At 41.9% G+C, this 202,267-nt stretch overlaps 5 protein-coding genes, 1 long non-coding RNA gene and 3 other non-coding genes across 26 annotated transcripts; 6 read left to right on the top strand and 3 right to left on the bottom strand.

Annotated features, from left to right (window-relative positions):
- The first annotated feature begins 4,991 nt into the window (after positions 1-4,991).
- Positions 4,992-45,830, top strand: CSE1L (chromosome segregation 1 like). 2 transcript variants are annotated; one of them, XM_061210064.1, is made up of 25 exons: positions 4,992-5,127; positions 12,473-12,568; positions 16,218-16,360; positions 18,521-18,622; positions 18,697-18,842; positions 19,172-19,262; positions 20,870-20,977; positions 24,662-24,754; positions 26,886-27,053; positions 27,162-27,291; positions 28,133-28,198; positions 28,617-28,819; positions 29,271-29,355; positions 31,044-31,105; positions 36,620-36,756; positions 37,904-38,007; positions 39,650-39,747; positions 41,078-41,228; positions 41,373-41,581; positions 42,004-42,101; positions 42,204-42,289; positions 42,727-42,808; positions 44,105-44,251; positions 45,162-45,393; positions 45,615-45,830. In XM_061210064.1, exons 1-25 carry the CDS (start codon positions 4,992-4,994, stop codon positions 45,702-45,704), a joined length of 3,063 nt encoding a protein of 1,020 aa, XP_061066047.1. In that variant the 3' UTR covers positions 45,705-45,830. The 2 variants fall into 2 exon arrangements, with proteins under 2 accessions (XP_061066047.1, XP_061066048.1); XM_061210065.1 differs by lacking the exon at positions 24,662-24,754 and having other exon boundaries at positions 5,048-5,127.
- A 10,281-nt stretch (positions 45,831-56,111) lies between these two features.
- STAU1 (staufen double-stranded RNA binding protein 1) lies at positions 56,112-142,179 on the bottom strand. 16 transcript variants are annotated; one of them, XM_061210280.1, is made up of 17 exons: positions 142,080-142,179; positions 103,105-103,170; positions 96,820-97,108; positions 95,019-95,143; positions 93,424-93,471; positions 91,795-91,999; positions 89,627-89,765; positions 88,053-88,218; positions 77,394-77,492; positions 63,986-64,216; positions 62,706-62,849; positions 60,757-60,903; positions 59,355-59,430; positions 58,812-59,131; positions 58,080-58,202; positions 57,206-57,291; positions 56,112-56,621 (listed from the first exon to the last, which is right to left on the bottom strand). In XM_061210280.1, the coding sequence occupies exons 3-17, from the start codon at positions 97,022-97,024 to the stop codon at positions 56,606-56,608; spliced, it is 2,130 nt and encodes a 709-aa protein (XP_061066263.1). In that variant the 5' UTR covers positions 97,025-97,108; positions 103,105-103,170; positions 142,080-142,179; the 3' UTR covers positions 56,112-56,605. The 16 variants fall into 16 exon arrangements, with proteins under 16 accessions (XP_061066263.1, XP_061066262.1, XP_061066264.1 ...); XM_061210279.1 differs by lacking the exon at positions 142,080-142,179 and adding an exon at positions 113,326-113,551; XM_061210281.1 differs by lacking the exon at positions 142,080-142,179 and adding an exon at positions 113,326-113,551 and having other exon boundaries at positions 63,986-64,198.
- A 122-nt stretch (positions 142,180-142,301) lies between these two features.
- On the top strand, positions 142,302-161,963 carry DDX27 (DEAD-box helicase 27). Its single transcript, XM_061209289.1, has 21 exons — positions 142,302-142,465; positions 144,494-144,640; positions 145,800-145,859; positions 146,116-146,281; positions 147,340-147,380; positions 147,498-147,584; positions 148,276-148,381; positions 149,592-149,765; positions 150,438-150,588; positions 153,037-153,136; positions 153,256-153,397; positions 154,311-154,464; positions 155,252-155,333; positions 155,446-155,623; positions 157,467-157,573; positions 157,781-157,883; positions 159,618-159,712; positions 159,808-159,931; positions 160,458-160,545; positions 161,624-161,698; positions 161,830-161,963. Exons 1-21 carry the CDS (start codon positions 142,373-142,375, stop codon positions 161,846-161,848), a joined length of 2,292 nt encoding a protein of 763 aa, XP_061065272.1. The 5' UTR covers positions 142,302-142,372; the 3' UTR covers positions 161,849-161,963.
- A 1,890-nt stretch (positions 161,964-163,853) lies between these two features.
- On the bottom strand, positions 163,854-191,508 carry ZNFX1 (zinc finger NFX1-type containing 1). Of its 2 annotated transcripts, none has more exons than XM_061209288.1 (15): positions 191,254-191,508; positions 189,820-189,938; positions 189,120-189,234; positions 182,725-184,533; positions 178,112-178,243; positions 176,506-176,654; positions 175,772-175,921; positions 174,340-174,454; positions 173,016-173,266; positions 171,411-171,550; positions 170,263-170,417; positions 169,739-169,884; positions 168,420-168,530; positions 167,976-168,071; positions 163,854-167,351 (listed from the first exon to the last, which is right to left on the bottom strand). In XM_061209288.1, exons 3-15 carry the CDS (start codon positions 189,178-189,180, stop codon positions 164,910-164,912), a joined length of 5,757 nt encoding a protein of 1,918 aa, XP_061065271.1. In that variant the 5' UTR covers positions 189,181-189,234; positions 189,820-189,938; positions 191,254-191,508; the 3' UTR covers positions 163,854-164,909. The 2 variants fall into 2 exon arrangements, with proteins under 2 accessions (XP_061065271.1, XP_061065270.1); XM_061209287.1 differs by having other exon boundaries at positions 189,852-189,938.
- Positions 190,769-191,699, bottom strand: LOC133104114 (uncharacterized). The gene is made up of 2 exons (XM_061209793.1): positions 191,649-191,699; positions 190,769-191,596 (listed from the first exon to the last, which is right to left on the bottom strand). Exons 1-2 carry the CDS (start codon positions 191,697-191,699, stop codon positions 190,769-190,771), a joined length of 879 nt encoding a protein of 292 aa, XP_061065776.1.
- Positions 191,700-191,904: 205 nt separating this feature from the next.
- LOC133103546 (uncharacterized) lies at positions 191,905-195,479 on the top strand. Its single transcript, XR_009703308.1, has 5 exons — positions 191,905-192,025; positions 192,381-192,490; positions 193,933-193,997; positions 194,322-194,402; positions 195,235-195,479. It is a non-coding gene; the product is annotated as an uncharacterized LOC133103546 (long non-coding RNA).
- LOC133104560 (small nucleolar SNORD12/SNORD106) lies at positions 192,213-192,303 on the top strand. The gene has a single exon (XR_009703624.1). It is a non-coding gene; the product is annotated as a small nucleolar SNORD12/SNORD106 (small nucleolar RNA).
- On the top strand, positions 193,768-193,858 carry LOC133104564 (small nucleolar SNORD12/SNORD106). The gene has a single exon (XR_009703627.1). It is a non-coding gene; the product is annotated as a small nucleolar SNORD12/SNORD106 (small nucleolar RNA).
- LOC133104563 (small nucleolar SNORD12/SNORD106) lies at positions 194,073-194,164 on the top strand. The gene has a single exon (XR_009703626.1). It is a non-coding gene; the product is annotated as a small nucleolar SNORD12/SNORD106 (small nucleolar RNA).
- Positions 195,480-202,267: the final 6,788 nt, after the last annotated feature.

Below are 202,267 nucleotides of genomic sequence, written 5' to 3'. Positions count from 1 at the left end.
CGCGTGCAGCAATGAAGACCCAATGCAGCCAAAAGTAAAATAAATAAATTTATTTTTTAAATAAACCAGCTGCGAACACGTCTGCCCCCCAGTCACACTTCCAGCTTATAGGCGCTCACGCCGGCTGTGCATTTGCTCTCAGAAGTAACCCAGGCAAGAGATTTCCAGAGACCCTGGAAGAGAGCTCAGGGCCTAAGGGTGGGGACTTCCAGGGTCCTGCATGACTGGAACGTGGTCTGAAAGGGGGTGGCACAGGTTCGGGTGAGCACGGAAGGGCACCCACTTGGCCTGTGGACCCCTTGCCTGTGGGCAGGGAGTGGCTGGAGGAGGGCCAGCATGGAGCCCTCTAAGGCACAGTGGCCAAGGTCCGAAGTCTTGCCCAGCTCTAAAGTAGCACACCTGGGAAAACGGAGGACTGGGGACAATGGGAGGGCGTCAAGAATATACTCCCACCGGTCATAACAAATGGTCATAACAGCTAACACTGTTGGGCGCTGTTTCCCAGGTGCTCTTTTGTGGACTTCATATATATTGGCTCTTTGATCCTCACTACCACCCTGAGGCAAAATAATATTATTACCCGTATTTTAGAGATTAGGCAACCAAGTTATAAGTAACTTGCACAGTGTCACACAGATGGCATTGGGGTCTTAACCTCGGTAGTCTGGCTCAAATCCATGCACTTAACTAGCATGATACAAAAGGATGAAAGAATTCTGGCAATAAAGGGATGCTGAAAGATATGTCAGTTATATCTCAAGGACTTCCCTGGTGGCGCAGTGGTTAAGAATTCGCCTGCCACTGCAGGGGACACGGGTTTGAGCCCTGGTCCGGGAAGACCCACATGCCATGGAGCAACTAAGCCCGTGCACCACAACTGCTGAGCCGGTGCTCTAGAGCCCGCGAGCCACAACTACTGAGCCCACATGCCTAGAGCCTGTGCTCCGCAACAAGAGAAGCCACCGCAATGAGAAGCCCGCGCACCGCAACGAAGAGTAGACCCTGCTCGCCGCAACTAGAGAAAGCCCGCGCGCAGCAACGAAGACCCAACGCAGCCAAAAATAAATAAATGAATGAATAAATTTATTTTAAAAAATTATATCTCAATAAAACTGGGGGAGGGGAAGAGCCAGGAAATTGTTAACAGAAAGAAAGTAGGTCCAACCGTACTGATGTCAGACAAGAATTGGAAGAGGAAAGCTTTGAAAGGGCCAAAGAGGAATATTTCACATTATCAAATGGTAGACTTCATCAGGAAGAAAGGGCAGGAACCCTTTATCCACCTAACAGCTTCAAACTATAAATCAAAAGCTGACTGAAGTACCCTTTAACAACGACAAAGCCAGAACCACGATGGGAGACTCACACGCCTCTCAAGAGAACATCAGATAAAGAACATTTTAAAAATAAGAACATAAAGGGCTTAAATATTCAATATATTATCTACAGCTAATGTCCTAATTAGTGAAAGACCAAAAGCTGTTTGTACCATGTGAATTTTCTACCATGTGCACAAGAAAGAAAGGTGCCTCCATTTAAAAAAAGGTAAGAAACAGCAATCTGACACGTCTCAATTTTAGCTGTCAACACTTTTCTGCATCTCAGCTGGGCTTTAAAAGTGAGATAGAACCAAAAGAAGACTTCTTCTTTCCAAGCACAGCCAGATGTGTCCATGCCCTTCTGAATCCAAATAAAATGTAAGAGTATCTTCCTTTTTTCAGGAAATCTTTCCATACAGTATATGCATTGTTTTATCAGGGTTTGGAAAGAAAGAAAACTACGTGCATACTCAGTTCTAGCTCCTGAAAATGGCTGAATTATTTTCCTTGGTTTCCGGCACAACAGCAGTTGTGGCAAACCTAAGAGTGTGTGTACGTGGGGGCAGGGAGGATGGGGATCCCCAGGGAATCTTCATGGATCACCCACGCCCCACGGAGGATGGAGAGGACCCACAAGCCTTTCTGTGGCCCTCACCCCTGTAGTTCTTGAGGCTGCTACAGGTAAGGGGAGAGCACCCCGCTGGAGCCACGTCCACAGACATGATAACCTTGGCACATCTTGAGGGCTTCCTACAGAAACGGGCAGTGATGCTAGACACAAGATGCCAGCCAGCTTCCTTCCTGATTGGCTCTTGGGGATGAAAAACTGTTAAGTCATCAGGGTTGCTCTCACCAGGACTAGAGGAAAATGTCCAGGAAAGCAGACTAGTATGATCCAGATGATTGCTTATACTATTGCTGCAATGGTAAAAATACATCTTTTCCACCAGTGTCCTAATAATGTACACCTTTCTCAATGGTCTTCACCTATTTATATAGGGCATTTAATTCAACATTCAACAAATATTTATTGAACAGCTACGCTGTGCTAGGTGCTGGGGGTATAGCTGTAAATAAGAGAAAGTCCTTGTTTTAATAGCATCCTTAGGCAGGTGTGGGGGGGACAATTGAAAAAGAGACAATTGGGGACTTCCCGGCAGTCCAGTGGTTAAGACTCCGGCCTCTCAATGCAAGGGGCACAGGTTCGGTCCCTGGTCGGGGAACTAAGGTCCCGCATGCTTCACGGCGCGGCCAAAAAAAAAAAAAGGAGACAATTGCAGGGAGTGATAAATGCTGTGAAGAAGATGATATAATGGAGGTAGGGCTGTCAGATAAAATACAGGACACTTGGTTCAATGTGAATTTCAGATAAACACTATGATTTTTTTAGTGTAACTACGTCCCATGGATATTTATACTAAAAAATCATGCATTGCTTTTCTGAAATTCACGTTGCACCGGGTGTCCTGTATTTCATTTGCTAAATCTGGCAACCCTAAATGTCTCGTTATTGGGTGGTGAGGAGTGGGCAATTTTGTTTGGAAAAAAGTGGAAGGCCTCTTTGAGGAGGTGACATTTGAGCTGGAATCTGAAGGTGCAGAAAAGCCAGTCTTTCAAGGATCTAGAAGAGCCTTCCAGACAAAGAGGGAAGAGCACGTAGGCATGAGGTAGGAATAAGCTTGGAGCTTGGAAGAGCAGAAGGGAAGGTGGGGTGGCTGAGCTGAGTGAGGGTGGAGGGAAGCAGAGAGGAAGGTGATGAGTCAGACGGGTTGGCAGGAGCCAGATCTTGTAGGGTTTGTGGACTATGATGAGGGAGGTTGAGTAATTTTACCAAAAACTTATAACTACAACCCTTCTACTCAAACAGAGCAACTTCTTACATTTTATACATAGGAGTTGCTTTTACATGTCTGTAGCCAGGGTGCAGTCAAAGATAAACACAGCCGGACATTGTTAAAGTGGTGAAAACAGATTTTATTCTGTAATTACTGGTAATTACTGATGGGGAAAGAGCTGAGCGCATTCGGGACTTGTGCGGAGGTGATTGGATGTTTTAAAAGGAGAATGAGGGAGTAAGGGAAGAACAGGGGCTCAAGTGAAAAGTTAGAGAGTTGGTCAGTGTAAATGTGATGAGGCCAGCAGTGTCTGCTAGCTGGGAATTACCAAAGTTAGGCTTCTAGCCTCCCATAGAGACTGGGAGACAGAGACCCTACCTTCCTGATGATTACATTTCAAAGGAAGGGCTTTCAGGTCCTTAAGAAAGACATTCCTGAAGTGTAGGAGATACATATACCTCTCAAAGGGACAGAGGAAGGAGTTCACAATTGTAAGCCCTTTTCAGTAAATGCTTTAAGAAAGGGAGGTTGGAGCTCATCCTCAGATCTTGGTTAGAAAAAACCAGTAAATTCTCTTAGTGGCACTGAGTTTTCTCAGGCAGTCGTGAGGGGGTGGGGACACTGGGGTCATCCTAGGGACACAGCCTTGTGTTGCTAGAAGCCATGTTCGAGATTGGTCAGAGCTTAGTGTAGAGGTTTGGACGGAGTCACCACGGGCTGAGAGCTCTGCTATCCTCAGTGCCTATATCCTTTTGTTCCTATATTTGTTTCCTCGAATGATGACCAAATAGCATGCCTTTCAGTCCCAGGAGTAGCAAGCTAGCAATTCCAAGGGATGGGCTCTGAGGGGAGACAGCTGAGCCTGTTGAGAGAGGCGGAGGAGGTGGCCAAAACTGAGGGTTGGGATTTCCATAAGTCACCATTGGTTCCTCTTTCCCGCACTCAGTGTGTCATAAGATCCTATGGGCTCTACCTCTAAAATATATCCTGAAGCTGTCCACTTCTCTCCACACGTACTGCTACCCACCCTAGTCCAGGCCGAACGTCTCTTTCCTGGATGCCTCCAGCAGCTTCCTCACTGGTCTCCCTGCTTCAAGGTCTTCCCCCCATACAGTCCAAGCAGCAACTGGTGGACCTTTTAAAATATAAATTCGGTGGTCATCCTGTAATGGGTGCACTTAAGACATAACACTGGCTTAAGAGGCCTACATCATCTGGCCCCTGCTGACCTAACTTCATCTCCTGCCATGCTCCACTTTATTTTTTAAGCCCCAGCCTAGCCCAGTCCTGCCTCAGAGCCTTTGCTATTAGCATCCCCTCCTCCTGGAACGGTCTGCAGGCTGATCCACAGCTGTCTCCTTGTTGAAATTCAAGTCAATTGTCACTTGTTTAGAGGTCTCCTCTGGCCATCCCACTGACATTCTACGTCACTGCTGCCACATCATTCTGTTTTTAAATCCCATGAGAAGACTCATAGCACTGATCAAATTTGAAATTATCTTGTTTATTCCGTTCCTCCCTCTAAAACATAAGCTCCATGATGGGCAGACAGTTCTCTTCGATTGGAGACGCTTTGGACATGACTTTGGGCAGTTCGTTCAACAGTTATATAAGACCTACTAGGTGCCTGACATCAAAATAGGCCACAATGCAGCGGCCACGCGCCCAATCTGTACTCGTCTCAGAATGGGCATTGCGATGCCCGACGGAGCGTTCAAAGCCAAAGGGCATTGTCGCTAGTGACGTCAGTACACAGAGCGGGGCCGCGATTGGCGAGTCCAGCCTGGGTGGAGCCGAGCGCCCTCGGCCCCGCCCCTTGCCTCGGCTCCGCTCACGCATGCGCCCCGACCACAACCTCGCCGCCGCGCCATTTTGCCGGGGTTTGAATGTGCGGTGGAGCGGCAGCAGGGGTGGGTATTGCCGGCTACGGTCCGCGGCTGAGATTCCCTTCTCCGTACCCGTATCCCCACGAGGTAAGGCGCGGGCGTGCACGGCCTGGCACAGTGGCCTCCTGGGACCCGGCTGCGGGAGGGATGAGGCACTTCCGAACGCTGGGAAGCAAGGACCGCACCTCTGGGCGAGAGCGGAATATGGGCCCGTGTCCTGGGCAGCGCCCTCGGGCAGGGTCTTCGCCGACGGGTCTCGCCTCCCCTCTCGGCGTCCCAGGTCTGAGGCCCAGGCGCGGCGGCCCCCGAGCCTGCGAGGGGCGAGGGCAGCCCAGGCGCGGCCTAACCAGAGCGGCCCCAGCGCCCGCCCCTTCCCTCCAGCGCCGCGCTGATTGGCCGCGCCGCTCGGGAAGGCCGCCTCTCATTGGTGGCGCCCGCGCGTCCGTTCTCGGCGCTCTGGGCCACCCGCAACGCGAGCGTAGTGCGGCAGCCAGGCCTGTCCGGCGGCGGAGCGGGCTTGCGGGCAGCCGCCCCGACCGCCTCTTCCCCTGGCCTCACTTTCTCATTAAGGAGGCGGTGGAGCGGCACCTCCCAGTGCTTCAGTCTCCGCGACTGTAACACGGGCTTCGTGATCTCACTTTGGTGAGTTGCTCGTGAAGATTAGCTTGTAGTCCGTGCACCGGGGGGGTCCACGCACCTGCGCGGTAACACGAGGTCCGCCTCTTGGGGGAGACGGTATGGCGTGGTATACCGTTTGGAGCATGGAATTCAGCTTTGGAATGAGAAGGCCTGGGTCCGTTCCAGATTTAGCCTCTCCCTAGGGGTGTAACATAGGGCTGGTCTCTTCATCTCTCCGGCCTCCACTTATTTGCAAAGTGGGGTTGAAAACATCTACTTCGTAAAGTGGCTGAGGATCCACTGAGTTACTACCGTGGTTTACAAAGTCCCGTCGGTGGTGACCATTGTCCGCCTCTCCCATCTGTCTCTTCTCCTCCTTAGCCACTGTAGCCATACTGCTGACCTTTCTTTTTCTTAAATGTTCCGAGCTCATGTCCTCCATAAAGCGTTTGGACGCGCCTTTCCTCTGCTTGGAAATTACCAACATCAGGTCTTTGCTGGTTCCCTGTCCTTCGAGTTTCACTCCCCGTACGCCTTTTTTGACAAACCTCTCAAAGGATCTCTTTCCTTCAACTCTTCATCACATCACCCGAGTTTTAGTTACTTCACAGCTTTTATCATATGCTAGAATCACGTGTAGTTAACTTGTTTATTGTCTTCCTCAACTGCTAGGATGTAAAAAAGCAAGGACCTCGCCTGTCTCATTACTGCTGTACGCAGATGGCTGTTGCTTGCCACGTGGTAGATGCGCAAGTATTATTCCTTGGAATAATAATGCACAGAAAGGGGCTTTTTACTCTTGGATCCTAACAGTGCTCTTTTTCTTCTCCACTTGGGCCCCCATAGTCAAATTTTTGGCCCTTTTTGGTGTGTCTCCATTTTTTGCATAATTCTTGGGACTTGATCTACCCAGCCTCTTCCCTCTTAAGACCCTTAATCTTTCATTTCTTTACATCAGTGCAAGAGACTTCTCTCTCCCCTTCTGTTTACTTTGATTTCTGCTGGTTGGGGACTGGGATAGAGGGAAACCATTTCCTATATAGTATTAGATGGGTTTCGGGGGCAGTGCTCTACCTTTGGTATTGTTCCTTTATTCATTTAATAACTTGATTGAGCATCCACTTAATCTCTGTGAATACAGTGAAGAAACAAAAATGGACGAAGTCCCTTCCCTTGGGAAGCTTATATTTTAGTGGGAGAAAGAAACAAGAATACAAATAAATGACCTAGATAATTTCAGATAGTGACAGACGAAGGCGACTTCTCTGAGGAGGGGGCATTTGAGCTGAGACCAGCTATGGAAAGATGAGGGAACAGAACATTCCAGGCAGAGAGAATAGAAAGTACAAAGGGCTCGGGACAGGAACAAGCCTGGAGTATTTGAGGAAAATCCAGCTTGCACAGAGTAGTATATGAAGGGAGAGGTATCCAGGGGCCAGATCACATAGGGCTTTGCAGACAATGTAAAAAGTTTGGATTTGCATATCATTGGTATGTTCTTGTAATTAGAAAGCAGAGGGTGGGGCTTCCCTGGTGGCGCAGTGGTTAAGAATCTGCCTGCCAATGCAGGGGATGCGGGTTCGAGCCCTGGTCCGGGAAGATCCCACATGCCCACTAAGCCCGTGCACCACAACTACTGAGCCCACGTGCCACAGCTACTGAAGCCCGCGTGCCTAGAGCCCGTGCTCCGCAACAGGAGAAGCCACTGCAGTGAGAAGCCCGCACACCATAACGAAGAGTAGCCTCTGCTCTCTGCAACTAGAGAAAGCCTGCACGCAGCAACAAAGACCCAATGCGGCCAAAAATAAATAAAATAAATAAATTTATTAAAAAAAAAAAAGCAGAGGGTGGATTGAGGTGTTGGGATATGTTCTTGATGTGTGTGTGCGCCAGATAGTTTTCATTTATTGGATCTCTCTCCCTTTCCCCAAATGTAAGGCCTCAGGAATGGTTCTCTAATGTGGAGGAAATATCTAGGGAAAAGGCACACATGTTGGATCAACTTATGTCACAGATGTCTGTGAGATGGCCTTGGAAAGCAAAGCTTTTATTCCAAAAATTTTCATCTGTAATTGAGGGCCTGTGAGAAGAGGCTAGACTTAGGCCCAGCCATTCTTTCAACAAGAAGAACTTGGGATTTAGATAAGTCTGTCATAATTGATTTATTGTGTTACATATTTTTTATTTTTTGTGTATTGGTCGGGATTTCCAAAAATAGCTCAGTGGAGAAGTAAAGTATCACCCCTTACTTAAAGGCAAAAGAGTGAATTTTTTCATTTCTAGTTTGAGTCTTTAAAGTCAATAACACTTTTTACATTTATATATTGCTAACATTTCCAAGTGTCAAAGTACCTTCACCTGTGGCAAATAAGATAATTTAATTAGACCTTGATCTTGCTGATATATTGTGAAAATCTGTGGAGTATTCTCTAAAAGTACCTGATTTGTCATACTTTCCCAAATCAAGGCTAAGCTTATAAATTGGGTGTATAGACACTGTCACTGAGGAGATAGAAAAAGGATTTGTTGACATTTAGTCCCTTAACTTATATTAAAAATATAGGACTTATATAGTATTTTAACTTTCAGGGTTGTAGCATGCATATTTATATCCTCCCCCCCCCCCCCAACGCCTCACACAGTTTTTCCCCCTACACACTTTTTTTTTTTTTTAATTTAAAAATAGTCCCACCCTAGCACTTCAACTTTGTTGTTTTATGGGGTCACTCTGTCATGTGCTCTTAGAATCAGTTGTCTCCAGCTCTTCCTGTTTGTCACACTCAATTGACCAAAATAAATGTGAAGAATGATAGTGCTTTTTGATGGGGAAAAAAAATCAATAAAGGGTATGTAGCCTTTGAAAATCATACAACAAATATGTAGTAGGTACCCATCAATGTTTTAAGGGTCTAGGGAGATTGCAGTGAACAAAACACAAAGTCCGTGCTCACATGGAGCTTACAGTCAAATGGAGGGAAAAGCATAGTAAAGAAGAAAGCAATTCATATGCCTGATAAAATTGACTTGGAAAAACAGAGTAAGAGAATGGAGAGTGGCTGAGGTGGGTGCTGTTTTAGATACGATGGTCCAGGACAGCGTCTCTAAAAAGAGATGACATTTGCAAAGAGACCTGAATGAAGCGGGCAGTGACCCACAAAGCTCTCCAGGGGCAGAGATATCCAGGCAGATGGGACAGTAAGTGCAAGCCGCCGAAACAAAAGTGCTAGCACTGGCAGATATGAACAATAATACAGGACAGATTTCAAATTCACATCTTTCTTCAAGCATTTTTGAATGAACAGAAACTAATTATGGCAGTAAGTTGGTCACTGTTTATCTGACAGGTGTAACTGAGTTCCTACATTATGTCGGGCCTGCTAGTAACTGACCCTCAGAGAATAGTCTCCAATCCAAACTGGATCCATGTTTTAGCTGGTTCGCTGACATATTGCCTTATCCATTAGTTCATGCAGCAAATGCTTAATGAATGTCTACTGTGTGCCAGGCAGTGTTGAAGGTCCTGAGTATACAGAGAGGAACAAGACCTACAAAGTCCCTGCCCTAAGGAGCTTACAAATAAGAGAGAACAAGTCAAAGATAACTCAGATGAGGATAGATGCTATTAACAGTACAATAGGGATGAGGTAGATGATAATCATGGAAGGCTCTTTTGAGGATTTGACAGTGGGCTGACAGCTGAATGATACCTGATATCACATTAGAAGGAAGGGCATTATTACAGGCAGAACTGTCTTTGTCTGGTTTGAGGAACATAAAGAAGGCTTTGGGGGCTGGAACATAGGGGCAAGAAGAAGGTAGGAGACGAGGTTGACAGGTGCCAGATTGCATGGGACTCTGTCATGAAGAAAGTTAGTAAAATGCAGATTTATTGAGGAGTGTCTTTAAAAACTCAACAAAATAGATTCAATTAACATCTATAATCCCCTCAGCACACACACACAGTTTCTAACATGTTGCCTTGCATAAATCCCAAAAGGTAGAATAATTTGCATGTGGCAAAGTAAGTTTTTTTTTTTAGCTCATATATACTGATGTAAATGGTTTTGCTTGGCAACAGCAAACTTTCATGATTTCATAACAGATTCAGCATTGCAACACAGAAAAAAGAATGGGAAATGAATGGATTAAATCACTGCTTTCCAACTTGTGTTCCATAATAAAGTGGTTCGGTGGCCAAGTGATGGGAGGAACTCGATTAAAGAACGTTAAATGGATAACTTACTCTTTGAGTTCCTGAAGCCTTTAAAGTGAATCTCCAAAAGAGGGGGACTATGATGCGTAGCATTTTCCAAACTTTTGGTATAAAAACCAGAAAGAGTAGCCTCTTGATAAATTCTGTGTGTGGTTAAGCAGGACCTGATATTCATGCCCATAGAGTGGTTTGCCCTGGGTCAAAGGAGGTGGATATATAGGTGGGGGAATCTACTAAATCATTCAGCATATTGGCTTCCCTTATGATAAAAACGACTGTACCGAGGAGAATACAGATAGTTTCAAACAGATCAGTCTCCTTAGCAGGTTGTGGTTTCTGGCTGTGGAGGAGTACTCCGCCCAAGCACAGCATTAGCCATAGCCCTTTACAAAGTCTTTCTAGCTTAGTGACAAGATGAAGCGTTATGGCTTTTTTTGTTTGGATCAGTCTTGTTCAAAATCTCAGTCATCTTTGACTTCTGCCTCCCCCTACTTCTAATCTGGCTGTCTCTTTTCACATCATCCTTTCTATTGCTGTCGCTGGTGCTTCCGCTCTAGTTCAGCCCTCGGTCATTATTTCCACTTGAGAGACGGCCTTGGGTCGTAGGAATAGGGTAGACCTATAGGGTCAGACTGATTTGAATCTAATCTTTATTAATTGCGTGCTTGGGGAAAGTTAGTTAATCTCTCAGAGTTGCCTTCCTTGATTGTAAAATGGTTATTGTGTGAAATGATGTGAAGCGTATCATCTAGCACTGTGCCTGGTTCATGTTTGTGACCCTTCCCCCATTTTACAAAAGTGTCCTAATAGATCTTCTGTTCTCTTCCTCGACTCCAATCTGCAAACCATTACCAGCCCAGAGTACCTATATTCCACTTTCATTAAGCTTTTACCCATTTCAAAAAACCTTTAGTGCCTTCCTCTTTTGTACATTAAATCATGAAATTCTTCAGCTAAGTATTGGGGGACCTATGTGATCTGAGCTCAGCCTCCAAGTCCACTGTTCCCCAAAGGAGCTATGGATTCTTCCCATCTCTGTACTTTGCTCACACTATTGCCTGTATGAGATGGGTCCTCATTCCATTTGGCCTATCCAAATCTATATATCCTTCAAGTTCACAGCCTCTGGGAAGTCTTGGACCACAAATACTCCAGTGACTCTCTTCTTAACCTAGCAGTTAAGTTGCTGTCTGAGTGATTTCATTTGGCACTTATACTCAAAGTGTTTCAGAATTCAGATTTTTTTTTTTTTTTGAAATGCACTTGCTGTAGATTATACAGCATCCCCAGTGGGGCATGGGGTATCGCCCCGCAATCAAATACATTATTTAGTGAAACAAATTTACATACTAAGTGAGATATTTATATTTACAGCCTCAGACAGTTCAGGCCAGGTTTTGTTGCCAAGTGAGTTTGCCACAAACTTGTTAAAAAAAACTCAGTTTATAGACGTTTGGATCTCAGAACTGCAGGAAAGGGATTATAGGTCTGTAGTTGGTATTTCAGTTTTATCTTGTCTTCCAACTAGGCTTTTTTTTTTTTTTTTGTGGCTGTGTCGGGTCTTAGTTGCGGCACTCAGGATCTTTTGTTGCGGCGCACAGGCTTCTCTCTAGTTGTGGCGCATGGGCTTAGTTGCTCCATTGCATGTGGGATCTTCCTGGACCAGGGCTCGAACCCATGTCCCCTGCATTGGCAGGTGGATTCTTAACCACTGCGCCACCAGGGAAGTCCTCCTTGTCTTTTTGATGATAGCCATTCTAACAGGTGTGAGGTGTTAATCTCATTGTACTTTTGATTTGCATTCCCTCATGTTTAATGATGTTGAGCTCCTTTTCATGTACCTGTTGGCCAACTGTATGTTTTCTTTGGAAAAATGTCTGTTCAGCTCTTCTGCCCATTTTTCAATTGGATTTTTTTTTCCAAGTTGTATGAGTTTTTTTTTATATATGTTTTGGAAATTAACCTTTTTATCAGATATGATTTGCAAATATTTTCTCCCATTTGGTATGTTGTCTTTTCATTTTGTTGATGTTTCCTTTTGCCGTGCAGACACTTTTTAGTTTGATGTAGTCTGACTTGTTTATTTTTGCTTTTGTTGACTGCTTTTGGTGTGGAAAATTGCTTTTTAATTATAATCACAGCTGTCATCTTATGAACCCCAAAATTATCTTCCCAGGTGCAAATTCTCAGTATGTAGTTTGTTGTCAGTAGCTATGGTTGCATGTTGTACACAAAGGAATTTATTCTGGTTTTTTATCTCAGAACTCTTTGGGATCCTTAGAGTTAAGGATGCTTAAAATTTTAATTTTTTATTGTGGGGCTTTAAAAAAATAAACCTAGTGATTTGTGTTTTTAACCCTAGTTTATGGTGTGTTTTTTCTTCTTTGTCTCACAATTATCCCACTACTGTTTCAAAAAAGCCCACCTTATCTTCTGGAACCTTGTCTCAGCTAAGAGTAAGCAAGGCTTATAGCCCACACATAAAATGTAACAAGTAGATGACTTTCAGAGAGGGGGACACCCGTAATATAAAATGATTCTTTTATGTAAATCACTGTGTCCCCATGTGACCAATTACCCAAACCTCATTTTTTGTTTTAGGTTCTGTGGCAATGGAGCTCAGCGATGCAAATTTGCAAACGCTAACAGAATATTTAAAGAAGACTCTTGATCCTGATCCTGCCATCAGACGTCCAGGTAAAGAAAATAAATACTGTTTCGTGATTGATTTATTCTTAAAGGACAGGTGAGGGAAACATTTGTGCAATATGCTTGTTTGTAAATAAAATTAAAAAAAAAAAAGATTTACACTTGAATTCTTAGGCATAGTTTATTTTTCATTCTCTAGCCATAAAGTCTTTAGTTGGCTGCTTATAGCTGCTATAACATATGGTGGTGTGGGGTTTTTTGTTTATTTTTTGAGTAAAATAACTTTTATCCCTTCTGGGGTAAAAAGGACTAGTAAGTTTAGGATGCTTTGTCCCTTGACCTTTCTGAAAATCGCTATACACCTGCCTGTTTTAGAGATATAATAATTAGGGCAGAGAGGTAAGAGTTAATTGCCTAAAAAGTGATTAAGTGAATGAAACTAGGTAATCAGACACTGCCTCTTAAATCACCATGTTGGGTTTGATTTAATTAATATATTTTAAGATCTAGGGTTCCTCCTCCTCTCTCCCCCCTCCCAAATTTGACCAGTTTTCATTAGAGACTTAGTATACGCTTAGAATTATAAACTCCGATGCCCACAGGAGTCACACGTAAAGGTAAATGAAGGAGGCAGGCCAAGGGGGTTAAGTGCCTTGGTTAAGGGGCAAATATTATTTGGAACCAGCTAACTCTGGGGGATTCACACCAGTCTTGCAAGATGAGATTTCCAGCTTTGCTTGAAAAATAAGGGTATTTATATGAAGTGTTCTCATCATTTTTTTTTTTCTTTAATTTTATTTATTTATTTATTTTTGGCTGAGTTGGGTCTTTGTTGCTGCACGCAGGCTTTCTCTAGTTGCGACGAGCGGGGGCTACTCTTGGTTGCGGTGCGCGGGCTTCTCATTGTGGTGGCTTCTCTTGTTGCAGAGCACGGGCTCTACGCTTGCGGGCTTCAGTAGCTGTGGCACGCGGGCTAAGTAGTTGTGAGTCGTGAGCTCTAGAGCGCAGGCTCAGTAGTTGTGGTGCAGGGGCTTAGTTGCTCCATGACATGTGGGATCTTCCCGGACCAGGGATCGAACCCGTGTCCCCTGCATTGGCAGGCGGATTCTTAACCACTGCGCCACCAGGGAAGTCCCTCTCATTTTTTTAAAAATTAATTCATTCATTCATTCATTTTTGGCTGCATTGGGTCTTCCTTGCTGTGTGGGCTGTCTCTAGTCGTGGCGAGCGGGCTTCTCATTACGGTGGCTTCTCTTGTTGTGGAGCACGGGCTCTAGGCTTGCGGGCTTCAGTAGTTGTAGCACGCTGGCTCAGTAGTTGTGGCTCACAGGCTCTAGCGCACAGGCTCAGTAGTTGTGGCGCATGGGCTTAGCTGCTCCGCGGCAGGTGGGATCTTCCCAGACCAGGGCTCGAACCCATGTCCCCTGCCTTGGCAGGCGGATTCTCAACCACTGAGCCACCAGGGAAGCCCGTCCCTCTCATTTTTAAATGATAGCAGTTAACTTCAAAAATTTTTGAAACACCATGCAAACCAAACAAATTTCCGGGGGCCACATGTGTCTTGTGGGTAGTAAGTTGATGATCCTTCTTGTAAGCCGTATTAACCAGAAATGCTCTTAATCTGCTTCGGAATTTAATGATGTGCATTCTCATAAAGAGGATTTTGGAAGCACCCCATGAAGACCCAGATGAATGCATGCACATGTATGTTATATTTAAATGTTATATATAGTACATAGAATTGTACACATGTTAATGCATCCATCCTAGTCTAGAAAGGCCTTTTGATTTCTGTGAGGGAAAATTGTGATTTTCCTGTTAGTGCTTAAAGAAGTAATTTGTTCTTGGATAAAAGGAAATTAATGGCTCTAGTCTTAGACTTTCCCAGAAAGCCTCTGCCAGCACTGTCTAATAAAAATTATTTTTAATAATTGTGTCTTTGTAAGGTTGAGGTGCTGTTGTCTTATGAATCAGGGATAAAATGTGGGAATAAATTGATGTTTCTGAGAAGAGTTAAGAACAGAGCATTTCCCAGGGGTTGCTGGGTATGAAATACTGACCAACCAAATATTGACGCAACCAAAGCCTTCTGTAAGACCACACAAACCATACAGAACCATAGTGTGTCCCGTCCTGAAAAATATTTTTCAGTTCAGCATTCTTCATCTTCCAAGGAACACATGGTAGACACAAAGCAGGGGGGCTTTGAGGGTGGAAGTTAAACTCTTGGGACTCAATTCGGAAAGAAGAAAGGTGTTAAATCATATTAAATGATAGAAGATAATACATGCCAACAGCAGACCTTTTCAATAAATATCGGAACCTTGGAATGGATGTTGCCTTATGAAGCTTAAGACAGGAAAAATTAGAAGTGCTATAAACCTTCATGGTGTGATCTGTAAACCTAGGAGATTTGTTATCCTTAAATGTAGTATGAGTTTAAAACGTATGGGTAAAATTTTTGTATAAATTTATTGCTGATAGTAGAAATGTTTAATTCAAGAAGAAAACTGAGGGCTAGTATGGTAGAATAAGGACTGGACTAAAACGTTTTCAGTGATGAAATCTTCTAGCTGTGTGATCTTACTTAACCTCAGTGGCCTCGTCTTTATTTTCTTTTTAACATCTTTATTGGAGTATAATTGCTTTACAGTGTTGTGTTAGTTTCTGCTGTATAACAAAGTGAATCAGCTATACATATACATATATCCCCATATACCCTCCCTCTTGTGCCTCCCTCCCACCCTCCTTATCCCACCCCTCTAGGTGGTCGCAAAGCACTGAGCTGATCTCCCTGTGCTATGCAGCTGCTTCCCACTAGCTATCTGTTTTACATTTGGTAGTGTATATATGTCATTGCTGCTCTCTCACTTCGTCCCAGCTTACCCTTCCCCCTCCCCATGTCCTCAAGTCCATTCTCTACGTCTGTGTCTTGATTCCTGTCCTGCCCCTAGGTTCATTAGAACCGTTTTTGTTTTTTAGATTCCATATATATGTGTTATCATACAGTATTTGTTTTTCTCTTTCTGACTTACTTCACTCTGTATGACAGACTCTAGGTCCATCTCCCTCACTACAGATAACTCAATTTCGTTTCTTTTTATGGCTGAGTAATATTCCATTGTATATATGTGAGTGGCCTTGTCTTTAAAATGAGGATAATACTCCCTACCTCTCTGGGTAGTAGTGACAACTTAACATATGTGAGTAAAGCACCAGACGCATACGGTTAATAATAATATGTATTAGCATAAATTAACGCATTTAATCTTAATCACAGTACTATAAAAGAAATATTACTACCATTACTAATAGTACTAATAATAATCCTTCTGGAACAAGACAGGGTGTATGAATTTTGCCCTAAGGTCACTTAATCTCTCTGAGAAGCAGATTGTCCTTCACATGGGGTGATCATCTGATCAGGCCACCTTATAGGTTTGTGAGAATCGGGTGAGTTAATGGATGGTAAAGTGATCTGAAAACCGAGGTATTGTATAAATTTAATGTAACATCATATATAGTTCATTTAATAAATAAGAGAAGTGAGGCACTAAAAGTGATAGGTTCCGTAAGGGAAGAAATATCCTAATCTTTCCATGATGCTTCAATCAGAGATATACATAGTTCACATATTCATGAAGTCTTAAGATTTGTTTGTAATAACAAATCTTCTAACATGGAAATTGTTTTACAGCTGAGAAGTTTCTTGAATCTGTAGAAGGAAATCAGAATTACCCACTGTTGCTGTTAACATTACTGGAGAAGTCTCAGGATAATGTTATCAAAGTGTGTGCCTCAGTAACATTCAAGAACTATATTAAAAGAAACTGGAGAGTTGTAAGTATTTTGTGAGTACATAGTTTAAGACCCTGCATGTTTATAAGATTGATATATGCAGTGTTCCTGAACGATTCAGGCACAGATTAAAGATAAAAGCAGGACCCTCCTCAACAAAATATTAAAAAGTCAAATCCAAAAGTGTACCAAAAGTCTAAAAATACCATGAGCAAGTGGGATTTATCCCAGATATGCAAGGCTGGTTCAACATTCAAAAACCTATCGACTAAGAAAAGATAAATCACATTATTATATCATTAGGTGCAGAAAAAGCATTTGTCAAAGTCCAACACCCATTCATGGTAAAAACTCAGTAAATTTGGAATAGAGAGGAATTTTCTTGGCAATGTAAAGACTGTGAAAAACCTATAACTAACATCATACTTAATGGTGAGAAACTTGAAGCTTTCCCACCAAGATCAGTTACAAAGCAAGGGTGTCCCCTCTTACCACTCCTTTTCAACATTGTGTTGGAAGTCTTTTTTATTTTATATATATTCTTTTGCCATGGCATGTGGGACCTCAGTTCCTAGACCAGGGATCGAACCTGTGCCCCCTGCATTGGAAGCACGGAGTCTTAACCACTGGACCGCCAGGGATATCCTTGATAATGCAGTAAGAAAAGGAAATACACCATTTGGAAAGACATAAAACTGTCTATGTTCTCAGATGATATGATTGTCCATGTAGAGAATGCAAAAGAATTGACAAAAGTTAAACAGGACGTTTTTCCAAGTTGCTGTTTTATTTAAATTCATATCGATTAAGTCAGCTTTATAACCCAGGTTGCTAGAGAGTGTGAGACTTTGTTTTAACATCCAGTTTGGCTGAAATTTAACTTTAGCTTACTGTCTACTGAAGAGACATTACATGGGAAGATACAGTCTAAATGAGTAATTGAAGCAATTTCTATTGTGAACAAGGAAAAATTATATAAAGCTGGAAAAAACCACATTATATATATATGCATTCTACACATATATATGTGTAGAATGCAAAATAATTTAGATTTGAAGTTTTTGATAAGGGATTTGTCCTGTGTCTTGTGGGATATGGAAATATTTTCTAATCGTAAGGTGAATCTTATTATGCTGCAAGTTTAATGATCAGTATAGTTACATATTGAGAAACGGTTATTTTCCCTACCTTAGCTTATGACAGTGGTTCTAAATAGGGGGTAGTTTTGCCAACCTGGGGATATTTAGAGACATTCTGGTTGTCCACGCTGTGGGTGGGGTGGGGAGGGTGTCTGGCATCTAGTGGGTAGAAGCTGAGGGTGCTGGGAACCATCCTACAGTGCGCAAGAAAGATCCCCATGACAAAGATTTATCTGACCCAAAATGTCAGTAATGCCGGGGTTGAGGTAACTCTGGGTTAGGATAAAGAAAAAAGTGAGAAATGTTTTTAGTAATAGCAGTAATGATACTTAGAAAGTTATTAAAGTTGACAGAAATGGTCAGTTTTTCTAAAAAATCAGCTGTAAATCTGGTTAAATATTTATTTAGAACCTTTTTTCCTCATTCCATAGAAGAATTCAAAAATAGTAAATATTGTTTTTAAGCTTGTATAGTCAAGCGTTCTCACGTGTGGTGAAGAAATGACTTGGTGAATTTTAGAATGTTTAAAAATCCATTCATCTACTTGTAGACATGCAAGCCCTATCCCTCTGTCTTGATTTGTAAAACTAGTGAGACTTCTAGAATCTCTTTGGGCGATGTAGTCCGGGATGCATTCAAACTGGTAATGGTCAAGAAGTTTTCATTGAAAAGACCTTTCTTTGACTTAAGGTAACGGTCAAATTGAAGCTTTTGAAGATGAATATCGGCTGAGTAGCATATATGTATAAAGATTTCTAACCACATGTTCTGATTAGTTTACTTACAGAACTGAGATTCTTAATTGGCATCAGGGAGTCAGAGAAGCTCCTTAATTTGTATGTAAAATATTTGCATTTGGGAAGGAAGGTACATTTTTCTGCAGAAAAATGTTTTCATCAGATTATTAAAGGAATCTGTGGCCCATTTATGTAGAAGGAAGGCCCTACCTTCCTCTGTTTTTCTTAGGAAACCAGGAAATGAGAAATGGTTCTATTTTATCTACAAACCCATACAATCGTGGGTATGGATTTATGTTACTTGCTCATTAATGTTTTGCTTTTAGGTTGAAGATGAACCAAATAAAATTTGCGAAGCCGACCGAGTAGCCATTAAAGCTAACATAGTGCACTTGATGCTTAGCAGCCCAGAGCAAATTCAGAAGCAGGTATGTGAGGCCCTGCTTGTTAGGTGGGCTTGTTTATAGAGCTTTCATCTAATTAGTCTCTTTCCTCCCCACAGTTAAGTGATGCCATTAGCATTATTGGCAGAGAAGATTTCCCTCAGAAATGGCCTGACTTGTTGACAGAAATGGTGAATCGCTTTCAGAGTGGAGATTTCCATGTTATTAATGGAGTCCTTCGTACAGCACATTCTTTATTTAAAAGGTACTGATATATAAATTCATATTTTTAAAATAACTTTTTTCAAATATTTTTGCTTGTGTATATTTTTGTGATTATGTCATTCTTTTATGATAATTCTAGAATAAGAGCATAAGCCTCTCATTATTGTGTTTGTTTCTTCTTAAGTGTAGGATGTTTATTTCATATTGCCCTATTACTGGTGAAATACCTGGTCTTGATAAACTGTGCTTGAATTCCCTTTTTATTTCAGAAAGCTGTCTAGCCATGGATTTTTCTCTAATCTAGCCTTGAAGACCTAAAGTCAGTTAACAAAAATTTGTAAATTTACCTCTTTTACCTTAATTTTCTAGATATCGCCATGAATTTAAGTCAAATGAGTTATGGACTGAAATTAAACTTGTTCTGGATGCCTTTGCTTTGCCTTTGACTAATCTATTTAAGGTATGTGATAACACCTTGCTGGTATTTTTTAATTACTTAATATTTTAAAGTGCTTGAATATTTGTATAAATTTTGTTTAAGAGATTGCTTTGAAAGCATATTTGATAGGTAATGGTTTAGAGCAGCATTTCTTTTGAAAAATTTCAAATCTACACCAAAATAGAGAAGCTGATAGAATGAAATCCCATGTATTGACTACACAAGTTTAACGGTTACTAGAATTTTATTTCTTTTTAATTTGGTCTCTCCCTTTGATTTCGTACGAATAGTTAAAAGCAAATCCCAGGCGTCATATTATTTCACTCAAGTATTTGAGTATGTGTTTCTAAAGGAATAGATCCGTATTTTGATTTGACTGTTTATGGAGTTTAATTTATATATCCGTACATCATCTTATATTACATAAGCAACTTTCCTAAATATCTTTCTGAAACTCGTTTAAGACTGAAAGAGAAGCATTGTTAACCTTTTTTTCCAGATAAGGAAAGTGGAGGGTTTGGTATCACACAGCTAATAAAAAGAGAGCCAGGCCTCAAACCTAGTTTTGCTAACTTGAGAAAAGCTGCTCATTTCCTGTTTTCAGAAAGGAAAGTTGTGTGATAATCACAACTTTCTAAATTACAGAGTATGCACAGGATTTTTCATGGCTAGGATATCTTACTGATAGTACATTTTTATTTTTAAAAATAAAATTGGACAAAATGTCAATATTTTTCACCTATTGGACTAGCAAAGATTTTTATTTCTTTTTAATGACATTAAAAGTTTTAGCCAGGAGCAGGGAGGGACGGGTGGGAGAAAAATGTTTTAGCCACAGTCCAGTGAAATGAACACTAGTGTCCTGTCCATTGGATTATAAATGGTACTAGCTTTCTGGAGTTTGACATTTCATTGAGAAAACCATAATACTCATATTTTCTAAGTCTAGGATATAGTTAGCAACATATGTTGAGTGTCTTTTACATTGTAGGTGTGCACAAATTACGAGGACCTTTTATGTATATTTTCTCATTTTATTCTCATGTTTTATGAGGTAGGCATCATTCTTAATTACAGACAGATAAGGAGATGGGGGCTCAGTAAAATAACTTACTCAGAGTCATGCTTATTATGAGTAACAGTGTCTGGGTTGTATCCAGATCTATCTGGCTTCCAAAACTCTTACTCATAGCATACTGTTCTACACTGGTAATACAATTCTAGAATCTCAAACTCAGAAAACTAGAAGTGTGCCCAAAGTTTTATACATAAGCTTGTTTATTGCAGTCAGAATAACAAACAATTGCAAACAAACTACAGGCCAGGTGGCAGGGAATTATTTAATGAGTGCATATAAAGACAGTTTTGTGTAATGTATTATATACATGCACAGAGGAGAGTAGAAGGATCTAGTCCAAAATATTAATATTGGACTTCACAGTAGTGCTGTGATGGACAACTTAAAAATATATACTTTAACGTGTTTTTTCAAAAATCCTAAATGACTGTATACTACTATTTAAAAGCCAAATTGTGGAGAAGATGTATGAATAGTTTCAGCCTAGTACAAGGCTTTTTCACTAAGGTTTACAGTACACTAAAACCGTCTTCCTAAATTCCTTTCCAAGGCCACTATTGAACTCTGCAGCACCCACGCAAATGATGCCTCTGCCCTGAGGATTCTTTTTTCTTCCCTGATCCTAATCTCAAAACTGTTCTACAGTTTAAACTTTCAGGTAAGTTTCGTTTTATTTCTTGCTTTTGATTCTTACTCTTTGATGTCAAATATAAAGTTTTTCACTTGATGAAGACTACTTTGCTAGCATTGATTTCCCCCCCCCCCAAAAAAAATAGACATTAGTTGCTTGTTTTTTGATTCCCCCCATTCTTTTTGTTTTGTTTTGTTTTTTTACAAGAGATAAATAAACTGACACCAAGCATTGTAAATGGATGACCACAACAAAAGCAACAATGATTGCAATTACCAAACACGAAACACCCTCATACTATGTCATAATATTGACATTCAGTCCAGTAATCCTCCACTGTAACAGCTCCTTTACTTTGCAGTGACAATTGATTTGTATATTTTTTGCCTCTGAGTCCTTGTGGGATTTTTTTTTATTATTATTCAAACAGAAAGTCACAAAAATTATAATCATCCTCACCAGTTCACTCAGTCCCATGTAATTAATTTGTTTTTTCATCTTGATCTTTTGTTAGCACTTTTATGAATTCATCAGTTTTCCATTAGAGTTCTGAAAATGCTTATTCATTCAGTTCAGCAGTATAGTCAGTTACCAGAAACCTGTACTTGTCAGAGTCTTTTCCATGAATTCCTTGAAGATGAAACCCTTTTATAGGAACATTTTTGCAAAAACATCAGAGTACACCCAGAACTGTCTGTAAATGACAAAAGACTTAAAAATGACCATGGTTAAAGATTTGATGGAAGTTCATAATAATGCAGTTGACAAGGAAATTTAGTTATTTCTGAGATACACATTTTAAAGTAATAACTAGAATTATGATTTATAACATTATACCAGAACATATAAGATTATTAGAAATTTCATGTAATATCTGAAACATTTATATTAACATATTTCCATACAAATAACCCAAAGAAAGTTTAGTATTAGTTGTTTTTTTGTTTGTTTATTTTTTTATACTGCAGGTTCTTATTAGTCATCAGTTTTATACACATCAGTGTATACGTGTCAGTCCCAATCGCCCAATTCAGCACACCACCATCCCCACCCCACCGCGGTTTTCCCCACTTGGTGTCCATACATTTGTTCTCTACATCTGCCCTGCAAACCAGTTCATCTGTACCATTTTTCTAGGTTCCACATACATGCGTTAATATACCATATTTGTTTTTCTCTTTCTGACTTACCTCACTCTGTATGACAGTCTCTAGATCCATCCACGTCTCAACAAATGACTCAATTTCGTTCCTTTTTATGGCTGAGTAATATTCCATTGTATATATGTACCACAACTTCTTTATCCATTCGTCTGTCGATGGGCAATCAGACTCCCTGACTTCAGACTATACTACAAAGCTACAGTAATCAAGACAATATGGTGCTGGCACAAAAACAGAAAGATAGATCAATGGAACAAGCTGGAAAGCCCAGAGATAAACCCACGCACCTATGGTCGACTAATCTGTGACAAAGGTGGCAAAGATATACAATGGAGAAAAGACAGTCTCTTCAATAAGTGGTGCTAGGAAAACTGGACAGCTACATGTAAAAGAATGAAATTTAAAAAAAAAAAAAAAAAAAAAAAAAAAAAAGAATGAAATTAGAACACTCCCTAACACCATACACAAAAATAAACTCAAAATGGATTCGAGACCTAAATGTAAGACCGGACACTAAAACTCTTAGAGGAAAACACAGGACGAACACTCTTTGACATAAATCACAGCAAGGTCTTTTTTGACCCACCTCCTAGAGTAATGGAAATAAAAACAAAAATAAACAAATGGGACCTAATGAAACTTCAAAGCTTTTGCATAGCAAAGGAAACCATAAACAAGACGAAAAGACAACCCTCAGAATAGGAGAAAAATATTCGCAAACAAATCATTGCACAAAGGATTAATCTCCAAAATATATAAACAACTCATGCAGCTCAATATTAAAGAAACAAACAACCCAGTCCAAAAATGGGCAGAAGACCTAAATAGACATTTCTCCAAAGAAGACATACAGATGGCCAAGAAGCGCATGAAAAGCTGCTCAACATCACTAATTATTAGAGAAATGCACATCCAAACTACAATGAGGTATCACCTCACACCAGTTAGAATGGGCATCATCAGAAAATCTACAAACAACAAGTGCTGGGGCTTCCCTGGTGGCGCAGTGGTTGAGAATCTTCCTGCTAATGCAGGGGACACGGGTTCGAGCCCTGGTCTGGGAAGATCCCACATGCTGCGGAGCAACTAGGCCCGTGAGCCACAACTACTGAGCCTGCGCGTCTGAAGCCTGTGCTCCGCAACGAGAGAGGCCACGATAGTGAGAGGCCCGCGCACTGCGATGAAGAGTGGCCCCCACTTGCCGCAACTAGAGAAAGCCCCCGCACAGAAACGAAGACCCAACACAGCCAAAAATAAAAAATAAATTAAAAATAAATTAAAAAAAAAAAAAAAACAAATGCTGGAGAGGGTGTGGAGAAAAGGGAACCCTGTTGCACTGTTGGTGGGAATGTAAATTGGTACAGCCACTATGGAGAACAGTATGGAGGTTCCTTAAAAAACTAAAAATAGAATTACCATATGATCCAGCAATCCGACTACTGGGCATATACCCAGAGAAGACCATACTTCAAAAAGACACATGCACCCCAATGTTCACTGCAGCACTATTTACAATAGCCAGGTCATGGAAGCAAAGCTTATAGCTTTCAGTGGAAGCATATCTGGGAGACAAAAGGCTGAAGAAACAGACTTGGGGAGGTGTAAGAACCAGTGGCATTTGAGAGGAAACACAGCCACAATCTTATAGCAGAAAATGCCTGGTCACCCAGTTGCTACTGAGGTGGTGGCCTCCAGTCATTCTTTCTGTTCTTGAGTCATTACTTTAAGATTCAGGGGTCCAGGAATGAGAAGGGAGTCTTACTGATACAGACTCCTATACTGAGATGCAAGAGAAAGGATGTAGCCTTTTCGTTGCCTCTAGCCAGAGCCAAGTACTTGGACTTAATCCTCCCAACGTGACTGTACTCACAGTGGTAGGGAGAGCATTCCTCGAAAGGAATAGGTAGAATGAATAGGAGATGAACAGCCCAAAATGGCATACCTTCAGTGTTCAGCTAGACAGCAATTTGAGAAATTCTTAAAGGATACCACTGGGTTTTTGTATACCTTCTTCTACTTCCTAGAAGTCAGGTAGAATGAGGTGATTAATAACTTGTTAGTCACAGAAGCCTGACTAGGAAGGAGGCATAATCTTTACTCTTGGGGGATTATCCCTCGTTAAGAGGGCAGTATTGTGCCACAGGAAATCAGTAACTGTATAAGACAATAAGCCTGACTTGGTGGTCATCTTACAGTAAATGCAATAGTTCAGAAAGGAAAAGGAATGTATTGGTAAGCACTGAGTTTTATAAGGAAAGTTTTCAGTCTTAGCTGGACCTTAAAGGAATAAGTAGATTTATATTGGGACAGGAGCAGGTGGCATCATTTGTGGTTGAAAGCTTACCGAGACGGAGTCAGAATGGTTTACTCATCTGCCAGACCTAGCTGGAGCAGAGAATTCTTGTCAAAATAGGTATCCGTTGATTCAGCTGAGAAACGTGGGCTTGAGTCTATAGGCATGTGGAAAACATTTGGCGTGGTGGGGAAAACTTATTAAAATATAATAATTACTTCAACCAAAAGTCTCAAGTCACCATTTATTCTTTAGGATCTCCCTGAATTTTTTGAAGATAATATGGAAACTTGGATGAACAATTTTCATACCCTCTTGACATTAGATAATAAGCTTCTACAAACTGATGTAAGTATTATTTAAAATATTTTCCAAGTAGGCTTTTTTTTAAAATTAAGAATTATTTGAAATATATTGTTAAATGTCAATTATATCTCAATTTTTTTTTTTTTTTAATAAATTTATTTATTTATTTTTAGCTGTGTTGGGTCTTTGTTTCTGTGCGAGGGCTTTCTCTAGTTGCGGTAAGTGGGGGCCACTCTTCATCGCGGTGCGCGGGCCTCTCACTGTCGCGGCCTCTCTCGTTGCGGAGCACAGGCTCCAGACGCGCAGGCTCAGTAGTTGTGGCTCACGGGCCCAGTTGCTCCGCGGCATGTGGGATCTTCCCAGACCAGGGCTCGAACCCGTGTCCCCTGCATTGGTAGGCAGATTCTCAACCACTGCGCCACCAGGGAAGCCCTCAATTATTTTTAGTGTTAAAAAAATTATTTGAGTGCCCTCTGAGAACATTGGAGGGAGGATAATTGTAATGTGCAGAATTACCCTTCTTGTAGTCCTGACTTAAGTCACAATTCATAGATAAGGCTATTTTATTACATTATTGAAAGTAAGGCCTCAACAGTATTCACATTGTGAACATTTTATGAAATAGAAAATCATTTGTCATTGAAGATACTAAGAAAACTTAAACCTCTGTAATAAGAGCCTCTTTTGAAAAAGTCCTCTACAGTGTGGGAAAGAGGGGACATGAAAGTTTGCAATGTGTAAAAGTTTCTGATCTGAGTTTTGTAATATGTACTTTCAACATGTAGCACTTACTCTGTGTTATTCATTTGCTTGTTTATTAATATATTTATGATTTACCTCTTTCTCAACAAACAAAAAATGTAAAAAGTAAAATATTAAGAATACTTCAACACCAGATAAAAATTACAGTTGGTGATGCCGATCTGTTTGGGTGGCATGCAGAGGGAGAATCATTACTGTGGGTGTACAGCAAATTTTGTCTCTGAGATTTATATGCAACAAGAAGCAACCAAAAAAAATAGAGTTCCAATAAAATAATTCCTTCAGTCCACTAGGAAGAAACCACTCCCTCAGAAAACAAAGCTTGTCTTTACACTTAAGTCTAAAGGAAGTTTTTCACATAGGATTCTTAAGGGAATTGTTTGCCCATTTAAATGTGTCGTCTCACTGTGTGGCATCCCTTATATTCACGCCTTGAGGAGCTGCTCTTTTATCTCTTCTCAGTTTGAGTTCTTTGGCACATAATGTAGCTCAAAAGTGTTTGTGGGTCGCGGTTATATGTAGTAAGCATCGTTATGCCGGTCACTGTCATGGTTTCAGGTGGGGTTGGCCAACTTTTCCTATAAAAGTCTGGGTAGTAAATATTTTTGGCTTTGTGGGCTATATACTCAACTCTGCAGTTGTAGTTGAAAGCAGCCATAGGCAATACGATAAATTGTATAAATGAAAACAAAGACTGTGTGTGGCTGGGTTTTAATAAAACTTTACTTCAGAAATTAGGCAGCAGGTTAACCCCTGCTTTAGGTTGTTCAACATTTTATAACCAGAATATTATTTGTGAGAATGTTATAGCATTAGCTTATTGGGAAGAGAACACATTTTAATATATTTGAAATGAGAACCTTTGGGGAGATAGCAAGACTATGTGACAAAGGAAAATGTGATATGATTTTTATTACTCAGGTTTTTGTAGGAATATATTATTTTCAATTCAGTATGTAAATATTTTATAATTCAGCAACAAGAAGAAAAACCTTTATTTATTTAAAATATTTATGCATGCATGCATGCATGCAGTGCCAGGTCTTAGTTGAGGCACATGGACTTCTTGGTTGCGGCATGCACGCGGGATCTAGTTCCCCAACCGGGGATCAAACCCAGGCCCCCTGCATTGGGAGCGCGGAGTCTTACCCACTGGACCACCGGGGAAGTCCTGAAAAGGGTTTATTTAACTTGAAAACTTCTGAGAACTGCTCTCATTGATTAATAAGAAGCATTTCATCTTGTATTTATTTGATAGATCAGGTGAATAAATTTGCAGTGGCATAGATGTAGTTCACAGCGCTTGGCTTTGATGTAAAATTTTTAAAGAGTTCAGGAATTACAGCTACTTTCCGTGTTTATGATAGCGTTGAAGTTGTATGTTTGAGTTTTCCGTTTTCTCTTATGTGAGGATGAAGAGGAAGCAGGCTTATTGGAGCTCTTAAAATCCCAGATTTGTGATAATGCTGCACTCTATGCACAAAAATATGATGAAGAGTTTCAGCGGTACCTGCCTCGTTTTGTCACAGCCATCTGGAATTTACTAGTTACAACAGGTCAAGAGGTTAAATATGACTTGGTAAGGTGATGGTGGAGACAAATAATTAAGACATCCCCTCCCCCGCCCCATGAAATAAATGGTTCAGTTTGCTCTTAAAAATATGCTTATTTTTGTGTTTTATTCCAGTTGGTAAGTAATGCAATTCAGTTTCTGGCTTCAGTTTGTGAGAGACCTCACTATAAGAATCTATTTGAGGACCAGAACACGCTGACAAGTATCTGTGAAAAGGTTATTGTGCCTAACATGGAATTTAGAGGTAATTGTGGCAAAGTGTAAAGCTTTTTCAGGAGATTAATTAAAAGCTTGTTTTTTAAAAGAGTATGTTAGTATAAATTTAAGAATTTAAGAAGTCTTCTCTGTGTTGCTTTTTGTAACATATTCAGTCTAAGTTTTGTTGGATTTAGTATTTCACCAAGGCAGAAGTTATTTTTGAACAGTTGACTTGAGACAAGAAGTGATTGATAACTTTTAAATACAGAGTTGAAGCCCACCTAGTTTGTGCTTAAGGTTAAAATAGTCCTAAGAGTCTGTATTTGTACAAAATGTCTTTCTGACAGTTGGGAAGAGCAGTCATTAGATCATTCAGTCAGGAACAAAATGAGGAAATAAAAGACAGTGTAACGTGGGGTTTTATTTCCTTTTCTTTTTTCATAAAACTATATGTAAAGGACAGATCTTTAATCTGATACTGTCTGTCCTACTTGTTTTGGTGTTGAAATGACTGTTTATGAAATAATGGTGATAGTAGTTGTTAGGTTGTTTAATGTCCTTATCTGGCAGAATAACGAGTTGGCATCCCTAGATTGCTCTCCAACACTTTTGAAGGTTGGTGATGAAGTCCAGTTCTGTGGATGTTCACATTAGAACAAGTGAGCCTATCTCACAGCTGTATGAATTACCTATTACCTAATCTTTCAGGGTAGCGTTTGCTGCTCTAAGTAATGATTAAGAGTATATGAAGTACTCATTTGTTGGGAAAGAACACTTTGCTGTAAAACATGGCAATTCCACATACTCTTCTGCATACTCAACTGTAAAGGTAGAATGACTTGCCAGGTCTTTCAAGAGGTGATCTGAAATGTCATCTTGCTTTGTAGCTGCTGATGAAGAAGCCTTTGAAGATAATTCTGAGGAGTATATAAGAAGAGATTTGGAAGGATCTGGTGTGTATTTTGGTTTTTAGCTGTTGGTCTCTTAGCAAGCCAGTTTTAAAGTTGCTCTCTTTCTAATAAATATGGGGAGGTGAGGGAGTCCTGTTAAGTATGTCATTTCAGCTGGCTTTCATTGGAGAACTATTTTCCTTCTTTAACTTGTACATGGTAAAAAGCAGCTCTTTATATGAGCTATATCAAAGTTTCAGATGTTGAATTACTTGTCTTCTCCTTTTTATATACTTATTAGTGTTTATCATACTACTATGATCTTTCAGTTTCCTTCTCATTTTACATTTGTGGGGGGAATTTTTTTTCATTGTTTTTGTTACTGTTAGCTCTCAGATGGCAATTTGTTTTCTTATAAACTTGGTCAGTTGGTTGTTGGTGGTTTCTTTCTCCCATAATGTATTTCCCTTTGATTTTGTAGATATTGATACTAGACGCAGGGCTGCTTGTGATCTGGTACGAGGATTATGCAAGTTTTTTGAGGGACCCGTGACAGGAATCTTCTCTGGTTATGTTAATTCCATGCTGCAGGAATATGCAAAAAATCCATCTGTCAACTGGAAACACAAAGATGCAGCCATTTACCTGGTGACGTCTTTGGCATCGAAAGCCCAAACCCAGAAGGTGAATCCTTTCAGTATATTTTTATTTCTAAAACATAGTTGTTGGTACCACAGAAGTCAAAAAGAAGTGATATATTTCTGGTTATATAGCCTACTCTGCTAGATAATGTGTTAGTTCTGATTAGAATTCATATGGTCTCCAAAGATGGCTTTATACTGATGTATTAAGCACTTAAGTTTCTTATGGACCAAAAAATCAACAGATGCCGCACTTGCTTCCTTAGCTGAGACTCAGTATATAAAACGTGCTAAACTTAAATTTAGCTGTTCTTTAATTTAGGGAAGTTTCTTTATTATCTATTAAAATAGTCTTATTTTATATGTAAGTAGTTTGTGTTTTGAAGTATTCATTTCCATCTTTAACCTGGTTTTCTAAAGCTGCCTAAATTTCCAGTGTGGTAAATAATTACAGATTTTTCATGTTATTTCACTGTTATGAATTTGTTTTTTAGCATGGAATTACACAAGCGAATGAACTTGTAAACCTGACTGAGTTCTTTGTGAATCACATTCTCCCTGATTTAAAAGCAGCTAATGGTGAGTTTTGTGAAATGTTTTTAGTACAGCTTACACTATACCTGCAACTTTTTAAAAATACATTTATTTATTTATTTGTCTGCACCGGGTCTTAGTTGCAGCACGCGGGATCTTTTAGTTGTGGCATGTGGGATCTAGTTCCCTGACCAGGGATGGAACCTGGATCCCCTGCATTGGGAGCGCGGAGTCTTAGCCACTGGACCACCAGGGAAGTCCCTATACCTGCAATTTTTATTTGTATTTTTATTTTAAACTACAAAATGAGTACCGTTGCGGCTCTATATCACCATGATACTGAAAACTGTGGCTCCTATCCTTATTGCAGTTACTTTATTGGATAAAATCTCAAATGGTTGCCCCACATCTTGCCTAGGTGAAATTAACTTTCCATAAAGAAAATGTCTCTTATGTAGAAGGAAAACAGGAACAAGTGAGACTAAATTGTCACTGTATATTTCTAGTGTACATATAATAATGCACTAGAAGTTATACTTTGGTTTTTGTTTTCCTTCTCATTTAAAAAATGAACTCTTGGGGGACTTCCCTGGTGGTTCAGTGGTTAAGAATCTGCCTGCCAATGCAGGGGACACGGGTTCGAGCCCTCACCCGGGAAGATCCCACATGCCCCGGAGCAACTAAGCCCATGTGCCACAACTACTGAGCCTGTGCTCTAGAGCCCACGAGCCACAACTACTGAAGCCCGCATGCCTAGAGCCCATGCTCCGCAACGAGAAGCCACCACAGTGAGAAACCCGTGCACCTCAACGAAGAGTAGCCCCCGCTCGCCGCAACTAGAGGAAGCCCGCGCGCAGCAACAAAGACCCAATGCAGCCATAATTAATCAATCAATTAATTAATTAATTAATTAATTAATTTTTTAAAAAATGAACTCTTGGGAATTCCCTGGCAGTCCTGTGGTTGGGACTCCATGCTTCACTGCCGGGGTTCAATCCCTGGTCAGGGAACTAAGGTCCCACAAGCTGCATGGCGAAAAATAAAAATAAAATATTGGGTTGGCCAAAAAGTTCGTTTGGGTTTGTCCAGAAGATGTTAAGGGACGAACGAACTTTTTGGCCAACCCAATACTAAAAAAAAAATGAACTCTTAAAAATTGAAGTAAATTTAAAGTACTTGAAACTAATAAATACTAAGGATACTTTCATATGTTTACAAAAATATGTTGATCAAGAGATATTCTTCTAAAACTTTGTGGAAAATTTAAATACACTAATAGGTAGGGATAATATTATAAAGAACTTACATGTTACTATCATTCAGCTTCAGGAGCTTTTAACAATTGGCTGATATTTTAGCCCTTTCACTAACTTACTTCCCACTACTAGTGCAAGCTCATCTAGAGAGACTTGCTCTTGATTCAGAATAGCTTCAATTTTGGAAGAAGATACTGTCGTTATTTCATGGTCCAAATCATTTTTGTTCAATTACATAAGTAACACACGTTCATTTGTAATGAAACTTAAAGGTAAGGGGGAAAAATAAAATTATTTATAAACTTACCAGTATTAATAGCTGTGTAGTAGATCATTATATAATTAACTAAGCTTTAATTACTTGACATTTTGTTTACCAGAACCATGTTTTTAAAATCTGATAATGTTGTCACTAATTTGGGAGTTAACAGTCCTTAGCACTAAAATAACTGTGACTTTTTAATTTTTTTTTTATAGTGAATGAATTTCCTGTTCTTAAAGCTGATGGTATCAAATACGTTATGATTTTTAGGAATCAAGTAAGTAGCTTTTCATTTATATGTTATATGTCACTTAATCTCTTAAGAGTTTTATTGTATACTGGCTTCTCTTCCCTTCTACTGTGCAATCATATTCGATATCCACATCTAACAAAATTAACAATAACTCCTTGAACTTAGGATCCCAGTAGAGACTGTCATACAGAGTGAAGTAAGTCAGAAAGAGAAAAACAAATATTGTATATTAACGCATAAATGTGGAATCTAGAAAAATGGTACAGATGAACCGGTTTGCAGGGCAGAAATAGAGACACAGATGTAGAGAACAAATGTATGGACACCAAGGGGGGAAAGCAGGGGTGGGGGTGGGTGGGATGAACTGGGAGATTGGGATTGACATATATACACTAATATGTATAAAATAGATAACTAATAAGAACCTGCTGTATAAAAAAATAAAATTAAAAATTAGGATGTCAGACCATGATTAATTTTCCTCAGTTTCTCAAAAATACTGTTTTACAGTGATTTTATTAAAATTTGGGATCCAAACAAGGTCTACACGTTGCTTACGGTTGGTTCTGTCTCATGTGATCATTGACACATTTTTTAATTGAGATATAGGTAACCTAATAGTCACCATTTTTAAGTGTATACTTGTGTGGTTTTTAGTATGTTTATTCTTTTGTACAACCAACACCACTGCCTCATAGATTATTTAATTACCAACTTGAATGGGAAAAACAGGATAGATGTTTGTGTGTTTTTCCCCTGTGTCAGTTCAGAGTAATGAGTTTAAGTGCCTTACCAGCCTCCAGAGGACAAATGAGGGATTTTTTGACTCTCTAGTTGTTCCTTCTTTGGCCAGTAGGAGCCCCATTATGTAGGTTCCTGTGTCCTCTTGACATACACTTAGTAGCCTTTAACAGCTTCCCTTCTTTCATATATGACAGAATATTCCATGTTCATCTTGTACATTTCCTGCCCCAGACCTGAACTAGCCACACTTGAAGGTGGGAAATTTTATTTAGAGACCATAATCTAGGTGCGAGGGAAATTGGTTTTAGGCTTTTTCATAGGAGAGAGCCAGAAAATAAATAATACCAATATTATTACTAAAGTAATAGTGCTGAATGCTGTTTGATTTCTTTGTGTTTTTTTATATCCTTCATATATTATCCTATTAGGCATGTATAGTCAAGAAATACTATGTTTAAAGCAACTTGAAATTATTCTTTGTGCATTTTTGCCATTAACTTGATAAATAATTAGATTCATCTGTTTGTGGGGTTTTGTTTTATTTGGGGGGGGGGCATGAGAAAGGTTACTTTACATACCTCCAAAGTCAGGCATGGTACATTCAGAAAGGTCTAGCTTTCCTCCCTGTTCCTTCTCTCTTCCTAAAAGTAACCATTTTTTACCAAGTTTTGGTTTATGTTTCCATTAGTTAATTTTGAAAATATAACCTAATATTGTCCTAGATATATTTATGTATTTCCCCTCCTCCTACACAGAAGAGAGTATGCTAAACACGCTATTTTTCACTTTGGTTTTTTTTCTTTGTTGGCCGTACCATGTGGTTTACAGGATCTTAGTTCCCCGACTAGGGATTGAACCCAGGCCCATGGCAGTGAAAACTTGGAGTCCTAACCACTGGACCACCAGGGAATTCTGACACCTTGCTTTTTTTCACTTAGTAAATCCTGGATGTCATTCCATGGTAGTATTTACACAGTTCCCTCTTTTTTTAAAATTTAAATAGCATAGTACTCTGGGTGGCTCTCCTGTGGTTTACTCAACCAGTCCCCCAAGAGGTAGAAGTTTTGGGTGTTTTCTAACTTTCACTATTTTAAATAATGCTAATTATTTGAAACAATAGCTTTGTATGTGTCACATAGTGCTTTTGCCATTATAACTTTGAGATAGATTCCTAGAAGTGACGTTACTAGATTAGAGGGTAAACTTATACGTAATTTTGCCAGATCTTGCCACATCTCCACAGGGGTTGTAACATGTTGCATTTTTTAAAAAAAGATAGCGCCTATTTCCCCAAAGATGTTGGAATTTTGCCATTTTGCCAAACTCACAGATGTGAAATGGTATCTTATTGTAGTTTTACGTTGTATTTTTCTTAGAGTTTGAAAGCTTATCTTGCCGTTTATGTATTCTTAGTTTTTATTGGAGTATAGTTGATTTACAATGTTGTGTTAAGTTTCAGGTGTACAGCAGAGTGAATCAGTTATACATATATCCATCCTTTAGATTCTTTTCCCATATAAGCCATTACAGAGTATTGAGTAGAGTTCCCTGTGCTATACAGGAGTTCCTTATTAGTTATCTATGTTATATATAGTAGTGTGTATTTGTCAGTGCCAGTCTTCCAATTTGTCTCCCCCCCCATCTTTCCATTTAAAGGGCCATTTTCATTTCTGCGAACTATCTATTCATATTTTTTGTCCATATTTCCATCTGATTGTTGGTCTTAATTTTTAGAAAACATGTAATTTCCTTCTGATTATTATTATTTTTTAATGGTAGACGACATTTCATCTAGCTATATATGTTCTCAGGCACGATCAATTTTATTGATTCCACTGGACCAATAAAAGCTAAAAGTCAGTCCAACAAGTACACAGAGACTCTGGATCCACCCCCTCAAGTCACTGATGGAGTCTTTTGGTCACAACCCTTTCCTTGTTAAAGCTCTTCACAACAGCTCCCCAGACATGTTCAGAATCAAAATACCCTTCACATTTTTCATTTCTTGATTCATATATTTTCCAAATAGTTTGAACCCTGAATAAGAATTTGTGGATCCTGAAGTATTTAGTTTTACAACATAAATCTCCTTTATAAAACTTTTATCTTCATATCATTCCCCATTTTGATCAATCACATTCAGGCTCCAGCCAATTGTAGCACCCTTGACCAGAGAAAGGAAAACAGACCCACACCTGCGGCTGCCCCTTGTGCAGGAGTACTCCGTTTCCTATGTTGGAAATACAGTGGGCATTTTTAAACCACCAGTTATTCCACCATTAAGTTATCTGTTATTGTCTGTTTGAAGATCACCACATAGAAATTTATTAACAGCCACCCCCCAGGGAAGACAGATGAATTCTATTAGTTCTATCTGCTTCAGGGCTGAGTACCATGTTGACAGTTAGCTGTGATGGAGAAAGAGTGTAGCTTACCTTTACTAAGTTTTTACTGTTTGTCAAGTACAATGCTAATGCTTATGATGGAATCCCACCTCATTTGGCTTATACACATTCAGTTATTGGGCCTCAGCAAAGAGAATGAAAGAGAAAAATTCCACCACCTAGTGCCTGTCAGTGAGCAGACACCCCCCGGAGTGGGGAGACTCCAATCTACTCTTCCCTCAGTGAGCCTTGTCTTTTTTTTTTTTTTAATTGAGAAATAATTGACATTAATTTCAGGTATACAACATAATGATTCATATTTGTATGTATTGTGAAATGATAACAGTAAATCTAGTTAACATGTCACTATACACATTGACAGAATTTTTTTTCTGTTGATGAGAACTTCTGAGATCTGTTCTCTGTATGCAGTATACTATTAACTGTAGTCACTGTATATTGCATCCTCATGACTTGTTTTGTAACTGGAAGTTTTTACCTTTTGACCCCTGTCACCGATTTCACCCACTCCCCGCCTCTGGCAACCACCAATCTGTTCTCCGTAGGAGTTCGTTTTTCTGGTGTTTTGGGTTTTTTTTTCCTGTTTTGTTTTTTAAGGTTCCACATGTGAGATATACGGTGTTTGTCTTTCTCTATTTCACTTAGTATAATGCCCTCATTGTCCATACATATCGTCGCAAATGGCAAGATTTTCTTTTTTTATGGCTGAATAACATTCCATCTGTGTGTGTGTGTGTGTGTGTGTGTGTGTGCGCGCGCACTCCACACTTTCTTTATCCATTCATCCACTGATGGACACTTAAGTTGCTTCCAAGTCTTGGCCATTGTTAATGCTGCCTATGAACTTGGGGGTGTGGATATCTTTTTGAGTTAGTGTTTTCGTTTCCTTTGGATAAATACCCAGAAGTGGAATTGCTGGACCATATGGTAACTCTATTTTTAATTTTTTGAGGGACCTCCGTACTTCTTTCTATACTGGCTGCATCAATATATGTTCCCACCAGCAGAGCACCGGGGTTTTCTTGTCTTCCTGAGACTAGCCATTGTAACAGGTGCGAAGTGATACCACATTTTGGTTTTTATTTGTATTTCCCTGATGATTAGTGATGTTGAGCACCTTTTCATGCGCCAGTAGCCATCTCTGTGTCTTCTTTGGGAAAATATTCAGGGGAATTCCCTGGTGGTCCAGTGGTTAGGATTCAGCGCTTTCACTGCTGGGGCCTGGGTTCAGTCCCTGGTCAGGGAACTAAGATCCTGCAAGCCATGCGGTGTGGCCAAAAAAAATAGGAAAGGAAAATATTATTCAGCTCCTCTGCTGAGTTTTTAATTGGATTGTTTTTTGCTGTTTAGTTATATAATCCTCCTGATTCTTAACACTGTAAGTCACTTTAATTTTAGTGAGACAAAACAAAACAGCACAGTTCGTCTTACTCCCTCCAATACCTCCACCAAATTACCCTGCAGCCATCTTGTAAATTATTTTAAACACACAAGCAGGAATAGAGAATAATTTAATGATACATAACCACCACAAATCTTAACTCCAGGCCATAATTACTTAAACCTACACACACAGTGGAGGCACCCAGGGTACGCCCTCCCCATTCCCATTCTATTCTCTTTCTCCCCAGAGATAATGAATGAGTTTAGTGTAAGTGATTATTTATGGCTTTACATGTTTGTTTCCACAAAAATTCTATAGTATTACATAGGTTTAAGTTTTTTATTTATTTAAATGATACCATACTATAGGTATTGTTCTACATTTCTAGTTTTCTTTTGTGCTTAACGTTTTTAGTAGATGTGTTAGAGTTCATTTTTAATAGCTGTGTAGTATTCTATCATAAGAATATGCCACAGTTTATTTCCTGTGGATGATTCTTCAGTTTCTTGATTTATACTTTTTATGTGTCTTTGACAGGTATCTACCAGGGTTACATGCAACCTTGTGACGCTGTTCTGTTTTAAAGACTAAAGGATACGCTAAAGTTTTAGAGGTTTTTAGTGAAGATTAGTATGCTTATGTTTATGCCATCCCTCCCCTTTTTTAAGAAGAGAAAATGAGGCACAAAGGGCTTGAATGACTTTTCTAAGAAATACTTGCTCGTGAAAAGTATGGTTCTAAGATTAATGAAATCTCTGCTTCTCCGTGATATTATTATTTTACCCTAACCATAGTTTTATGCTCAGAGAAAGAGAATTGGAAAAGTGAGTGTGAGTTGAACCATTATGTGAAGGTAGAAGTTTTGATGTTTTCACCTGTATCATCTCCATTGTAATAGTGGCTGAAAAAAAACACACTTTTTAGAATCAGCAAGTCACTCTCTTACAGCTGTCTTTTACTCAAGATAGCATCAGTGAGTTACAGCATGTATATTGTTTTTTTCAGGTACCAAAAGAGCATCTTTTAGTCTCTATTCCTCTCTTAATTAATCATCTTCAAGCTGAAAGTATTGTTGTTCATACTTACGCAGCACATGCCCTTGAGAGACTGTTTACTATGAGAGGGCCTAACAATGCCACTCTGTAAGTATTTGATGCAATATACTGTTTCGTCTCGGGGTGAAGACCATTCTGTACTGGTCAAAGATATCTCAGTATATTCATAATTTCATTAGTAGTTAGAAAAATAAATGTGTATATTTTACTCAATTATACTATGCCTCATTCCAAAAGGATTTGAGACTGCATGCCAGAGTAGACACATTATGACAATAAAGTTAACTGGAGGAAATTGGAGCAAAGGAAAATAACGGGGGTGTGAGGTTAATAAACAGAAGTGTGTCAGAGGATCCTGTACAGTAGTTAAAGAAAGAAACTTGTGGATTTTATGTGGAGTCCTCTAGCGGCCAAGGCAAAGAGAGAGACTTGGTGAGTTAAAATGTCCATAATGTCCATGAGATTAAAATTAGAAGTTATTCAGAAGGCACCTCAGAAGTGGGCCTTTGTTAAGGGAATACTGTGTAGTAGCCCTGTTCATAGCAACATCATGCAACAGAGTTATTTTCACCTGGCTGTTTTTGTGTGCTGAGACATGACACAGCTGAGTGAAAGTAATTCTCTAGGGTCCAAGGCAGTAGCTGTTGTGGCCTGATCCAAGGATAAAATGCAGAGGATTGGGTGGTCTGCATGTCTTTCAGGCCTTTTCTTCAACAGTGTTATTTCTTGAAACTGAGCTTTGGGTAAGAGATGGAAAACATTCTAGGTTCTTTTCTTCATCAAGAACTTGAAGTACAGATATGCTCAGTGGCCAATTAAGGGTTGAAAGGTTATCCTTTAGGCGAGTTAAGCCAGTACCTGTCTTCAGGCCCAGAATTTATGCAGAAAACGGTTCCGAACTTGCTCCACCTCCAGGAAAGCTAGCTGACTGAGAGTCCGGGCTCTGTTCTCGATGGTGACAGATGTGAACCAGGGATGACCTCAACAGCCGTAGACAATGTTGGGTTTGCCTGGTTTGGGGTTTGTTTAATTGTGTTTGGTCCCAGATATGCCTTCTTAGGAACGTAACATGAGCACTTTTAAAGCATTATTTTCCTAAGCTGTCTGCCGACTGTCAGTGGTGGGAGATGGCTCACTTTTATGCCAAGAAGTGTGATTTAGTAGTTGCGAAGGGTGTTCCAAAGTGACAAGCTCAAGAGTTGGCAGTGACTGAAAGCTGTTTTTTCATCTATAGCTTTACAGCTGCAGAAATCGCACCGTTTGTTGAGATTCTGCTAACAAACCTTTTCAAAGCTCTCACACTTCCTGGCTCTTCAGAAAATGAATATATTATGAAAGGTAGGCCGTTTCCCTGGTGTATAGACTATAAGTATCTAATCTCAGACTACAGGGGTGGTAAACACTCTTGAGTTGTACTTCAGGTTATGTAGTCTAGGAACCAGATACTGTTTGTCAAGAATTAGGTAGGTTTCGATATTTTTAAATGAAAAATAGTTTAGTTTGTTGGTAAGTGTTTTCAGAAAAAATTTTACCCTAACTTGATATAGAACTCCTCTTACTGAAGAAAAGGTAGCAAACTCCTTTTTTCTTTTCATAGGTTGAAATTCTTGAGGGCAAAGATGAGCTCAGACAACATTTATTGACGGCATGTTCTGCTAGGTCTTGGTGTGAAACCTGGGTGTATTTGATAGACCCCGCACAGATCCTGCCTTCATAGAAATACTGCCAAGGACACAGGCAGCTGTAACAATCTGCCAGGTGCTCCATTAGGAGAGTGTCTTGGGAACAGCTCTGGGACAATCTTAGTCTTACTCGCGGTTGCATTCCAAGAGTCTAGCATGGTGGATGACTCATAGGACATGCTTTTTAAAGAAACTGTTCCCAATGCCTCTGGCTTGGTCAGGACCCATGGGGTGTGTGTGTGTCTGTCTGTCTGTCTGTCTGTGTCTGTGTCTGTCTACCTAGGTGTGTTTGTGTTTTCAGCACTGTATTTCTCCCAGCAGTGATGTGTGAGTACTCTTGTTTAATGTCCATTTCTGTGAGGTGGCTGACTGGTCCGTGGTCTTCATTGCTGTGCTCCTAGGGTTTGCAGGAGCGCCCAGTATGTAACAGCTTCCCAATAAATACTGTTGTGTGAATGAATGTGAGGATTCTGTGCCAGCCCAGAGGAGGGGCGCTGATCCACCCTGTAACCCTCAGCTTTCTCTAGCAAGTGATATCTAAGCTGAGGTGCAGGATAGGTAGCAGTTAGCTACTTGGAGGGTGAGTCTTTGGCATCACTGCAAAGTTTAGGAGGCAAGAAAGGATAACTTTCTATCCTGTGTGCCTAGCATATGGTAGGTGCTCTACTTAGTTAACATCTATTCTGTTTGTGCAAAAATAGCCATCATGTATTCTTAGCTTAATAATGTATTTCTCTCCTATGCCCAATGTTTTTAGGTGTCTGTTAATGAGCAGTTAATTCTGTAATATGGGCCTTCCATAGCTTTATGTGTATTTTTGGATTTTTCTCAGGCTCCTAGTCTCTCTTTTGGGGGGAGATGGGCAAGTGGCCTTTTCTTTCAGCTTCTGGTAGGCTGTGATCATACTTCTAATAGGCTAGCGGTAAAATTTCATGCCACTGATTTCTAAGTAAAGGAGACTCAAAACAGGCCCCCTTCCACCTGCTGCTCCCCTGTGTCCGTCCACTACTTCACCTGCCTCCTCTTTGTCTGCTTCTTTAGCCACTTCATTATTTTTTATTGTCCCTTAAGCCTTCTGGAAATAACACTTCCCAGCTAAATTTTGTTGCCAATTGTTGGCCTAATTTTAAAAGGGAGGGAAATTTAGATTATTTTTAAATGTAGAGAGCTATCTGGGGGTTGTTTAAGAGTCTTAAGATTTTAGTTTATGAATCAGTGGACTTTTTTCTCCCCCTAATCACTGTTTTATTCTGAAGTTTAACTAAACTATTTGTTTTTGCTCTTTTTATATTTTACAGCTATCATGAGAAGTTTTTCCCTCCTACAAGAAGCCATAATCCCCTACATCCCTACTCTCATCACTCAGCTTACACAGAAGCTATTAGCTGTTAGTAAGGTAACAGAACCAGTTTTGAAAGTGCAGTTGCTTTTTAACCTAAATGCTTCAAACTGTTTGAGCCTCAGAACTCCCTGGCAGTCGGTCGGACAGGGAGATCTCTGTGACTTCTTCCCGACCAGCAGTTAATGTGTGATTCTGAAAGTGTGGGGTGACAGAGATGGGAGCCTTGGCAGCACTCTCCTTTAAGTGTAAGCTCAGAGACTTTAAAACATTTTATTCTTGCTTTAGAAAGTAACGGGTTCATTGAAGAGAATTGAGAAAGTACAAACAATCTGAAATGATCTTAGATGGAAGAAGTAGGCTTTGCACCAAATGGACACAAAAGAAGCTATTCAGACTAATACAGAATGACGACTGACGTCCTTGTGTTTGTTCTTCCTGACTCATTTCCCCAAAAATAAAATTCACTTTCTTTGATCAAAGATTTTAGATATTTTGATCCATATTTAAATATTAATACCAAGTTTTAGAAAATAAAAAAAATCAGTTTAAGGCCAATAAAATTCCTTTGTAGACGCTTATTCTTAATTACTCTATGAAAAGGAGATGAAGTCATAGGAAGTAATAGAGAGGCTTTGAGAATAGTGATCCTATTTCCACCGAATTCTGGGTAAGGGCCTTGGGCCTACTTGGGTTTTGGGGAATTGAGAGAAAAGAGAAGTAGGGCCTCTCCACTTTCACCTGCCCCTGTACATACACACTCAGCTTCTGAGTTCATCAGCTTCATATGGTCACCTTCCAAGAAGGATTTTGTTTGAAAAAGAAAATTGAAAACCACTGATATGAAGGATTGTCATTGTGCAGATACGGACATACTGAGGCCCACAGAGGTTAAGGTTTGCCTGAGGTCCCACACACGGCTAGTGGCAGAGTCAGGCCTTTTATGTCCCTGCTCGTTTCCCCCACCGCCGTCTAGTGGCGGCTCTAGGAGAGCTCGTTTCTCCCACCGCCATCTAGTGGCGGCTCTAGGAGAGCGCACAGGTTTAAGAAAGCGCCTCGCGAGCACTGGGAGCTTGGGCTTGTGTAGTCGCCGCCTCGTGATTCTGAAGTATTTTTTCACAAGTAGACTTTTGCTCATTAAAAAAAAAAAAAAATCCCAACAGGTATTAGTATTACTTCATTTTCTGAATTTTAAAGTCACTGTAAAATTTTAACATATATGCAGGCTTTTTAGTGTAATTTGTGGGGGGTTTTTTAATATTGATTTTTTTTAAAAAATGGCATCTCTTTTAATGTGTTTTTAGTAAGGTTAAATGTGTTTTAGGTTATTTTTAATATAGTCAATTGGATTATTAGAGTCATAAGCTTTTTTTTTTTTTAATTTCAGAACCCAAGCAAACCTCACTTTAATCACTATATGTTTGAAGCAATATGTTTATCCATAAGAATAACTTGCAAGGCTAACCCTGCTGCTGTTGTAAATTTTGAGGAGGCTTTGTTTCTGGTGTTTACTGAAATTTTACAAAATGATGTACAAGGTAAGTAAAAGAAAGTTATTTTCTTTGTAGTTGAATAAAATTATTCAAGTGATTATAAAATGCAGTCTGCCTAAGAGATACGTGCCTTTTGTGTCAGAGCATTAATTCTGAAGCTGACAGCTCTGTTTTTACTTTTATCAACAGAATTTATTCCATATGTCTTTCAAGTGATGTCTTTGCTTCTGGAAACACACAAAACTGACATCCCGTCTTCCTATATGGCCTTATTTCCTCATCTCCTTCAGCCAGTGCTTTGGGAAAGAACAGGAAATATTCCTGCTCTAGTGAGGCTTCTCCAAGCATTCTTAGAACGAGGTTCAAATACAATAGCAAGTGCTGCAGCTGATAAAATTGTGAGTCAGATTTTGATGTAACTGTAATTTCCTAAGGTAACTGAGAGAAACTAGGGATGGCAGATTCTTTTTAATTTAAAATTTTTTTAAATTTCTTAATAAAAAGGGAATTAGAAAATGTAACAGAATTAATTAGTAGAAAACATAAATGTATATTTTATTAGAACTAGGTATCCTTTAGTCATATTTATCTCTGGTAGAAACGAAAAGAATAAGAGCCAAATAGGTTAATTTCAGGAACTTAACTTTAAAGGCTTATTGTGGTGGGGTTTTTTTTTCCCCTCTACACTTCAGAAGTAAGAAAAAGAGAAAGTGTTAGATTATTACAGCATGCACCCTTTTCCAAAATATATCACCTGTTTAACTTTTGGAACAATTAATCCTTGCTTCTTTAACTGATTATTTAATCTAATTTGTTGTAGCCTGGCTTATTAGGTGTCTTCCAGAAGCTGATTGCATCCAAAGCCAATGACCACCAAGGTTTTTATCTTCTAAATAGTATAATAGAGCACATGCCTCCGTGAGTATGAATATAACCTCATTGTACATTTAATTGAGGATTCTGTTAAGTACTCAGAAAAATGCTGAATTTATATTGTTGCTTTTTTATTCACTTCTTTAGTGAGTCAGTTGACCAATACAGGAAGCAAATCTTCATTCTACTATTCCAAAGACTTCAGAATTCCAAAACAACAAAGTTTATCAAGAGTAAGTAAAATCATTTGGGTGTTACTACAGAAATAAGGAAAGAGGCTAAAAACCCTTAGACTTTATATGTACATATAAACCTTTTAACAGTTATAAATTTTATATATAAAATATTTTAAGATGCTCGTATTCTTCAAGCACTAAATCAGTTTCAATATATTGTATTCCAGAGGTCTGTAAGTTTAAATATCAAAACATTTTTAATAGAAGTATCATAAAGAAATATAAATCAGAGACTGTATGTAAAGCCTTTTTATGCCTGTACTATAAAGGCAGAGATTCTGTATGTTAAATTGTATTAGAAGGCCAGTATTGATGCCAAAGTTAGTCATTGGGTTTTAATGATTTGTGAATATTTCATTTGGCAGACTTTCACTAAATCACTTATTTAATGCAGTGAGTCCTCTGTATTGATACTCTGCACCTCCTTTCAACAGGTTTCTTAGTCTTTATTAACTTGTATTGCATAAAATACGGGGCACTAGCACTACAAGAAATATTTGATGGTATACAACCAAAGTAAGTCTGTTTTCATTATTTATTATCCTGTTTTTAAAAGCAAAACATTTGACCTCTTAGTCTCTATTTTATAGATGACTTTATAGTTCTTGATGCACAGTGATGGTTATCTTTGTGGTTTCCAAAATATTCTTGGGGGGTTGGGTTGTAAAGAAGGAAATACCTGCAAACATTTTCCTAATTCCCGAAGGTCTCCCCCCGCCCCCTGCCCCATCCCCCGGCATTCCCTACAGCCAGTGTTCTATGTTGTGTTAGACAGCTGGCATTGTCTCCGGGAGCCTGCCTCTGTTAGGGCCAACTGTGATTTTTCAAATGAAAATAGTTTGGATCAGTGAAATTTTGCTTTTGACTTAGTATATATGCATAAAAATGTAGTTAGGCAGCATTTCCCATGTAGTAGGGAAAGGAAGGATGGAAAGGAATGATAGAGGACAACTCCTTGGAGAAAAACTTTCTGCATCTGTATTGTACCAAAAATAATTCCAGATTGACTGAAATGTAAAAAAATGAATTAACCTGAAAAGTACCAGAAAATATGCTTTTCGAGCTGTAGGAAATCGTGAGGAAATCAGCAGTTTCATTCAGTGCTGGTGGCGCCTAAGTTGGTATGGTCTTTCTGTAGAGCAAAAAATCTGCACTTGTTATCTAGAGCATCAAAATGTCCATGCTCTTTGATATCTACTATTTCCACTTGAAAGAATTTAATAAAATAAATTCTTAATAAAATAATGAGAGTATAAATTGAGAATTTTACACCATTTAGAATTATAAAAAACTTTACTTCTAGGATGTTTGCAACAACAATCATAGGCCAAATCATTTTTTTAAAATACAGCCATTAACATTTACATACTTAAAGGTATGTAAGCATAGAAAGTTGGGAAGTTTATAATCCAAAAATGTTAAAACTAGTTAATGCTGGATGGTGGGGTGATGGTAATTCTTTTTTTCTTCTTGCTTATCTGTTTTCTGATTTCTAATTTTTCAAAGATTTCATGAGTAATTTGAAAGAACATACAAGACCAAAAAAATGGCTATAAAGATTTTCCTTGAGCATAGGCTTAAGGTAGTATTCACAAAAGATGATGGCAGTTGGTCACAGAATAGAGGTTTGATGTTTTTTTGTTTTGTCATTTTTAGGTCTTCCATTCAGTTGACCAAAATTAACAGCCTTATTTTGTATTTCATTATATTCATAAGGAGTCACTGAGCATAAATAATGTAAGCATCTCACTGTTAAATTAGACTACCACTATAATGAAATATTGAATGAATTTATTTTGCATTGATTCATAGAATGTTTGGAATGGTTTTGGAAAAAATCATTATTCCTGAAATTCAGAAAGTATCTGGAAATGTAGAGAAAAAGATTTGTGCGGTTGGCATAACCAAATTACTAACAGAATGTCCCCCAATGATGGATACAGAGTATACCAAGCTATGGTAAGTACTCCATTCTAAAGTTTTTTGGAAATTACAGTTTCTTTCCCCTATGACTACAAAATTAACCAAGCTTATTCTCTTGGGAGCCAAGAGAATTTGGTTCTGACCTTAGCCTTCCCCCTAGCAACCATGAGATCCAAGACATGACTTGTGGGTTCTTCTGCGCCTACCTAGAAAGATCTTGTTTCCTGATTCTTTTTTTTTTTTTTTTTGGCTGTGCTGCACAGCATGTGAGATCCTAGTTTCCCCGACCAGGGATCAAACCCATGCCCCTGGCAGTGGAAGTGCAGAGTCTTAACCACTGGACCTCCAGGGAAGTCCCCTGATTAACTTTCTTTTGTGGGGGAATTCATGGACCCCTTTGAAAAGCCTGGTGAAAGTCCCTGGTTTAGGTGATCTCTAAGATTTTTATGACAGTCACTCGACTAAACCGGCCTAAGTCCTTAAGAGGAGAAACTGAATAGGCCAAGAGAAGATTTATGTGCTTGTGCTTGATGTCTAGCTCGATGTGCAGACCTAGCTTTTCTTGACCTTTTGCCTCTCCCTTACTATGGTTTCACTCAGGTAGCCTTCCCATCAAGTGATGTGACAACTTGAAGCTTATTTCTTCTAACTTAGAAGCATCGGATCGCCTTGGTTTGGCTTGACACCATATGACCTTCTAATTAGCCAGGCCTGGGTCACACAGCCAGCTTTGGCAGTTCTGGGGAAAGAGACATTGGGGTGCTACGGCCAAAAGAATTGAAGAATGGTTTCTGGTTAGGCATAAGCACTGTGTCATTCGTAATTTCAAAGATCCCTTATTACTCTTGAGACTATGAGTCTACAGTTTTACGTCTCTGAGGAAGTTGCTCCTTATTGTTTAAACTTCAAAGTAGTTACTTCAGTCTTTTGTCATCTTCCAATCCAGGACTCCTTTATTACAGTCTCTGATTGGCCTATTTGAGTTACCTGAAGATACTACTATTCCTGATGAAGAACATTTTATTGACATAGAAGATACACCAGGATACCAGACTGCCTTCTCACAGTTGGCATTCGCTGGGAAAAAAGAGCATGATCCTGTAGGTCAAATGGTGAACAACCCCAGAATTCACCTGGCACAGTCGCTTCACAAATTGTCTACTGCCTGTCCAGGAAGGGTAAGTGTCTTTGTTGTCGAAGAACTCTGTCATTCATCTTCCCATTTTTGAAGGCATGAAAGCAGCTGAGTTACTTGGGGATCCCTTAAACAATTATTGGTGATGGACTGCCCTTCTCAGCGCTGTGGCAGCTCCCCCGTAGAAAGGCGGGAGGGACGGGGGCGTTGTGTTTGTACGTTGGGATCTCTAACAGCTGTATGTGTGCTGCCCATCTTCTGTAGGTTCCCTCAATGGTGAGCACCAGCCTCAACGCAGAAGCGCTCCAGTATCTCCAAGGATACCTTCAGGCGGCTAGCGTGACGCTGCTTTGAACTGTATTTTTTGAATTGGCTTAGTCCAGGATGGTTTCTGAGGACATCGTGGAGACGTCTGAGCACAGCTGTGTTAAAGCAAGTGTTCCTTTTGAACTTGTCTATTAAATGTTGCTTTAAGCTGAACCTTGAGAAAATTAGGTGGTTTGTGTGATCACAAATATAAGTGGGTGACTTTTACAGTTTGCAGCTACAAAGACAAGTTTTACTAGCTTAGTATATGACATTGATTTGAGCATTTGCACAGTTTTGATAATTCTAAAATTTTGACAGACACTTAACTGGGGAGATTTTTTTTCTGTTACTAAATTCTTTTGTTTTGAGGCTGTTCGTATTTCTCTTGTCCTTTGTGTTTTTGTCTGTTTCCTTAAGCTTTTATTGGAAATGTCAGTAAGCAAAGAAATCACTTGTGTAACTTGCCAAGAAATGCACATTTCATAGTTTTAAATCTGTAATCAGCAATAAAAAAAAAAAAAAAAAAGAGCCCTAAAATATGTATCTAAGAACATCTTAAGGACAGGCTTTTGGTGCTGATATTTTTATAATGAAGAATTTAATTTTTCCTCTCCTGGACTCCATAAAATCCTAATTTCTAAACTCAAACTCAGGTTACTTAGTCTTTTTCACAAGGGAGAGGGAACAATTACTGCAGGCTTGGGGCTCATCTGTTAGAACTTTCTAGTTAGACCAGTTCCTGGGCGGCAGCATGAACTTTAGGTAGATGGTTTCCTCTGAATTGGAAAAGAAATGCTCTGCCTGGCTTCACGAGGCTGTTGGGACTGCTTTAGACAGTGCAGGTGTTTGCTCTTTTTTTTTTTTTTTACAATGTCTGTCTTCTCTGAAGATCAGAGGTTACAAGGAACTTTTCAAGCGGTGGCATCTTAGAACCTGTGGTCTAGGAGAGCCTACAGGTGTCAGTCCGTCTTGGCAAAGGCTGCCAGTCTGGCTGCTCCCTGCACTGGGCCCAGGGGTTCCATGGCCTTTATCTTTAGGAGGTAAAGAATCAGACTGTCGACATTTGGGGAGGCACGGTTTCTATGTATGCTGCAACTGTCCACTTAGTGCAGTTAGACTGGAATCTCATTCTGCGCAGATTACGTGGATTTGTTTTTTTTCAAATCTCAGGCACCTGACTTGAATGCTTTATTTTCGTCACATGTTGGTTGTGTTGTGTTGCTTGAGAGATTTCCAGCTTAATCTAGTGTACCTGCACCAACCTAATAATTATTTTTGTTTTGACATAGTAATGGAAGTATTAAATCATATAATTACTGCATGGCTTAAAAGTGGTCATTGGTAGGCAGATATTGAGATAGCACCGAGATCCATTTTTCAACTGTGAACATAATTTAATACAGGTGAAAAGTCTGAAATGGCAAACAGAATTGGTGATGGTTTATGTTTGGCGCTCAGATAAGCTCTTAAACTATCTACGTATTTGGCTCTGTGCTTGCTAAAGCTGTTGGTTAACAGTTAAGTAAATGCAGGGATAGTTACTGTTCTGGAGGGCCCTTGTTTCAGCATCTTGATCAGTCTTCTAAGTTCTGCATTTTTTTCCTTCCTCAGTTAAAACAGTTGAACGGAAGATGGTTTCTCTTTGTAAGTGCACCTTTTTAAAGTTTCTGAACAGGAAGGCTGGCACTTCTATACTTTTACTCTAGCATAATTCATGAATTATTTTGTTAATGGTGTTTTAAAATGTTCTAAAGTGAGATTTCTTATTCCATCTAAGACAGTTTTTATATCTAGCTTGTAAAGATTTTAAGAGATGGCAGGCTGGAGCTGCTGTGGTGTGTTTTGCTAAGTCTTAGTGACCGTTCCTCAATGGTGGTGCCAATTCTTCGTGTGCAGGAGGAGCTGGGCTCATACTTTGGGACCAGGCCAACCTGGGTTTGAATTCCACCTCTGCCACTGACTGAGGCCTTGAACAAATGCCTTGACTGCTACGCTTTTATTTACTCTTATGAAAAATGAGGGTACTACTACTTAACTTCACGATAGTTTTAAGAATAAAACAACAAAGTACTTAGTTTAATTAAGTTGGGGGGTGGGGACCTGGTGGGGAGGAAGTGTTTGTTACAGAGCAGTATGGAACACTGCCCTGTGTTACCAGCCTACGTCGCAGCCCTGGTAGGTGGGAAGACTCTGGAGGAGTCCTGGCCTAGGCAAGGCCCTCACTCTCAGGACACTTTTAGACATGGGGCAAATGTCATTGCAAAGTTCCTCATGAGAGTCTGTGTCGGATCCACTGAATCTCCCTGCTGTTTGATCGTATCTCCTCTTTTATGTGTATTTTCCTTGTGGAAAATACAGGAAAAGATTTGGAAATAAAAAATCATCCATACTCCTACCTTGTTTAAGCATTCTGATTAATTTTCTTCTTTCCTGCCTAAACAAAGTTTAGATTATTCGAATAATCTTTTTTAAAAAATTTTTAGTTTTTTTGGCTGCGTCGGGTCTTAGTTGCGGCATGCAGGATCTTTGTTGTGGCGTGCAGGTTTTCTCTTTTCTAGTTGTGGTGCGTGGCTCTGTAGTTTGCGGCAGGCTGGCTCTCTAGTTGAGGCACGCAAGCTCAGTAGTTGTGGCGTGCGGGCTTAGTTGCCCCGGGGCACATCGGATCTTAGTTCCCCCACCAGGGATCGAACCCGAGTCCCCAGCATTGGAAGGCGGATTCTTTACCACTGGACCACCAGGGAAGTCCCTGTAAATACAATTTTATATGCTTTTTTAAAAACCTTTTAACATTTAAAACACTTACTGGGCAAATATATTTTTCAGTGGTTATACATCGTTTATCATTTGGATATATCACTACCAAACTATACAATCATTGTTGGACATGTAGAGATTTTTTATTTTATAAATAATTCTTGAGGTGGACATCCTATATATGCCAATCTTTGTCTACGTCTGTTTCCTGAAGGTGGAATTATTGGGCCAATTACCCTGTCGGAAAGGTTGTGCTGATTTCTGTAGCACATCCCTATCCACACTGGGCCTTACTTCGTTATTTCATTTATTTGTGGGGCATAATGAATGTGGCATTCAGTCAGACTATTAGCTGCGTGTGGTAAAAGTCTAATTAATTAGTAAATAGGGCTTGTATCTGAGCAAACACGTCTCTGCCCTTCCAGAGGCAACACCTTTCAACTAGTACTGCCTATAATCTTTTAATTCTTTACCACTTAATTCTTCATCTTCTTGATACATCAACTGTAAGACCTCATAACTAACTCCCCGCTGTGACAAATCAGAACTTGGCTCACACTGCTACTTCCAGCCTACCTTTTACAGTTCTCTTCATCTTTAATAATAACCCTAACTGTAGTCCCATCAACTGTGGCCCTCATGTCAGGTCCTCTGTACTGACAACAGGACGTCTCCCACCCTCCACCTCTGCTTTCATTTTCACACTGTCACAGCAGATGGCTTTTCATCCTGTGCAGTACTCCTTTTCTGTGCTTCATCCGTAGGTATCTTTTAAAGGTGAAAACGGATAAACAGTATGTGAACTGTTACAATGGTGTGAATAGTATTCAGAGCTGGAGCTGGCAGTGTGTAGAGATTATATTTCTTCCTCTCAAGGTTTGACTTTTGCATCCATCAAAAGAGAATGTTCTTAGAGTTGAGGTTAAATGGATTGGTTTTTCCCCTCATATTCTGTCAGTTGCTCAGAGCAAACCATGCCCCATTTTATCTTGTGATACATTCGGATCCTGACTGGTCTTTTTTAGCTTTCTTCATTCTGAGTGTTACATGGGATCCCTTCCACTCTTCTCTGAGATGTTCTTTTTACAGCTCACTGGCTCTCGTGGGCCATGCAGCTTCTTTAGGTTAATTGCTAGGACTCCCAGCTGAGCCCCCCTCTTCCAGTGTTTCATGGAAACTTGAGAACCAGATGTGAGTCTTTGGTCTGAGAATGTGACAGGTCCAAATCCTTCTTCCTGAGAGGTGGAGGAAATTACCAGCTCGCACAGCTGGGTGGAACTGGGATTCAAACCCAGGCAGCATGGCGTCCGGAGCACAGGACTTGGCCACTATGCCATGGCTTTGCAAAAGTTAGGAACAGGTAATCAGTTAATAAGGGCATGACTGTGAGGTAAACACTATGAAGAACCGCCATCATCCACCAACCTTTCTCTGGGGTTCCTGCATGACAGGTAATAAAGACTTTTTTAAAAGCTCACATGTGGTTGGAGAAGTCAGCTTTCTCCCTTATAAAGTGGATGATGTGAGAGAAAAACTTGACAACGTGGAAGAAAGAGCCACCGCAGACAGGTCAGGGGAAAGTTTCTCAGACCTGATGCAAAAGGAGGATGACCGGAGAAGTGGAAAGCAAAATGAGAGGTTTGTTTACCTTGCGTCGGGAAAGATGGTCCATCTCCTTGGCAAGCAGTTAAGAGTCAATCCTCCTGAGTCTAGAGAGGGAAATGCTACTCTCAGGAAACTGGATTTCTCAGCAGACGTCGGCTGAGAAGACATCCTAAACTGTCTCCTCGTGGGTCCGTAGGGCAGTGGGGAGGAACCTAGCACCCACCAGGTCCTGCCACGCTCAGATAGAGCAGGGCTTAGTGTCCTAGGCAGGCCGTACAGTCCCACTCCTGAGAGCCGAAGTTGAGCTGGAGCCAGCCCTACACAGAGGGCTGCCTCTGTCGTGACTGTAGATCTCAGGCTGGAAGAAGTCTCTGCGATGGTGCCTGCAGAGAAACCTTCCCAAGGAGAAGCAGGGTGGCGGCAACGAACTAAGCCAACGGCTGCAGGTTGAGCATTCCAAACCCCCATCCTCCTAACAGGCTGTTGAGGACACCGCCTTTAGTCCCCAGGACAGACTGACTCTGGGCTGGGACAGCACAGTGCAGAGCCTAAAACAGGGAGGCCAAAGCTGCCCTCTGTTTAGCCAAAGGCAGCATTTCTCAACATGATTCGAAGGATTTGGGGGTGCCATCCAAAGGAACATGTATCATTTACAGTTGTATGTTTTGTATTAGAAAAAAAATCACTAGCAACTTCATGGGTGTTACTGCTTGAGGACAGTTGTTCTCGAAGTACATCTACATCACCTGGGACTTTATTAGAAATGCACGTTCTTGACCCCAGACCTACGGCATCGGCACATCTGGGAAAGGGACCCAGCAGCCTTTTAAAAGCCCTCCCACGAGCTGATGCTCATGCTGAAGCTGGTGAACAAGCCAAGAAAACCCGCTTCAGTCAGAAAGACATGCAGGCACGGCAGAAGCTGTGAACACTGTTAGAGTCCAAAGTTTCATGGCCTCAGAAGTCAGAAGCGATCGTACTGTAGAGATAGGAAATTAGCAAAGGGTGGCAGGCGGAAGACGGCTGTGGCAGCTTAGGGCCCAGAGGAGCCACAGCCTTCGTGGGCCTCTTCCAGAACTCAACCACGCCCTCCAGCTGTAGCTGAGACAGACATGAACTCCTGTTCTCGTGGCATCTGTCTCCACACTTTGTCTGGGGAGAGACTTGGAAGTGGACTAGGGTCTGCAGCCCAGGGAGGAGAGCCCTGACGGCTGGGCAGGAGGCAGGATGCCTGGGGAAGAGGAGGGCTCCGGACGCCTCCAGCAGGGAAGCGGGCCGATGCCTCTCCATCAGCCACCCCGCGCCGTGGGGCTCTAGAAACCACCTGGGAGCAAGCGGCTTCAGAGTCTGTCTCTGGGCCCCAAGAACAACAGAAGGTACTGACTTCTGCAGTGACCGCACTGCAGTCTCTGAGCAGCTACTTACATGTCAGTATTCACCCGCCTACGTTACAGCATCTTGGCCATTCATGAGGTGATCTATTTACAGGCGCTCTTCACAGCACGGAAGCCTTATCCACACCCAGTCCACCGTCTACCAGGCTGCTCCTCGTTCGGGGCCTTGGGAAAATGTTACCTGGCCAAGGGGAGCAATGACAAAGGTGGTCAAACCACCTTAGAAAGAGTTGGGCCAGGTCTGGGCCCGCTCAGGCTTTGGGGATTCAGAGGACACACTGGTTGCCAACAAACACTCTAGGCCGTAACTCCCCACACACAGCCATACGACATGTCCAAAAATCATGGTCCCTGGGCTAGGGAAGGTCTGAGCATCTCCAGTTTTCTTAGCTGGATTCAACCTGGTTTACATTGTTCTTGTCCATGAACCCAAGGAGCCAATCAGAGAGGAAAGTAAGCTATTAGGGTCCAGAGGAGCATTTTCAGATATGCGTTCTGAATCTACCAGGTGAGCATATGCTCAGCATACAGGACGGAGACACCAGGCAGACAGACCTGTGGGGAGGCGGCGATATTTGCACAGTAAAACAGAGGCCCAAGGGAATCTCAGGCCATTTCCTGGGGAAGGCTTTTGGCAGCTGGAGCCAATACACGATTAAAAAAGCAGGCAAGAACAGTCTGAGGAAGTGACACAGGATTCTGTTAGATCTCATTCCAAAGTGGCACCAACTGCCCACTACTGAATCCAGGCTCAGCAACGTCAAAGGTCAGAGAGAGACACCCCTATCCGCTTCTACTGCAGCCTGAAGAAGTGAGGACAGCCACAGTGAGCTGAAGGCTGGATCCAGCTGGCTCTGTAGGAGGGCAGCAGGGGACGGGCATACCTGATCCTCTCTGGGCCCACCGAGCTCCAGGTTGTCCAGCTTTACAATGGGTGGCACCACTGCATGTCCACTGCAGACACAATCATGAAAGAAGTGCGTGTGAAAGGGGGTGGAAATAAATGATAGCATCTGTGTTTGGATAGAGGGCTTTTAGGGATAACTTAAAATTTTTTCAGTTTACTTTTAAAAGTCCTTTTTAAAATTACCACTACACAAAGACTGCTTTACAGTTTGTCATCACAGGCCTACTTCCAACAAAGTAGGTTTTGATGAAAATATTTGTAAAAGAATGTACAAAGGAAATTACTTTTAAAATATTAAACAAGTTATTAAGCACATATTAAGCAAAGCAGTACCAATTTCCCAAATTAAGTATACTTTTTCCTAATAAAAATTGGTATGCCAAGAAGTCTGATTAGAATATGGAGTTGTAAAAATTAGTTCCCTATGTATATTCTATATATACATTGTATATATACATTAAACACACCACTGCAAGCACACAGTGCCAAATACCAAGAAAACAGCTCTGCTGCTTTGATGACTAGAAACCACCCCCCCTCCAGTCTATGAGTTAGCCTTGCATCTTAACACACATCTCTTTAAAAGCCCATTTCAGAAAATTGGCTAACTCCTCCCTGCCAATCCAGCAATGCTTAAGTGTTCAACAATCCATTATTTATGGATTTAGAAATTTTAACTAAGTTTTTCTTGTCTGTTTTTAAGGGCACACAGACGTTTAAGCACTTAAACCAGAGACGGTAATGTCGGAAGTTTCTGAAGTTAAGTTTCATACAAACAGACAGCTACACATCTCCATCCTCAGGTTTATTTCCTGGTGGTCGTATTCTCCTGAGCTCCTACTAGCTCCTAGAGAGCAAGCAGCAGCATACTGCTTCTTGGGAATGGCCGGGTGTCTTTTCCCATGGCTCACAAGAACCCCAGACTCTAACAGACCTTGGGACCCAGGCCAAGGTCCCCGTCACTGGGCACTCACCCTGCAAAGCCGTGCACATTAGCTCAGTGAACTGTGGAACAAAACCTAGATTCAGAAATGACACATTTTTAAGAGCTACAGTTCACATTCCTCAGCTCAAGAAGGCCTTTAAAAACAATACAAACCAGAAAAAAACCCTGCTATGGGGAAATCATCCTTACTCATTAATATCTCCCTGTGATAAGAAGAACTTAACGAAATTGACTTAATGTCAGTGCACCTGTTGTGGGGTGACCGAATCCCAAGTCTGTCTTCCCCAAGGACAACAGGAGCTGCTCCACCTTTGCGGATCGATGCTCCTCAAATCCTAAGACCCACTAGTCTTACTGTGGCTGACTCGCAGCTCTCATTTTTTCAGACCTGCCTCTCAGGTGCCTTCCTGTCTGCTTTTCTGCCTGTAGTCTGGAAACCAGGACTGCATATTGTCCCAAGGGCTAGTTTTGAGTCAAAGTTCTTGCAACTCTTAGAGATCCTGTTGGGATAAAACTTAGTGCAAACCCGATTCCCAGGCAGCTCTCTCAAAGCCTGTTGAGACAGAGATACTGCAGGTGAGTGAGTCCTCAGCAGGCGATGACAGTTACAGGGCCTTCACAGAGGCAAGGCTAGTTTGAGAGTTTACAGTGTAAGAATAGTCAAGGACATCCCATCTGTAGAGCTTTCCAAAGCAACCAGAAATACATCACCTTCAAAAAAACCTCCTGTCAAAGAAACCTGTAGATCCTTCCTAACACCCCCCCAGATATTAAGAGGAAATTTCCCCTTCTTCGAGTGCTGTCAATGAGGGCCAACTGGACTGCCAATTAGAAGTCATGAATTACTTCTAAGACTGTACTGTCCAGCCCTTTCCATCTTCCCTTCACAGTGTGGAGGGTCGCCGATTGGACACACTGTGAGGCAAGGAGGCGAGAGCTGGGCAGAGGCAGCAAGATCACAGGGCAGGAGAGGAGGGAGTGGCTGGCAAGGCTGGGAGATTGGCTACAATCTCGATGCTGGAAAAGGTGCTAAAAACACAGCAGGGAAGGCTGTGAAGAACCCTGAGGTGCCAGAGGTATCAGGACCAACACATGGCTTTTAAACAGATATACAAATCGGCAGATGTGTGTGTATACATACACTTCCTAGCTGTCCACTCAGAGGGCCCAGACATAACACGCCCCTAGCAGTGAGGTCTCAGAGCACCCAGATCTTGGTTTCTAAATGTCATCTATCACTAAAGAGGATCAAGGCTTCTTGCAGAAATGCTGAATCCAGGATTGGAAAGGGAAAAATGCCTTTCCTTTCACTGCTTTTATCCCTGCCATGCTGAGTCCCCTTCTACCCTGTAGCATTTTTCCATAACCTGCTCACTTTCGGTGCTTCTTGCAGTCCAATCCACAGGCTGGTTTTATAGTGAACCACCTTTATGAGCATATTCTAAAGTTAAAAAATAGAAAACCACCAGCCCACTCCTCAGCCAGACTAGAATGCAACGCCTCACCTTTACTCCTCCGAGCGCGAGCCCGCCTGAGGGAAGTGACCAGGAAGCCTCTCTCCTCCTCTCGGTCATTTCTTTGGGTGACAATGTCAGGTTCAGATGAGAGGCGCCTCCCTTCACCCGGGCGCCCACTTGCCCCTCACTGGCAGCAGTGCCCCCCACGCCATGCTTCCATGCCCTCACATCTTCCCTTACTGCTTCAGTTACTGCTCAACAGGACCAAAAATTCATTAGTAGCTGTTTATTGATCAATGGTTGGATATAAAGTTATTTCAGAGCTTCAGAATTTTGCCCAAATGGAATCACAAGCATTACAAAGTTTTTTTCTTAAAAATAAAAAAAGGATAGGGGGCAGGTTGGGAGGGACCAACCTAGCAGTAGTGGCATTTAAGAATAAATTAACAAAAAAAATTTAGTATTACTATTTATTGGTGACAAACACTAAGTTTTACTTACATTCCATGGGGAGAAAAAATTCCAGCGTAAACAATGAATCGAAGCAGTACTTAACTCGCAAGGCTACCGTGCTTTTCATCTGGACCATATGCAGGACCTCGCTGCACACATTTCTGTGCACAGCAACACGACATCAAAAGCAACACAGTTATAGAGATAAACATGGGTCATTCTTTTCAGCCCTACATGGAGATGTAATCAACAGTATAAAGCACTCAAGGAAAATCAATCTGCAGTTGTAGATGTGCTACATGGAGATCATATCCTGTAGTGTAGTGAAAGCTATGTGTCTTCAAGAGTCATATATATATATATATATATGTGTGTATATATATATACACACATATATATATACACACAATTTAATAATCTTTAAAACAAAGATCAAAGTTCATTTGTTTAAGTCCTGTTGCATTAACAAAAATAAAATAGAAAAGGAACCAAATGATCGTTTAAAGTTTAAAATTCCTAAATTGTCCAATTTATACAACTATGGGAGACTTCATCAAGGTTTCTGAGAAGTGCAGGACTGTTTCAGCTAAACCAGAGGGCGCACAATTTGCATCACTGAAATGGTCCTGGGTTAGTCCAATGAAATAAAAATGTATAACCACATACACACGGATATGATCTTTGCCGGTTAGATTACTGATAAAGTCAGTCTCAGACAAGTTTCTAAACTGTGCTATGTAACTAAATACAACTGAGAAACTCTCAAATGAAAATTTAATATAGTGTCATTTCAATCAAAAGAAAATAATGAAACTAAGAATACGTCTCCCTTTTGGAAGAGAGCAGTGGTGATGGTGTGGGTACCGCGGTAGGCGTGGGCCAGAGCACGCCAAGAAGGTCAGCTCAGGCTGAGTAGGAAGCATTTGATTTTCTCTGGTGCTTTCAGCTCTGGGGCCAGACTAAGGCCTCTCTCCAGCATGGTGTCCAGGGTTTGTCCCAAAGTGTTTGAGTGAGCCAGTTTGAGAAGGGGTCGTGCTTTCTGTTTCTTCTTTCACACAGCAAGAAGAAAAAACAACAACAACAAAAAAACCACCCCCAAAAAACAAAACCAAAAAAAAACCCCCCACCCTAACCAAGCGCTAGGGTGCCTGGGGCGTGGACCCGCTGGTTTCCCAGTGGCGCTGGGGTGCCTGGCAGGCCCGCCCGGCCCCCAGCAGCTGCTGCCGCGTGAGGAGAAGCCATAGCACAGGCCAGAGGCCACGCCGCTGCCTCCTCGGGGCCCCGCCTTCTTCACCACTGCTGTCTCCAGTCCTTTACCCATCGTGTCTCTCGGCCCACTGGAGGTATCAGAAGTTCCAAATTTTCAAAGCAGTTTCAGTATTTTCAGTATATATGTTGGGATTTTTCAATGGTTCATGGCCAGATAAGGTTCAGCACCTTCCACACCTTTAAGGAAGAAAAAAACCAAAAATGACCCAAGTTTTGAAATTTAAGACAATTAAGCCATGTTAAAAATGAAACTAGCAGACATCGAGACGTCTAATAGTTCAGGCCCCAGTTTATGATAACTGGATTAAGGTCTTCCCAGAATACACCATCAAGTGAAAACAGCAAAGAGGAAGAATGGGTATGTAGTATGTTATCTCTAGGAGGAAAAGGAAGAAAATAAGGAAAGAAATATATCTGCATAAAGAAACATACAGGAAAGGTACACAAGAAACTAATACAAATGTGATCTCTGGGTGGGGTGAAGAGAATGGTATGGATGAGGACTGCATGAGGGCAAGATGTATCACTGTGGACACCTTTTAAAATAATTTTGACTTTTGCACCATGTGAGTGTATTACCTATTGAAAGCTTAAAAAAAAAAAAAAAAAAGTAGAGCTCTCTGCCCAAACCTGGGAAACCTTTCAGGGCAAAGGGACAGAAAGTGACTAAGACGGTGTTTCACTGCTAAGCTGAGCAGACAATTCGAACTTAATGCAAATGAGGAACAGAACTGCCTTTCCATGTAGATCAGCTCACTCACACAGACATTGGTCCATTTCCTGTCCTTGGCATCTCTGTATTTTGTTGGTCCAACTCAGACAGCAACTTTAAAATGTTCAGTGCGGCCTAGCAGGAATGAAAAGGGAAGTCAAACCACGGCCACCGCTCAGGACCACAGTATACGACACTGAATAGCGAGTCGAGGGCTTCTCCTACTGCCCAACAAAACAAGTGGTCCCACTAAATAACCCTTTCATGTTTGAAGTTTTAATTAAAAATATAAATTAAAAAATGTTATCCATGGTTACCTCACTGAATCACAACCTCTGTTAATTTTATTATATATTGCCTTCTAATATTTTTAACCTGTGGTCACCAGACTGTACAAATTTTACATCCCGCTTTAAAATAAAACCTTATCATGTTTCCATGTTAAAATTAGAATACATTACCCTCGGTGACATTAATATGATGGGGACATTATATTACATCAGGTGAATATACCACAGTTTATGTCAATTAATTTAATCAATTCCTTTTCTTCATTTTAGTATTTCTTACAATAATAATTTCATCTGAACAGAACACCAAAACAAGGGGCTTTCTAAGTTGCCAGAACTTGGGCCTGCAATTCCTTGTTCTGGTCAGAGATGAACTGAATACAGATCTGGAGGCGTTCCAGGATCCAAGTCCGCCTCTCAGGTCAGCAAGGGAAGAGAGGAGAGGGGTTGGCCAAAGCCCATGAGTTCTGATCAACAGAATGAGAAATCAAGCCAGTAATCTAAAAAAAGTCTTCAGAAATATGAAACCTATAAAACAATCAACTGTTCTCGAAGTCTACAGGAAAATCCTTTTCCTATCTTTCTGAGGCCAGCAACAAGCTGGAGCCAGGCCCACCGTGTGGGGTAACATACCATATCGTGGCAGGACTCCACATCCTTTCCGATACCATGGCTGATCAGGGGCGGCTGAGAGGAGCAATTGATAAGAGATACAAATTCGTTCTTGTTGTTCTTGGGGAAGTCTTTGTATTCAACCTAAAGGGGAAAAGAAAACTGAGGCAAGGATAGGAAGGCAGGGAGTACGAGCGGGGCACAGGGCTGTGGCTCTGGGCCCAGTGAACAGAGATGACACCTCTCCCTGGTCTCAGCCTGACTTGTCTACACCAACTCCTACTCAACAGGCACAAGAGACTCACAGTGGGGTCTGCTGCTAAGGGGCACTGAGGGCTGCAGGCAGGATGCCAGGGCCCCAGCTTCCAGAATCTTCCAGGAACCTAAATGTCTACTCAGAAACCCTGGTCTGGAAGAAGCCATGTCCTTTCCTAGCAGGTAGAAAAAGGGCCAGCACAATGAATCTGTTCTCACTGAAGTCTAAATTTGTAACTATCACTGGATTCGAGGCTTTGTTATTACGGTTGGCCTGGATTTTTAAAAATTACCAAAGGTTGAGGATATTCTCTTACCATCCAGGGTTCTAATACTTCCCGTGCCTCCTCCCTTCCTCAGGACCACTCTTTACCATGCTTCCCCCAACCATCCCCCTAGACAAAGAACTTGATTTAAAAAACAAGGTACTTAGTACTGAGAGAAACCAGAGATGACCGCACTGAGGCACAGCCCACACAGCTCAGACCCAACAGTTACCTGGAGTCCCTGGACTCTGGAAAGGTAGTCCAGCTGCTCAGAGGGTCTCGTGAGAGGTCCATGGGGCGCGTGGCCTGAAGAGATGTTATTCTTTAAAACGGTCTCGGCTGTAGGCGAGGTGCCCCCATACAACAATTCACGGGCTATCATGGCAGTTACCGTGGCCTTGGCAGGGTTCGGAGCTACCCTGGTGAACTCTCTGGTGTGATGCCCTTGACTGACTCCTACGGCCTGGGCAACCTCGGGCACCATGGGAAGAATTCCAGCAGGCAGCTGCTGATGACTAAGATAAGGCATCCTGAACTCATCCTCTTTATTGCCTGGGGAGGGACATGCAGACAAATCAACTCAAGTCCACGCGTGCCACGTGGAGAGATGTTGTAAAACCCCACGCTGGCCCTCCCCCAGCACACACAACAGCACAGGGGTAATGCAGAACCAAGCACTGAACACTAACTCATTACCTAGGTACCTGCTATTACCAGGAACCATGCAAAGCCCAGAATCATAGTCAGATCAAGACAATATTAACATCACACTTACTAGTCCCATTTTCATCCCCAGAGCCAGGTTCAAAAAACGTTACTTTTCTTCCATCCCCTGGTTTCTTTATGGGTGTCTTTAAAAAAAAAAAAAAAAAAAAAAAGGCCATGAGCATCAATCAAACTGTTGAAAAATTAGTTCCTTCTGTCCAAAACTAAACAAACTCCAACCAGCACTAATCTTGGTTTATAAACTTTTAAACTATGAGGGCAGTAGCAGAAAGGCCCTCTCCCAAGGCGCCCCCACTGGTCTGCCTGTGCCGCCAATGTGCCCACAGCAGAGCCCCCTGCTTTCTCCCAAAGCACACTCTCAGCCACGTCAGCCTGTCCGCGAACAGCATCTAAGGGATGGGGCCTCTGCTCTGTGCTCACAAGAAGAGCGGGGAACATTTAACCAGAAGGAGCCTGAAGATGTTAGATTGACAGAGCTGACCAAGAAGGAAACTTTTAGGTTGATGCTAAATAATTAAATAAACAAAGAATATTTCCTGGAGCACATGTCCGACTAAAAGATAAGGTGACATATCCAAAGATAACAAATGTAGGGGGAAAATGTTACTAGATAAAAATTTTGCCAAACACAAAGGTCTCCCTTCTGAGAAGGCAAAGGTCCCTATGATGCTCTGTAAGATTTTGGAATGAAAACCCCCAAAGCCAAGTCCAGGATCTCTACAGATTCTCTGATGAGTGTCTGGGATCCCAGTTATTAACTATGTGGTCACAGCTGCTGCCATTTCTCTCTGCTGACAGGACTGACAGACACGACTGAATCAGTCCTGGTGTTTTCAAGTTTATCCTGAAAGGACCATCTAGTGACTGGAAACAAGGTCGGCCAAGGCTTTCATTGAGGGTACTGCTTACCAACCTCGGCAGAAGTGCAATTTTCAATATGGGATCATTTTTGTCTAATGTTCAACTCATAAAGAGAAAGAAATCCCAAATCGAAACTATGGATTTGGCCCTGACTCTAATATCACACTGTCTCAGCGTCCCAAGCATGTTCCACAACTAACAACAGCCTAAGGCTGATGAGTCGTTTATGCAGGACTCACTCTAAGAGCACAAATGATAGACTCACACACTCATTAATTTCAAGTCCAATTAATTACCCGTCATCCCACAAAAGGAGAGGAGCAAGCTGCCCTCCACCAAGCATCCCAGACCACAAAGATACTGAAACAGTAACGACTTAACCCAGCACCACGCTTGGAGCCATGGACATGCAACTCCCCTTCTGACCACATTATAATGAACCAAATGCTAGGACCCTGCTCAGCAGGGCTGCTTTACTGCCAGGAGGATGAAGCCTTGTCCTGAAGCTTAGCCCTGGAGGAGTCAGAGTCCTGAGGTGAGAATGTCATCTTGCAATTAGAGAGCAAGGACACAGAGCCCTGAGCAGTCACCTTCTCCTCTGATTTGAGGGCTGGTTTGGTGGGCTGAGCCTGTGGGACTTTGAAACCAAGGATTTCCAGCATGTTCTCGGCTGCATTGCGTTTGGCCACCTTCTTATTGGTGCCTGATCCTTCTGCAGTGTGGTTTCCCACCTTCACCTGCATAAAGAAGGCAGAACTCAGATCAGGGCTTAACCCTTTAGAATAAAGACTGGTCAGGAACTGAAAAGAACCCAGAATCGTCAGAAGATGGATGGCTTAACAGTGGTGCCCTGGAGCTGGCTTGGACCAGCCTGTGAGAGCCCATTATGAAATCCCGAGGAATTTGGAGAGGTGGTTGTTAAAGGTAGCTATTATTATACACTAAAGTATATAAGCTTATAATTAAACAAATTATTTTAACAAACAGAGGTAATGAATACTTCAAATTCATCACTTCCTAACTGGACTCCATTTTACAATTGTCTATGCTTTTGAGGTTCTTTACACTTGTATGTGTGTGGTGTCAATATGCAGCTACACATCTCTTTCCAACTCAGACGGAAAATGGCCACAGTGAGAGTACTTACACCACAGAAATCTGCAACTACTACTTATCAAAGATTAAGTTATACTGTTGATTGTCTATTCTTAAGCTTCAGTGATGGAGAAAAGGTTAATAATGCAGATTAAGCTTTAAATTGTTGTCAAGTCTGCAGCCATGACATAACTAACACAAAAAACTGAAACTTCCAGTCTTGGAAAATTATTATGTGATTCAGCAAAGAAGCCATTCATATTTAAATGAGTGAAGTTCTGACATGTCTTTGTTGTTAATGTAAATAAAAATATCAACCAGTACTCATGCTAGTACCACAGTTATTCAACAATGACAGGAGCAAACCTCCTTGCTGAACCTGAGAGGAATAAAGAATTCACATGAGTCTCATTCTGTAACGCTGCTATTGGTGACTGTCACACTGAAGTTACAGATGTATGAAATTTACAGGAGTATTACATATTTTTTGTAAATTGTATGCTACACTTCCTTCCTATCAGTAAAATTTATAATATACACATATGTACATATAATACGTGTGCATATGCATGTATAGTCTCCGCACACACTGCCTTCCCCTAAGAGTTGGCTGTTAAACATACTCCAGCACACATCACTGCTTACCATCCCCTTCCAAGCTGGTCTTGACCGCAGACCAAAACCAAAAGCCCTGTGTCACAAAAGAGTCAAGGAAACCCTCCCCGGCCTGTGAAGAGGGGCCTGAGGTTGAATCCCAACTGGGCATCTACCAGCCGTTTGATCCTAGGCAAATTACTGAGCCTCTCAACAAGCTGCAATTTTCTCTTGTACATGGAAGGATCATTACTCTTCCTGCCCTCTGACTGCAGAGGTGAAACACACCAGGCTAACTGATGGTGCTTTATAAAGCTGTAAACTGCTATGCAGAGTGAAGTATTCTGTTTTTCACCAGAAAACACTATTAAATTCAAATCACAAATTCAGCTGCCCGTGTGAATAACTGTTTAATAAGCTAAGTGCATGGGGAAACACTCTGTACAAATCTAAAGTGTAAACCCAACCCCAGACTCCAAATTCTACAGAAGGATCAGGAGGAGCAGAAATAGATCCTTTATATAATTTATAAAACTTCTGAAAAGAACAATATTAACCTTCAAGAAGTAACAAAGAAAAAAAGTTACCCACGATTCCCCCACTCCTCTAAACAGGTGCAGTGAGTCCAGGCTCCTACCTGTTGATACAGCAGCATGTGTGCTGTGCAGACAAGCACGTTTTAAGGCATCAGATTAGTGCAGGCAACATGGTCTAATAACAGTAACATTTGGTGGCAGGGAGTGCCCACTGGACCTGGCCTCCTGGGGAAAGGTGTCCGGCCCCTGGACTACCTCAGGCCCTGAGACAGGAGGCGGTCAGAGAAGGGCCGCCCACAAGCCGGCTGACCCACCTGCATCACAAACTCCCTGCGGCGCGGGAGGCCTCGCTCAGTGAGGAGGAGGTACTCTGGCTCCTTCTCCTTTTTTGCCTGCTGGATCTGGGCCAGTCTGCTAATCGGGTTCATCCCCTGGCCGTATTCCGGGCTGCTTTGTAGCTGAGGAACAATGAATGTAGAAACCATGTGCCATGTTAGTCACAGAAAGGACCTTGCCAATTCAGAGACCAGGACATGACAGTTGATTACTTCTATGTTGTTCTAACGGCTCAGAATTAATCAGATCTTTTTTAAACCTTTTTTTAATTGAAAGATGCCTAATGATTTTCTATGATTGCTCTGAGGTGATTTTAAGCTCTTCTTAGCAAACCAACATCACCATTCACTACGAGTAGGCAAGCATCATTGTAATGTCTGCTTTTGAACAATAAATGTCAACATATGATAGTAATTGAAGAGGTAGAAAAAATATAACAAACTCTTTCTAAAACTTCCCAAAAGTCTACATTATAAGGATGGGTTCCCAGCTTTCTTAACAATGACTCAAAATCCAGAAACCATTAAAAAAAATATATTCAAGCTCTCGCCATGTGGAAAGAACCTAAAAATCCCACAGTTACTTCCTGGTGGCCACCTTCCGTGCCAGTGAATCCTTACCCACTTACCGATTTCGAGGATACTTTAAGTGGAAAAAGGGAACTGCCAGAGTATGCTTTCACACGTACAGAATGCTAACTTGTGTGTGAGAAAAACTTGGATTTTGATACAACATGAAACTATACTGACAATCAGAACGGATCCTGGCATTCATAAATGTCCCCGAATGGACCCCTGTCCCTTCTTTGGGAGGGTGAGGGATAGTATAATTTTTGATAGGTCCTTTAGCGTGACTCAAAAATAAGAAGGTGTATACGTCTGACTCCTACGCCTGCCCCAGACATCTCCCCGCCCAGGAATCTCCTGCGCGTTCAGAACCGCGCACTGGGCAATGAGACGGAGGCAGCGCAATTTAACTATTCTCCCCGCAGATGGGCAGCGTGGCGGCCAACACACAGCTCCTCCCTGTGATCGCACCCAGACGGGCGTGGCCGCTTGCAGAGGCCTCCACTGAAGCCGGCGCAGTGTCCCTGTCGTTGCCTAACCTGGGACTCCTGTGAGAGCGGCACAAGGTGGCCCCGTACAGGCTCCGAGGCCGGGCCTGTGCCTGCCGGCTCCCGACCTCTTTCACCTGCCTTCTAACCCCCCAGCTGCCTCTGGGCAATGAAAACGCCCTCTTCATTCAGAAAAGTCCTTACCCTGACTATGGATTTTGTTTTCTTTTTGATTCTGGGCTTCACTCGCTCAACTGTAGGCAGGGGCGGTAACTTCTTCAGCTCCTCAAGAACAGCTATAGCAGCATTTTTCTTTGAAATCTTCTTGCTCTTCCCTTCACCTTCCCCCACAAACTCCCCAACCGACACCCTGGTCACAAAGCTCTTCATGTGGGGTGGGCCACTCTCCCGGGCAACCTGTTTTAGAGGGAAAGACTGAGTGAAAGCGTGACAGACACTCATTACCAGCTGCACGGCACACTGGTTAGCACACTACTTTACACGAAACACAGGAAAAGGGGAATTGAGGACAAGACCCATTAAATGAAGGGAGTGTAAACATTGATAATCCTGAACGCTTTCTCTTCCCATTTCTTTTTTTTCCCCCAAACTTGTTAATGTTCTCAGGTCTGATGAGTCCAAAACAGACATGGAATAGGGAAACATGTTCTACTCCCGCCCACCCAGGGTCACAGACTGTCCTGAGTTTAGTGAGCTCCCCTGTAAACGGCAGAAAGGAAACTGGCCCAGCAAAGCCCAGAAATAAATGCAGCACACAGAGTTCAAGTTTAATATTTGCTCTGAGCTGCCAGCCAAGATTGAGCTTATTAAATACTGGCTGCTCTACAGCTGTAAAAAGGAATAAGAAAATCTCCAAGCACATAAAGTGATTTCCAGTACATAGTAACTGAAAAAAGCAAACTGCAGAAGAGTGTACAAAGGGTGGGGGGATGTTAAATCTATGTATACATATACACACACATATAAATAGACACACAAGTGTGTGTGTTTATATGCTTATTTTTGCAAAAAGAAACTCAGGAAGCATAAAGCAGAAACCAATGGAATCAGTTTTCTACAGCAGGCGGGAGGGATTGGGGTAGAAAGGGGACGAGATGACACTTCTGAATATATCTTTTTGTGTAGCTTTGACTCTTGGAACCATTTAGTATTACACATATTAAATATATAAGAATAAGTCAACAGAGATGGGGGAAAATACTAAAATGGAATATGAACAGAAACCTAACTGTAATTACAGTGATTACATAATCACGCAGAAGGAAAATAATAATCAAATCCAACCTACATGAGCCAAGATACCCTTGAAAAGAACAACTGAGTTAGCAGACTTACACTGCCAGATTTCAAGACTTTCTGTAAAGTTACAGCACCTACAACATCATAGTATTGTTTAAGGATAAACCAAAAGATCAATAAAACAATAAATAAATTTTAAAAATTAAAAAAAAAAAAGCTTTCTCTTAACTCCATCTCCTCCTGTAGTTACCTTACCTTTAAAAAAAAAAAAAAAAAAAAGATCAATAAAACAGAACAGAATGTAGAAATAGACCTGCACGCAGACAGTCTTTTGATTTTTGGCAAACACACCAAAGCAAATCCAAAGTCTTTTTTTTTAATGACATTGGAGCAACTAGACATCCACGTGGGGAAAAAACTGAACCAAGATCCTAAACTCAACCAAAAACAAAAATTAACTGAAGCTAGAACACAGACCCAAACATGAAAGCTGAAACTATAAAGCTTTCAGAAGAAAACACAGGAGAAAACTTCATGACCATGAGGTTGGCAAAGAATTCTTGAACACAAAAAACACAAATTAGAAGTCCTCAAAATTAAAAACTGCTCATCAAAAGACAACATTTAAAAATTAAAAAGGGAACTCATAGAATGGGAGAGAATATTTGCAATATATGTACCAAACACAGGAATTATATCCAGAACATTTAAAGAATACCTACAAGTCAATAATAAAAAGACAAATATTCAATTAAAAAAATACTTCAACAGGTACTTCTGGCAAGGATGTGGAGCAAGTGGTGGAAGTATAAATTGGTACAATCACTTTGGGAAATAGTTTTGAGCAATTTTTATAAACACCTACCCTTTGACTTAGCAATTCTGAGTGCACCTGCACCCAAGAAGACTTATCAACCTTATTTATAATGGTTCCCAACTATCCAATATCTATCAATAGGACAATGGATAAATTAGAGTTTTATATTCATACACTGGAATACCACTCAGCATTAAACTACTGATACACATGGGTAAGACTTAAAAGCATTCTGTTAAGGATAAGAAACTCAACACCCAACAATCCATATTATATCTTTTTTTTTTTTAACATCTTTATTGGAGTATAATTGCTTTACAATGTTGTGTTAGTTTCTGCTGTATAACAAAGTGAATCGGCTATACGTATACATATACCCCCACATCCCCTCCCTCTTGCATCTCCCTCCCACCCTCCCTATCCCACCCCTCTAGGTGGTCACAAAGCACCGAGCTGATCTCCCTGTGCTATGCAGCTGCTTCCCACTAGCTATCTATTTTATGTTTGGTAATGTATATATGTCAATGCTACTCTTTCACTTCATCCCAGCTTACCCTTCCCCCTCCCCGTGTCCTCAAGTCCATTCTCTACGTCTGCATCTTTATTCCTGTCCTGCCCCTAGGTTCATGAGAACCAGTTTTGTTTTGTATTTTTTTAAGATTCCATACATGTGTTAACATACTGTATTTGCTTTCTCTTTCTGACTTCCATATGACCCAGCAATCCCATTACTGGGCATATACCCTGAGAAAACCATAATTCAAAAAGAGACATGTACCACAATGTTCACTGCAGCACTATTTACAATAGCCAGGACATGGAAGCAACCTAAGTGTCCATCAACAGATGAATGGATAGAGAAGATGTGGCACATATATACAATGGAATATTACTCAGCCATAAAAAGAAAACGAAATTGAGTTATTTGTAGTGAGGTGGATGGACCTAGAGTCTGTTATACAGAGTGAAGTAAGTCACATTGTATCTTTTTATTTATATGAAGTCTAAGAACACAGAAAACAAAATCTATAGTGATTACAGAAAGCAGCTTCTTCTGGCTGGAAAGGAGCACAGGGACTTATGGAGGTTATGATAATGTTCTGTATCTTGATCTGGGTAGTGAATCATGGGTTTTTACACATGTTAAAATTTAATGGGCTGTGCACTTAAGATACATACATTACTGTATAATAGACTGTTAGCATAGGGAAAAAATAATCCAAGCAAGTTAGGAAAACAATGCTCTGAATATACACATTCAGTGTAAAGATAAAAAGAACTGCAAAGATAACTTAAACTTGGACTTCCCTGGTGGTGTAATGGTTAAGAATCCGCCTGCCAATGCAGGGGACACGGGTTCGAGCCCTGGTCCGGGAAGATCCCACATGCCGCAGAGCAACTAAGCCCGTGCGCCACAACTACTGAGCCTACACGCTGCAACTACTTAAGTCCACGCGCCTAGAGCCCATGCTCCGCAAGAGAAGCCACTGCAATGAGAAGCCCTCACACCGCAACGAAGAGTAGCCCGCTGCAAGTAGAGAAAGCCCGCGCAGCAATGAAGACCCAACGCAGCCAAAAATTTTTTTTAAAATTTTTTTAATTAAAAAAAAAAAGGGCTTCCCTGGTGGCGCAGTGGTTAAGAATCCACCTGCCAATGCAGGGGGACATGGGTTTGAGCCCTGGTCTGGGAAGATCCCACATGCCGCGGAGCAACTGAGCCCGTGAGCCACAACTGCTGAGCCTGCGCGTCTGGAGCCTGTGCTCTGCAACGGGAGAGGCCATGACGGTGAGAGGCCCGCGCACCGCGATGAAGAGTGGCCCCCACTCGCCGCAACTGGAGAAAGCCCTCGCACAGAAATGAAGACCCAACACAGCCAAAAATAAATAAATAAATAAATAAATAAATAAATAAATAAAAATTAAAAAAAAAATTCTATTAAAAAAAAAAGAAAATGTTCTTCAACTGGTAAATTCATGAATAAGTTGTGGTACATCCATACAATGGAACATTATTCAGAAATAAAAAGAAATGAACTACTGATAGGTATAACATAATGCAGATTTTGAGTCCATATGTTAAGTTAAAAAGCCACACAAAAGGCAATATACTCTTGCCAGTAGATTTGTAATCTTGTAATCTGGAAAGATCACAAATTTCCAAATGGACAACATTGAACACACTGTATCTGGTTGGCCATTTGTTAAAAGGTGAGAGGCCTGAGGGAAGGAACAGTACAAGGAACTTTGGCCTTTGTTATCATGATTTACAATTATGGAAAGGTCATGTCTGGGTTGTGTTTTCTAAGATGGCTTTATATTTTTATGTGCTCCCTCCAGGCTTCTCAAAATGTTATTACTCATCCCATTAAATAAATAGATAAAGGGAAAGCCCAAAAGGGAAAAAAAAAAAGGCAATAAATTCTATAATTCCATGTACGTAATATTTTGAAAAAAAGCAAAACTGTAGGGACAGACATGAGATCAATGGTTGCCCAAGGCTGAGGATGGAGGGAAGGGATTGACTGCAAGGGGACACAGGGGAAACTTTATGGGGTGAAAGATGTTCTTTATCTTAATTGTGGTGATAGTTACACAACCATACCATCAAAACATATCAAATTACATACTTAAATAGGATGAATTTTACTTTACATAAATTATACCTCAAGAAATCGGACCGCTCATCCCCCCGCCCCCCCGGCCAAAGAAAAGCTGATAGAGGCATATCAAAGGATACAGGAGCTAGCCTGAATGGCAATTTGAACATTAAAATGATTAGCAACAATAATGGAGTAACACTTTGAATGCATCTATACTAATATAAATTAATATAATGTAAGGCAGGAGGAGATTTTCTCTGGACATGCAGAAAATCAATGTTTGACATCCACCACAGTAATAATTGGTGCTGGGAAGAATTATCAATGACTGCTAGAAACACTGGGGAACTCTGTAAGGGCATAGCCTTCAAGCATCTCCCCATAGGTTATGGATTAACTATAAATGGAAAGGAAGTCTCCACAGAGTGGCACACATCTGGTGTAGGCAATGAAACTAATATCACTAACACTCAGATAAAATGACATCATGTGCTGCTGAGAAGAACCAACATTACTTCTGTAGTGTTCCCTGCCAAAAACTGCATAACCTGAAACTAATCATGAGGAAACAATCCGACAAACCCAAATTGAGGGCCATTCTACAAAATAACTGACTTTTAAAAATACCAATATCAAAAAAAAAAAAAAAAAAAACCAATATCATATATACAGATTGCCAACAAACACATGAGAGAATGCGCAACATCATTAATCATTAGAGAAATGCATATCAAAACTACAATGAGATATCATCTCACAGCAGTCAGAATGGCCATCATCAAAAAATCTAGAAACAGTAAATGCTGGAGAGGGTGTGGAGAAAAGGGAACACTCTTGCACTGTTGGTGGGAATGTAAATTGATACAGCCACTATGGACAACAGTATGGAGGTTCCTTAAAAAACTAAAAATAGAACTACCATACGACCCAGCAATCCCGCTACTGGGCATATACCCTGAGAAAACCATAATTCAAAAAGAGTCATGTACCAAAATGTTCATTGCAGCTCTATTTACTACAGCCAGGACATGGAAGCAACCTAAGTGTCCATCAACAGATGAATGGATAAAGAAGATGTGGCACATATATACAATGGAATATTACTCAGCCATAAAAAGAAACGAAATTGAGTTATTTGTAGTGAGGTGGATGGACCTAGAGTCTGTCATACAGAGTGAAGTAAGTCAGAAAGAGAAAAACAAATACGGTATGCTAACACATATATATGGAATCTAAGAAAAAATAAAAAAAGGTCATGAAGAACCTAGGGGCAAGACGGGAATAAAGACACAGACCTACTAGAGAATGGACTTGAGGATATGGGGAGGGGGAAGGCTAAGCTGGGACGAAGTGAGAGAGTGGCATGGACATATATACACTACCAAATGTAAAATAGATAGCTAGTGGGAAGCAGCCGCATAGCACAGGGAGATCAGCTCGGTGCTTTGTGACCACCTAGAGGGGTGGGATAGGGAGGGTGGGAGGGAGGGAGATGCAAGAGGGAAGAGATATGGGAACATATGTATATGTATAACTGATTCACTTTGTTATACAGCAGAAACTAACACACCATTGTAAAGCAATTATACTCCAATAAAGATGTTGAAAAAAAATACCAATACCATAAAAGACAAAAAAAAAAAAAAAAAAAAACCGCTGAGGAACTGTTACAGATTAAAGGAGACTAAAGAGATGCATCAGCTAAACGCAACATGTGATCCTGTACCAGACTCAAGACCAGGAAAATACTTTCTCTAAAGGACATCATGGGGACAACGGGCAATACGTGAATCTAGGATGTGTGTCAGGTGACAGTATTACAGCAATGCTAAATTTCCTGTATTGACAATCAGATTATAGTTATTTTAAGATAATGTCCTTGTTCTTAAGAGACACATACTGAAATATTAGGAGTCAAAGGGCATGATGTCTGCCACTTGCTCTCAAATGATTCAGCAGAATAAAAAATAGAAAAATATGTACATTTACAGAGGAAAAAAAAGCAAATGTGCTAAAATGTTAACCACTGGTGAATCGATGTGAAGGATACATTCACTGCCCTACGCTTGCAACTCTTCCATTGGTTTGAAATGTTTCAAAATAAAAAGTTGAAAAGATGGCTAGGAAAACTGTGTGAGCCCAAGAACTGGCTGTGCTGTGCTCAAAGGTGAGAAAGGGAGGCATCTCAGAGAGCAGCCTCACCGCCCTACAAAGGAAGAGGTTTGTTGGGAAGAGCCCCGCTCGCACAGGCGCCTGCAGACTGATCGTAGAGAGCCCCCCGGATGCCCTCCCACACCGACAGCCTATATTCCAAATGCTCCCTCCTTGAACAGTGCTCTCCGCGTCCTCAGATGAGACTCGAAAACGAAGAGTAGCCACCCTGATGGCTCACTTCAGATTCACAGTCCATCCTGGTCCCTCAGCAACCATTTTCATTGTCTGCTCACATCATAATCCCACCAATCTACATCTGCAATGTAACCTAGAATGTATTTAGTGGGATCAAGTCACAACTGCCTCCCAGTGACTGTATCAATCAGCACCGTAACATTTTCTAACTAAAACTATGTATTTTATCAAAACTCTAGCTGTATACATTTTTCTGAAAAGCTATGAATGGCTCCTGTCTCCTCTATTGCACACTTAACTCAGCTTCCAACATGACATATCTTACTATCTGTCAAAAAAAAAAAACAAAAAAACTATTCTATTCATTTATTCAATAAGTATTTCCCGAGCATCCAATATAGGCGAGGGAATCTTCCAGGTGCCAGAGATAGAACTGTGGGGAAAAATGAAAGCTTTGCTCAACCTAATAATGGAAGCTAATATGAACTTTTAATATAAGCACTCATATTAACAAACTCAATGACACTACCTACACACAAACTGTCATGTTTCTAATTATTACTTTAAGAGATATTCACCACCACAGGGCACTCCCACAATTTCTTTTGTGACTACCTGACAATACCCTGCTAAGTGTTACATATTCCTGAACAGAAGTATGAAAGCCAAATCTAAAACCTAAACAAAAGTATAGGTGGGACAGAGGCAATCTGGTCCCCAAATCCCAAAGAGCAAAAAATATAAAATGGCAATCCCTCACTAGGGTCCAGAAAGCTCTGTGACTCTCAGGCAAAGCAGCAATTGGTGTGGGCAGGTGACAAGCTTCACAGGATCTAGGGCCCTGGCCCCAGCAGTCACCTCTGTAACCCTTAGGTGACCCGAGAAGCCAGGCATCTCCCATTCCCACAATCTTTGTACCCCTCCCTCCAATCTTTAAACATCCATTCTTGTGCCACACTAATCCCTCAGCAGGAGGGAAAGAAGCATTTCCTCCCTTTCCCGCAACAGGTTCCCAGGGAGACCTTGTGGCTTCTCCGGGTGAAGCTCCCACCTAGTTCCCACTCAAGAACTAGCCCTATTATTCTGTGTGTCCCCTGTCTCATCGCCTCCCTGGCCACCACCTCCCACCCAGAACAGAGGCAGAAAGGCTGGAAGGGATGTAGGGCCAGGTAAGATGGCAGCCCGAGAGCCATCTGGTGCGCTGCACTCTGGAAAGGGGACAATATAAACTGGTGCTGCCTGCCAGGAAGGGGCAGGGATGGGTGTGGGGGGGGGGGGTGTGGGATGGCCCTGTGAGCCAAGTGCCTCTCCCTACCCCCACCTGTGCCTCATGGCAACAGATGAGTTTGGAGGTCAGAAATCACCATCACTCAGCTGATGGCATAAGGACTGAACTCAGGAGCCAGTTTAGGGCACTAGCACATAATAGAAGAAGGTATATATTTCATGAGAGTCAGACATGAAATTTGGGGATCACCTAACTACAAAATTAAAGTATTTTATAGGACAATAAACTTCAGGTAGACTTTTTAAAAAAGAAATAGGCCAAAAGAAGTTTATGAACCACTTAAAATTGTTTTAAGCAGATGTCCCACCTCAAATTACATTTGCCTGAAGTAACAAATATGTTGAGTTTTAAAGTTCTTTGGAAGACTAAACCTATACTCTTTATAACTTTGAAAGACCAAATAGTTGATAAAGAAATCTATTAAAACACAACCTTGCATAACCAAGCACAGAAATCAAAAGAAAGAATTTGCAAAGAATTTTTGAAAATTAGGGAAACTTTTAAAAAAATTCCCCCTTACCTGCATAATCTATTTGGACTCACTGTGTCTTTGAAGGAAACACATACTAAATGCACTTTATTTTCCATTTTGAACTAACAATCATTAATTGTTGTTTTTAGACCACAGTCTCCAACAACAAATGAGGTTATTAAATGGGTGAACTGGGAGGCACACACTGGACAATGACAAAACTTATGTCTTTTTAACAATTACTCTGACATTTTTAGGGATCACTTAAGGAGATTCTTAATATTTGGAGGGTAGCAGATGCTTCTGAGACTCTTATGAAGGCAACGGACCCTCCTGCCAGAAGAAAACACATGTGAACATCAACAGGATCCCCTTCAGACCATTTTAGGAGGTTCATAGACCTACAGAGGCCATCTGTGGACCGTCTAGAGATCCATGGCTGCCCTAGGAAAAAATACTGCTTTGCTAAATAAATATAAAGTTTGAATCTTCGATGGAGAAATCAAAAGCTTTACAGACAAGCAAAAGCTAAGAGAATTCAGCACCACCAAACCAGCTCTACAACAAATGCTAAAGGAACTTCTCTAAGTGGGAAACACAAGAGAAGAAAAGGACCTACAAAAACAAACCCAAAACAATTAAGAAAATGGTCATAGAACATACATATCGATAATTACCTTAAACGTGAATGGATTAAATGCTCCAACCAAAAGACACAGGCTTGCTGAATGGATACAAAAACAAGACCCATATATATGCTGTCTACAAGAGACCCACTTCAGACCTAGGGACACATACAGACTGAAAGTGAGGGGATGGAAAAAGACATTCCATGCAAATGGAAATCAAAAGAAAGCTGGAGTAGCAATACTCATATCAGATAAAATAGACTTTAAAATAAAGAATGTTACAAGAGACAAGGAAGGACACTACATAATGATCAAGGGATCAATCCAAGAAGAAGATATAACAATTATAAATATATATGCACCCAACATAGGAGCACCTCAATACATAAGGCAACTGCTAACAGCTATAAAAGAGGAAATTGACAGTAACACAGTAATAGTGGGGGACTTTTAACACCTCACTTACAGCAATGGACAGATCATCCAAAATGAAAATAAATAAGGAAACAGAAGCTTTAAATGACACAACAGACCAGATAGATTTAATTGATATTTATAGGACATTCCATCCAAAAACAGATTACACTTTTTTCTCAAGTGCGCATGGAACATTCTCCAGGATACATCACATCTTGGGTCACAAATCAAGCCACGGTAAATTTAAGAAAACTGAAATCATATCAAGCATCTTTTCTGACCACAACGCTATGAGATTAGAAATGAATTACAGGGAAAAAAACGTAAAAAACACAAACACATGGAGGCTAAACAATATGTTACTAAATAACCAAGAGATCACTGAAGAAATCAAAGAGGAAATCAAAAAATACCTAGAGACAAATGACAATGAAAACACGACGATCCAAAATCTATGGGATGCAGCAAAAGCAGTTCTAAGAGGGAAGTTTATAGCTATACAAGCCTACCTCAAGAAACAAGAAAAATCTCAAATAAACAATCTAAACTTACACCTAAAGGAATTAGAGAAAGAAGAACAAACAAAACCCAAAGTTAGCAAAAGGAAAGAAATCATAAAGATCAGAGCAGAAATAAATGAAATAGAAACAAAGAAAACAACAGCAAAGATCAATAAAACTAAAAGCTGGTTCTTTGAGAAGATAAACAAAATTGATAAACCATTAGCCAGACTCATCAAGAAAAAGAGGGAGAGGACTCAAATCAATGAAATTAGAAATGAAAAAGGAGAAGCTACAACAGACACCGCAGAAATACAAAGCATCCTAAGAGACTACTACAAGCAACTCTATGCCAATAAAACGGACAACCTGGAAGAAATGGACAAATTCTTACAAAGGTATAACCTTCCAAGACTGAACCAGGAAGAAATAGAAAATATGAACAGACCAATCGCAAGTAATGAAGTAGAAACTGTGATTAAAAATCTTCCAACAAACAAAAGTCCAGGACCAGATGGCTTCACAGGTGAATTCTATCAAACATTTAGAGAAGAGCTAACACCCATCCTTCTCAAACTCTTCCAAAAAATTGCAGAGGAAGGAACACTCCCAAACTCATTCTAGGAGGCCACCATCACCCTGATACCAAAACCAGACAAAGATACTACAAAAAAAGAAAATTACAGACCAATATCACTGATGAATATAGATGCAAAAGTCCTCAACAAAATACTAGCAAACAGAATCCAACAACACATTAAAAGGATCATACACCAGTGGGATTTATCCCAGGGATGCAAGGATTCTTCAATATATGCAAATCAATCAATGTGATACATCACATTAACAAATTGAAGAAGAAAAACCATATGATCATCTCAATAGATGCAGAAAAAGCTTTTGACAAAATTCAACACCCATTTATGATAAAAACTCTCCAGAAAGTGGGCACAGAGGGAACCTACCTCAACATAATAAAGGCCATATATGACAAGCCCACAGCAAACATCATTCTCAATGGTGAAAAACTGAAAGCATTTCCTCTAAGATCAGGAACAAGACAAGGATATCCACTCTCACCACTATTATTCAACATAGTTTTGGAAGTCCTAGCCACGGCAATCAGAGAAGAAAAAGAAATAAAAGGAATACAAGTTGGAAAAGAAGAAGTAAAACTGTCACTGTTTGCAGATGACATGATACTATACATAGAGAATCTTAAAGATGCCACCAGAAAACTACTAGAGCTAATCAATGAATTTGGTAAAGTTGCAGGATACAAAATTAATGCACAGAAATCTCTTGCATTCCTATACACTAATGATGAAAAATCTGAAAGAGAAATTAAGGAAACACTCCCATTTACCATTGCAACAAAAAGAATAAAATACCTAGGAATAAACCTACCTAGGGAGACAAAAAACCTGTATGCAGAAAACTACAAGACACTGATGAAAGAAATTAAAGATGACACCAACAGACAGAGAGGTATACCATGTTCTCGGATTGGAAGAATCAGTATTGTGAAAATGACTATACTAACCAAAGCAATCTACAGATTCAATGCAATCCCTATCAAATTACCAATGGCATTTTTTTATGGAGCTAGAACAAAAAAATCTTAAAATTTGTATGGAGACACAAAAGACCCCGAATAGCCAAAGTAGTCTTGAGGGAAAAGAACGGAGCTGGAGGAATCAGACTCCCTGACTTCAGACTATACTACAAAGCTACAGTAATCAAGACGATATGGTACTAGCACAAAAACAGAAACACAGATCAATGGAACAAGATAGAAAGCCCAGAGATAAACCCACGCACCTATGGTCAACTAATCTATGACACAGGAGGCAAGGATATACAATGGAGGAAAGACAGTCTCTTCAATAACTGGTGCTGGAAAAACTGGACAGCTACATGTAAAAGAATGAAATTAGAACACTCCCTAACACCATACACAAGAATAAACTCAAAGTGGATTAGAGACCTAAATGTAAGACCGGACACTATACAACTCTTAGAGGAAAACATAGGAAGAACGCTCTTTGACATAAATCACAGCAAGATCTTTTTTGATCCACCTCCTAGAGTAATGGAAATCAAAACAAAAATAAACAAATGGGACCTAATGAAACTTCAAAGCTTTTGCACAGCAAAGGAAACCATAAACAAGACGAAAAGACAACCCTCAGAATGGGAGAAAATATTTGCAAACGAATCAACAAAGGATTAATATCCAAAATATATAAACAGCTCATGCAGCTCAATATTAAAAAAACAAACCCAGTCCAAAAATGGGCAGAAGACCTAAACAGACAGTTCTCCAAAGACATACGGATAGCCAAGAAGCACATGAAAAGCTGCTCAACATCACTAATTATTAGAGAAATGCAAATCAAAACTACAATGAGGTATCACCTCACACCAGTTAGAATGGGTATCATCAGAAAATCTACAAACAACAAATGCTGTTGTTTTTGTTGGGGTGTGGGGTGTGGAGAAAGAGAACCCTCTTGCACGGTTGGTGGGAATGTAAATTGATACAGTCACTATGGAGAACAGTATGGAGGTTCCTTAAAAAACTAAAAATAGAATTACCATATGATCCAGCGATCCGACTACTGGGCATATACCCAGAGAAAACCATAATTCAAAAAGACACATGCACCCCAATGCTCACTGCAGCACTATTTACAATAGCCAGGTCATGGAAGCAACGTAAATGCCCATCGACAGACGAACAGATAAAGAAGATGTGGTACATATATACAACGGAATATTACTCAGCCATAAAAAGGAACAAAATTGGGTCATTTGTAGAGACGTGGATGGATCTAGAGACTGTCATACAGAGTGAAGTAAATCAGAAAGAGAAGAGCAAATATCGTATATTAATGCATATATGTGAAACCTAAAAAAATGGTACAGATGAACCGGTTTGCAGGGCAGAAACTGAGACACAGATGTAGAGAACAAACGTATGGACACCAAGGGGGGAAAGCGGCGGGGAGGATGAATTGGGAGACTGGGATTGGTATACACTGATGTGTATAAAATGGATAACTAATAAGAACCTGCTGTATAAAAAAATAAAACTCAAAAAAAATGTATATATTCTTCTGTTAATAAAACATGATTACTTAAAAATAAATAAATAAAAAGTTTGAATCTTAAATTTGAAGATTCACATATATATGATTATCATTCCAATGTTATTTAAGAAAAATACAATTCCGATGATGAACACCAACAGTATAATAGATGTGTAAAATAAGCTTACCTCAAAATTCACAGGCAAGTTCCGTTTAAGTGCAATCTCAAATACTTGACTTATTTCAGATTTATTGAGATTTTCTTCTTCTGATTCTCTTCCATTCACCTAAAGGAAGAATAATTGGTTAGTAGTGAACTCTTGTTAAAGCGGTCAAGATCCCAGCTGTGATGATAAACCTTAAAAGCACTGAAACTAGGCTTTATGGATGCAGCAGTAACCCCGTGAACAGAGCCACATGTGTTCCATGTGTCACTGAAATCAAAAGGTTAAAAAAACGTGTCCTATCAAACTTTGGCTAGTTTCTACCTCATAAATCCAACATAAACAGTCCACACATAACAGGCCTTTGGATATGGATCAGCCTAATCGCGTTGTAGTGAGCCACGGCCGCTCAGGAAGAGGGACTCCCGAAGCCCCCTCAAGGACTGGCAAGCCACATTCTGGAAAAAGTCCAAGTACAGTCTATGTGGGGCATGGCAAGGACAAATGTAAGTCTCTCCACCTAGGTATGTGGGTTTCTTATTTGGACAAAAAAATCCCTGGAAACCACTTTTTAAAAAAAGATGCAGTGGAACAATTACAAAACCGCCACGTGTCTCATACTTAACTGCTGCTGGCAAAAATGCAAGGTGCAAACTAATAAAGAACCTTGAACAAAAGCTGACTCCAGCTTTGTAACAAAGTTCATTTACAGTCCTCCACAGGCTGGGACTACAGAAGGGCAGAGATCTTCTCTGTGCACACGGACCACATGGAGTCTATACTGTGTGGCAGTGATAATACAAGAAATGAGATAAGCTCAGTAATAGCAAAGTGACCCCAAAACATGGCAAGACAGCTGTGTTTTTCTTATTATTGGGATTCTTTTGTCATAGAATTTGTAAAATCCTATTTCCAAGATCAGAACTATATGACAGGAACCCATGGCTGAAATCACTGACTAGGCAAGATGTAGCACCATCCAGGATTTGATTTGTTGTGCATTTCCTTAGGTTTATCAGGTAGATCCTAACCCTAACACAGGATCCATATTTCAAGCTATAATTAAAAGAAAGAAAACTCTAAATTAAAAAAATTAATATAATTAAGAATATAATCCTGTACAAGTAAATTTAACCAGACACTGTAATTCTTTCTCTCCTTCCATGATGATGATGTTTTCTTTCCAATCTGGTTTCACTTCACTCACTACCTGGTCAAAACTGTTTGCATAGCAACTTCTGGTGATTAATTAAGCCAAACACACTTTTATGCTTGTTGTTTAAATCATAAGGAGAAAGAGGGCCTGCCTTTTTATGAGTGAGTCCTTAAAGCCAGAAATCTTCAAGCAAGGTGTCTTAGAAGGCTAGAGTTCCAAAGAGGTTTGGTTTGAAATTTATTTTTTAAATAGGTTTAAACAAGAACAACAAAAAAAATACTGTATTTTAAAAAGTAAGCATGTTCATCAAAAGTGCTGGGAAAACCAGATACCACACACACAAAAAATGAAGTTGGACTCTTACCTCATACCACATACACAAATTAACTCAAAATGGATCAAAGACCTAAGCATAAGGGCTAAGAGTATAAAGCTTTTAGAAGAAAATACAGGGGAAAAGCTTCATGACACTGGATTTGGGAATGATTTCTTGGATATGACACCAAAAGCACAGGCAACAAAAGAAAACCAATAGGACTTCCCTGGTGGCACAGTGGTTAAGAATCTGCCTGCCAATGCAGGGGACACGGGTTCGAGCCCTGGTCCGGGAAGATCCCACATGCCGCGGAGCAACAAAGCCCGTGCGCCACAACTACTGAGCCTGCGCTCTAGAGCCCACGTGCCTAGAGCCCATGCTCTGCAACGAGAGAAGCCACCGCAATGAGAAGGCCGTGCACCGCAATGAAGAGCAGCCCCCGCTCGCCGCAACTAGAGAAAGCTCGCACGCAGCAACGAAGACCAAACACAGCCAACAAATAAATTAATTAATTAATTTTAAGAAAAGAAAACCAACAGATAAATTGGACTCAAAATTTAAAACTTTAGTACAAAAAGAAACCAAAAAAAACTTCAGTACATTGAAGGACACAATTAAGAGAGCAAAGACAACCCACAGAATGGAAGAAAATATTTGCAAATCATGTATCTGATAAAGAATTAATGTCCAGAATATATAAAGAACTACAACAACAAACAATGCAATTCAAAAATGGAGAAAGAATCTGAATAGACATTTCTCCAAAGAAGATATACAAATGCTCAACATCACTAATCATAGAGAAATGCAAATCAAAACTACAATGGGATACCACTTCACACCCATAAGGACAGCCACAGACAATAGCAAGCATTGTCAAGAATGTGCAGAAATTGGAATCTTTGTACACTGCTGGTGAGAATGTAAAATGGTATAACCTCTGTAGAGAACAGTATGGTGGTTCCTCAAAAAGTTAAACATAGAATTACAATATGATCCAGCAACTTCACTGCTAAATATATACTCAGTAGGGACAGAAAATTGTACCTCAGTGTTCATAACAGCATTATTCACAATAGCCAAAAGATGATAACCACCCAAACATCCATCAACAGATGAAAGGATAAACAAAATGTGGAATACTGATACAATGGAATATTACTCAGTCTTAAAAAGGAATGGGGAAAAAAAAAAGGAATGGAATTGTGAAACAAGCTACAACATGGATGAACCTCGAAAACATTATGATACATGAAATAAGCCAGACACAAAAGACAAATATTCACTTATACAAGGTATCCAGAACAGGCAAGTGCAGAGACAGAAGCAGGACAGAGGTTTACAGGGGATGATGACAGGGGGAAGGTGGAGTTTTGTTTAATGTGTACAAGAGTTTCTGTGTGAGATGATGAAAACGTTTTGAAAATGGACAGTGGTGATAGTTACACAACATTGAGAATATATTTGATGTCATAAGACTATACACTTTAAAAATGGTTAAAATGGCATCCTTTATATTATCTATATATTTTATCTTAATTTTTTGAAAAGCAACAAAGAAAAGTATGTGTTTCATACCGAACAGTAACACACTAGAGATCATCAACACATTAACTTGTGCTAACAGGTTAACTCATTTTTGTACACAAACAAGTTTTCTGACAGCTGTTTATTTGAAGGGTATCCACAGATTTTTTAAAATAAATGAGTTATTTTAAAAAATGGTCCACTCTCATGATAAATAACTGTGTCAATGAGAATGTTTTCCTTAGGTGCAACAAGAACCAAATTTGGAAATAAACCAGGTGCTGAGGATGATAATACTTCAATTGCCATGCATGTACCCCAATTTTCATTTTTTTGTTCACTATATCAGCTCAATTCCTTTTAACTTTTATTTTTAGTTATGACCTATTTCAAACATACAGAAAAGTACAGATAAAAATGTAACAGGCAATTGTGCTGGATTTAACAAATGCCAACACTAGACACTATTGACATCAATTGTTTTTTTGCTTTTATAAGGAAAACAATGAGTGAAGCCCTTCTCACTCTTCTTCCCATAGAAGAGTTAACTGCTATTCTAAAATGGGACTGGATCTTTCCCAGCCATGTGGCTTTTTTTTTTCAAATGGACCAAAACAATATATAGTATAATTTCGTGTTGTGAAAATTCACATAAATCATTCTCATTGATTGCCGTTTATAAATATTCTAAAGTTCAAACTTATAAGTTTTACTAATGAAATGTTATTTTTCTATTTTGCATATTGAGGTTCCACATAAGTCTGATAAAAAACAATGGTCTACTACTAAATTTTAAACTCTCAGCCAGTAGTTCTCAACCATAGCAGCATTAGAATCACTTGGGAGCTTTACAAATACAGATGCCAGAGCCCTGCTCCAGATAAGTGAACTCAAATTTTTGCAGATAGGGCCTGAATATTTTTTTTTTTTGGCTGCGTTGGGTCTTCGTTGCTGCGCACGGGCTTTCTCTAGTTGTGGCGAGCGGGGGCTACTCTTCGTTGCGGTGCGCGGGCTTCTCATTGCGGTGGCTTGTCTTGTTGCAGAGCACGGGCTCTAGGCACGCAGGCTTCAGTAGTTGTGGCTCGCAGGCTCTAGAACGCAGGCTCAATAGTTGTGGCACACGGGCTTATTTGCTCTACAGCATGTGGGATCTTCCTGGACCAGGGTTTGAACCCGTGTCCCCTGCATTGGATTCTTAACCACTGCGCCACCAGGGAAGTCCCAGGATATCTGTTTTATATATAGTATTTGATTTTTTTTTAAGTCCCCAGGTGATTTTACTAGCAAACAGAGTTGAGATTCACTGCTCGAAGGTATTGCTTCTAAAGGAATTGCAAAAGGGACAAAGCAGCCAGTAAAATAAAAATGCAAAACAGGAAACAAAGATATACATTTATCTGGACATGAGATTATATTGCTCTTTTACATAAATAATTTTAATATTATCTGGACTGAACAAAATGTTGCAATGGGGGAAGCAGCAAATGACTCAAAACAAATCCACAAATACCATTCCCAGTGAGATGAGGAAAGTGTAGCGGGCCCTCAGTCTTACCTTCATGAAGTGGGAATTACTGTTAACATCAATCCCATAGTGTATGGTTCAGCAATAAAATCTAGGCAACATTAAGAAAAGAAAAAAACACTCTGAACCATGCTTAACCCTCAATATGCCAGGGAAAAATAGTCATCACCATTTACCATCTGGCTCCAACGGGCCCTCTTTATTTTTCTATATTTAAAGACATTTTACAAATAACATACAGAATAAAAGGACAACAAAAATCATTTCATTAGAGACTTTAATAAAAAATTAAAATAACAAACCTAAGTTTTTATTCCAGGTTTGTAGTCAGGAAGGAAGGTACATATACCCAAAATGGGCAAGGTCATTAAATGCAACTAACTGCTCACCAGCTGTCACGCCTGAACTTTGAGCACAGCCCACAGTAATGATGCCAGATTTCAAATCCACCTCCAATGGGTTCTAGCTTATCATGATTCTGATTCTTCTTGTACTGGTATTGTCAAAACACATTACTTTTGAAACTGACTCATAGCTTTGTTGAAGGGAGAAAAGCCATCTTCTTTGCTCCATAACTACTGGGTTGGCCAAACAGTTTGTTCGGTTTTAAGTAAAAATAAAGACACATTTTTCATTTTCACGAAGAACATTATTGAACGGATTCACTAACCGAACGAACTTTTTGGCCAACCCAATACAAAATGCTTTCATTTCTAGATTTATAAACACCAAAAGAAGGATCTAATGATTTTTTTTCATTGTTGTATCACCAATTTCCTTCTAATACATACACCTCTTTCTACATGTATCCAGTTATTTTGTGGACATTAAGTGGTGAGAAAACTCTGGTGGCCAAACATCATATAAGATGAGAGAATGTTGCCACACAAATTTTTTAGAAAAACAAAACAGGATGGTCCAGTTCCTGTTGCAAAATATTGTGCAGCGAAGTCCTTCCTGTTGAATGACTGACCAGAAGAGAATGCACATTTCTTTTTCATACACCACAGAAATACACAGTTCACTTGCCGACTCTTCAAATCTGGGAAAACTTATCTAAGGTATCATCTGAAGACTCCCAGTCTGAGTCACGTCAACACTCAATCTCACCACCACCATTAGAGTCTAGAATGCTGCTGTTTGTCTCTCTGCATTCATCTTCTGATTTGTCTAATAATGAAAGTGTCTTCCTCCATCAATTTTCTTCTCTTTGCCAGTATGGATGGAAAAAGAAAAATTCTTAATTCTCTCCTGGGTTCAACAAAAGCTAAAAGTAGAGTAAAAAGATGGTGTCTCCAGTCTTCTTTTGTATCTTCTTGAAAGATAATGTGATACATTAGGCAATGCAATAAGAGCATTAAAGGATGATGCAATAATGACAATTATTTCACTACTGTATCATCCACCCAGGGATTTCATCATTCTTCCACTTTCTTATTATTTTAGTCTTGTTTATTGCATATTTGGGAAAATATGATGAAGAGTGCTGAAATGATATGTAGGAGGGCAGCAGCAAAATGTTTCAAAGCATAGGAAAATTAAGATTCCATAATGTAAAGATTTATAAAAGGATCCAAAGGACCCACATGATCATTTTAAGACAGAAATCATTATTCTACTTTCAAAAATAAGTATGTTTTTTCTCTTTGTTCTTTTTAAAACCTCTAGAAAAAGAATAGAAGTCATGCAGTATCAATTCTTACAGAGCTAGAGAAAGCTCAAAAATGAAAATTGGGTCCCATGGACCCTGATAGTATAATGAAGATGAAGGTCTCCAATTTTAGTTTTAGTCCTACTTAAACATGTCCCTGACTCAAGTGAAGATAAGAACTCAAGACCAGGAAGAACTGCATTTATTTATTTTTTCAGAAGTAGTATTTAAAAAAAGAAAACTTCAAACAATACAATTTAAAAAAAGTCTGTCCTCTACCACTACCACCAAGAGAAAACTACTTTTAAAGTTTGCTATAACCTTCAAGATAGAAACTATGCACATGCAAATATATACAGATACATACACACACAGTTGGTGCTTTTGATTACTTAACACAATCACACTATACACGTAGTAACAGCTCTGGATCATGATTCCCCCCCCATTCAATACATTATGGGCCTCCTTTCACATCCACGCAAACAGATCTACCACACTCTGATACTCCTGGGATAAATGTATTCATTTATTTAACCATTTCCCTACTAATGGACATATTAGGCTAGCTCCTGTTTTTCTCTATTACAGATACTGTAGTTATGACCATCTTACTCCTAACACCTCAACACTGAATAAGTCATCCTTTATTAGCACAAGCCATGGACAGGACAGGAACAGAACAGAATAGAATAGAATAGAGGTGCTTTCCCAACTCAGGACCTCTGCTCAAGCTGCTCCCTCTGCTGGGAATGTACTTCCCCTGCTCTTCTGCTCATCTCCAGTCTGAGCTTAAATGACTCTTCCTCAATGCACCATCAGTACTCCTACCTAAACAAGACATTTTATGCTCTCATGATACTTGCTACTTCCATCCTAGCACTGCACTTTTTGATGATATTCCACTCAACCAAGCTCCACATGGGGAGGGGCAGTGCTGCTGTTTACCTTTAGGGCCAGCCGAGCACAGTGCCTGTCATCAACGGACCAGACCACACCTGTCTTAGACAGAAACCGCCAGCTTTATTGGCTATGTTTTAGAGAAGGTGAATTGATCCACCACACGATCACATGAGCTAAAAATTTTCAATAGCAAAATGGACAATTTGTTTAAAATGATAATTTCCAGTGCTGGCAGGCTGTGGGCAAACAGGCTGCTCAGGCCCTGTTGGCAGAGGCCTAAAATGGTACCATCTTCCTGGTGGGGAACTTGGCCATATACGTTACCATGCAATTCCACTTCTAGGACTGTGGCTCATAAAAATAATCACGGACATACACAAAGATTTAACTACAACAATGTTCTTCACTACCTATTTTTATAACAGGAAAAACTGCAAACAACCTAAAAACCAAGCCTCTGTTGTTGAAAAAATAAACTGGTATGCTCACACAATGGAACACTGTGCAGCCATTAACAAGTGCTTAATGGATATCCCTGGCGGTCCAGTGGTTGAGACTCTGCACTTCCAGTGCAAGGGGTGTGGGTTCGAACCCTGGTCGGGGAACTAAGATCCCACATGCTGTGCAGTGTGGCCAAAAAAAAAAAAGTGCTTAGAACCATGCTGAATTTGAGTCCTCCGTGGAATTATAAGTAAATGGCATGACAACATATTCATAATGAGCACTTCAGTGAAAAAAAGGTGGTTACTGTACAATATCATCCCATTTTTGTGAAACAGGTGCATGTACTTACTTATATGTACACTGACATCCACAAAAATGTTTACAGTGACGATCTACAAGTGGTACATTTATACAGCATTTCTTTTTCTTTTTTCTTTTTTTTGAGTTTAAAAATTTTTATAGTTCACAGGCATTACTTATAAGAAAAAAAATTAAAGCTGTCTTTTAAAAATGTCTTTCTCCCCTGCTGCCCACCCTCCAGGGGGCCTGGTAGACCAGGGGCAGCTCATTTACGTGGGAAGCCAAGTGTTTCACTTATTAACTCAAAGAAAAGGTCATATCCTAGTTAATGATCCTCATTTCTGAAGTCTCTACTTCAAACCATACAGAATTAGAAAAGGGGCAAAGAAGAGGAAACAAGGGGCACAAGTGATGATCATGACTCCCAGCCAAGCTGCTTACAGAACGTCAGATGAGCCGAGGAGAGGGTGTCCACTACAGCCCCTGACCTCAAGACCTGAGCCAACCAACTGCTCCGTGAGTCACTCTGAGACACTGACGGGCACTTTCCCTTTGCAGCAATATGGTGAGTACATACTTCCAAGGAGGATTCCAAGGGGGAAAACTGCGTGGGAAGCACTGAAAATACTTAGCACCTGGGATTCCCAAACCCTGACTGTGCTTTAGAGGTACTCTAACAGCATGTTAACAAAGAAAAAAAAGCGGGACTTCCCTGGTGGTCCAGTGGTTAAGACTCCATGCTCCCACTGCAGGCAGCGTGGGTTCGATCCCTGGTCAGGGCGCTAAGATCCCACATGCCGCGCGGCACAGCCAGAAAAAAAAAAAAGGAAAAAAAGAAAAAGCCAGACTCCTGGCTAGACCCACTGCATTAGAATCTAGATTCATGTGGGTTAGGCCAAGGAAATTTTTTATTTTATTTTATTTTTTTTTAACTTCTCAAGTGATTCTGAAGCAGACAACCCACATACCACTGTTCAGCGATCGTTTAACAACTGCTGGCTAGAAGGAACCAAGAAATACCTACTCCATCTGACTCCAATTACATTAGCACCAAAGTCAACTCAAAAAATGAAGCCTCCATAAATAACTCAGATTTCACTACCTTTGGTGTTTTTAACAAATCTCACCACTGAGGACATCATCCTTTCACCTCACTAAATTCTCCTCTGCTAAGTTATAGTCCATTCTCCTTTACTTGGTCCTCAGTGGACCCAGGAAACAGATCATCTCTGTTAAAACGCGTGATGACACTCAAGATGGAAATGCACTGCAACAAAAGAAAAACAAAACCTTCCTGCACGGCAGCCGTGAAGCCACAGAGCACCACCGTGAGCTGGGTCACCCTGGGGGACAGCTGGACACAATGGACCTCAGCAAGCACCCTGCCAAGGATCCCTTCAACTTCATACCTATCGTCACCCATTTAGCCCAATGTTCTGTGCAAGATCTTCTTATTCTTTGAGGACTTGTTTCTTGAGGAAGAAGAGTCAAATGCTTCCCAGGGATGTATTCAGGAGGCATTTCATACTATGATTAAACAGAATCATGAAATCTCAATGTTTTCTAACTCAGTGGGTTTCTCCTGGAACTCTGGACCCTCAATGGCATGGAATCACTGATTTTCTAAGACCCATATTCCTATTTAGTCACAAAGAGTTCAAATCCTTTACCTATTGTGATAATTTTAAAACACAGCCCCCAAGGGAATTCCCTGGCAGCCCAGTGATTAGGGCTCCACACTCTCACTGCCGAGGGCCTGGGTTCAATCCCTGGTTGGGGAACTAAAATCTCACAAGCCGCGTGGTGTGGCCAAAAAATAAAAAATAAAACAGTCCCCAAATTCTTTGATACTCCTCTCATCCAGAAGTGGGGTTCTCAGCATTGTGAACGCACTAAAAGTCACTGAATTATACACTTAAAATGGTTAAAATTGTGAAATTATGTTATGTGAATTTTACCTCAGTACAAAAAAAAAGTGAGATTCTGTATCTCCTCTGTTTGAATCTGGGCTCTGTGCCTGCTTGACCTACAGAATATGGCAGGAGTGACGCTGTGCTGACTTCTGGGCCTAGGTCCTAAGAAACTGGCAGCTGCTTCCATTTCCTGTCTTCTAGAATGCTCACCTTTGGAACCTAGCCACCACACTGTGAGGATGTGTAAACAATCTCTGCATAGGTTAACCAGGAGAGGAACTGAGGTCCCCGGACCAAAGCCCCCTCTCAGTTCCCAGGCGACAGCCAGCAACAACTCAGCAGCCACGTGAAGGAGCCATCTTGACAGAGATCCTCCAGCCCCTGCAGAGCTGCCTCAGCCCAAGCTAAGTGTAGCAGAGACAAGCTCCCCATGCCAAGCCCTGCCTGAACTGCAGGCTTGTGAGCAAAATAAAGGCCTGTAGGTGTGTAAGCCACTAATTTTTGTGATAGTGTGTTAAGCAGCAATGGGTAACTGGCACTTCAAGATAATAAAGAAAGAAAGACTGGTCAAAATGGCTTTAGAAAATCCTCTAACCTGGTACCATAAAACACAGACCCTGACAAGCATGATCTTCAGCACCAAAGAATTCAGCCATGCGTGTTCTTCACAACTCAAGTGAGTCCACAATCTTTCGAACATGTTCACTCAAAACTATGCCATTGAGCACAAAAGAAGACACCTGACTTTCTTGCTAAGACATTTTTTTTAAGGGGGAAGAAAGGCAAGAAAGCTACAGGGTATAAAAACTTGTAAGCTATCAAATAACAGACATTATGGACAACTCTCTATACATCCTCTTAGAGAAAGCAACTTGAGATGGTGTCTTCCCTACCACCTTCCTGCTACACCCAAAGCGTCAAGGAGCCCCAGCTCTGCTCTCTCCTCACCTCCAGCCTCTCGAGTGGGGGCTCGTTCTGCAGGGTCCTCAAAGCTTTTGCAGCAGCATCGTGTTTCGCAGCCTGTCTCGTCTTTCCTTTCCCGTTAAATTGCTGTCCTCCCACAGAAAGTTCAACTTGATAAAGTAAAGGTGGCACTGGAAATGGGTAGAAGTACCTAAAAATAGAGGGGGGTAAGGAAAATTAGTCTCAGGTAAGTCACCATACGTTCTCTGACAAATTCCAGGTATTTCCTTCATCACAGGTCCTGATCACATCAGCGTTCGCGCGCCAATAATGACTCCTCATTAGTACATCCAGAGATTTCCCATGTTTATGCTGCATTAGAATTGCCACACGGTATGAGCAAATACTGTTTATGTTCCACAAAATACACTGCCTTACAAATTATATGAGTTCAATTTATAAAGCTAACCCATATTTACAAAATCTAAAATAGGTTAGCCTTTGGCTGAGACAGAAAACTTAACTTGCTCTACTTTCTCGTACCTGAGATTCACGCTTCCGTGTCTCCAGAAAAGGATGGAAATTTTTTAACAGACGTCTTCTAGAAAGGACCCTCATTTCTGGAAATCCCAATATCCTATAGCCTGGCAGAGGCTGGTTTCTATTTTTAAAATGGCTTTGGCCTCCACCTCCCTCCTACCCCAAAGTAGGGCAGGGAAATGAAGACCTCCAGTTTGATCATCAATCTATCCACTAGTGTCTTATGACCACAAGCAGAAGGTTTTCAACGCATGGCATTTTCAGGTTTCAATTAATATTTTACTGCATCTGTATACCAAGGCTATTTACAAACACATATGTAAGTTCAACAAAAAGTACCCAATAAACAATAATCAGGAAATCTGTGAACGCTGAGAATTGTGGTGTTGCAGGAATCATGTTCAAATATGACACAGTTTGGGACTTCCCTGGTGGCGCAGTGGTTAAGAATCCGCCTGCCAATGCAGGGGACACGGGTTCGAGCCCTGGTCCGGGAAGATCCCACATGCCACGGAGCAACTAAGTCCGTGCGCCACAACTACTGAGCCTGCCCTCTAGAGCCCACGCGCCACAACTACTGAAGCCCACATGCCCTAGAGCCCGTGCTCCGTGACAAGAGAAGCCACTGCAATGAGAAGCCCGCGCACCGCAACGAAGAGTAGCCCCCGCTCGCCGCAACTAGAGAAAGCCCGCGCATAGCAACGAAGACCCAACACAGCCAAAAAAAAATTAATAAATCTTTTAAAAAATAAAATAAAATCATTAGGCCATCTTTGTTTAAAAAATAAAAATATGACTCAGTTGCACAAAGCAGTTAGAATGGTGACAGCTTTAACCAGAGAGCTTGGGGCACGAGCCGTACTGCTCATGAGGAATGTGCTCAGGCCCTTTCCAATGACAGGAGTTAAAAGAGCATCAAGATACAGTTCCAATGACACCAAGACAATTAAGACTGACTTTAGCATTTGGCAGGCCAAAGAGGACCAAACCATTATGCGCTCTACAACTAAAGATCTTATTATTCTATGTAAAAGATCAAATATATCTTCACCTGTATTGAAAACAAAACAAACACATACCTTGGGGGATAAGCACCTCCTCTCATGTTGTAGTTATAGGTGGACTGCATCCGAGAGTAAGGGTCGACAGGCTTATACATTGGTTTTTTTCCAAGTTTCATGCACAGTGCATTTAGCTCTACAGTAGGGGTTATGCTTTCTGCAACACAGAATCAACACAAAGAATTGTTTTTTTCTGATATGAGAATGACACTCACTAAAATCAAAAAGAATAGCATGCTTTCTACTAACTGGATTCATGATGTATTTCAGGAAAAGATCTAAGTACTTCACTGCTAGGCATCAGGTCAGGAAATCCAAGAATCTGCTGTGATTTCTAGGTATTAATACACAGTCAGCAGCACAAAATATACTGCAACGGCTGTTAGTGGAGCATCAGTGTAACACAAGATGTTAGCAGTGAAAGCCAGTTGTCAGAAATAAGTTCCAATACACATCAAATTCCATGATTAAAAAATCCCATAGGACCATCCAAATCATTTCATTGTTTGGGAATACTCAACCAACATAACTTTGGTTGTACTGACTGACTGGCTTACACTTAGAAGAATGTTTGTACACACTATTTCATAGAACAATGCATTTATTCAGTACTAACTGGAGGCAAAGTACTGTGCTAAGCTTGAACACAATTCTTGCCCCAGAGGAGTTCAAAGAACACAAAACACACTCAAAGAACTACAATACAACATTATGTGTGCTATAAGGAAAGGTGCAGTATCACGGAGGAGGAAACAAGTAAATTCTATCTGGAGAAGTCAGATGAGACCCACAATATATTTAGATGTTTCCATTCTTAATTTTTTTTGGGGGGGTGCCGCACCTCACAGCACGTGGAACTTCCCTGATCAGGGATTGAACCTGCGCCCTCAGCAGTGGAAGCACGGAGTCTTAACCACTGGACCACCAGGGAAGCACTGGATGTTTCATTCTTGATACTTATAATGGGATCTGACTTGTGGTAATACTTGTTAGAAAAATGAGTTCTGTTGCCGTATACAACAGGAGCAAGTATATCTTGGGTTATCTCAGAAATAGCAACTTTAGAAAATACTCATTATTCATCTTCCTTTTTTTCCCCTCTCATTTCATCCAATTCATAAACCTTTAAAAATCATTTAAAAAGAAAACCAGCCTGGAAAGATTAGTGTAGATGCACAATCACATTTGAAAACAACACTTTAATATCAAACACAGAACAACACTAGCAATGGCAAAGTTCGATTTAAATGCACACAAAAATCCACTTTAAAATGCCTCTTTAGGATGTATGTAGAGGAAAATAAAAATGACTCGATTCTGTACCATAACTGGTTTGACTAAATTTAGTGCATAAATCAAATTTGTAAGAATATCTTTGAGTTTGCAAAGTCAGAGGGTCACAAGAATAACCAACCTCTCTCTAGCTAACATCAGAATTGTATTTTTTACACAATTCAAATAGTTGCATTTTAAGTAAGAGCAGTTCTGACCCATAAAATTTATCTGCAGTAGAGAATAAATTTAAAGAAAGAATACCACAAAGCAATCAAAAGCAACAAGAAAGGTGTGACCGAGATCTTTTGAGATCTTCCCAGATCATTCCCGAGTGCAAAGGGCCTGGGATGACTTCATGTACTGGAGGGGTAACTCTCCTAAAACAGCCACTTCTACCTACAGCCTCCAGGTCAGTGGTTCCCAAGCTCTCGCCAGACACTCCTCTTTATCAGTATTCTCCCCAGTTGGGCCCCTGCTTGAAGAGGTATTACCTACTGATTTGTATTTAAGAAACAAATATTTAAAATATTTTCTCATTCTTGTTAATGATCAGGAAACATAAAACTGATAATCAGGGGTATGATCAACATGTTATAATCAATATGACCACACGGAGTTGAAGTGATTTTAGCTAAAACCCACATTCTTGGCATGTGTACAACCTTATCAAAAGAAAACATGTATTTCATTAGGCTTTTCTAAAAATCTCGGAAATCATCTGGCGACATCCCTCACCTCCCACGGCCACCTCTCCAGACCAGCAGTAGAGGGACTGGAGCCTGGGAACCACTGCTTTAGAGTAAGGCTAAGACCTGAAAAGGTTAAGCATTTGCCACTGGTAGTGCAGACTCTGTGCTTTCAAAACCAACAAGTTAGTTAAGAAAGAATTCATATACATACTAAACGGATACCTCTAGACACACTTTTGAAAGGAACCTGTCTTGGCCCACGCATAATACCTGGATTCCTTCCTTCGCTACGAAAAGGGCGGACTATAGGTTTAGGAAATTTTGTTCCTTCCAAAGCTTTGGCAGCAGCTGTGTGTTGGGCTTTTTTAATACTAGTTCCTTCAGCTTCCCAGTGCTGATCTCCAAGTGTTAGCTGTACTGTAAACACCTACAAATGAAAATTGTGAGCTCTCAATTCATGAAACCTGATGTTGACTATAATATGTCACTTGGTCCTTGAACATAATTTATGGTCATGGTTTAAAAGGCCTGGTCATTATCTTGATAATTTATCCCTTCATCCCCTTTTTCGTTGTTTTTATAAACACAAAAAGATACACATATCATTGACTTGTACTGCATAGCACTCCATGAAAAAACTATGCTTTGAAAGATGGGGCTAAGTACAGAGATTAAAAAATGTTCTCTTATATATTAAAATATTAAATGCTGATGATTTGGAAGCCATCCAAATAGAAAATTGTCTTCCCATTATTTCTCATGGAAGAAACTTAGCAAACTTGATTTAGACACACAGTAGTACCTCATACAAATGAAAACAATATTTGTTTTGATGTTGTAATTTGTTTGTGGACGCTTGTCTGAAAACACAACCCCATTAGGACGAAAACTCGAATAAATTTGGGAATGTCAGCCAGGTTCGAAAATGTTGCCTTTTACTTTCCTAAGACTGCACTAGTCAGACACTGCCTCCACTTGCAGAAGCAAATCAGATTCATAGCAAGCAAAGATCTAAAAACGTTTCTGAACTCAATTCTAAGGAGGCATCCAAAACAGCTAATTTTGTCCTCAACAAATACTGACAATGGCAAGCCTCTTTTTTCCTTTTTAGGTATAAAGGTAACTCATGTGCACACTCCATTCGTAAAATTAGGTTTACGTTAATCCGATCAGAACTGGACTAATACTCTATCAAAAAAAAAACCATGACCCATCACAGCTCAGTGATTCTTTAACTTTGGTGAGCATCTGAAGAATAACCTGGGAAGCTTGGTAAGATACACACGCCCAGGGATTTCGACTGAACAGCACGAGGGGAGACCCAAGCATGTGTATTTTTAACAAGCTCCCAAAGTGATTCTGATGCACTTCAACGTTTGAAACTCACTACTCTGGAGCTTTTATTCTTCTCATCTTCTTTATCACTGAATATCACTTTATTTCATTGGCAAATAATTCACATGAGAAATGGTAATTTGAGTATGCCTAGGTCATTTAAATTTGGTGCCTAAAGGGATGGGGCCAACTTGCCTTACAGCTGATTTTTCTTATAGGTCTTAACTTCAGGATTCCCTCAGTGCACAGCTTCCACTAAAGGGGAAAAATTAAAGAGTCCTTCATCCCCCTTGTAATATTAGGGGTCTCCTATATTTATGCTGCAGTTCATAAAGCTACTCATTTAAGCACCAACAGCATGAACTCAAAACCCTGGCTGGCATGAAAAGTCAAATGGCAGAAGAAGCCTGCAATCCTGTGCAATCCCTGAGTCATTTTTGTGATCCTTTCATGGAAAGACATTGAAGGGGAAAATGCTAAAAGACAGAAAAGAGTTAATTTCATGATCAGTCTTGCCTTTCTCCAGGACTGTCCCCGTCGGCGCTGCTGCCACTCTGCTGCCTTCTGTGTGGAGGGTTGGTAGTGAGGTTAGATCTTGGTTCAGACAGAATTAAAAGTACACCAGACCTCTGACTTTTTAAATAGTCTAACAATCATCTAGGAGGGAATAACTTTTCCTCTTTGAACAACTTGTAGGTAAAAAAAAAAAAATGCAGTTACAGATTGAACACACAGCCAAATTACCTAAAGTACTAAAGTTCAAGTGAGAAAGTACACATTTCCAAAAATATCAAAAACAGTTAATAAAGGGAATCCCAAAGTTAAGATCTGCAAAAAAAATCCTGTAGACGAAACAGAACAGTTATAAAAAATGGCTAATTGCCTTCTAAAAGTAAAGAAACATTTCAAATATAATTATGCTTTAGAATAATATTAAAACTAGCTTCATGTGAGTGGGAAATTTCTGTTTTTCTTAAATGCATAATTGCCTAATAATAATAGGTACCATTTCTCAAGCATTTACTATGTGCCAGACATTGTGCTCCACACTTTAATATATCTCACAATAGACTTATTTGGTAGGTATTATTATCCCCATTTTACAGATGAGAAAACTGAGGTTCAAAAAAAGTAGCAACTTGCCCAAGGTCACACAGCTAGTAAGAAGCTAAGATTCAAACCCAGATCTGTCTGACTCCAAAGGCAACTCACCTAACTGTGCTATCCTATGGTGCCTATTTATGATTGTGGTTGATGTTACTTTTAGTCAAATGAAAAGAGAAACCTGGTATCATTCAAGGTTTGAGGTTTGCATGTCAAGAAAAATGAGGCATAAAGAGACAAATAACTCATCCTTATAAAAGTATATTATCTTACTGCAAGGCTAGGATCAGAAACAGGAGGCCCAATTCCTTATGTCTCATACTACAGCTGCAAAAGATAAAGCCAGATATGCAAACATTTAAGTTCCAAGATGTATTGATACATTAGCACAGATATCAAACAAGCTTAAAAGACTAAACTCCTGAATAACAAATAGGAAAAATTCAAATTACAGTCAGTCTTTCATCCTCTAAGATGAGGGGAATGAGAAGGGTACCTGAAATCAGAGATAATCCAAAATACTCACTGGGAGACTAATTTTACCTCTCATATTCAAACCTTGTTATCTGATTGCTAACAAGTGGCAAAACTGATTTCCCATTCACCTCCTCTCCCTGCCCAGTCTAAGGTACACATGCACTTTCAAACAAGCAGGAAAGGAGCCAGAGGCAGGCAGAAGCCAGGAGGCCCAGAGCCTGGAAAACTCACAGGAAATCATTCACAGGTGCTTGGGAATTGTCTCTATTCAGAATGCTAAACCACCACACACTAATTGGAGTTTTAAAAGCCAAATATCCCCCAAAGAAGCACATCTTTTCTTTGACCCATTCTGCAAGGATGAAAAAAGAAGCGACTCGCCAACAATCTGTACTTTCGCGTCTCTTTAAGACAACCTCAGCAGTTTGAAAATATGTATTTTGCATCACAGAACCACTTGCAACTGTATAAAAAGAAACAAAACATTCCTAGTGGGTTATAAATGCACAAGCAGTATGGACAATATTTACCTTACAGTGAGCTGGACCTTGCTCACGCAAAAGCTTATACTCAGGTTGAATCTTGTTGAAACGGGCTAACTCATTCACAAGACACATTGGGGTTTTCTCTTTGGGGTGTGCCATGTTAGAAGGAACTGAAAAATAACGTAAGAGCATTGAAGTCAACTAGCAGTATTTAAGACTGCAGCTCTCCCAGGGATATGAAAAAAGAGGGAAAACAAGCTGAAGGTCTAAGGATTTAAAGCAGCAGTGATGCAATACTGCAAACCACACTGGGGGCACATATGTGAAGACACAGCTGGGATCTTTTCTGAACCAGTTGAAGCCAGGTAACCTAGGAGGGGGTGTGTCTTCAAAAGAGAGAGAATAGAAGTCAGAGGAATAACTAAACCATGGCAAGCACACAAGATTTGAAATCAGATGAAGCACTGCTATTATAACCAAGGGAATAACAAGGAGGTCTTTTGAGCAGAGACACACACACTGGTTACCGCAACAGCTGTCAGCTGTACCCTGTTCGTTATTTCATAAAAACTCAATATGCCAATACCATTTCTCAAACAATGACTGTCCTTTTCCACACAGCTAACTTCCCATTCCTAGGGCGTCCTCTAGTCTTATCTCCAGAGGCTGCCATCCTCAGACCATATCTATTTCTGATAATTATAAGTAAAATAAAATGGCCTTGGTGGGCGGGAGCTTTATAAAGTCAATAAAATGTGGATATAAGAACACATTAGAAGAAAAAGCAATAAATCCCAGAGGACTGAAATAGTCTGTGCCATTTCCTATTAAGATGGTATTCAAATGGCAAATACGGGGAACACTGAATCTCTAGGGGACCATGACAAGTCAAGAATGCTATTTGGTGAGCCGGTCCAAGGAAGTCTAGAGGTAGCAGCATGATAGAGGCCGTGCTGCTGAGAGTGGGACAACCTAACACTCTAAGAACAGATTTACAAAGTAAAGGAAACGAGACGATGAAGGAAGAGGAGGAAATGCAAGGGAAACTGTCAGGCTTAAGGTTGAAAAGAATTTGTTATAAGGTGACTCTAGTATAGAGACACCTATGCTGACACCCCCATTTAATTGGTTTTGCAACTTGGGGGAAGGGGAAGTTTGGGGAGCAGAATATTGTTTCTAGGGTTTTTTCCCCAGGGGTTTCAAGTCTTTCCTGATCAATGAGCACATTTATTTCATCTTTATTTTCCTAATATTTAAATTTGAATGCTTCTAAACATTTCTTTTTTAAAAATCTCTGCTTCTTTGTTCAATTTCTAATTGGTCCTCACTATGATTTCTTAGCCACTTCTGGAATCTCAATTTAAACTTACTTATTCAAAATAAAATTATCAAATGCCAACACACTCTTTTGCTTTCCAATAAATCTGCCTGCCCCCTTGCTTGGGAAAAATCTTATAGACATCCAAAAAGGAGGCTTACACCTACAAATCAATTCTGGGAAATAATTATAAAAGCAGAATTTTCCCATATAACAATGAATATCCAAAGTGGTATTTACTGTTCAATTCTTTCTGCCAGCTACCACTTTATAACAGACAAGGCTTTATAGTTTAGTTTCCAATTTTCTTTCTTACACTTTGAAATGGTCTGTCAAGGCCTCCATCAACCCAATATACAACCAAGTGTGTTCTATATCTGGGATAAAGAAGCGTGGGTGGTATACTTTCTTCTGCTTCTTGAAGGTAAATATGTGTGAGAGCTCCCTACATCTGCAATCTACTTATCAGATCAGAAAACAGGCTAAGAAAACATTTGAAACAGAAGACACTTGGAGTCATACGCTTACCTGCAGCTGCACTGGTGGATGTAATAGATGCAGAGGGTAAAGCAGAGTTTTGAATAGGTCTACCTGCATTTTCAGAGGGCAGAGAGCTAGTAGTAGAAGGAATACTCATCAAAGGCTGTGAGAGAAGAGACTGGTTCTTGTTCAGTATTTGGCTCCCTGAGAGAGCGGCAGATGGGTTCTGAACTTGCACTTGAACTTGAGACATGGTCACTTTCAACAAAAGTGAACAACTGCAGGTAAACAGCTTTCAGTGCAGGTTAATTCAGTGCTATGAAGTCTAAAGTTCTACCTGAAAGTTGTAAGGGAAAGAAAATAAAAAGATAAATTATAGAGGAGATATGTAATTGCCAATATTCAGTCAAAATTGGTGTCACCTACTCAAGTATGATAATAGCCCCGTTTAGTACGTAGCTATGTTGATGTATTAGAAATGTGTCTCTCCTTGGTATACAGTAAGGTTCACTAGCCTTGTGAATTTCTCAAAGTGTTTTTAAATGACTTACAATACCCACATGCCCTGCGTGTTCATTTTACAAAGAGAATCGGCATGGTATGATAATATTTATTGTTGAATATTAAGAATTATAAACTATAGCTTATATTCAAAAATGCAAATTTAAAAATATGAAGAGGTTTTCCATTGTGTATGGGATATGGTAAAGGTTTCTGGTTTCAAAATGATAAGAAACTGAAAGCAAACTGCGTTTGTAAAACCATTAACAGGTGAACGTAAACACTGCTTCCATTTTAGGGCCATATGCTCAGATTGGCAACCTTAGAGCTTTCCTTTACATTGACTGAAGAAAGAGAAGAATTCCTCACTTTTCCTGTTTCTTTTTCCTTATGATGGTAAAAGATCTCCTCGTTTTCCTACAAGGTTTGTTTGAGATAGTCTCATTTACTTACAGATCCCAAACAAGAATTGCTGCACCCACATCAATGCTCATGATCCTGAGAAATTATTTGAATAGCCAAAGAACAGTCTATAGCATTTCTACCATTAAAAGCAAAAGCGGAGAAGATGAAGAAGAGAGGAACAGATTTCAGACTGACGATTTTACGAGCGGAGATTGTTTACTGCATCTTGTAAGTTCCAAAGGCATTAATCCTAAATACATTTAAATTTCTTCACAAGTCAAAAATAAGGACAGTTCTGCTCATTATCATAGTCATAGTTCAAAAAGCTGAAAATGTTTAAGCAAATCAAAAGTACTCAAAAATAACCAGTAAGCAACAAGGAATAGAAAAAGCCAACCAAAGCAGAAACTAGCAAGCTAACAAATTAGAAGTTCTATTATAGAGTAATTTTTGTTACTTTATTTTTTTAAGTCTCAAAATGATTTTTAATTAACGCTGGACCTCTAGAAAGAGATGAATGACCAGAGCAATTAAGTTACTTGAGGAGTCCTGGCACACCTTCTCCTGCTGAGAGCAAAAAGGACTACAAAGTTCAAAACAAGACAAAAAACAAAAACAAACCTCAGCTAAACTATGACTTTGGTTAATAGAGGCATAAACATTACCTTATACAACAAAATTCTCCAATATTGCAGTTGTTCCTTGCTTACTTTTGAAATCAGAACAAAATAACAGAGGAGATGCACTGAAGATCTAGGTAATGGTCTTAGCAGACAAGTTGCCAGTGTCAAGAAACAAGTCCAGAACCTTTCAGAAGTCAGCTATGATCTTGTTTCATTGTTCTTATTTCATTCAGCTGCCAAAATATAAACATTTCTCTCTTAATCTTCCCCCTCCTTCTCTTATTCACTCTCTCCCTCTCTTTCTAAACTCTGTCTTGAGGGCATTTTTCTAAAGAGTATACTCACAACTTCACAACACCAACCATAGGTCACAGGTCAAAACATAAGCCAAAAGCAAAGTGTTTGCTCCAGAGTCCACCTGCATCCAGAAGGAGCAACCCGACTCTGCCCTGGGTGGCTCTCAGAGTCTGAGACTGAATGAACTAAATTTAGAAAGGGTGGGGCCCAAGGGGATCTCTTTTGGCTAATGTTCTCTATAGCAGGCCCACTGCCAGCATTTCCAGCCACAGACATAAATTCATAGGTTTTCTAGAAGTTGAGAAAGGCAACAAACAAGTTATTAATTAAAACTGCCCCAAAAATGTTAACCCCAGGTACACCTGGAGGAGTTATGTCTTTAAAACAACTGGTTGAAACCAGTAGCTCAGAAGTGCAAATAAAAAATCTTTTAAACCCTCCTAATAAGGCTCTGCATTTTACAAATTTTTTAATTTCCAATATGACCAATAAAAATTCAACAAACAGTACTCATTTTTAGTCATTTACTAATTTAACATTTCTATGTGTCATTAAGCCTGAAAAGAGAATCTGAAGCAGTAGTTCTAAAGAGGGGGCAATTTTGCTCCCCAAAGACATTTGACAATATCTGGAGCCATTATTTGGTTGTCATATTTGGGGGATGGCAGAACCTATTAGTATCTAGTGGGTAGAGGGGCAAGCATGCTATTTCTAGTACATATATAATACGAATCCACAAAATAAAATCTTACTAATGTATTAAGCAGCTTATATTCTCATACAGGAAAAGAAAACCACCTTTTCATCTCAAAAGGCTCTAAAACACTGATGCTAATATTTTACCGAAACAGATGCTCCTCCCCTAAGAGAAGCCAGGCAGCTATCATAGCTATGAATGGGGGGAAATATATGGTTTACTCACATAATTCAAAGAACAAATAAAGTTTTTCATTACTGCTATCTATATAGTTCACAGAAGCATTCAGGGGAATCACAGAATTTCAGAGATATTACTTCTGTATAAATTTAGAACCTGTAGCTCAACAGTGCTCCATACTGAGATTAAATCCTTAAATGAAAACTTATCTTTTCCTTTACACCTGTCTTTAAGGATTGTTTTCCATCAGATAAATTAGGGACTTAAAAGAGATTAAAATGCTTTATTAGAATCTTCTTACAGAAGAACAATATTTCACACACAGTAAAATTAGGTTGAAAAGTTTGAAACACAGAGACTCCAGTTTTCCCCAGCGTTGGAAACACCTTGACTGTTAAGCCCGTGTTGTGCTATTTCCCTGCCTCCAGCACAGACGAGAACCTTTAATCTCCTGGGTTTTTTCCTATTTGAAGAGCTTGAGAAACCAACTCAAGAAAACATTTTCATCCTGTTCTCAAATCCTAAATTTGTGGAGTACATATAAGAACTACGACATTATAAGGGGTGAGATGATAATTATGGGTACCTCTATAAACGCATTTTTTTAAATTGTACATGTTGTGCTAAAAAGTGATCAGGCACAAAATGCATATTCCTAACTCAGCAATGAATCTACCAAGACTGGGCCATACTGAGTACACAGTCTGAGAGATTTAATACACAAAAAGGCAGATCCTTCTAGAAACAGTTTACAGAAACACCTACAATACTACTTAGTCCTAATCACTTTCAACTAACAGATTGTTAAATTGTTGCAGTATGAAATACCTACTGCAGCAATTAGGGAAGATCATTTTTAATACCCAATTTTTATCAGGATTTACACATGACATAATGAAGTATCTATACTTTTGTGCAATCAACACATCATTCCCCTTTGTAATAAGTGATGTTTCCAAACAAGATGTGTTTTTTAAAAAACAGGAAGGAAGGAAAGGAGGGAGGGAGGGAAAAAGAAAGTCATCCCAATTCTGGACAAGCTTTTAAGATAGCCAAAACATTACACAAAATATCTCCCCTTCTCTTCTTTATTACATCTTATATAGTATGGGTACACAGATACAAAGGAATATTCCAGTTCCTCACCATGACAGAACATTAACAGTACCAACAGCAATTTTAGGATATATTTATTCACTATTCAACAAAAATTTATTAAGCATCTACTACGTGTGAACCTTTTTATGGCAGATTGTACATTCTCAAGTGCTAGAAACTACTTGTTAAACTTTTCCTCAAAGACACAAGAAGAGCTCTTTAAGCAACCAACTGTACGTCTATTAATCTGTTCTCTATAGCTTCTGAGAGGCTTCACTCTCAGAGAAACTTTGTCAACAACTACAAAAAGTTAAGGAATAAACCACTTTTCCTATAAAAGCCTTGAAATATACCTAAAATACCCACATCATTCCCTTACATCCAACACTTACTTCCAAGATCCCTGTCCAACACATCTTTCTAGCTGCAATGTGGTTATGTTTTCTGCAAGTGAACTCACTCCCCCACCACCATACCACCCTACCTTCACCTCCCCCTACCAGCATCCACCATCCCCTGCCCCCTGGAAAGAGCAATTCACTGACTCCAAATGTTATCCAAACACCTGCAGGCAGAGCAACCACAAGTACAGAAACATGGCAATCACTATCATCCTACATAATCATTTCCAAGAAGACAATGTCAACGTCAAGCAAATAATGTCCAACAGCAGGCCCATATATCAAATCACGCAATAATAAAAGGTTCTTGAAAAGAAATATGACCAAACTACTTAAAAGAAAAAAAAACAGACCACAATGTACTTGGTGCTCAAGAGAAAGACACAGGACAAACAGCCATGATGAGGCACAATCACTCGCAAGACAATAAAATGAGCCAAAAATAATGCCTGCAAACAACCCAGACTGTTCGAGACCTTTGCATCCAATACAAGTGACTGACTGCAGCCCCCCTCACACTTGGCCCAATGCCAAGTGGGCAATGGAGGATTTTCTTTCCACACAGATGTAACCATTAGGTGGTCCATTTAAAGAAATATTTCCTAAAAGAGAATTCATTATTAATTGTTCATCATAGAAAAACCATCACACCATACTGTGCACTAAAGGGAAAAAAAAAAAAAAAAATTTTACCTCTGCAGCCTAACAAGCTGCAAAACTTATTTTCTTTTCTAGGTTTGAAACGTTATCAAGTTCCCCTCCTCTCTTCCCTAGGAGAACTTCTTAAAAGTAACTCAACACAAACACTTATTATTTTTGTAAACATGGAAGTTTGGGGTTTTTTTTTTTTGGCCATGCCGTGCAGCTTGCGGGATCTTAGGTACCCAAGCAGGGATTGAACCCAGACCCTTGGTAGTGAAAGCGCAGAGTTCTAACCACTGGACCGCCAGAGAATTCCCAAAATGGAAGTATTTTTAAATCAAAATGAATACCTGTTTGTGATCTGCTGGTGACTGTTAAGAGTAATACTGTGTAACATATTCTTGAATAAGAAGGGGCTTGGTTCAATACACTTAACTGTCTTTTCTTTCAAAGAAAAAAAATTGTAGTCTGTAGCCATGTGCCATCTACGTAGAAACCAGCCTTGCTGCTATGTAGCAACAAACAATGTTAAATCAGGTCAAACTTCTGAGTTGTGGCTTTCAGTTCTACTCCCAACTCAGATAGCAATTATACGCCCAACTCTTGCCAATCCACTGCTTGCTGCCTCAGTTTCCCCAAAGCACTCTGTAATAGGCTCTTTGACAAAGCCTCAGTTGTAGCAATCTGAGAGCTAAAACACTGAAGGAATCCTGAGGCACTGGTAACAGCTACTCAGTTCTTTGAAAAGAAAAGCATTATACAAATTCAGTGTGATGCGTGCAAATCCATTCCCTGAGCTTTGTATAACTTCTCTAAATTCCTCATGCATCAATTTCCTTATTCCCAAAGAAAGCAAGGGTTAACTTGTCTACTAATTACCACCTCAGAGATAGGGTATGATCATGTGCTTCCAGCCCTTAGAGGGAAAGTGCTAAAGAACACAAAGCAGTGTCAATGCTTGCAGTGTCCTGACAAAGGACTGTAAAATCCTCAACACTCTTACAGTAAAACTTTTTTGGTCGAGATGATCACAAGCAGTCAGTGGTAAACAGAACTTGTTTTCATTCACAACAGAAAACAATGTGGAATTATTTCCACAAGTTTGAAAACCAAGTTTAACATAAGCAATCTGTGAAATCAAAGGCAAACTACAAAAGTTTCTATGACCAAGATGCTATTGACCGAGTTATGTTTAACAACACTTCAGTGGTAAATTTTCAGGTCTCTACATTTAAAGTGTATGGCAGTGCTGGCTAGCAGGTTTTACATTCTTGCCAACAATTTTCCCCGTATTGACTTTCTTTTTTTTTCCTGTATTGACTTTCTAATTAAATCCCAAGAGTAAAAAGAAATCAAACTGCATAAAATTTCTTGTTTCTCTAATACTATAGCCAGAAGTAAAAGTCATTTTCCACACAAATCATTGAAGAATTCAAAAACATTACAGATTATGAACAGGCCTGAAATTACAGAGCCAAATTATGCATACCTTAAAAACAAGTGCTCCAGCAACAATGTTGTTTTGGTTCAGAGAGGTTACGTGGTTGGGAAACTCCTGGAAAATAAGAAACAATAGTAGTTTACTAGAGTAGATCTTTTCTGAAAATGAAGATACATATTGCTAAAGTTTTGGGGAAACCTAAAATTTACAAGTAGGGAAGGAAGTTTCTGAAAGCATGATGTCATGGCTTGAAGCAGCACACTGTAGAGTCTACAAAAGAAACAAGTGCCTGGGAACTAACTGGGTAAAAAGTGCTTTGTAGAGAGACAAACATATGAGACAGTAAAAATTTCCTTTTTAAATCTTAATTACTTCCTGCTAAGAGAACTATGAATACCTCGGAATTAATTTTTTAGAAAGGAACTGGAGGGAACTCCCCGGCGTTCCAATGGTTAGGACTCCGTGCTTTCACTGCTGAGGGCGTGGGTTCAATCCCTGGTCGGGGAACTAAGATCCTGCAAGCTGCACGGCATGCCCAAAAAAAAAAAAAAAAGGAACTGGACATCATATACTGTCCAATCACACAAGCCTGATTTTTAAATTTGCAGCCTTTAACTCCTGATTATTTTATTCATAAATGTCTTTACCATATGCTTGGTGATGCAAATGCAATTACATGGGAAAATTTATAAAAAGGAACTTGTACATAAATATTCTTATATTAAACTGCAAAATATGAAAAAGCACATTACCTCTAGTAAATCCAAATCATAGTCATTCTTTAGAACTGGATTTCAGATGACATAAGAGTTTAACTCTCAAACTCTCAGGTCTCATTTATCTAGAGGCGCCCCTTCTGTAAACTGGCAGTAGTCAGTAACAAATAGAATTCCTTACCTTGAGATGCTTTTTGCATTTTTACAACATAAAGTAATTTTGCTCATTTCAATTTCACACTGCTACTGTGACTTAGTAAACAATAAAAAGTAGCTGTTCACTGTCCAAATAATTTCAGAAATAAAATCATGAGCTTTAATTGGTTCTACAGTATTTTAACAACCCAACTTCTTTCTGTAAATAGTACACTATACTAACAATTCTCCAATCTAGAACCCTATTGTTCCACAATCTCACCCATTCAAAAGACTAGCATGAATGGAAAATGAAAAGGCCTCTGCACAGCCCAAATGAATGTCTAAGACCACCTAATAGAGCCCATGCCTTATGCCAATGCGGGCTTCCCTCAATTCAAGCTCATCTAAATCTATGCTGAACGCTTGTGGTAGGTTTGGTTATCTAGTTTTCTAGCCCAAACCTGAAGTTAAAAAAATAAAATGTTAAAAAGGAGGTGCTAGAATCAGACAACAGTGAGAAACAACTGCTAACGACAGCAAAGAAAAAAAGGGGGAGGGAGGAGAATAGCAGTCTACAATCCCATGGATTTCAAACATCTCAACACAACACAGGTGACAGCTGAGATTCATATACACATTCACACTTCCATGAGAAAACTTTTTTTTTTAATCCCCAACCATTTCCAAAGCCATCATGATTATTACCAGTGTATCTTTATACCACTTACTTACTCCAAGCAGCAGCAGAGAAGAAAGACTATGGGATAAGCCCAACTCCCTTTCTTTCCCACTCAAGAAGCACACTAGAACACAAGAGAGTGAATTAAATTCATTGCTTTATTCACTCAACAAATAATTACTGAACACCTACTAAACAGTAGGCACTATTCTGGGCACTAGGGAGAGAGGAATACACAAATAAGATGCAGTCCCTGTCCTCATGGAATTCAAATTTGTATAGGAATAACCCTGACTCCAACACAAACTTAAATAAGTAATTCACAGTGGCATTTTAATTAGTAGTAACATCATTTATAATACACATTACCTCATAACTAAAGAAGACACAAAAGAACATAAAAGGCCCCCTGGCTGCAAGACACTGATTTAGGGTAAGGGCAAACAAGCTATGACACGGCTGTTTGGGTGACGTAGAGAAAACTCTGGACTGGGGATCTGAGTTTGGGTGCCAACTCAGGTGCTCAGCTGAACTACCCTGAGCAAGTTACTCTGTAGACTTCAACCTTTTAATATATCAAATAGGGTTACCACCACCAATTTCATATGATTAACAAACAATAATCATATTATTCGTGGGTGGATGAACTGGTAATGTAGGTGAAATGCTTATAAACTATGACAAAGTTAGCTAATAAACATCACTTTCTTAGGGTACACAGTAACCAATATTATAAAATAATATTAGTAAATTATGTTCAAAACACACTATTTAATAAAGAAAAAAATGTAGCAAACTTAAAAAGAACCTCGTCCCCTCCAAAAAATTTTTTTTACTTTATTCTTTTTTATGTTTGGTGCTTAATAAATTCTGAGTTAACAGGGAAAAGAGTTCCTTGGCAGTCGTCCTCTAAATGTTCCAGACTGTAAAGGTTCACTCTACTACAAACCAAAAGGAAACTTATTTACCTGACTATATTTGACTGTCATCTAGGTAAACGGTCATGGAGCCTCAATGAGCAGGTTGAACTGTGCAACAAAGAACGTAAGCCTCCAAGAATAATCAGACTTATCATTACATATAAATTATCTACTAACAGAGGAAAGGACTGCCTTGCATTTTGTACCAAATCACAATGGCACTGGCAGACAATGGTCCTATTCGTATCAGGATGGAATCTGCAAGGGTAGAAAATTCATGTCTTAGTTAATTTTAATCTATAGAAAGCATGGACTTCAAAAGAGCAAAAATGTGCGAGAATCAGACAAGATCTAGGTAGATCATAAAGCTCATGCCTGAGAGGAGCTAATATAGTAACATCTTAAGAAGCATTATCTGCTCATTTCATTCCCAGAAAAGACACATTTCCAACACCTTTTCATGATTAATGAGACACACTTATGCCTTGGTTGAGGTTAAACACAGAATGGAAACTCATATACCAAATCCAAACTCATAACCCCAAATCCAAAGGCACATTTAATTTCAGTGATCTAGCCTTTTAAGTCTAACCATAAGGGTTGCCCTGGTGGCGCAGTGGTTAAGAATCCGCCTGCCAATGCAAGGGACACAGGTTTGATCCCTGGTCGGGGAAGATCCCACATGCCGCAGAGCAACTAAGCCCACGCACCCCAGAGCCCATGTGCCGCAACTACTGAAGCCCGCGTGCCTAGAGCCACCACAATGAGAAGCCCATGCACCGCAATGAAGAGTAGCCCCCTCCTGACACAACTAGAGAAAGCCGGCGCACAGCAACAAAGACCCAACGCAGCCAAAAATAAATAAATAAAAATTTTAAAAAATGGCTGGGAAGCAAAGAGGGCAACAACCCTATAAAGTTAGAGGCTTAGTTAACTCATTTCCAGTAAAGCAGAATAATATGATTCTAAAGAAACTAATTTTCAGACTTCCCTGGTGGCGCAATGGCTAAGAATCCACCTGCCAATGCAGGAGACGCGGGTTCGAGCTCTGGTCCGGGAAGATCCCACATGCCGCGGAGCAACTAAGCCAGTGCGCCACAACTACTGAGCCTACGCTCTAGAGCCCGTGAGCCACAACTACTGAGCCCGCACGCCTAGAGCCCGTGCTCCACAAGAAGAGAAACCACTGCAATAAGCCCACGCACTGCAACGAAGAGTAGCCCCCACTCGCCGCAACTAGAGAAAGCTCGTGCGCAGCAACAAAGACCCAACGCAGCCAAATAAATTAAACAAATAAATTTATATATTAAAAAAAAAACTGATTTTCTTGGCAACAACCTTGTCTACAGTTAATAAATCATTTTCAATAAACTTCATGAAGGATTATAGCAATAATTTAGGGGAGAGCATCCTTCAACACAAAGGCTAATGAAACATCATCATCCCCATTTACCTCTAAGCCCCACCCCCAACCTTTGAAACAGCTTAAAAGTTTTAGTTTAATTTGACTATAGTAATCTGTCACAACAAACAAAAGGAAACTGAAAATCTTCAAACTATTTCAAGGAAATGATGAACAGCATTCATTTAAAAGACTGAGTACTACTGAGCCAGACTTTTTTCCAAATTGGTCTGAAGTCCTAGTGAACAAAATTCATCCTAACTGTGGTGGGTGGGAGAACTGGGGAGAAAGCACTGGTGACACGCAGAATAAATTACTCTAAACAAAAAGCACCTGAGACTAATTAGAGATGCATTGTGCTTCAGTGGAAAGAGCTCAGGACCCCACTCCAGTTACTTGGCCCCCCAGATGGGCCTCAGCACCTTAGCTATTATGACCCTTCCTTTGCAAAGACTTTGGGGAGTAACAGAAATACAACACAAAGCGTCCACTTCAACCTCTGGCACAAAGGAAGAGCTCAGTGAACAGCAGCTTTTACATTATTAGATAAATTCAATCTGACCTTTCAGATTCCTTTGCTCCATCAAATAACACTCACCCTGTAATCCTAACCTGGCACATGGTAAGAGTTTAATAAATAGTAGCAAATATTATTATCCAGCAGATTCACTGATCCTGTCCTCAGTCACATAAACATCTACAAATATAAACTTACAGTTACACACCACTTGTAAAAAAAACATTTAAAATGGGAATAGAGGACATGCTGACTAAAATCAACCCACACTCACTGGGCAACCAGTTCTAACGCTACTTCAAATATAGAGACAATCTGATGAGCAACCATTTTCATTTTGGGAAAAGACTCCAGGGCACTTAAATAGATTTTCTTAGACTTTGTAGTCCAGCAGACATTTCAAAAAGCCTCTAGGACAATTATGACCGCTCTATGATAATAATACAATTATCTGTTTTGCTTCCATTACTGTTATAAACTCACAAGATCATCACATTTTTCCAAATTAGACTCCAGATTAAACAGAAGCAGATGGGCTACAGATTTAATATTTAGAAGACTAATTTTTAATTGAAAGCAAATACATTCTTGGATAGATTTTTCTACTTTTGCTTTCAGTAAATTACTTTGAGGGAGCCCCCTGAATATACTCCTTTAACAAATAATTGAACATGTGTTATTCCAGAAAATATAATTAAGTCTGAAGAGAATTTGTTTCTACCTCCATTTATCTGGTGACATAAATCACTTTACATCAACCTTATTCACTACTATAGGAATGTAAATATTTAAAAAAATAAATAAGCTATTTGCAGTAATTTCCTCATTTTACCATTTTATTAAAATAAATAATTCTCTTTGGTAAAGTTTTTTAGTTCAGAGCATTAAGCTGTCAGCAAAACATATCCAAGCCATCCACCTAGTGGCATTTGTTAAGATCAACATAGCTGCATATTTATAATCTTATTATCTCCTTATGTGAGAAGAAAGGATTTTATCAACATTATTCAAACTTCGTAATACGTGATTCGTAGGTAAGCACAGCTTGGTGCAAAAAGTTCTTTAAACAATTTCCTTTAAAAAGCAAAGAGTTCTGGGACTTCCCTGGTGGTCCAGTGGTTAAGACTCGGTGCTTCCACTGCAGGGGGCACAGGTTTGATCCCTAGTCAGGGAAGTTCCACATGCCTCAGGATGCAGCATGAATGAATGAATGAATGAATGAATGAATGAATGAATGGATAAACAGATAGATAAATAGATAAATAAATGAATAAATAGGTAAGTAAATAAACATAAATAGATAGATAAATAGATAAATAAATAAAATTTAAAAAATAAAATAAACAGCAAAGAGTTCTGTAATCAAAGTAAAATTGGAAACAAAAGTCAACAAAGCTCTTGGCTTTTAAAGATCTAGGAATACTTTGTAGAACTGTCTCAATTTAAAATTAACTGTGGTGCAGGCTTCCCTGGTGACACAGTGGTTAAGAATCCGCCTGCCAATGCAGGGGACACGAGTTCGAGCCCTGGTCCGGGAAGATCCCACATGCCGCGGAGCAACTAAGCTCGTGTGCCATGGCTGCTGGGCCTGCGCTCTAGGGCCCACGAGCCACAACTACTGAAGCAGACGCACCTGGAGCCCGTGCTCCGCAACAAGAGAAGCCACTGCAATGAGAAGCCCACGCGCAGCAACGAAGACCCAATGCAGCCCAAAATTAATTAATTAATTAATTAATTAATTTTAAAAAGGATGTTAAAAAAAAGTTATAAAAAATAAATAAAATTAACTGTGGTAGATATGCATGCTGTGTGCTAATGTTATAATTTACTTGGAAATGTATCGAAAAATAAAATGGATTAATGAATTAAAAGAGATGGACAGATGGAAAAGACATGTAATAAAGCAAATACAGTAAAATAATGGCAGAAAGTAGGTGGTAAACATAGAGGTGTGCACTGAAATTCTTTAAACTTTCTTATGTGTGTGAAATTTTTCATAACAAAATGTTGGGGGCAAATAACCATAGCAAATAACATGTCTTCTCATGGTTCAACCTCTAACCTACAAATTATATTTTTGGAATGGCATAAATAAAACCTGGCCAAAATCAAGCATTTAAGGAAAAGCTCATGCAGAAAATTACACCAGAAGCATTTTAACCACAAAGGTCTCTGTCACAAGAAGTTAATTTAAAACAATCTGTTACAGGTCTAGTGTGAAACAAAAATCTGTCATAAAATTCTCTAAACATTTTTTTGAGGTTAACTTGTGCTTTTATTTGCCAGTATAACTTAACTACAGTGGCCTGCAAACTTTTTTGATCTAAAAAATACATTTTACATGACAATCCAACAAACACACACATATATAATATATATACATATATATAAGTGAAACAAAAGTTCTCTAAACATTTTTGAGGGCCACAAAATCCTATTCTGAGAGAAATAAAGCAACTCCAAAAGCTCTCATCTGAGGGGGAAGAATTTATATTTCCCCAAATTGAGCAAATCTTTGTCACTAAGTATGACATCAAATATGATCCAGTTTGGAGGTTCATAAACAAGGCTCCTAGAATTTTGATTTATGACATTCTACAGAAAGATACGTTTTTCATGAAAGTTCCATCTTTATGCTGGTGAATTTCACTCTTTCTTACTCCATCTAGTAAAAGGGCATCAGAGAAAACTGTCCCACAAGCTGAGACCCACTCTGTGCCACCTTACATTGTCACTGTTGTATTGGGGAGAAGCTGTGGATGAAGCAAGCACAGTGCAGCCCCATGCTTAATGATTACACCCAGAACGTTAATGGGTTAGACTTCAAGAACTGGGAGTGGGGGGGGCGGGGGGAGTTCCATGCCTCATGCTCATTTCTAAACTTAAGATAATCTGTATATAAATAGGCTTTCTGGCTGAATCTTAAAAGAGAGCACTTTAGTCTGAACAAACTGTATTAACAGTAACAATTCCAAATACTTAAAAGTTTTACTGAAAGCCTACTGGGAAGCACTGAGCATTTTTTAAAATAAAGTACTTATTGTGTCCTTTCTTAGATGCCAAATTGGTTGGGGTTTTTTTTTCCCCCCTAATGTTAAGAGGTATGCATATCCCTCCTCATCTCCCAAGTTGTAATAACTAAAACATAAGTTAACTGTAACTGATCAAGCTCAAAAGTAAACCTACACAAACGAAATAATGACATTACAGGTCTACAAGTTGAAAACTGTTCATGACCAGAAATTTCAAGAGTAACAATGACAAACATAATATTCCTGTCAACTTCCATTCTAGGAGAGATCTCTTTTTAGATGAGAAAGAAAAATATGAACATTTATGCTGTGAATTCATTCATATTTACAAAATTGGTTTGTAAATACAGCAGATTGGGGGGGCGGTCTTTAGAAAATAATTCTACAACAGTTTTGAAATCAAATATCTTTTGCTTAATTCTTAACCTAAGGTGACAACAGTATATTTACACAACTACTGTAAAGAAACTTTGCAAGTTTCATTATGAATTATTAACTGTATTTTAACACAAAGTTATTCTCCATCAACAGTGGTTTCATAGGTAGGCCTCCACCAAAACAGAATTAGGGATATCTGTATTTCTGATTGCTCCTCAATTATAGTCATTAATAGCTCAAAAATTGTTGCTCTTGTACACAAAGAAGCAAGGCAACATCCTGGATATGACTTTGAGGGGGATAAGGATTTTTTTTTCTGCTGTAATTATGCATAAACAGAGATAAGAAGCCCAAGAAACCAAACAAAATGAGAACTATGATTCCACTAAAAGTAAATTTTGTGACAGATTAAGAGTCTGGGGCAATCTGGTAAAATTATATGATATTCAGGATTTATGTCAAAATAACCCCGTTTGGGGGAGGGAGTACTACATGAAACAAGATTGACCTTGGCAATGAGTTAATAATTATCAAATCTGAGTGACCAGTTCGGGGGGTTCTCTATACTATTTGACTTTTGTATGTTTTCCATAATAGAAAGTTGTTCAAAATTAGATTATTGACTGAAATGTTAAAACATCGTTTCCCTAACATTACTGTTTTTGATATGGCAGAAGACATGCTTTGTACTGCTTCTACAGCTGTTTGCTTAGGTGTTTTTAGAGTCATCCAAACAAAGACTTTAAACTATTTCTTGATGGTAAGACTGTTGTCAGAAAATTCCAGGAAAATGTCAAAAACAGGGAGGCCACTTCGCATCCTGTGTGTTAACTGAGAGATGGGTTTAAATCAAAAGAGTTTAAGTTCAGTAAGGAAATTTACTACCGAAAACAATGCTATGACACAGGAGGATCAGTCAGTAGAGCAAACACACACTCCTTCCTCTTTTGTAAATTTGAACCTCCATAAATTGAATTTCCTTAATGAAGGGTAAATCTATACAACTAAGAACAGAATTAAAAGAAACTCAGTATCTTTAAATAAAGTTGCTGTTTTAAAAATCCCACCTGTCACCAGGATGACTGAAACTACCCCCTCTACAATCCCACTGTATTTTTAGTTTTTACTTCAAGCTGCAATGTAATCTACTGAATACATTTGGTAAGCACACTGATTCCTGAAAGTCCAAAATCAACCAAATATCTGGTCTAACTCTTTTTCCACCACCCTCTAAACAATTAAAGCTACAAGCAGAAGAGAAGAGTGACCTTAAAAACGTCCCCACAGCAAGAGAACAGAGGCAGAACAGACTGAAGCACACATCTTCGCCCGAACAGAAGAAAACTTCCACATAAGCAATACTGCGACACGGAGGTGGGGCAAGAGCTTAAAAGGAAAGTCGGCCAACGGGGACGGAGGGAATAAAAGCAAAGCTGCCGTGAGAAAAAGTCAAAAGTTAGAAATGCAGCGGCAAAAAAAGGACAACTTTTCCAGCTTCGTACACCCTCCCTCCAGAGCCTGACACACATCAAGTGCTCCAGAAAGGTTTGCTAAACTCAAGGAAACTTTCCCAGAAATGGAAAGACAACAAGAAGCGGATGATGGCAGGAAAATGGACAGGTTGCTCATACGGAGGGAGCTGGTGAAAATCCTGCAGTTGACTCAGCGGAGGAGGTGGACATAGCAACACTATCTTTTACAGACTGCCTACTTACAGAGTATCCCAATTAAACGTACGCCCCTTTCAGATGTTAACTACCCAAAACAATGCCCCGGCGCTGGCAGTGGGCACAACGCTGAACGTTTCTGCCTCTAAAGAAACCCAAACGGCTAGGTAGGTCAACTTTGGTCCACTCTACCCATTAAGCTATACCTTTATATCATGCTAATAAATTATGCAGACGGTTTATTGGGACACGCTGTGCGTCTGGCACTCTGATAAGCGCTTTACGCGCCCCATTTCACTGAACCTTAACAGCCTTCAGAGGCAGGGACGGCATTAGCCCCTTTTTCTAACCAAAACACAAAGACTTCAAGTGACTTGCCGAAGGGGACAGCGCTGGGATTTGCACCCGCGCTGGACACCTGGGCCGTGCGCGTAACTATAACGCTACAGGCCCGGCTGGGGAGATTTAGGTGCTCCGGCCCGCAGGGACTTGAAGCGGGGATCCCCCCGCCCCCGCCCCGGGAATAACTTCGGCATCGCCGCGCAATTAGAGGAATGAGGAAAGGCGGCGTGGCACCTGTTTCTGGGCCCAGCAAGGGGTGGAGGAGCTAGGGACGCCCAAGGTCCAGGCCGCGGGGCGCCCCGAGGCGGGAGGCGCGGGAGAACCCGCCTCCTCCGGTAAGGCCCCGCGGGCGGGAGAGAAGCCCGGGGAAAAAGGCCGAGCGCGCGGGCCCGCCGAGGCCTAAACCCCACCCGCCGCCCACCTCCCAGCGGCCGCGGCGCCCGCGCGGGCCCCGCCAGGCCTGGCCCTGCCGCCTCACCTGGCTGCTGCCCCGAACTCGTCTCCCGGCCGGCAGTCCTGGGCGGCGGCGGAGGCGACGGCGAGGAGGGAAAGGAGGAAGGAAGAGGAGGAAGGGACGGCAGGAGGGAAAAGGCGGAGTGGCCGCGGAGGAGGCGGACGCCGCCGGGCCGGGGGTTGGAGGAAGGGGGAGCCGAGCCAGACGCGGCCGCTACCGGCACAAACACTGAAGAGCCGCTCCGGCGCCCGCAGCCCGGCAGGAAGTGACGGGGGAGGGGCCTGCGCCCTCCCCCGGCCCCCGCCCGCCTCCATGCCCAGCCCCACCCGCGGCTCGGACTACAAGTCCCGGCGGGCCCTGCGGCGGCGCCTGCGCTCGCAAGGCACGCCGGGAGCCTGGCTGACCCTCGCTGGTCCCACCTGAGCCTCCTAGGCCTGCCCTGGGCCCCGAGGCCTGCTGGGAGTTGTAGTTCTACTGGGAGTTGCAGGCTGCCCGTTAGACGCGGACGCTGGCGCTTCCTTCTTTTCTCCTTCCGCTTCGTTCTTCCCTTTTTCCCTTTCCCTATTCCTCTTCTCCGGCCTTTGTTACTCCTTTCTCTCCTTCCCTCAATTCCTCCTTTCGTAAATGTTTATTAAACGCCCGCTACTTGCAAAGCACTGCTCGAAGAGCTGAGAATATAGTGGTGATCAGACAAAAATCCCTGCCCTCATGGAACTTAGGTTCTCGTGAGGGTGAAACACAATAAAATCAGTAACTTTTATAGTGAGTTAAAAGGCAAGAAGTGCCAGATTGCTGTTTCTTTCACCCAGTTGTAGATAAACTAAGTAGTTTTTTGTAGCCCTCTTATATGAGAGATTGAGGTTTGGGCGTGGGGAGTGTTGACCCTCTAGAATCACACTCAGCAAAGAATCATACACGCGTTGTGGTAGGTTCAGGGAACAGTGAGTGAAGGGACTGCAGATGTCCAGGCAAGCTCTCTCTTGCTCATTCTAGGACTGCTTCCCCACTATTTAAAAATAGTTTCTCTATCTCTCTCTCAATATCTCTCAATTTAACTCCTGCTCAATCTTCCTTGCCAAAGCTATATAGTTTAATTTGCATAAGTTCATGATATGAAATGTTGTGGCTGACGGGGCCACTCCAAACAGTGCTTTGGGACCTTGCCCCAGCCATGGAGGACTCCCTTCTCTGGACCAGGCAGGCCTCCTTACTTCGCTCCTTATAAAATACATTGAGACTGAATTTCAGGACACCAAAAACAGTCAAAGGAATTTCACTGTCCATTGAGTGCCCGTCTAAGACAGTACTAAGCAACATTCAGATATTGTCCAGCCCTCTGCTAAAGGTGAATTTTTTTCTTTCTAACTTCCAAGCAATCTGGATCCCATAGGTCACTTGGGTAAAGGAGCAGACACAGAGGGGTTTCCCTAAACCCAAAGCTGAGGTCCCTGCACAATCAGAAAATCTCTTCCAAGGTTTAAAGGTAGAAGGGGGTGTTCTGACCCATTTTACTATCACCCTTGGGCATCCAAGTGATGGGCCTATGACTTCTAGTCTCAACTTTCTTCCCTCCTCCCATATATTGAGGGGAGACCTCTCTTTTCCTTCTCTAACCCAGTCTTTGGATTTTATCCTGTGACTTGGGCCTCAACACAGCTGGGCCTTAGTTTTCCTCTTAGTTAAATGGGAACAACAATTTCCTGTTTTATCCAGGGGTCATGAGAATTAGTAGAGTTCGATGACACCCTGTCTCAACTTCCCCACCTAAAGAGTGATAGGACGCTCTTTAGTGGACTCCTAAGTGTGCTGCTCTGAGCAACCAAGGCTACTACATGCTCTTGGTTTTTTTGGTTTTTGTTTTTGGCTGCTCCTCGCAGCACGCAGGATCATAGTTCACCGACCAGGGATTGAACCTGTGTCCCCTGCAGTGGAAGCGTGGAGTCCTAACCACTGCACCTCCAGGGAATTCCCTACCTGCTCTTGTTAGTGACTGATCACCCGTCATCCTAGGGAATCACTTGTTCTCAGAGCACTGCCTTCCCCTCCCTCTCCCATTCCCTGGTAACCGCTGATCTTTTAACTGTGTCCTGCAGTTTTGCGTTTCCCAGAATGTCATATAGTTGGAATCATGCAAATTGGCTTGTTTCACTTAGTAATATGCATTGCATGTATGTGGCCTTCATGTCTTTTCTTTTCTCTTCTTTTTCTTTTTTTTTGGCCACGACGCACAGTTTGTGGGATCTCAGTTCATCGACCAGGGATTGAACCCAGGCCATGGCAGTGAGAGCGCCGAGTCCTAACCACTGGACCGCCAGGGAACTCCTGCCACCATGCCTTCTCATGGCTTGATAGCTCATTTCTTTTTCTGTTTTTTAACAGACACATTAACTAACAAGAAGCATAATCTTTAGATAAAAATCAACTTCTCACAGGGTTTTTATGAGCTTTGCATGTTCCATTCTTTATTACAAACACATATATAATTTATCTTCTGGCAAGGAACACACAGGATTTAGTGTAACTTAATGGTCACAATATCTTACTTCCATCTGCTTCCTAAAGAAAAATAAATAATTCCTAAAAAATAATAATTATTATTTTATTATTAAGCAAGAGTTTAGAAGCATTCTGGCCCTTGGAATAGATTTTGACTGACAGTCTCTAGGTACAAATAGAGAAAAACAAATCCAAGTGACCCACTCCTGAACCCCAGCCAGCCCACGGCTAACCTATGCCTCAGTTAAATACAATTTCTTGGTTATACAAAGTGAGAGTTCAGAGTTGTTCTCAGAAAACAAGGAGTATTAAATCTTCAGGTGGTTGTTGTTTTTCTTTTCTCTCCTTTTCTTTCTTCTGGGTTTTTAGTTTTAATTAGTTGCTATCACTTTAACACACGCATAATAATCCGGGTTTGTGTCATCTCCTTAAAAATGAGGCAGGGACTTCCCTGGTAGCGCAGTGGTTAAGAATCTGCCTGCTAACGCAGGAGACACAGGTTCCAGCCCTGGTCCAGGAAGATCCCACATGCCGTGGAGCAACTAAGCCCGTGAGCCACAACTACTGAGCCAGCGTGCCACAACTACTGAAGCCCACGCGCCTAGAGCCCATGCTCCGCAACAAGAGAAGCCACTGCAATGAGAAGCCCTCGAGCCGCAACTAGAGAAAGCCCGCACACAGCAACGAAGACCCAACGCAGCCAAAAAAAATAAAATAAAATAAATTTTTTAAAAAATGAGGCAGATTAGGCTGCACAGAGCCTGCTGAGTGGCAGCTGTGCCCTAGAGATGGGTACTTATATTTCACCACAGTCCCCACCCTGCCCGCATCTCTCATTTATGTTACTTTCCTGTACCTGTTGATATTTGAGTTCGCAACGCCTGGCTTACTGTGCAACTGCATGGACTGAATGCTGGTCTATGGAGCTGAAGACCTGTCAGAAAGACAGTGAAAGAATCTCCAAATACAACTGTGGTAAGTATAGGAAGTAAAGGTACCTGGTGTTATGAGGGCGTTATGAAACCCTGGTTTCAGGGTTTAAGGATGGAGCATCCAGAAGCACTGTAGCTTTAGCAAAGATCTGAAGAGACACATTGGTGGTAACTAGGCAAAAGCAGTGCAAGTGTTCCAAGTAGGAGGGAAAGCATGTGCAAAACCCTGTGGTAGGACACGTGGCCCAGGTCCCAGTTACTATACTACACAACAAGCTCTCCAAAATTTAGTTGTTTGGAAGAACAGCAATCATTGTATTATCTCTAGTAGATCTGTGGGTCTGGAATTTGGAAAGAGCTTGGCTAGGTTCTTCTAACTTGGGGGTCTCTACTGTGGAGTGGACCACTGGGGGACAGAGTGCCTGGGGGCTAGCTGGGCCTCTCTCTCTTCGGGAAGCCTTAGGGCCTATCCATGTGGTCTCTGAATGGGCTACTTTGAGCTTCCTCACAGCATGGCAGCCTCAGGGCTGTCAAGTTGTTTACATGGCAGCTGAAGGCTTCAAGCGTGTGTATCCCATAGAGCAAGGCAGAGCTGCACTACCTTATGTGACCTAGCCTTGGACGTAACATAGAGCCGCATCATAACAGACATACAGAACAATGGAAAGAAATAAACCTACATATTTACAATCAATTGATCTTTGACAAAAGTGCCAGGCTTATGCAATGAGAAAAGGATCCTCTCTTCAGTAAATTAGTGGGAAACTGAATATTCACAAGCATAAGGAAGAAATTAGACTCGTATCTCACACTACCACTGTAGTTAATTGGCTGCAAGCAAAACACAAGCCAGTCCAGATCAGGGTAGGAGAATTAGACTCTGCCTCCTGATGGGGAAGTGGAAATGGAGTTTAGAGGAAAGTCAGGACTGGAGACACAACATATGAGTGAGTAGCATTTGGGAGGTAATTGAAGCCTTGTGTGTGGATGTTAATGGATGTTAACACCTGACAATTATCTCTGCTCCAATCTCATAGCCCCTTAGCAGAACTTTGCACCCTTATAATTATTCAATTATTTGCTGAGTTTGCTCTGTTTAGCTAGAACTATGTGATCAACTTTCATGAGGGCAGGGACTCAGGCTGTCTTGGTCACCATGGTGTCCCTGACCCTCAATGCGTGTCTGGTACACATAAATTTCCATCAGCTGCTGAAGAACCACAGGCTCTCTCTGTTGGAGTCTCTAAAAAACAAGGAACACCTGTAGGATTGATTGGCATATGTCAAGGTCACCTATAGTATGTGTTGCAAGGGGAAACAGGTTGAGAACTACTTGCTAGTCTAGGTAATTCTCAGGATTATTTAAGATAGTGTGATCTCCTAGGGCTATTTCAGAAATCTTAGGGATATAACAGAAGATATAATGGAAAACTCCATTTCCAAAGAAATCTTTTTAAATTCCCAGGAATAAACTTTACAATAAAGATTCACAATCCATGTGAAGAAAAAATTCGATTCCGCAGAAGGACACAGAAGGAACTGGAACAAACAGAAATATAAGCTATGTTCTTGGCTAGCAAGACTCCATATCACTAAGATATCAGACAGTTGATGAGATTTAATCAAGACATTTAATGAGAGCCCAAGAAAAACACAAACAGTATTTTGTTTTGGAACTAGATGAGCCATGTCTAAAATTCTTCTGGAAAAATTAACAAGAAAACATTTCTGAAAACGCCTGACCACGTAGTGAACATATTATAAAACCTTATTAATTACGACTATTAGGTACTAGTACCTAATTAGTTCCACAAATCAGTGGAAGAGAAGAAAAATTCCCAGATAGACTCAAATACATGTAGACATTTAAAATTCAACAAAGGTGGTATTTCAAATTGGTTAAGATAAGATGGATTTCATTCAGTAAGAGGTTTGGTACAACTATGCAGCCTCTGCAAGTAAAAAACAGAGTTACATCCATACTTCATATCTTATACCTGGAAAAATGCCGAAAGGATCAAAGATCTAAATGGAAAGAAGGAAACCATAAAAGTACCAGGAAAATCCCTGGGAGAATTCTTTTATAACCCTGAAGTGGAGAATACCCTTTTAACTAAAACACAAAATTCAGGAGCCTTAGGGGAAAAGATCAATGAAAATACAAAAAATAATCATGTGAAGTAAAAAGACAAATGACAAACTGGAAAAAGAATTGCATCTCAATTATGGAAAAGGCAAATTTCATAACACATTAAAAGGACCTAAGAAATGGGGGGAGGGGAATTAGATGAAGATGGTCAATATGTATAAACTTTCAGTTAATTATAAGGAAGTACTAGGGATGTAATGTACAACATGATAAAGATGATTAATGCTGCTGCACTTTATAAATAAAAGTTGTTAAGGGCTTCCCTGGTGGCGCAATGGTTAAGAACCTGCCTGCCAACTCAGGGGACATGGGTTCAAGCCCTGGTCCGGGAAGATCCCACATGCCTTGGAGCAACTATGCCCGTGTGCCACAACTACTGAGCCTGTGCTCTAGAGCCCGCGTGCCACAACTACTGAAGCCCGCGCGCTTAGAGCCCGTGCTCCACAACAAGAGAAGCCACTGTAATGAGAAGCCCTCGCGTCACAACTAGAGAAAGCCCACGCGCAGCAACAAAGATACAACACAGCCAAAAATAAATAAATAAATTTATTAAAAAAAAAAAAGATCAAATTAAACCCAAAGCAAGCAGAAGGAAAGAAATGACAAAGGTAAAAGCAGATATCAATAAAATTGATAAATCTTTAGCCATACTGATCAAGAAAAAACAGCCAGAAGTTTTGTGGTAGGTGCAGAACACATATATGTTTATTAATGAAGAGACCACCTCTGGATTCCAGAGGTCTGGAATGAGACATTAAAAAGTGATAACAGGGGACTTCCCTGGTGGTCCAGTGGTTAAGACTCCATGCTTCCAATGCAAGGGGGCATGGGTTCGATCCCTGGTTGGGGAGCTAAGATCCCACATGCCGTGCGGTGTGACCAAAAAAAAAGTGATAACAGTATTTACCTCTGGAGAGAAGGACTGAGTAGCTAGTGATGAGGTGGAAAAAATACTGAAAATACCTTTTAGTATTCTTTTGAATGTGCATATATAATCACCTATTAAAAGTAAATATAATGCTTTTTTTTTTTTTAAAGAAAACATCTTCATTTGGGGGCTGGTAATTCTAAAAAGCATATTCATTCATTCATTAAACATTTAGTATTTCTTATTTCCATGCATTTTTATACTTACACTGCAAATGAAGGCTTCCTAAAACAATATTGTTTTGTATATTTTAAAACTTTATATAAATGGCATACTAATATTTGAATTCTTCTATGACTTGCTTTTTTCCCTCAACGTTACATTTTTGGGCGGTTCATCTATATGTGTATGTGTAGCTCTAGCTTGTTCATTTTCACTGCTATAGAGTAGGCCATGAAATGAGTATACCATCTTGTACTTACCAGGCTTCTATTGATGGACATTTAGGTTGGTGCCATTTCTTGTTATTATAAATAATATTACTGTCAACATTTTTGCATATCTCCTCATGCACTTGGTAGATTTTACATTTCCAGTATTTGTAATTGGCTGTTTCACAAAACATCCAATGGGGTATCTTTATCTAAGGGCTATCTTACCTGTTGATTTTTACAGATCTATGAACTGTAAATATGACATAACTTTATTCCAATGCACATAGACTTTGAGAAAAGTGGGGAGTTAGGGTCACTCATTGATTTATTTATTCAATAGATTCTTAGATACTTACTGAGCATTAACTACGTGCCAGACACTGAGAATACTAAAATGAACAAGACAGGGATTTCCCTGGCGGTTCAGTGGTTAAGACTCCGTGCTTCCACTGCAAGGGGCACCGGTTCGATCTCTGGTCGGGGAACTAAGATCCCGCATGCTGCGCGGTGCAGCCAAAAAGTTTTAAAAAATAATAAATAAGTAAATAAATAAAACAAACAAGACAGGCCCCTGTCCTTGTGGAGGTTACATGAAGAACATATCTCTGTTTTTCTCTCCTGGTCTTTTTCTCTCACCCATTGTCCTAAAAAATCTTAGGGTTTCATCATCGGGATGTTAAGGGCTCCAGGATAAGTGAGGTGAGAAGTAGTGATCATGGGTTAGTTCTAGATCGACAAGGTAGCCCCTCTCGGCTTAGCTGACCTGGTTATTTCTCACATTTAATACCAAGTAACCCAGTGGGAAAAACAAATCCCTCACGATATAATTTTTAAATATTGATCTTGTAGGAGAATCCACTGCTTATCTCAAGGTTATCTGGAAATAGGAGGGTGTATTTTCATATTATACTGGAAGCAGAAAGCTAAAGGGAGTCATTTTCTCTGTAACATTAGAAAGATTTTGGTCACGCAAAATAACTTTTGGCTTCATGCAAATCATTTGTCGTTAAGAGCGTAAGTGCTAGGGAGATCAGCTCGGTGCTTTGTGTCCACCTAGAGGGGTGGGATAGGGAGGGTGGGAGGGAGACACAAGAGGGAGGAGATATGGGGATATATGTATAGCTGATTCACTTTGTTATACAGCAGAAACTAACACACCATTGTAAAGCAATTATACTCCAATAAAGATGTCAAAAAAAAAAGAGCACAAGTGCTCGTTATATTTAAATATTACCTAGTCTCTAGATAATTTCTATGTTTTATTACAGTTTTTTAAATTAAATTGCTTAATCAAAGTAATGTGTTCATAGTTTAAAGAGTCAAATAGCTTTAAGAAGCTTATCATGAAACAACATCCCCACCCACTCACTTTGAACACTTTCAGCGCTTCTGGTATCTCCCTTCATGTTTCTAAAGGACATGCCTGAACAGCTAATCCTTGATGCTTCCATTTAGACTTCTTCTGTTGCTTGCTTACTCTGGTATATGAGAATTTTGTTCTCTTAGTCCTGTTCCCACTCACTCCAACACACAAATTTCCCCTTCTCCTATCCCTCCAATACGTTTGTACCACAATTCTTGATTCAATCAATATTTACATTATTAAGATTGTACAAGTAGTATTCACCACTGAGTATGTAGAGTAGTATGGTTAAATTTCATTTCTTACATAAATTTCCTTGCCTGAAGTTATTAATTGCCTTGGTTTTTCATTTTCTTGTGTAACAGGATGTAACAGAGAACTATTTCCATCTCAGTTTCAAGTGATGCTTTCCCATTCCAAAGTAAGTCCACCCAGGTGGGACTTGTAAAAGTGGTGATTAAAAACTGGTTATAGAAGATTTATAATTGCCAAAGCATAGAAGCAATCAAGATGTCCTCCAGTAGGTGAATGGATAAATTGTGGTACATTCAGACAATGGAGTATTATTCCACACTAATAAGAAATGAGCTATCAGTCCATGAAAAGACATGAAGGAAACTTAAATGCATATTACTAAGTGAAAAAAAGCCAATCTTAAAAGGCTACATACTGTGTGATTCCAACTCTATGACATTCTGGAAAAGGCAAAACTATGGAGATGGTTAGAAGAGGATCAATGGTTGCCAGGGGTTTGCGGGGGAGGGAGGGATGAACAGGCAGATCACAGAGGATTTTTAAGGCAGTGAAACTATTCTACGTGACACTATAATGGTGGATACATGCCATTATATATTTTTCCAAACCTATAGAATATAAAACACCAAGAGTGAACCCTAGTAAACTATGCACTTTGGGTGTTAATAATGTGTCTGTGTAGGTTCATGATTGTAACAAATGTACCACTCTGGCGGGGGATGCTGACACTGGAGGAGGCTGTGCATCTGTGGGGTCAGAGGATGTACAGAAAATCTCTGTACCTTCTGGTCAATTCTGCTGTGAACCTAAAACTGCTCTAAAAAATGAAGTAAATTAAATCTACTAAAATAAAAACACAAAAACTGATTTTGTTATCTTTGGTCCCTTACCCATTCAAGAGCATAAAAGGGCTAAGTTTGAAATTTCCAGAGACTATAAAGAAAATGTTTGGAGAGAGAGCTGCTGATGAGATGTGACAGTAAGTTTGCCCAATTTATGGGAAGGGGAAGAGAATGATGCTTTTTCTTCGAGCCTAAAGAAAGACACTTCCATCAGACCTCTTGAAGAGCTTGAAGTGTCTCTGGAAGCTCAGGTGACACAGTAAGTGGTGTCTGACTCACACCTGAGAGGTATAAATGAAAGGCACTGTGGCTGGTTAGCTGCTTTGATAGTGGCAGAGGGAAGGGGTGGTGGTGTTCAAGGGTGCAGGACAGTGTCTTGAGGACCAGATTGGGCTGTGCTGGGGAAACACCAGCTTGCATCTTGTCTAAGAGGTTTCCCCCATGGTGTGAGGGGAAACCGTCAAAAGAGACTGGATGCCTGCGGGCTAAAGGTGGAATTGTAAGCAGTCATCAAATCAAGGGATCTTCAGGTTGACAGAGGCCTGACCCATCGAGAGGAGTGCAGAGTGGGGGCTGAGAGGTGGAGGAGTAATTCTGAGCATCACAGATGCCAAAAGTACCCTGAGAGAGGTAGAGTCCATTGGAAACACCTGCCAAGGTCAGAGAGTGCCCACCCCGCCTCCACAGAGGCTGACTCCTGAGTGGAGGAGGGTGGTGGAAGGCCTGGGTGGGGAAACAGAGAAGCCCCCCAGGCCTCTTCTTCTCACCTCAGGTGACCAGTACAAAGTGGCAGACGGGGAGATGGTTTTATTTTAAATAAATTTGGAAGTTTTGACTCATTAGAGTGAATCAGATGAAGTTGTTAATATTCAACAATCTATGCTCACAAAAATGGCAATTTCACGTGATTCAGCTTAATGCGTAAGAGTGGACTTTTTAATTACTGAACTGAGACTGTTTGGGGGCTTTAAGTAATGGAGAGAGTTTTATTACCTGAGAGTGAGATTTGCCCTAGACTTCATCCAAGGGTATGAGGGACTAACTGGCTTCCCAGAGACAATTTGACATGCAAAGAATAAACTTTACATCCAAGAATAAACTTCTTTTCTGCCTACACCCCATAGGTCCCATCTGTTCAACAAATTGGCTACACATTGTTTTCTATGTGTTTATCACCAGTCGACCCACAAAGTCTCTGACAGGAATAGAAATCTCTCAATAAATTCAAACACATCAGAAATAGGTAACCTATTTCTTTCCTTCCTTCCTTCCATCCTTCCTTCCTTCCTTCCTTCTTTCCTTCCTTCTTTCCTCTTTCTCTCTCTCTCTTTCTTTCTTTCTTTTTTGTCTTGGAGACATTACCCCATACCTCTCTGGTCTCCTGCTCTGATTGGGACTGATTCCTCTCTAGACCTGCTGGAAGCTGCAGCACTAGCCCTTCCTTTTGCCTTTTTCCTGGGCTGGAACTCCTGTTTCCTGGATTCCACAAGTTCCTTTTTCATGGCTTTCTCCCTCATGCTCCATTCTCTTTCTGAGAAACAGAAAATTTTGAGAGATTACATATTTGGAAATATCTTCATTCTGTCCTCTCATTTCATGGGTAATTTGGCTGGGTATAGAATTCTAGGTTAGAGATCATTGTCCTTCAGAACACAGAGGTTTTCTATCTCATACTGGCAGAGGACGGGGGGGTGGAAATCTGTTCCTTAGAACTATACACTTAGATGGGAAACCAACTCTTCTCTTATTTCTTCCCTGTATTTCTCTCTCTGTCACTCTTTCTTTTCCTCCCCCTCCTCTCCCCCTCCTTCTCTTTCTTCTTCTTGATGGTGGTGAGGAAAAATTCTACATCACTGGGTTTTCAAACTCTAGAGCTGTCAAAAAGCACACAACTGTCTTCCTAACATAGACTCGTATTTATTTATTTATTTTTATTTATTTATTTATTTATTTATTATTTATTTATTTTTATTTATTTATTTATTTGGCTGTGCTGGCTCTTAGTTGCAGCACGTGGGATCTTCATTGTGGCATGTGGGATCTTTGTTGCAGCATGCATGATCTTTAGTTGCGGCATGTGGGATCTAGTTCTCTGACCAGGGATCGAACCCAGGCCTCCTGCATTGGGAGTGCTGAGTCTTAGCCACTGGACCACAAGGGAAGTCCATAGACTTGTATTTACATAGCAGAAAAGAAATTTGGTACTTACACTTTGCGCTGTGTTTGAATTACTGCTGTAGTGAGAAGATACATACAATCATGTACTGCTTTTTTCAGTTAAAAAATTTGCTTGTACCTTGATAAGTGACTTTTCTATCATTCCTAATACTACAACTCTTCCCCTTAATTTCTTTTTTAATTGAGGTGAAATTCATATAACATACAATTAACCATTTTATAATGAACAATTCAGTGGCATTTAGTACATTCAAAATGTTGAGCAACCACCATCTCTATCTAGTTCCAAAACATTTTCATCACTCCTAAAGGAAACCTTGTACCCATGAAAGCAGTTACTCCCCATTCTCCCCTCCCCCAAATCTCTGGCAACCACCAATCTGCATTCTGTTTCTATGGATTTACCTATTCTGGATATTTCATATAAATGGAATCATAAAATTTGTGACCTTTAATGTCTGACATCTTCCACTTAGCATAAAGTTTTGAAGGTTCATCTACATTATAGCATGTATAGGTAGATCTTCATTCCTTTTTACAGCCAAATTTCCGTTGTATGGATATAACACAATTTGTTTATTCATTCATCTGTTTGTGGATGTTTGGGTTGTTTTCACCTTTGGCTACTGTGAATAATTCTGTTATGAATATTTGTGTACAAGGATTTTTTTTTGAGTACCTGTTTTCAGTTCTTTTGGGTATATACGTGGGAGTGGAATTGCTAAGTCACACGGTAATTCTATGTTTACTTTTCAAGGAACTGCCAAGCTGTTTTCCACAGCAGCTGAACCACTTTTACATTCCCACCTGCAATGTACAAGTGTTGTAATTTCTCTACATCTTTGCCAATGATTGTTATTTTCCTTTTTTTAAATTATAGCCATCCTAGTGGGTGTGAAGTGGCATCTCATTATGGTTTTGATTTGCATTTTCCTAATGTCTAATGATGTTGAGCATCTTTTCATGGGCTTCTTGGCCGTTTGTATATCGTCTTTGGAGAAATGTCTATTCAAGTTCTTTCCCCATTTTTTAAGTGGGTCATTTGTCTTTTTGTTTTGAAGAGTTCTTTATGTGTTCTAGATATTTCTCTTAATTTTTGAGGCTACCTGAATTTTCACTGTTGTAATATCTGTTAATATTTGAGTGTTACACAATGTGGAAGAGACCATTCGTTGCCTAATGATATCCATTTTCTCATTTTTTTGCAATAGAACCCTAACTTTATTTTTGAAAGAACTATGTGCCCGGGAAAAAAAAAATGCTATATTTTCTGGCCCCTCTGCTTCGAGGCTTAGCCACACTGGTAAGTTGAATATATCTATAGACATCCAAGTGGAGATATTGGATAGATAGCTGAAAATTCAAGAATGGAGTTCAGGAGAGACGTAATTCAGCTATAGCCCGGTTGTCCCTTCCCCACTGCCTTCATCCATCACATTTTGGTACCTGGCTCACATAATTCCCCTCCCCTCACCATCCTAGTGACCTCGACATTCACACACACATACGATCAAAGACTCTGGTCACTGAGTTATAGGACCTTCTCATTTCCAGCGATCTCCTCCCTCCCACCTCAGTCACTCATCCTATGGCCATACACTGGGTCTTGACATAAAAAATAAACATATCCAAAACATCATTCTACATTCTGGCCACAACTCTTCCAGCTTCCACATTCAGTGACCACTAAGACTGTTCTTCTAGCTCATCAGGACTCTAGTCTATTTACCTATCTAGCTTCTCCCCTTCCAACAGCTTTCTTCATTCTTCGTGCCTTTCCTTATTCAGCAAGATTTTATGGTCCGTCATTTCAAGAACACTCTTTCCAACACCCTAAACTCCCGTGACCATTTGTATTTTGCTGTACTTACCTGTCAAAACCCATCTATCTGCTTTGCCAGTGTCTATACTGAAAAACTCATTCATCTTCCCCAAACAAAACAAAAACCTACCTACATTTGAACCAATCTTTTCCCAGTTGCCATAGGAGTGGTTGGTGTCTCTCCTATCCAAACCAATCCTTATCTCCTCCTCTCCTTCATATAAACCTCACACTTTCAATGATTCATTTTCTCTTCTGGATATCTAAGCTTTAGCTCTCAACTAGATTCTTCCAATCTTTATTTAAGCATTCTCAAGTCTCTCTTATTTAAAGGACAAAAACATAACAAACAAACAAACAAAAAATGCCTTAGTCCCATTTGCCCTCCAGCTCTATCCCATTTTCTTCTTTCCCTTCACAGCCAAACTTCTTGAAAGGTTTGCCAATACTTTATTAAAAGAGGTCACTAAGTCCAATGGACATTTTCAGATCTCTTGTTGCTCGGTCTTTCACTGGCATTTGACGTGGTCCATCACTCCCTTCTAGAAATAATCTTCTCCCTGGGCTTCTGGACCCTACTCTCTTCTAGTTTTCATCCTATTTCTCTGATCACTCCTATTCTTTTCTTTTTTTAAAAAATATTTATTTATTTGGCTGCGTCGGGTCTTAGTTACGGCACGCAGGATCTTTGTTGCAGCATGCGGGATACTTGTTGCAGCGTGAGGGACCCTTTGTTGTGGCGCGCGGGCTTAGTTGCCCCGCGGCATGTGGGATCTTAGTTCCCCGACCAGGGATCGAACCTGCATCCCCTGCATTGGAAATGCAGAGTCTTAACCACTGGACTGCTAGGGAAGTCCCCTTTTCTGTCTTTTTAAGGTCTCAAAATGAGATAGATGAAAGTGTTTTGCAAACCTGAACACTGTAATTAGCAGAAATCGTTAATAGATTCTTGCTACTCATATAAAGAGAGGAATGCATATGGAGCAAAGTTGGAAGGTGGACTGGAAAATGAAAGTGATGGTTTTGTTGAAATGGTAGATCACAGGTGTTATCTTCTCTCTTTCTCTAAGTTCCTTTATACCGTAACAGTGTTTTGTATGATATATATTTTATTCGGGTATAATTAACACACATTAATAGTGTTTTAACAACATATATAAATCAAGCATATTTTTTAGAAAATAATCAATTCATAGTATGTTCTAAGAATGTAAATGTTAGCAATAGCATGGTAAAGTTGGTGGAAATGAGAACGAGGCTCTTCTTCAAGGAAAAAGTTTATTTACTCACAGGTCCCCCAGAGAAGGGATCACTCTATACCATGCAGGACCACAGGGGAAGCACCCGGGGTTGGTCAGGTGGCAGAAGACAGGAGAGAGGGGAAAGCCTGGGCCAGAGCCTTTATTGGAATAGGGGTAAACCGTTTAGGTTTGGTTAGTTTGAATAACCTCAGTGGGCTCTGGGCTATAGGGGTGGTCTCTAGTTGCCTGGTACCTAGCCTTGGGATGATGTAGGGCAAGGGAAATATTGGCTTGATGAGTGAGTTAGATAAGGAGATGATTAGAGCTATAGACTAGAGATTGGTTGGTTTGTATATGAAAGACGTGCTCTGAGCTGAGCCCTCTGCTATCTCTAAGGATTGAGTAGCCCTGGGAGGAGCAGCCTCTTCCCGACCAGCAAGCTTTTTAAGATGTCAAAACATCAGAAAATACAGAAAATTTAAAACATGATTAATACTACACCTTCCAGGGAACTGCATTACTCTTTCAGATGCTGACCTGATACTTTCCATCAGATATGAGAAGGAAGGATAATGCTTAGATAGATAGATAATGCATGAAGCAAGCATGTTACTCACAGCTGCAGCTGTTGCAGGCCTAGGTCAAAGACCATGGATAGTATTACTTACATTAAATGTCCTCCATACTTAAAAGAATAACATTACCCAAGGCAAACAAAGTGTACCAGTGAAGCAAAAGCTTTTGGAGGGTGTGGGCAGGAACTGAGCTTCTGAAAGGGTGGAGCCGGCTTGACAAGTTTTTGTGTATAAGCCCTAGGAGCATGCAAGAGGAAGTAACTGCTCGTGGGGTGGGAGAAGGAACATCCTTCAGTTTTCATCAACGTTTAGGAGAAAAGAGGGAGAATCACGGCTCAGTTAATGTTGTGATAAGGGGTTGCTGGCAAGTTCAGGTTTTGGTTTCCGGTGGACTTGGGTTCAAATTCCTGCACTGGCCACTCAATGGCTTCTTTGGACAAGTCAGTTAATGATCACAAATAACACTTATGGAGCACTGACTATGTGTCAGGCACTCTTTTAAGAGCTTTACATGTATTAATTAATTTAACCCCCACAACAATCTCACAAGGTAGGTACTATAATTTCCTCCATTTTACAGATGCAGAAACTGAGGCACAGAGTAAAGTCATTTGCCCAAGATCAACACACTTTCATTAAGTGGAGGAAATAGTTCCAACAGAGCCTGCCATATACCCCATATCCTTCCAGTAAATTCTTTTTCCTGCTTGAGTTAGCCAAGCAGAAAAAAGCATTCAGAAACCTGAACTCTAAGCGACACAATAAATTACAGGGTTTTTCATGCATGTTGTCACACGTGTATAAAGAATTTCGTGCCACATAAATGGTAGATATTATTTATATTCAATGAGATATAAGAGACTGTAAGGTGCAGAAAAGATTAACGTTAAAGTAAGTCAACTGAGGGAACTTCCCTGGCGGTCCAGTGGTTAAGACTCCGCACTTCCAGTGCAGGGGGTGCGGGTTTGATCCCTGGTCCGGGAACTAAGATACCACATGCCGCAGGGCGCAGCCAAAAACAAAACAAAACAGAAAACAAACAAAAAACCAAAAACAATTAAATTAATTGAGAAAGTATGAAACCTCACTGGAAATTGGTGTATTGGTTTTTTTTTAATTTATTTTTATTTTTGGCTGCGTTGGGTCTTCGTTGCGGCGCACGGGCTTCTCATTGCAGTGGCTTCTCTTGTGGCAGAACACGAGCTCTAGGCGCACGGGCTTCAGTAGTTTTGGCACGAGGGCTCAGTAGTTGTGGCTCGCTGGCTCTAGAGCACAGGTTCAGTAGTTACAGCGCACGGGCTTAGTTGCTCCGCGGCATGTAGGATCTTCCGGGACCAGGGCTCGAACCTGTGTCCCCTGCATTGGCAGGTGGATTCTTTTTTGTTTTTTTTTAATTTATTTATTTTATTTATTTTTTTATTTTTGGCTGCTTTGGGTCTTCGTTGCTGCGTGCGGGCTCTTCTCTGGTTGCGGCGAGCGGGGGCTACTCTTCATTGATGTGCAGGCTTCTCATTGCGGTGGCTTCTCTTGTGGCAGAGCACGGGCTCTAGGCACGCAGGCTTCAGTAGTTGTGGCACACAGGCTCAGCAGTTGTGGCTCACGGGCTCTAGAGCGCAGGCTCAGTAGTTGTGGCGCACGGGCTTATTTGCTCCGCGGCATGTGGGATCTTCCCGGACCAGTGCTCGAACCCGCATCCCCTTCATTGGCAGGCGGATTCTTAACCACTGCACCACCAGGGGAGTCCCGGTGTATTAGTTTTTAAAAACAGTCTAGGATTTACAAGCAAAAAAAGTTGTGAATATGGTTCGGATCTCTTTTTTTTTTGTCCTGAACCATTTGAGAGTAAATGCTGACTTGATACCTCGTCATCCCCAAACACTTCAGTGTGTATTTCCTACAACAAGGACTTTCTTCTATGTGATACACACATCCAAATAAAATAATTATGGTACAGGACTATCATCTAACCCTCAGACCCCTTTCAGGTTTGCCAATTCACCCAACAATGTAACTTCCAGCAAAAAGATCTTTGCATTCAGATTGTTCTATTTCTTTCAGTCTGGAACAGTTCTTCAGTCTTTCCTCAACTTTCTCGTCCTTGACACTTTTGAAGATTTCAGGGCAACTATTTGGGGCACGTTCCTCCATTTGGGTTTAACTGAGGTTTCCTCATGATTCGATTCAGGTTTTTGGCAGGAAAATCAAACACTGGTAATGGTGTTTTCTCATTGCATCTGACCAGGTGACATGTGACTGCGATTTGTCCCCTTGCTGATGGTGTTCGCTCTGATCACTTGATTAAGGTGGCATCTGCTGGGCTTCACATCCGTATAGTTACTCTTTTTTCCTTCTTATTAAGTATTTTGTGGAGAGGCACTTTGAAATTAGGTAAATATGTTATTCCTCATCAGACTTTCAATTTCTTTAAAAAAATTTTTTTTTCCATTGAGGTATAGTTGATGTACAATATTATAGGTTTCAGGTGTGAAACATAGTGATTCACAATTTTTAAAGATTATACTCCATTTATAGTTATTATAAAATATTTGCTATAGTCCCTGTGCTGTACAATATATCCTTATAACTTATTTATTTTATGAACAGTAGTTTGTACAGACTTCAATTTCTTTATTTTTCTCTTTTATTCAATGGGTTTAATCTGTTACTTTTTTTTTTTTTTTTTTTTTTGGCCACGCCATGTGGTATGTGGGGTCTTAGCTCCCCAACCAGGGATCGAACTTGTGCCCCCAGCAGTGGAAGTGCCGAGTCCTAACCACTGGACTGCCAGGGAAGTCCCTGTTACTTTTTTTAATTGAGATGTAATTCACATACCATAAAACTCACCTTTTTAAAAAAAGTTCACACTTTTAAAGTGTACAATTCAGGAGTTTTTAGTATACTCATACCTTTCTAATTCCAGACATTTTCATCACCCCAAAACAAACACTGTACTCATTAGCAGTCACTCTCTGTTCATCCCTCTTCCCAGCCACTGGCAAACACTAATCTACTTTCTGTCTCTATGCATTTGCCTATTCTGGACCTTTCATACAAACAGAATCATAAAATATTTGGTGGCTTCTTTCACTTAGCATAATGTTTTCCAGGTTCATCCATGTTGTAGCATGTATCAGTACTTCACTCCTTCTTGTTGATGACTAATATTCCATTGTATGGATATATTTACCACATTTTGCTTATTTATTCATCAGGTGATGGACATTTGGGTTGTGTCCATTTTGGGCTATTATGAATTAAGGCTTCTATGAACATTCATATACAGGTTTTTGTGTGGATAGATGTTTTTAATTCTCTTGGGTATGTATCTAGAAGTGGAATTGTTGGACCATATGATAACTCTGTGTTTAACTTTGTGAGGAATTGCCAAACTGTTTTCCAAAGGGGCTGCACCATTTTACATTCCCACCAAATATGTATGAAGGTTTCAGTTTCTCCACACTCTTGCCAACAGTTCTTATTGTCAGTTTCTCTTTTTATTATAGCCATCTTAGTGGATGTGAAGTGACAGTGCCTGTAGTTTTTATTCACATTTCCCTAATGATTAGTGACGCTGAGCATCTCTTTGCCCTCATCATCTCCAACAGGCTCTTTCTGACCTTTCAAGTCTCAGAGTAAAGGTCCTCTTCTCACAGAGGCCTTCCCTACGTCTTTTATGTAACATTCACTGCAGCTGCCGTTATTTTTTTTTTTTACGATTTTTTTTTTTTTTTGATGTGGACCATTTTTAAAGTCTTTATTGAATTTGTTACAATATTGTTTCTGTTTTATGTTTTGGTATTTTGGCTGCAAGGCATGTGGGATCTTAGCTCCCCAAACAGGGATCAAACCCGCACCCTCTGCATTGGAAGGAGAAGTCTTAACCACTGGACCACCAGGGAAGTCCCACAGCTGCCATTATTAACAACATTCTGTAAATGTCTCTAGTTCTCCTTGTCAGCACTTTAGGTAAGACTGTACTTTCCTGTCCCCTTGATGTTGAGTGTGGCTCTATGTCTTGATTTGACCAGTAAAATGTGAACAGAAGTGATTTGTATTGTTTCTGGACAAAAATCTAAGAGGCAGTTCAATCGTTGTCATACATCCTTCTCACTGCTGCAGTAATCATCAGATCCCATGTTGAGATAAAGCCTTTGTGAGCCTGGGCCCACGGGTGATTACAGTAAGCAGAGTTCCCAACCTGATGATCCCAATGTTGTTTTGATGAGTTTGGCAGCTATTTAAGAATTTAAACATAGAGTTAACATATACCCAACAATTCCACTCCTAGTACCCAAGAGAACTGAACACGTATGTCCACATAAAAACTCGTACATGTATGTTCACAGCAGCATTATTCATGACAGCCAGCCAAAAAATAGAAACAACCCAAATGCCCATCAACTGATAAGTGAAATCTGGCATATCCATACAATGGAATATTATTCAGCCATGTATAAAATAATGAAGTACTGATACATGCTACAACATGGATGAACCTGGAAAACATGCTAAGTGAAGGAAGCCAGTCAATATATTACACAATTACACGATTGTCCAGAAGAGGCAAATCCATAGGAACAAAAAGTAGATTAGTGATTGCCTAGGGCTGGGGGGTGTGTGGGAGGATTTCTGAGAAATCGTCATCTGGTGCCTCTTTCTCCACTTTCAGTTCTCAGCTTTGGAACAGTCCCTCTTATCAACCTGCCTTCTTTTCTTCATTTCACTTATTCCGTTTGTACTGATTCTACAACCTACCAAGGGTGTGACCTTGGGCAAGTTCCTTTATCTCCCTGTGCCTCAGTTTCTTCACCTGTAAAGTGAGGATATGATAGCACCATTAGGAAGGTTACACTTCGAACTCACGAGAATGGTTGGCCCTGGCAAGAGGAGAGAGAAGGAATGAGAAGGCAATATCCCCAGTGTGTAAAACAGAGGCTGAAACAAAGCAGGATCTCAATAAATACTTGTGGAATTAATGAAAACGTCTGGTACCACTGTTCAGTAGTAGAATACTGCTCAACACTAATTATTGAGAATATCCACCTTGACTCTCTGAGAACGAAATCAGTTGGAAACTCTCTGTGTTGAATTGGAGGGGGAAAACTTGATTTTCCTAAATACAGCTCAAGTTCTGGGGCTGGGGACCTTCCCTGGTGGCGCAGTGGTTAAGAATCCACCTGCCAATGCAGGGGACACGGGTTCGATCCCTGGTCTGGGAAGATTCTACATGCCGCGGAGCAACAAAGCCCGGGCACCACAACTACTGAAGCCCGCGTGCCTAGAGCCTGTGATCTGTAACAAGAGAAGCCACTGCAATGAGAAGCACGTGCACCGCAACGAAAAGTAGCCCCCGCCCGCCGCAACTAGAGAAAAGCCCGCGCGCAGCAACAAAGACCCAACACAGACAAAAATAAATAAATAAAAATAACGTTCTGGGGCTGATGTTAGACCCCCAAGGAGAAAAATAAGCAATCTCTTTTCCTTTTTTTCCAGTCTGTTCTTCTTAGACTTTAGTTTGGAGAGGAGAAAAGAAATTAAGTGGGAAGGGTGAGGAGGAGGGGTGGAAGTGAGAGTCAAGATGGATTTTACAAGGAAGTGCAGCACATCTCCAAAGCTCCCAACATCTTTGACCTCCAAAGATTTCAGAGGACTTGCTCATTCTTGGGCAAGGTTGTTAAGATTTCCACATCTACCCAGATCTTATCAATCGCAAATCATTTCAGGGAATTAAGATGTGAAGGCAGCCTGGATTTGGCTAATAAATAGTTAACGAAGCTTAAGCCGGTGGGGCACCACGTGCAGGGAAATGCATAGCACTCCTGGAACACAGCCGGGTGGCCCGAGAATCAAGGCAAGTAGACACACGTCAATACAAAACATTCCTCGTGCCATGACAAGTCCTAACAGATCATCCTGGCATTCTGGGGAGGAAGAGGTCTTTTCTGTAGGTGGAGAGAGCCAAGTAGGGCTGCTAAAAGAAGCAGCATTTCCAGGGAAGTTTTATATCCTTGGGAACACTGCACAAGAGAGCAAACGTGTTTCTTTAAAAATTGCCTTAGCTCTTGGTTTCATTTTGAAACCACGCAACTCAGGCTGGGACTTGAACCCATGTGCCGGGATTTGAACCCGGCCACAACCCTGATTGGGACTTGAACCCACAGTCTTTCAATTGAAGTCACACACCTGGTCTCAGGACTTAATGAAGCTCAGGGTCTTGATGTCTCGACGCAGAGAGAATTCAGTGAGAGACAAAGAGATAGGTAAGAAGTGCATTTATTTAGAGAGAAACATACTCCATAGACAGAGTGTGGGCCATCTCAGAAGGCGAGAGGCCCGGAAATATGGCGTGTTTAGTTTTTATGGGCTGGGTAATTTCATAGGCTAATGAGTGGGAGGATTAGTCCAACTATTTTTGAGTGGCGGGGGAGTGGGGATTTCCAGGAATTCAGCCACCACCCAATTTTTGGCCTTTTATGGTTAGCTCTGAACTGTCATGGCACTGGTGGGTGTGTCATTTAGCGAATGTATTACAATGAACATATAATGAGGCTCAAAGTCTACTGGAAGTCAAATCTTCCACCATCTTGGACCTAGTTAGTTCTAACCAGTTTTTGTCATGTCCTATGGCTATGTCATTCTTTTAAAGGTTGTGCCCTGGCCTCTTCCCTCCTGTTTCATTTTTACCATTTCTTTTACTCATATTGTATTTCCCCCTCAAACTGAAAAGAGTGACAATGCTTCCCCCTCCCCTCTGATTACAAATATATGGTCAGTTTTTAAAAAATCAAGTATTATGAAAAACTATAAAGAAGTAACTAAAAATCACCCATAATTTTACCACCTTTCCAGAGATAAATTTTGGTGTATGTACCTCTTGACTGTGACAGATTTCCTGTTGTCTCCAGTAGCTGTTATCCATTTCTTCCATTGAATTTTAGTCGGGCATATGGCTGCTCAGGATAAAACCTATATTTCCCAGCTTCTTTGCAGGTAGGTATGCCCACAGACTAAGTTCTGGTCAATGGGATGGAAGCAGAAGTCCTAGAAGTGTGATTAAGGGTAGGATATGTGTTTTTCTTTCCCTGCCCCTTCCTTCCTGCTTGCTGGAATGAGGCCTGATGGCTGGAGGTTCAGCAGCTATTTTGGACAGTGTGGTGGAAGCCACGTGATGATGATATGGAACAAAAGGATGGAAGGAGCCTGGGTTCCTGATGACTTTGTGAAACCACCTTACTTGCCCTTTTATTCAAAAGAGAACTCAGTGTTGAATTTATTTGATTCAGTCTCCATTCACCAAGTTTGTCAGTAAATCCAATGTCAGCTCTTTTGGGGGGCTCTTTCCCATCACTTGGAATCATGCAAAACCAACCAACCAACCAACCCACCAGCCCAGGTTCCCATAATACAAGAAAAGTGGGGAAGGCCCAATTTAGTTTTCTGCTTATGATCACTGCTGATTTGCTCAGAGACCAAGTCCAGACCAAGTCCCAAAAAAGTTAGATGGCTCTGCTCTCAACATCCACTTCCTCTGTGCAAAGCGTGGCCATGCAGAGACCCCAATCAAGAAACTTGCTGCTTTGCAGGGCAGTGGGAGCATGAGAGATGTAGGTCTTGAATACTCAGAAATTCACCACTCTCTGTCCTTCCAGCCTTCCTGTAGTGAATGCCTGTTATTCTTTATGGCTGCTCAACATCCTTGGATTCCTTCCCCTCCCAATGTTCGGGAGTATCCCACCTCATCAATTCATGCCTATCTACGATTGAGACTAGATCATCACTTTTTCAGGATCCCTGCATCTGGAGTACAGGCTTGTGACCTAAGCTCCGCCAATCAGAGGATCAGTGCCCGTCTTCCATGGGAAGCAGACAGCCAGTCAGAATCCACTGTAGCCAGCATGGCAGAAGAGACTCTCAACTTCGGAGGCAGCAAGGACCTCTGGTCCTTTAGTCAGAGGACAAATCATGATGTCTGGAACCAGCAGTGGCTTCAGTGGTATCTCAGTCAAAGGAGATTTACGAAGTAACCTGGCCATTGTTTCTGGATGTAGCCTTCAGGTCTGAAGATTATTCTTTTCTTTTTCTTCCCTCCCTCCCTCCCTTCCTTCCTTCTTCTTTCTTTCTTTTCTTTCCTGCCTTCCTTCCTTTTTTTTTTTTTTTTTTTTTTAATAAATTTATTTATTTATTTATTTATTTTTGGCTGTGTTGGGTCTTCGTATCTGTGCGAGGGCTTTCTCCAGTTGCGGCGAGTGGGGGCCACTCTTCATCACGGTGCGCAGGCCTCTCACTGTCGTGGCCTCTCCCTTTGCGGAGCACAGGCTCCAGACGCGCAGGCTCAGTAGTTGTGGCTCACGGGCTTAGTTGCTCCGTGGCATGTGGGATCTTCCCAGACCAGGGCTCGAACCCGTGTCCCCTGCATTGGCAGGCAGATTCTTAACCACTGCGCCACCTGGGAAGCCCCCCTTCCTTCTTTTCCTTCCTTCTTTCCCTCCTTCCTTTCTTCCCTTCCTTCCTTTCTTTCTATCTATCAATCCACCCATCCACCTAGAGATACCTATATGGCTATAGAGATACAGAAAGAGACAGAGACAGAGGAAGAATGGGAGAGGGAGAGATAGAGATTGTAAGGAATTGGTTCATGCAATTATGTGTCTGGCAAGTCCAAAATCTGTAGAGCCAATGTCCCAGTTTGAGTCCGAAGGCTGCAAACTGTTTTGGAATCACGAGAATTCCAGTTCCAGTTTGACAAATGCCCTGAGGCAGGAAGAATTCTCTCTCACACAGGGGTCAGTCTTTTGTTCTATTCACACCTTCAATTGACTGGATTAGGCTCCTTATGGAGGATAATCTGCTTTACTCAATCTAGTGATTTACCTTAATCTCACCCCAAAACACTCTCACAGAAACACCTAGAATGTTTGATCAGATATCTGGACATCTTGTGGCCCAGTCAAGTTGACACATATAGTTAACCATCACAATGACCAATAAACAACTTTCTGGGATTGGATTAGTTGTCCGTCTTCAACTCAAAGCAGGAGCTTCCACCTCTTTCCCATTTTAGAAAACCTATAACCCAACATAAACATTAGGCCACACTCTTCTCACAACCCCGAAGCCACACACCTCTATTGCTTTCTCCTCTGTTTCTCTTCAGTTTAGCCTTTCTTGGTGGGCCTAAAATCCCATTGCCCCCTCTTGGTGAGTCCACAGCAGCAAAAAGCACAAAATACCAACCGTTTTCTTAATAACTCCCCCATATTTCAGACATAAAAGTGGAATCTTACCATACATGTTGTTTTATAATCTTTTCTTACTGTATCTTAGATATTATTCTATGTTAGCATAAATGGAGCTACATACTTTTTAATGGCTACAATATTCCCTTGTAAAAACGTACCACAATTGAGTGAACTATTTCTTTATTGTTACACAGTAGGGTCATTTACAACTTTTTACCATTGTAAATAGTGTTTTGATGTACATATGATTGTGTACACTTGTCTGAATATATATATATATATATTTAATTTATTTATTTTTGGCTGCATGGGGTCTTCGTTGCTGCGTGCGGGCTTTCTCTAGTTGCGGTGAGCGGGGACTACTCTTCGTTGTGGTGCACGGGCTTCTCATTGTGGTGGCTTCTCTTGTTGCGGAGCATGGGCTCTAGGCTCGTGGGCTTCAACAGTTGTGGCACGAGGGCTCAGTAGTTGTGGCGCGTGGGCTCTAGAGTGCAGGCTCAGTAGTTGTGGTGCACGAGCTTAGCTGCTCCGCGGCATGTGCAATCTTCCTGGACCAGGGCTCAAACCTGTGTTCCCTGGATTGGCAGGTGTATTCTTAACCACTGCACCACCAGGGAAGTCCTATACTAGTTATTTTAACAGAGAAAATTTAATGTAAAGAATTGTTTAAGACCCCCCAAATAGCCAAAGCAATCTTGAGAAAGAAGAACAAAGTTGGAGGCATCATGCTTCCTGGTTTTAAACTATATTACAAAGCTATAGTAATCAAACCAGTATGGTATTCATATTTTAAAAAGACACATAGATCAATGGAACAGAATAGAGGGCCCAGAAATAAACCGACATATACATGGTCAATTAATTTATGACAATGGAGCCAAGAATATACAGTGGGGATGGGACCGTCTCTTCAATAAACAGTGTTGGGAAAACTGAACAGCAACATGCAGAAGAATGAAACTGGACCACTATCTCACACCATACACAAATATTAACTCAAAATGGATTAAAGGCTTGAATGTAAGACCTGAAACCATAAAACCTCTACAAGAAAACACAGGCAATAAGCTCCTTGACATCAGTCTTGGTGATGATTTTTTGATTTGACACTAAAAGCAAAAATAAACATGTGGGACTAAATCAAACTAAAAAGCCTCTGCACAGCAAAGAAAAACATCAACAAAATGAAAAAGCAACCTACCAAATGTGAGAAAATATTTGCAAATCACATATCCGATAAGGGACTAATTAATATCCAAAATATATAGAGAACTCATACAATTCAATAGCAAAAACCCCAGAAAATCTGATTTAAAAAATGGGCAGAGGATCTGAATAGATATTTTCCAAAGAAGACATACAGATGGCCAATGGTTACATGAAAAGGTGTTCAACATCAATAATCATCAGGGAAATGCAAATCAAAACCAAAAGGTGATATCACCTCACTCCTGTTAGAATGGCTATCATCAAGAAGGCAAGAAATAAGTGTTGCTGAAGACGTGGAGAAAAAGGAACACTTGTGCACTGTTGGTGGGAATGTAAATTGGTGCAGTCACTATGGAAAACAGTATGAAGATTCCTCAAAATATTAAAAATACAACTACCATATGATCCAGCAATTCCACTTCTGGGTATCTATCCAAAGGAAATGAAAACACTAACTCAAAACCGTATCTGAACCCCCCATATTCATAGCAGCATTATTAACAATAGCCAACACATGGAAGCAACCTAAGTGTCCATCAATGGATGAATGGATAAAGAAAATGTGGTATTTATACATAATGAAATATTATTCAGCCATAAAAAAGAAGGAAATCTTGCCATATGCAACAACATAGATGGACCTTGAGGGCATAATGCTAAGTGAAATAAGTAGGACAGAGAAAGATAAATACCGTATTATCTCACTTATATGTGGAATCTAAAGAGAAAAAAGCAACCCCCACTGAAACTCATAGATCAGAGAACAGTGGGTGGTTGCCAGAGGTGGGTGAAATGGGTGAAGGTGGTCAAAAGGTACAAACGTCCAGCTATAAAATAAGTAAGGCATGGAGATGTAACGTATAGCATGGTGACAACAGATAATTATACTGTATTGTATATTTGAAAGTTGCTAAGAGAATAAATCTTTTTATTTTTATTTATTTATTCAGCCGTGCTGTGAAAGCACCAAGTCCTAACCACTGGACCACCAGGGAATTCCCCATGTATTTTATATATAGTAGTATGTATATGTTAATCCCAAACTCCTAATTATTCCCCCCACTGCCACGTGGCTATTTTAATTAAAATAAAAACAGAAAATTCAATTCCTCAACTTGCTACATTACAAGTGCTCAATAGCCACTTGTGGCTAGTGGCCGTCATATTGGATATCACAGACATAAAACATTTTCATGCGGCAAAAAGTTCCAACGGACACTATTAATCTAACAATTGGCATTTATCTGATGTTTTGTAGTAAACAAAGTCTGTTCACCTCCATCTTTGTCTTTAATCTCATGTGATGCTGTCTTGGTTTTCTAAGAGCTCAAGGCAGTGTGCCTCAAAATATGGACAGTGTGACTTAAATTGTAAACTGTTCATTACCTGCTCAGGACACTATAAATATAGAAATTGAGAATAAGCTTTCAGAAAGTTTTCTAGCAAGCTGATCTTGCCACACATTTTTATTGTATTTTACAGAAGTACCAGTCTGCAATGGATTGGAAATTTAAAATGCTGGTCCTTCACTATAGATTGTGCACTTGCAGGTACAAGTGCTCCAAGGTACAAGGATGACTTGGACATGGTTCCGGCCCTCCAGAGCTCAGGGAAGAAGAGTGGAGGGAGCCAGAGTTGACATAAGGCCTATTTGAATTGAGCAAACATTGACATATAGACTTGACGGACATCTGAAAATGATTCAAAAACACATAAGGACATTCATTCACTCATTTATTCATCTAGTAATTACTGAATGCCTACTATATACTAAGCACTAGGGATACAGAAGTGAACAGGATAGAAAGTGGAGTAATTGGAATATTCATATATTACTGATGTAAAAAAAGTACAGCCGCTGTGGAAAATATTTTGGTGGTTCCTCAAAAAGCTAAACACAGAATTACCATATGACAGCAATTTCACTCCTAGGTATACACCTGAAAGAATTGAAAATAGGGACTCAAACAGATCCTCATATGCCAATGTTCATTGTAGCATTATTCACAATAGGCAAAAGGTGGAAACAACCCAAGTGTCTATTGACAGATGAATGGATAAACAAAACGTGGTATATCCATACAACAGAACATTATTCAGCCATAATGAACTTGACACATGCTACAACATGGATGAACCTTGAAAACACTGTGCTGAGTATAATAAGCCAGACACAAAAGGACAAATATTGTATAATTCAACTTACATGAAATATTTAGAACACGCAAATTCAGAGAGATAAAGTAGGTTAGACGTTTACCAGGACTCGGGAGAGAGAAGAATGGGGAGTTAGCTATTCCTTAATGGTTACAACATTGAGCTCATGAAAAAGTTTTGGAAACACATAGCAGTGATGGTTGCACAACACTGTAAATATAATTAATGCCAATGAATTGTACACTTAAAAATAGTTAAGATAGCAAAAAAAAAAAAAAAAGAAGACAACTGAACCTACTTTTATGACACAACTGCAACTCTGCTGCAAGTAGAAAGTGTTAACACGGAAGGAGCAAACAGCTATGAAGGAGGATGGATAGTCCACGAAGACTTCATGTAGGAGGTGGTGTTTAGGAAGTTAAGATTCAGTAAGATTTCCACAAGCAGAGAAGAGATGAAAACTTCCTGGTAAGCTGTGAGATCTACTTTCCTTAAGGACCCTGGAGCCACTGCCTCGGTTATTATCTTGGCTCTGTAATTAACTGGCTCTGTGACCCTGGGAACCTCTCTGCGCCTTAGTTTCTTTATCTGTAAAATGACGACAGTAATGGTACCTTCTGCTAGGGTTGCCGTAAGGATTAAATTAGTTAACACATGTAAAAGTGCTTAGAGCAGTACCTGGCACAGAGTAAATGTTATATAAGTGTTAGCTATTCTTATTTTTTGGCTTCACAGCGGTGGCTTGCGGAATCTTAGTTCCCCGACCAGGGATCGAACCCGCGCCCTGGGCAGTGAAAGTGCGGAGTCCTAACCACTGGACCGCCAGGGAAGTCCCAGCTATTCCTATTTTTAATTTTTTCTTTTTTTATGAAAATAAATGTTTACTGTGGAAAAAAACCTAAGACGAAACTAAAAATCGTTTAAAATTCTACCACCTAGAGACAATCACTGCTAAGTGTTTATTGTATTTTCTTCCACAATTTTTTTGTACATAAATATACGGAGCTCATCCACGCACCTCTTTAGACTTTCTCCTCCGCAACTCGCACACGCCTCCAACCGTCCCACCGTTTTCTGAGCACCAAGAGAACGGAATTTGTTTAACACAAACGCCGTGCCTCGCCCTCGTCACACAAACCACGCCCCAGGTTGCCGCTCGCGCGCCGCGAGAGTTTGCGAGAGGGGGCGGGCCAGGGCGGCCTCCAAGCGGAAGTGACGTAAGCGCAAGCGCAGTGACGACGCTGAGGTCGCGGAAACAGGAGAGCCGCCTAGCGCGCCGCACTGGTTTCCGGAAGTGGCTGCTGCGGCGACATGCTTGCGGAGCTGGGTTTAATCGGGACCATAGGCGAAGATGATGAGGTGCCGGTGGAGCCAGAGACTGACTCCGAAGACCAGGAGGAGGAGGTATGAGCCGATCGGGGTGGGAGCGCGGCGGCTGGCAGCCGACGTCCTTGACTGCTTCCCTTCCCCGTGGTGCCTCAGGTCCCTGCCCCCAAGGGCTCAGCATCCTCTGCCAGGCCGGCAAGTGTCCCTGGGTCTCACCCGGACCCCCAGATCTTCCTCAGTTTGCTCGCCACTAGCTTTTCCTCACCTCCGCGCCTGTGCCCGTGCTATTCTGTGTCGCCTTGGTGAACTCAGTACCCATTCACTGAACTGATATTTAATCCAGGCGCTGTGTCATAGAGATCCAGAGACAGAGTCAGTCCTGGTTCCTAGTCAAGGAGCCATGGTTATCCATGCGTTCATTAAGTCAGTATTCATTGAATATTTATATGTGCTACACCTAGTGTTAAGCATTCAGGACACAGCAGTGAACAAGAAGGGCAAGGAACACCGCTCTCCTGAAGCTTTTGTTGTGGTGGGGAGTTAGAGACATTAAGCAGCATGGCAGTTAAAAAGGGACCGGTGTCATGAAAAGGTGCTCACCCTTTAAAGCTCCAGCTCAAGTGTTTTCCCCTCTGTGGCCTCATCTGCTTACTGACACCTCTGGTTTGGGCGTCCCTCAGCCTCTACAAATTCAGCTTTTCCAAAGCTGAACTCTGGTCTCCCTCACCCTCCCAACCTGCTTCATCTCAAGCCAGAAACCTTGGAGTTATCCAGCCTCTCTCCCCTCCAGTGTTCTGCAGGCTACCTCAGAAATCTCTCTTAAGCTTCTTCCCCCCTCAGTCCACACTGCTTCCACCCTAGTCCAGGACACACTGCCATCTTGTACCTAGATACCTACAATCCTAACATACCTGGTCTCTAACTGTTTCTCTTGTCGCCACCCCCCTCCCCCCAAGTGTATTTTCCACTTAGCAGCCAGAATCTTTTTGTTTCTTGAATGGAAAACTATCATAGAAAAATTATCACTTATATGTGGAATCTAAAATACGATACAAATGAACATATCTACGGAACAAAAACAGACTCACAAATATAGGGAACAGACTTGTGGTTGCCAAGGGGGGTGGGGGGAGGGAAAGACTGGGAGTGTGGGGTTAGCAGATGCAAACTATTATGTATAGGATGGGTAAACAACAAGGTCCTACTGTAGAGCACAGGGAACTATATTCAATACCCTGTGATAAACCATAATGGGAAAGAATATGAAGAAGAATATATACGTATAACTGAGTCACTTTGCTGTACAGCAGAAATTAAACACAACATTGTAAATCAACCATACTTCAATAAAATTTTTTTTAAAATTTGTCATAGAAAAGGACTGAAGGAAATATGGCAAATGATAATGCTGAACTTCAAGTTTAGCTTGCAGTGCTATACAATTACCGATTTAAACTAGGTACTGGAGAAATGAGATATAATCATTACTAATAAAGTTTAGGGTCAGAGTTCTTATGAAATTGTTTAACTCAAGTAAGAAAAAAAAATCAGTATAGCACTTTTTAGTTCTCAGGGTTTTTTCTTCTGTTTATCCTCCTGAAGCCATAGTTCAGCCAGTTCTCCTTCCTTTCCCATTTCCAAATGTATGAGTTAAAAAAATTTTTGTTGTTGTTGTTATTTATTTCTAACTTAATTGAATTGTGGTCAGAGAACAGAGTCTGTATAATATTGATTTTTTTGAACTTACTGAAGATTTGCTTAAAAGGAATACTATGTGATCAGTTTTTGCAACTATTCCATGTGTGCTTAGAAAGAATGTACATGCTCTAGTGTACTGTTCTCTATATGTTCATTGGAATAAAGCTTATTAATTGTGCTGTTCAAATTTTCTACGGACTTACTCATTTTTTTTGTCTGCTTGATCTGTCAACTATTGAGATGTGTTAAAATCTCCCAGGACAATTGTAGATTATTCTACTTCTTGTCATCTGTCAGCTTTTGCCCTGTATATTTCTGTTCTCTTTTTGGGTACCCTCATTTCCTTCTTCTTTTTCCAGTGTTCTTTCATCTCAGTCCCATAGTCATCCTGTTTCTCCCTCTTCCCAGGGGCCCATTGTGCTGGGCAGAAAGCAGAAAGCCTTGCAGAAGAACCGCAGTGCTGATTTTAACCCTGACTTTATTTTCACTGAGAAGGAGGGGATGTACGATGGCAGCTGGGCCATGGCTGACGTCATGAGCCAGCTGAAGAAGAAGGTGAGACTGACACAGATAGGCAGTTCCAGGCCGTGGGCTGTTAGGGTTGGACAGTGGGCTTCAGGGTCCACTGGTTTAGGAATGCCAAATGCTACATATAAATTGCTTAAAAAATGGACATAGCTATGTTACAATCGTCTCTTTTCTAGGTATTCGCTCCTTGTTTTGAATATTAGAAAGAAACCTTTTTTATGTTGGTTTGTAACAAAGAACAATCTAGCAGACATCCTCGGTAGTGGTGTTTTTGAAGGCTTGACTCTGCCCCACAGATACTATCACTCTCTGTCACTTGCCAGGTGATCTCGTGTGGCCTTTCTGTTTAGGGTCCCTGGTTCCCACACATCACAGCCAAAACTGCCGTGAATGTCACTGTCATCTGCTTGTTTGCCAAGACCCTGTGCTTTTCTTTGAATCTGGTTAACAAGCTAGAAGGTGCTTAAAAGTTGTTTTCCATTTCACGTGCTTCCAAGGGAAATACTGCCTGCTCAGGGCAGTTTAATCCAGACCCTGTTGGTCCTTGTTCTGTTTCAAATAAAACAGCATTGCCTTTTCAAAGTCATCTTGAGTGGGTTTTTTTTTCCTTTTCATGTGTACTTCATGTAGTTACCGACTTGGTCTTACAGCGCTTACATTCTAGCAGGGTAGAAAATGACTAGACAAACAATTAAGCCGTTCCTTATGGCTGTGGTAAGCGCTGTAGCAGTTCAGGGTGCTTTGAGCGTGCATCAAGGGGGCCTGCCATTACCTCACCTTTCGAAAGCTTTTGCATATCCAGTGTTACCTGAATTTGCTCGCCTTTCAACAGTTTGATAGGCTAAATTATGTCCAATGGGCAAGGGGAAGAGTTTTTCCAAGTAGCATTCGGATACAATGTGACATCTCTTGGTAACTGTATCATTCTCAATAGTAAACACCTTCTACAATGTGGGTATTACTGGTTCCAGGTAATTTGAAGTTTTTCCACAAAAAGACCATTTATTTAATGGTTTTTTGTTTGCTTGTTTGTTTTGTTGTGAATAATCTATGGATTGATTAATCTGTCCAAGTACAGATGAGCTTTTTCTATATTTAACATCTGAGACCCTACCTTAAGAAGCCCTTTGCTTTATCTCTTTCCCATACGTATGTTTCTTTTTCATCTCTTTATTTTTATCTGTAGAGGGCAGCCACGACATTAGATGAGAAGATTGAGAAAGTTCGAAAGAAGAGGAAAACAGAGGTGAGTAAGCAAAGCAGTTACTTCTCTTTGTAGGTGAGCCCTGAGCTTTACTCTCAGTGTGACCGCACTGTTTCTCTTGGAGCCTAGGTTGCAGTACGGCTGGTGCAGGCAGGCTTTCTCTGTGTGTCTGTGGTTAATAGTCACGAAGAATCCGCATAGTTTTCTCCCAGGCCTGAGAGCATAATATTGCTCTTCATAGGTTCTGGATTTCCTGAAGTTTGTAGTCGCCTTGCTTTATTACAGTTTCTTTTTCTAGGATAAAGAAGCCAAGTCTGGGAAGTCGGAGAAGGAGAAAGAAGCAAAGAAGGGCTCTGAACCGGAGGAGCAGGAAGACTTTGAAGGGAAAGATGAGGAAGCCACAGAAGATGAAGAATCAGAGACTGACTACTCTTCAGCTGATGAGAACGTCCTCACCAAAGCAGGTAGGCAATACTGTCAGAAATGGGGACAGGAAATTGGAGTGTTCGCTTTTACTTTGTAGGTTATCCTATGCTCTTCTACACAGTTAAATTTAAGATCTCCATGTCGACCTCCTTTCTTTTTTTAAATTTATTTATTTACTTATTGGCTGCGTTGGGTCTTCGTTGCTGCACGTGGGCTTTCTCTAGTTGCGGTGAGCGGGAGCTACTCTTCGTTGTGGTGCACGGGCTTCTCATTGCGGTGGCTTCTCTTGTTGCGGAGCACAGGCCCTAGAGCGCGTGGGCTTCAGTAGTTGTGGCGCGCAGGCTCGGTAGTTGTGGCACACAGGCTTAGTTAGCTGTTCCGTGGCATGTGGGATCTTCCCGGACCAGGGCTCGAACCCATGTCCCCTGCATTGGCAGGCAGATTCTTAACCACTGTGCCACCAGGGAAGTCCCGACTTCTTTTCTTTTAGCTTCTCTTTTTCCTTGGGATTTTGTTAGGGTTGTTGTACTTTGCAGTCAAAGTTCACTCTTTTTCTTTTTCCTTTTTTTTTTTTTGGTCATGCCGCGAGGCTAGCGGGATCTTAGTTCCCCGAGCAGGGATCAAACCCAGGCGCCAGCAGTGAAAGCGCCAAGTCCTAGCCACTGGACCGCCAGGGAATTCCCACGTTCACTCTTTTCCTCATCTCCAGCCCCACACAGCTGTTGGCACTTCTATGACTCAAACTTATTTGGGGTGATAGGTCCCCCACCTCAGATGAGTCCAGCCACGTAGTAGGTGCTCCATTAATATTTCTTGCAGAAATGAGTGCTAAAGCATCCTTATGTAGCACAGTGGTTGGGAGCCTTGTCTCTGGGACCTGCCGAGTTTGCTTCCTGTCTGACCTCAGGTGAGTGACTTACCTGCACAGCTGCACAGCCTCCTCTTCTGTGAGGCGACGCTGGTGACAGGAGCTCCCTCAGGCTGTTGCATGGATTCAGTGAGGTGTCCATCCACGTAATGCGCTTAGGACAGTGTCTAGCAGACTGAGTGCTCAGGAAGTATGAGCCCTGATCATCAGCTCTCTTTGTCTCCATAGATACACTCAAAGTAAAGGAGCAGAAGAAGAAGAAAGGACAGGTGAGCGTGGGCTTGGACAACAGTGTGCAGCTTGGTTTTACAACCTGAAAGAATTTTAAGGTCATTTAGTTCCCTTTTGGCTGAATTCTCATTCTGTCTTTTGATTTTCTGATGTAGGAAACAGGAGGATTTTTTGAAGATGCATCTCAGTATGATGAAAACCTCTCATTCCAGGACATGAACCTTTCCCGCCCTCTTCTGAAGGTAGTGGCTTCTTTTGTCAACCATGGGATTCTTGCAGTCGCCCCGTAACTGGGCTGTCTGCCCTAAACCGGGCTCGTGGCCTCCCTGAACTCTGTTGTCCACACAGCTGCCAGAGAACCCTCTTACACAAAGATTTCCATCTTGGCCTGTACGACCCTGCCCCTTCTGGGCCCCTCTGATGATGTCTCTCAGCAGCCATTCTGCTCTGGCCACACTGGCCTCACTGGCCCTCACACAGGCCAGGCATCTTCTTCCTCAGGGCCTTTGTGCTTGCTATTCCCACTGCCCGGAAGATTGTTCCAGAAATCTGGTTGGGGTGCTCTTCGCCTCTTTCAGGATTCTACTCAGTATCCCCTGCTCAATGAGACCTTCCCTGACAACCCTTCTGTAAATTGCACTCATCATCCCCTCCCCCCGCCCTTGCCAGCCGCCTTGACTGCTGTAGCTTTCTCCATAGCATTTATCTTCATATGACACGTGTTTGTTTTCGGCCTGTTTTTTCTACCGGATTCTAAGGGCAGGGTTGTTCCTTTTGTTTATTACTATATCCTCAGGGCCTAGAAAAGTGACACACAGTAGGTGGATTGAATGACTGGGAGGGATTGAAACCTGTTTGGAGACCTGCCTTGTTTGTTTTGTGCTGAGACTCCCCCTCCTCTCCTCTCTGACCCTATCTTTTCTTCCTCTTCAGGCCATCACAGCCATGGGCTTCAAGGAGCCCACACCGATCCAGAAGGCATGCATACCTGTGGGTCTGTTGGGGAAGGACATCTGTGCCTGTGCAGCCACTGGGACAGGTAAAAAGGATAGGGACTTGGGGGTGGGGGAGGGAGAGGAGGAGGAAGGAGGAGGATGTGCAACATAGAATAGGCTCTGGGTTGACTTACCAAAAGCCCACTTCGCTAAATGTGCAAATATAAATTTTAATGCAATAACATTCTATATTCTGTGTAGTAACTTCCCTTTTAAAAAAATATTAATATATATTTTTCTATTTTTTTTTAAATAGAAACTCTTTACTTTTTTTAAATAGGGTAGTCACAGGTTACAGGTTTCAGGTGGTCTGGTGAAGGTCATTTTTATTTAATCCTGTCAGGGTGTCTCTGTGACCATGACCTCCTGTCACTCCCATGATAAGCCCGTCATAGGAGTAAAGATTTTATAAAAGGGATGTTTATCACAACATTGTGTATTAGTGCAGTTAATTATATAGTCATGTAACAGAATAGAATAGAAATAGTCATGTAATAAAATACGATGCAACCATTTAAAAAAAGTAGAGTACTTAAAGAAATAGGAAAATATATGTTTTTTTTAAAGGGAAGTTACTAAACAATATATAGTCTTATTGCATTAAAATTAATATTTTTGTATTTTTGTCCATTAAAAAAAGGTTGGTAATATAGATACTGTTTTGGTAATGCTTACCTCTGGTTGGCTGAACTGTGGGTGATCCTTATTGTTTTCTTTTTTTTTTTTTTTGTATTGCCCAGATTTTTTACATTGACCATGTGATTGATTGATTGATTGATTTTTAAAATTTATTTTATTTATTTATTTTTGGCTGTGTTGGTTCTTCGTTGCTGTGTGCGGGCTTTCTCTAGTTGCGGCGAGCGGGGGCTACTCTTTGTTGCGGCGCACAGGCTTCTCACTGCGGTGGCTTCTCTTGTTGCAGAGCACAGGCTCTAGCCACGAGGGCTTCAGTAGTTGTGGCACGTGGGCTCAGTAGTTGTGGCTCACGGGCTTAGTTGCTCCACGGCATGTGGGATCTTCCTGGACCAGGGCTCAAACCTGTGTCCCCTGCACTGGCAGGTGGATTCTTAACCACTGAGCCACCAGGGAAGCCCTGACCATGTGATTTAAAACCAGAAAAAAAGTTTTATGAAAAATAAGTTGCTTCATTTCCCTCTGAGTAGATATGTAGGTTTTCTGTGTGCAGGTGAAAACCTGGACCTGGGAAGGACAGAAGCTCTTCTCATTTTGCTTTCCTGCTGCCCTTCCCTCCAGGTAAAACTGCAGCTTTTGCCCTGCCCGTCTTGGAGCGTCTGATCTACAAACCCCGCCAGGCTCCGGTGACCCGCGTGCTGGTGCTGGTTCCCACCCGGGAGCTGGGCATCCAGGTGCACTCCGTCACCAAGCAGCTGGCCCAGTTCTGCAGCGTCACCACCTGCCTGGCTGTGGGTGAGTGTCTGGCTGAGGGCTGGCAGCCTCTGAGAGAGTGTGACGTGGTGGAGGGTGGATGTGCACCACTGTCCGAGGGGGACGGGTGCAGGAAAGCCTTCATGGGATTGAAACCACTTAAAAACCAGATAACATTTTCATAGTAGATAGTGAGGGGGATGGGGAGGGGGTTTGACTGAGACTTAAGCAGCCTTGCAAAATGAAACTTCAAAATTATGAAACAAATTTTTTCTTGATACTGAACAAATTTAGGATATAATTTTGTCTTGCATGAATAATGAATCAAATATTTATTGGGGCAGAATTTTTCTGATGATGTTATATGATAGTGTTATCTAACCTTCATTTTACCCTCCTTATGCGGTAGGAAATTGTAGGTGATTTAGAAAGATTATCAGTTTCGCAGCTGCATCTCTCAGTTGGTGGATGGTTGAATTGTTGTATTCTGTGTGCCTTTGTGTCATCATCTTTTTTGATTTTTGCACTTAGCACAATTGTAATTAAATAATCTGTCTCTCCCACCATATTGTAAAATCTGCACAAGTGGGGCCTCTGTCAGTCTTGTGCTCTGCCGTTTGCTCTGCATCTGCCATGGGAGCTGGCAGGTAGCAGGGCTCAGCCCGTACTGGTGAATGACTCAGCTGGCTGCCTGGTGGGCTTTTCTTTTTGCAGGCGGCCTGGACGTGAAGTCTCAGGAAGTAGCCCTTCGGGCAGCGCCTGACATCCTCATCGCCACCCCGGGCCGGCTCATTGATCACCTCCACAACTGCCCTTCCTTCCACCTGAGCAGCATCGAGGTGCTCATCCTGGATGAGGCTGACAGGTACACCTGAAATGGTGGGGTCCCCAGGGCCACACCCCGGGACGGGAACCTGCACTCTGCCTGGTCCTACATGGCTCTGACCAGTTCAGCTGTTCTTGTGTGAGCCTTTGTCCATCTTAGCCCAGATTATCCTGCTCTTTTTCTGTAATGTGATGGTTAAGAGGGAAGGCAAGTTAAATTCTGGCTCTACCGCTTCCTGAGATTGGGAAACATTACTTAGATTCTCAAAGCAAATCTTTTCTTGTTTGTAAGTGGGGGATAAGTACCCACCTCATGGTGCTGAGGATTCAAGGAGTAACTCCAGTAAAGTGCCAGTGCATAGGGAGGATTCAACCAACAGCCTCGATTACTGTGATGCAGGCTCCCCCTCCTTCCCCCCTTCCTCCTCTTCCCTCCCTCCCTCTCTTCCTTCCTTTCTCTCATTCGTGTCCCATCTGCTCACCTCTTTCCTTCGTGACTCAACAGAATGAACTCTTAATGAACTGGACTGCTGTGGAGGTGGCAGGGTAACGAGGCTGTTCAAATTTACTCTCAAACTGAAGCATCTCCAAACTAACCAGGTCCTTAACCAAGTTTCTCATCCTCTGTGCCCCTTGCCCGCTTCCCATCCCACTGAAGGGCATCTCCATCCTTCTAGTTGTTCAGGACATATTCTCAGTGCCATTCTTGTCTCCTCATTTTCTCACCCCCCAGGATATCCATTGGTAAATCCCATCCACACACTCCCACTTTGGGGCTTCTCTTCTGCATCGTCGTTCCCTCAGCTTGGAATGACCTCCTTTACCTCCTCAGGTTTCTGCTCCAGCTGTCACTTTGCTGGACACTCTATAATAGTTCCTGGGGCTTCCCTGGTGGTGCAGTGGTTAAGAATCCACTTGCCAGTGCAGGGGACACAGGTTCGATCCCTGGTCCGGGAAGATCCCACATGCCGCGGAGCAACTAAGCCCGTGCACCACAACTACTGAGCCTGCACGCCACAACTACTGAAGCCCGTGCGCCTAGAGCCTGTGCTCTGCAACAAGAGAAGCCACTGCAATGAGAAGCCCACGCACCGCAATGAAGAGTAGCCACCGTTCACCGCAACTAGAGAGAAAAGCCTGTGCGCAGCAACGAAGACCCAATGCAGCCCCCCAAAATAAATAAATAAATAAATGAAATATTTTTTTTAAAAAAACAAAAAAAAACAGTTCCTCCCTTCCCCCCACACCCCCGCCTCGTCCTTCCCTTCCTGCCTTATATTCTCTGAGGTGCTACACCTCCTTGACTTCCTGCATTGTTACCTGAATGCTCGTGTGGTGGCTGTGTCCCTCTTCTCCCCAGAACTTCATGTTCAAGAAGGGCCGGCTTTGTGTTTGTGTTGCCTGCTGCCACATCCCAGTGCCAGGGCCGTGTCTAGAATCTAGCAGGTGCACAGTAGGTGTTGAATAACTGGTCGACTGCCTCCCCCGAGCATTCTTGAGGCCTGAAGGAGGTAAAGGAGATCGTTCTAAGCCAAGGGAACATGATCTGATTTAGGTTTTAAATATCAAAAATATCAATGTCTCAAAAGACCAAGAAAGGCTGTGGAAGTTTCAGATTGAGACCAAAGAGACACGACAACTAAAGGTGATACCTGTTCCTCAACTGCAGCCTGAACTGGACGAGAAATACTGTAAAGGATTGGGTGGGTTGAAAAAATTGGAGTCACAGTAATCTCACCGATGACTATTATCTGCAAAGAGAAAGAGGTTCCTTTCCTAGTGGAGAGAGCTGGTAGACACCACTTCAACCAAGTGACCAAACTGCGATGCTGGAGCAAACTGACCGTCTGTCTCCGGATGGAGTGAGAGTGAGGTGCACGGCTGCCCCCAACCCCGCTCCCAGCAATGATTGTTGAATCCAGTCACTGGGGAATAATTAGACATATTCAGAGTGTGAAAAAGGATGAGAGGACTTTCTAGACTAAGGGAGACTAAAGAGATGTGACAACCAAGTACAACGTAGGAACTGTCATTCCTGGACTAAAAATATTAAAAGACAGCTATAGAATGACGTTTTGGGGACAGTTAGGGAAAACTGAATATACATTGTACTTTACTTTAGATATCATTCAGACACTTGAATTTCTCAGGTGTGATAACGACATTGTGTTTACGTAGGAGAAAGTCACCGTTCTTAGGGAATGTGTGCTGAAATATTTAGGGGTCCGGTGTCATGATATCTGCAACTTAATAACAAATGATTCAGCAAAAGAAAAAAGAAAGACTAAGCAAATATGGCCAAATGATAATTCTTGGTGAATCTTGGAAAAAGGGTAAAATAACACTAATAAAATAAGTAAATAAATGAGCCTGAAACATAACCAATGACAGTATCGAAACATCGCCTGTGCAGTGTTTTCTGTCCTTCATCGATACAGATGCAAGCTCAGTCCATTTGTCTTGATTCCTCCCCTCCCCTGCTTGCCAGGATGCTGGACGAGTACTTTGAGGAGCAGATGAAGGAGATCATCCGGTTGTGTTCCCACCACCGCCAGACCATGCTCTTCTCAGCCACGATGACGGATGAGGTGGGCTGTAGGGAACAGAGGGGCAGCGCAGAGGACCCCGGGCTGAGCTGGAGCACCGGCTTGCCTCCCTCCCTGCCTCCTGACAGGCTGGTCAGCATCCCTGCCTTTGTGCCTGGCAGGTGAAAGATCTGGCTTCTGTCTCCTTGAAGAATCCCGTCCGGATATTTGTGAACAGCAACACGGACGTGGCCCCCTTCTTGCGGCAGGAGTTCATCCGGATCCGGCCAAACCGGGAAGGGGACCGGGAAGCCATCGTGGCAGGTGAAAGCCCAGGGTGGGACTGAGCAGGGAGGGCTGCTCGACTCCCCTGAGCTTTACACCGAAGTGTTGGTTTTTCCCCAGCGACTCCTCCATCCGGTCTCCGCTACCCCAGTGTGTGGTACTGCTGTTCCTCTGCTCCGTACTTTCACCATGAGTTCTTCCTCCCTTTCCTTCATTGCTTCACCTCCCTTCCACCGTCCAGTCCTCTTTATGTCCTGCTGAACTCCTAGCCACTTCCCTCCAGCTGCCCCTCTGGCCCTTCGTCCAGGCCACTACTGTGTCACCTGGATTGTTGCAGTGGCCTCTGACCTGGCCGTCTGCTTCCACCCTGTCCTGTGGAAGTGCCTTCTCCACACTGCAGACCATTTAAAAGGATCATTTACAAACAAGCATTCGCTCCTGTTCCTTCGCTGTTTAAACCCTCTGGTGTCTTCCATTACTCTTAGACTGAAATCCATGCTCCCTAGCGAGTCCTGTAAGACCCCTGGACCTGCCCCGGCCTGCCCGGAGCCCCCTGCCTGCCCGGAGCCCCCGGCCTTGGCGCCTTAGCTCATGGTGCTCCAGCCACACCCACCTGCTTTCGCCTTCTCAAACCCCCCAAGCTTTTGCTCTTTCCTCTGCCTGGAATCTTCCCCCAAATCTTCTCGTGGATGAGACTGTCTTGTCATTCAGCCTACTGTCACCTCCTCAGAGAGGCCAGCCCTGAAGCTGCTGCATCTTCTCTTCATTCTCTCACGGCATTTACCGCCCTCGAGAACTGGGACTCGGCCTCTCCGGCTCTGCCCTGGAGTGGGAGCTCCGCAAGGCAGGGGCCTCACCTGCCACCCCCGAACCAGGCACAGCATCCGCTTTGCAGGCGAGGAGGGAGGACATGCTGGAGGCGGCCTCCCGCTCACTCTTCTCTCCCTGGCAGCTCTGTTGATGAGAACCTTCACCGACCACGTGATGCTGTTCACCCAGACCAAGAAGCAGGCCCACCGCATGCACATCCTCCTGGGGCTGATGGGGCTGCAGGTGGGCGAGCTCCACGGGAACCTGTCACAGACGCAGCGGTTGGAGGCCCTCCGGTAAAGTTTCGGGGGCTGAGGCTCCCACCCATCCTTCAGAGAGGGCTCTCTTCATTCCAAAGACGGAAAGTACCATCCAGAGGTCATGTTTGAGCGATACCAGGGGATACAGTACAGTTCCCCACTTCAAAAATTTTAGCCTAACCATTCTAAGGTCATGTTTTAGATATAGTCAGAACTTTGACTTTGTAGAAAATGATACTCTTGCCCCAGGATTTGAGCGTGGGAGCTGCTGAGCGGGGTCACAGCAGGAAATTGACTTGGGATGACGCAGCACACATTCTGATCTCTGCAACCTGTCCAGAGCAGGGGATGTACCCGGGTCTGCTAGAATGAGATCCTGAAGCAAATCCATTTGTATTTCTTGAGCACTTACCTTGCCAGGCCCTGTGCTTTTCCACGTGATTTCTTGTTTAACTCTCGCAGAATCGAGTCAGCTTGGTAGGCAAGGAGGAACCCTTTAGGACTCTCCACTGATCCTTATTCACACAGGCAGCTGAGAGTTGTTTCCTAAAGGCAGTCTAGCTCTGTGGTCCCCAAGCTTCTCTATTTATAGGAATTGCTGCTTGAAGTGGTATACACAAAACTACATTTGCTCTATGCTGTGGGATGTTTGGGGGGCATGTAAGTGTCGTTAGGCTGACAGTTCGGATCTGTCTCCGCTGTGATGGTCTGTGCTCTGCTGCTCGACTCCAGAAGGGTTTGTGTTCTCTGTGCTGGCTCAGGCTTCTGCAGAGTATTGATTAGGGTCAGGTATTCAGAGGGACATGTTTGTGGCTGTTTCCAGGCGCTTTAAGGATGAACAGATTGACATCCTCGTGGCCACAGATGTAGCAGCCCGTGGACTTGACATCGAGGGGGTCAAAACGGTGAGCGGGCCCCATCTTCCTTGAGCTTTTGCTGGGAGTCCTTTTGCCTCCTCATGTCCCCCTCTCCCCGCCGACTCCCAGGTCTGACTGATGCTTCACTTTGGCCTTCCAGGTCATCAACTTCACGATGCCCAACACCATCAAGCATTATGTCCACCGGGTGGGGCGAACAGCTCGTGCCGGCCGGGCCGGGCGCTCAGTCTCTCTGGTGGGAGAGGAGGAGCGGAAGATGCTGAAGGAGATCGTGAAGGCCGCCAAGGCCCCCGTGAAGGCCCGAACACCGCCCCAGGGTGAGCAGGCATCAGTGCCGCGGCTCAGGGCAGTTCGGGTGGGCGGGGCAGCATCCTAGCTCAGACCTCGAAGGACGGGGGCAGCGGGCAGAGGGTAATGGGTGAGAGCAGGCGCTTTGCAGTTAGGGGCCAGATTTGAATCCCAGCTCTGCCACTCCCTTGCTGAGGGGCCCGGGGCAGGTCTCCCCTTGCCTCTCTGGGCTTCATTCTCTCTGTGTGTGAAAGGGACTGAGGAGAGACTTGTGCCCCAAGTGCTTAGTCATAGGTATTCGCCAGCCTTTGGGAAGAAAAGGCCTCTTCTTAAGGCACCACCCCCACTAACCCTTCCCCACCTCCTCTTGGTGGGGGCCGAGGATGGGGAGGAGGTCAGTACTTATTCTTTCTGTATATCTTTCATTCCTTTTTTACTCATCTGTAGGGGTCATATAAAGCACATCATTAAAAAATTTTTTTTTTAAGTTACAAAAGTAATATGTATTCAGTGTTGGAAAAAAGTAAATCAAATAAGAGTAAAAATGTAATTGTGTGTGAAAGAGCTCACCACTCATAACATTTAGATACACATCTTTTCAAGACCTTTTTTTCCATTCATAGGTCTTTTTATTTCCTTTCATTTAAAAATTTTTCATTTAATTCATTCAGTCTATTGCTATTTATTGTATTCTAAGTATTGGGGATACAGCAGGAAACAAAACAGCTGACACTGTTGGGAAAAAGACACAATAAATAAGCTAATAGTAGGTGTGATTGAGAACGACAGGAGAAGTGCCTACTTTAGAAAAGCTGCAGAGAAAAGGCCTCTGACAGATGGCATTTGAGTCGAGTCCCGGATGACAAGAATGAAATGGCCGTGGGTGGTCTGGGGACAGAGTGTGCCAAGCAGGGAAAACCAGGGCAAAGCCTCAGAGACAGGAACACACTTGATGTGGGAGTAGAAGACAGGGAGGGCCAGAGGCCCGAGGCCTTTGAGCAAGGGGTAGGCAGAGGTCAGAGAGGTAGGCAGGGGCCACGCTGAGGAGTTTGGAATTTATTCCACGAGCATCAGGAAGCCTTTGGGGAGGTGTTAAGCAGAGCAGCCACACATAAAAAAAAAACAAAACAGGGCTTCCCTGGTGGCGCAGTGGTTGAGAATCTGCCTGCCAATGCAGGGGACACGGGTCCGAGCCCTGGTCTGGGAAGATCCCACATGCCGCGGAGCAACTAGGCCCGTGAGCCACAACTACTGAGCCTGTGCGTCTGGAGCCTGTGCTCCGCAGCAAAAGAGGCCGCGATAGTGAGAGGCCCGCGCACCGCGATGAAGAGTGGCCCCCGCTTGCCGCAACTAGAGAAAGCCCTCGCACAGAAACGAAGACCCAACACAGCCAAAAATAAATAAATAAATAAGTAAATAAACTCCAATCTCTTTAAAAAAAAACAAACAAAAAAAACAACCCAGTTTTCTGTGTCACTAAATACCCATCTGAGGGCTTCCCTGGTGGCACAGTGGTTAAGAATCCACCTGCCAATGCAGGGGACATGGGTTCGAGCCCTGGTCTGGGAAGACCCCACATGCCGCGGAGCAACTAAGCCTGTGCGCCACAACTACTGAGCCTGCGCTCTAGAGCCCGCGAGCCACAATTACTGAGGCCGCATGCCAGGACTACCGAAGCCTGTGCACCTAGAGTCCGTGCTCTGCAGCAAGAGAAGCCACCGCAATGAGAAGCCCGCACACAGCAACGAAGACCCAACACAGCCAAAAATAAATTAATTAATTAATTTAAAAAAAATAACCATCTGCGTTGTTTGCATCAGCTACACCATAGTCATCCTTATTTTAAAATCTTTTTTGTTCTTTTCCCCTGAGACGTCATCCTCAAATTCCGGGACAAGATTGAGAAAATGGAGAAGGATGTGTATGCAGTTCTGCAGTTAGAGGCTGAAGAAAAAGAGATGCAAAAGTCAGAAGCCCAGGTGAGGCTGTGAGGAGGGCTGTGGTCCACAGTGCTGCTTAGTAAGCGGACTGCGTGGGCCCCGGCTGGTCTGCCTTCTGATATGCTGTGTCTGCCAAACGTATCATCAGAGCCCCAAGCATTTACAGGCAGTGGCTTCCTGCAGCCACCATGTTCTGTATTATCAGATGTAGGTTTCATGGCAGGCATCCTTTTGCTGTCCCCACAGATCAACACAGCACAGCGGCTCCTGGAGAAAGGGAAGGGGGCACCAAACCCTGAGCCTGAAAGGAGCTGGTTCCAGACCAAAGAAGAGAGGAAGAAGGAAAAAAGTATGTTGGGGAGGTTCCTCAAAAAGCTAAACATAGAATGACCATCAGGCCCAGCAATTCCACTCCTAGGTCTATACCCCAAAGAATAGAAAACAGGGACTCAAACAGATACTTGTATGCCAGTGTTCATTGAAGCATTATTCACAATAGCCAAAGGATGGAAACAACCATGTCCTTCAGCAGATGAATGGATACACAAAATGTGGTAGGTACATACAATGGGATATTAATTCAGCCATAATGAAGTTCTGGTGCATGCCATAAGGATGAACCTTGGAAACATGCTAAGTGAAATATTCCAGACAAAGGGACAAATCTTTATGATTCCATTTATATGAGGTACTAGATAGGCAAATACATAGACACAAAGTAGAATAGAGATTACCAGGAGCTGTGGGGAAGGAGTTGTTACCTAATGGTAATAGAGCTGCTGTTTGGGATGATGAAAAAGTTTTAGAAACAGATAATGGTGATGATTGTACAATATTGTGAATGTCATTAATGCTACTGAATTGTACACTAAAGAATGGGTAAAATGGCAAACTTTATGTTGTATGTATTTTGCCACAATTTAAAAAAAGTAAGTCAGAAAGATATTTAGATATATATATTCCCTTTTCTCTCCCTTTAAAAAACAAACAAACAAATTCACATTGTCTACACCTTGCTTTTTTCAATGAATTTTGTAGTTTGGAGATCATTTTATATAGGCACATATATAGCTGCCTGTTTTTCAGACCTGATGGAAGACCTGTGTGGTCTTCCATCATATGGGTGGATTATAGTTTATTTTAATTAGTTCCCCATTGAGGGACATTGAGGTTGTTTCCAATCTTTTGCTATTATAAACAAGTGATGTAGTGGATAGCTATACAGATGCCCTTTCACAATTAAGCAAGCATATTTGATTTACAAGGTAAGTTCCAAAAAGTGAAATTGTAGGTCAGAGGCTATGTGTATTTATTATTTTGTTAGGGATTGCAAAATTACCCTCCAAAGAGGTAGTACCAGCATTTAAGAAATACTGTCTAGGGCTTCCCTGGTGGCGCAGTGGTTAAGAATCCGCCTGCCAATGCAGGGGACATGGGTTCGAGCCCTGGTCCGGGAAGATCCCACATGCCGCGGAGCAACTAAGCCCGTGTGCCGCAACTACTGAGCCTGCGCTTTAGAGCCCGCGAGCCACAACTACTGAAGCCTGTGTGCCACAACTACTGAAGCCCGCGCGCCTAGAACCTGTGCTCTGCAACAAGAGAAGCCACCACATGAGAAGCCTGCACCCCGCAACAAAGAGTAGCCCCCGCTCGCTGCAACTAGAGAAAGCCCGCGTGCAGCAGCAAAGACCCAATGCAGCCAAAAATTAAATAAATAAATTTATAAAAAAAAAAAAAAGAAATACTGTCTATATTTGATGGGACAAAAAATTAAGGTGTATGTATGTTAAGTTTCTGTGTTATAAATAGAGTTATAACTATATTGTGGGAAGGGGTGGGAAGTATATCTTTCATAATCCGAGGCAGATATATAATGAATGTCTCAAGTGGATTAATTAAGAAATAGTGGAACAAGCGTGTTATTTAGTGAGATGGAGGTAACCACCAGGAGAGGAAGTGATTGCTGCTTTTCATTTTAAGCCCTTAAATGTATCACTTTTAAATATGTACACTTCTTATTGTAAGTTTAAAAAAAGATTTTATAAAATGGTACCTGAACTCTCACGCTCTCTTCTCATCCCAGTTGCCAAGGCTCTGCAGGAGTTTGACTTAGCCATAAGGGGAAAGAAGAAAAGGAAGAAGTTTATGAAGGATGTCAAGAAAAAGGGGGAGATGACAGTGAGTAGCCTCCCCTTTGGAGTTGGGTCCCTGCCTGAGGATGTGGGTCAAGGCTGCCAGGTCTGTTCCACACTTACATGTCATCCTCTCCCCAGGCAGACGAAAGGTCCCAGTTTGAAATCCTCAAGGCCCAGATGTTTGCTGAGCGGCTGGCCAAGAGGAACCGCAGAGCCAAGCGGGCCCGAGCAATGCCCGAGGAGGAGCCAGCGAGGGGCCCTGGTAGGCAGATGGGGAGCCTGAAGGAGCTGGTAGGAAGGTTCTGCCTGAAACCTGTGCTTGTGGTCAGGGACAAAGGGGAGGGATGATGATAAGAGCCCACATTTTTTGAGTAATGAGTATGTAGGTGTGTACAGCTGTCCTTTATTGGCTCCAAGGGGTGAAGTGACCCCGTGGTTAGTAGGATTTGAACTCAAGCCTTTCTGATTCTGGAGCCTAAATCCTTACCAGCTGCTGCTGCTTGGAGGAGTGGGTCAGGGTAGAATGAGGGGAAGATGTTTTCAGCCCATTTTATGTTTAGATGGTCCATTCCACCTTTGGACTCTGCAGGCATCCTTTGGAGTGGTTCTTCACACCTGGTACTTATGATTCCTTATCTCTTTTCTGCTGGGATCTGATGTCTTGCTTCCATGTCAATAAAACATCAGGCCAGAGCATCCACTGAACTTGGAACCATTACCTTGAGCTTAAGGGGATTTAGGAGCTTGGGACAAAAAGGCCATATCTAACCCATTCTCTCTGTGCACAGCAAAGAAGCAAAAGCAGGTGAAGAAATCTGTATTTGATGAAGAACTCACCAACACAAGCAAGAAGGCCCTGAAACAGTATCGAGCTGGGTAGGGTTTTAAGTCATCATGGAGTTCTTGGTATTCTGATGAAAGCTATGAATCTTCTCCCTCCTTCCTTCCCCATTCCCAATTCTCATATACCTACAGCTTTATAATGCAGGCATGCCTCGTTTTATTGTACTTTGCTTTATTTCACTTCACAGATATTGCAGTTTTTACAAATTGAAGGTTTGTGGCAACCCTGCGTTGTCCGATGATGGTTAGCCTTTTTTTAGCAATAGAGTATTTTTATTTTTTTAATTTTTATTTATTTATTTTCTGGCCGCGCCACACACTTGCAGGATCTTAGTTCCCCAACCAGGGATCGAACCCGGGTCCCAGCAGTGAAAGTGCGGAGTCCTAACCACTGGACCGCCAGGGAATTCCCAGCAATAAGAGTATTTTTAAATTAACATATGTGCATTTTTTTTCTTTTTAGACATAATGCTATTGCACACTTTTTTAAGAGACTATAGTATAGTGTAAACGTAACTGATACATGCATTGGGAAACCAAAAAATCCGTGTGACTTGCTTTATTGCGATACTCACTTTATTGCAGTGGTCTGGAGCCAAACCCTCAATATCTTTGAGGTCTGCCTGTATATAATTCCAAGGGCTCCTGTCTGCCCACTCCCCCGCCAGCCCATCTGTGGATTCCCAGGGTGAGAGTAAGAGAAGTGTTAAGGCCCTCCTGCCTTGGAGGTGAAATAGCACATTTTTGGTTCAGAAATAGAGCTTTCTCTCAGGGGAGTGATAGAACCCCAAAGAAAGGATTCTGGTGTGCTCTTGGGAATGTGCTGTTCCTCCCCACATCCTCTGGGCTGGGGTTGGTGGCTGGGTAAACTAAGTTACCCAAGCAGTTTTATTATATACACAAGAAGGAAGGGCCTCTTCCAGTCTTGTTTTAGTGCTGGGCCCTGACTTCCATAAACCCATATTATCAGGTGGAAGAACACAGACTTAGAACCTCAGGCCCTGAAAATGACGCATCTGTGGTGCTGCTGCTTTGTGTGGGAGCTGGTAGGATGGGGGGGGTGAAACATTGCCTGCTTGTCCAACATTTTGCCTTCTTCTCTCATTCACAGCCCCTCCTTTGATGAAAGAAAACAATTGGGCTTGCCCCACCAGAGACGAGGAGGAAACTTTAAATCTAAATCCAGGTAATGTTTGCAGTTCTGGAGGACCAGAGGCTATGAGTGGGGTTGGAGAGGAAAGCTTTCCTGGGAAAGGAGCTTCTCTTTCCTCTTTCTGGTCTTGGGGTTGGTCTTTACCCTGCTCATTTTCTTCATAGGTACAAGAGGAGGAAGTAGCCATGGTGGCCTGAAGAAGTTCATGGGGCGGCTCTTAGATCCCTTCTTTGTGGGAAGTCATCCTGGTTTGGTCTCTCTTTTCTCTGTTTGTAAAAAAAATTCTTTAAAACGTTAATACATCTTTGTCATTTGTACATTAAAGAAACGGAAAAGTTGGGGGGGGGTGGTATATAGCTGTTTCCTAAGCATCCTTGTCAGCCAAGGCACCTTTCTTGATTAGCTTTCACGTAAAGAAAATACTAGGGACTTCCCTGGTGGCGCAGTGGCTAAGAATCTGCCTGCCAATGCAGGGGACACAGGTTCAGGCCCTGGTCCAGGAAGATCCCATATGCCATGGAGCAACTAAGCCTGTGCGCCACAACTACTGAGCCTACGCTCTAGAACCCGCGAGCCACAACTACTGAGCCCGCGTGCCACAACTGCTGAAGCCCGCACGCCTAGAGCCCGTGCTCCACAACAAGAGAAGCCACCACAATGAGCAGCCGCACGCGACAACAAAGAGGAGCCCTCGCTCGCCGCAACTAGAGAAAGCCTGCGCGCAGCAATGAAGACCCGACGCAGCCAAAAATAAATAAATAAACTAATTAAAAAAAGAAAATACCAAATGGAAGAAGTATTTTTGGGAGGCTGAAGAGACCAGTCTAATTGTATATCTTATTCTTCTGTCTCTTCCCTCCATAGCACAGTCTACGTCATCTGCTAGCTTGGCACTGCCATATATACTTGGTATGCATCTCTATGCTTGTAGAGGAGCTGGATGTGGAGTAAGGATATTTGTGCTAGAAGTTCTGTCAATGTCCTAGAACAAAAAGCTGTCATTTATAGAGCACCAGCCGTGCGCCAGACATTTCTGTGTACTGAGCACTGTTTCATTCAGTTCACTACAGCCCTATGAGGCAGATACTGTTATCCCCATTTTACAGATAAAGAAACAGAGGCTTAGAAAGATGGAGTAACTTTCCAAAATTGCACAGTTGGGAATTAAAAGTTTTTGAAATCACGGTATACCTCAACCCATACCCTCTTTACTATGGTGTGGAAGTGCTACTGGAGAGATGGAAGCTCAAAGGGGACAGAAAGGGTACCACATAGGGGCTTACCTGGTGGTCCAGTGGCTAAGACTCTGCGCTTCCACTGCAGGGGGCACAGGTTTGATCCCCGGTAGGGGAACTAAGATCCCATATGCCATGCGGCACGGCCAAAAAAACAAAAAACAAAACCCAGAAAGGGTACCAGATAAATTAGCTCTTTGTTGCAGAAAAACAGGTTGTACCCTGTAGAATGGTGGTTCTCATCCTTTTCTGAATCACAGTTCCCTTTGACAATTAGATTGAAAGCCAGAGGACGCTCCTTGGGAAAATTGTGATTGTAGTTTATGTCATATATAATTTCAAGCAGTACACAGACCTTTCACCTCCAGCTCAAAAATTATCCAGTAGCACATACCCTCAAGATTATGTTTAACGCTATTCATTTAGGCTTACCTAAAAGTTGCCAACAGAGGGTTCCAGTTCAGTAAATAATGGCACACACACAAGATGGAGACCAGGGATTGAACCCGTGCCCCATGGAGTGGAAGCACAGAGTCTTAACCACTGGACCGCCAGGGCAGCAGTCCCAGACTCACCGTTTTTACGTGCTTACAGAAAGATCCCCAAGCTAGAGCGCATTAGGCCAAGTGCAGAACTACGTACTTTTTTAAGGGTTAGTTATTGCATATGCACAGATTGATTGATTTTCTCTGGGAGGACTCATGAAGCTGTTAATAGGAGTGCCTCTGGGGAAGGAAACTTCAAGTATACCTTTTGGTACAGGTTGAAGAGTTTTCTTTTCACAAAGAGTAAAAATGACTTACCAGCCAAAAGAAAAATCCCCATACCACAGACACAGAAGTATGGCCTCCTCGTAGGCACTGCCTCCATTCCCATCCTCACTGTCTCAAGCTGCTTGAGCTGCTTTTAACAGTTGAGGACAAACACAGACCACTGATTTTCTCAATCGTTTTTATTAATTGGCTTTATAGGCTAAAGTGCATAGTAAAGACAAAAAAGGAAATGTATACATAGCAAAGGGATGTTTTCTCGCCAACATTAGAAAGACCTGAGATGCCTGTCAGTTCTAGGGAACACTGGACTGAGGGAATATGTATGCAGGCAGCAGGCCTGGGGGCTGGCTTCTGGTATGGACCTGGGACCTACAGAAGCTGCTGGCATGCTAACCCTGCCCAGGCAAAAGCTGCAATAGAGGGTGTTGGGACAAAAGGGTCACACTTTGAATAGGCGCTGCTGGTACCAAATGAGAGTTTAGTCCTTTCAGGGCCCTGGGGAACCAGCACGGCTAGTGAGCCTCTCCTACTGCAGGGAAAGAAACCTCAACCATCCCAAAGTGCAAGTCACAGGAAGGGTACAGGGATCACTCCTTGGTTGGCCTGGGTCTGCTGCATAAGCCCCCAGCTGTGGTCTATCACACTTTCCCCCACTCTCAGTGAATATGTAACGTCAGGATTAGTCAGTGAAGTCTTTGTCTTATCATGTGCCTCCGTCTCCTGGAATGAGGGTGCCCAAGGAGGAGGGTAGGAGGGATTCTTGTGCTCCTTGAAAGGATAAGCAGTTCATAAACAACTCCTCTGGGCCTCTGTTTATTAGAGTGGAAGTGAGTCTGCAAGTTAGGTCCTGGCAATTTAGAATGAGTCTGCTTCACTGAGCTCCTATCTGCCTCTGGAGCACTGCGGAAAAAAACATCTGACTGAGTCAGGATCCAGAGATACTACTAGGTAGCCCTAGGTGGAAGCCCCAAACGTGCTCCAGGCAGTCTGTCCACTAACTTGCAGAAGAGAGAAGAGGAGAGACCTGTTAACTTCGCTCTCAGTTCTGGAGGTAAAGTGCTTACTCTACAGCAGGGGTAAATCTAGAAACAAATGTGGGCAAGCCCTAAAAGTGGATCCTTAAATAGGTGCTAAGACTAAAAGAACAGTAATAAAAAACAAACTTCGGTTCTTTCATGGGGGAGCCGGCCCCAGCCATGTGGTGGCCGGGGCAAAAGGCAGCGGTATGTCATCTTCCTACATCATCCTCTGGATCTCCTCAAAGTTCATCAGGTTGTTGGCCGTGTCGGACCAGGCAGGGTGCTGGGCCCCATCCATCTCAGAAGCAAGCTGATTGCTTCTTTCCAGAGTATGGTTTATGCCCCCAATCACCTCCTTACAGTCAGGACATGTGCCCCTCTGCATGGCTCCCCCACAATCGCTAATCACATAGATGTGGCCATTGGGGCACTTGAACCAGTGGCCACGAGGGTAACCCATGGCTTTGACGATCTGCACTCGTTCTTCCTCTGAGATGCCCAGGCCAGAGCAGGGAAGGGTGGCTTTCAGAGCCTCCATCTTTCTCTGCACAAGCTGTTCATCCTCCCGGGTGAACTTACACGTCCCCTCGAGGATCTTCTGGACTCTGGAGACCTCTTCTGCTACGCTGCCTCTCACCTTCCCCTCTGCTATCTTGCAGCGGGTCAGCAGGTTCACCAGGTATGTGAGCCTCTGGATTTCACTTTGGAGGTCATCCAATTCCTGGCTGGTGAAGCTCAAACGCTTCCTGGCCAGCCACTCATGGACCTGGTCTAATCGAGTCCTCACTTTCTTTTGCTCTAAGACATGCACTTTTTTCAGGGAATCATATAGGCCAGCCAGGTGGTCATAGAAGCTGATGTAATTCTCAACAAGGCCCAGGTCCTTCACTGACAGATTTTTCTGGGCCAGCTTCTCTTTCAACATCAGGAAGTCTTCAGGGAGCAGCTGGTAGAGGAGATTCTTCCTCTCCAGTAGGGCCTTAAGTTGTTCCTGGCTGATTGCAATTTCCCCTGCTGAGCCCAAGATCTTTTCCTTGACAACTTCAATCTCTTCCAGCCGCTGTTTGATGCTGGTCCCGTACCTCAGATTTCTGCGGATGGGCACCTGGCAGATAGGGCAGACCTTCAACTTGATGGCAACGTCGTCATCTTTCTGCTCATTCACGTAGCGATCCAGGGCTTGCACCTCAAAGATGTGGCTGCAGTCTTCCAGCTGTACAAAGCGGGCATCTGGCTCATCCTCAAAGCCAAAGAAGATTTGGGTGACTTCTTCCTGGTGGCAGACACGGCACTTCTTGGGGCATGGTTCCCCACACAAACCAATGCAGGGGTGGCCGCAAGCCAGCAGCTTAGTACAAGGCACGTAGCATGGGGGTCGGTCACAGGGCTCAGAGCAGAGTTTGGTGCACTGGTAGTGCTGGCAGCGCCAGTCACAGGGTTCCACGCACGGACTGCACAGTTCCCCACACTTCTTCTTGCACTGGCTGTGGACGCAGCGGTTCTGACAGGTCCGCTGGCAGGGTGGGCACGCGCCAATGCACGGCTCCTGACACTTGTGTGAACAGATGAGCAGGCGATTGCAGGGCTGTTGACAGCGCTCATGGAAGCGCCCTTTGAAGCAGCTGTGGCAGGAGCCAGGACATGGATGCCCGCAGTCCAAGATGGTGCCACACTTGGTGGTGCATTTGACTGGCAGGTCATACCTGAGGTCCTCCACATGGCCACACTTCACCTTTTGGCTGTGCCCACACTTGAGTTTCACGGTGACCTTTTCTGAACACAACCGCACACAGTCTTCACCACATGGGTGGCTGCACCTGTGCCCACATTTCAGGACCTTGGGGCAAGGCTCTTGGCAGCAGAAATCTGACTCAGGCGTGGAACAAGGGACCATTTGTTCATGGCCGCACCGGAGAATGACTTTGGGCACCTTCACCTGACAAGGCTGACATTCCTGGAAGCAAACAAGGGGGCACCGATGCCCGTCTTGGCAGATCACCTTCTGGCATGGCTTCATGCACTGGAACTCCTTGTGCAAGGAGTCATAGGGGTGGCAGGCACGGGTGCAGACGTGCCCACAGCCCAGCCGGAACTCACAGGGTAGGCTGCAGCCTCCTTCGGGCACTTTTTGGAAGTCAGAAGCTTTGGATACTAAAGTGTGGGTAACAGGGTGGTTCTGGCAGCACAGCCGGAGGGCGCAGCCTATTTGGTTGTTCTCTCGAAGGATATGGATGATCTTGCTCCACAAGGGCACCTTGGCCAGCATCTGCATGTTTCCAATGCAATACATTCCCTTCTTGGCACGGGACAAGGCCACGCAGATGCGGTTGGATATCTGGAGAAAACCCACCTTGCCTTCCTGGTTGCTGCGCACTAGTGAGAGGAGGACGATGTCATTCTCCTCCCCTTGGTATTTGTCCACCACATGGACCCTGACACCAGCAAATGTCTTGGCAGGCATGAGTTTGCGCAGGCAGAAGAGCTGCCCGGTATAGGTGGTGAGGATGGTGATCTGGGAGGGCAGGTATTCCTGGCACAGGAAGTACTTGCACAGCTCCACCACAAAGCGAGCCTCGTGCTGGTTCTGGTGGCTTTTGCCTTCTTGGATTTCCTGTTCAGGAAAGTTGTGTTCTACAAAGAAAAGGTTGGAAGAGACCCCCTGGAAAGAAAAAGAAGAGACACGTTAGAAGGTTCACTCATGGTAGTTTTTTCTATCTTCATGTGCGTTGGCCACTGACCCTGTTCCAGGGAGGGACCTTAGAAGGCTTCTGTATACTCTGTACCATAGTCTTTAACTTATGAGCATTCCACTGTGCTGAATGCTTTATATATCTTATCTCCTTCAATACAATAATATTATGAGGCAGCAACCATTATTCTCATGTACAAAAGAAGACCCTGACCCTCAGAATTGGTATATAATTTGCTAAAGGTTACACAGCTACTAAATGGCAGAGCTGGGATTCAAAAACCCAGGTTTGTATTCTCAACTTCTATACTATTCCTCTTCTTAATAACTAGCTTTTTACTGTTTTGTTTTTTGTTTTTGTTTTTGGCCACATCGCATGGCTTGGGGGATCTTAGTTCCCAACCAGGGATCGAATCCGGGCCCTGGCAGTGAAAGCACCAAGTCCTAACCACTGGATGGCCAGAGAATTCCCAATAGGTAGCTTTTTAAAAAGCTGGCTGTATTCCCTTCTGAAGGCCCTTTTTTGTCCTGAGGAAAATATAACCTCCTAGGTTGCTGACAGCATCAGAGAAAGATCAGGTAGGGCAGATTCACCTTAATCTTCTCGTATTTGAGAACAGAGGGATGGTTCTCCAGATCCTGGTAAACGTGGGGTGTCAAAAGCCGGGCAATTTCAGGGCACATGCGGTGCTGAAACAAGACATGTATGTCATTAAAAACATGGGCAGAGAATAAAATGGACAGTTTTCTAAAGACTTAAGTTGCTAGTGGAAAATCTGGGGAAGTAACATTTGAAAAGAATAATAGGGAGAAAAGAGCAGAATATAAAACAGCTCCTTCATCTGACACAAACTCAACACAGGCTGAACTTGTGGTATTTTAAAACAAAAAAACAAAATAAATCTGACAGAGTCATTTCATTACTAAACTAGCATTATTTTAATGAAATAAAAATGCCAAGCTTTCTTGTTGGCATTTGGCAGGCTCCCAGGAGCCTTCTCCTGGACATTTGGTAGTAACAAAGGTCTAGCTTCTCACCTGGTAATTCAGACGGACAAAGGGAATGTTTACTTTCACCAGCCGTTCAAAGAGGGACACCTCAAGGTTGAAATTCTTGGCCAGATCATACACATTGGCACTGGGGCGCAGCTGAGAAGAGAAACACGTCTGAGGATTCTCCACTGAAAATGTATTTTAACCATCCATCCATCTACCCACCTATCAAATGTTTTTCAAGGGGCTTCTGTGTTCCAGGCACTGCTTTAGGTGTTAACAGGCTAAGGACAAAGAGTGACAAAGGCCATGAAGCCAAGAAATAAGGGTGATGTGACAGAATGCCCAGGGGTGGAGGTTCTTTACATAGGCCTCTCTGAACAGTGACATCTGAGTTGACACCAGCATGGAGGAAGTCACCAGTCATTCAAAGAGCAAGCCATAAGAGGGAGCAGAAAGAACAGAGGGTGGGAACACAGTGAGGACATGAGATAGATGGTGGTATGAGGTGAGGTCAGAGAAGCAGGCTGAACCCTGAGAATACTGGCCTTTGTAGGCCACTTTAAGAAACTTGATTTTTTTTTTTTTAAATTTATTTATTATTTATTTATTTTTGGCTGCGCTGGGTCTTCGTTGCTGTGCACGGGCTTTCTCTAGTTACGGCGAGTGGGGCTACTCTTCGTTGCGGTGCGCGGGCTTCCCATTGTGGTGGCTTCTCTTGTTGCGGAGCATGGGCTCTAGGCACATGGGCTTCAGTAGTTACAGGACGCAGGCTCAGTAGTTGTGGCTCACGGGCTCTAGAGCACAGGCTCAGTAGTTGTGGCGCATGGGCTTAGTTGCTCTGCGGCATGTGAGATCTTCCCGGACCTAGGGCTCGAACCTGTGTCCCCCGCATTGGCAGGCGGATTCTTAACCACTGCGCCACCAGGGAAGCCCCAGAAGCTTGATTTTTATTTTAAGTGCAATGGGAAACCTGGAGGGTTTTAAGCTGAGGAGTAACATGACCTGATTTACTTTTTTGAAAAGATTCACTTTGGCTCCTTTATGAAGCATGGATTAGAGGGTGGCAAGAATGGAAGCAGTGGGATGGGGAACATGCTGTTGTAACAGTCCACTTAAAAGGCCACGGTAGATTAAAAAGTAGCAAAGGGAACAGATGAAATGGATAATGCTACCTCTAAAACATGCCCCAAATCTAAGAGCACCTGCTCTTAGATTGAACATGGGAGGTGAAGAAAAGAGGTATCACAGAAAGCCACTAAGAAGCTTGAGGACTGGTAAAGCAGAGACCAGAGTCTTCCTGTCTGATTCCTGATTCCACTCCTGCAGAGAGCCAGCCCATCTTCCAGGGGCCCCTGGCCTACCTGCTGGTGGTCCCCAATCAGAATGAGGTGCTGGCAAGCTTTGCTCAGGGTGGCAATGGTGTGGGCCTCAAGGACTTCAGCAGCCTCTTCCACGATGACGATCCGAGGCTCCACCTTCTGCAGGATCTGGCGGTATTTGGCAGCACCTCGAGTCAAGAGAACAAAGAGACTTCTCTGAGCGGATGTACTGGATTCGCTGTGCCACTGGGCTTCTGGATTGGTGACCCCTGAGCCTGGGTCTGTTACAACCGAGTCCTCACATTGACCCAGGGCCACGGTGACCACTGGATGAGAATGAGTGCTGCTGGGTGGTCTCCAGAGCACCATCCCCATGTTGTCACTGTTGAGGTTCTAAATGCAGTAGAAGCAAGTGGGTGAATTTCACCAAGAGAACCCTAAACACAGCTTGCTTTCAATAGCTTTTCATGGTATTTTCCTCTAACCTACTAAAGAAGTTTCTCTTTACCTGTCCTAGATAATCTGATAGGCATTTGGCATCAGTAGTGAACTCTATGCTTTCTTACCTGTTGTTGTCATTCCTACAACTTGGGCATCTTTCAGGATGTGCAGGTCTTCCTGGAGTCTCAGCTCAGCCATTCTCTCTGCTGACGTGCGGTACTGACGTTCATAGCTGAGGATCTTTCGGCGGGTGTCAGCCTGGTACATCTGTAGCCACAGCCTGGAGAATGTGAAGAACCAGGGAGAGGAAGCCATGTGCTTTTTGAGAAGGTGGAGGAACCCCCTTCAGTGTGCCCTGTGCATGAAGTGGAACCTACACCCTAGAGGAAGTTACAAGCCACAGAGAAAGGAGAAACCCAGATATGCAGGGACCCAAGAGTCCAAAATGGCCAACAAAATGATGTGCAGGGAGATGTATATAAGTGGTCAGGAGCTAAGGAAGGAGGGGGATAAAGAACAGAGGTTAATTCCTGGACAAGAGCAAGGGACTTTAAAAGCTTCAAGAAGAATTTCTCACAAACTGTCCCTACTCCATTCCTGCCCAAGTCCCCACTCCTCCCCTCACAATTACTTGTAATTGTGGAGAATTACTTGTAACTCTCCACAAGTAAAACAGATCATGTCACCACTTTGCTGTAAAACCTTCCAGTGGTACTCTTCAGCCCTAAGAGGCCCTGCACAGTCTGGCCCTTGCCCACCTCTCTGACCTCACTTTCCATTTGTCTGAGCCACAGCCATGCTGGCTGCCTTCTTTCAATTTCTCAAACATGCTCCCTCCCACCTCGAGGCCTTTACCCATGTGGTCCCTGCAAGCTCATCTGCTCCCCCTTCCCAACTGGCCTTATTAATGCCTACTCATCTTCCAGATCTTGCCTCCAATGTCACTTTCCTGGATATCTCAGATCAGCTCAGCTCCCATGTTAATATTCTTAGCACTCCTTGCTCTTTTCTTCCTTGGTGTTGATGCCTATTTGTAACTTTTTATTTGTGGAACTAACTGATTTGTCTTCCTGGATAGCCTCTAAACCCCGTGAGGGTAGAACCAAGCGTGTCTATTCTATCCCATGGCTGCATCTAGCACTCAGCTCAGTGGGGTGCTCAATCAATCGTTGGTTAACACTAATGTTGAAGATGAACAGGAAAGGAACCCCCTGGGGAAATTACATGGGCTGGCTGGGGCTGGGGGTAGGTGGGGGGTGGATGGGCACAGTACCTATAAAGCTGCCAGCGAGAATTCAGGTCCAGCTGCCAAACATCCTGGATTTCACTGGCCTCAGCCTCAGTCATGGTGTTCAGCTTGCGAAGCTCAACCTTCACTTTCTTCTTCATTTTCTTTTTCTGGCTGCGCTGGGTCTGTAGATATCAATACCAGTCAGAGTCACTGAGTAGTGGTGGGCCTGGTTCTAAGCCCGAGGCGGGGGCCAGAGCACATTTAAAAAAGGAGCTGTCATCTCTGATGAACTTCTCTAAGTGTCTCACACTCTCCCAACAGATATTTCATTGCTAAACGATGGCTCCGGAGCCAGTTTGTCTGGGTTCAAAGTCCCATCTACCTCTTATTTGCTGCGGGACCTAGAGTAAGTTACTGAACCTGAACCTCTATGTGCCTAAGCATCCCCTTCTATAAAATGGGACTAATAATACTACCTCTTCACAGAGTTGCTGGATTGACTGAAGGAGTAAATACATGTAGAGCACTTTAGCAGAGTGCTGGCACTAGTTATTACTGAACATCTCTGACCACAGGCTGCTTCTCATTCCTAAAACATATGTCATGACAGTAGTGGAGGTGCGTCTCTCTCGTTAAATGCCATACAGGTCCTGCTAAGATGGTCTTAATGCCGTTATATCAAGATAGTACCTTTAACAAGTGGGTAGAAGGCACCATTTTGGAGAAAGTGCTCCCCCCTGGCTCTGCATGAGTCTTTAGAAGGACTGGCATGCCAGATAGATGTCACAATACTATGGACCCCCCTCCGCTTCAAAACCAAACAATTCAACTCCTCCGCAGGCCACATGGCAGAGATGCCCAATCCGTGCTTCCAAGTATTGGGCTCATGATTCTGTCCCTCACATAGTGATGTTGAACTGAACTAGGAGATCAGATTCGAAGCCAGCAGACTGGAGAAAGCTGCATTCAAAGGTGCCCTTGGAAGTCCCTTAAATCATCAGTGGGGTTCAGTGCTCTATTGTCAGAGTAAGACACGGTAAATTCTGAGGACCACTGGGTTCTACCAAAGGAAGGAGCAGACAGAAAGTCTGAGCATTTATACTATTCTGGCTCTAAGAGAAATATCAAATTTCAGAGTGACTGAAGGATGACTATTCCATCCAGTCTACATAGCTTACTTCATTGTTTTACTTGAATCCTCTAAAATCTTAATGCACAGACTTGTTTGTAGTTGAAAAGAGAATATTCATGAAAGTACCAAGCACTGAGACCATGTGTTTGATCTGACTCACATGTGCTGCGCTTCTCTAAAAGTTCAAGAGCAGCACTTGGCTACCTGCTTCCTGTCTTTCTAAGTTAGCATTTCTTGCCAGGGCCCCTCTAAAAGGCCATAAGTTTTATACGCTTGGAAACTGGACCTATCTTATACCAGGATTAGGTTGTAAAAGGGTAAATTAAGCTAACTATGAGGATGAAGTGAATACAGTGCAACAGAAGTGAGTGAAAATCTGGGGCTGCGGTTCTGGTCAGAACAGATGCTCTCAGGCCTGTTTCAGGAGAGTTACCCACACCCACCTGGCAGTAATAACTGAACTCCCCTTTCCCACTCTGTTAGGACTTTCAGGGGCTACGAGGAAGTGAGTTTACCTCCCACTCTCCTGCAGCCTGCTCCTGCCCGGCTGCTGTCCCAGGGCCATAGTTGTCTAGCCTCATGGCCAGAAGCACTTTAGCCAACTCCTGTACTGCCCCATTCTCTTCCTTCTTCCGTCGCCGGGGCCTCACCACCTCTTCCTCCTCAATCATCCGGTCTGCTTGAATCAGTTCAGCCTCCTCTGCGATCTCAATCAGCGAACCCTCCTCTTCCCCTTCTTCCTCCTCCTCGTCCCCTTCTGCCTGGGCTAAAACAGGAAAGCAGGCAGGACAGGGATGGAGACTCTTGAAGTCAAAGGACGAAAAAGGGTACCTATAAGAGCTTAGATGCATGAAGACATTCTTAAGGGGTTTAAGTGGTTACCTCTGAGTAGGGAAATGGGAGGAATGAGAGGGGAGAGAGACTTAGGTTTCCTTGCATACATTTTTGTTACATTTAAAAAATCACATGAATGTATGCCTTTTTAAGGAAGGTTTTACTTATGTCAAATACATATACAAAGGAAAGTATACAACGTAAATGTGCAACATAAAGGATTATAAAAATATATAAAATGAACATCCAAGTACCTTCCATCCAACTAAGAAGCAGAAAGTTACCAATTTCTTTGAAGACCCTTGTGGGCTCTACTAACCTAAATTCTATATTAGTCATTCCTCCCTTTTAACTGTACCACATACATAACGTATATATATGTTCAAACAACAACACATCATCTAGTTTTGACTTTTCTGACCTCTATATAAATGAAATCATACTGTATATATCAATATTTTCCTATAACTTGCTTTTTTCATTCAGCATGTTTTTGAGAGTCATACATATTGCTGTATATGCTGTAATTCAATCCTTTTCACAGTTGTATCCATTATCTGAATAGATTGTAAATTATCCATCTGGTGTACAAATGTGGATGGATATTTGAGTTCCTTCTGCTTTTCTATTATCATAAAGTGGTTTTGCCAATTAATATCGCCATTAGCCTCATATCAGAGTTCCCACTGCTCCACATTCTTTCAATGTGGGATTATATCAAACATTTTAATTTTTGCCAATCTAGTAGGTGTGTAATAGTACATCACTGTAGTTTTAATTCCTCTCGTTTCTAATGAGCACTTTTCATGTTTATTGACCATGAGGATTTATTTTGTGATGTGCTTATTAAAAGTCTTTTATGTTTTCCTATTAAGCTATTATTTGTCTTTTTCTGATTGATTATAGCTCTTTATAAATTCTGGGCATTACTTTTAAGTCCTGCTCTTCTAGTCTTTACCATATTCCATCTTAAGATGTGATTCTAGGTAGACATGCACCTCTTACCTGTATTTTCAGGTCCTGCTGGAGCAACACTTTGGGTGAAAGAACCAACACCCAGACCCAGCCACTCCAGCATCATGGAATGCTTCCAGCCCTGGAAGCAAACCCATTCGCTATCCTGAGGAAAGAATTTTTAGTCATGAGAATTCTATGACAACTAGCATGAAGGAAAGGAAAGGTCTTCTCAAAGGATCAAGAGGTAATTCCCTTAAAATTCTCTTAAAAATGCAACGTTTGGGCAACTGGATCATTTAATATGACTTGCATAGATTTAAAAACAAAAATTTCCTGCCTCTTTTGAAAAATCAGGAGCTATGGGAGCAATGAGCCTGCATTCCTAAATGGCAACAAATGGCTGAAGTGGGCTGCTGCCACCCCTTTTCCAGTTTGCCTCAGTCCTTGCTACTTCCCAACACCTCACATCTAGCCTGCTTCAGTCCTTTATAGGACTCTGACTGACCCTTTTAGGCTTTTGGGCTTGAAATCCTGGAAATCACCAACCTATTGATAGTAGAGCTATCATCTCACTGGATTCCTGGCCAACCACTTTACAGAGATCGTGTCAGGGACTTCCCTGGTGGTCCAGTGGTTTAGACTCTGTGCTTCCACTTCAGGGGGCACGGGTTTGATCCCTGGTTGGGGAACTAAGATCCCCGCATGCCGCACAGCACAGCCAACAAAGAAAAAAAAACAATACACAGATAGTATCAGATACTTCTTATAATATCCTTTGAAGGCAGGCATTATTATTATTCCTGCTTGACTGCTGAGGGACCTGAGGATCACACTGGCTCAAGTCACAAGTCTGTGTGACCAGTCTGTCAAGTCCCAGGCCCTCTATATGTGCTAGGTTGCCTCGTTATGATTTTGTTTAATTTAACAAGCACTTAGAGCACACTTATTAAATCGAGGTTTACAAATATTGACTTGTTTATTCAATAACAAGCCTATAAGAATTAAGTTGATCTGTAAGAAACTGCCATTTTTGCAAGTTAAATTTTAAAATATTGGCAATTTCACGTGGTTCAACTTAATGTTATTATCTGCACTTTTTTTTTTTTTTTTTTTGCCACGCCTCACGGCTTGCAGGATCTTAGTTCCCCGACCAGGGATCGAACCCGTGTCCCCTGCAGTGGAAGCTTGGAGTCTTAACCATTGGACCTCCAGGGAAGTCTCTATCCCCACTTTATAAAAGAGGAAACAGGAACAAGAAAATTAAGTAACTTGCCTAGAGCAAAATCAGTATTCACATCCAGCAGACAGGCTCCAGAGTCTTGTTTCTGACTAGTATATTCAGCTGCCTTTTTCTCACGAAAAGGAACTTTTCACATCACAGCAGCATCTTAGCAGATTATAGCTAATACTTTGGACTGCTACTTGTGCTGCCAAATATGGGGACAAGAGAGATGCTTGTGCCCCACAAGATGGCCCCTACCTGTATCGGTCCATTCATCAGGCTTTTCCAGTGCTGGAGGGAGATGTACTTCTCCAGATGCTGTTCCCGTAGTACGCCACGCATGGTGCACTCCAGGGTCTGGGCCCCTTCATGCAGCTCTTGCTCTGACTCTTTCATTTGTGTCATGATCTATCAAGAACAGAGGGAAAGAAATGATGAAGAAGTATCATCATGCCCCAAACTCAGTCTCTGACTTGAGGGAAAACAAAGCTAACACAGGAACAGCCAGTCTTAAAACCAAAGGATTAATATCTAAAATGTCTAAAAACCTCCTACCAACTAGTAAGAAAAGGAAACAAATAATACAACAGAAAAACAGGCCAAATATACTGTGGTAGCGACTTCTCTCTTTTTTCCTTAGTAATAAGAACTCAAAGTTTTGGTTGGGCACAACGCTGCCCAGCTAGAAGATGATACTTACCTGGTCAACAGACTGTAAGTAAAAGTGCTATGGGTGGTTTTGGGGAAGTAGCTTTAAGGCCCTGGCAGGGGCTGGGAGGGGTGGTGTGCCCTTTTCTGTCCTTTCCCCATCTTGGATTATGAGGGCAAAGATCACACCGTAGGATTACCCGAATGGAATGCTGGAAGGAACCAGGGTCCTTCACAGCTTTGTGGAGCCTCCCTATCTCCCCTGGACTGCCTACCCAGAAAGCCACTGCTATCTTGGTTAGTTCTCCCTTGAGCTACCTCAGATCTCCAAAGCTGGGACTTACACTCATGTAGGCCCTTCGGAGGTGCATGGGGAGGTTGCGGCGGAATTCCCGCTTGTTCCTCAGCTCCCTCAGGGTGAACTGCTTCAGGATTTCACTGTTGCTCCTTCCACCTACCCGCACAATGCTGGTCTTTTGACACTTATAGATGCCTGTGGAGCAAAGCAGAGCATGGCACAGTTAAGAGGAGCTATGCTGGATTCTCTCAGGTGAGAGCTGTATATGTTTGGGATGTTGTTGCAGCTGGTCCCTTAGGGTACAAACTGGTACTTACAGGGAACCTACCCCACCAGTGAACAAGAAGGCCCCAGAGATGATGTGACCTGCAGAGCAGTAAAGTGTGGTGCTTAAGAGCACAGGCTTTAGAATCAGACACTTGGGGACCCAAGTCTCATCTGTACCACTTACTGCTATGTAACCTGGGGCAGGTTACTTAAGTTGAGCCTCAGTTTCTTTGTCTGTGATTTGAAGACAGTAATACTTTCCTTATAGGGCTATAGTCTGGATAAACGAGAGAGTATCCTTATAGCTCCTAGGGAGGGCCTGGCCCAAAGTAAGCATTAGTAAATGTTCTCTATTATTCACTCTACAGATATTTACTGATTGCTTATTATGTGCCAGGCATGTGTTAGTTTCTGAAGATACAGAGGTCAAAACACAGGCTCAGTTCCTCATTTGTTTTCATGTCTCACAGTCTACCAGAGAAGATACATATTAAACATTTTATCATAATAAAACTTAATACTATAAATACATGCTAAAAGTGTATAACAGGAGACCTTAACTAGTTTGGGTGGGGTAGAGATCTAATTTTTGAGGATCTAATTTAAACCGATACTCTAGGAATATGGAAGATTTAATCTAGGTGAAAGGAGGATATGAAAGAGTGGAAAATAATAGTCTAAGCATTATTTTCCAAAGGAAAAACAAATACTTATTCATTCATTTATGCAATTAGTATTGAGTGTCTAGTATGTGCCAGGATCTGTGAATACAGCAAGAAACAGGACCAATCCACTTAGTGTTTATAGTCTAGGGTAGAGACACATACAAATAAATTGGTACATATATGCTAATTAAGTATTTGAAGAAAAAAATACAAAAGGAGTCTTAAGCTTGTCTGGGGCCAAGAGGGCAAGTCCACATGAAATGAGACCTGAGGAATCAGCTGGAGCCATCCAGGCTGGATGCATCAAGATGGAGACAGCGGGAGAAAGAAAAAGTACATGCTAGGCAGAGGGAACAGCATGGGCCAAGGGAGAAGCTGGAGGAAGTCAAGAAACTGTAGACAGTCAGGGTTGCTGGAGTTAGAGAGAACAAGGGAAGAGGTAGGAGATGAGGTTCAGAATTAGGCTGGAGCAAACCACACACAGCCTTTCAGGTTGTGGACTTTATCCAAAGAGCAATAGAAAGCTACTGAACTTGCTGACGGTTCAACTACAAATGTCTTAATAGAGAACTTTTTTTTTTGGCCACACCGCACAGCTTGCAGGATCTCAGTTCCCTGACCAGGGATTGAACCCGGGTCACAGCAGTGAAAGCCCAGAATCCTAACCACTAAGCCACCAGGGAACTCCCAACAGAGAACAATTTTGCCTACAGATATTACCTTCCAGAAACTGGTCCAAAGCATGATTAGTATAACACACAACCAAGATGGGGAACTTCTGGAGGCTAATTTGCCAAACAGCCTCGTTGGTTAGAAGGGCCTGAACAATTTTTAGACCCACATAGGTTTTGCCTAAAAAACAAGGAAAAAGGAGAGTTAAAAAACTTAGAGACTTTCTAAAAGGAGTAATTACATACAGGAAATTATTATTATTATTTAAAAATTTAAGGTAATATATTGAGATGGTTTAAAATCCTAGAAGCGCAAATGGGTGTATTATGTCCTCCTCACTCTTCTGTCCCCAGCCACCTAGTTCCTCTTGGAAGCACCCAGTGTTACTAGTTTCTTGTGTAACTTTCCAGAGGTAGTCATTCTATGCACAAACAAAAACGAATATACAGTCTTTTTCTAGCCTTCCCCTTTCCTTTTTAAAATACAAACAGTAGCAGACTATTTTCACTGTTCTACATCTTGCTTTTTTCACTTAATATATCTTGGAGGTAGTTCTCTATCAGTACATAAAAAGAATCCTCTTTTTGTTTTTCAGGGCTGTAAGGCATTTTTTTTAGCCAGTTTTCTGTTGATGGACATATACATTGTTTCCAACCTCATATGGCAAATTATTATTATTATTTTTTTGACTTTTCCCTTTTTTATTTTAACCCTTAAAGTATCATATGTATTCAGAGAAATGCACATAAATGTCAGCTAGCTGAATTCTCACAACTGTAACACACTTGTGTAACTAGTGCTCATAAAGAAGCAGAATATTACCCAAAACCCCCAAGTCTTCCATTCACTGTCCTCTTTCCAGTCACTTGTATCTTGTCTTCTACTTGCATAGGTTAGTTTAGTGTGGTCTTGTCTGTAAATGAAATGGTACAATATGTACTCTTTTGTGGCTGGTTTCTTTCATTTAACTTTTTTTTTTTTTAATTTTTAATATTTTAAATTTTTAAAATTTTTTATTTTTTCATTTAACTTTTTTTTTTTAACATCTTTATTGAAGTATAATTGCTTTACAATGGTGTGTTACTTTCTGCTTTATAACTAAGTGAATCAGTTATACATATACATATGTTCCCATATCTCTTCCCTCTTGCATCTCCCTCCCTCCCACCCGGCAAATTATTTAGAAATGCTTTTTTTTTAAAATAAATTTATTTATTTTATTTATTTATTTTTGGCTGTGTTGGGTCTTCGTTGCTGCACGCGGGCTTTCTCTAGTTGCGGTGAGCGGGGGTTGCTCTTCGTTGCGGTGCGTGGGCTTCTCATTGTAGGGCTTCTCTTGTTGCGGAGCACGGGCTCTAGGCACGCGGGCTTCAGTAGTTGTGTCACGTGGGCTCAGTAGTTGTGGCTGGCGGGCTCTAGAGCGCAGGTTCAGTAGTTGTGGTGCACGGGCTTACCTGCTCCGCGGCATGTGGGATCTTCCCGGACCAGGGCTCGAACCTGTGTCCCCTGCATTGGTAGGTGGATTCTTAACCACTGTGCCACCAGGGAAGCCCTAGAAATGCTTTTACTATACCACAGTAGACTTGCCTTTGTGATAGGAGTGAAAAACTCACAGAAATCAACATTGGAGTTAGAGTTATGGGCTCATTAGTAAATGGCCAATAATTAATTGTTTACAAACAGCTAAATTCTTACATTGTGTCAAGCTGAGAAGGTAGCCACTGTCCTAAAAAATACTCAGTGTTGAGTGAGCAATACAAGAAAATAAAAAATTTCAGTACAGCTGAATACTTTTCAGTATAGATAAATAACAATTTCTTGCTTCCTTTTTTTTCTTCAAATAATATGTATTGAGTGCCAAACAGGTGTTAGACACTGGGTTAGGTGCAAGAAATACAATGGTGAGCAAAACAGCCATGGTTCTTATCTTCCTGGACCTGACAGACTTGCAGAAGAGAAAGATAATTAATCACACAAACAAACGTAAAAATCACAAATGTGGGAAATGAGAAATACATGGTACCAAGAAAACAAATAACTGGGATTCTGGCCTACTCAATGAGATTAGAAGAGGCTTCCCTGGGAAAGTGATAACTGAGTAAGAGCGGGCAAGGGGGAATAGGGATGGACTGGTTGGGAGGTTCCTGACATCTTCCAGTGAGTGAGGACAAGGCCTGGCTCCAGCAGTTGGGATAAGTAGGCAGACTGGGGAGAAGTTTCAGAGGTAAACTTGATTGGAACTTGCTAATGGTTTGGCTGGGGTGGGGAACAGAAAAGGATAACTCCTATGTTTCTAATTTGGAGGACTGGATGGCTAAGGAGTCCTCCAGAGGAAAGAAAATCTTTATAATTCAATATTTACCCCATTCTCTCCTACTGCTTCCTTCCCCTTAGAATGGATACTTTTCCGGATTTCCACCTCAAAAATGACCCCCTTTGTCACATCCCTCTCAAACTCACAGGTAGGCTGTTTCTTAGTAGCTCTGTGTGTGTGTGTGTGTGTGTGTCAACCTAGTGTGAAATGATTACATTATTACTATATTTGGAGCTAAAGAGTCTCAATTCAAATGATAACATTAGGGGAAATTAGTTGCAACATGCATATTTTGAATATACAAACAGCGCCTATAAATCAGTAAGAAAAAGAAACCATTCAACAGAAATACGGCAAATACGAAAAGGCAATCCACAGAAACAGTTATATAAATAGCTAATAAAGACAAAAAAGGATATTTAATCTCACTCTTGATTAAAGAAATACAAATTAACCACTGTGATATACATTTCCAGAGGGCAATTTGGCACTATCTATTAAAATTACTAATCCACATATTCTTTGATTCAGTTAGGGATTTCTCTCCTGGATATATTCTGCTTCTGTGTGAAATGACTCACAAACAAGGTTATTCACTGACCTATTGTTTGTATCAGTAAATCTTTCCATAGGGAACTGGTTAAAGAGATGATGAGCTATCTATACAATGGAATATTATGCTGCCACAAACAGGAGTGAGATAATACTTATGCACCAGTATGAAAGGATCACCAAGATATTTTATAAGTGAGCAAGCAAAACACATGCAAGTGTTTTCTAGCATAATCAGTCAAAAGAGAGTGGGGGGAAATAAATATAAGTATGCATTTGCTTGAATATTCATAGAATATCTCGGGAAGGATAAACAGGAAGACAATAACATTGTTTGCTTTAGATAAAGGAACTGAGTGGGATGGTGGGAGGAGAGAGACGTGGAATTTTCAAAATATTTGAACCATTTTTTATTAAAACATAAAGTTAAAATTAATAATGAGCCAAAAACTCTAACCTCTCAGATCAGCAAAAACTGCTGATGAGCAAAGACTGATAACATACAACAATGCTGGAAAGTATATAAGGAAATGGGAACACTAATTCATTCTCGGTGGCAGTACAAACTGGTACATCTTTTTTCTTCTTCTAAAGCCCTGAAAGCATCACTTTAATTATGCAGATTTTCCCATCATATGGGTGTTTCTTATCAGAAAGAACTTTCCATTTTGTTACATTCATTTTTTATCATGAGTTGCCATTATTTTATCATTATTTTTAAAGAACCTCTTCCTGTTTTGTTTTCTATTTTTTAAATATTCTTTCGGGAGGGTAATTTAGCAGTACCTACCCTAACTATTAATGTGAATTCCCACGTTACGAAAAAAACTACAGAAATAATAAGCAGAGTACTCAGAGATAAACACACACAGATATAGATTATGAATACTTATTAAGCACTGTCTATGAAACCAAAAAAAAAAAAAATCTTGGTGCATTCATGCCATGAATGCAGGCATGGTAAAAAAGAGTGAGGTATATTTCTAAATGTGACCGTAGTGTAAAGAATGTAAAAATATCCCTAACATGTTGTTATATACACATATATAAATTGTAGGCCAATCTACAGAGCATAATCTTGTTTTTGTTATTTAAAACATAGGAAAAGTGTGCTATGTAAACATATAAATACACATAAAGACACAAAGATATATCAGTTTTAACTTTGGAAAACATCTCAAAAGACACATGTCAAACTGCTAATAGTAGCTATCATCTCAGAGGAGGATTAGAGAGTGGCACATGGGGAGGAGGATGTAGGGAGGTATATTTCCAAGAGAAGCAAGTTCAGTGTGGTAGATAGAGAAGCCAGGAGCCGGCTTCTAGACTGCCTGAGTTCTAGTCTTAGGTCTGTCACTTGTCATCTGTGTGAGCTTCAACATATTATTCAACCTCTCCTTGCCTTAGTTTTTTTCATCTGTAAAATGGAATGGTTTCTACCTCACAGAGTTGCAATGAGTTAACATATGCAAATCATATACAGCAGTATTTGGTGTCCAGTGCTATTATATACTTGATATTATTTAACTTAAATTTATGTAAGATCAAGCAAATTAATATAGCCCGCGACGAAGCAGAAGTAATGCATCTCCCTAAGTCTGACTCCTCAGCAGTCTTACTACACATACCAATGGGTCCTCACTGGAAAATCACTATGAGAAGCTGCTTTTTAAACAAGTTCAATGCCCATTTCAGGGGAATGTTTTAAACTGAGACATTCCAGAAACCTAGAGTCAAGCCTCCCTTGCCTATCTCATAGGGCAGATGTCATGTGCTCTGAAAAATTTCCTCTTACCTGTTCCAGGAGGTCCTTGAATAATAGCCAGTTCTCTTGTGAGAGCAAACTGCAAGGCTTCCATCTGGGAGTCATCCAGCTTCAGGGTTTCTTTTGAGGGCCACTGGCTGGGGTCTAAGACATTAACTCTGGCATGTCTCAAGCCCTCAGTATTCCTCAGAGATTCTCCAGTGGCCGAGGGATTCTTTATTAAGGGAGTGAAATCATATCTGCCCCCCATTAGCAAGTACCTTGGCTCCTTCACATAAGAGTCACACTCCACGATGTTCCTCTGGAAGGGGACGTCTTCCTCTTGGACTTCCTGGAGTCCTTCTAGGACGTGCCTATAGGCCTCAAAGTATGCGGTTGTCTCCACCATGAGGAAAGAGTCAGAGGGCTGGACATCTGCTAGCAGCTGTTGGCTCTGCTCATTGAAACAGAGCTGGACAATTCCTCGGCAGAGATCTTCCTGCTCCCGATTAGACACAGTGGCAAAAAGAAATGTCTCAAAGTTGTCCTTGGACATGCACACCAAGGACCCATAGAGCAATCGCTTGGAGTTCTGCCAGCGAACAAACTTCAGTGGTTTTGTGTCAAATTGCACCTTGTAGACAATGCCTGTTGACGAACACACGGGGGTGATAATCCTGGTATCAAAGTAGATTCGGATGTCATCAAACTTTCTCTTCCTCAGGCCTTGGTCTTCAAAGCTTTGGAGAAGTTCCAAAATGCCCTCTCGCAGGGGTCTGACAAAATCTTCTCGCAGAAGTCGGAAGTGGGTATCCAGATAGACAGCAGTGCTGTCGTATTTTCCAGAAATGATGTTGGGGCGAAGGAATGGCCTCTCGTCCAAGTGCACTTCATTGTAAGTGGGGTAAATGGGCATGGTCCGGTAGCTCTCAACATGGTCTTCTGCCTCAGGCTGCACAAGAGTGTACGTGTCCACTCTTAAAGTGCCCTCTCGTCTCTTTTCCTGCAGATGTTCGATGATGGTCTGGACCTTTTCCAGGTTCTTCTCTGTCTCTTCTTCTATGTCAACACCAGAGGCTCTCAAAGCATTAAGAGAAGCTGGCAGGAGAGAAATGAGCATGGAAGTTTCCTGCACAGAGCTGGCAGGGAAGACACTTACAAGGTCCTGGAGGAGGGAGATGATGTTGCTAATGTGTTCTGGATACTGGTTTCGAACATGGGGGGTGGACTCAGTGATCATCCCTACCACATAAGCTGGCAAGCAGACTTTGAGGAATTTGGAATTCTTCAATATGCCCAGAACATGGAGAACGCTGTGGCGGTCCATTTTGGAACTGCAAGCCTTCCGAAGAACTTGGCAGATGAGCTCAAGGAAGCTGGACTTCATAAAAGAATGAGACAAGAGCTCCTTCAGTCCTAAACTTGTGGCAAGTGTGATGACCACCTCAGAGGGATCTTTCTGCAGAAGACTTTCTAGGAACTTGTAGCCCAGTTTCTTCACCTGCTGTGGCTGTTCTGCAGGCTTTTGGTGGGGGTTCCGCCACTGCTGAAAGTTTTCATCGGATCGTGGTGGTCTGCGGTTCCTTCCCTCCTGGTTGCCATTTCTCCGCCTGGTGTCATTTTCCTGACCATGTCTTTGGCCTCTAGGTTCATCATTGGCATGCCCCTCCTGGTTCCTCCTTCCCTGATGAGGGTTCCTGCCAATAGCCCCAAACCTCTCTTCTCTTTGCCGATGAGGAACAGGATGGTTGTTGGCCCTAGGATGCCTTCCGGGCTGGTTGGCTCCTCCTCTGAGAGCACTGGCTGGTGGATTATTGGCCTGATTTCTAGCTCTTGGTGGTAATTCTCCATCCACAGGCCCTAAACACAATGGAAATTTTGGGTAAGCACAACGATATGAACATACTTTCATTTTCCAAAACAACTAAGGAGCTTAGGTTTTATTTGGAGAGAAAAAAGGTTTCCGACCAAGTCGTGATAAATATAAAATAGTTTACGATGGTTGTTGTATATAATACCAAAATATTGTTTTTTCAAAGGGTGCAAAGAAAAAATAAACATTTGTTGAGTGCCTAATACATGATAGAGGATAACTACTCATTTAATCCTCACAAGCTGGGATTATTTCAGAGGCTCAAAAAGGTCATCTCATTGCTTTCAGTCTCTTGCCAGTACCAAACGACAGTGAGAGCATGAGTTTCACAGCTAAACAGACCTGGTTCAAACCTTGGTCTAGGTACTTCCTTACTGTATAACCTTGGCTAAGTTGCATAATTTCTCTAAGCTTCACCATCTGGGTTGCTGATGGTAAAGATTAAATGTTTATAAAATGCTTAGTATACTACCTGACACATAAAAAGCTCTCATTAATGTTAATTACTAGCAGAAATACTAATAATTTTTTATTGGGAATACCCTATTGATTTCTAGGGCCATTGGTTCTGCCTGTAAACAATTAGGTCATAGGCAACAGAGATGTCAAATGGGATAAAACCATAAAGGGAAATGCTTTTTGAACTTTCCTCAGCATCAGACGGCAAAGGGGAAGATAGGGCTTCCCTTACCAAGATGTTTTTGAGCCAAATAACAGATTGTGAAGGAAACTGAAACATAAAACTCAAGTTCTATTTCAGGAAACTGAGAAATGAAACTCAAACTTTGATTCGGGAAACTGAAAAATGAAAATTAACTTTTCCTCCTTTCTGCAGCACGAGTTCATCGACATAGTACTTATCTATTACCAACCCTCACACAAGGAGGTGTGGGGAGAGGGAGGAGACATACCCAGCACACACAGAAAAACTAACATCATCCTGTGGCTGAAGCTGAATTTGCCTTCCTTGATCTGCCGCACATTTCATAAGTGACCTTGGCCAACATACCCAAGCCCTTTTTCTTTCACTTTCCTTTTCTCTAAAACTGATTCTAGAGCTGACCCAACTTAGCAGAATGCCTTGGAGATTTTAAAAACAAATAAACAAAATAAGCCTGTACGCCATGATTGGATGATAACAAATGTTATGGAAGTTTCAAATGCACATCATATTCAAGATGATTGTACCATTTCACGCCGTCAGATCCTAAATCCACTAATGTACATGTTTCCTTGTTTTGTACGTTGTAAAGAAAATTTTAATGTGACAAGATAAAGGAAAATTTGGTAAAATATAAATACTGTAATACTGAACTTTAAATTTTTATAATTGTTACTTTTATATTTACTTTTCAAACTCCCAAGATATCATAAGAAAGTGCTACTTTTAATAATCTGATCTGATTAGAAGACTCAGTGTTTTGGAAGAATGGAAAATTGTATCATTTCTCATCCTTTCAACATTCACATAGCTCATAAAATAAAGTTCTACAGTTCTTCCTCATTCGTTCCATGACTGAAACTCAGAAGACATGTTGCAAACTTAGGGAAAGGCAAGAATCCATTCAGTTTAGTTTCGTTTTAGAAAGTTCTGAGCAAACAGAATAATCACTACAGTAGAGTGATGCTTTCGGAACTAACTTTGCTTTGGTGCCTAGGACTCTAGACATGTACTATCAAATACACGGCGACTAGCTATGTGTAGTTATTAAGCATCTTAAATGTGACTAGTCTGAATTAAGACGTGTAAAATGACACATGGAATTTTAAAGGCTTAACAGCAAAAAATGTTAAATACCTCATTAAAATTTTTTATATTGATAACATCTTAAAATGATAATATTTGAATATTTGGGGGGAGTCAATACAAATATTAAAATTATTAAAGTACTATGGGGCTTCCCTGGTGGCGCAGTGGTTAAGAATCCGCCTGCCAATGCAGGGGACACAGGTTCATGCCCTGGTCCGGGAAGATCCCACATGTAGCGGAGCAACTAAGCCCGTGCACCACAACCCCTGAGCCTGCGCTCTAGAGCCCGCGAGCCACAACTACTGAGCCCGTGTGCCACAACTACTGAAGCCCGCGCGCCTAGAGCCCGTGCTCCGCAACGAGAAGCCACTGCAATGAGAAACCCGCGTGTCACAACGAACAGTAGCCCCTGCTCGCTGCAACTAGAGAAAGCCCATGCACAGCAACGAAAACCCAATGCAGCCAAAAATAAATTAATTAAATAAATAAATTTTAAAAGAAATTAAAAAAAAAAAGTACTATGAACACTAATTAGAAAAGGTATGTGCACCCCTATGTTCATTGCGGCATTATTTACAATAGCCAAGATACAGAAGCAGCCTAAGTGCCCATCAACAGATGAATGAATAAAGATGATGTGGGGTGTACACACACACACACACACACACACACACATGTATATACACATACGTATATACATACATATGTATAAAAAACGGAATACTACTCATCCATAAAAGAATGAAATCTTACCATCTGCAACAACATGGATGGACCTAGAGGGTATTATGCTAAATAAGACAGAGAAAGACAAATACTGTATGATTTTACTTATATGTGGAATCTAAAAAACCAAAGAAATGAACAAACACAAAAAAACAGAAACAGAGTTATAGATACAGAAATAAGTAGGTGGTTACCAGAGGGGAGGGAGGTAGGGGGAGAAGATAAATAGGTGAGGCAAATTAAGAGGTACAAACGTACAGTTGCAAAATAAATGCGTCATGGGTATGAAATGTACAGTGTGGGGCATATAGTCAATAATTATGTTATATCTTTGTATGGTAACAGATTGTGTAACTAGACTTATTGTGATTATTTTGAAATATATAGAAATACTGAATCATTATGTTGTGTAACAGGAACTAACATAATGTTGTAGGTCAATTATACTTCAAAAAAAAAAGTCATAGAAAAAGAGATCAGATTCGTGGTTTCCCGAGGCAAGGAGTTGGGGGAGGGGGAAATGGATGAAGGAGTCAAAAGGTACAAACTTCCAGTTATAAGATAGATAAGTACTAGGGATATAAGGTACAACATGATAAATGTAATTAACACCATTATATATTATATATGAAAGTTGTTAAGAGAGTAAATCCTAAGAATTCTCATCAAGGAAAAAATTTTTTTCTATTTCTTTAATTTTGTATCTATATGAGATGACAGATGTTCACTAAACTTATTTCAGTAATCATTTCATGATACATGTAAGTCAAATCATTTATGCTGTACACCTTAAACTTACACAGTGCTGTATGTCAATTATATTTCAATAAAACTGGAAAGAAAAAAAACTCCAAGAAAAATACTATAATAGTAAAATATATTCAATTATAATAAAATGATATTATTTGGATATATTGGCTTAAATAAGACAAATACCAAATTTTATTAAATTAATATTAAGTTTTTAAAATGCATGTCACCTGTTTTTGTTTTTAATGATGCTACTAGAAAATTAAAAATTAAGTTTTTGGCTTGCATTATGTTTCTACTGGATAATGCTGCTCTAAACCAGTTACTTCCGGGGACTTCCCTGGTGGTCCAGTGGCTAAGACTCTGCGCTCCCAATGCAGGGGGCCCAGGTTCAATCCTGGTCAGGGAACGAGATCCCACATGCTGCAACTAAGACCTGGCGCAGCCAAATAAATAAATATTAAAAAAACCCAAAAAACAGTTATTTCCATTTCTGACACCTCAACACTACCTTTGCTAAAGTGAACTGCACCCATTTAGAAGCTCTCTTAAGGAAAGGGGACGGTTGTCTAGTCTCAGAGTCATTCATGTTGTAGCTAGGGAATAAACCATTCTTTTTTTTTTTTGGCCATGCTGTGTGGCTTGCAGGACCTTAGTTCCCCAACCAGGGATTGAACCTGGGCCATGGCAGCGAAAGCATGGAGTCCTAACCACTGGGCCATCTGGGAATTCCCAGGAAAAAACCATTCTTTACTTGAGAGATGCAGTCTATTTTGGTGGGCCTGCTCATTCATAAGGAACTCAATTTCCTTCCCATTACAGATTTTCTTTAACTTACAACTGGGTTACTTCCCGATAAACCCACTGTAGGTTGAAAACATTAAGTCGAAAAAGCATTTAATACACCTAATCTATCAAACATCATAGCTTAGTCAAGCCTACCTTAACATGTGCTCAGAACACTTACATTAGCCTACCGTTGGGCAAACTCATCTAACACAAAGCTTATTTTATAACAAAGTGTTGAATATCTCATGTAATTTACTGAATAATGTACTGAAAGAACAGGATGGTTGTCTGGGTACAGAATGGTTGTAAGTGTATTAGTTGTTTACCTTTGGGACAGAGTGGCTGACCGGGAGCTGTGGGTCACTGCCGCTGCCCAACATCACAAGAGAGTATCTTACCACACACATATTGCTAGCCCAGGAAAAGTTCAAAATTCAAAATCTGAAGTATGGTTTCTACTGAATGCATATTGCTTTTGGACCATCTTGTAAAGTCAAAAAATAGTAAGTGGAACCATCATCAGTCTGGGACCATCTGAAGGTAGAAACCCTCACTCACCTCTGTGGTTAATATGAGGATTCCTGGGCCTGGCCTCCGGACAAGGTCTTCGGTCCTCCATGTCTGAGTCACCTGATTTCCTCCACGTTCACGTTACTTTCAGTTGTCTGGAAGTCTGCACAGGTTGACAGTTATCAGTGCCTTTTGAAATACAGCATCCAGCAGGAAAAAAACCCAAATAGTATCAAGCTAATCCTTTCTACCTCTACATCTTAATGATTCGTTAATTAAGAGTCAAACATAGATTTTAATCATGTGCACAAGTGTTCAACTCTGTGAATGCCCAATTATGATACAAAACACTAAATTCACAATTTAGGATCAAATTTCAAAGGATCAAATTCCCCCTTCCCTTTATCCTTGTACTTTCTTGGGGTTAAGGGAGTGTCATCAATTCCCATTCAAAACTCCTGTTTGGTTTATGCCTTTAGCCAAGATACTTAATCAGTTGCTAGGTTTCATCTTCCTCTCCTATAAAGCAAACAAATATTGTTGCCAGGACAGAAAGAAGTACATTTTTATTAACCCCCAAACCATGTATTTACCATTGCATCCAGCATTTATACTGTATAATACTCTATAGCTTACAGTCCTCTATAGCACATAAATAATTAGTGAGCAGTTATCCCTATACTACTCTTTGGAACACAGCCAAACTGATTAAGCCCTCCGCTCTACTGAATCAAGAGAAAGAAATTACATGTTTCAATAACCAGGAGGCTTAGCACCTACAGGATGCTGTTTCCTCAGGACCAGCTAGAAATCTGCAGTTCTTTCCTTCTCCTCTTTCTTCTATCTTGATGGTTTTCGACAGTAGTCCTGTAAGAGGAAGAGGAAGCCCCTTTTAAGGAAACTTCTCCATCCTACTCATACACATCATGTGGGCTGGGGCTAGGGAAAGAGTGGCTAACTGAGAGTCGTCAGCAAAGGGACTTTTTCGACTGTCCCTTTCACTGAGTTTTAAAACATTCACAGTTGGAAACTGTGAACAGATCTGGCATTACATGAGGAGTTGCTTTTACCCTCATCAGAGAAAGGAGTCCCTTTCCTTCCTGCTGGGAATATTTTTGGTGAATCTCATCCCTCATCTTATCAAACCCAGCTCTCATGGCACAGGTTCAATATTTAGAGGGTTTTTTGTTTGTTTGTTTAATTAGAAAAAAATGCTCAGAGGAAAATTCCTTCTTCCTCTTGTTGAATAGAAACTCACAAATTTTCTGGGATAAAAGAAACAGAAGAAAAGAAAAAAGAAAGGCAAGGAAAGGGAGGAGCAGAGAGGAACAGGAAATGCTACCACAAAAGCAGAATAGAGTGGGTTTCTTTGGGAATCAAGGCCTAAAAGGGCAGGATGAAGAAAATCAGTGATGGTCAAGCTGGCGTAGTGGTTAAATTAGAGAGGAATATTAATTACCAGGATGGGATGAAAGAGGTTAGAGCTGGGTTTCAGGGGGAAGTCTCCAGGGTCCTGAGAGAGTATGAGAAAAGGATGGGGGAGTCCCTGGCACCCAGGCGCCCAGCAGGTCCTGATGGAGATGCTACAGGGTCAAGGGAGAGCCAGGGCTGTGTGCGGCCGTGAAGAAGGTGCCAGGGCAAAGCTGAAGCGGGGAGCCGCTGGGGAGGTGGGGGGCAGTGGAAGAGGTTTGGGGGCCTCAAGGAGAGGGTGGGGCGGAGCTCAGCTGGAGGCTGTTTGCTAAAGTGATGAGGGCCTGGAAATGGGGGGTCCAGGTGCGGAGGGTGGTTGTAGAGGATGGGGATGAATGAGGTGATGATGGGAGGTGAGGACGCTGGAAGATGAAGGGGGAGCTGTGGCAGAAAATGAGGGCGGAGATGGGGGGACAGAGGAGAGCTAGGTGATGAGGCGGAGGTGGTGATGGAGGCGCTGAGGGGGCTAAGAGGGGCGCTGAGGAGAGGGGCCAGGGACTCAGGTGGGTGATGGGGGCGCTGAGAAGGTGACGGGTACTGAGGCAGAGACGGGTGCTGAAGCGGGTGATGGGGGCGCGGGGGCTGAGGAGGTGGCGGGGCCGCTGAGGCGGGCGTCGGGGCAGAAGTGGCCGTGGAGGGGCGGCGCGGGCGCCGGGGGTCGCGGCGGGCGGGAGCAGATGCGTGACCGGGGCGCGGAGCGGGGGTCGCTCACCGGGCTCCGGCGCGTCCTCTCTCTGCCGCCGCCGCCGCCGCCGCCGCTGCCTGGTGCTCGGACTATGGCCCAGGCAGGTCAGCGGCCCCGCCCGGCGCAGCGTTCTTTCGGTTTCCTTTCCCCTCAGACACTGGGCGGGGCGAGGGGCCGGCCCGGAGGAGGAGGGAGAGGAGCAGGAGGGGGCCTGGGGCGGCGAGCGAGGGGGCCGGGCCCTGGCGCAGCCGGCGCCCCCGCCCTTAGGCCCGGCAGGGGCGGGCGGACTCGCGGGCGTCACCTCAGCTCCCTGCGGCGGCGGCGGCGGCGGGGCAGGCGGGCTCGGGCCGGCGCCGCTGAGGGGAGGGGACTGCGGGGGGCGGCTTAACGGCACCCGAGGCCGTTGCAGGCCTCAGCCGTACCCAAAGGAGCGGGGACTCGGCGAACAGCTTGGTGCGTGTGAAGCGCGACATGGCGGCGAGGCCGACGAGCCCGGGTGGCCTCGTGTGTACCGGGAAGGGGCGGGGCTAGTGTGGCCTTGACAACCATTAGGCCTTCTACGCCTGGGCGGCGCGGCGACTACATTTCCCAGAGGGCCTCGCGCGGCGCAGGTCGGGGAGGGGGGAAGGAAGCGCCTCGGGTCCAGTGCGCAGGCGTGAGTCCCCTCTGGTTATATAAGGGAGGCTTTGTGGCTGTTCGTTCTTTTGCGTCTTCGGCGCTGGCTCTATTTCACTTTGGTTCCTCTGTTTCTCCTCCCGTGTCGTCCCATCCCGGCAACCAAGGTTTATTACTGTATGTGGTGAGTTGAAACCTCGCTTCGAGATCTCTGTGCCTCTTTTTCGCTTTTTTGTGCCGTCCCCCCTGCCGGTGGCCCCCTCTCCTCGTGGCTCCCTCTGCTTTGACTCTAAATAGGCCTCAGCGCCTTTGGGGAGATCAGTTAGAGCTGGAAAAGCCCGCGCCTTGTGCTTGGGCCTGAGGAGTCCTCGGCTGGTGTAAATGATGACTTCACTTTTTTCCCCATCAGATCGACAATGCTGATGTCTTTGAATACTTGCCAGTTAGTTCTGAGACACCAGCCTCAAAAGGCGCGCTGCTATGTTCTCTTCCGACTGTGGGAAGATGGCGCTTTATGACCTTTCTTTGTTGGTTCGCAGGTTTGCGCGATCACAGCGTACAGAATGGATCTTGGAGGAAGGGGTCCCTGCTGGGCCTTCAAAGAAACCACGTGTAGACATGAACAACCTTCAGTCTCCTGACCTCTGGAGTAAGCATTTGTCTTTTGGCCTATTGTAGGAAACGCCTGCTCTGAGGAACCTCTTAGTTTGCTAGGCGAGCTTGGAGGAAAAGAAAAGATGATTAAGGGCAGCCAATTAGCATATTTTAGTTACTAGGTTTTCTTTGAGGTGTTCTGGGTGCTTGGTTTTATTATAATTCACAAAAACATACCTATTAGACTTATTACAAAGTGGAATAAGTGAATTATTTCTTGAAAGTGAATAAGTGTTAATTTTTAAATGTCTTTATTATGCTCCTTAAGGCACATTTTCAGGTGCCATTCCTTCACTTGTTTCATAATAAACAGCTTTCTTTTATACTTAAGTTTCCAAGTGGATGGATAATGTGATGACATTTAAAAAAAATTTTTATTGGTGTAGAGTTGCTTTACAATGTTGTGTTAGTTTCTGCTGTACAGCAAAGTGAATCAGTTACATGTATACATATATCCCCTCTTTTTTAGATTTCCTTCCTATTTAGGTGTGATGACATTTTTAAGGAAAGCCAAATGTGTTTCTCTTGGCCTATTTGCTTTAATTCCCAACCCCCTAACTTAACTGAGTCCAGAAATGCCGCTTTAAGGGTGGGACTTCTTGGACGAAGTGTTCCTTAAACCTTGCTGTCCCAGAGTGTTAAGTTGCGTTTTAAGTGATGACATCTCGCATTAAAGTGTAACATCCTAACACATAGTCAAAACCCTGCAGTCACCTAAGTAAAAGCCAGCCATTTCCCCACAATTCTTGCCAGCCATGCTGGCTTCTATCAAATGTAAGCACAGAAGGCAGAGGTGTTTGTCTTAGCTACTATCTTATTGCCGAGAACAGGACACAGAAGTGCTGAAATACTGCATGAAGTCGCAGGTAGAGAAACATGAACCAAATCTTATTCCTAGTTCAGGGTTCTTTCTTTTCTTTCTTCCTTTCCTTCTTTCTTTCTTTTCTTTTCTTTTCTTTTTCTTGGGTGTGCGTTGCTGCGCACGGGCTTTCTCTAGTTGGGGCAAGCAGGGGCTGCTGTTCGTTGTGCTCAGGCTCTAGGCGTGTGGGCTTCAGTGGTTGTGGCACAAGGGCTCAGTAGTTGTGGCTCGTGGGCTCTAGAGCGCAGGCTCAGTCAGTAGTTGTGGCGCACGGGCTTAGTTGCTCTGCTACATGTGGGATCTTCCCGGACCAGGGCTCGAACCCATGTCCCCTGCATTGGCAGGCAGATTCTTAACTACTGCACCACCAGGGAAGTCCCCAGGGTTCTTTCTGTAGAGGCGAAAAGCTTCCTGCTGGCATAAATGATGACTGAACTTTTTTCCCCGACAGATCGACCATGTTGATCTAACTTCTCTAAGCCAGTTTCTGTCTGATATGCCACCTTGAGCATCTCCTCTGTCCCCAACTCCTTTGGGTATCTAGCTGACTGGTGGTCATGTTTCTGTTTTCATCTCAGGTTCACTGTTGGCAGAAAGCAGACTTTGAATGGACCATGATGGATCCAGGATTGGGAGAGAATTGGTAAGTCACGTCCGTTAACTGCTTTTCTTTTAAAGAGGTTATCCCCATTGCTTTCTACTTTCTCTGACTCATATGGCCATTGCAGCTGATGACTTAACTTTTTTCCCCATCAGATCGACCCTGTTGATCTAACTGAACTATTAGCCAGTTTTGTCTGATGCATTGGCCACAAAGATAACTTCTGTTTGTGTTTTCTGCTTAACCACCAACAGACTACTTTCTGTGGGGTTTTTTTTTAGTGGGAATTGGGCTTGCCCTATGGGTTTTTTCCCCCTTCCGTCATTCAAATCATTTATCTTGGCTTCATCTGTTAACTTCCTACAGGACCAGAGCCCTGTGTGCGTCAGGGCGTAAATAGGTTGATTGCAGCCTGATCTCAGCTTGGTTCAGTCTGTCCTGTAACAGGTGAGGTTTCTGCAAATTGTTATCTAGGTGTTAACCCCTCCTTAGTAAAATGATTACTGAATGTGCTCAGGATAGAGAGGTGTTGGGTTTGCCCATTTGGGAGTAACCTGAGTACCCAGTTCCAAGTTGGGTAAAACAGGAGGGGAAAATCTTGTCCTTGGCAGGACTGTTGACCTATTGGTACTACCAGGTCTTTCCCTAAGAAAGGGGGAAAAATTAAATGAAAAGTTAATTCTGCCTTGGCAGATAATATGAGATGAGGAGCTCCAAGCCATCTTTTGAGTTGAGATTGAAATTGGTTGTAATATTTTTGAAAGGTCGAATTCTTCACACTGTTAGCTGGAGGCCAACCTCAGGTCACAGTGGCTTGCAGCATCACAGTGAGCAAGCCAAGGAGACAGGCAGTCTCTATCTCCTGCCTCCTTTCTTTTTAAACAAATAACACTTGGTATCCCTAATGTCTGCTTATCCACTTTATATTTTAGATGCCCCCATTTGTCCCTAAAGTATCTTTTGCATGAGCTTCATTTGTGTTAAGTCCCTCTAGAATCAACATAACTTTTGGTGTGGTCCTGGGTTTGTCTCCCTTACCTCTATTTACTGTACCTAGAAAGGCTATAGATTGATGATGTACATTTTGACGTTATCAGGAACAACACAGACTTCAGTGAGGTGCCAGACTCAAGAGGTTGGAAGTCTCCTTGGTCTGGTACTTGATTCTATATCCACCTAGTTCCTGAAGTCTAGATGCTCCCACATCCCAAACAAGTAGCTATTTATATCAGTTTACATCAGAAGGAAGTCCTAATGGTGATGTATCTTTTCTTTTAAGGAGTTTCTCAACTGTGGAGTTGGAATGCAAGGCCTCTTGGGAAAAGGTGACCCTGTTCTTCACTGAGAAAGCGTGAAGGTTCCGGTTGAATCAGTCTCTTGAGGTTGCTGTGTAACCTGAGTGTCCAGAGCTGGAAAGCCTCTGGCTGTTTTGAAGAATCAAGTATTATATTAAACTTACGGAAAAATTTCTAACTTTGTAGCCTTCCTACCTGGAGAAAGAAAATAAAACCCTTTGAATCAAAATACGGTTGTATTTGGTCATTGGAGATAGAGACCTTGAACCAAATGATACTTGAGGTAAAAAGCTCTAGGGGCAGAGAGATCTTTTAATATTAAACTTAAAACTTTAATGTTTAAACATGGAAAGTTACAAACAGACTAGTGACATAGGGCTAATCTGGTTTCACTTTAACTTCCTACTGTGTCCCCAGATACTTGATCTGACTAATCTTAGGAAGATAGGATTCCATTGTGGTTTTTTTTGACTTTGTGCTTTCTAATCTGATTCCTGATGTTGACTCCAAGTCCCTTGAGTGTGTGGACCTAGTGCATCTGGTGAATAGAAAACTAGCTAGAGGGGTATTAACTTTTTTTTTTTTTTTGCCGCACACCACGGCCTGATGCCCCTGCAGTGGAAGCTCGGAGTCTTAACCACTGCTGTACCAGGGAAGTCCAAGAGGGGTATTACTTCTGATATTAGGTTATAAAAGACTTAACGACTTGTTGACATCCTCTTACTAGTTCCCTTCCCGTCTTATTCCTTGGCTTGCTCACTTTAGTGAAACAAGCTAGTGAGGAATTGAGATTAGCTTCCAGCCAATAATGTGCAGGGAACTGAGTCCTGCCAACAACTGAGTTTGGGGGCAGATCCTTCCCTGGTATTTGGTGACTAGAAACCTTGCTGACACCATGATGCCTGTGAGAGGCCCTGAAATGGGACCCACCTAAACTGCCTGGGCTCCTGAACTACAGAAAATGAGGTTAAGTGTGTTTCTAGTCACTAAGTTTTTTTTTTTTTGGCCCTGCTGCACGGCTTGTGGGACCTTACTTCCCTGACCAGGAATTGAACCTGGGGCCCCGGGAGTGAGAGCACCAAGTCCTAACCACTGGACTGCCAGGGAATTCCCTCAAGTCACTGAGTTTTGGTGGTAATTTACCCAGCAATAAATAATGCAGAACACCATAATCGAAAGCCCTCTAATGACCTTGACACCTTGAGCATCACTAACAGCAATTTCTTGACAGGACCTTCAAAGTTCTATGTGTGGATGCAACATTTCCATTCTTTCCTTCCCTTCATGCGTTCAACTTAACATGTCCAAACCTGAACTGACCCCTTCCCACCAAGGCTGCAGCTCCCACAACCATTTCTATTCCAGGTGTCGGCAACACTGTCAGTCTAGGTGCTCAGGCCAGAAATCTTAGTTATCCTTGATGTTTTGCTCCAATCCCCACGTTGGTTTACCTTTTTTTTTTTTTTTTTTGGCTGTGCCATGCAGCATGCGGGATCTTAGTTCTCCAACCAGGGATTGAACCCGGACCCCAGAAGCCACTGGACCCCCAGGGAATTCCCAGTTTACCTTTAAAATACATCTGACATTCACCCCTTTTCCCACCTCCATTGCTACCATCTTCCGGATCCAAGCCACCATCATCCAAGCTTTGATTACTGGTCTGTACTTCCACCTTTGCTCCCTGTGTTCTAATTCTAATATGCAGCCAGAGTGCCCTTGAAAACCAGAGACCACATCACTGTCCTGCTCAACCCGCCTGTGTCTCCCCACCTCACACAGTAAAAGCTGGAGTCAATGGCCTGGACCATCTTCCTCTCCATTAACCTCTGACCTCATCTCCTCCCTTCTCTTTCAGTCACACAGGTCTACTGTCCTCCATCACTTTAGGTGCACTCCAACCTGGAATGAATGACCAGGCCTAGCCCTGCCAGATCTTTGCATGGTTCCCTTGGTTTACTTAAATGTCACCTTCTCTGGGAACCTATCTAACAATCTTCCCAATCACTTTCTATTCCCTTATGTTTTTCTTCGTATTATTTTTCACTTCCTAATAAATAGTGCCTATGCGTATACAGTATACATACATTATATGTGTATGTTTATGTAGCATATATATTTGTCATCTGTCTCCCTACGTTAGACCATGACTCCATGGTAGATAGCACAAGAGATAAATAGTGTAGATAGCAGCTGTCCCTCCTTTGTGGCCCCTCCATGGCACGTGGCACAGATCCTGGCACGTGGTAGGCCATTCAATAAATATTAAATGAAAGAATGAATCTGGGACTTCCCTGGTGGTCCAGTGGGTAAGACTCCATGCTCCCAATGCAGGGGGCCCGGGTCCGATCCCTGGTCAGGGAACTAGACCCCACATGCGTGCCACAGCTAAGAGTCTGCACGCCGCAACGAAGAAGCCTGCATGCTGCGATCCCGGAACTAAAGATCCTGCATGCTGCAACAAAGATCCAGTGTGCCGCAACTAAGATCCGGCAAAATAAATAAATAAATATTTTTTAAAAAGTGAATCAGACACTTGCCTTGTGGCAGGACTGCTAAGGTACTTGACTGGCACACCTTTTTTTAAAATTTATTTTATTTATTCTTTTTTTTTCTTTTTGGCTACGTTGGGTTTTCGTTGCTGCGTGTGGGCTTTCTCTAGTTGCAGTGTGTGGGCTTCTCACTGAAGTGGCTTGTTGTGGAGCACAGGCTCTAGGCACACGGGCTTCAGCAGCTGTGGCACGTGGGCTCAGTAGTTGTGGCTCGCGGGCTCTAGAGCGCAGTCTCAGTAGCTGTGGCGCATGGGCTTAGTTGCTCTGCGGCATGTGGGATCTTCCCAGACCAGGGCTCGAACCCGTGTCCCCTGCATTGGCAGGCGGATTCTTAACCACTGTGCCGCCAGGGAAGCCCTTGACTGGCACACTTTGTTACTCATCACAACAGCCTTGTGAGGTGAGAACTAGCATGATTCTCACTCTTATTGCACAGATGAGGAAATTCAGTCTCTATATGAGACAGAATCAGGTCACAAACTCTGACTCATTTGACTCCTTTTCTCTCTCCAACTTAACTGCCTTTTACCAGAACAAGAAGTGTTTTCAGTTCTTTGTATACCCTGCAGTTTCTAAAGCTGTTCCTTGCACATAGTAGGTGCTCAAAGAGGCAAAACTGACTAAATGATTCCTTGAACCAGCACTCAACCTGGTAACTTGAAGACATATTGAGTCCACAAACTGTTTCTTAAAGAAAATGCATTGACATGATTCATTCCATAAATATTTATCGAGTATCTACCCTGTGTCAGGCTCTGTTCTAGGTGCTGAGGATACAATAGTGAAAAAAAAAAAAATTCTTGCCTACATGGGACATGACATTGCTAGTGGAGAGAGAAACAATAAAAAATAATATACTGTAGTATGTTATTTAATAAGTGCAATGGAGAAAACTAAAGTGAGGAAAAGGAATAGAAAGGGAAAAGAAATGGAAATGTAAAGGTGGACATTTGAGTACAGAGCTGAACGAGATCAGGGAGTGAGTGGTGTGAGTATCAGTGGGAAATGAACGTTCCAGGCCAGTGCAAAGGCTTTGAGGCAAAAACCTGCTTGTTGGGTTTTGTGTTTGGAGCATAGAAAGGAGGTCACTGTGGCTTCTTATGGAAAACTGGAAGATCTGATTATAGTAGACCCATTTTCCTGCCTGATAATTAGCTGGGGCTGAATAACGTTTTATGCATATATGTATTAATATGTATGTATGTATGTGTTTTTAGGCAGGTCATGTGCTTTCTAGTTCCCCACAATGGTGTATTTCCCTCTTTAATATACCAGCCCCTGTAGTAATAATACTAACAATGGCTGACATTTATTGAGCCCTTACTGTGTGTTAATTACAGTTCTTCATATGTAATAAAACATTATTCTTCCAACAACCATATGAGGCAGATTGTATTATTTAACCTCATTTGACAGTTGAAGGAATAGTCTCAGAGAGATAAAATGACTTGTCTAAAGTCACACAGTCAGTAAGTAGTAGAGCCAGGACTCGAACCCTGTCAGTCTGGCTCTTGAGTTTGTAACCCTTGGCTTAATTGCAGCCTCTTACTGAAATGCAGTCTGACTGATACAGGAGGGAGCCAATTTCCGGTTCTGAAAAGTTCAAATGCTTTTATTTATTTATTTATTATTTTATTTATTTATGTTTTGGCTGCATTGGGTCTTCGTTGCTGCCCGTGGGCTTTCTCTAGTTGTGGCAAGAGGGGGCTACTCTTCGTTGTGGTGCACGGGCTTCTCACTGCGGTGGCTTCTCTTGTTGCAGAGCACAGGCTCTAGGCGCGCAGGCTTCAGCAGTTGTGGCACATCGGTTTAGTTGCTCCGCGGCAGGTGGGATCTTCCCCGACCAGGGATCGAACCTGTGTCCCCTGCATTGGCAGGCGGATTCTCAACCACTGGGCCACCAGGGAAGTCCAGTTCAATGCTTTTGACTTCCTTGTTGGTGAGACAACTCTGAGGTCAGAAGTGGCCCCAAATGCCTACCAGCCAGGGGTCAGAGAAGTTCCCTAGAGAGCTCCCACCCACCTTGAGTCTCTAGGCTTTGCTATCACTGCTTCCCTGAACCCCAAAGGCAATGATAGGCCTCAGATGCTCAAATTCTTTGCACCTTGTCTCCCCAGCTTCAGTCCCACAAAACATTTGATGCTTCAGACTCATTCTACTTCTTTGTCCTCTTACTTGAGGGATCTTGGGCACATTCTTTACCTCTATCAGCCTCAGTTTCCTCATCTGTGAAATGAGATTCATAACAATGCCTGCTTCAGAGAGTTGAAGCCTTCAATAAAATCAGGTCTGTAAAGCACTTAGCCCAGGCCTGGCACATTATAGGGACACAATTCATATCTAGTGAATAAACAAATATTCCTGCCACATTGAGATGGGAGAAAATCTGTGCTGGGGAGATGTAAGAAGTGTGCTCATTGAGTGCTTACCATGTGCCATATTGTGTTATTATTTCATTAATCCATACCCCACCCTTGTTCGTTACTATCCCATTTTATCCCTTCCAGAACTTGCAGCTCCAGCCTGTGTCTGCAGGGGGCGCTGTGGACACACGTCTCTCCAGCCTGCGCGAGATGCCTCCACTCTCCGGCTAGGAAGAAGGAAGATGGCCCGCAGGGGAGTTTTCATAGTTAGGCCAGATTTTCAGATCCTGCAGCCAGCACTTTGGGGGTTGGCTGTCGCAGGGGAGCCTGAGAAAGGGCGAGTTCCCTGGGCCTGAATCATGGGCTGCTGATCGTGCGACCACCACTCACAGTGTAAGAAACCAACCAAAAACAAATTTACCCACGATTCCTTCATCTAACATATCAGTAATCAGTTTTCACTTTTCCATGTTCCCTTCTGTTCTCGTTGTAGTGGGGCAGCTACTACCAACATGGTTGGCGCTTCCAATTTTTAAAGAAAGCCAGAAATCCTTAAAATGTTGGCAACTGATTCCAATTTTATAAACTGTGAAGACTGAACAATGCACACGTGTGAGCCTCATATAGCCCAGAGGCCACCAGTGTAAGACCTCTGGAGTTTGAGCTGTGACCCTTTCAGCACTGCCCTTGTCATTCCTGGTGCAGATAAAACACATGATTCCCAGTTATTATACATTTGAATTTCAGATAATTTTAACCATGTCCCAAATATTGCATGGAACATACTTACACTAAAAAATCGTTATTTATCTGAAATTCAAATGTAACTGGGTGTTCTGTATTTTTATTTGCTAGATCTGGCAACCTCATTCCAGGGAGCATCTGGCTTGGGATGATGCATCTGTTCTTTAAGATGAAGCCTTGATGGACCTCATTCCTTCTGAGTAACTTGTATCTCTGCCAACTTGAACTTTCCTCTCAGATTATTTGGCGGGGGGGAATTGGGGTTTATGAAATATCCCGATAGTTTACAATTTGGCTTCAATGCCTGGATGGGTAGAATTGGCAGGTCCTGTGGTCCCTTGGGCTGGTCCCCTGATCAGTTTCTCCCAAGGTCCCAATGTTGATTAATTGCAGGTTTGTTTAGAAGGCAACTGTCTTTTCCTTTATCTGTTAGTCATGGCAGAAACAGACCATCTTGGGCTTATTTATATCTGTGGCTTTTTTAAAAAGAGAGAAAAGGAGAAATCTGGATCCTTTCACTTGGCAGGCTCATTTAAACAAATGGTCCTTTTGCTAAAACAGACTGGCACCACAGGGCCACAGTTTGCAGGTGGGAGGGCTTGGGATGGGGGTGGTCCTGGTGGGTGAGAGCATTTTTTTCTTTTTTTTTTTTTTGCTCCAGTGTTAAAATGGTGGCATGTGCAGACTGGGACTTTGTCGTCACTTTTGGCTCTGCCCAGGTTGACCTGGTGTTTTTACAGCTAGAGGAGCTACCTGCTGAGAGTGGTGGTATTCATCATAGTGAATGCTAGGCTGCCTCAAATATTTCACTGTCCCGCTGTATGGTCAAGTCCAAACATTCCTCTCTAAGCTCCATTTCTCCCTACTTGAATCATAATAGTAACAGCACAATAACTGCGATGCCATTTATTGAAATTTCTTACCAGCCTCTAATCTAGGGTACTTTACATTTTAAAATAATTTATTCCTCACCTCAACTCTGCAAGGGCAGTAATATTATCATCCTGACTTTACAGATGAGGAAACTGAGGTTTAGAAAGGGGAAGTGACTTACCTAAGTCACACAGTTAGTAAATGGCTCTACCAATGTCTTTCCTTGTCCATCCAGGTCCCCTCCTCACCCCAGTCCACCTTGCTCACCGCTCCTAGAGCAGGGACACATCAGCGTCATCTCTAAGCCCTGTGGTGGGAGCTTCAGCAGGAGATGGAGGTGGGGTTGGGGAGTGAGGATGACCTATGCATCCCCCTGGCCGCACCCTGTGGGGACACCTCTCCAGATGTTCTTCTACCTGACTCTCCTTCTGGGCTCTGATGCTCCTTCCCTGGCCCCTTCAGATGTAGGGGTACCCCCTCTACTTCCA

This window comes from Eubalaena glacialis, chromosome 13 (genome assembly GCF_028564815.1).
Source record: "Eubalaena glacialis isolate mEubGla1 chromosome 13, mEubGla1.1.hap2.+ XY, whole genome shotgun sequence".
In the NCBI taxonomy this organism is placed as follows: Eukaryota; Metazoa; Chordata; class Mammalia; order Artiodactyla; family Balaenidae; genus Eubalaena; species Eubalaena glacialis.
This window is presented reverse-complemented; position numbering and strand designations above follow the sequence as displayed.

Excerpts from the sequence above, each read along its gene's own strand:
- CSE1L (XM_061210064.1), top strand. The coding sequence starts at position 4,992 with ATGCGCCCCGACCACAACCTCGCCGCCGCGCCATTTTGCCGGGGTTTG. Across the intron at positions 18,843-19,171 it reads GCACATTCTTTATTTAAAAG|ATATCGCCATGAATTTAAGT; the intron begins GTACTGATATAT and ends TTAATTTTCTAG. Across the intron at positions 27,292-28,132 it reads GCCTAACATGGAATTTAGAG|CTGCTGATGAAGAAGCCTTT; the intron begins GTAATTGTGGCA and ends CTTGCTTTGTAG.
- STAU1 (XM_061210280.1), bottom strand. The coding sequence starts at position 97,024 with ATGTCTCAAGTTCAAGTGCAAGTTCAGAACCCATCTGCCGCTCTCTCA. Across the intron at positions 77,493-88,052 it reads CCCCACTCGAGAGGCTGGAG|GTGAATGGAAGAGAATCAGA; the intron begins GTGAGGAGAGAG and ends TTCTTCCTTTAG. Across the intron at positions 64,217-77,393 it reads ACTTGCCTGTGAATTTTGAG|TCTTTCCCTCTAAAACAGGT; the intron begins GTAAGCTTATTT and ends GCTTTCACTCAG.
- DDX27 (XM_061209289.1), top strand. The coding sequence starts at position 142,373 with ATGCTTGCGGAGCTGGGTTTAATCGGGACCATAGGCGAAGATGATGAG. Across the intron at positions 147,381-147,497 it reads AGAAGAAGAAGAAAGGACAG|GAAACAGGAGGATTTTTTGA; the intron begins GTGAGCGTGGGC and ends TTTCTGATGTAG. Across the intron at positions 150,589-153,036 it reads ATCCTGGATGAGGCTGACAG|GATGCTGGACGAGTACTTTG; the intron begins GTACACCTGAAA and ends CCTGCTTGCCAG.
- ZNFX1 (XM_061209288.1), bottom strand. The coding sequence starts at position 189,180 with ATGGAGGACCGAAGACCTTGTCCGGAGGCCAGGCCCAGGAATCCTCAT. Across the intron at positions 175,922-176,505 it reads TCCGAAGGGCCTACATGAGT|ATCATGACACAAATGAAAGA; the intron begins GTAAGTCCCAGC and ends TGTTCTTGATAG. Across the intron at positions 174,455-175,771 it reads TGATGAATGGACCGATACAG|GATAGCGAATGGGTTTGCTT; the intron begins GTAGGGGCCATC and ends TTCTTTCCTCAG.
- LOC133104114 (XM_061209793.1), bottom strand. The coding sequence starts at position 191,699 with ATGTCGCGCTTCACACGCACCAAGCTGTTCGCCGAGTCCCCGCTCCTT. Across the intron at positions 191,597-191,648 it reads CCGAGTCCCCGCTCCTTTGG|TCCCCTCCCCTCAGCGGCGC; the intron begins GTACGGCTGAGG and ends CGCCCCCCGCAG.